The sequence below is a fragment of the Gasterosteus aculeatus genome, chromosome 12 (assembly GCF_964276395.1).
Source record: "Gasterosteus aculeatus chromosome 12, fGasAcu3.hap1.1, whole genome shotgun sequence".
NCBI lineage: Eukaryota > Metazoa > Chordata > Actinopteri > Perciformes > Gasterosteidae > Gasterosteus > Gasterosteus aculeatus.
In genome coordinates, this window is record NC_135700.1 from 1091061 (window position 1) to 1379418 (window position 288358).

General features: G+C 43.6%; 11 protein-coding genes and 2 long non-coding RNA genes across 31 annotated transcripts in view; 6 read left to right on the top strand and 7 right to left on the bottom strand.

The window, feature by feature from the left end:
• Positions 1 to 22173: 22173 nt before the first annotated feature.
• On the bottom strand, positions 22174 to 36155 carry vstm2b (V-set and transmembrane domain containing 2B). 3 transcript variants are annotated; one of them, XM_040167005.2, is made up of 5 exons: positions 35656 to 36155; positions 35072 to 35259; positions 34210 to 34239; positions 33152 to 33584; positions 22174 to 23013 (listed from the first exon to the last, which is right to left on the bottom strand). In XM_040167005.2, exons 1-5 carry the CDS (start codon positions 35726 to 35728, stop codon positions 22925 to 22927), a joined length of 813 nt encoding a protein of 270 aa, XP_040022939.2. In that variant the 5' UTR covers positions 35729 to 36155; the 3' UTR covers positions 22174 to 22924. The 3 variants fall into 3 exon arrangements, with proteins under 3 accessions (XP_040022939.2, XP_040022930.2, XP_077941528.1); XM_040166996.2 differs by having other exon boundaries at positions 33152 to 33608; positions 35656 to 36143; XM_078085402.1 differs by having other exon boundaries at positions 33148 to 33608; positions 35656 to 36143.
• A 43705-nt stretch (positions 36156 to 79860) lies between these two features.
• Positions 79861 to 180804, bottom strand: LOC144385327 (uncharacterized). The gene is made up of 2 exons (XR_013451561.1): positions 180697 to 180804; positions 79861 to 79956 (listed from the first exon to the last, which is right to left on the bottom strand). It is a non-coding gene; the product is annotated as an uncharacterized LOC144385327 (long non-coding RNA).
• Positions 107069 to 109765, top strand: uqcrfs1 (ubiquinol-cytochrome c reductase, Rieske iron-sulfur polypeptide 1). The gene is made up of 2 exons (XM_040164478.2): positions 107069 to 107485; positions 108867 to 109765. Exons 1-2 carry the CDS (start codon positions 107275 to 107277, stop codon positions 109475 to 109477), a joined length of 822 nt encoding a protein of 273 aa, XP_040020412.1. The 5' UTR covers positions 107069 to 107274; the 3' UTR covers positions 109478 to 109765.
• On the top strand, positions 116298 to 116784 carry LOC144385326 (uncharacterized). The gene is made up of 3 exons (XR_013451560.1): positions 116298 to 116399; positions 116490 to 116567; positions 116670 to 116784. It is a non-coding gene; the product is annotated as an uncharacterized LOC144385326 (long non-coding RNA).
• On the bottom strand, positions 166021 to 177998 carry LOC120811450 (uncharacterized). Of its 2 annotated transcripts, XM_078085401.1 has the most exons (7): positions 177888 to 177998; positions 177623 to 177712; positions 176632 to 176676; positions 175192 to 175575; positions 174164 to 174286; positions 167463 to 167553; positions 166021 to 167362 (listed from the first exon to the last, which is right to left on the bottom strand). In XM_078085401.1, exons 3-7 carry the CDS (start codon positions 176672 to 176674, stop codon positions 166894 to 166896), a joined length of 1110 nt encoding a protein of 369 aa, XP_077941527.1. In that variant the 5' UTR covers positions 176675 to 176676; positions 177623 to 177712; positions 177888 to 177998; the 3' UTR covers positions 166021 to 166893. The 2 variants fall into 2 exon arrangements, with proteins under 2 accessions (XP_077941527.1, XP_040022723.2); XM_040166789.2 differs by lacking the exon at positions 177888 to 177998 and having other exon boundaries at positions 177623 to 177729.
• A 2188-nt stretch (positions 180805 to 182992) lies between the features above and the next one.
• Positions 182993 to 193514, top strand: kbtbd13a (kelch repeat and BTB domain containing 13a). 2 transcript variants are annotated; one of them, XM_078085400.1, is made up of 2 exons: positions 182993 to 184113; positions 193387 to 193514. In XM_078085400.1, exons 1-2 carry the CDS (start codon positions 183132 to 183134, stop codon positions 193398 to 193400), a joined length of 996 nt encoding a protein of 331 aa, XP_077941526.1. In that variant the 5' UTR covers positions 182993 to 183131; the 3' UTR covers positions 193401 to 193514. The 2 variants fall into 2 exon arrangements, with proteins under 2 accessions (XP_077941526.1, XP_040016631.2); XM_040160697.2 differs by lacking the exon at positions 193387 to 193514 and having other exon boundaries at positions 182993 to 184736.
• Positions 184719 to 198651, bottom strand: ubap1lb (ubiquitin associated protein 1-like b). Its single transcript, XM_040196005.2, has 6 exons — positions 198547 to 198651; positions 195754 to 195868; positions 193092 to 193646; positions 189005 to 189154; positions 185629 to 185730; positions 184719 to 185510 (listed from the first exon to the last, which is right to left on the bottom strand). The coding sequence occupies exons 2-6, from the start codon at positions 195865 to 195867 to the stop codon at positions 185376 to 185378; spliced, it is 1056 nt and encodes a 351-aa protein (XP_040051939.2). The 5' UTR covers position 195868; positions 198547 to 198651; the 3' UTR covers positions 184719 to 185375.
• Positions 198652 to 198760: 109 nt separating this feature from the next.
• On the bottom strand, positions 198761 to 203470 carry pdcd7 (programmed cell death 7). Its single transcript, XM_040195983.2, has 5 exons — positions 202209 to 203470; positions 201885 to 202023; positions 201341 to 201571; positions 201167 to 201254; positions 198761 to 199386 (listed from the first exon to the last, which is right to left on the bottom strand). The coding sequence occupies exons 1-5, from the start codon at positions 203214 to 203216 to the stop codon at positions 199254 to 199256; spliced, it is 1599 nt and encodes a 532-aa protein (XP_040051917.2). The 5' UTR covers positions 203217 to 203470; the 3' UTR covers positions 198761 to 199253.
• On the top strand, positions 202674 to 213295 carry spg21 (SPG21 abhydrolase domain containing, maspardin). The gene is made up of 9 exons (XM_040196016.2): positions 202674 to 203799; positions 204005 to 204067; positions 208001 to 208162; positions 209887 to 209967; positions 210356 to 210501; positions 210589 to 210697; positions 211468 to 211575; positions 211655 to 211795; positions 212126 to 213295. The coding sequence occupies exons 2-9, from the start codon at positions 204005 to 204007 to the stop codon at positions 212249 to 212251; spliced, it is 936 nt and encodes a 311-aa protein (XP_040051950.1). The 5' UTR covers positions 202674 to 203799; the 3' UTR covers positions 212252 to 213295.
• A 1171-nt stretch (positions 213296 to 214466) lies between these two features.
• shcbp1 (SHC SH2-domain binding protein 1) lies at positions 214467 to 221436 on the bottom strand. Its single transcript, XM_040195970.2, has 14 exons — positions 221201 to 221436; positions 220960 to 221106; positions 219804 to 220007; positions 219606 to 219721; positions 218915 to 219123; positions 218726 to 218821; positions 218409 to 218639; positions 218144 to 218321; positions 217835 to 217955; positions 216770 to 216901; positions 216536 to 216654; positions 215693 to 215779; positions 215372 to 215510; positions 214467 to 215299 (listed from the first exon to the last, which is right to left on the bottom strand). The coding sequence occupies exons 2-14, from the start codon at positions 221087 to 221089 to the stop codon at positions 214998 to 215000; spliced, it is 2064 nt and encodes a 687-aa protein (XP_040051904.2). The 5' UTR covers positions 221090 to 221106; positions 221201 to 221436; the 3' UTR covers positions 214467 to 214997.
• Positions 221437 to 222382: 946 nt separating this feature from the next.
• Positions 222383 to 225726, top strand: tssc4 (tumor suppressing subtransferable candidate 4). 2 transcript variants are annotated; one of them, XM_078085403.1, is made up of 3 exons: positions 222383 to 222553; positions 223107 to 223195; positions 223792 to 225726. In XM_078085403.1, exon 3 carries the CDS (start codon positions 223830 to 223832, stop codon positions 224760 to 224762), a length of 933 nt encoding a protein of 310 aa, XP_077941529.1. In that variant the 5' UTR covers positions 222383 to 222553; positions 223107 to 223195; positions 223792 to 223829; the 3' UTR covers positions 224763 to 225726. The 2 variants fall into 2 exon arrangements, with proteins under 2 accessions (XP_077941529.1, XP_040016645.2); XM_040160711.2 differs by having other exon boundaries at positions 222452 to 222553; positions 223107 to 223154.
• A 5291-nt stretch (positions 225727 to 231017) lies between these two features.
• Positions 231018 to 253225, top strand: ano9b (anoctamin 9b). Of its 2 annotated transcripts, none has more exons than XM_078085419.1 (24): positions 231018 to 231502; positions 233527 to 233592; positions 239201 to 239323; positions 239398 to 239537; positions 241222 to 241271; positions 244151 to 244209; positions 244804 to 244883; positions 245029 to 245163; positions 245795 to 245888; positions 246800 to 246860; positions 246934 to 247016; positions 247518 to 247622; positions 248257 to 248421; positions 249950 to 249986; positions 250196 to 250307; positions 250610 to 250664; positions 250771 to 250868; positions 250969 to 251162; positions 251538 to 251690; positions 251831 to 251975; positions 252067 to 252189; positions 252274 to 252367; positions 252449 to 252561; positions 253105 to 253225. In XM_078085419.1, the coding sequence occupies exons 1-24, from the start codon at positions 231491 to 231493 to the stop codon at positions 253142 to 253144; spliced, it is 2337 nt and encodes a 778-aa protein (XP_077941545.1). In that variant the 5' UTR covers positions 231018 to 231490; the 3' UTR covers positions 253145 to 253225. The 2 variants fall into 2 exon arrangements, with proteins under 2 accessions (XP_077941545.1, XP_077941544.1); XM_078085418.1 differs by having other exon boundaries at positions 231269 to 231568.
• Positions 253226 to 258121: 4896 nt separating this feature from the next.
• LOC120807845 (uncharacterized) overlaps positions 258122 to 288358 on the bottom strand; it is a 39111-nt gene continuing 8874 nt past the window's right edge. The window contains exons 19-49 of one of the 13 annotated variants that reach the window (XM_078085412.1): positions 288328 to 288358; positions 287329 to 287480; positions 286686 to 286824; positions 285894 to 286004; positions 285267 to 285443; positions 284896 to 285135; positions 283176 to 283332; positions 282916 to 283044; positions 281862 to 282009; positions 281414 to 281457; positions 281090 to 281293; positions 278647 to 280921; positions 266339 to 278172; positions 265278 to 265543; positions 264832 to 265003; positions 264338 to 264585; positions 263993 to 264176; positions 263202 to 263406; positions 262475 to 262650; positions 262317 to 262386; positions 262070 to 262191; positions 261941 to 261972; positions 261687 to 261855; positions 260686 to 260781; positions 260325 to 260365; positions 259418 to 259666; positions 259236 to 259334; positions 258916 to 259044; positions 258804 to 258843; positions 258601 to 258721; positions 258122 to 258460 (exon numbers count right to left, since the gene is read on the bottom strand). The exon at positions 288328 to 288358 is cut by the window's right edge and continues 79 nt beyond it. In XM_078085412.1, coding sequence (XP_077941538.1) covers positions 258259 to 258460; positions 258601 to 258721; positions 258804 to 258843; positions 258916 to 259044; positions 259236 to 259334; positions 259418 to 259666; positions 260325 to 260365; positions 260686 to 260781; positions 261687 to 261855; positions 261941 to 261972; positions 262070 to 262191; positions 262317 to 262386; positions 262475 to 262650; positions 263202 to 263406; positions 263993 to 264176; positions 264338 to 264585; positions 264832 to 265003; positions 265278 to 265543; positions 266339 to 278172; positions 278647 to 280921; positions 281090 to 281293; positions 281414 to 281457; positions 281862 to 282009; positions 282916 to 283044; positions 283176 to 283332; positions 284896 to 285135; positions 285267 to 285443; positions 285894 to 286004; positions 286686 to 286824; positions 287329 to 287480; positions 288328 to 288358 — 18262 coding nt within the window. In that variant the 3' untranslated portion in view covers positions 258122 to 258258. Of the gene's footprint in view, positions 258461 to 258600; positions 258722 to 258803; positions 258844 to 258915; positions 259045 to 259235; positions 259335 to 259417; positions 259667 to 260324; positions 260366 to 260685; positions 260782 to 261686; positions 261856 to 261940; positions 261973 to 262069; positions 262192 to 262316; positions 262387 to 262474; positions 262651 to 263201; positions 263407 to 263992; positions 264177 to 264337; positions 264586 to 264831; positions 265004 to 265277; positions 265544 to 266338; positions 280922 to 281089; positions 281294 to 281413; positions 281458 to 281861; positions 282010 to 282915; positions 283045 to 283175; positions 283333 to 284895; positions 285136 to 285266; positions 285444 to 285893; positions 286005 to 286685; positions 286825 to 287328; positions 287481 to 288327 lie in introns of all 13 variants that reach the window. The other 12 variants (XM_078085407.1, XM_078085409.1, XM_078085405.1 and 9 more) reach the window with 12 other exon arrangements.

Sequence of the window (288358 nt, forward strand, 5' to 3'; positions counted from 1 at the left end):
GTGGAGGAACGTCCACTCTAACACCATCTTGAGAAGGAAACCATAACCAACAGGGGGAAAATGTGTTTTGGAAGAATGCTGTTATCCCCTCATAAATGTACATAGTTAAAGCATCTAAGCATCTAGGATGAACGATATGAAAATAACTAAGAGCTAATATGTGCTCCATTAGAAAGGAAGTTAAGTGTGATTTGCCCTACAAAGTCAAACAAGGGAATTCAACTTTACTTTCAATGTCTGAAATACAAAAAAAGAAAATCTTGGCTTTTTCATCTCTTTATAAAGTAAATTAACTTATAATTAAGTTATTTCCCAAACAAATGGATATTTCACTTTCAAGAGTAACTTCCAGATAATTGATGAATCCTACATCTTTACAAATAGTGACGACACTAGAAGCAACCAGATGCCGTTCTGTTAAAGGAATGGCTGAAAGTTGCGCCCAAAAATCCTGCCAGGTATTGTGGGTGGGAAAGGTATGGTGTGTCTACATATAAGTGTCTCATACAGTGGTCAGGGAGAAACAGAGTCAGCAATAATGTTCTGGGAAATAAGCAAGTAAATGTCATTTACCTCAAAACTATGAAAACACATGTGTACAGTTGTGTGTGTTTTTGTGCGTGTGTGTGAATACAGGGTTGTGCAGGGCAGATTTCATGGTTAGTTGATCACAGGCATCTCAGGCCCAACCCTCATGACAGCTGCAAGAGCCACGACCATTAGACTCCCCCACCTCCAACCCCACACACACCTTCTTCTTTCCTCAACTTGCTGTCCATCTCCTTAGAGCTCATCTTCCAGTTGATATTCTTCTATCAGTATATTATTAGGCTTACCCGTTAACTATCAATCTCACTATCTCTTCCTTTCATTGCTAAATGGTAAGATAAGTTCACCAACTGCTCTCTTCATGTGTCAGGGCTGAAACTCACCCTAAATCGCTGTAAACTTAGACCTTTTTTTTCACATACTCTGAAGTCATCTATTTATATAGATTGTCTACTTAGGGAGAGTAACGTGGAAATGTTTTGTTTTTCAGCTCTGGTTTGGTCTCGCTCTGCTCATTCTCAGAGCTGCTGTGATGCTCATCATTAAAAGTAAATATGTCTGACTGACTGTTCTCCATTTATACTATAAATAATATACTATACTATTTATACATGCTAAATGATCAAGATCTCAGAAGGGACGTTAGCCTTGCTATTGATTGTTCCCCTAAGCCCACGTTTCTCATGTCAGACACCTCGTATAGACTCCCCTCCTCAGGCCTCATACCCAACCGCCCCCTCTTGGGACTCAAGGACGCTGACCCATGACCTCCAAGGGTAACCCGGGGACTGAGCGCAGCATAGGCTGCCAACTACAAGAAAGCTGTGACATAATGAGCTTGCCATAGCTTAGGTTAGCTGTGCTGGGCTGGTGGAAAAGCATGATTAAGATGGTGTTTTTGCCTTAGGGTGCTGCAGTAATCCCATGTTCTACCAGGATGAAGACTAATGTGGTTATAACACATCAACACATTTAAATCTGCCTCAAGGGTTGTTGTGGCGCAGGATTAGAGAGGGTGCGCTGGGAACCACAAGGTTGGTGGTTTGCGTCCCGGCTGCCCCATGTCCCAAGTGGAAGTGTCCCTGAGCAAGACACCTCACCCCTAATTGCTCCCCGGGCAAAAATGTTAAAAGCCATGGGTTATAAATGTAATGTAGTCACTTTGGATAAAAAGCGTCAGCTAAATGACCTGTAATGTAATGTTAATGCTCCAGCTCCCTTATCTGCTATCCTTGATGCCTCAGCCATTGCATAAATGTTTTAATAATAACCAACATCACTGTTTTAACCATTTTAACTATTTCAATACATTGTGATTACATTATATGTCATTTAGCTGACACTTTTATTCAGAGCGACTTTCATTGCATTTAACCCATCCCACACAGTGAGAGCAGTTGGGGGTTACATGTCTTTTTTTTTTTTTAATATTTTGCATAGCCCAAAATCGCAAATTACAAATTTGCCTCAGGGGGCTTTACAGTCTGTACACATACAACATCCTCTGTCCCTGTGCATATCGGCACAGGAAAAACTCCCCCCAAAAATGAAAAAACCCTTCCAAGAGGGAAAAAAGGGAAGAAACCTTAGGGAGAACGTCAGAGGAGGGATCCCACTCCCGGGATGGACAGACTACAATGGATGCCATGTGTACAGAATGAACAATGTATAATACATGCAATTCCTATGACAGAAATGATTCAAGTAAGTGTGAGTAGTAAGCCAGGCGCACAGCAGGACCACTGCAGGGGCAACCACCATCAGATAGAACCACCGTCAGATAGAACCACCATCCACAGAAGCCTGTGGGGAGGGAGAGCACAGAGACTTTAGGAGAGGGTAATGTTCGTTTATCATTACAGTAATATGATTAATATTTAAAATAATAATGATGATGATGGCAGCAGCAGGTGTCAGCAGGGCCACGGCAGGTGTCAGGACCAGGGTCCAGAAGGAACCACGATCTACGGAGACCTGCTAGGGGAGAAAGCACAAAAAAACTCCCGGAAAGAAGCTGAATTAGTCATGTGCATTAATAAAACGTGAATTATGGTAGAACGAGAGCGTGAGAGAGGAGCTCGGTGTGTCCTAAGAAGTCTCCTGGCAGTCTAAGCCTATAGCAGCTTAACTAAGGGCTGGTCCGGGCTAACCTGAGCCAGCCCTAACTATAAGCAGAATCAAAGGGGAAAGTTTTAAGCTTTACTTTAAAAAAGCTGACAGAATCTGCCCCCGGACTGAAAGTGGAACCTTGTTCCACAAAAGAGGAGCTTGATTTTTTTTTTCCCATGTCCAAGTGTCTTGCTCAGGGACACTTGGACATGGGACATTGGAGCAGCAAGGGTTCAAACTGCCAAACCCGCTGTTCCCGGCGCTCCCTCTCTACTCCATGACACACGGTCGCCCGCTGTGATAACACCAACACAGCTACTTGCACTTGTACTATATGTTAACTTTTTTGCAGATATATCCAAACACATTTCTTTTTTTTAAGTAAATATGAGATGCAGTACACTCAGTACCCGGATGCTGTCGACATATTTGACGTCATGTTTGACGCACTACTTGAGTAAGCATGTCAGAACTAAACAAAATGGAAGTGTACAAATGCAAGTACCCACATTGTGAATAGGGTAAATAGACTGCGCCTTTCAAAGCTTGATGGAGGGCAGGTGTGGACCATCACAATTAACCTGACCAGGAGGGAAGGACGTGTCTTTACATTTTTGTATTGCTTCTGTCACACAGGTAGAATTTGGATAATTGCAGGAATATCTGTCACCACTGAGAATGAACATATGTAACATAACATATAAGACTTGTTTCTTGGGTTTTTGAGTATCTGTGTCTGTCAGTCCACGGTGGCTGTTTGCTACCAGCAAAAAAATGACTTTCTTATTCACTTTCTGTCGCATTCCTGTATTTTACATTGGTGACTGACAATAGTTTTACACATATACACGCTGCTTAAAAATATTAAAGCAACAATCTTTCATCAGGGAATAACACAAATTCAATTGCACTTCTCTGATAAGGATCTGGTGGGATTGTTAATCGCTTTCAGATGCATTTTTGTTGATGGAATTAACACAGTTGCACTAGAGGGGCGACAATGAGACAACTCCCCCAAACAGGACTGGTTTTGCACGTGGAGGCTAATTCAAGTTTTCCCTCTTGATCTCTTTGAGTGGTTTTCCACTCGTGTTTAGCTAGTCATCATCAGTACTGCAAGCATGAGGCCGTTTGTTAACCCCACAAATTTGTTTGTTTATTCAATTAATTTGTTAATTGTTGGGAGGACATCCCACAATACACAATCCGTCTCATTAGGAGCATGCAGTGACATTGCCACACAAGATATTGAGAAGCATTATGAGTTGGAGAAATTTAATTTTGGCTAGATGGACTAGCCTGCTACATCATTTTTTCACTTCGATTTCCGGATATTCAATCAAATTAAGCTCTCTGTGTGCTGAACCTTTTATTTCCATCAAATGATTCTTCGTTCCTAAGACATTAAACTGTCCATATCAATATAGATATCACATTGAGATCTGATGTGTTTTAAAATGTTTCCTTTATTGAGCAGTGTATATTTACATGAAAAGAGGGGCAGAGAGAGAGTATGCATGTATAGGGATGAAAAAAGTTGTTGAAGAGGTATGCATGGCTGCATGGATGGTGACAGGTAGCTTTAACAGCATTCCAACAGCCAAGACTGGCTTCATTGTCCTGTGTGTGTGGGAACACTTCCTTTAAGAGCGATTAACAGGAAACCTAAGACACTGGATTACTGACCCTTCTCATGTTCACCTCAACTTGCTGTAGATCAAGTCCTTCATCCCCCTTACTCATCCTCTCTCTCTCTCTCTCTCTCTCTCTCTCTCTCTCTCTCTCTCTCTCTCTCTCTCTCTCTCTCTCTCTCTCTCTCTCTCTCTCACACACACACTCAATTGATATTTTTGCAAAACCAACCGCTAACAATGTGTTCTAAGTGATTGTATTGGCATATTCTGCCTTGAATTCTGCCTGGTGAATAATTAGTGTGATATTATTTTTCCACTAAAAGCGTGTTTGACTCATTAAAATAATGCTGACTTGTTGCTAGTTGATGGTGATATGACTCTGTGGGAAAATTGGCTTGTAGACTTCCTTAGATCAGATGACTTATTAATAGGGGTGTAACGATTCATTTTAACAACGATTCGATTCTAATCGCGATTCATGGTTGCCAATTCAATTCATGGACGATCTGGGTTAATTTAGAACGATTCGATTTGATTCAGTGACTTGAATCGTTACACCCCTACTTATTAAGCATTGGCAAGTTTGGAACAGATGTGAGCGAGTCCAGTGGAGTTAGTATACCAAAGCTGGTTCTATAATCACATTGAAATGTCCCTCAGAATATGGCTATGCCGTTTAATCAAATGTAAAACGCAAAGGTCTAAAGAATCACATACTAGAAATAGCAAGTTAGTAGTTTAGTGCTTGGACTTCCTGTAACGATATTGGCCTCTGCTCCAAAAAATGGCACACCCATGATATCCATGATAAACAGTCCAATAACTAGAACTACTCGGTCTATTTGTACAATTTCTTGTTGTGGGGATAAAGAGGAGCCCCCGTGAGTGCTATGATAAGTAAACATCAGTTTAAATATTACTGGTCAGGAACAAACAAGTTTGAATTGTGAGAGTTGCATCCAAAAATGTTACAAACAATCCCATAAATCCCATAAAACATTTATAGAAATGGACAAAAACAAAATACCTGATATTCCTGTGTGTGGATAGTATACACGTAAAGTTTCAAGTCGATAGAGGATAAACTGCTCAAGAAAATGTTTTTGTGAAGTTGTCTTGTCAGACAACCATTGACCCCAAATCTCCATTTTTATACAAGTCGAGCAGATTGGTCGATACGAGTCATTCGACCACTTTACTCAAATCCTCTAATCTGCCTGAATACAACGAAAGTGAATGATGATGCAAATGATCGACAGCTTCCCTAGCCACTTAGAAGAAAAAATGGGTAGAGCGTCAGATGACAAGATTTTTGATTGGCTCACAAAAAAACAGAGGAACTTTAGTCCGACCCGGTGCAAAAAAAAAGTTCAGGGAGCAGCCAAGCATGGACCTCTTTGTAGAAAGGGTTTGTTGAATTTAGCATTACGTAAAGGACTTCATAGGTTACACTGTTGTAATTAGTTCTTAGGGAACTACTAGGAAATATTATATAGTACTTTTTTATTTCAATTGTACTTTCTAGTATTACTCAGTCATTTTTTGTCTAGCCTTAATTTCTTATAATATTCTCTCACGTTTTGTGGGCTGTCATTATGAACACCATTTTTACCACTTGTTTCAGCTCCTCCACATAATTGTTCTGCAGTGAATTTATGTAATAGTATCATATTGGGCTGTTTCATATTCCTCCTTTTCTGTGCCCTGATTTTGTATGTAAGTGCAACGTTTGATGTTGAAAAGGATGGACAGTACCTGTACAGTTCAATATCGAAAGAGTTGTGTGTTGTCTTGTAGTGGTAGTTCACATTCATGCCTTTAATAATCATCACAATCCCACATGTAACATTCTGGTTTTGAAGGACCATATTAGAGTCTGTCCAGCCTTAGTTGAAGGCTCTGTTCTCTGATTACATTTATTTTTATGGAATATCTCCTCTGACTCTATCTGTCCAGTCTCCCCGGTCTGTTTGTATCTCACTGTGGCGCTTATCAGGACACATTTATTTGATTGGCTTAGTAGTATCACGTGATGTGATTTACAACTCATGTGATTGGTCGGTGTGTTTCCTGCACAGAGGAATTAGTAGAAAAAGCTGGAAAAGATGCACTAGTTAAAATAGGAGAGCTTCTTCAAAACGTGGTTGAAGGTCCAGGATCTGGTTAGCATTGTGTCGGGCTCCGGATCCGGACCACCTATTAGTGACCCCTAGTATAGAGATCGTAAATACCTGTTATCATTAGGTTGCACCTTGACTTTGACTCAAAATGTCCCTCTAGATTTTGTCAGGCCGGTATTCTAATTAAACAATGTGACATTTGGATTAAGGCTAACCATGTGAAGTCGGGTTACATCGTTTATTTCTTCACGGCCAAAAATTTGAAGTTTCCAAGGCGCCATCAACGAATTCTTGTAATCTTCACAGTGACAGATTTGAGATGAATCTGATCAATCTGCAAGAAGGAGGATGCAACAGTAGACCACCTGTAACTGTTTCCACTAGGTGGCACTATACCTATAATTTTAAAGTTGTCATGTAGACATCTTCACAGTGGGAGTGTTATGATACATCAGCCATAATTGATGACAATTAGACATAGAATATAGTATGTCCAAGTTTAAACAGTTTCCTTTTTCATGCGGGGGTGCTGCTTTTTTTTCAGCCACAGTGCTGAGGCAATACAGTTGCAAATATCTTTGATGGTTTAATAACGTTGATTGCAGTGGTCTATTTACAGATATTTATACATTTATTTGCACAATTCAAGCACTACAAAATTAATTAAAAATTAATTAATTAATCTTACTACCGGAAGAGGAAAAGAGCCAACTGGGCATATTTGAAGCCTGTACATCCAGCCTCTGGGTCATTCAGGTTTAATCTCAAGGAGGACTTTGTTAAAATAGAGTTCCTTGAAATGTTCAAAATATCATAGAATTTTAAAATGAATTCCTTTGGTGTTAATGGTATACATTTAAAGCGTCTTTCCATGCAGTTAGGTGAGACCAAAAGTAGAGGCTTACCAATGTGAGGGTCCCAAAAAATGGAAGAATAGGTCCGACTAGACTGTGCTCGGGCATAAAAAACAAATTTAGACAGGAGGGGAACTTAAACATTCTGGTCTGTTGTGGTAATGTCATATTTTCTTTGAACAAATGTGCCCTTGGTGGAAAACTTAATATTTTTACTATTCATTTTCGTGCCCAAAAAAACACACTAAAAAAAGTGAGTTAAATGTAGTACATGTAGCTTTTCTATTGAATTTTCCTCTAGTGCTAAACCTAGGACATAAATGTGTAAGGCCTACTGTTATGGAAAATTAATAAGAAAAGAGGACTCTCTCAGGCTGAAATGAACATTTTAAGCCGGATTCACCAAACTTTAGACTTTGCTCAATTGGGGCTTTTCTAGACAACTCAATGCGGCTGCAATGCAACTCAATTGCAATGGCGAGGTGCCCACAGGAGCAATTTGGGGTTAAAAGTCTTGCCAAAAGACACATGGGCATGGATTAGCCGAGGACCGTATGATGGAAGGACAATTGTGCTCCACCACTTAGCATCAGTCTTGTCAATTCTCTGTTATTGTAGCGCAAAACACATTCTGTGGATGAACTAGGAATTGGTGGAATTATTAATAGGACAAAGTTATAACAGTTTGGTGCAATGCCATCAACATCATATGTTACTACTATGGGGTTCTCTCGCAGTTATTACATTATTACATGTCATTTAGCTGACGCTTTCATCCAAAGCGACTTACAATAAGTGCATTCAACCATAGGGATACAAACTCAGAAGATCAAGAAAGTGCAATTTTCTTCAAATAAAGTCAAGGTAGAGTCTGAAGAGGTGTGTCTTTAGTCTGAATCAGAGAGCTCGTTCCACCATTTCGGAGCAAGGACAGCAAAGAGTCGTCATCTAGTCGAGTGTTTTGCTCTCAGTGAGGGAGGAACAAGCAGTTTATCAGATGCAGAGCGAGCGTGTTATCAACTGAATTGGTTTGTGTGTGTTGGTTACCGTTTCCTTGGAGCTTATGTAATGAACCAGCAATGTAAAAGCAAAGAACAATCAGTAATTTTGAGTTAGTTAGCTTCTGGTATTTACATTTACAGCGTGGGTGTGGCGTGTGGTGGCCTGTGCTACCATCTAGTGGTCAAAATTGCTCCACGTCATTTAGAGAAAAGATAATCTATATATAGATATATATATATATATATGGGCAGCGTATATTGAAACATGAAATTGTTACTTCAAGCCTGAAATTAGATAACTCACAATCTAGATGTAAACAAAATAAATATGAAAAACAAAGGACTGGACCACACCAACAGCCCCAAAGGGATTTAACATGTGGAAATATAAATCACAGAAAAGGGTTAGGGTTAGTTGTTGTTGGCGTTAAATCATTGGTTGAGAAAAGTCATTTTAATGATCAGGTTGGATACAACCCTTGTTGGCTCGGTGCACCTATCCCAACTTGACACAAGCTGTAACTTAACTTAACAAGAAAATACTTGCTTGTGACTTGCTTGAGACATACATGAAATGATAACATACTAATTAACCTATCCTTCAAACGTATTGCAGTACACAACATCACACAATTGAAAAGAGAGCACACAGTTGAGTCAGCGTCTTTGGTTTGAACACAAGGTCCAAAAAGGTTTGATTTACTGCAATACGACTTCAATCAGCTGGTGTTATATTTACAAGAGTCCCTGTTGTGTGTGGCCACCACATGCATGAGCAAACACAAATTCACTTAATGCCTTTGCTGCAAGTAATGCTGCTATTTTGTCATCCCTCCTTCCCAATCTAATTTAACCTGGGTACTCTGACTCTCAGGCATTTACATTTAGAATGCTTTAGGTTCATCAAATAATACCAACTTTGTGGTAAATTCAATTTCCCTTAATCCCCTTTGGAGAGAAGATTAAAATGGTGGAGCAAGGCAGATCGGGTAGAAAAAAAAAGCAAATTCAAAAGTGCGTCTTTGTCAGTTCAGCCACTTCCATGGAAGTGTTATTGTGTCTAAATGTAATAGGCACACTTCAGACAGTGCTTTCAAACAGCTGGTGTAGTGTCTGTAATACCTTTGAATGACACTGTATTGTATTGATAATAATCCCTGACAGAGTGTATGCAATGTGTTCTTCCCAAGGTCCCACTGTTGGATTGCCAAACACTAAGCAGATTCATTGGTAAAACCTTTTATTTGGATTCATATTTGTTCATAGCATAATAGCTTTCCTGAGGTCTTCACCTTCTGTGAGGACAAAGACATTTTGATTAGCAGATGTAAATTCAAGAAAACATAACATACTCTAGTGGAAACGGTGACAAATTTAAAACCATCCACCTGCTGTCTTGATGCTCTACCTACCAACTTCTTTCTGAATGTTTTTGACTGCCTAGCAACAGACGTATTGCAAATAGTTAATAACTCTATTCAGACAGGCCATTTCCCAAAAGCTTTCAAAACTGCAGTTATTAAACCTCTCCTAAAAAGAGGAGCCTAGATGCCTCTATTATCAACAACTACAGACCAATTTCAAATCTACCTTTCATAAGTAAAATAATTGAGAAAGTTGTCCTACAACAACTTAATCACTTCCTGGCTTCAACTGGCTGCCACGACAATTTCCAGTCAGGATTTCGAACGCTTCATAGCACCGAGACGGCCCTTATTAAAGTTGTAAATGACATCCGTCTTAACACAGACTCTGGCAAAACATATTAATGATACCATATTAATGCTATTAGAACTCAGTGCTGCATTTGATACTGTCGAACACTCAATACTTTTGGAAAGATTGGAAAACTGGGTGGGGCTCTCAGGCACAGTCTTAAGCTGGTTCAGGTCATATCTACAAGACAGGAACTATTTTGTTTCCATTGGTGACTTCGTATCAGAAACAACCGACGTAACGTGTGGAGTCCCCCAAGGTTCGATCTTAGGGCCGACTTTATTCAACATCTACATGCTCCCACTAGGACAAATCATGCAAAGAAATAAAATTGACCACCATTGCTACGCTGATGACACCCAAATTTATGTAGTGCTATCACCAAACGAATATCGCCCCATAGATCTTCTGTGCCAGTGCATTGAGCAAATCAAAGACTGGATGTGTCAAAATTTCCTACAACTAAATGAAGACAAAACTGAGATCATTGTATTTGGTGCTAAAAAAGAAAGGTTTAAAGTAACCCAACACCTTCACTCTCTGTCCCTGAAAACATCAAATAAAGCCAGAAATCTGGGGGTTATTATGGATTCAGATTTACACTTGGAGAGTCACATCAAATCAGTAACAAAATCGGCCTACTACCACCTCAAAAATGTCGCACGACTTAGAGGGCTCATGTCAGCTCAAGACTTAGAAACACTTGTACATGCCTTTATAACTAGTAGGCTAGACTATTGTAAACGTCTCCTTGCAGGTCTTCCAAAAAAAACTGTCAGGCAGCTCCAGCTTGTTCAGAACGCTGCTGCTAGAGTTTTAACAAAGACCAAAAAATGTGAGCACATTACACCAATTCTTAAATCCTTACATTGGCTCCCAGTATGTCAGAGAATTAATATCAAAATCCTACTGCTCACATATAAATCACTACATGGTTTAGGGCCAAAGTATATCACTGATATGCTTCCACTACATAAGCCTTCAAGATCACTAAGATCTTCTGACACCATCTGTTAGTGATTCCCAGAGTAAATACAAATCATGGGAAAGCATCATTTAGTTACTACGCAACAAACAGCTGGAATAAACTTCCTGAAGATTTAAGACTTGCCCCAACTCTGACCACGTTTAAAACAAGACTGAAAACTTTTATGTTCAGCTTCGCCTTCGGCTAAATTTGACCTACATTGCACTTTTAACCTCTGCCTTTAATTAAACAATTTAAATAAGATTTTAATTTATAATTTTTATTTGCTGTTTTTAATTGTCTTTTAATTTGTGCATTTTATCTCACTTTATTGTATGAAATGTTATGATGTGAAGCACTTTGAGTCTGCCTTGTGTATGAAAAGCGCTATACAAATAAAATTGCCTTGCCTTGCCATAATGGGAGGCTACTATGATGATTTTGTCCGCATGTTAGCACACATCAATATCAGTGTCACTTATCTTTCCCTTTTATAGTAAAAAGCTGGTAAATGGATTACTAACCCATTGCATTAGCATTTCATTTTATTTTATTACTTGTGCACTGCTGTCTTGTTGTCTATTGTCTGTTTTGTGTCTACTGTCACGCACCAACCGCAAAGACAAATTCCTTGTATGTTTGACATATTTTGCCAATAAATGTTTCCTGATTCCTGATTCCTATCCTTTCCAAATTTCTCTTGGACCACTTTATCATTGGAGACTGCCTGCTCTTTATTTCATGAAATGTCTATTTACCTCTTACACCACTTTTAGTTATTATATCCAGATGATACACTAAAGAAGTCATTAACGTTAACGGCCAGAGCCTTCGGTTATCAAGCCCCTCTTTTGTGGAACCAGGTTCCACTTTCAGTCCGGGGGGCAGATTCAGTCAGCTCTTTTAAAATAAAACTTAAACCTTTCCTCTTTGATTCTGCTTACAGTTAGGACTGGCTCAGGTTAGCCCGGACCAGCCCTTAGTTAAGCTGCTATAGGCTTAGACTGCCGGGGGACTTCTTAGGACACACCAAGCTCCTCTCTCACGCTCTCGTTCTACAATAATTCACGTTTTATTAATGCACATGACTAATTCAGCTTCTTTCCGGGAGTTTTTTTTGGGCTTTCTCCCATAGCAGGTCTCCGTAGATCGTAGTTCCTTCTGGACCCTGGTCCTGACACCTGCCGTGGCCCTGCTGACGCCTGCTACTGCCATCATCATCATCATTATTATTTTAGATATTAATCGTATTACTGTACTCGTAAACCAACATTACCCTCTCCTAAAGTATCTGTGCTCTCCCTCCCCACAGGCTTCTGTGGATGGTGGTTCTATATGATGGTAGTTCTATCTAATGGAGGTTGCCCCTGCAGTGGTCCTGCTGTGCGTCTGGCTTACTACTCACAATTACTTGAATCATTTCTGTCATAGGAATTGCATGTATTATACATTGTTCATTCTGTACACATGGCATCCATTGTAGTCTGTCCATCCCGGAAGTGGGATCCCTCCTCTGACGTTCTCCCTAAGGTTTCTTCCCTTTTTTTCCCTCTGGGAAGGGTTTTTTCATTTTTTGGGGAGTTTTTCCTGTGCCGATGGTGGGTTTCGGGACAGAGGATGTTGTATGTGTAAAGCCCTCTGAGGCAAATTTGTAATTTGCGATTTTGGGCTATACAAAAGAAAATGAATTGAATTGAATGAAGGTCCATCAATTTGCCTGCCTGAAGTGACTGAGGTAGTTGAACAATTTCGCAGTGGCAAAGCCCTGGGGATTGATGACATCCATCCGGAGATGCTTGCTGTTGAGGGCCTGTCCTGGATGACACGCCTCTTCAACAATGCTGCTGCGAGAGTACTCTAAGGAGAAGCTGACTGGGGTGGTGGTTTCGCGACCACAGTGTTCTTCCTGAGACAGCTGAAGAAATTCCACCTGCCAAAGACGACGATGGTGCACTTCTACACGGCCATCATTGAGTCAATCCTCTGCTCCTCCATCACCGTCTGGTACACTGCAACCACAGCCAAGGACAAGGGCAGGCTGCAGCATGTCATCCGCTGTGCAAAGAGGGTGATTTGTTGCAATCTGCAGTCTGTCCAGGAGACAGCTGGTCAGCACAATGCCTCATTGGGGAGACGGAGTCCAGGCCGGCTGTTTTACAAGGGTGTTGTCTTTTAAAGAGCCGGTTAAAATCTCTCTCCAAAATAGAGGGTCATGGCTGGTGAGGGGGGTGGGGAGTGCAAGAGGATACAGAGGCGTGAGCCCCTGATGGCCTGGGGCAGGTTGGTGGAGCTGTGATGGATGGAGTCAGGACATTGTCTATTAAATCTGCAGTAGAACTCGTTCAGCTTGTCTGCCAGGCGGAGGTCATTCATGGAGTGTTTTTTTTTTGGCTTGTTGTTTGTGAGGTGTTTAAAGCCTCTCCAAACTGAAGCGGAGTCACTTGATGAGAACTGTTTTTTGGAGTTTCTTAGAGTACAGTCGTTTAGCGTCTCTCATCGCCTTGCTAAACCTGTATTTTGACTCCTGTATTTGGCTCCTAAACGCCTGACCCTTCTGCAGTCATAGTTCCGCTGTGAACCAGGGTTTGTCGTTGTTGTAACTCACCCTGGTGCATGATGGTACACAGCTGTCCTCACAGAAGCCTCTGTGAACTCATCCAGACTGTTAGTAGCAGTCCTGAAAACATCCCAGTCTGTGCAGTCCAAGCACGCCCGAAGATCTCCTAGCGCCTCAATGGTCCACTTTTTGAATTCCTTCACCGCATGTTTGCAGAGCTTGAGTTTCTGCCTGTATGTGTCACGGTTTGGGTTTGTTTCCTGTTTTATTTTGTAGTTGTCTGCCTCTTGTGTCCCTGGGTATTTTCACTTCCTACCCTGTCCTGGGATTGTTTGCCGTGTATGATTGTTTCCAACTGTGTCCAATCACCTGCACCTTCCCAGTGTATTTAAGCCCTGTGTTCTTTTGTCCTTTGTCGCGTCATACTGAATGTCTCGTGAGTTCCTGGTCCCTGCCCGTGTTTTTGCCCCTTGTATTTGATGATTAAAGTCTTTTGGGTCCTGCCTCCACCTACCCCCATCCTGACAGTGTGCAGGAATCAGGTGGACCACGATGTGATTAGAGTATCCCAGCGCAGCACGAGGGAAGGCTTGACAAGCCCTGCTTACTGTGGTGTAAAAGTGATCCAGCTTGTTCTCCTCTCTAGTTGGGCATTTAATAAACCGTTTGTACTTAGGAAGTTCATGTCTGAGATTTCCTTTTGTTAAAGTCCCCAAGGACAATAACTAAGGAGTCCGGGTTACACGGCATGTCTGATGGAACCCTTGTTCCATCCCATGCTCGACGGCCCTTTTCGAGTGGATTTACCTCGTTCTCCCCACGTCAGCGTACAATCTCACTCCCGGAAGAGGAAAAGAACCACAGTTTATAATACTTCCAGATCCTTAAAAATGGAAGATACTATCACCCTCAAATGAGTGATGGGTCTGTTGATACAAAGACTAACATTACATTACATTACATGTCATTTAGCGGACGCTTTTATCCAAAGCGACGTACAATAAGTGCATTCAACCATAGGGTACAAACTCAGAAGAACAAGAAACAAGAAAATGCAATTTCCTCAAATAAGCCAATTTACAATTTGCTATAGATGAGTGGCGTTATAAGTACAATTTAAGTGCTACTAACACTGAAATGCAAAATCACAGCAAAGTGAATTGTGTTTTGTTGGTCAAGATAATTCATTTTACAAAAGGAAGAGGCCTTCCTGGAAAAATAACTGCTTGATTTAGTTGCAACAGAACATAATATCTAACTGATTTTGGCGATTCGAATCAAACCAAACACTGTTGCCTCATTGGATGAGGCCCCAGGAATCCCTGCAACACTGCCATGAAGTCACCAAGGCTATTATTCTCCTAGTTACTCAGGTTGCTGAAAGAAAGAGCACAAACAAAGTTCCTTTTAACATAAGTTGAGGAGGATGTGGCAAAAAATATTTTGAAAAAATAAATAAATTCGTGCAACAAAGTACATTTGGCAATCTTTCTGTAGAGCACTATACAAATGACATGTGTGGATATAATGCTCTCAATGAGTCAGGGAGGGAGAATTTAACAACCTACTTTTCCTTTCCAGCTGGTGCAGTGGCTTGGCAGATGTCCATAGAGGCCTAGGCCCTAATCTCCTTCCAGCCCTTATCTTTTCACAACAACCTACAACCGTAATAAAGAGCACAGTCCTTAATCTCTATGGTGGATCTTTACAGGATGAATAACAAGCTACATTAGTCATCTCTATTTTGATTTAATATCTGATGCCCAGTGGTACACTCACTGGTACCCAAGAAAAATCTTTCTATTAAAGCATTTTAAACTATTGTCTGCATTATTGAGAAACTACAATTTTTCAATATCACATAAAAATTGAGTTTGAGCTTACATTGCAAGTTAATTATTTCAGTTCATTGTTTATCTGATTGAAAAAAGTACATTACCATATCAATTAGAACTACTGACAATGTGATATATTAGCAGAGCTGAATTGTGCAGGGACTCAATGATGTGTGCGTCAATTTCTCCCTTAAATCCCAACACAATGAAGCCTCATTGTTGGAATGCCTCCTCAGCATACTGCTCTTTCAAATATCCACTACAACCACTAATAATATTACTAGTACTTTTAGTAGTACTACTACAACTGACACTACTACCACAACTCGTATATCAACTGGTATTAATACTAAAATGATTCTTACTACTACTAGAACATTAAAAGGTCATTTAGCTGATGGTTTTATCCAAAGCGACTTACATTACATTTTTAGCCCATGGCTTTTCACAATCAATTAGGGCTTAGGTGTCTTGCTCAGGGACACTTCAACATGGGACATGGGGCAGCCGGGACTTGAACCACCAACCTTGCGGTTCCCAGCGCACCCTCTCTACCCCTAATAGTAGTACTACCAAAATACTATCACTGCCAATAGTAGTGGCACTGCAACCGATAGTACTACTCTTAGTACTATGAAAAGTACTACTAGTATTCCTACTGCTATTAATACTACGATTACTACTAGTAGAAAATACTACTATGGCTGAGAGTATTAGTAGTAGTACTAGTATTGTCAGCTGTAATACTAATACTACTACTTCTAGTTTCTACTGCTATTGATACTAAACCTACTATTACTTATTCTACTGCTTGTACTACTAGTACCACAATTACAACTATAACTAATGCTACTACTAATATTACTACAAACATTTCACACAGTAAAGCACTACGTGCTACTTGAATCAGGAGAGACGTTTAACAATGATTTATTAACACACAATTTGGGGTTAGGTGTCTTGCTCAGGGACACTTCAACATGGGTCATGGATCAGCTGGGGATATTTTTATTTATGGCAAACCTGAAACTGTTTTGTGCAGAGTGCCATCTTCATTTTGTCTTAACCTGCAAGATATGCTGATATTTACACATCTGAATTAAACGTCATAAGTGGTTCCTTTATTACAACACCCATATTATTCAAAAATACCTTATGGTTGCAGAGATATAATCATTTATATCATCTCTGAAAAATGGTTTGGTTTTATAGAGCTTAAATGCACAATTGTGATTATAATTCCTAGAAATCTTGGGAATTATTAAAGTCATCATACAATGTTGAAGTGCATGAAAGTCAATGTGAAGCAGACATGTTTTGCCAAATAGTAGTGGGCTAGAATCCTGTTAATAGGTTGTTATTATTATTTAACCACCCTAAATGCCAGATGTTGTCATCAGCTCTTAGAGGGCTCGGCCTTTAGAGACTAGCTGGTGAACATAAGGGAGCATTTAGCAGCTAAATAGACAGAACATATAACAACCAATAATGAATGCTATCTTATCATACCTATGTGAGGTTCCTGATGGCACCTTCAGGCCCTTGATTTCTTTGCAGTTTGTCTCTCTCCATTTCAGTGTTTTTCTTTTTTTCCTCTCAAGGCTCGACACAGTGAAGGTTTACTTGAGATTTTGTTGTTTCCTGTATGTCTTTTCTAAGCAGGCCAAGTATAATCTAGGATTGGTCAATGTCCTGAGTAAGAACAGGTGTCTGCGCCCTAGTAGGAAGATTGCACTAACACTGCCCTGAAATAAGAGCTAAGGAGCGGAACAAATGTTACACAAACACACACACACACAAAGAATCTTTCCAAAGAATTACACAACTACTATTGGACTTTGGATGAATGCAGGCTTTCTAATGATGTATGCAGATGAAGAAGTTGTGGTGGGAAACTAAGACTGAATTTCTACGCACGCATGCTGGGTGCACATCTGTTAGTTAGTATTAATGTGTTTTTGTGCGTTTGTGTTCCACAGCTGTACCCTGCCATCCCCCATCTGATCCCATCTGACCCTGTTTAACCTGGAATCCAATCAGATTTGTGCATAACCTGCAAGGCCTGTCAGACATGTCAGCTTCAGCTCACCAAAAACTTCCCTGCCAGATGTTCACTATGGCATTGGCCTTTGTGCTTAAACTATCTCACTGTCTCTTTCTCATTCTATCTCTGCATCACTGTCTACAATGTTCATCCGTCCTTATTCTTTGTGTATAGCACTGTTTATAAAAATACTAACAATATTCTTGTGATTCCTTTTGGAGCATTCGATGCCACTGGGTTCCTCTATTCGATTGTGAGATGTATCTTTACCATTGTCTCGGTCTAGGTTTTCCTTTCACTTTCGACAGCTGACATTGCATTTTTTTAATGATAGAAACAGCTGCTCAGCAGGAGGAGGATTTTGCTGTATAAAAGCAAACATTTGAAACAGAAATATTAACAGACTACAAGAGAGAATAAGGTCCATCCATCCATTTTCAACCGCTTATCCGGGGTCGGGTTGCGGGGGCAACAGCTCCAGCAGGGGACCCCAAACTTCCCTTTCCCGGGCCACATCTACCAGCTCTGACTGGGGATCCCAAGGCGTTCCCAGGCCAGTGCAGAGATATAATCTCTCCACCTAGTCCTGGGTCTTCCCCGGGGCCTCTTCCCAGCTGGCCGTGCCTGGAACACCTCCCTAGGGAGGCGCCCAGGGGGCATCCTCACCAGATGCCCAAACCACCTCAACTGGCTCCTTTCGACGCAAAGGAGCAGCGGCTCTACTCCGAGCTCCTCGCGAATGGCTGAGCTTCTTACCCTACCCCTAAGGGAGACGCCAGCCACTCTCCTGAGGAAACCCATTTCGGCCGAGAATAAGGTGTTCAGAGGAAATTGTTGGGGTCAGTTACGGCTGTCCCGTATATCAGTATAAGATTTCCTTCCGGTATGTTTTTATCCTGTACCGCCATACTGGTGTAACGCCAATCCTCTTAAGCAGGCAGCAGAATGTATTTTAACATGTCACAGGTGAGTGTGTAGCTGTCGGAGCTACTTGCCTCCCCATCTTGGAGTCCTGTCAGGCCCTCTGCCACCCCCACCTCCCTCTGAAGAACTCATGCAGCTGGGTCAAGCTCGCCTATCTCCCTCAGAAGGCCAGCGACGGATGGAACTAAGACTCTGCCTATACCGGGCCATTATGCTGCCACCTGCCGAGCCCCGCCAAAAGATCTAGCTCATCAGTGACAGAGAGCACTCTGGTGAGCAACACCGCCAGCTGTCCTTGTGGTTCGAGTCCCAGCTGCCCCATGTCGAAGTGTCCCCGAGCAAGACACTTAACCCCTAATTGTTCCCCGGGCAAAAATGTAAAAAGCCATGGGTTAAATGTAATTTAAGTCGCTTTGGATAAAAGCGTCAGCTCAATGACCTGTAATGTAATGAGTAGTGTTGGTCATACTGTAGAAGGTTAAAGACCAGTCGAGCTGCTGCATTCTGGATGAGCTGCAGAGGTCGAATGAGGTCAGTAGCAGGGAGACCTGAGATTTAAAGTAGTCCAGGCGGGAGATGACAAGAGCCTGAATCAGTACCAGCGCTGCCTTCTGAGTGAGAAGGACGTATTCAAGTCGTCAAGTCAAGTCCTGGGTCAGAGAATCTTTTCCCGAAAAGAGAAGTAGTTCAGTCTTGTCGGGGTTGATTTTCAGATGGTGAGCGGATATCCACTGAGAGATGTCAGTCAGACAGTCAGAGATCCGTGCCTCTACGATGATACCCATTAGTTGGGTGTCATCAGCATAGCTGTGGTAGGAGAAGCCATGCGAGCAAATGACAGCGCCGAGAGAGTTGGTCTAGAGCGAGAACAAGAGGGGACCCAGGACGGAACCCTGAGGAACTCCAGTAGTAAGAGGACAGGTTCCGACAGAGCTCCTCTCCAGGTTACCCCGTAGGTGCGGCCGTCGAGGTAGGACGAGAAGCCCTGGGAAGAGAAGAGCGTCTGTCATGTCAGCCACAAAGTGATGTAGGGGGGCCGCAATCTTAGCAAACCCCTCCACAAAACGTCGATAGTAGCTACAAAAGCCTAAAAATGACCTCAACTCCGTTGCATTTATTGGTCTGGCCCAATTCGCCACGGCTGATATTTTTCCCGGGTCTGTGGCCACGCCATCTTTTGTAATCACATGACCAAGACAGTTTACCTGCAAAAGAAGCAGCATTTTTCTAACTTTACTTTCAGTTTCTCCTGTTGCAGGCGAGACAGCACTGCATCGAGACGCTTCAGGTGCTCATCTACTGTGAAGGAGAAGACAATCACGTGCGTCATGTACGTGCAGGTACAGTAACAATGTCTGAAAATGCTGTGCACCAAAGATCCGTTCCATCAACCTCTGAAATGTTCCAGGCGCATTACAGAGGCCGAAGGGCATGCGATTATACTCGAACAGGCCGAAAGGTGTGCAAAAGGCTGTTTTTGCCCTATCTTTCTTGGCTAACGGTACCTGGTTATAGCCACTTGCCAGGTCCATAGTTGAGAACCAACGTGCACCTGCCAGGGCATCGAGAGACTCCTCTATCCGAGGTAGGGGAAAGACATCCCTGCGCGTCTTGCTGTTGAGTTGACGACAATCCACACACATCCGTAGGCTTCCATCCTTCTTTCTGACAAGGACTATGGGGGACGCGTATGGGCTGCAACTTTCTTGGATTACCTGGGTCTCTAAGAGCTGGTTAATATAGGCTTAAACCAACTCATAATCTGATGGGGGGATTCTTCTAAACCTCTGTCGCACAGGCACCTCATCTAGAAATGGAATTGTATGCTCTATAAGATTAGCTCATTCCAGATCTCCTTCAAATGTGGAAAAAAAACGCATGTTTCTCAAACATGGACCGTATCTTAGCCTGCTCTGCCTCTGGAACATTGGTAAGATCAAGGGAAGCTAGTATGTCAGAGGTGTTCCACACCTGCCCTGTCTGAGAACTCATGGTGGCCAGGGTACCCAATCCTGATGGTTTCATGGGGACCTCGCTGATGTCTGTGGGTAAACTCACTACCTGGGCCTGAATTAGTGTCCCTAGGGCACAGCGGGGGTAAAGGTTTGCATCAGTTTTACCAACATTCACAACTGGGATGTAAGCAGTACCATGATGCACTGTGAGCACAGCAAGAGATACTAACAAACCTCTAGGGAGGGCTTCAGGGTTGGGAAAAGGTTCAAATAAAGCCAGAGAAGATAGAAAACATTTCTGTGAACAGGTTGCAGTCACCAATTTAACTGTCCCCCCCTGGAATGTAGACTGGATGTTTCCCCCTCACCCTAGCAACTCCACCGGCGCATGTTGCTGGTCTGGCCCGGGCCTCGTGACACTTTTGGAGAGCTTTCTTCCATGCCTCCGGGGCCTCTTTCAAGTGGAACATCAAACATGGATGAGACATATTGCCCAAACAACTCTGCATAACATTCACGTATTACATTCTTGCCTAAAACACCAGGAATGTCAGTCTCGGGTGAGGGCCCAGGAGGATCCTTGACCACTAGAATCCCCCTTTTGGGAATAACGGTACCCATTAAAAACACATCAAGCTCTACATACCCCACTGTAGCAGGTTGGTCCTCTGGGGGGGTCTTGGAATGACGAGCATGAGGCAGTCGGGTCCATTATAAATGTTTTTAATTATCGTTTCACACCAAAAACGCCGCCGGCTCCAGGCTCCTCGCCTCGCTCTCTCGCTGTCGCCGGATCTCTCCTACTTAACAGGCAGAATACAAACACTGATTAATATCAGCTGAGGCCCATTGCCTCCCCCGACACCGTTCCCTGAACCACTCCCTTCTCAGTCCCGCCCTGCAGCCGAGCCAAACCACGCCCGCCACCACACCCACATATGGAATACTAAGTCCATTAGCTGCTGTAAGTTGTAGCCACTGGCATGCTTGGGGAGAGTTGCTAAAATGCTGGTGGAAAAAGGACTCCTTAATTGTGGAGACCATGGACCGAACGAAGTAGGTCATAGGTACAAGCGGGCGAAATTGGTTTCCTCGGGAGAGGGGCTGGCGTTGTAAGGTATTCAGTTCAAATATGGTCTTCCGGTTTAGTGGCAATAAAAGAGGATGGCGCGGACCAACATGCAAACTACTATCCCCAAACTAATGGCTGACATTGCGGTGACCAGGTCCACTTCTGAACAATAGTTTATGGTGTAGACATGTTGAAATTCAGCAGGTGTGAAGGATTGGATGAAGTTGTAATAGAAAAGGACTGCAGGCTACAGACATATGAATGGGTCACACTTTGTGGAGTTAGTATTACTTAATAAATAGACTTGAGCTTATCTGGTTTCTTGCTGACAACTCCAAGCATTTTAACTAGGCTACAAGTCAACATCCACCCATCCACATATTTTCTATTTTCTATGCTGAGCAGGTTTCCTCCGTACAGAGCGCGGCTGCCAACTCTAGGTTGGTGATCTTTAAGCACCCTACAGCGAGATGGCAGGAGCCTAAATTCACCATCACCCCTCGAGTCGGTGACCTGGAAAGTCCCTGCTCCGAGAAGACCCTTCCTTATCCGCTGGGAAGTGTTGAAAAATATGATTTGATTATGAGTCTGCTGGCGGCCTAGTCAATTGGAGACATTGGTGCTTGGATGTCAGTACTAATAGACAACTTGCACTTTTATGGTCGTTTCTGTCATCAGTGTGTGAATGGGTGAATGATGAGTGTGTGTGTGTGTGTGTGTGTGTGTGTGTGTGTGTGTGTGTGTGTGTGTGTGTGTGTGTGTGTGTGTGTGTGTGTTGAAGCACAGATGGGTTTTTCTTCTGCTTGGATTTAAACATAGATAAACAAGAGTCTCACTTTCATCACCACATATTTAATAAAAATAAACATTATTGGAGGTGATCAACAACAATGGTAAGATATGCCATATCTTAATCAAAATATATCAACTCGTTTACATTATAGAACACAGCTATGAGAACAGAAGTTGTTTGTGTTTAGGAGAGGGATGGCTATGGCATACGCCAGACTAACACACTGGATGAATGGTACTTCTGTATGATGGAAACGCTTCACACAGCTGCAGAAAAATATGTTGATCAAGTCGTGACCTTCCAAAGAAAATCAAGGACATGTGTTTTCCATAGAATGAATAAAATTCTGAAGGACTCCCCCCTTTTGAAATGTTGGCTGTCAAGTGAATGGAAATGCTGTAAAATAAATGTGAGTGTGGAATATTTGAGGAGGGCCATGCATGAAGCAGGTGCTGAGTAGCCTAAAGGCCGCGATTCAAGTGGCCACACTGGACTGTGGATCAGTAGTGATGGTCCTGTTATTCACTGTAAGTGCATCACCCTTCCCACCCTTTGCTCGGTTGACAGTCTCTAAACTTCCATCTCTGTTTCAAGTCAGAGAAGCATTAATCTCATTCGATTTTTGTCTCTTGTGTCGACCTCCGACCTTTTTGCATTGCTTGCACTCCCTTTTGTTTAAACAGCATACATTGTCTTAATGTGACCTTTGCTCTCCTGGTGGGCACTGACTTGTTTTGCTTTTTTTTGGTGTAGTAAGAGCGTTGCATGTCGGCATAATTTTGGTTGAAGTCTCTTCAGTGGTCCAATAGGAGAGGAAGGAGTTTATGCAGGAACAGTAGAGTGATGCAAAGGAAGGGGTGCATGGTGCTCATCATACTGCAACCTGGAAGATAGAAAGGTAGAAGATGAAGAGAAACGGGTCTTGCCAATCATGCTTGAACTTATCTAGTCAAAAATGATTAGACTACTCAAGTTACAAGAGCCATACTAACGGAGCTGTGAGTCTGTGCTCGGACAAAGTGCGGATTGGAGCAAACCTTACAACAAAACGGAGCGGCGTCACTACCAGACGCCATTGTTTGCTGACCTCTGACCCGTTGCATCGCAAGTTGCGTCGCTGTATTGCTGGCAGTGCAACAAATGAAGTGCGATCCGCAAACAAATACATCTCACAAATGCAAGAGTTATATTTATATCTGTAATTTTTCTGTGTGCATTTTCAATTATTGAGACTGACCCCATAGAACTTTGTAAGAGAAAATGAATAACCCAACATTTAACAGTGTGAAACATCATGGCACACATCCATTTGTAACCCTTATCGCACATTTACAAATTTAGACCTCCTAACGGCATGCTGGGTAACAGCTAGCAGCCTTAAAGTCTGTTCACAGCTAGGAGAGGTGGGATAAAGAAAGAGAAACCACAGATGCACTACAGCAGGGGTGTCAACATTTTTTTCCCGGGGGCCACATACAGAAAAATAGGACTGGGCCATTCACTAGACGTGAGGTATACTGCCTCACTTCAAATGCACTATTATTGGGAAAATCAATAAATTACGTTAAATTACATTAAGCTCTCTCCATTAGTAGATTTATTTTATTTTTTACAAAATGGTTGGCAGGTCATTCTCTCAGTGAGCCTCAGATGGGTTCTTATGGTGCTGATACCCCTTCATTGTCCTGTATGAGAGACAAGAAGAGAAATAGGGGATGTGGATATTTCAAGCTTATTATACAAATAAATTATTGGGATTAACACAAATTATTGGGCTTATCTGAGGAAATTGCACTTTCTTGTTTCTTGTTCTCCTGAGTTTGTACCCTATGGTTGAATGCACTTATTGTACGTCGCTTTGGATAAAAGCGTCAGCTAAATGACATGTAATGTAATGTAATGTAATGTAACACATCAACTAACGTGTTTAAAAATTGTCATCAACTTTAATTGACTGAATTTATTAAGTAATTGGGCTTATTGACAAATGAAAACTGTATATTTTTAACTTCCATGTAATGGGAAGAATGCTGCGCTCAGTGGGAGCAGTGATGCTGCGCTTTGGTCCGAAGGACAGCTGGCAGGTGTAAGTTTGGTGTTTGAGATGCAAAGGACGTCACGGAGATGCTGTTGGTTATTCTGCTTCTCCGCTTTTGTTCAGCCTTAACAGAGAGAATGTCACAGAAACTGTGCCTTTTCCAAGTTGGGTAGAAGTCTGGTAGGGAGAGAATCATCACACTGATTCTAAAGTTCTAAGTTCCAGATGCAGACTCTTCTCCACTTCTTCTGCTTGAAAATAGTGTGATTTCCTTCTCAATAACTGAAAAATCTTGTAAGCACTGACTGAATTCTTTTATGAGAGATGTGATCACAGACAAATATTCTCCCATTTTAGCAGAGAGCTTGGCATTTGAACGTGTGCATTTGATTGCGGTCAGCATGGGGAAATGCGCCACCTTGAAGTTTCATGATCTCATTCTCTGTGGTAAAGCCCTCATGCCTGAATTATGTTGTTTATGTTTTAACAGCGGTGTTCAACTAAAAAGTGCAATACAGTGGAAATAGTAGTAATTATATTGTAGCGCCTCTCGCTAATGAAGCTCTGGACATGCGTTCTTCTTAGGGTTTTATTATGAACCAGGAAAGCAGACCAACCATTTTAATCGCCAGAACTCCCAACAAGTTACAGTTACTCCAACCCACCCCCAAACATCACAACAACACATTCCCATAGGCTGCAGTAAGATGATTGACATCACATCGTGAGCCCTTGACTGACCTTATGAACTCAGTAAATGTGAATCCTCGCTCACGGAACATCTCAGTCCGTTACAATATTTTTAGACTTTGATAAGGGCCAATTAAAAATGGATGGCGGGCTGCACTACAGCTTTAACTTGGTTAAAAGCTGATCACATTGTGCACTGTTTGTTTTGGAGCGCGCCGTGTGAAACAACTCCTCTGACCAATGCGGTTTTCTTACACGCCTCTCGATCAGTCTCTCCTGGCTGTGTGTGTCTCACTCCAGCTGCGACGCGTATTGGAATTTAGATATTTCATTGGCTGTGAGTAGCATTGCATTGCAATCTCGAAACATGCAACACTGTGACAACTCAAAATCAGAAATCCTGTTATTCAGTTGCCAAAATCCACTCGCAATGATGATCCTGTCCGCCTCTCTGTTAACATAAGGTCCACGGCCAGAGAGGAGTGCTATTCAATTCACAATCAAGCTTCAAACCACAACTCACAAAAATTCTTCTGTCCTGTTTTAAAAATAATAATAATAAAATATTTTTCATAAAAATATATAAAACTAAAGTATTATTGTTGGAATGCATTAAGCATTCCAAGTATTGTTCTTTGAATCTTTATTTCTTCTTCTTCTATTTCTTCTGCGGCACCTTTCAACTCCTTCACACTTTCAGCTATTAAAACCGTTCAAATATTAAAATATTCAACTCCTTTCTGGCTTCCCTGCTATGACTTTTCAACTTTCTACCTCTTAAGCTTGAATTTATATGAATCAATAATCATTCATATTTTAACATGGTTTTCCAATGGAGATCGTTTTTCAAATCCTCTTAAACTTCTTCAAATTTCAGATTCTTCAGCTTCGCCAATCTTTTCAGCTACAGACACAAGTCTCAACCATTTTATAAAAAAAACTGCTTGTTGATATCTATTTTACTTTTTTCATAATCACTGATTATGTTTCACATGAGTGTGTATTGCGTCTCTTAGAGTGAGACCTCGAGGGCTAGAGTGTGGGGCAGCGTCAGAATCTGGTTAAAAAAAATATGGAACTTGTCCTCAGAGCCAAAGTATACACTATGATTTCTTTGGATTAATGATGCCATGGTTGTGCTGATTGGATTAATGTGTTCATGCAATCCCAGAGTTCTTTAGTTTTGGCTTAAGGAGTGTTAAAGTGACACAACCTCTGCCAAAAGCCCCATAGGCTCGAATACAAATCTGCCGACATATTTCTCAAAAAATCCAGAAGGTACACGTTTTGTAAACTGCGACAGGAGCCGTATTTATTACCGGCCAGACATAAAAATCCCATCCATACGTTCGGTAGAGTCTTGGGTCTCGCAGAAACTTCTTATTTTTTAGATAGCTGTTGTAGTTTTGCGCTAGTGGACACTTGTTTGAGGTGTGGATTCTGTGTAACTCGCTGTCCTGTCTCTGTCATTTCAGCAGCTCGTTAATGAACCCAGGTGCGCCGTTGCCGTGGATACTCACACACACGCTGCAGTATCTCTGTCTGTGACTCACAGCTGCTCCTATTACCTGATTAGTGGAGTCACATGACGCAGCTATGCTTTCTGTCAACAGACCAACATGATGAAGACACTCGCCCCCCTTCCACCATGACCTCTTCTCACTGTTAATCACTCAGTCAGTCTGTCTGTCTAATTCTCCTCCCCTCTCCCTCTTCCTCACCACCCCTCCCTTACTCACCCCCTCACCCTCCCTCCCTCTATCTACACTCCCAACCCCCCCTCACCCAATTCCATCATTTGAAAATAAAAGCCTCAATGATTATCTGTACCTCAACCATGAAGCTTAGAATGAAGCGTTTCGTTGAAATACGTATTGCTCTTTCAAATACTACTACAACCTCTACGACTATTACTAGTACTTCTAGTACTACAACTGATTGTATAACTGTAACTGTATTTCTACTGCTAATAATACTACAACTACTACTAATGTTATTACAAATCCTACTATGGCTATTAGTATTCCAGCTGTTTCTACTTCTATTGATACTAAACCGACTACTAACTGCTTGTACTACTAATACCACAATTACAACTATAACTAATACTACTACTAAAATTACTACAAACAATTTAAAACCTATTTTTATTCATCTCAATTTTTGTTATTTTTGTATTTTTTTTAATTCATTTAGGCTCCAGCAACTTCTGTATTTTTTAGAAATTCTATTGACATACAGCTTCCCCACTTCCTGTATTTTCAGCAGTTCTTTAAAATAATTTCAGCTTTTCACATATATTTCAGCTGTTTTCATTTCTGCTTTTTCAGCAAATCTATTGAAATTCCATGCAGCTTCTCCCATATCTGTATTTTCAGCAATTTCAAATTAATTTCAGCTTTTCTAATATCTGTAATTTCAGCAAATGTATTCAAATTCCCTTCAACTTAAACAGAATGACCCCAGCAGGCGTAGGTACTCAGGTGGGGCCCTTCTGGCTGTTCCAAAGTCAAGGCTGAAAACTAAAGGTGACCGTGCTTTTGCCATCAGGACCCCTCGACTTTGGAACAACCTGCCTGAGGAGAGTAGGCTTGTAAAATCAGTATTCTCCGAGCATAAATAAGAGCTATGGGGCGGCTGTCAAGGTGAATAACCTCCTGTTGAACCGAGGATTGGGTGCGAGGAAATGATTTGGAACGTACTCTCTCTCTTCTACATCCTCTACTGGCCCCTTTACCTAAAGTTTCACCCCTGGTCAAGGTAAGAAATAAATATACCTTTTCAGCAGTAGACAGTTAAAGAACAGCTGGTGGACATGCAAAGCAGATAGCAGCTAAAAGAAATCAGTGACAGTGACTATGCTAGCCCACCAAATCTCAAATGAAGTGAGAACACCTGACAGCTTATTTCTACCCTAACCTTGCCGGACGCCACTATCTTAATTGTTTCTGCCACTCGGCAGAAATAATTCTATGAAACAGATTTAAAATTTTAAACCACAGTAATGCAACAAATATTCAACTATTTAGAAAAAAACCCTAAAAAATCACTAATCTTTGCGCGTATTCCACACCACAATGTGTTTTCACCTCGGATTGAAGTCAGATTCTGGCTTCTTCCAAAGGTGTGAATTATTTTACCTGTAATGTAAATCCAATTTTGGCCGTGCGGAAAGAGGTTACAAAAACAAAACAGATCCAGGTTGCTCAGCAACACAGTTGACTAAGAACTTGAAATAACAGCATGGCCGTTGATATTAACTATGAATTGTTATGAAGTACAATTATAGTATGGATCAAATAAACACGCTTGTTTTTTTTTCTACAGATAATATATTTTCTGAATTCTGTAAGATACGTTCTCCTAAACTGAAACTCCGGTACCCCCCGTCGACCGTACCGTTTGAGAATTTGAGAGGTTCTGCAAAGAAGAATGGGAGAAACTGCCCAGAAATAGGTGTGCCACGCTTGTGGAATCATACCCAAGAAGACTTGAGGCTGTAATTGCTGCCAAAGGTGCTTCAATAAAGTATTGAGCAAAGGCTGTGAATACTTATGTTTTCGTTCTTTATTTGCAAAGAATGAATTTGCAAAAAACAGTTTTCACTTTGTCATTATGGGTTGTTGTCATTATGGGTTGTTGTGTGTATAATGTTGAGGAAAATAATGATTTTAATCCATTTTGGAATAAGGCTGTAACATAACAAAATGTGGAAAAAGTGAAGCGCTGTGAATACTTTCCGGATGAAAGTGATTGTAAGTCGCTTTGGATAAAAGCTAAATGACATGTAATGTAATATCAAGTCTCTGAGTTATAGTCAGTCATTGTTCCCATAACACCACCAACCACCGTGGACTAGAGAGTCACGACGTACACTCCAACTCCAAACTCAACACCTGCTATTTAATTTTCTCTTACTTACTACCTTGGAACATACACAGAGCTCAGGGATGCATATCTAACCATTGTCCACCAGCTCCCTGTGACTATGAGGAGCGTTAGGAAAGCAGGTCTCAGGATGCTAATGAGGATTCCTGTGAGTCTTATGGGGAAGACGTTGACCGTATGAGATATTTCTTCACAGACTACATTAACTTATGTGAGGACAACACCGTCCCTACCATTTTTTGCCAAACATTCCAGACATTGCTCCTCCTCTGCCCTGAGAAGATGGAGTAAGAGTTTAGGGACCAGTTCTGCATAGAGATCACATGGACTGCAGGAGAATAAGGACCGCTCTTGATCCCATCAAAATTCCGGGAGCACAGTGGAGGTGGTGGACAAGTACAGTTACCTTGGAGTCTCCATTAACAGCACACTGGACTCTAGTTCCGCTGGAAACACAAGGGAGCCTCTAATGCTGTCTGCTGCTTAAAGCACTTTCAGGAAGTAACTGATCCAGCTCTACTCTGCCAAGGGCCGCAACAGGATGTCCTTTCTACCAACCAAGTTAATCATGTTGATTTTAGCAGAAAAAATAGACATCCATGTTGCTGTATCTTTTTCACTGTTCCAGATTCCAAACTCTCAGTGTTGCGCCTCATCCCCTCACATTGTGGTTCATCAGTCTCTACCGGTCCACAGAATAGAGGCCTACACGATTTGGTTCAAGTCCTCCAAGCTAGGACCTATTCCATCGCTACATTGAGAGAAGCAGAGAAAACGAGAAAACTGAAAGTGGTGTTAGGCCTTGAGACCATTTGTTCTGGAGGACAAAGGCAAGCTAACAGGAATTCCCCCATATGTCATGTCCAAGAAGTGGGGCTAATCAGGTTGTCTTGTGTCGTGATTTCCTGTTTTATTTTGAAAATGAACCTTCCTCTTGTTTCTGGCAACTTGTTCCTTCCCCCTTTGTGCCGGTCCGATCGTCTGCCCTGCACAGGTAGATTGTTTCTACCTGTGCCCTTACCCTGTGTATATGTGTATATATTGTCTGCGTCTCCCTTTGTCCTGTGCCAGGTCGTCTTGTCCCATGTGAAAGAGGACCCGCGCATACCCATTAGAGGGTGGATACCCGAACCGAGCCCGTCGGTACCCATTGGGACCCAACGGGTCGGGTCGGGTTCGGATAAATATTTAGAAAATATAGTCGGGCTCGGGTCGGGCTCCGAGACATCAGTGCGATAAGGCATTGAACATTCCATATTTAAAATATCTTAATAAGTAGTGCTTCCCATGATGTAGAACCTCGGTTCCCAAACTGGGGTAGGATTTTTTTAGTCTTCTGTTCTGTTAATGCCTGGCAAACAACAACATTAAAAGGTTTGGGTCACTTGTGGCACATATTATTCACTCATTTTAAGCCATCAATCTACCTCTGGGTGAAAAATGAGCCAAAACCGATTAAAACGGAATTAAAGTAAAAAGTAACGCAGCTGGAGATTAAATGTCTGAAGGGGTATGGGACGGTAAAAAGTTTGGGAACCACTGATGTAGAAGTTCGTTTTTGACAGTAAAAAAAAAACCTTCATGAATGTGTCATTATTATGAACAGTTGAGGCATTGACTCCGTCGGGCTCGGGTTGGGTTCAGACAAAATAGTTTAAAGGCTGTCGGACTCGGGCCCAACTCTGTCGGACGCGGGCTGGGCTCAGACAGAAAAAGTCGGCCCGATCCATGCTCTAATACCCTTGCCCTTTGCCAAGTCTTGTATCTTTTTTTGTACTTTGTTCCGGCTCGATTTATCGCCCTTTTGCCATTGTCAGATCTTGTTAATTTTATGCTTTGTTCAGGCTCCATTTCTGTTCCTTTTTCAGCAGTGTTTATTTTCGAGATCCTTTTTGTTCTTAGGTTTAGTATAGTGTTTTTTCCTCTTCCGAGAGTGATTTAAATTTTTTGCCTTTTGTAATTAACTTTTGAACCTCGCCTCTGGAGTGGTGGATTTGGGTTCAGGGCCATTGTCCGGTCATGACACCAAATGGATCGCAAGACCAAAGACCAAGATCCAATTCCCGTAAAGATTTCCCATTCTTTTAGTTTGTTGAACAGGGCCCAAGGATTTGACATCATTTCATGGATCTATCCATGGTTGGCTTGTTTTTATCAGCATTGTTGAACTCAGCAGCTAAATAAAAAAAACTACCCTGCCAAATATAAAAGTTGTGGATAGGTTTTTGGACAATACCAGTTATATGTTTGGACACTCATTGAATCAAATGAGAAGGTGGTATTTGACTGGTTAAAAATGTGAATCCATCTACAGTACCAATTTGCCTGAAGCCTATAATCGGCAGTATGTCAAGGCCCAACTTAGACAATTGTGATTGGTTTAGGGAAATACAAACAAGCCTTTGTGACGTGTGAAGCGTTGTTGAGATCTGAGAGTGAGGTCCTGCACTGCGAGAAGTTAATAAGAACCCAATTTCATGTATCATCCAAACATCAAACCCAGACACACACAGACTTCAAAAAAAAGGCTGCACATACATGTAGTAGCAGCAGTAATGATGGAAGTCATCTCCGTTTTCTTGTGCGACCCTTTTGAATGACTCGTCAAAGCTGTGACAACATTGGGCTGATCTCTTCTAAAAGGACATGGCAGACTTCAGCACACTCTCACAGAAGAGCAGAAAGGACATCAGCAGAGGAACCTCTGCCAAGCCCCTCTCATTTAGCAACATTATTCCAGCAAATGGCAGAAAGAAAAGCACCGGTCATACAGTCCACAGGACTTACTAACCCCATCAGCAGCGCTGCTGACAACCCCTCTAGATTTTTAATTATTCACAAGTGTACTTCATTGGACAGAATTAGGGCAGGAAGAAGAGCTAAGAGGAGGTAGATTTGCTCACTCCCTTTCCCACATGTTTGTCCATCTGCCAAACGGCTGGCAGAGGTAATCATAACTAAGTTTTGCGTGTTTTTGCACACACACACCAACAAAAATGATTCAATGATTTAAAAAGATTAAAAGTGTAACACTGCAGGGCCATGTGTCGATGCTGAGCTGGGCGATCACACAAATGAGATGAAACATATGTATTATGCAAAAATATTCATGCTGTCACATTTAGGGGTTTCTACCAAATCTGAATATAATTTATTTGATATGATATAAGAAGGTCACATACACTGCGCACAAGCTTACAATTGAAAATTTGCAAGAATCGCAACATTTGTTGGAAAAAATACATATATCTGACTTATGTAATTTTCTTTTGGTGCTGCAGAGATGTCTATGCCCTTAACCTTTATTACCACGCAAAGGTTTTATTTCGATACAGATTCAATCCGAACAATCACACGAAAATAATTAGAAAATATTTAAGCAATAAGATACGAGGGGCTGTTTATCGTCCAATAATTTAACAGTTCGAGGGCGTTGTTAGAGCTGTTACATTATTGAATATAAAGTACTGCCTCAAGTACCTTATTGCTTTTATAATAGGCGAGTAGTAGTAGTAGTAGTAAGTAAATAGCTGCTTTTCAGAACAAAACAGTTGTAGCGACCAAACGTTGTGTATCTCATTTTAGTGGTCTCGAGAAAAAAATAGTCCCCGTAGGTGCACGTAAACCGCATCGGGTCCCCCACCATCTCATTCATTCACATCACTTGTGACGTCCATCCTTAATTTGCCAGTTGCGAAAGCTCACATTGCCTGAAACTGATCATTTGTGGGATTTTTGGCGATCGCCACCGAGCTGAAAAACTAAAATGTCGGTCACGCAAAATCTAACCTCTTGAGTGTGCAGTGATATGGAACGCTCGGGTCAATGTGAACAGCTACATTATTGAGTCACTATTGAGAGTTACTCACTCTCAACCAATTGGAACACTGTATTTCATCTACCTGTATTATAATTGACAATAATTATGAAATGTTCGGCCTTAATCACGCTGTTGCCAAAATGACAATACCATAGTCATTTTGATGATGATACCATAGCGCTCTAATTATAAAAGACAGCCCACTCAACCATGAGTAATTACAGTAACATTTCATGAATTATGTTTTTTTGTGCAGTGTCTAATATGGAAAATAATTAGGCAGACTCTTGAAACATTTAAGTGTGTCAAATTGGGGTGTAAATTCGCAATTCCTCACACTTAATAAATATAGTGGCAGGTGGAACTAACAAAAATTAGTCAAAGTGCATCTGAGACGGAAATATTCTACAACAACCCAAAGATGACGGGCCCTCATCAGACAGAAAGATACAGCACATTTGAGTAAAACACATCAAATATAGATGAGCAAGGCTCAGCTGTGTCTGGGTTCCCCTTCTAGTGCCACCAGGGGTCACTGTGGCTCTGTTTCACTTATACCCCCCCCCGCCTCCAATACTCACTCACCGGCTCCTAGCTGCTGCCGGATGATGGCTGCGTTCCCTAGGAGAGCTGAGGCCGATGACTTAGCCACTGAGATGGTGGTGGTGGTGGACGAGAAGCCGGGCTGCGCTTGCTGAGGAACTCTGTGCCTCCCCTGCCCTGACCTCTGACCCCCTGCCATCACCTGGCCGGGCACCGAGGTGCCCTTCTCTTCTCTGCCACCTCCCAGTCCCGTGTTGGTATTCCTCAGGGGCCAGCGGCTCTGGATGTGTGACACAGCCTCCTCGGCCACCATGGCGTCAGCCAGCGTTACATGCAGCATGGCATGAACCGCAAAGTCTTGAGTCTCATCGGCCCACAGGTCGGACACGCGGCACTCGTACAGCCCCTCTTCTTCCTTCTTCACCTTGGACAGGCTGAGGCGGTGGGAGATGGCATTTCCCTGGACACGCACAGTCTGGAACCCATAGAGAGGGAAGCACTGAAATGTGGAGAGGAATGCTTACAATAATAACTAGTTTGGGCATACATTAATCATCAGCTTAATACGGGTTGTTCATGTTTTATGAGGCGTCACCAGACCTGACCTTGTATTAGCTTCTCTGCAGGCCCACATGTGGCATCTAGAGCCTCAGTTATCCCTAATAAGGGTTCACATGTTACCAAAAAACTAACTGCCACACTGTATTTGACACAAAAGGTCTAAAAACATGACCTTTGACTTGTCAGAAGACAATAGCCCAGCAGAACACTGAAGTGAATAGTGGTCACAGTCTAATCCATCCCCTGAATAACATGTAATGCATTAAAATGATCTTGTTGACTCATGATTTTTCTCATAAAAAAAAAACTCATGCCTTTCATGTAGTCATGACATCATGGGCAGACAGAAAAGAGCAGCATCACTCCGTCTTTTAATCATAACGCACACCACCACGTCAAGCAGGGGTTTCCTTCCTCTAAATACCCTGATCTTCTGTCAACATCATCACCTCAGAAATGTCAGTCTCCTGTAATTTGAGCAATAACCGTCTGTTATTCAACGTGCGTCCATCTGTGCAGTCGGGAAAGACGACACTTACACTTATTTTTGTAGCTTCCCTTGGAACGACCTGAAAAAGAAAACATTGTGAATCTCATGTAGAAAACACAAATATATATATATATATATATATATATATATATATATATATATATATATATATATATATATATCAATGAGCGCCTGAGCAGAGCTTGGTGGGCACATCTCTCAAAGACCCCATTGATAACCTCTCCTGTCTATCACGCTCCCCCTTTTCCGCAGCACTTTTTACCCCCCGCTGCATGTTTTAATGTGCTTAAACCGCACAGGAAACGCTACAGATGTGATTGCCCCTGACTCCTCAAACAACTGAATAGCACTGATTTGTTATGCTGGAGGGAAAAGTCATTCCCACAACATCCTGCCACCATATCCTATCATGGCGGTTTTATGCAGCCGACCTGAGAGGAATGAAATGGTGTTAATAAGCAACAAGTGCGCTTTCAGAGTCTGAGTGACATCGCCATCCTCCTGAGTGATACCCAGTATTAAAAGCGGACAAAGCCCAGTTTTATACACTTCTTTTGAAAATGTAGAGAAATAGATTTAAAAAACGGTGTGCATCAAGCTCCTACATCGAGATTACATCAGATATCTGCAGCCTGTGCATTTACAAATAGAGGCCATTTATCCAAACTCATATGCAAAGTGTACACATATTCATCTCGGGCAGATTTACAGGGTTAAAGTGACATTGATGCATATAAGCGGGTTTTCAGCTGCTGGGTGTTTAAAAGATGTGGCACTTCAGGAGGGAAGATGGTACTGGTCCAGATGCTAAAAAACTATCACTAATAACAAACAGACACATTTGGACCTGAACTATGTATAATTAAGCAATGATTGTTGATGGCAGTTACCTTCGCTCGGTTGGCTGGTGCACTGATCTGCAGCTCGTGAGGCAATTCTTTAGGCACATCCTCCTTCAGATACCACCACTGGATCTCCAGAGACATGGGCGCCGAGCTGACAGCCTTGAAAGCACACGGCATCTCCACATCCTCTCCCTCCCCCACACTCACATCTTTAGGGACTTCCGTAAATGTCGCTTTGGTTTGATGGAAGCGATTGTGGAGAAAAGGAAGAAGGCACCAGATGCATCAAAGAGTGGGATGGCAATAGCACACTGCAGTGTGTTAAGACACCTGTCAGAAGCCTGCACGCTGCCCACAGCCTGTTGACACCCAGCACCTACAATGTACCTCAAGCTTAATGTGATCAAATAATCCCTATCGGGATGCTGTGATGTGGGAACGACTGGGTCATTCTAGGGTTTTTTCTCGTTTAACAGATTTACCACCGCAATTCTCCAACTATTCAAACATTTTACAGAAAATTGGCAGATGTTTAATCTGCAGACAGCTGTTATTTATTGTCAACGATAGCTTTTTAAAGGGCACAGTATTTCCAAACATACGTTTCATTCCGTTTGCTTAACACTTACCATTCGCACGAATCATAAAGGGCAAATTGAGGAGTAAGTAGTAAAGGAGGCCGTATAGTCCCGATTTCTCCATGTCACCGTGAGGCTGCTCTCCCTCAGCACGGACATGGACCTGGAAGAGCTGCGTCCGCGTATCGGCTCCTCAAACAACTCCAGACATCGGCACGGAAGAGGCACGCGCCATCGAGCACGATGCGAGGTTGAGCTCGCGCATTATTACACCCATGTGATGGCAAATCAGGTCAATGAATGAAGCGACGCTTCTTCTATTTCCCTCTCAGCGTCGCGTGGAAAAAGAAACCGAACTTCGCGAGAATCCTCGTTTCCCGGTGAAGGAATATTCCCGCGGGCTGCGCTCCAATACCGTCACATAACCGACGCACTGTGGCGGAGACACGCGTCGGTCCTTAGTCCGGGACGGCGGCAGCTGTCACTGACCTGCTGCCTTCTCACGGTTAGTGTGAGCTCGCTCTCTCTCTCTCTCTCTCTCTCTCTCTCTCTCTCTCTCTCTCTCTCTCTCTCTCTCTCTCTCTCTCTCTTTCTCTGAGCGGAAGGAGTGGTGAGTGAACGGAGCGTGAGGTTAATTGTTTGAACGCGTTTTCTATCTGTTATTTCGTTTATTTTCGGTGTGGTTCTGGTGTGTGTTGTGGGGTGAATGCGTGGTGGTGTGTATGTGTGTCTTTTGTCTCTTTCTGTGTTAGTGTTAGTTAGTTTGTGTTTTTTAGCCGGTCTGCATGTCGGACCTCACAGGGCTGACGAGGAAGCCCAGCGTGAAGTTCGCGCCGGGCTTCGCGTGCTCCGTGGAGGACTGCGGCCTGGCCGGGGGGTTGGTGGGTCACGAAAGCGTGAAGTCCGCCGTGTGGATGAACCGAGCGATGGTCATCTTCGTGAACAGCGTGGAGAAGGCGCGCAAGGCGGTGGCGGCGGCTGCGGCGAGCGGTGTGGTGGTCCACGGGGCGCACATGCACGTTCTGCCGCTCGCCATGCCACTGAGTGTGGCGATGGGTGAGGCCCAGCCGGTCGGTCAGGGGTCAGGTCCTCTTCGGTGCTGGGGCTCTGCCACCAGCATCTCCTCGGGTGGGACGGTCACCAGCAGATACGGGGTGGGGCAGATGAAGGAGTTCCTTTCTGGCCACCAAGAACGAGAGAGGAGTGAAGGTGGAGGACTACTTCTCCGACGTGGAGAAGTTCGCTCGCTACGCTCAGCACAAAGAAGGGAGCTGAAGGTTTCACCCAGCAGGAGGTCTTCCGACTGAGGAGGCTCCTCCTAAAGATTGAGAAGGAAGGAGGAAGCACCACTGGGACTGAGTGAGACGTCCGTCCGGCTGTGGAGGATCCTGAGCGGGGCGGCCTACTGACCGAGAAGGAGATGTCCTCTCTCTCTCTCTCTCTCTCTCTCTTTCCAGTTTCTGGTGAGTGGGAGCGTGAGAGGTGTTTGGTGCGAGTGGCGGAGTTTTTGAATCGGTTTCAAGCTTTTTTTGAGAATAATCTAGTGTGTTGACTAGGTCAGTTATACAAACTGGCTTTTGAGTGATCGGGGTTTTTTGTTGAGGTCCCCGCGGAGGAATGGCGTCCTCCGAGACGCCACCTCCGTCTCTCCGGCAGGGAGTAAGGATTGTCCCGCCGGACAACGCGGTCACTGTGGAGGAGGTGTTGCTGGCTGTCGGAGAGCAGGTAGGACACGAGAACCTGTCCTTCGCTTCCAGGATGAACAGAGCTGTGGTTGTGTTCCTCAAAGACGAACCTCGTGTGAACCAGCTAATTGACAGCGGCGTGTTCATCAGGGACGCGCTCGTGCAGGTGTCCCCGCTGACAGCGCCATCTACGCGGATCATTGTGTCCGGTGTTCCGCCGTTTATCCCAAATGAAGCGTTAACCAACGAGCTGCGAAGGTTTGGGAAGTTCGCCGGTGGAATGAAAACGGTGAATCTGGGATGCAAAGATCCCAAACTGAAACACGTCCAGTCTCTGAGGCGGCAGGTGTTCATGTTCCTAGACTCACCTGCTCAGAGCCTGGACATCGCTTTCAGGGTGAAGCACGGCGACAGTGCATATATGGTGTACGCCATCTCCGGGCAGCTCAGGTGTTTTGTTTTGCTTGTGGCACCCAGTGTAGACCCCCCGAAAAGAAATCCACCATTTTCTTTTGGCTAGGAAGCCATTGTCGGCATAAGCCGATAAAATCATTCTTCTTCTAAAACCAGGTAACACCAGGCCCCCCAGGCTAGAGTGTATTTTGCTATGGAGGGGATCTACTACACAAATTTATCGGCCAGTTTGAGTTTTCAAAATCCGTTTATTGCTCCCTTAGCAGGGAGACACAAACAGTTTTCTTGGTTAAGTCTTGTGAAACTAGAAATTGAAAAATAAATACTATACAAACAACAAGAAAAGTGGCAGCTCCTCAACTATCTTTCGGGGGAAGCCAAAATGGCAATATATTAAAGTAGAAAGGCCAGAATGAAGATCAGTGTGGCTGGTGAACATCAGAGCCAGACTCTGGCTGGAGTTCCGTTTTTATAAACAGATTGGAGCCGTACACACTTTTAAACAATGTTGGTGTTTTAATGATGTTGTGTGCTCAATTGTCAGCAATGAATTGGTGTTTGCTCCATCGTCAAACCGCTTATCGTGCACACAAGGTTGCGGGGGGGCTGGAGTCTATCCCAGCCAACTTCGGGCGAGAGACTGGGTTCACCCCGGACTGGTCTCCAGTCAGTCGCAGGGCTGCACAGAGACATACAACCATTCACATTCCGCCGTTTATCAGGGACGAGACGCTGATCAGGGAGCTGGAGACGCACGGAAAGATTATGTCTCAGATCAGGAGTGCCATCGGGGTGCAAATCCCCTCTCCTGAGGCATGTGGTATCGCACAGGAGAACACTTCTTATGATCTTAAATAACAGAGACAAGGATCTCAACTTGGTTTTCAGGCTTAGAGTAGGAGGCTTTGACTGTGTTTTTTGCGACCTCGGAAAACACCAAATGTTTTAGTTGTGGCGGAGAGGGACATCTCAGCAGGGCATGTCAAGCGAAGACCTCTTCTGACCACAACAGTAGGGGAGGGGACAATGGTAAGGAAGGACAGGAGGGGGGCTGGTGAAGGGCGTTTGAACGGGAACGAGAGGCAGTATACATGGGCCCACTACAGAGGGAGCGTTATTTCCTTAACCAGGTTAGACAGGTTTTATTTTTTTAAACACCATTTTAATATTTGCAAAATGTGCAGTACCTGTGGGTTTGACTGATCACGCCCTGGTTATTTGCAAAGTTTTTATAAATAACTTCAAATCAAAGTGTGCATACTGGCATTTCAGCACAGCTCTTTTAGATGCTAAGGACGTGTTTAAGTTCTTTTGGAGCGTTTTTAAGACCAGGAAACATGATTTTAACTCTTTAAAACAGTGGTGGGATTATGGGAAGATAGGGATAAATCAGCTCTGTCAACAGTATGATTCTCAATGTCACACGAGACATCACCGGGTCTATGAAGAATCTAGAGACTGAAATTGTGGAGTTGCAGAATATATCAGAATCCACGGGAGATCGAGATCACATTAAAGATCTGCAAAAAAATCTGCGCTGGCAGACCTGCTGGGCACTAAAGCTCAGGGGGCATTGGTGAGGTAACGCTTCATGAGTGCAGCGTTGATGGACGCACCATCCAAATTGTTCTTTGGACTGGAGAAGAAGAATGGCCAAAGCAGGGTCATGCATACGCTCAGCAACAGGTCAGGAACTAAAAGACCCCAAAGACATCCGGAAGCGAGCTGTGACATTCTACTCCGAGCTCTTCCGCAGTGAGTACAGAGAGGATGTTGGACTATTTGACTGTTTTTGTATGGAGCTTCCAAAAGTTCTACAGGACGTAAATGCTGGTTTGGAGGGTCCTCTGTTGGCAACCGAACTCTATGCAGCTCTACAGAGCATGGAGGGGGGTAAGGCCCCGGGAATCGACGGGATTCCAGTAGAGTTTTACAAGGAGTTCTGGAGTGAGATGGGGGAGGACCTTTTAACTGAGAGTTTTAAAGACAGGAATCTGCCGCTCAGTTGCGGCAGGGCAGTGCTGACCTTGCTGCCGAAAAAAGGAGACCTGCAAGAATTAAAGAACTGGTGTCCGGTGTCCCTTCTCTGTGCGGACTACAAGATCCTGTCCAAGGTCTTATAGCAATGATTAAGGTTTTGTACCGGGACATTGAGAGTGTCCTGAAAATAATTGGGAGTCTTAGTTGCCTTTTTAAAGTGTGCAGAGGAGTAAGACAGGTCTGCTCTATCACAGGGATGCTGTATGCCCCGGCTATTGAGCCAATGTTATGCAAAATAAGAGCAAACATGGAAGGTCTGGTTTTAAAGGGTTTTCACAAAAGTTTTATTTTGTCAGCCTATGCCAACAATATCGTCGTATTTATTAAAAACCAGGAGGAGGTTTGTAGACTGGGTATGATCGTGAAAGACTTTGGCAATCTTTCAGCTGCAAGAGTTACAGTGGTATGAAAAAGTTTGGGCACCCCTGATCATATTTCCTTTATGTATCATTGGATGTTCGGAACAGCAATTTCAATTAAATATATCAAACACATTGCTATTTAAGAAGTTAAATGAAGTTTATAGGCTTTACAGAAAGTGTAGATCTGCAAATCCCGCTTCAGTGCGCATGCACGTGATCGTCAGTGCTGCTTCAGGCGCGTCGTCACCTTCTGCTCACTGACGGACACAGCAACGCTTTTTTACTTGGTCCAGCAACCCCACTCATTTTGAATGAAATGAAATGTGTTCGTTAGTAAGCAAGGATTGCTAATTACCCACGGTTGACAGAGCATGCGTGGTGGAAAAAAAAAGAATTCCAACGGCAGCTGCTTGCAATCGCCTCACACAGACTTAACTTAGGCTTAAGTCACCCAAATCCCTATCTGATTCAAATAATGCTCTGCCAAAACTGTTGTGACCATTCGGCCAATGCCTATATCAGGTGGCATATACTTTAGTTCAAAGGTCACAAACCTTCTGCCTGTTGAAACACTGTCATGCGGCTCAGTGAGCTCGTCCAGTGAGGAGACTGAAAGGCTCTGATGCATTAAGACCAGGTTTAACATCCTTGCAGGAAAAACTAGATCTTAATTCTCCCACTTACCAAAAAGTGGGGGTGTATATATATATTCTATTAAACTGTTCAATTGTTAAAATATATTATTTATAATTTGCTGAGATGCTGAGAAATTCAAGCTTATCTTCATTTTATTATTATTATTTTTCAAATGCAGCCCTACTTTTATTTAGTTAATTAAGAGAACATATTTGTATTTGCAGTCACATATATAGGTTCAGTACAATAAATATTGTCAAAAGAGTTTTAGAATCATACTGAATTCATTTGATTTGTTGGTCGTGTATTGATTTCATGCAAATGTTGACACTCCTCTATTTAATCACATAGTAGTCACATTATGATCTTCAGGACAATTTTCTCTAACTGGACCTTTTCACATTTTAGTTGAATACCCCTGCTTTAGTGTGCATGTATGTTCAGTCACATTCAGTTAGACCATTCTCCCATCAAACTGTTTTGTATCCTTGAGACTCACAACTGTTTGGAGAACTCATCACTGTGACTTCAGTGGATAAAGCAGCCAGTATCTTTGTTGCAAGTTTTGATTGAAAACAAACTGCTGCAGAATTTCCAACTGGAACACTCAGCTGAGTGAAAACTTTTAATGAATTGCACAAATGACTGTACCTGCAGATTTTTGTCTTCTTTCCTTCTTCCATTTAATTAATGGCGTGCAGTGGCGGCTGATGGAAAATGGTCTAGGTAGGGCAATGAAATCAAATCACATTCAGCAAACATCCCATGTTGCCTTAATGTAAACAATTAAAACACATTTCTCCTTTGCAGCTAAATATCTAATATTTATTCCAACATGAAAAAAGCAGAAACTAACACTATCTTATTTAATCCTTTTTTGTCACCCTCACAGGCCATTCAGTACAGTACAATATATATAAAATAATAATCAGTATGAAATAATGTAAAGATATACTGTATATATGTCAGTCGTCTCGTCTGCTTGAAACGCGATAAAATCCATCCTCTTTATTTCCTCCAGAATTTCATTCTCCTGTCGATGCAATTTCTTGCAACAAAAATGGAGGAAGACAAGAATCTGCAGGTAGAGTCATTTGGGCAATTAATTAAAAGTTTTCACTCAGCTGAGTGTGTTCCCAAAATGTGTTTTGTCAGAAACAGTCCATTTAGGTTTCTAAATTCATGCCAACCATAAATTATTAGTAATAGTCACAGCTGGAGTAGCACCCTGGGCATTTTAAAGGCTAACATTGTTACATTGTTGAATTATTGTACTATGGTGCGTTCACACCAAATGCGATGCCAATGGCACAGGATTACAGACAAAGTCTGGCAGCGGGTTTCTCCCGTCGACTTGGCTGCGAACTCAGAGCCATTTTAGGCGAAGTCTCGTCAAACGGCCAAGGTAAAAGTTGAAATATTCCATCTTCAGCCACAAAATAGCTTGACGCTGCTGCGCGATAGCCAATCAGATGCTCCCTGTTGTCACTGACGTCTGCAGACAGTGGTACCCGAGCTGTACGATACGTCATCATACTTAACAAATAGCATACAATCATTTGTGCCTTTTTACAACATCCCATTACTGCACTGAATATTGTACATTATAGTGTAGGGTAATTGTATTGTTTGACGACACACCGCTACTAAATATTAAGTAATATTAAGGAAATTTACTCTTAAAAGAAACATTTGGATGTGCTTGAGCATACAAAGTTTTGCCACGGGACAGTTTGCTCGGCATGGACGTATCATGTGCAGGTGGAGAAGTCCGATCCGCGTTCTGAGCCAATGAGCTATCAAACGGGCTAACGGCTAGCATCATGTACCGCTGGAGGTGGCAGTCATCCAGACGCAGTTCCTTTGGAAGTCGGTGAAATTCACCGAGCTGTCTGTCTAAACGACGCTCCCTCTCAATTGCGAATACGCAATGCACTCGAATTGACCACAAAATGATCCCCCGAGAATCCTGCGGGACATTTAGAGCGTTTGAGACGCTGCGAAATATTTGCGGCACGTTTGGTGTGAACGCACCCTTAGCTAGTCCCTTTCCCTCAACGCTGTGTTTTTGGGGTTATTATGGTAGAAAACGCTTTGTGTGACTTTTGAACCCACCTACTTTCCCCTGGAGTAGCTGCAGGGCGATTCTCACTTCCCCCGGTAGGTGACAGTAGCGGGTCAATTGGTAAGCATGACTGACGCTGTAATACTTGTCTAGAAACAAGGAAGTCAGACCAGCGTAGGAAGGCCAGAGAGTCATTTGAAGCAGATTTGTATTTGTATTTACCGGTGAGAATAGTATACAAGCGCCATGTATATTTATGCAAAGTTTGCTCGCTTTGGCGGTGTTTAGTTAATACAGGTTTAGTATTGGGCGGAGGACAGCTAACTAGAGCTAGCATTCTTAGCCAAATTAAGCTTTTATCGCCATTTTAGCGTCAGTTACCGGGGTTACCAGGCCAGAGAGTTGCCTTCTGCGCTTTTCTGTGTCATGAATATGCATTGGGTTGAGGGTAAAAGAGATGTGTAAAATGCACCTAATTATGTATGTACAGAAACCGCCCGTGGAAAGGCACCTCCTTTTTATGGTCCAAATTCTCCGGTGTTAACCAGAATATGGGTCGCATTTGTCTCCCGGTAAATTGACAGCAGTAATCCGAGCTGGACGGTGACATAGGATAACTTGCTAACTTAAAAAACTGCAACCTGTATTATTGTCTTTGTGTCATGTATTTTCTGTGTGGCACGAATAATACAGCTAATATTGCATTCCGTTGAAGAACCCAGTATTGCAAAGTGACAAGGGATTATTCTTGAATCTTTGAATTTATTAATCCCTGAAGCAAGAGGACACGATAAATGTATCCTCTGAGTCTGTGATAATCCTCTAAAATATGCACACTGGCTGAAAGACTGTATGGTTAAGGTCGACCAAACCAAATGCTCAGATCCCGAGTTGATCCCAAGCAGCCGCAACTTTTAGTCTGTAAATAAAATAAAGCAAATCCAACTATTAAACTACTGCAAACCTCATCTTGAAGTCATCATACAGACAGACGAATAGACGGTGTTCTTACTCAACATTGGTGTCAAATCATTAAATAGGACAAGTATTACTTACAAGTAGGAGACAGAATTGACACATACACAGGCTATGCATCAAGGCTACTCAGAGGTTGTCAACTTTGGTGCTAAAATATATAGAAGGAAGATAAACATAGTAAAACGGGGGGGGGGGGCTCAGGGCAAAAACTGTGTGCCAGTCACCACGAGATTAGAAACATTGACGCACAAACATCTTGATTATCAGATGACCCAGAACACAAAAGACAGACAGATGGAGAGATGGACAGATAGGCAGACAGACATTTAAATACACAGAACACTGAAAGACGGATGGATAGACAGACAAATACAGACCGGGGCAACAGATATTCTCTTTTTATTACTTATTCACCATTTTTATCTAACCGCTATTTTCTTTGATACTTTGACGTAGTTGTTGCACAATAAGATTAACTATTAGAATTCCTACATGGATTCTTTTTTTTCTTTCAAATAATTGCCATTATGAAGAAGTGAGTCTAAACAGTATAACAATGATAAATTGCAGTGACGTGACCTTGGTCTATAAATTGAGACTGAAATCCAACTTCATCTTAATTGTTTCTATTGAAAGACTGAAAGGAAAAGCACCCATTCTTTAGCCATTTTATATCAAAAAGGAAGCAAGAGCTTGTATATTTATCCCAGTCGCTGTTTCTCTGCATCTCTGCTCACACGTTTCTCTGCACCCATCTCGGCTGCTCTCAATGTGTTCTTCTTTCATCTGGTATTCCGGCTGTATCTTCAGCAGAGCTCATTTATTTTCTTCGGACAACACAGAAAGTAGAACTTTTTTCTTGCACAAAATTATTTACTAAAAAAAGTGTAAAGAATGAAAGACATTGTTTCTACTTGCACATTATTTATTAGCTTTTACGGGTCAAGACCCACTCTATTTGATATTAAGCTTATAAAGTTGTATATATAATGATATAATATGCTATGACCATGGACCTTCAGCTCATCACTTGCGCAGCCTCTGCATCAATGGATGAAGGAGTGGAACTCTATAATACATCCCTGAGCAGTGTTTTTGATCTCCATGCCCCCGTCATGTCACGTGTCCTACTCAAACTCTCATAAAGATAAAGATGCTTGCTCACAGTTCTATTCTAGCCTAATCAATAAAAACCCTGGCAACTCCAGACCGCTTTTTTCCACCATTAACCATCTCTTGAGGCCACAACCATCCTTTTCAACTGAGGCTACAGAGGAGCAATGCAACAGGTTCATTGACTTTTTCAGATCCAAGGTCAACAACATTCGCTCTCTGCCAGTGTGCTGTCTCCTTTACATCTCGCAGAGGTTCAAGAAAGCCATGTGGGGAAATCCTCCGAAAAATGATATCCTGTACCTGTACCCTGGACCCCATTTCCACTGCTCTGATCTGATCTGAAGAGACAACTACTCTCAGTCCTTTCATCACCAGCTATTAAAACCGTTCAAATATTAAAATATTCAGCTCCTTCAGGACATCCCTGCTATAACTTTTCAGCTTTCTACTACTTATGCTTGAATTAATATGAATCAATAAGTTTTTAACATGCTGTTCCAATCTAGTTCATTTTCAAATCCTCTTAAACTTCTTCAACTTTTAAATCCTTCTTGCTTCGTCAATCTTTCAGCTACAGTCACCGAACACTAACTCTATTTTATTAAAAGAACAACTTGTTGATGTCTATTTGACTTTTTTCATAATCACTGATTATGTTTCATCAGTTTTTCAGTCAGTTTCTGTGATTTACAGTGAGAGCTGAAGATCTTGAGTGTACAGCGTCAGAATCTGGTTAAAAAACAACAACACTCTTCTGGCTTCATTGTTGGATCAAAATGATTGCATGCTTGTGCTGGTTGTGCTCATGTGGCTGTGGAATCCCACAGACATTCACTTTTGGCCTGAGAAGCACGAGAGTGAGACAACGGCTGTCTCAAGCTTCATAGGCTCCAATACAAATCTGAGGTAGAAGGTACAGAAGGTACACATTTTGTAAACTACCAGCAAGAACTGGTGTAATAAATGAAAATATTTAGTTAGCACTTAGCACTGTACATATTTCTATTTCCAACATACTGTGAGATGCATGTAGTGGTTAAAAAACATTCTGTAAACAATTGTCTTGTGCTAAAAGCCAGGTCTCAGTGGTTGACCCTGAGATGTAGAGATAGAAAGATTTAGGGTTTGCAGCTGTGTTTGGGGAAGGGGGTCGACTTGCTCTCAGACCTTCGATCAGAGGAGCATTGTGTGTTACCCTCAGCTTCACCTGAGTTCTTATCTCGACTTGATTTGTGGCTTCTCTAAACTGGCACTAAGGCACTGTCACTGGCACTGTCTTCAAGTGTATAAAAACTCAGCGTTTTTACTGCTCGGAGACGCCATTACACAGAACGCTGGAATACGTGCTGGTGGACCTCCTGCTTGCAAGCAATAGTTAGAGCCAGATATCTGCGGAGAATTGCTCATGTAATCTTTTTCTCTTTTAAATAAATGTTAACTTTTTGACTTGGATCCTTCTCATCAACCGACTCGGGGGGATCGGAGATCCTGACAATACTAGAGGTAATGTTCAATCCTTGCTGACTCATTTTAAAACCTTTTGTCTGCCAAAGCTGATGACTGGGAACGTCAATGGTCATAATATCACATTTCTTTTGCTGACCTGTCAAACTGCAGCAAACATAGAGGACTGAGGCTTAGCGATACAAATACGACTCAATGTCAAGGCAGATAATGCATAATTTGGAAGAGACCGTGGCTTTTTTGTGAAGTATGGAGTCATGCATGTGTCTGGATTTGTGTTTTCTCTCCACTTTGCACTAGCCGAGCCAAAGAGTTTACTCACCAAGCACCGACCAATTTTCAAATCCCATCCAGTGGGATTCTAAAAATAGTGTTTCCTCAGAGGCTCCATCTCATTAAACCGGATCTTAAGGCTTTACGTGCTCTTTCCAGTCTCACACCCCTCAGTGACTGAATGATTGCACATTGCGGTAATGAAGGCAGAGCTACAGCACTATGAACATGAAACTATCACTGTCCTCTGATTTGAACCTGAATGTATCATCCTGAATCTTAAATTATTTATGTACTAACGGAGTAAGACCAAGATCAGAGTCGTTATCCAAATGTTCAGAGCAGAACATCTGAACATTTGGAGACATGCCTACGGTCTGATGATACGAACTGATTAAAGAACCAGTTCAGACCAGTGCCCCAAATACCTATGGCCTTGGTTACACTTTTAACTCATGTTTGAAGAATTACTTATTAAAGTGTATATGGCATGCAACCAATAAAAAGTAACTATATCTTTTGACAAACATGGTGCCTGCATAAAAAATGATTGAGACCCGGAGCCTTAACAAACTGGTGTATATCATTTTTTATTGTTTCATCTAGTGCATTTTTTGCATTCATGTATACTTTAAATATAAGTATATAAGTCCATAATTTGCCTGATTCTCAACTTTTTTTAAGTGAAATACTTGCTCAGCCACGTACCCCCTAACCAGCGCAAGGCCTTTTTGGTTGAGAAAAGGAGGTAATACACGTCGCTGCGCCATCAGTTTCTGATTTATTAAACTGTCAACACTGAAGATCGCATTAATACCATGAATTAAGTGCGGTTTCATTTGCATTTTAGTGCAAACTCATGCTTGTGCTTCACTTTGAGTTTGTGTCAGTCTGTTTCTTTTCTTTGTTCTGATCATAGTCTTTGCAGAAAAGGAAGCCTCACATCAATATGTGAAGGCACAGGGTAGTAGCTGCTCCAAAGCTTCCTATCCCAGTTCAGTTGGCACAGCAGCGGCTGGAAGGAGCAAGTCTTTGTCTGAACGCTTTTCAAAGACTTGGGCTTGCAACTCGTGGATGTAAATCCCATCAAAACACACAAAAATTGACGGAATATTTTTTCTTTGACAGTTGTCCCTCTGTGAGCGCGACTTCATTGTTTGTGTTTTCAAGGTGGCAGTTGTTGAAAGTTGATGACAGGGGCCTACGGCAGCTTGGGTCAAACCATTTGGGTATAGGGGTGGACACCAGGGTTTTATGATGAAGAAATACCCTACTAAATATAACATTTAGTTCATGAAGTTGTCTCATTTTATTTAATATTTATTTCAAAAACGGATTTGAATGGATGATCATTTTAAAACTTTCAATCTCAAGTACCCCCTATCGTGCCCCCAAGTATGCCCAAGGGTACACGTTCCCCCATTTGACCGTATTTGGTAAACCTTGTTGTCTTCGTTCTCAGCTGCTATTTCTATTGGTGTGTCAACTTCGTTGTATGTACAGGCATTCTTTGCATTCATAAAAAAGCAACCCATAACCAAGCTAAATCAAATAAGTTTCACATTTAAACTCGTTGCCATGTACCTGTTATTTCTCCAGCCAAACCTACAGCAGATGTTGCAGGTACATATATAGTTTGGGATTGCTTTGCTATGTTAAATAATAAGTCAGTGGTTTTGAAATTCAGGGGCAATACCGTCACAAGTGGGACATGAATTCAATTCAATTCATTTTATTTTGTATAGCCCATAATCGCAAATTACAAATTTGCCTCAGAGGGCTTTACAGTCTGTACACATACAACATCCTCTGCCCCGAAACCCACCATCGGCACAGGAAAAACTCCCCAAAAAATGAAAAAACCCTTACAAGAGGGAAAAAAGGGAAGAAACCTTAGGGAGAACGTCAGAGGAGGGATCCCACTCCCGGGATGGACAGACTACAATGGATGCCATGTGTACAGAATGAACAATGTATAATACATGCAATTCCTATGACAGAAATGATTCAAGTAATCGTGAGTAGTAAGCCAGGCGCACAGCAGGACCACTGCAGGGGCAACCACCATCAGATAGAACCACCATCCACAGAAGCCTGTGGGGAGGGAAAGCACAAAGACTTTAGGAGAGGGTGATGTTGGTTTATGATTACAATAATATGAATAATATTTAAAATCATAATGATGATGATGGCAGCAGCAGGCGTCAGCAGGGCCTTGGCAGGTGTCAGGAGCAGGGTCCAGAAGGAACTACGATCTACGGAGACCTGCTAGGGGAGAAAGCACAAAAAACTCCTGGAAAGAAGCAGAATTAGTCATGTGCATTAATAAAACGTGAATTATTGTAGAAAGAGAGCGTGAGAGAGGAGCTCGGTGTGTCCCCCGGCAGTCTAAGTACCTTGTACTGTCACGGTGTGGTTTATTTCCTGTCTTATTTTGTAGTTTTCTGCCTCTTGCAAACCCCCGGAGCCCCCCCGGCCGTCTGGCCACCCACCGGGACCCCTCCAGAGTTCCCCGGGCGGTCCGACCAACATTTCTGGTTTCCTTCCCTCCCGCCCCTTGTCTGCTCTCTGCCAGTTTAGGGCCATCTGGAATTCGGCCCTTGTACTGTCACGGTGTGGGTTTATTTCCTGTCTTATTTGTTTTCTACGTCTTGTGTCGCTGGGTAACTTCACTTCCTGTCTTGTTCTATCATCCCCTGTGATTGTCTGATTGTTTCCACCTGTGTCCAATCACCTGCACCTCCCTAGTGTATTTAACCAGTGTGTGTCTCTGGTCGCGTCTTTCTGTTATGGGGAGAGGGGAAGGCAGGACTCAAACGCAGAGTTTTGAAACAAAAAATACTTTAATAGTCAAAATACCAAAAAGCAAAAAGGGCAAGGGGCAAAAACGCACATAGGAACCAGCAACAGTCAGACAATCAACAATGACGCGACTAGTGACAAGAGACACACACGGCTTAAATACACCGTCTTCCCACGATGTGGCGTGTAAACTATAGTTGAAATGTGTGTGTCTCACTGTCTCACGGGGCCGTACTTTGTCCATGTCTGTTAGGTGCATGTAAAATTAGTTGGAAAAAAAGTATTGTTATCTCGTTAACAAAAGAATAGATTTAGTCATAGTCATAGTTTTTATTGATTAAGATCCGTTTGTCACGTCTTAGTCATCGAAAAAAGGTCGTTAACGAACATTTTTCGTCATTGTTTTTGTCGACGAAATTAACATTTTTGCAAGAGGAGATTCCGGTACTAGAAGTTCAATGGTTATCAGACAATGGTCTGACAGGAGAGGGTTCTGTGGAAAAGATTTGTTAAATGTTAAATCCCAATCCCATAAACAAGAACTAAGTCGAGGGTGTGGTTAAAACAGTGCGTTAGTTTATGTACACTCTGACAGAAACCAATTGAATCTAACAATGAACGAAATGCAGTACCAAGGCTGTCGTTGTCGACATCCACATTAATGTTAAAATCCCCCACTATTACCTTGTCCGTTTTAAGGACCAAACTGAAAATTCACATAGAAATTCTGAACAAGGACGTGGGGCCCTGTACACTATTACAAAGAGAACCGGCTGGATCATTTTCCAGGTTGACTGCAAAAGACTGAAAACCAGGCTTTTGAATGAGTTATAATCAACCTTAGGTTTAAAGTTTATTAATAGGCAGGAGTCCTAAACAGCCACCCCCCCCTTCGGCCTGTGCCTCGAGGGATATGAGCATTAACATGACTCGCTTCATTTAAACTGAAATATTCCCCATTCAACAACCATGTTTCTGTGGAGATTTAGGATTTCTTGGCCTTCACTAATTTATATATTTTTGATCCAGGGTGCTGGCTGGCGCTCCTGTGTTTTCAGGCTGGACGGCCGAGAGGAGCGCTCTCTCACCACCCTCACCTGTGGCCAATCACCAATCTGGCATGGGTTAAAGCCTGCTGTCTCCCGGGCCTCCGTGTCGGATCATTGTCTCCCGCCGCCACGCCACGCCACGCCAGCCCGTTTGCGCAGCCTGCGCTCTGTACCCTGCACGGCCTTCTACCGTACCAGCCCTCAGCCCACCCCGAGCCCTAACAGTTCCAGTACAAAATATATCAACATGGTGATTTTGCTATTAGTTAATTTAGTAAAACAGCTTTAGATGACAGATCTAATATTCAAAAGTCCCCCTTTTAATTCTTTGTTGTTGCACTGTTGCATTATTAGTTTTAACTTTAAGTTATTACTATAACTCCTCGGTTGTTTACCTTTAACTTCGATAACTGTGTCCGTGGGGCAGACAAGGTCTCTTATGGTTTGGCTGAGTGACAGAGAAGTGTGTAAGACTGCGACTCTGCTCCCTGGTCTGAACTCTGGGTCAAGGATTAAGTCCACTAAGAAACTGGGTCAGGTTCTTGGAAAGAAGTTGGGATGGATGCCGTCCCTCCTAATCAGACCAGGCTCTCCCCAAAACGTCTTCCAGTGATCAACGAAGCCCACATTATTTAGTCGGCACCACCTCGACAACCAGCGGCGGAATGACGACATGCGGCTATACATGTTGTCACTGGTCAAGTTTGGGAGGGGGCCAGAGAAAACTACGGAATCGGTGTGTACACACCTTCCTCAGAATGGAGCTACCTAACAACACACCGCTGAGAAGCCAACTCTGGTGATGAGTGGGGAAACTACCAAATCTCTTGGTGCATGGCTCTGTCAATTTGACTGACAACTTGTCAATGCTAAATTTCTTCAACGAGCACTTTGTCTCTGTGGGTCATTTATTTGATAAGAAAAACCCTAATCAATTACATTCCAATATGGGAAAAGATGAGGCTGTAAATAGCCCCACTCAGAATTTATTTTATTTTGAATCTGTATCCACATCTGAGGTGTGCAAAGCCCTGTCCAGGTTGGATGTTAAAAAAGCAGCTGGTCCTGATCAATTGGACCCCATCTTCTTGAAGTTGGCTGCAAATCATATAGCTGACCCCATGAGTCACATTTTTAATCGTAGTCTCAGCACTAATATACTTCCAAAACATTGGAAATCCGCTTTTGTCCTTTTAAATGCTGCCTATCACTTTTATGCTGACGACACTGTTATTTATTTTTGTGCGTCCTCGGTTGTGCTTGCATTTGAGTTGTTACAATCTGCTTTTAATGCTGTACAGGACCGCAAAATCTCAAATTGGTTTTAAATGCCAACAAATCAAAAATCATGGTGTTCTCAAAAGCTCCTTACTTAAATGAAAATATATCTTCTGTAAAAACTGCCTAAGGTAACCCAATCAAGATTGTCACCAATTATAAATACTGTAGGATATTAGAAACAAATATACGACCCGGTTCATAAAATTAATAAAAATGCATATAGTGTACACCAGAATACAGCCATGATTCTGAAACTGTAATCAATAAAGTAATGACAATATTGTAAAACCACTGTAATTCTGAAACTGTACTAGAATAATACCAATGTACAGTTATGATTGTATTTGATGTAATGTAATCAACTGGAATGCTTGCATGTAATACTTGAACAACAACTGATATTGACTAAGGATCATTCGAAATCTGAGTTACATTGAACTCACCAGAAGACCACTCCCAGACGTGTCGACACTGACTTTCACATCTTTAAGCATTGTTATAAATACCTGTTGGAACCATTGTTCTGGAGTTCACTGGTGGAGGCGACAGACGGGCACTAGGGATGGTCAAAAGGACTGACCTGGGGCCTGTTGGTTGCTGAGACCAGCGGCTCCTCAGCTGAGATGTTCTTTTTACCACAACACCATCTCTTTTATTAAATACATTTAATTTAACCTTTTGATCTGCGATGACCTCTGTCCGTCCGGCGTTTCTTCATTTTAGTTGTATCATAGTTGACTATGGAGATGTGCTGTACATATGTGCTTCATCCAAAAGCCTAGCAGCTCTGGACCCTGTATATCACAGTGCACTGAGGTTTTTCACTCACACATCACTGTCAGCTTTATATGAGGTCTGGGTGGCCATCTTTGAGCACTCTGAGAGAAACTCACTGGTTGTCCTTGATCTATAAGGCTGTCCTCGGTATGGTTCCATCTTATCTATGTTCACTCCTCCGTGGAGTAGAAAACCGGTACGCTTTAAGGTCCAGTGATTTTTACCGCTTGTACATTCAACTAGTGCGGACTGAATTGAGGAAAAAAGCGTTCAGTTTTGCCGCCCCATGAACGTGGAACAATCTCCAGGCTGAACTTGTATCTTTTAGTGTTTTCCGATGTCTCCAAATGGACTGACAACAAATTTATTGAACGGTGCCTCTGCTTTTGACCCTTTTTTCTTTGAATTTTGTTTTTAACTATTGTTTTATTCATGTCATGTATATGTATTTTATGGCTGTTTAACGACGTGTGCTGCCTCCTTCTTGGCCAGGTCGCCCTTGAAAATGAGATCTCGATCTCAATAGGACTTTTACCTGGTTAAATAAAAATAAAAAAATTAAGTGGTTGGTGGTTATCCGTGTGCTTCGACTTAGACTTAAGGTTACTCCAGATAGTCACCCGGCTGCACTGTGGTTTTGTGGTGGGTGGCTAGCAGGAGCGAACGCTACGTCTATGTGATCCGCACCGGCTACGGGGGTGGGCTGGGTAACTATAGTGGCTAACGACTGAGCTTCCATGGTGCGGAACTGTGCTTCTAACTCACTGAGCCTCGCCTCCAATTTATCAAATATAATAAACTTCTTACATGTACCATTATCCGTAAGGTAGGAATAGCTAAACATGTGACCGAAAAAGAAAGAGCAGAAGAGGTAGGGAGGGAAGACATCACTAAGTTAGCTGCTAAGCTAATAAAAGTAACATTGACGCTAAACAACTACTCGATTGAACGAAAAATTGCAGATAACTCACTGCTTGTACTGAAAAATATCACGACACAACCAACTCAGTATAGCTAGAGCTATGAAAAGTTCGATGACATCGGACACGCTGGCAACAGGAAGTGACGCAACTGTTGTGGTGAGGTAAGCGCAGCACACAAAAGTCACAGGGAGTTTCTTCCGACTGGAAAATAAGATGTTTATTTAGATATATATACAAAATGCAGCACACAGGGACGGGTTGAGTCCGGAGGGAAGATTTGCCTCGGAGAGCCCGCCAGCCGGCAGCTAGGAATCCTCGAGCACTGGGGCAAACACAGAAAAAGGTGAGCAAAGACAGCGTCAATTCTCAGTGAGCAGCCAGATGGCCTGAATAGGTAGTTTACCCCTCTGACGTCAGAACGATCTGGCGCTGAATGGCAGGAGGGCCCAGATTGATATGGGAGTCCCCTGATGGCTGATTGCCGTCAGCCGTTCCAGGCCACACCCTTCGGGGATGAACAGGCGGAGACCACACCTCCTTGCAGACACAGGGGAAAACACAGGCAAAGGAAACAACAAAGGGGAGCTGCTGGGCTGACAGCATGACAGCAACACGCTTACCGTGATTGTGCACTAATAAAATTAAATACCTAATGTTTTGAAGAAATCATATTTTATCTTCCCACAGATGAAGCTTGCAGTACCTCCAATAAGGTTAAGAACCACTGCTCTAGAACCTCTTAAACCCAAACAGGATCCGTGCTGGCATGAATGAGGGGGAATACCAGTGTTATTATTTCAAATGTTCAACAGGCCGGTCTTCTTTGATTTCTCTCTACAAAACAACACAGCGTAGGGAAGTCTTATCCACTGTTCCATCAGGGCCCAAACAATACTTCTAGTGACAGCATGACATCCCCTTCAGACAAATTCAGGCTTGTGCTCGTCCTCAACATTTAGTTTCATGCTGTTACCATCCCCCTCTGGCAGATCTGAGCATGCTCCTCTGAATGGAGTTGTACAGCAGTCTGCCATGGCTTTGATGAAGTTGAAGGGCTAGTATGTGGCTGTTAGATGAGCGATGAGGCTTTAAAGGTCTAACACATTATCTGAAGTTAAAATACATGAAAATGCTTTTCTTAGTGAAGGGAAAAGACTGAATCATTTGAATGAAGGAAGTTCTTTTTCTGTGTCAGATGTGTGGGTTTCCACATGCCCATCAATGGACTTTTGACTTTTGGATTATGGCCAATACAAGCATGTATTGTTTGCCTTAATAGTGATAACACAGAATATACTGTAAAATATTTCTTATACCTTTTAATCCTCATAATATGAAAATAAGGTCCAATAAATTGCAATTGAACCATACAGTCAACACAGACAAACAACAATCTCAAACTGCAGGATCAACTTTCTCTAATTACCTACCCATCTAACAGCAGAGTAGAAAATGTGCTACAAGATGTCCATCAATACAAGGACTTCTGCTTATGCTTAAGAAGTGGATCTTTAGATTAGCATACAGCCTCAGATCACAGAGTGCCTTTCTTGTCGGTGTCTGAGGTGTCTAATTTTCATAGGGAGCTCTTCTGTCTTCATAATTTAACTGTCAACCTCGTGCTTTTCAGAGTAACTTAAACCTCTTACACAGCTGATTGGCTCTTGCGTAACCGCAACGAGACACCACTGACTGGGCGATGGGGACACAGATGTGATGATTATGATCTACAGGGACTGTCGCAGTCTCAATTTTCATACTGTTCAACAGTGGGGAGGCCTCAGTGGAATTTGTGTCAAGATGACATGACAAAATGCTAACAACTGCTGATTATCCTGTCAGCAATTATCTCAGATAAAGCAGCTCAAGTGTCAATGTAAAAAGCCAGCCGAGGAAGCTGGCTGCGGACTACAGCTCTCAGTCATTGAGTCTCATCATCAGCATCATCACCTTAAAAAGAAAAGAAGGATATGATATGATATGGTTTGTGGTATTCTATATTTCCCTCTTGAATCATCAAATCATCTTTTTGTTTTTTATCTAAAAGGTAAAGTCCGGAATCGATGGGGCGTGGCCCCAGCAAGAGCGATGAGGGGAAAAAAACATCTTATTTTTGTTGTTTAATTATACTAAAAACACATTTTACAAAGTCAATAGTACTTTGTGTTTTTGAAAAGTACATTATATACCCGGTAATATTTGTAAATTAAGATATCTGCGGAAAATATATGCTTTTCCTGCACGTCCTCTCCGCTTGTCTGCATGTCTCAGCTGGACTGGGGGACGGTCTCAAAGCGGCAGGCAGTCACTGATAAACTTAATGAGTGACATTATAATTTTAGCGACTTAAAACACATTCAGATTTGGGCACTTTGCGGCGCTCCCGTCAGGGCGAGTCTCCGACGTGCCGTTTAACAACATAACAAGAGCGACCACCGGTGTTCTATCATTTTCTGCTACTTGTCGAGAACTGCTACTTTGTGGTAGTGCGCATGCGCCGAGTCGATTTTCCATGTTTCCTTGACACGCCCATAATATTTTGCAAACCTGTCGGCGAACAACGTGTTAACGGCGAATAACATCCTCAAAATCCCGATTATTTCCTCTTTTGGCCAAGTTAAAGTACATGTAGATTGTACAATGATCGTTCTCTTGAAATTAAATATTAAATAATTGCAATTGTGTATCCTTGCCTCAGTCTACTGTGTCGTATTATCCGTAGTCCGTTTTCCATTTGCAGAAACACTATGATAAATATCCACCAAAATCCCCTTTCTTTGCGCTTATGGCTTATTTAAGATAAATAGCATATAGCTTAGATTGCACACTGGTTTAGCTCTTGAAGTTAAATTTGGAATAGAATAGCATGTAGCTTACTGGGTCGCACATGCTTCTAGAGGGGCAGGGGCTCACAGCGCGCAACCATACTGCCCAATCTTTCTTCAGGTAGTAATAACATGTAGATTAATGAGTAATTAGCATTTTTTGATAGGGTAGCATGAATCGATAGACAGAGCCATCGATTTATGCGGCGGTAGCAATTCTCGACAAAGCAGCAAAAATCGGCAGAACACCGGCATTGTCCTTCCAAGAAGACCCAAACCGAACTCAGTATGAGAGAAGAACTTTGCTGGAGAAACTAGAGGTAAAACCGCTGGACCCAGATCAGCCTGACCTCACAATCAGAAAACGGATTGTTGTGAAAGGGAAGCCACACACTCGACGCTGTAGAGATCTGTAGAGACTCTACACCGGGATGTTAAGCCAGCTAGTTAGATACACGCAAACGCCTTATATTCGCGCACCGCGCATGACGTCGCTGTGTTAAAGTTAACATTGCGACCCACTGTGCTGCGGTGAGGACCCACAACCAGGATGTGGATGAAAACAGGCTCATTTTATCCAAAATATTGTAGTATAATTGTCGTAATTAATTTGTGTTGGTTTTTCCTCAACAACTAGGTTCATAGGTGTATCTCAATATATACGTATACATATACATGTTCTAATAAGTTTTATATAGATATAATGAATATATTATAATATGAATATATTTATAAAAGTTATGCTATGGTAGTTATATCATCCTGAATATTATGTATATAATCTATATTTATTGATATACTGAATTGTTTGAATAAGATGTCTTTTTTATCTTAAAATGTTGGTGTTACAGTTTGGGTTTATTTTCTGTTGTTGTTGTTGTTTCCTGCCTCTTGTGTCCGTGGGCTTCACTTCCTGCCTCGTCCTGTCACCCACTTGATTGTCTGCCGTGTCCCATTTATTCACCCGTGTCCAATTACCTGCACCTTCCCAGTGTATTCAAGCAATGTGTGTCTCTCGTCGCATCATTGAATGTCTTTCCTGAAGAAACCATTTGTGAGCTCCTGGTCAATGTCTGCGTCTTGTCCCTAGGCATTTTGATTGAGAATTTGATTTATTACTTTTTTTTTGAGACTCTGCTGTGAGTCCTACTTCCGGCAACCCCACCCTGCAGTTGTGACAGTTGGAATTGATGTTAAATTAACTGCAAACGAACAATGTGTGTTTCATACCCTTTGCATTGAATCACACTGAGATGTTTACTGAAACTGATTGGCTGGCCCTACCAAAAGAATAATCCACCAACCACTGATCTATACCAATACACACATTATACCAAACAACTACTGAAGCGGATTTTCTTATTTGTCCCTCTAGAAGAGTCTAGATCCATTAACACATGTATTCCTCACGTTTCCTTATGTATAATAGCATCTTTGATGGATAATGTCGCTTGTTGCTCATGAAAATAACAGTAGGAAGAATGAGGAGGAATGTCTTCTTTTGATAAGAATTCATTAAAATTATTCATTACTTTTTTTACATTGTTATAATGGGTCCTAACCAGGCCCATTGGTTGATGTTAGCATGTACCCTCGATCAAATTAGGAAAACAGAAAAGACACGGAGCTAAAGACAAACAACTATAAATAACTAAAAGCGAGGCACAATAAAACAGGAAATTGCTCAGGACAGGATTTAAATCACAAGAGCCAGATCACAGAAAAACAGGATGTTGTTGTGGCTGTAGGATAATTATTTTATTTGACTCGCATACCCCACCCACACATTTATTTCTGAAAAACATTTTCATCACAATCCATCTGATGCTTGTATATAACCAACATGGCTCTTTGGCTTGACACAACCAATGTTTCAAAAGGGTTTTTAAGAAGGACAACCTGAAACCTTGTTTCATTGAGTCGAAGGGTGTGTGAACCCAAAAGCTTCATTGTGATAGCTGCGTGCATTAAATGGGGTTAAGCTACCTACCAATATAGAGTACTGGGGGGATTTTTTATATCCTGTATATGCATGTTGGGATTGATATTGTATGTATATATTATAAGCTTATGAGCAGTCTTAAACAAAAAATATGGTTTAATATAGATTCCCAGATTTGTTGAGAAATTACACACAAATGTTGAACTTCCGGGGAAAAAAAAACACTGTCGTGAATAAGAAGGTTTTCAGGCCAGGTTTAAAAGAGTCCAGTGACCATACTGCCCTCAGGGAGACTGTTCCATTTGCGTGGCGCGGCTGAACAAAAGGCCCCAGGGTGCGGGTGGAGGTTCGGGGAGTAAGTAGTTCTTGCAGATAGGGAGGTGCATGTCCATTTATGCATTTTTGAGTGAGTAGTAGAACTTTGTAGTCAATCCGGAATGAGACAGGGAGCCAGTGTAGTGAGTGTAGGATGGGTGTTGTGTTCATATTTCCGAATTCTCATCAGGATCTGGGCAGCATTGTTTGGGATGTATTGTAGTGTCAGGATATTCTTTCCAGTGATTTCAGTTAAAAGTGAATTACAGTGGTCCAGTCTTGAGCAGATAAAGTCATGGACAAGCTTCTCTACATCTGACAGGGTCAAAGTGAGGCGGAGTTTGGAGATGATAGGTTTGACGTTTAATGACCATATCAAATATCTGTGGAAAAACTCCTGGATTAGTAACTGTGGAGGAGAGAGAGGGGTATGACCTGACTGTCAAAAGTGAGGTGTGTGTGTCGTCAGCATAACAGTGAAAGGACATTCCATGTTTGCTGATGAAACGGCAGAGGGGGAGCATGTAGGTGATATAGGGGCCAAGGACCGACCCTTGCGGAACACCACAAGAGATAGGTCTATAGTTGGCTAGACCCTCCGGGTCCAGGGTAGGCTTCTTGAGGAGGGGACGGATGACAGCAACCTTAATGGAAAGCTTAAGAACTCTGGTGAAGGACTGAGAGTCGGTAGATGTGACTAGATTATAGCAGTAGGAATGGGGTAGAGGGCACAGCTACATGTCATTTTTCTGAGGATTTCCTCAACATGGCTCTCCTGAACCTCTGCGAGATGTAGAGGAGACTGCACACTAGCAGAGCTGGTGTTGGTGTCAGAGGGAAGCAGGAGGTGGAGAGCTGGACATCAAAGAGCGAATGATGTTGACCTTGGATCTGAAAAAGTCAATGAACCTGTTGCATAGCTTCTCTGTAGCGTCAGTTGAAAAGGATGGTTGTGGCCTCTGGAATAGATCTGTGAGCGAGCACCTTGGAGAGTTGGAGTAGGCCCTCTCATGCTCTCGGAAATCCAATTTATGGACAGTGAGCCCAGAGTGTCTGCAGCGTTGTTCCAGGATACGCCCAGCTGGTTTTATTTTCTGGAGTTCATGTGTGAAACAGGGAGTGGAGTGTGAGAAATTTACCTCACGTGACTTGACGGGGGCATGGAGATCAAAAACACTGCTCAGGGATGTATTATAGATAAAACCGATAAAACTATAGGTTACTGATGGGAGCCGAGTCAGTGATAACCAGATCCAGAGTGTGCCCTCAGTGTGCTGCAGGCCCTCAAGCAAAGTCAGGAAATCTACTGAAAACTGACCGGAGGGGTTGTCGAAATAACATTTAAACCGGCAACAATGACAATATTCGTTGACAGAGAGAGACTGCAGTGTGTCTGAGTAACCTTTGTAACGGTGCACCTGCGATCATTAACAAGCTGCTCAAAGGGCAGAGAGAGACAGCAATTTACACAGAATCCACATAAATTAGCCAGGAAACTATAACTTAAATCAAAAAAATGATTTGCAGAGACTCAAGACTCGTCTTGTGACCAACTGACGGAACGCGTTCAGGTTATTTACATGTCTCTGCGGTGATAACTACGGCTCTGATGGCAGTTGACAAAACGTGTACCTTCTGTTTTTTTTAGAGAAATATAGTAAGTCAGATTTGTATTGGAGACTATGCCTGCCTTGAGGCAGACATTGTCTCACTCTTGGGCTTCCCAGGCCTAAAGTGAATGTCTGTGGCAGCAGAAAGACTTCCCTTTCCTTGGAGGTCATTTTCATTGTGGACAGCTGGAGAAGATGGATTTGTGGGTTAATTCACATTTTGTACCATTATTCATAAACTCCCACACTGCTATGATGTAAACTTCACTTGCTTCTATTACTTCCCCCTCGACGGTTAAATCCCTTGGAGTTCCAGCAGGTGCTCAGGGGGGGGTCAGTGTAGAGAGAGGACGGATGAGGGACTCCGCCTGCTCTTATAGTTCTTCTGTTAAAGTTATCGGAGCACATAGTGTCCTCATTGACAACTAGAGTGTACGGTGGAGACTGCCCTCTCAGGGAATGACCCTTTTTTATGTAAATCCCACCCTCTTTAAATTTTGCCCCGAACTCTTCATATGAAGTCAGTTTTGTCACAGACAGTTTGAAACTGAGGCCAGAATATTTTTTTAGTTGAAACTGGTCTTGCACCACTGAAATCAAAGTCCCAGACCACCACCTTCCTCTGCTCCACCCCCCACAACACACAGGTGGATCGGTTGGGTTCGGAAATAAGTGGTGGGGGGCCTTGTCCAAAGAAGAGCAGGTTAGGCCATTCTGAAATAATATAATAAACACAAGTTAATTCTTTAGCGTAATGGTGTTATAAAGTAGATAATTTCCCATTAACCTTCAGTTGATCAAAAACAGGAGAGTAATGGCCACTATTTGGAAACAACATTGCTGAGCAGTATTTAAGAAATTTCATGGTTTGTAATTTAAAAAAAAATATGGGATTAATTTATTTGAGGTATTCATAATAGTAATCAAATTATTATCATATTTGAGAGGAAAAGCGCTTACTTTTCTCCTATCTCCTATCTAAGTTCAATGAAAGAAAGAAATAGCTATGTCAGAGATGGTGTGAGGCTCACTGAAAGCCTTTTGATCTCACTGCTTAGCAACCAGTGAGTGAAGGCTCGTCATTGGAGAGAAATGTGCAACGTGAGAGTGATTGGCCAACAAACAGTGTGAGATGAAAGCGCTCCGTGAGGCGCAGATCCTCTTGGCAATGGCTGATAACAGTAGTATTTGTTCAACCTGATACAATTAGCAAGAGGTGACTTTGTCTTCTAGATTATGCAAAACATTTGATAAACTATACTTTATTCAGCGATATTAACTGTCACGTTCATTCCTCCCATTTAATATAAGAGCAGTTAAAACAAAAATCATTACTCACCACCCTATTTGGTAGAAAATCTTTTTACTTTAGCTGTAAACAATGGACTAGTGTTTTTTACACTTCAGCTCACCCGTTTATATTTGTTCATTTACTGGATTTATATTAAAATATCTAGATGTTGACAGGAATGCTCTTTAAGGACATGTTTTTTTTAATAATCCATTAAAAAAAACGTCTTTGTACGTGTGCACTATCCAGAGGTGGAAAGAATACTGAAAATTTGTACAAGTACTGTTAGTGTCAGGAAGGTACGTTGGGGAAGGCAGGACTCAAACGCAGTTTTCAAAACAAAAAGGGACTTTTCTTGTCCTGCTGGACCTCAGTGCCGCATTTGATACCATAGACCATTGTATCCTGTTGCAGAGACTAGAACATTTAATTGGTATCAAAGGAACTGCACTCAGCTGGTTTAAATCCTACTTATCGGATCAATCCCAGTTTGTGCTTGTAAACGGTGAATCCTCAAAGACCACCAATGTTGGTCACGGAGTCCCACAAGGTTCTGTGCTTGGACCGATTTTATTTACCCTCTATATGCTTCCTTTGGGCGATCTTATCAGGAAACACGGCATAAACTTCCATTGTTATGCAGACGATTGTCGATCAAGCCAGAAGAGACGGACCAGCTAGTTAGACTTCAAGAATGTCTTGGAGACATCAAAACTTGGATGACCGGCAACTTCCTGATGCTAAACTCAGAAAAAACGGATGTTATCCTGATAGGCCCAGAGCGTCTTCGAAGCCAGCTGTCACGTAATACAGTTTTTATGGATGGAATTGCTCTGGTACCCAGCAGCATTGTCAGGAATCTGGGAGTTCTCTTCGACCAGGATATGACCTTCAACTCGCATATAAAGACTTCACGGACTGCCTATTTTCATATACGTAACATATCAAAAATCAGGAACTTCCTGTCTCAAAGTGATGCAGAAAAATGTGTTCATGCGTTTGTCACTTCCAGACTGGACTACTGTAATTCTTTGTTATCGGGCTGCTCTTGTAAATCTCTTAAGCCTCTCCAGTTGATTTAGAATGCTGCAGCACGTGTATTAACAAGAACAAAGAAAAGGGATCATATCACTCCTGTATTAACTTCTCTGCACTGGCTCCCTGTATAATCAAGAATAGATTTTAAGGTACTTCTCCTCACCTACAAGGCACTTGCTGGTGAGGCACCGTCGTATTTTAAAGAGCTTGTAACACCTTATTGCCCTACAAGGCAGCTGCGCTCCATAGATGCTGGGTTACTTGTTGTTTCTATGGTTTTAAAAAGTAGGCTGGGGGCCAGAGCCTTCAGTTATCAAGCTCCTCTTTTGTGGAACCAGGTTCCACTTTCAGTCCGGGGGCAGATTCGGTCAAAAACGACCGGAGCACACGTGACGCAAATTTAAACACATGCAAGAGAGAAACGCAAGAGCCTTGTTTTATTGCGAGGTTCACCTTTCGGCGAAATTTGCAGTTTTGAAACCAAAATAGGACACCTACGTGAATCGTGTAGATTCGATGAGTTTTTTGGGGGGTAGGGTATTCATATTCAGTGAACTACGAACAGGTGTGCGTGTCAGAAGGAGCCTGTTACGATCACTGGCGGTCTAGGGACAGCCGTAACACTAAAATTTGTCGATGTATCACGGGGGAGAGGTAAATGAAAGGAGACAAGGCAGGCACGTTGTAAAAGAAAAAAAACTGGGGTTTTATTGTTCTCCCCGGACCCAGTCGAAAAGAGGGGGATAAGCACCCCTACCTGAATACATTGGGGAAAGAACGTAGGCGGCGCCAACTGAGAGAACCAAGTATAACCAAAACACCCCTACCTCGACCTACCCCTATCCAAAGAAAAAGGTCGAAAGAAAAACGGAGTCTTCGCGCACTCGGCGCCTACACCTCCTATCTAATAACAAAAATACAGGGGGTGGCGCTCACCTCTACCCTAGGGTGTCTATACACAGGACAACTACGGGCAGGATGTATATCGCGATATACTAACCTACCGTTCTTCCCCCCGGCGCGGTTTTGCAGCTGATGCCGCTGATGACACGAAAACACTTATCCAAAACAGTCTGAAATGCACAACAATCTGGGTGCCGGAGAGCAGCCCACAATCGGCGGCCCTGAGCGTCAGCAATACTGAGAGGGGTTCCAGAATATGAGCCCGCCGTCCCTCTTAAGCAGCGGCTCCGTCTCCTGATTGGCCCTCGTCCTCCGTCCCACTGACGACCGATCCGCCAGTCACAGCGACCTAGAGGAGGGGCAATTCACAGGAAACCAACACTCCTGCAGTGCACGGGGAACGTAACACCTCCCCCCTTAAGAACCAACTATATGTAAAAAAAACTACTCAGCATATAGTTGTTCAAACGATCGTACTCACACGCCGCCAGAGGCAACTCTAGACAAGGCATCGGCGATCACGTTTTCTACGCCTCTTTTATGTTTGATTATCAAATTGTATCCCTGTACAATCAGCGCCCAGCGCATCAAACGCTGATTCTGATTATACATACGAGATAAGAAAACTAACGGATTGTGATCAGTAAACACGGTAACGGGACTAATACTCGATCCCACATACACGTCAAAATGCTGAAGGGCCATCAGCAAGGCTAATGCCTCCTTCTCGATCGTCGAGTAGTTTAACTGGTGCTTATTAAACTTGCGCGAGAAATAGCAGACGGGATGGTCAATACCATCTTTACCGCCCTGAATTAGCACAGCTCCCGCACCCACGTAACTCGCGTCCACATCGAGTTTAAAAGCAGAATCAAAATCTGGAGCGGCCAAAACAGGTGCGTTACACAGAAGATCTTTGATCGCGTTAAACGCATGCTCACATTCCGTGGACCACAAAAACGTCCGCGACGGACTGAGGAGCGACGTCAACGGCTGGGCAATCGTCGAAAAGTTTTTACAGAAGCTGCGGTAATAGCCAGCCATCCCTAGAAAACGACGAAGTTCTCGACGGGTGGCGGGAGCAGGAAATTCAGATATCGCAGTGACTTTTGCTTCGATCGGCCGCACTTGCCCGTGACCCACCTCCTTTCCAAGGTACGTGATTGTAGCCTGACCGAATTCACATTTGGCCAAGTTTAAGGTCAACGAACCTTCTTGTAATCGCTCGAAAACCGTTCTTAGTAAAGCAATGTGTTCGGGCCAGTCGGACGAGTACACTACTAGATCATCCAGATACGCGTTACACTTAGGCACCCCCGACAACACACGATTAACGAGTCGCTGGAAAGTAGCCGGTGCGTTACGCATGCCGAACGCCATCACAGAATATTGCAGGAAACTATCCGGTGTCACGAAAGCGGAGATGTCAGAAGCGCGAGACGTAAGCGGCACCTGCCAGTACCCTTTTAGTAGATCCAATTTACTGACATAACGGGCCGAGCCGATGTTGTCAATGCAGTCCTCCATCCGCGGCAATGGAAAACAATCCGGTACCGTGAGCGCATTAACCTTACGATAGTCCGTACAAAACCGATCAGTGCCGTCACTCTTCGGTATCAGGAGGCATGGAGAGCTCCAGGGGCTGCAGCTGGCTTGAGCCAATCCATGCTCCACCAAATACTCAACCTCTCCCCGCATACGCTCTCTCTTCACGGAGTTCATGCGGTACGCATGTTGCTTGACCGGAACAGCATCCCCCACGTTAATATCATGCTCTAATACTGTGGTGCGAGAAGGTACATCATTCAGTAAAGCAGGAAAGTCATTAATTAGTTGCACAACATCATTTCCTTGCTTTTCAGATAAGTGAGATATACACGATGACAGATCAGACAGTACCTCAGAGTTCTTGAGGCGAGCACATTGCTGGTAAGTGTGGCGAACAATTACTCCATCATCATCATCATCCGGGTTAGAGATTTCCACCGCAGCGCATGCCACGGAGGCAGGAGCGGGGGAGGACAGGTGAACAGCAGTTTCCTCTGTCGGCGAAACATCGGACTGGATACCCTCTCTGCAATAAAAAGTCTTCAACATATTCACATGACAGACACGAGTCTTTCGTTTTCTATCGGGTGTCCGGATTACGTAATCTGTATTGCTAAGTTTCCGTACCACCTCGTACGGACCAGAAAACCGGGCTGATAACGCCGACCCTACCATAGGCAGCAACACCAACACCTGATCGCCCTCGTTAAAGGAACGCTGTACAGATTTGCGGTCAAAAAGACGTTTCATTTTCCTTTGCGCAACTTCAAGTGACTCCTTCGCCACCGAGCAAGCTTTATGTAACCGTTCACGGAACTTGCTCACATAGTCCAACACATTCAGTGATGGACTAGCCCCAGAAGACATCAAGTCCTCTTTAAGCATTTTCAAAGGTCCTCTGACAGTGTGTCCAAACACCAACTCAGCAGGACTAAATCCAAGACTTTCTTGAACTGTCTCCCTGATCGCGAAGAGGAGCAAGGGTACACCCTCATCCCACTCCTTACTGGTTTCCATGCAGTACTTTCTGAGCATTGACTTCAAGGTTTGATGAAAACGTTCTAGCGCCCCTTGGCTTTCCGCGTGATAGGCGCTCGCGATCCTATGGGATATATTTAAGCTGGACAAATTTTAATGTTACGATCACTGGCGGTCTAGGGACAGCCGTAACACTAAAATTTGTCGATGTATCACGGGGGAGAGGTAAATGAAAGGAGACAAGGCAGGCACGTTGTAAAAGAAAAAAAACTGGGGTTTTATTGTTCTCCCCGGACCCAGTCGAAAAGAGGGGGATAAGCACCCCTACCTGAATACATTGGGGAAAGAACGTAGGCGGCGCCAACTGAGAGAACCAAGTATAACCAAAACACCCCTACCTCGACCTACCCCTATCCAAAGAAAAAGGTCGAAAGAAAAACGGAGTCTTCGCGCACTCGGCGCCTACACCTCCTATCTAATAACAAAAATACAGGGGGTGGCGCTCACCTCTACCCTAGGGTGTCTATACACAGGACAACTACGGGCAGGATGTATATCGCGATATACTAACCTACCGTTCTTCCCCCCGGCGCGGTTTTGCAGCTGATGCCGCTGATGACACGAAAACACTTATCCAAAACAGTCTGAAATGCACAACAATCTGGGTGCCGGAGAGCAGCCCACAATCGGCGGCCCTGAGCGTCAGCAATACTGAGAGGGGTTCCAGAGAATGAGCCCGCCGTCCCTCTTAAGCAGCGGCTCCGTCTCCTGATTGGCCCTCGTCCTCCGTCCCACTGACGACCGATCCGCCAGTCACAGCGACCTAGAGGAGGGGCAATTCACAGGAAACCAATCAAAGTGTAATCAAACAATAAACAACACTCCTGCAGTGCACGGGGAACGTAACAGAGCCTTACATCACCAAAGCGTCAGAAGCTGAAAGCAGAACCAAAGAACCCTTCCACCCTTCCACATCCTCTGAGAGATGTCAGTCAGACAGGCAGGCAGAGATCCGCGCCGCCATCTGGGTGTCCGAGGGAGGGAAGAAGAGAATTAGTTGGGTGTCATCGGCATCCTGCTCGTCTTCATGCTGCGAGGATAAGCAAACGCTGAAGCTAACGCTTCACTCGATTTCTAGTTAAGTACTCCCCCGTCGTTTAGGAGACAAAAGGTTGATTGGCCTCGACAGAAACTCCTCAAAATGCAAAACACCAATTGCTTGACACCCTAATCAGTGATCAATCACCATGTAGTTTTTTGACAAACTGAGAGTTTAAGGATTCAAGTCTTATTTTATTCAGAAGAGAAGGCAAAACAGACTTAGATCAGGTCAAACCTAACAGAGTTAGGAGGGCAAACTGGCAGTTAACTTAATAGTACAGTCTAGAACACCAACTGGCACTAAAAAAGTGAAGGTGCTTAAGCAAACTAGCAACCAAGATAACTTCAAACAGGGAGAACTGGCAGTAAAACGGCAAGAAATAAAGCAAAGTAGCAATCAAATGAACTTAAGACACTAGAATCAACAACAAATTTAGCAGACTAGCTTGGTTTAAAGAAAAGATACTCCGATTTCAGGTCGCCTGGATGTCTGATGGCCTTGTAGAAGAGATGCACGCACCTTCAGAAACATTTGCCTGCTGCAGAAGCGAGTTGGCCGTTGCTTATATTAGGTCTTAATAATTGGCGTGGGCGCGATCTGACGGCCAATAAGGATTTGCATTGAAAAAGAAAAAAATCTGATGGTTTGAATATTATTTTAAAAATAGCAAAGTAGATTACATGGTGTAAATTGTAGACTTGAAGAAAATACTCCATACTACAAGTACCCCAAAAATCAACGTGAGTAACGTGAGTATTTGTAAGTCCTTACTTCCACCACTGGCACTATGTAAAGGTAATTCAGGATTTTCTTCTGCGGTCGACTTCTGAAACGCCTCAGTGAACTCTAACACTAAAACTGAACTAACTTCACAACACTGCGATGCGCACCCTTCCATCCTGACGTCTTCTCTGGTGAGTAACTGTGAGCCGCTAACGGAGAATGTAATTTAATATAATATGATATAAATACAATATAACTTTTTAAAAAGGCGTTGAAGTTAGTTTGTAACTCGTACAGAGTTAATACATAAATGAAAGTGAAATATTTACCCTGTATTGCATATGCTGACACTTGCTTAACAATAGAATAGCAGCTATTGTGGCTTTAGCCATTTTAACTTACTGTCACAGTGTGGGTTCTTGGGAGGTGTACAGAGTCGGCAAAACACAGCAGGTTCCGTTTCAATAAGCTTTTTATTGATCCTTTTCGCTTTGCAAAATCCGCGAGGTCTCCCGGCGTCTCGCTCTCTCACACCGTCGCTCGCCTCTACTGCATTTTAAAACCACGATACAAACAGTCAGTGTGTAATCAGCTGAGCTGAGGCCAATTGCCTCCACCTGGCACCGTTCCCTGAGCCACTCCCCCTCTCTCCCCCCTGCAGACGAGCCAAAACCACGCCCGCCACCACATACCCCCACCGCCCGACTTAGGCCGGGAAGCCCTCCGGCCTAACATTCTCCCCCGTGAGGTCCGCGAAGCCGGGGATGAACCGCCTGTAATACCCCGCCAGCCCCAAAAACCGCCTCACCTCTTTTTTTGTCTTGGGCCGCGGGCAGGCCGAGATCGCCGCCATCTTGTCTACCTGAGGACGCACCTGCCCGCCCTCCAAGTGATACCCCAGATACCGAACCTCCCTCCGTCCAACTGCACACTTCCCCGGGTTGGCTGTGAGCCCCGCCCGTCTCAGGGACTCCAGCACTGCGCCCACCCGCCGCACATGCATCATCCAAGTAGGCGGCAGCATATGCAGCGTGCGGACGCAGCACCCGATCCATGAGCCACTGGAATGTGGCCGGGGCACCGAACAAGCCAAAGGGAAGTGTGGTAAATTAGTATAACCCATACGGCGTGGAGAACGCAGTTTTTCCCTTGGACTCTGGCGACAGAGGAATCTGCCAGTAGCCCTTAGTCAAATCCAGGGTCGTAAAGAAACGTGCAGTGCCCAGCCGGTCCAGGAGTTTGTCGACCCGGGGCATTGGGTAGGCATTCACCCTGTGATAGTCCACACAGAACCGTACCGACCCTTCTTAGCCACAAGAATGATAGGGCTACACCAGGCACTGTTGGACTCTTCTATTACCCCATCGCAGGGTCGTGTGATCTCAAAGGGTCCTTGCCACTTAGCCAGGAGTTTAGAGTTGGAAGAAGGAAGTAACACAAGTACCTTTTATCCTGGTGTGAATCGTCTCAGCCTGGCTGCTCTGTCATACAGCCATTTTGCCGTTCCTGGGCCTGGAGCAAATTCTCCCGTGACATCCTACCCAGTGTGTGGAGCTTTTCTCGCAGGTCCAGGACGTACTGGATCTCGTTCTTGGCAGGGCTCGGACCTTCCTCCCCGTTTTCTTTAATCAGTTCCAGCACCCCCCTCGGTGTCCTGCCAAACAAAAGTTCAAAGGGAGAAAATCCTGTGGCGGCCTGGGGAACCTCCCGCACTGCCAACAACAGAGGATCAAGCCAGTTATCCCAATTACGTTCATCTTGGCTAATAAATTTATGGATCATGGACTTCAGAGTCTTATGAATTGGCCCGATGAGGTCCATGCCGATTCACTCGAACGGGACCTCTACCAACGGTAAAGGACGCAACGGCGCCCTCGGAATGGCCGGGTGGTTCACTAATTGACGCTCCGGACATGACGCGCACCAGCGGCGCGCGTCCCCCCAGATGCCTGGCCAATAAAATCGGATCATTATCCGTCTAGTGTTTTCCCGTACCCCATATGCCCCGCCATCGGGTTGTAATGAGCCGCCTGGAAAATCATTTCCCGACGGCTTTTCGGCACCAGCAATTGAGTGTTTTCCTGTCCCGTCAGAGTGTCTCTATACAATCTGTCCCTAATCAATGAAAAGTGTGGATATGATTGCGCCGCGTCAGGGCGCACCAACTGACCATCAATCCTAATCACTTGGTCGTAAGATGAGCGTAGAGTATCGTCCCGAGACTGCTCGAGTGGAAAATCTTCCATGGAGTGAAACCCGGGAACCAGGGAACCAGCCAGCGGAGCCTCCCGTAGAGTCTCCGCTGGCTTCCCCTCCCCGTCTGCAGCGTCGGACGACCTCGCGTCATCGCTGAGCACCGCGCACATACCGCATAACCCTGTCGGTCGTGAACGCACCCCCGCGGACAGCCCCATTAGCTTATTAACCAATCTGTTCCCAAAATCACGGGGTGCGTCAGGCGGGAGCTAACCGCTACCTTCACACTATGCTTTTTCCCTCCATGCCTAAATTCCACGGACACTATGGGATACTCGTGAACGTCCCCATGCACAGAATACAGATACAGAAGTTATCTGTATCTGCCTGAAACAAACAGATATTCAGAAGTTCAGACAGATACTCCAAAACAGCCAGAGGTTTGCCCCTACCAGCCAGTTCACGCACATCAGAGGTACTGCTGTCATAGTGACATTTATTCAGAAGAGAAAAAGATTACATGAGCAGTTCTCCGCAGATATATCTGGTTCTAACTATTGCTTGCAAGCAGGAGATCGAATACACAAGCACATATTTCAGCGCTCGGTGTAAATGGCGCCTCCGAGTTTTTATACACATAAAAACCATCCACAGTGCCAGTTACGAGACGCTGCAAATCAGGTTGAGATAAGAACCCAGGTGAAGATGAGGGTAACACACTGACACAGCTGTATATGGAAACCTTAAAATCTTTCTGCCTTTGCACGTCAGGGTGAAATACAGACACTTGAGACACAGGTTTAGCACAAGACAGTGTTATAACATATGTTACCATTACATGCATCTAACAATTTCTACCACATGAACACAGTCAACCTCAACGATGGTCTCCCAAACACAGACTGCAGACCTACAGCTGTCCCTGTGGATGAATCACCTACTCTAAAGAGAAACACAGCCACTGATCAACCTGAGACCTGAACTGTCCCCTCTCACCACAGTGTTGTAAAACAACCGGAGGTCCTCATCACGCCATTGCAATCACACGAGGGTCTTTACAACAAATCAGAGTTTACTGCTCAAGTGATAAACCCTTTTCTCATTGATCCCACTGATACCATATTGACAAGCAACATCACGTACACATCATCTGTAAGACAACAAAATAAGCCAGAACCCTCAAGGGAATTCATTTTCCTTCCATCACATGATGCTCCTCTCAATGAATCACATATTCGTCAACAGACAAGGCGTAGTAATCACAAAAGGACAAAAATGAAGAGAAGACTAGATCACGCAAGAAGTAAATATCAATAACAATAACAATCCTGAATTTAGACAAAAGAAAATAAATAATACACGAGAGAATAACTTTCAGCAAAAACCGAGTACATCTTCACACAGTACAAAACAAATCAAGGTATCTGGTTACAGAAACAATGCTGAATTCAGGCACACCAAAAAACAGTACTGCACTGCTCTTTATAAAGACAGCCAAGTTTGGACAGAGGAAAAGATCTCATATCACTCAACGTTACGCTCATGACCAGGCATTCAGGCTATGAAACAAAGAATGAAAGACAGCTATTAAAACAACAAAGTATTTATAACACGAAATGTGCCATAAAAATAAAAAGGAAGTACAGACACATAAAGAAAGTGACAACAGTTTGATCAAAGAGGCCATATCTGTTGTCAGGTCACAAATAAAATCCGGTCCCACTTATGTTTGCACCATCTGTCAAAGCATAATTTCCACCCTGTAAAAAATCCATACGTGGTTGCAGCATGCCTGACAGGAAAGTACGTCCATGTGTGTGATGATGAGTGCAAAGATGAACAGCAGTGCAATGTGCCTGATGAGAGGAGGGAAGAGTGGATCTGTCACACCTGCCACAATCATCTTAAAGATGGAGTCATAGCAACACATGCTGTAGCAACTCGCTGACATTCCACCTGAACTGTGTGACCTCAACATATTGAAGAGACATCTCATAGCCAAGTGCATAGCGTTTACAAAGATCATTTCTCTTCCCAAAGGACGACAGAGAGCGATACATGGCAACATGGTTTGTGTCCCGTCTGAGGTGCAAGAAACAGTGGAAACGAGTCTCAAGTGATGAGAGTGAGGCTGAAGAGACGATTGTGTTACAGAGGTCATCAGCTGTTCCAGATTGTCACCTGGTCTAAACTAGTGCAGGCGCTGCTTAAACACAAATGCATTCATCCACAATATCAGGACATCACTATCAGAGATGAGGGTTAGCCATGTGACCCAACACTTCCTGATGAAGATGAGGATGATGATGAGATGCCACTATGGATGAGAACGACTATAATGATGATCATGATTATTTTCTGTGTTGATAATTGTTTTGCCAGAGACACAAACTGTTTGTTCTTTGCACAGTTTGTGACTGAAATACACTTGGCCACATCCAGCATGACCATACAGTTGAGGAAAGGCAATGCCAAGCCAATGACTCGAGATGGAAGAAAAACTACTTCTGGTATGCTGCAAAATAAACAAGAGGTAGAGAAACTGGTGAGAAACAAAGATGCAGTCAGATTCATGCAGCCTACTGGGAGAGAACCACACGAGACCTTTTTGCAATGATCAGACAGTTGGGAACTTTCTTTCTCGGTTTATTTCCTTGCAGGAGAAAAAAGGTCACAACAGCTACGTGCTGAGAAGACTGCTCCCATAACAGGGCCAGGTAGTTCTTATACCTAATAGGTGGCCTCCAAAACAACTTGTTGTGTCTCTGCAGCCAAGAGACTAGCATTATATTAGTGTGAGACACTCCAGCTCAATTCTTTATCATGGCCACACCATCCCAGCATTTGAAATTTATGACATTGTCCATTCAATGAAACATTTTGAAGGGTTACATACATTTTTCCATCACACATGTTTCAGAAGTCTGTTCTCGTTATCACAACCCAGCAGGTACGTGCACAGATAGACCCCTAGTCGTTCTCCCACACTACTCCACTCCTCCGCTCTCTTCACTTGTTACCGGTGGCTGCCCGCATCCAGTTCTAAACATTGGTGCTCACGTACCATGCTGTGAATGGATCGGTTCCACTCTACATCCAGGACATGGTCAAACCCGACATACTTATAATGGCTCTTACCTATAGCAAGTTGTAGATTGGCTTATTTGATGAAATTGCACTTTCTTGTTTCTTGTTCTTCTGTGTCTGTATTCTTATGGTTGAATTGCAATTATTGTAAGTCGCTTTGAATAAAAGCGTCAGCTAAATGACATGTAATGTGTTTCAGGGTATTTATGTAGTTATTTTGTTTGTATCAGGACAATGTTGTAGTTGCCCCTTTGTTTGGTCTGTGTTCACACTACCTGTTAATAAAATATTCTGTCACTGGTCCAATTTCAATGCAGCTATAAAGACTTTTTCTTTTTAAGTCTGGGGGTTCATGAACCCAGTTGGGATGTAGAAGGGGTGCGTGGCCTAAAAGGTTTGGGAATTTTTGACCTACAGTACATTAAGCTTTTTTTTAAGCTTGTAACTAATTGTGAATATATTGATTTAGGTATGATTCAAAATGTACAATTTCTGCGGATTGAAATCTGTTACTTGAAAAAAATAACTGCTTCTAACAGATTGGAGTGTTTTAATTAGTTCACTTGAAAGTAAAAACTAAACCTAATTACCTCATTTAGAATAAAGTAATCTAACTTATAACAAAGTGAAAAATGGTGTATGGTCTATATTTTTACTGTAAATTTAAGTTTTGTCTTTGGCCAAAGCAACATTTTTGATTCATATAAAGAAAGTAATTAGGTACAACAAATTAGAGTAATTTAGTTGGTCCAAAATATCACTTTTTTCAGTGCACAATGATAAGGTTGTCCTCAACAATAGAAATACCTCACTACTGGCTCTGTGTGGGTATTCCTTCCATTGAAGAACTTTTGGCTTACGAGCATTGGCCCTAATCCCCTATTTATGCAACAGGCTTCCTGAGAGATGTAAAAGGGAGACACAGACGGAAGCTTTCCAGGCCTCACATACACCCGGACGGCGGAAGCATTCATCTGTCTTAGGCACTGCTCGCTATGCTTATCTTAAATGATGGCAAGCTATTTTTGGCTGCTACGCAATAGCCTTTCACATTATTGTCTCCCCCACCCTGCTCTCTATTGCTCACCCCCACTCCCAATTTCCTCTCTTTCAGATATCTCACTCTCTTCTTTAGTCCTACAATGTTATCTTTCTCCACAACCTCCCCTTTTCTGTCTCTCACTCAATCTGTACCGCTTCAATTCTTCAAGGGTGATTTATTGTATCTGGTCTACCTGGTCTGAATGCCTAGCTGCATTATGGAAATCTTGTGATGCTAAATGCCACTAGTGCTGCATGCTAGCTCCCCTGGGGGATGTTTAATGCCAAACTGCATCAGCTGCTCCATCACACACACACACACACAAGCCACAAAGAATTGTCTTTCAAAAACTAGAGAATTTCAGGAGTCAGGTGATTCATTACAACCATTTCAAATTAAATCTCCTTTCCCATCCTCACTGATCTTGCATGTTTTGGTGTCATTACCTATGTTCTCTATTCCACTTGGCTTATGAACACATCCATCCGTCAAATCACACATGCAGGTTTTGCCATCCATGCACACACTTGATCGGGTAAGAGCTAAAAGTGGTAACTACTTTCAGTCTGGATATTCCATGAATCTTTGATAACTGTAAAAATGCTCATTTCTCATGTTCCCAACTGCAAGTCTTCTTCTGGCCTTTTTTGGGAGGAAAGTTGGCAGATTGTGGTTGTTAACACTCACTCTGAAAATAATGTCCTGCTAATTTTCCGTTTTCTTTAAATAATTGTGGTCCTTTTGCTGCATCAGGCTTTGTTTGTGCATCATCATCACCTTTTATGTAGCCAAATTTACAGCCATTTTGATAACGGGTTTCTTTAACAAAGGCTGACCAGATTGTACTTTGTTGTTCCAGGATTAAATGTTTGTTTTGTGGACAACCCGTAAATTTAACTGGAGTTACAGAAACTGCACACTGGAGTAACTGGAGTTACAGAAACTGCACACTGGAGGGGCAGGCAAGAGTGTGGCAGATTAGGCAGGGCAAAGATTGTTCTGTTCTGGAACATAGCTCTATCAATAGTGTAAATGTACTTGCTGTATCTTGAGCTAGGTGATTCTTTTAACTTCGCACGGTCGCATGCTGGGTTTGAGGTTTTGAAAAATATATTAATAGTTAATCACAACCATGGATCTATGGGTTTTTTTTGTTGTTTTTTTTATTCCTGTAAGCTCTCCCAGTACCACATTCCTGTGGAACCCAAAACATATTGTACACAGGAAAATGGACAGACTCAAATGAACACTATTGGAGTTTAATTTTTTAAGTGTTCCATGGGGTCCACACTCCACAGTGTCAATGTAACACTTTTTTAAAGTGTTGCAATTTTAACACTGTTATAGAGTTAGTTTTAACTCTTATATAGTTGAAATTTAACAATACTCAAGCGCTAGTTTCTCAACACCAGTGGGTAGCGTAATATGGCGCCGATGATGGCTGCCACGGTGCTTCGGTGCGCTTCGTTCTTTGTTGTTAATTATGTTTCCTGTTGCGATTCCCGGAGATCTTTCACCAGAGATGAGCTCTTGAACATCCGTGGAACAACTCCAGCGGTCACCTTTCGTCACGCGGTGAGACGCCGTAGGAGAGGAAAACGGGCCGGCTCGCTGGTGAGACTCCACAAGCGTGGTTCTCGCACTCCGCTGCAAGGCATCTTTCTCTCCAACGTGCGCGCACTGTGCAAAAAACTGGATGAAATTCAGCTGCTGGTGAGGAGAGACAGAGACTTTTCTACATCCTCCGTTTTGTGCTTCACGGAGACGTGGCTCTGCGGATCGATACCGCACTCCGCGCTCCAGCTGGCGGGCTTCCAGCTGCTCAGAGCGGACTGTGACGCGGAGCTCTCCGGCAAGACGAAGGGTGGAGCAATCTGCTTCTACTTCAACAACAGCTGGTGCAACGACGTAAAAGTGATCCTACATCACTGTTCTCCTGATCTGGAAACTTTTTTCATCAACTGCAAACCCTTTTACTCCCCCCGTGAGTTTGCTTCATTCATCCTGGTCGGTGTTTACATCCCGCCGGCGGGCAACGTGCACGAGGCACAGCCGACACTCGCCGACCAGATACGGCGTGTGGAGCGGACCAACCTGGACTCTTTAGTTATTGTCCTCGGGGACTTTAACAAAGGAAATCTCACCCATGAACTTCCTAAATACAGACAGTTTATTAAATGCCCCACCAGAGAGGAGAACACGCTGGATCACTGTTACACCACAGTAAGCAGGGCTTATCACGCCGTCCCTCGTGCTGCACTGGGACACTCTGACCACGTCATGGTCCATCTGATTCCTGCATACAGGCAGAAACTAAAGCTCTGCAAACCTGTGGTGAGGGAATTCAAGAAGTGGACCAGTGAGGCGCTGGAGGATCTTCGGGCGTACTTTGACTGCACAGACTGGGATGGTTTTAGGACTGCTACTGACAGTCTGGATGAGTTCACAGAAGCTGTAACTTCCTACATCGGCTTCTGTGATGACAGCTGTGTACCATCATGCACCAGGGAGGAAACACCTCACTAACTACAAGCCAACACCCCCCCCCCCCCCCCCCCACTCCATGAATGACCTCCGCCTGGCAGACGAGCTGAATGAGTTCTACTGCAGATTTGAAAGACAATGTCCTGATCCCATCCCCCACAGCTCAACCAACCTGCCCCAGTCCCCCTCCCCTCCCTCCCTCCCCAGCCCATCAGGTGCTCACGCCTCTTCATCATTATCACCTTCCCCTCCCCCACCAGCAACGACCCTCTCTATTCTGGAGAGAGACGTTAACCGGCTCTTTAAAAGACAAAATCCCCATAATGCAGCCAGCCCGGACTCCGTTTCCCCTCACACCCTGAAGCATTGTGCTGACCAGCTGTCTCCGGTGTTCACTGACATCTTCAACACTTCCCTGGAGACATGCCACGTACCAGCCTGCTTCAAGGCCTCCACCATCATCCCTGTTCCCAAGAAGCCCAGGATCACAGGACTCAATGACTACAGGCCCGTCGCCCTGACCTCTGTAGTCATGAAGTCTTTTGAACGGCTAGTCCTGACCCACCTGAAGTCCCTCACCGACCCCCTCCTGGACCGCCTGCAGTTCGCCTACAGAGCCAACAGGTCTGTGGACGATGCTGTCAGCATGGCCCTCCACTACATCCTCCAGCATCTGGACTCCCCGGGAACCTGCGCCAGGATCCTGTTTGTGGACTTCAGCTCTGCTTTCAACACCATCATCCCGTCTCTGCTGCAGGACAAACTCTCCCAGCTGCACGTGCCCGACTGCACCTGCAAGTGGATCACAGACTTCCTGTCTGACAGGAAGCAGCATGTGAAGCTGGGGAAACATGTCTCAGCCTCTCGGACCATCAGCACCGGTTCCCCCCAAGGCTGCGTTCTTTCCCCTTTCCCCTTTCTTTCCCTCACAAACAGCTGCATCTCCAGTCACCAGTCCGCCAAGCTCCTGAAGTTTGCGGATGATACCACCCTCATTGGACTGATCTCTGATGGGAGTCTGACCATCTTGTGTCCTGGTGCAGTCAGAACAAACTGGAGCTCAACGCTCTAAAGAAGTGGAGATGGTTGTGGATTTCCGGAGGAACAGAACCCCACCATCCCCCATCACCCTGTGTGACTCCCCCGTCACTATTGTGGATTCCTTCCGTTTCCTGGGCTCCATCATCACCCAAGACCTCAAGTGGGAGCTGAACATCAGCTCCATCACCAAGAAGGCTCAGCAGAGGTTGTTCTTCCTGAGGCAGCTGAAGAAATCCAACCTGCCAAAGACGATGATGGTCCACTTCTACACGGCCATCATCGAGTCCATCCTCTGCTCCTCCATCACAGTCTGGTACGCTGCAGCCACAGCCAAGGACAAGGGCAGGCTGCAGCGTGTCATCCACTCTGCAGAGAGGGTGATTGGCTGCAATCTGCCGTCCCTGCAGGACTTCCAGGTCTGTGAAGCGAGCTAAAAAGATCGTAGCCGACCCCTCTCACCCCGGACAAAACCTGTTTGTGCCCCTTCCATCTGGCAGGAGGCTGAGGTCCATCAAGACCTCCCGCCACACGAATAGTTTCTTCCCATCGGCAGTCGGGCTCATCAACAGAGCTGGTCCCCCACTGTCTGACTCTGACATTCCACCGGTCACTCCCCTTCATACTGCACATGTCACTTTAACTGTCATTTCTCACTCATCACTTTGTTGTCACTCGTCACTTTGTGGTCACTCATCACTTTGTAACTTGTTGGATAGTGCACTTTATTTTTTAATATTTTTTAACTTTTTAAATATTTAAAATTTTTAACTCTAAATGTATTCTTATTTTATACTAACCCATAGCCTTATTCTACTAACCCATTGCATTTCATTTTATTTTATTACTTGTGCACGGTCTACTGTCACGCACCAACCGCCAAGACAAATTCCTTGTATGTTTGACATATTTTGGCAATGAATGTTTCCTGATTCATGATAGAAATGAAAACTCATAGGAGTAATTAATTAATTTAAAAAAAAAGTGTTATTGCTACCCCCACCCTCTCCAAATCTTTAATTTAAATGTCAATAATTAGAAATCTTAACCAATAAATACAAATGACAAGTTGACTACTTTAATACTTTAATTTTTTCAAATGCTTCAACATTACCAAATAATTTTTCATTGCTGTCAATTTATCTAAATTTAACAATAAGGCACTATGTACGGTCTTTAACTATTCTCATTAGAGCACTGCTTGTCAAATAGTCTAAAATAAGTCAGTGCCTTCACAGATATGACAGAAAACACATTAATTTGGTCTTGTATACAGTATGCACTAAAGTGGTCATCACAGTACATTATTTGTACATTACAGGATATTATGAAAGCACGCTGTTCATGTATTATAATATCACAGATCTTTTTGAACACAGGGAGATCATCGGTACATCCAGTGCATATGTATAACCCAACCTGGTACTCAGTACCGTAATATCTAACCCACCTTGTACTTGTAACATTTGAATAGGCTTCTAAATGTAATGTCTCACTAATTTCTTCCCCACCTTGCAAGTTGCAGATGTTTTTGGATGATGTAGGACCTCAAACCTTCTAAAGCAATAATCTTTGTAATTAAATAACAGACGCTGATGTTGTTTTACTAATGATTTGGTGAGATTCTTAAAAACAGATTGCTTTCGGAAGCCACTATAAGTACAAAATGATAATGGGCAATGTAGTTCTCCAAATTTTAAAACGCAACTTTTTGCCAGGATATAAACCATGTTGGAATTTTGAATGTTGACAAAGAACCACACACGTTTTGTAGTGTGTTTTGCATACAAAACATGTGAACATCTTCAATGCGGTTTATCGGTAACAGCACCTCGCTAAATATCTAACAAGATGGCTGGTTGCTTGAGCTGAACTTGGCTTTTTTTTTTCTGGCCCCTTGAAGTTGGAGGGAGCAGATGCAGCAGCAAAAGGGTTGATGACATAACACACAAGCACGTATCTCAGCGTTCTGTGTAATGGCGTTGCCGAGCAGTTTTTATACACTTGAAGACAGTTCTTAGCGCCAGTTACGAGAAGCCACAAATTGAGATAAGAACTCAGGTGGAGCTGAGGGTAACACCCAATGCTCCTCTTATCGAAGGTCTGTGAGAGCAAGGTAACCCCCTTCCCCAAACACAGCTGCAAACCCTAGATCTTTCTATCTCTCCATCTCAGGGTCAACCACTTAGATCTGGCTTTTAGCACAAGACACTTGTTTACATAATGTTTTTACCACTATATGTGTGACGACTCGAAGAGACAGTGAAGATTAACTTCCTGTTTTTATATTTGTAACCACTGCACTTCCTGTATCTAGTTTCTCACCCTTCGTTTCTCCCCACAGCTGAGTTTAGTTTGCAATCACCTCCACCTGTATTTAAGACTTAGTTCCCCACTTGTCTGTGTCGGGTTATCTTTTGTCTTTCCAAGAGGTGCATGTTTCTAGTTAGAAATTCCCAGTGCTGTTTTGTGGTTATCTTGTTTTTACTTCGTTGCCAGGCCCTCTTCTTTTTTGTTTCTACAAGAGCATGTGGATTTCGCCTTTGCCTGTGCACCCTTTTGTCTTGCATTAGTTTATCTTCCTAGTAAAAGATTCCAAACCTGGAAAGACGTTTTTGTTGACTGCTCTGCACCTGAGTCGAAGTCCTGACCCCTCACAGCATAACCTGACCGGCCGAGCTCGGGAATGGGCCACGGCCGAATGGAAACAGTCACCGATCTGCCAGTCCTATGCAGATTTTTCATCAGCCCTTACAATGGTTTTTGACCATGGAACCCCCGGCCGCAAGAGCTCAAGGGCTCTTCTTAGTCTTCGTCAGGGCAAGACAAGAGTACTGGACAATGCTATTGAGTTTCGCACTTTAGCAGCAGAGAGCAGATGGAACAACCACGCGCTTGCGGACGTCTTCCACCATGGCCTAGCGGACAACATCAAGGATCAGCTAGCCCCTCTGGACCTCCCAGAGGACGTGGACTCCCTTGTGGACCTGGCGGTAAGGTTGGATAATAGACTCATGGAGAGAAGCAAGGAACGCTCATCTAACGTTGTCCGTCCCCCTCCCCAAGGAGAACACCACCCCGAAGTTACAGCATCCCGAGGCGGTGCGCCAGCGCATGCTCTCTCTGTTGAGCTGATGCAGCTGGGGCACACTCGTCTGTCTCCGGGCGAGCAACAGCGCCGGTTAAAAGAGGGGAGCTGCTTTTACTGCGGACAACCTGGCCACATCCTGGCCCATTGCCCAGCAAAAGACAGGGCTCATCAGTAGACCGGAGGTTACTGGTGGAGCTGAGGGTAACACCCAATGCTCCTCTTATCGAAGGTCTGTGAGAGCAAGGCAACCCCCTTCCCCAAACACAGCTGCAAACCCTAGATCTTTCTATCCATCAGTAGACCGGAGGTTACTGGTGAGCCTCGCCACGTCCGAACCTCCTGGATCCAGACCTCTTACCCGTGCCCGGGTGTTCACTGCGACCCAGTCAGTAAGTCTGTCGGCCTTCATAGACTCTGGGGCTGACGCTAGCTTTATGGAACGCAGTTTGGCCAAGGAACTAGGGCTGACTACGGAGCCCCTTCCTCAAACCCTTGTGGCAAACGCGCTGGATGGGAGACTACTCTTCCGGGTTACTCACCGCACACAGCCAGTGGGCCTTCTACTATCAGGTAATCACTCTGAACAAATATCATTCCACCTCATCCATTCACCGCAAGCTGTCCTGATTCTGGGTAATCCTTGGTTAAAGGAATACAGACTGGTCGTCTGCGTTAATTTTGGGTTGGGGAAATCAATGCCATGCCACCTGCCTAACCTCCGCTGCAGCCTCTCCGAAACCTATTGTTTCAGAGTTTCCTGACATTTCTTCTGTTCCCTCCGCCTACGAGGACTTAAAGGACGTCTTCAACAAGGCTCACGCTACTTCCCTGCCACCGCACCGTCCCTATGATTTGGGTATTGACCTCCTACCAGGCACTTCACCTCCGAGAGGCCGCCTCTACTCCCTGTCTGCACCGGAGCAAGAGGCCATGGAGACCTACATCCAGAGCTCTTTGGCTGCCGGCATCATCCGGCCGTCGTCCTCTCCAGCTGGAGCCGGATTCTTTTTCGTTAAGAAGGACAAATCCCTACGCCCCTATATAGATTACAGGGGTCTTTAATGAAATAACCACCAAAAACAGGTACCCCTCCCTTTAATTTCCTCTGCTTTTGAGCTGTTACATGGCGCAACCATATTCAGCAAACTCAACCTCAGGAATGCATACCAAAGACTGCTCGAAAATCAACTTTTCGTTAAGGCAGAGAAGTGTGTATTTTATGCCCCAGAAGTGTCATTCCTGGGTTTTATTGTGTCGTCAGGAAGTGTGCGGATGGACCCTGCAAAGGTTAGTGCTGTAGCAGAGTGGCCCCAGCCCGGAACCCGCAAGCAACTGCAAAGGTTCCTGGGGTTTGCCAACTTTTATAGACGTTTCATCCGGAATTATAGCTCCATTGCCGCTCCTCTCCATGCTCTCACGTCCACGGCAAATAGCTTTCAGTGGACCCCGGGCCACGGAACAGGCCTTTCAGGGCCTGAAGAAGCTATTCTGTTCCGCCCCAATCCGGACTCACGCTGACCCCAAGCTTCAATTCATTGTCGATGCCTCTGATCTTGGGGTGGGAGCAGTACTGTCCCAACACTCTGCGGTGGACAATAAGGTTCATCTATGTGCATTCTTTTCCAGGAAATTGTCGCCCGCAGAGAGAAACTATGATGTGGGCAATCGAGAACTACTAGCCATCAAGCTGGCCCTAGAGGAGTGGAGGCACGGGCTGGAGGGGACAGAACATCCGTTTTTGGTCTGGACTGACCACAGGAACCTGGAGTACATCAGATCAGCTAAACAACTCAACTCCCGACAAGCCAGGTGGGCCTTATTCTTCACCCGTTTTAACTTCAAAAAACCGGGTGCCCTTTCCAGACTATTCGACCCGGACGCTCCATTGACAGCACCGTCCACCATCTTGCCCCCTTTTTGCACAGTTGGGGCAGTAACATGGGGAGTCGAGGAAGAGGTTAAGGGAGCTCTCAAGAGGGTAAGAGTCCCCAAGGGTTGCCCACCTAACCGCCTATTTGTTCCCAAGCCGTTACGTCTCGGGTCATTCACTGGGGACATACCTCTCAACTTACCTGCCACCCGGGAAGCGGCCGAACCCTGAGCTTTCTTCAACAACGGTTCTGGTGGCCTGCCATGATGAAGGAGGTGAGGGAGTATGTTGCTGCATGCCGTCTGCTCCCAGAGCAAACCCTCACGTCGTCCACCAGCTGGCTTACTCCAGCCTCTTCCCACCCCCCCGGCGGCCATGGTCCCACATCTCCATTGATTTTGTCTCTGGTCTCCCAGCCTCTGAAGGTAATACAGTCATCCTCTCAGTCATTGACCGGTTTTCTAAGATGGCTCACTTCATCCCCCTGAGTAAATTACCCTCCGCCAAGGAGAGGGCAGAGGCTCTTCTGTCTAACGTTTTTCGGCTACATGGTCTCCCGCTACATGGTCTCCTACGGTCTCCGACCGGGTCCCGCAATTCACGTCGCACTTTTGGAAGAAGTTTTGCTCACTGGTTGGGGCCACGGCCAGCCTATCATCTGGGTATCACGCCCAGTCCAATGGCCAGACAGAGCGATACAACTGGGAGATGGAGACTGGATTACGCTGCATAGTCTCGCAGAACCCCAAGGCATAGAGTAAGCATCTCATCTGGATTGAATATGCCCATAACTCATTGCCCGTTTCTGCCACAGGTTTTTCGCCCTTCCAGTGCGTATATCAGGAATCAGGAATCAGGAATCAGGAAACATTTATTGGCCAAAATATGTCAAACATACAAGGAATTTGTCTTGGCGGTTAGTGCGCGACAGTAGACAGACAAGACAACAGTGCACAGGTAATAAAATAAAGTGGAATGAAATGCTAATGCAATGGGTTAGTAAGAATAAGGCTAAGGCTATGGGTTAGTAAAAAAACAAGGGAATAAAGTTAAACAAATTTTAAATATTAAAAAGTTAAAAAGAAAAGTATTAAGCATAAAGTGCACTAACAAACAAGTAACAGACAAGAGACAAAGTGACAAGTGACAAAGTGATGAATTGCAGTTAAAGTGGCATGTGCAGTGTGAGGGGGAGTGACCGGTGGAGTGTTATAGTCAGGAAGTGGGGGACCGGGCTCTGTTGATGAGCCCGACTGCCGACGGGAAGAAACTGTTCGTGTGGCGGGAGGTCGTAGTCCTGATGGACCTCAGCCTCCTGCCAGATGGAAGGGGCACAAACAGTTTATGTCCGGGGTGGGAGGGGTCGGCCGCGATCTTTTTAGCTCGCTTCAGAGACCTGGAAGCGAACAAGTCCTCCAGGGACGGCAGATTGCAGCCGATCACCCTCTCTGCAGAGCGGATGACACGCTGCAGCCTGCCCTTGTCCTTGGCTGTGGCTGCAGCGTACCAGACGGTGATGGAGGAGCAGAGGATGGACTCGATGATGGCCGTGTAGAAGTGGACCATCATCATCTTTGGCAGGTTGAGTTTCTTCAGCTGCCTCAGGAAGAACAACCTCTGCTGAGCCTTCTTGGTGATGGAGCTGATGTTCAGCTCCCACTTGAGGTCCTGGGTGATGATGGAGCCCAGGAAACGGAAGGAATCCACAATAGTGACGGGGGAGTCACACAGGGTGATGGGGGAGGTTGGGGCTCTGTTCCGCCGGAAATCCACAACCATCTCCACTGTCTTTAGAGCGTTGAGCTCCAGGTTGTTCTGGCTGCACCACGACACCAGATGGTCACAACACCAGATGGTATATGGCTATCAGAGTGGCCCCACTCTTCCCCAACCTGGAGGGGGAGGTTTCGGTTCCCTCGGCCCATGCCCTTGTCCGCAGATGCCACCTCACCTGGAAAAAAGTGCGGTGCGCCCTACTTCGCGCGTCGTCGCAGTACCAGAGGCGAGCAAACCAGCATCGAAGTCCTGCTCCCCGTTACCGGACAAAGGGTCTGGCTGTCTACAAAGGACTTACCTCTTCGGGTGTAGAGTCCCGCAAGTTGGCCCAGAAGTACATTGGCCCATATCCAATAATCAGGGTGATCAACCCGGCAGCCGTCCGTCTTCGCCTCCCCAGAACCATGAGAATTCACCCCACGTTCCACATGTCAAGCCAGTCAAGGAGAGCCCACTGGTCCCATCCTCCAGACCCCCTCCGCCCCCCCGACTCGTCGACGGGGGCGCCATGTATACTGTGAAGCGACTGTCGGCAGTCCGATGGCGGGGTAGGGGCTGCCAGTACTTAGTGGACTGGGAGGGGTAGGGCCCAGAGGAGAGGGCGTGGGAACTGGCGGGCAACATCATGGACCCATCCCTCATCGGGGATCCCTAGAGGGGGGGGGGGGGTACTGTGACGACTCGAAGAGACAGTGAAGATTAACTTCATCTGTCCAGCCGGTGAGGGCGTCCATGCATACTAGGAGATACCTTTTTCCTTCGTTTCGTCTTATCATGTCAGTATAGTCAATGACTATTTCCTGTCCTGGCACCAAGGTCAATGGAAACACCCCCATTTCTGGCTTAACCGTAGGTGTCGAATTAAACGTGATGCAGGTTTTACATGTTTTAACATAGAGTGACGTGTCATGTCCGCTAAAAACTGATGCCACCAATGACAGAGGTTCCTGTTCATTTGTTTGTGCCCCACATGAGCCATCCCATGTGCCTCCTGTAAACACTTGTTTCTGATGCCTGGCGGCATTACTGGGCGACCATCAGGGGACCTCCAGAGGCCTCCAAACTCTGTAGCCCCTCTTTGCTTCCACACCGTTTTCTCCTGCGGAGACACCCCCTTTTGGGCTTCCTTCATGTTGTCATTAAGTTGTGGCCCCAACTGTACCTCATCTTCTGCACCTACCATTTGGAGCCCAATTTGGTAACCTGCAGCCTGTTTTGCAGCTTGGTCTGCTGCCTGGTTTCCCTTGGCCACCATACTGTTGGAGTTCTCGTGTCCTTTGCACTTAATGATAGCCACGGTGCTAGGTAGAGCCAAAGCTGCCGCCAAATCTCGCTTACTCTCGCCAAACAGCTTACTCAGCCTTCTTTGTCTTAGTGACGTCATCGCAAAGGTTTGTGAATTTACGTAAGCTACTATGCTATGTGTTGTTAGCACATGTAGTTGATGGCCCATGACAATGTGTGCTGTTTTCATTACAAGCTTTGTGACTCCTGATGCGTGTTGTGTGCATTCATGATGACATGAGTCGTTTTTCCATGTTATCCAACATGACACTGCTATACAGAAACACCTTCCTTTTACCATCCCCCTTTTTCTGAAACAAAACCCCACTTGTTTCAGAAACATCCAGGTAAAACGGTTCGCTGTAATCCGGTACTGCAAGGTCCAGTTCTGATTTTAGTGTGCCAGTTCTGATTTTAGCTTGATAAACGCCTCCTCCGCCCCCTGGTCCCATTCGAGATTAGCAGTGAAATTTTGCATCCCTTTCTCGTTTACCTTCGCACGCAGAACTTGAGTGAGATCTGAATAGCGCGGAATGAATTGTCTACTGAACCCCGTGAGGCTCAAAAATGAAAACATTTCTTTTACATTTTGTGGACGTGGATGTTGGAGAATACTGGACCTGTGAGCGGCCGAGAGCCCTGAGCCGCTTCCCGACAGTACTCAAAATCTAATAAGATCTCTAAAAATGAAACCTGTCTTCTGGTGACCTGCAACTTAGACTTGCTGACCTTAAAACCTGTCTTGGCCAACCAGCGTAAGACGGTGTCTGTTGCTTCCAAACAGGATTCAGCTGAAGTGGATGCGAGGAGGATGTCGCCCACATATTGGATTAATGTCGTGCCCTCTGGCAGGGGGCACCCTGTTAACGCTTGTTTCAACACTTGGTTAAAGATACCTGGCGAAAGCGCGAACGCTTGTGGTAGGCGATAAGGTCGTGTGGCGGGGGATCGTGGTGTGCTCGGACTAGGATCACCTGGACCGTGTGATCTCCGTGTGATCTCGATGAACGATTCGCTTGGTTTCCCCCACTACTCAACCCCGAATGCCCCGGTTTAGATGAACCAGCTATGCCTAGTTGGGTCATCAGGTCCTCCGTCACTTTCCACTCATCACTTTCATTCCATACCGCTTTCCCTACCGCCCGCGCAGAGAATAGCTCATTCCACCCCATTTCAGCCAGGTAAGGCTTATAGCCCTGCCGTTGCTGTCGCGCTTCAAACGGTCTCTTTCCCCCTATTTCCTCGCTCACCCGACTTCCTCTTATCGGTATACTTTCTTCCACTTCAAACTCTCCCCTCGTATATTTAATACTGGATAGAGCCCAGCGGGTGCAGAGGGGACCGCACACTTTTTTCCCACCCTCGTATGGAGGTGGTTTTTCCAAATTACACCGTTCTTGTTTTGTTTTTTTGTTCACTGTTTTACTTTTTATCCAACATGAAAACCATACGGACCTCAAGTCCTCTATTTCGTCAATTTCTTTGGGAAGTTTCCTTTTTTCCCACACATTCACCTTCTCACATTTTGACCGGAGCCCCTTCTTTTCTTACATTCTACATTCTCTCTCCTTCTTCCACAATATCTGTGTCAGTGACGCTCTATCTGCCAAACTAACGCCTTTCTCCTCTAACAACTTTCTCACCGCGTGTCCCGTGTGCTCATGTTTCTTTTTCTCAGTGGTATCTCCGCCCACCGCCACCAACATCAGCCTCAGTTGGTGATTTGTTACTTTCCATCTATGCCCCGGCGCTGACTCCCAGCCGCAGACGTCCACTTCTCCTTCAAATTCACCTTCCATTTAACAGAAGTCAACCAGTTCGTATGTATTTTACCGGAGCAGACAGCTACCGTATGTTTATACTAACCTAAAAAATGTTTGTGTCCGCAAGCTTATGTTAGCCTCGCAGAATTAATTTATGCCGAAAGTTTATACTAACCTTCCGGAGTTAATGCGTCTGAGTTTATGTTAACCTCCCAGACTCAATTATTAAAGCCGCCAGTTTATGCTTTAACCTTGCGGTCTGTCTGCGTTCTCAATTCCTTAGAACGTACTTCCAAAACTTATTTCTTAAAGTGCATTTCTCAACACATTTTATTTATTTATTTAATCACTCCTCTCTCTCCCCTTCCACACTCCAAAGCGCGCAGTTTATTTTTACTGTATCCCAGCACCTCTCCAAGGGTTGCACTATGTCTAGGAATCGAACATACGGTTTTTAAGGAACTCTAACCCTGGGTGACCGACCCGCGGACTTGCGGGGGTCCCCAGATCCCCAGGAGCCCACACCTAGCGAAATCAGCCCTCGTCAGGGTCTGAGGGGGTTGCCAAACCAGACACCAGGATATTGACTCCAAATCAATTCCCTTAATTTATTTTTGATCCCTTGATACTCTCAGGTATCCACTAAACCATGGTTAATTTATTTATTCCCAAACTTCAGGGCCCTTCGATTCCTTTGATTTATGATGGATACTCGATCCCTTGGTACTCGCAGGTACCCACTAAACAACAGTAATTATTTATTTTTATTTCTAATTCTAATTATTTCTGCTCAGCGGTGACGCGGGGCTGGAAAGTCGCTCTCATCTTTTCTTTGACCACAGATTCATCGCTGGAATGTCTTATTGTAGATATTGTAGCGTGCCAAGAACCTGGCTCTTTATTGACATGAAACGTTACAATATATATACAAGTACTACAAGGGGCAACTGTGGGTGAGTGGGGAGCACGGTCGTCCTCCAATCAGAGGGTTTTCTGTTCGATCCCAGGCCCGGCTAACCCGCATGTCGTTATGTCCTTGGGCAAGACACTTAACCCAACATTGCTCCTGTAGCTGCGACTACAGTGTGTGAATGGTAGTTACTGATGGCAGGTGTCACTGTGTGTGGTTCTCCTGTCATCAGTGTATGAATGGATGAATGATGTCATGTGGTGTTAAAGCGCTTTGAGTGGTCAGAAGACTAGAAAAGCGCTATACAAGTACAGGCCATTTACCATTTACAAGTACAATCCATTTACTTTTGATAATCAAAATGTTATTTAGATATACATATGACTTGTCCTTGTATGAGAATATTTGCTTCCATGCAGCTAAGACGTGGGAACCGGTTCTGGCTCTTAGCTAGCCAGCTAACTAGCATTTTTTTATTCATAAAGAATGTTGGCATAACTGAAGTACTGTCACATAACTTAACGTTATATTTCCAAACTTTAGAAACTCAACATGAATTCTATTTAGCTCACAGTCAGTCAACTCAATAGACCAGTAATCAGAAAACATGTGAAAGTAGAATAAACAAATTCTTGCCAACGTTAGCTTGCCAGTTAAAACGCTGAGTTTTTATACACACATGTGAAGGCCATCCTCAGTGGCAGGTACGAGAAGCTGCAAACTAAGTTGAGATAAGAACCAAGGTTAAGATGGCAGTAACACACACAGTTCCTTTGTTCGAGCGTCTGTGTGAGAGCAAGTTAACTCCCTTCTTCAGACAGAGCTGCATATTGAGGCCTTAATTCTTTCTGCTTGTGCACATCACTTCAATACAGACAATAATCACTCTTTTAGCATAAGACTAAGTAATAACATTACAGTAGAGGTCATTTAGCTGACGCTTTTATCCAAAGCGACTTACATTACATTTTCAACCCATGGCTTTTACATTTTGCCCGGGGAGCAATTAGGAGTTAGGTGTCTTGCTCAGGGACACTTCAACATGGGACATGGGGCAGCCGGGACTCGAACCACCAACCTTGTGGTAACATATTTTTACCATTACATGCATCTCACATTTTCCACAAGGTCCCCTTCTCCCCTCGTCCCAGTCCTACTTTGGGTAATTTTTTGTTTGCCAGGTAATTTTGTGAATCTTTTCAAAGAGGGGTCAACGTGGCGCAGGGGTAGAAAGGGTGCGCCGGGAACCGCCAAAGTTCAAACCCCTAATTGCTCCCTGGGCAAAAATGTAAAAAGCGATAGGTTAAAAAGGCAATGTAAGTCGCTATGGATAAAAAGCGTCAGCTAAATGACCTGTAATGCAATTTAAAGATGATACCTACAAAAACGCACTATATATATTTAGTGCAGCAACAGTTATGCTTAAAAGAATTTCATAACCACATGTCGTCATGTCCTGGACCAGTTCTTTTCTCGCTTTGACACTTTCACTCGTCCTAAAAGTCTCTAAAATTGCACACATTTTCTTTTTATTCATACGTAAGTAACATTTTAATTCTTTTTGTGTATTTTTATCTTTAGTAATGGTTCACTTATTTGATTCCTTTTGTGTATCCTTATCTTATACATTGTTCATTGTTGTTCATTGCTACTGGCCTACTTAGGACTACCAAACAGGATTTTGTTGTATAAGAACAATGACATTAAAAACTTTTAACATCAACACAGCGACACGTGTCACCAAGGCAAAGACTCCAAGACAAAAAAAATCAATCAGTTAGAATCACATTAATTTACTAAAAAAATATTTAGATGACAGATCTAATATTTAAGTCCAATTTTAATTATTTTGTTGTACTTTTGCGTTACATTTTAGTTAATTAAAGGTAAACAGCAGGGTTGCCAGGTCTGTGTGACGAAACCAGCCCAATGGCCAATAAAACCAGCCCAAAAAACAGCCCAATATCAGAACTCAAAATATGCCCCTGCCAAACCATATACACTGCTTTTAAAGTCCAACAGCATTGCTATTGTTGCCAAATGTATTGTAATATATACAAAGTAACACCAAATGTTTAGTTAGCCAGCATTAAACGCAGTTTTTTCACCTAGGTCCTAAAATGGCCTTGTGTAATTAGATATAGTATATTATCATAAATAAAATATAGATCTGTGAACGTGTAGACCAATTCACTGACGGACAAAATAACCTGTTGCTTTGTCTTTAGGCTTTCTCTTCCCTTTTCTCTCTTCCTCCCTGCCTGGACAACATGAATGTACTGTTTTTACTTCATATGCATTTACTGTAGTTAATGCAATACCTTATTTCAACTGAAACACCTTATCATGTTGCTTCACTATATTTTAATCATATACTTATAGTTCCTACATGTGTAAATAGGCTATGCATTTACTGAATTAAAATAATTTCAGCTTACCTGTTTGACTTGTAGAAGGTGCCTTACAGTAAAAAAAGAAAAAAAGAGAAACTCCTTGAAATGGAACTATTTACAATTTCCAATGTCTTTTGTTTAGACGCTTTTGAGATCCCTCGCCCTCTTGGTCCTTGTCATACATGTCTGTACTGAACAAGTCCAGCATCTCTCTGGTTGGCTGCGTTGCTGAATGGCAATGCCAGAAGTGAGAGGGCAAACGATCCAAGCTCAGCAAAGTCCTTGTCATCGGCCGCATCTATGTGATTTTTCACTTCAATTCAGAACTGTTCGGTTTTGCAGTCTCCTGTATTCTCACACTCCACTGTTGATCAAGCTTGCCGTGGTTTCCTGTGTACAGGTAGAGAAATTATAGAGATGCTAGCTGGGTTTTTTTCTGAACACTGAGCACCGTAGATGGACTCAAGGCCCCGAGAGACTGGAGTTGCTGCATGTTGGTAGACAGACGTTGTTTCATTTGCTTCGCAAATTCAAGCAGGTATTCTTTGCAACGTTGTTTGACGTTCTCTGCTGCTGGTGCGTGTAGATTTGCGTTCTCCAGCTCCATCTGGAACCGAATTCCACAATCAACAGCGGAGAGAGGCAGCTGGTTAGTTTCAAAGGCTATGATCTCTGTCCACCTTGAGCTGTCCACGACCACGGTGCTGATTTTTGTGACTCTTCGTAGCAGGCTCAGATAGAACGTGATGAGTTCGTGGAAAAGCCTGCATGGATTTGTGTTTTCCATCTGAAACATCTGGTTCACTTGGTTTGCCTCTTGGACGATGGGCTGAAGGAACATTAAGTAAAGTTTGTTGACAGAATCTGAGTACATCTGAAAGACAATCTCCGCACTCTAGCTTCGGTCCTTGTCTTTTGCCAACTGGAAGTGCAATCTGAGCTCTTCGTACTGGTCGAGCACCCGATTCAGGCACGCGCTGACAGCTAGCCACCTTGTGTCTGAAAGTTGGAGGATTTTTAGTGGAGCTTCTCCAACGTTAATTGTTTCATAGAGTTGCTTGTAGTTTTTCTGGCGGAGAGAACTGTGTGGAAACCACGCATAAGTTTGCGAAATCTGGTATCTGGTATCATCCCCAGCCACACGTTCTATCCCTTCTTTAATTCCGTTTTCACTTTCCCATTCTTTCGTATATTTTTTCCCGTATTTAGCCCACTTACCGGGTGTCCTGTTTCTCCAGGGGTTGCTAGCTAACAATAATGAGTAGTAGCGGTAACCAAACGGAAAAACAACACTGCATACAGTAAGCGCAAAAAGAAATAGATATTTTAAAAAACAGCGAGCCTCTCATCTGTCAGAAGCGAGGGAACCGATTCAACCATTCCATACATTCTTGGTCACTACCTAACTCGGATGATTTGCACTAATCGGACTAAGCCAGGGTTGTTTTTGAATGAAATTAAATGTGTCATCCTTGCTAATTAGCACTACCAAGTTTTCTGTTGGCTACTGTTGGCTGATCTATTGGGCACCCCTGATCTACACAGTAGCCTGAGAGAACATACTGCATATATTTGAGTTTGAGACAGCAGAATATTTTCACACTGCAGCATGTATCAGGTCACAGGCTATATCATTGCTGCTTGAGCTCTCGCTCACCGCCATGACGTCTTTTGGGTTATCTTTTTGCAAACACTTCAACACCTCTCTATCATTCTTTCACTGCTTTTCTTTTCCTGTTTTATTCAGAGGAGCATCTTTGAATCCATCATCACAGTTCATAGGCGATTATTATTATTCTCACTGAGATATGCCACCAGGCACGGCTACGTGGATGGATATTTAATAGTTATTGTTTTTGTCCTTTCCCTCTGGTCTACCGTGTTATCTGTTTCTATTTTCTATTCCGTTTCCATTCCATCTCTGCTTCAGGGGTTTACAGAATACAATTCGCCATCATAATCTCCTCTGCCTCGCTGCCTTGGCCAGGCTACGCTTGGCTGACACTGTGTGTCTAGGTGTCTGTTTGCTTTAGGTGTTTGGCTTTAAGAGTAATTGAAAAAGAGTGTCACTTCTTAAGTGTCTCAACCATCTGAGTGTTCACATGCATATATGTTTGTGTGCTGATTATGTTGCATATTTTGTAGTTATTCAAATGTCAAGGACGGTGAACATTGATTAACATGAGTGTAAACTTGCCACTGTTACCCAGGCCAGACTCATTTTCATCTGCAGTTGGCAGTAATATATAATGCATATAGTTTGACTATTTAACATGAAAAGGGTTTATTACTAGTGACAAATAGGAATGTTTAATTCCAATGCGTATTTTAGCGTTTTTGTGGCTTGTTTTGCTTCTACTGCCACAACTTTTTCAAGCAGATAAAAAAAAGTTTTAAAAAATAATACTTTTAATTCAAAAGAAGAACAAGCCTTCTCCTCCCCTTGCATATGAAAAGGGAGGTCTTCTCAACCGGTCTTTGAAATTTCTTTCTGAATTCTGGGAACTAAACACTGAATGCATGGTTGTGTTTCAAAAATGAAGAAACTCTGGACAGACAAGACATCTTGTATTGAAAAGTTAAAATCAAAAGAAAAGGTGTTGTGCTAAAAAGAACATCTCAGCTAAGGAGCCACTAGTCTAGCAATCCACAGGGCAGCCCACTACCCATAGTGACTGTCTCTTGCCTCGAACAGCGAACTCTAGAACAATGGGTGCCTATAAGTATTTATACAGATCAGTAAAGGTAGTGTCCACACCCCTGGGAGTGGTCTCCTGGTGAGTTCAATGTAACTCTCTCAAAATCAGTTGAGGTGCTATCAAGTGTTACATGCATGCATTTCGGTTGATTACATTACATTGAATACAATCGCAGCTGTAGATTGGTATTATTCTATTGATTTACAGTTTCAAAATTACAGTGGTTTTACAATATTCTCATTACTTTATGATTACATAGTTTCAGAATCATGGCTGTATTCTGGTGTACACTAAATGCATGTTATTGTTAATTTATGAACCGGGTTGTCAGTTTATTTCTAATACGCTACAGCAAAGATGCTCAATACGTCGATCTCAAAAGCAGTACCAGTCGATCCCATGCCATCAATAAAAAAATGACGTCACGTCACACATGCGCGGTCTACCACGGGAGATGACCGAAAGTAATGCTAATGCTAATTAGCGATTCTTGCTTACTAACGGTCGTATTTATTTTAGTTCCAAAGCAACCCAGGCTGACTCCAGTAAGGTATTGACCAGGAATGTGCGTGATGCTTGACGGTTGCTTCTGACAGATGAGAGGCTCATTGTTCTCTTTATGCGCTTTTGGAGGGGTCCATTTCAAGAAGCGGGATTAGTGGAAACTCAGAGTTTGTTAACCCTGAGATGAGGGAAACTCTGGCTTTTCGGTTTCAGAAAGGGAGGTAACTTAAAGCTCAGGGTCAGTCACCATGGTAACTGAGCCTGTGAACATAACCTGGTCGAAATTGCGCTAAAATACGCCTGATACAGAGTACTTTAATGAATGAAACTCGAGGAGCTTGACGGACTGATGGCTGGAGGTGCAGCTCTTTGTGTACAGGGAGAAGAGCAGAGGGGAAAGAAAGCAGCCTTGGGGGGAACCGGTGCTGATGTACCGAGAGGCTGAGGCTGAGTATGATGGAGTAAAAGAACATCCGGTTGCTGGTCACATGTAGCATTGTGATAAGTTACGGTTCAACCCCTGTAAAATGTAGTAGGGTTTATTAAATCTTCAAATTGGACTCATTTTTTGGCATTTCATTTTTAGCTTGCACTTTGTAGCAACCGGGCCACGGCAGGAGAGCCCTTTGTGTTTCTATGACACTGTGCAGTTGACAATATGAATGCACCCTTAAGGTGTATGTGTGTTTGTCCAAAGCAAAAAAGGGAGGTGTGGGGGTGGAGCATTGAATAATGGAGGTGGACGGAGAGTAGTGAAGGCCGATCTCTCTGCATATAGCTCAGTGACGCTCTTTGGTCGGTGGGTGGACATGTTTTATTCACCCTCAGATATCAATGTTTTATAACCTCCCAGGATTAGAACATTGTTCAGTGAACCGTCATGCTCCCAAAGCTTCATTTTTTCTGCTGTGTGTTTGTTTCTTTCCATACTGGATTATTAGAGCCATGTCAAAAGCAGTGTGCCAAAGCCTATGGATCACGTGGATTATCCTTTGAGTATACAATATTTTTCCATTTAGCTTTTTAACCTGCTGCCCCGTTTTATTCCCCTCAAGTTGTTGCTTTTATATAAAAATGTATTGTTTACTTTATCAAGTGAAAACATATATCATTCATTACAGGACCTCTGTCTGAACACAATCCAACCACGTTAAATGATTTGGGAGTAAAGGCCCAGGGGATTATTCCAGCCTGTTTTATCGCCCCCAAATGCTTGGGCACTAATGTGGGCTGCCTGTTAGCTGACCGCAGGGAAAAGGTGCGTTCCATTGGTGTAGCCGCCTCGTGTCTGCAGCGGGTTTGCCGGTCTGACCCTACAGCAAATCAGGGTGGATCGGCCCTGGGGCGACTGCTATCTGGGATCCACTCTGGTGCATTGTTCCTAACTACGATAAATATACACTGCATGGGTTGTTCTAAATCAGATTGCATCTCTGAGGGTCAAGTCCACGTGTTTCTGTATATTACATTACAGGTCATTTAGCCAACGCTTTTATCCAATGCAACTTACATTACATTTTTAACCCATGGCTTTTTACATTTTTGCCGGGACATAGGGCAGCCGGGAGTCGAACCACCAACCTAGCGGTTCCCAGCGCAGGGGTAGAGAGGGTGCGCCACAACGACCCTTTATATGTTAAATAGACTGAAATCACAGTTGTTTTGAGCAGAGGCAGTCTGCCGTTTTTTACTGAGAATAAAGCTTTAAAAGACAATTTTTTCTGGGATTTGTCGTCTTTAAGACGTTTAATGAACCCTCAGTAGCGGTGTAATAACTTGTTCTCTCACCATAGTGGTTCCACAACTGATACACTATATCATATGTTTGCTAGAGCTACAACAATTAGTCAACTTAATCAACGACGTTGATTGTGAAAAATCATCAACACGGATATCTATTGTCAACTATTGTCAAGGAAAAGAAGTTTATGAAAGTGGACCGAGGCTTTCAAACGTCTGAGAATATTTTATCAGCAAACCAAACAATATAATGCAGTGTTGTCGTTTCACAGCATCACTACGGCAACGCCCAAACATTTAAAAACGCAAGCATGCTGGAGCCAGCACGTCTCATTCTCATGGATAAGTTTAGTTAACTAACGATAACCATAGCCTGGTTAACTCATCGTAAGGTTTACACTTACTTGTTGGAAAACAGAACGTCTCGTGGAGGATTATGTTAAATGCAATGTGGTAAATCAGTGAATTATCACAGTAGCCTGTTATTTTGTTCTTTCTCAATAGTTCATGTTAACTTTTTGTATTCCTATTTAATTTATTTATTATGATGATTTCATTTGTATTAACTTGTTCAAATTCCAACATTTTGAGTCACCATTTTAATTAGTAGGGGACTAAAAGAACCAAATTCACCAGGCCCCTTTAAGAGAAAAAGGGCGTAATCCTAGTGACATGGGGGATAAAAAGGGAACCCTTCATGTTCTTGGTCATTTTCAATGTACCTAGTGACTGCCCCACCAGAAGAGCTATACTTTATGTAAAGTGGCGTGTTTCTTCTGATATTAGAATAAACGAAACTATTCATGGGGTTGTCGTGGTGTAGGGGTAGAGAGGGTGCACCGGGAACCACAAGGTTGGTGGTTCGAGCCCTGGCCGGCCCATGTTGAAGTGTCCCTGAGCAAGACACCTAACCCCTACTTGCTCCCCCGGCAAAAATAGAAAGCCACGTGTTATAAATGCAATGTAAGTCGCTTTGGATAAATGACCTGTAAAGTATTCAACTTTCTCAGATCATCAATTTTGACATGATAGTTTAATAAAACATACCAGAAGAACTGAATTATGAAAATGACAGTAGTTTGTTCTGTAATGTTCTGGCCAGTAATCAAAGTTGATGTAGGGAAATGTATGTTGCATCCATATTGCGTCAAGGATTTAGAGCCTGAGGTTTTAATGCTCACTCATATCTTTTCGGCAAGAATATGTCAGTGACCCCTTTTTGCTAATTAGGATTACATAAATACAGAAGACCTTTTTCCCACTTCTGCGTCCAATCCTCCGTCTTTAAGAGGCTCAACTGTGTGAATTAATTGGTCTCAGTGCTGCTCTCTTCAAGCTCCTATCTGCTGTTGGGCCCTGATCAATGGGGCAGCTCCACGTTGTGAAGAGATCAAGGAGGATTACATTTTTATTAATAGAAATCAAGAAATTGATCAGGATAACTGTAATGCACTTCCAGTAGTAAATACATTTGCCTAAAGAGAGATGTACGCTGTGGGTGGTATTGACTTCACTTAGAGCTCCCTATAGAGTCTATAGTATAGACCCTGTAGGAAAAGAAGAAGGTGGAGAAGAGTGAAACGAATGCCTGTAACTGTAATAATGAAAGTGCTGGCTCTCAAACCGGCATTGCGGCAAAACATTAATAGAATTAGACTGGACACATGGCCATTTTAGATAAACAGCATTTGAAACACCTTTTTGGATGTTTTTAAGCACAGTCGACAACCGATGAGAGATAAATCTGAGTGAGGATGATAGAATTCCGTCACGGTTCGTGGTTATTTTATGGCGGAAAAAAGATGAATACAGGAATAAATAAATAAATACTTAAATAATCGTATAAATAAATAAATTGCCTGTCTTAACCTCTGGATGGCTTTCAGACTGCCGGTTTCTTTATAGATAAATCCTTCCCTTTGAAACCCCAGCTGATGCGTAAAAGAATGCCTGCAACGGTTGGACAACGCTTCCCTGAGTTAGGGTTTTCTGTTTTGAACTGCATGCTGGAAATTTAGTTCTACAAAAGATTCTAATACTTCTGTCGACTGTGAGGTGTTAAAGAATACATAGAAAGATAATTTATGTGGCTATATATCCAGTCGAAACACCTTGTCTGTCACATAACGTTCCTGCATGTCGGTGGTACTGACCGGACTCCGGTTAACACAGCGGCGACTCACTGAGTTGGATTTTTTTCCTGCATGGTGCTAAATATGTTGTTTTGTAAATATTCTATCACTTCCCGTATCCACTGTTTGGCAAAAATAAAGAAGTGGAGGTAGTTGTCTGGGTATTTTCCTAATGCTCCTACAACAGCCAATGTTCCTTCTGGACAAATCTAACTCGTGCAAGGCTAGTGTAAAAATTGACTGAGGAGTAGCTCAGACTGTGGGTGGTGAGGGACTCACTTTTGCCAGTAGATGCAAAGAAATTCCATATGACAAATCAGCCAGCACATAGTTTGTACCGCCACTTAGTATTATGTATTAATTATTGTCATTGTCTTGTTTTTGGCTTTGATTTATGGTGGATGAAATATGCAAGGATTTATTTCCAAACATATACTTATTGCTTTAGTTGTTTGGAAGATGATGACATTGACTTGGAAAACAATTGTAGCCAAAGCTCTGATGTTTCTAGAAATATGTTGCATAACTATTTTTTTTTTGATAGTATGATTTATGACTATCGGATCCACCTCTGTGTCCTTATGGGGCACTCTGTGGTGCAAAGGGATACCATGACAAAATGTAGGAAGGTCCAAGGTACTGTGCGTGTGTGAGCAGCTGTTCTGAGTGATGACGATGTATTTAACCCGACACAGGAGTCATCTCACTGATGCAAAAGTGCATAACCGATTACAAATATGGCCCACCTCAAAGAAGGGCCGTTTAGGACTTTGCTAATGAAACACTATCGCACTTACTAATGAAACAAAGCACTCTTGACCCCAACTCGGACGCTGCAGATTCCGGCCTCCCGATGCCTGACTACCCGTGACTTGTCGGTAATTCCCCAGAGTCTAGCAGCCAGTCTCCCGTCGGCGGTGCCCCAGAGCCTGGCTCCCTGTGTCCGAACGCCTGTGCCCCCGAGCCCGGCTCCCCCGCTGTTGGGTTCTGAACTAAGTAATAAGCAATACAGTTAAAGTGATATAGTATATAAAACGTATGAACAGTGTAACATTTCGCGAATTAGAGAAGTGTTACCTAGGGGAGCCGGAGCACAACATACCAAAGAGTCTCCCCACCTCCCAAATTAGGACCAATGCTGCAGTGTTATTGTTAAAAATGGTTATTTATTGTGAGCACAGGGTCATGAGCTCCCTCCAGGCTGAGCGTGGTCCAAAACAACAAACATCAACTTCCTTAGACCACACAAAGGTACACGTATCTTACCTATCTCCCTACCCCAAAACAGGAGAAAACATGGTCAAACAAAAAGGGCCTCTCACTCCTACCACTGCCGACCCCCTTGCTAACCCCACCACTCAAAGATCTGTGTGGCCCGGTTGGAAGCTGGAGAGACAGGAAACAAGGGGCCGGCTGGCTCCCACAGGATCCTTCTTATGCACCAACGGCCAATCACCTGCAAAAAAAGGAGGCACAGAGCAAGGCAAAATATAACAACACCCTCCCCTCTCCCCCCCTCAGGAAGGGAGGTGAACCACAACTGTAATATAACGCTCTGAGTTATAACTGAATTTCCCTCGTTCAAGTCTCATACGACCATCTATACTGGTTCACAGGAGGCCTCTGCCTGCTCCTTCTCCAGCTCAGCTCTTCCAATCTACCGGGGGGCACGTCCCTTGTGCTGCTGGCGTATGTGATTGGCTGCACATTTGAGCCCAGCTCCTCCCTTATGAATTCCTTTCTTCTCCAAGGCATCACAGGACACCTGGCTGCATCTGATGGCCAAATCTGAAATCCCTCACTGACCCGACCAATCCCTGTTGACTTGATGCTGCAGTACATTCAATGATCACACCTTTTGGCTTAAAGCTTCATCATGTAAACATAACATAGCATGCATAATAACGTCACATTTTATTGCATCTTAACCACCGCTAATCTCCGCTCTCTTCACTGGCTACTGGTGGCTGCCTGCATCCAGTTCAAAACATTGGTGCTCACGTACCATGCTGTGAATGGATCGGGTCCAGCTTACATCCAGGACATGGTCAAACCCGACATCCCAACCCGCACTCTCCGCTCTGCATCTGCAAAACTGCTTGTCCCTCCTCACTGAGAGCAAAATACTCGACTAGATCACGACTCTTTGCTGTCCTGCTCCTAAATGGTTAAAGGTGCTTTCTGAAGACATCAGGACCGCAGAGAGCCTTCACATCTTCCGCCGCAAACTAAAGACACACCTCTTCAGACTCTACCTCCACTAAAGACTTAACAAATTGTAGCACTTAAATTGTAAATTGTCTTATTTGAGGAAATTGCACTTTCTTGTTTCTTGCTCCTCTGAGTTTGTACCCTATGGTTGAATCCACTTATTGTAAGTCGCCTTGGATAAAAGCGTCAGCTAAATGACATGTAATAAAGTCAAGTCTTTTTCTGGACAAATCTGCATGGAATATGTTCTTACTCTTACCCCACCCACAAAGTTTGTAATTGGAGTGTTTAATTTTAAGTGGTTTAGTTCTTATTGTAGACAGATTGGAGTATTTTTAAGTAGTTTAGTGCTTATTGTAGCAAGGACAAGCTATCTTTAAAAAGAAACATAAGATACAATCATATACAGCTAACAGATGAAAGTTGGCCTTTAGCTAACTCTTGTACTGTTATGGAGCTGTGCATTTATAACGGTTACTGGTTACGGTGCACGATGGAACCTGTACATCTCATATCCACACTCAACAACTGCCTATCACTAAGTTTAAGAGAAAATAACAAATTATTTACAACAAGGTCTACAGATTTGGCAGACGGAAGCAAATTTTTGATCATAGGATAACATTAGTAATAGCAGTACAGAATGGAAAACTTTGTTACAGACCATCATCCTGTAATGATTTTATCAAACCCAAGAGCACGATTCAGACAATGATGGGCGAGACAGTTCAGGCAAGGTCAAAAACGGGAGATCCGTCAGCAGGCAAAACAATCCAGAGGGGCCGGAAGGGAATCCGTAGACGAGAACAGGCAAGAGTCCGAACCAGGATGGCTATCAGACAGGCAAACAAATCCAAAAAGGAGCTGTTTGGGGACTGATCAGACCAGTGTGAAGCCATCTCACCATCCTACAGATGAGCTGTATGGCACAGCGTTTCTTTTTGCAAGCGGCATGTTTTTATAAGCCGAAACTGTAAATAAAATGCATCAGAAGTGTGTGTTCGGCACTGAAGTTTACAATGTTTCTGACGAGGCCTACCCCCCGCCCTCACTCAATTCCATCATTTCAAAATAAATGCCTCAATGATTATCTGTAACCATGAAGCTCGGGATAAAGCTGTTTCGTTGAATACTTATTGCTCTTTCAAATACTTCTACAACCACTAGTATTTCAACGGTAATACTAAATGACTCTTACATCTACTAAAACTACTAGTAGCAGTACTAAACCGTCTAGTAGTACTACAACTGATATTTCTACTACCATTAATAACACAACTACTACTAGTATTTCAACTGGTATTAATACTAAAATGACTTTTACTACTACTAATACCACTACTAGTAGTAGTACTAAAAATACTATAACTACCAGTAGTAGTGACACTGCAATTGATTACTGAGTACTACTAGTATTTATACTGCTATTAATACTTCAACAACTACTAATATTACTACTACAAATGATACTACTACAAGTACTTCTACTGCTCTCAAAATGACTACAACTACTTTAAAAACAACTACTTCTAGTTGTGACTCTGCAACTGACATTACCAGTATTTCTACTGCTATTAACACTAGAACTACTACTAATGTTACTACAAATACTACTATGACTAATAGTATTTGTATTACAGCTGGTAATACTAGTACTACAACTAACACTACTATTTCTAGTTTTTCTATTGCTATTGATACTAAAGCTACTAATATTACTTTTTATTTAATTCTCAGCATTTGTTATTTCTGTATTTCCAAATTCATTTCAGTTTCTGCCTTTTCTGTATTTTCAGCGGCTTTTTAAAATTCATTTCTGCTCCTGCAACTTCTGTATTTTAAGCAAATTTATTGAAATTCATTTCTGCTTCTCCCATTTCTGTATTTTAAACAATTCTTTAAAAGGAATTAAGATTTTCTGTATGAACAGCAATGTTTTAATATTCATTTATGTATATTTTTGAAATTCATTTCAGCTTTTTTCATTTCTGCATTTTCAGCAAATCTATTGAAAATTCCCTTCTGCAATTTCTTTATTTTCTCATTCATTTGAGCCTTCAGCATTCCAACGCATTTTCTGCAGGAATTTATGGTGCATTAATTCGACATACATGTATATACAGGAAAAATTGATTGTACAACAAGTTTATGATGCTCTCGATGCTCTAATTGCATATTACCGCATCCGAATAAGATCAACAAAGTACTAGCAGAGGTTAATTTTTCATTTTATAAAAAATTTGTAACACTAATAATTGTACATTCATAAAAATTATCCTGCATGCTGGGTACAGCTCACAACAAGAAGTAACTCTGTTGCTACGTGAAACGAGCGATACAGGAGGGCCACCGAGAGAGCAGAGATGCATGTTGGCCAGCAAGCGGCGAACAGCTGTTCGGATTGTCCTTTTTCAGGGTCAAAGAATTAACGTGTTTACTTGAACAAGCAATACCGTCACATACCGGGATACCGTCAGAATCTTTCTAAATACTGTGATATGTTTTTTTTAATGGATTTTTGGCCATACCACCCAGCCACTGCAAAAAGAAAGACACAGACTGTCTTTCTTTTTGCAAACATGGGGATACTAGTCTTTGGTACTGTGCAGCAAAAGGATTTGGCACTCAATGAACCGAAAGTCAGCTTGTAAATTGTATAAAATGTAGACACACCTATATGTTCAGTTATTTATTTCGTTCTACATTTTGACAAGCTAGGAGTGTTAATGTTAATGTTAATCAAATGGTTATTCAATGTTATTCCTTTTTCAATTTAAGACTGTGTTCGTTTAACGTGCAATTATAAGTACAATGTTCACCCATGCCTCAAGTCCAACAACTGCTTTTGATAAATAAATTACATACTTGGGACTGGAAAATGTGCTCAATTACTATTATATTCAATTGTGCCTAATGTGGTTTATTAGCATCAAATCCAATTGTTAAAACTAAAACTTTAACATTCTTTTGCTGACTTTATCAAGGGGAGCGAAAACATTAAGCAATATGTGTCATTCCGTCACCAGACAACCAGACAACTCACTACGGTGAGTGATAGCTAGTTAAGTATGTTAGACGGCATCCATGAGAAATGTGTCCCCTCTCCTCATAAGTTACTTCCATTTTGTGGTTTAAAGCTAATCCTCTATTTGGGTAAAATACAATTACTTGAATTTAAATACTATTTCTAATAACATTGTCCTGCTTATTTATAGATCTTTGTATGCAAATCATCAGTTTTGTAACTCTAAACATATCTTCACTGAATAATAAATGCTGCATGAAGAGACCATGATCTCAGGCTGAATATAATTGTTTTTTTATTTAGATCACTGGGGATTTTCAGTGACCATATATACATCTGTTTGTGTATAGGATGCAAAATTCTGCCTGGACATCAGTCTCTTTAGGGATTTGAACCCTTCAGTTGTAGCAGAGCAGTGGTGATGTAATCTCAGTTCTCAGTGGAGTCCAGCTGTGCCAGAATAATACTTCAGCAGGCAGTTGCACAACTGAAGCTGGAGGGTCAGCGGTAAAGCTGTCAGCTTTTTTTTTTATGTGGCATGAAATGTGTGGAGCAGCCAGTCGGGCTACAAGGATTTAGCACGTCTTAAAACCCTGTGGTATTACCTCTTTACTGGATTAGATTTCACTGGCTACTCAATTCAAAAGGGAGAGGACAGGAAGTTCATAGAAGCTTCCTGTAGAGACCTATTGGGGAGGCATCCTCAGGAATCAGGAAACCGTTATTGCCATGTTATGTCAAACATACAAGGAATTTGATTTGGCACTTGGTGGGTAACAGCAGACAGTACGACAATGAACGACAAGACAACAGTGCACGAGGAATAAAATAAAATATAATGCTATGGGTTAGTAATATAAGGCTATGGGTTAGTTTAAAAATAAAGGAAAACTATTTCAAAATATTTAGAAATTAAAAATAAAAGTGCACCAGCGAACAGAAAGTGACAAGGGAAAGTGACGTGTGCAGTAAGAAATAAAGTGACCGGTGGGAGTCAGTCAGTGGGGGACCGGCTCTGTTGATGAGCCCGACTGCCGACGGGAAGAAACTGTTGGTGTGGCAGGAGGTCTTAGTCCTGATGGACCTCAGCCTCCTGCCAGATGGAAGGGGCACAAACAAGTTTTTGTCCGGTATGAGAGGGGTTGGCTACCATCTTTTTAGCTCGCTTCAGAGACCTGGAAGCGAACAAGTCCTGCAGGGACTGCAGCCGATCACACTCTCTGCAGAGCGGATGACACGCTGCAGCCTGCCCTTGTCCTTGGCTGTGGCTGCAGCGTACCAGAAGGTGATGGAGGAGCAGAGGATGGACTCCATGATGGCCGTGTAGAAGTGGACCATCATCGTCTTTGGCAGGTTGAATTTCTTCAGCTGCCTCAGGAAGAACAACCTCTGCTGAGCCTTCTTGGTGATGGAGCTGATGTTCAGCTCCCACTTGATGTCCTGGGTGATGATGGAGCCCAGGAAACGGAAGGAGTCCACAATAGTGATGGGGGAGTCACACAGGGTGATGGGGGAGGGTGGGCCTCTGTTCTTCCGGAAATCCACAACCATCTCCACTGTCTTTAGAGCGTTGAGCTCCAGGTTGTTCTGGCTGCACCACGATACCAGATGGTCAGACTCCACCTGTAGGCGGACTCGTCCTCACCAGAGATCAGTCCAATGAGGGTGGTGTCATCCGCAAACATCAGGAGCTTGACGGACTAGTGACTGGAGGTGCAGCTGTTTGTGAACAGGGAGAAGAGCAGAGGGGAAAGAACGCAGCTTTGGGGGGAACCGGTGCTGATGGTCCGGGACGCTGAGACATGTTTCCCAGCTTCACGTGCTGCACCATTCTGGATGAGCTGCAGAGGTTGAATGGCGGTAGCGGGGAGACCTGCCAAGAGAGAGTTACGATAATCCAGGCGGGAGATGACAAGAGCCTGAATCAGTACCTGCGCTGCCTTCTGAGTGAGAAGAGGACGTGTTCTCCTGATGTTGTAGAGAGTGTATCTACAGGATCGTGTTGTCAGTGATGTTGGGAGTCAGGGAGAGTTGGCTGGCTGTCACGCGGCGGGGTGGTAGGAAGCAGGACCCAAACGCAGAGTTCCAAACAAAAAAACTACTTTAATAAATGAAAATCAAAATGCCTAGACAGGACGGGGACCAGGAATCTACAAAACATGGGAACGAGATCCAGGGTAGAACATTCAGTAAGACATACAATGACGCGACCAGGGACAAGAGACACACATTGCTTAAAATACACTGGGAAGGTGCAGGTGAAAACAATCACAGGACAACGCAGGAAGTGAAGCTAACCCAAGAAGTATGAAACTAGAAAATAAAACAGGAAATAAACCCAAACCATGTCACATCGAGGTTCCTGGCAGTCAAAGTGGGCGTTAACACAGAGTTGCCAAAGTTAACAGTGAGGTCCTGTATAGGACAATGTTTTCCGGAAAGAGAAGACGTTCAGTCTTATCAGGGTTGATTTTCAGATGGTGAGAGGACATCCTCTGAGAGATGTCAGTCAGACAGGCAGAGATCCGTGCTGCCACCTGAGTTGGTTAGAGATAGCATGTTCAAGAGTTTTGAACAAAAAGGGAAGAAAATGAAGAAGAAAATATCCAAGAGTGAGGAACTAATGAGGGCGAGTAGCAGGTAAGGGATGTGAGTGCTGATTAGGGTGAGAGGCTGGATCAGAAATAACGAGAGTGTTGGTGGACGGGGCCCCGTCGAACAATTACTCATTTAACTTGTCTGCAATATTTTGCCATGCTTCTTGTCTAACCCTCGCAGCGCTACTCAATTCATTTAATTTTATTTTGTGTCGTATACAAAAATGAAGAAACTCCAGACGAGCAAAGGTCATTTTGGATCAAAAGGTTAAAATCAATAGTATTTAACAAAAAGTGAACATCCGCCTTGTTTCTGCAATCTACAGTCCACAGTGTAGTTCAATGGCTACCACATAACGACAACAACAAATCCAAAACAAAGGGTGCATATATATACATATACAGATATACAGGTATTTATACAGATCAGAGAAGGCTGGGGAAGGCAGTTTCCACGCCCCTAGGCACGTGACGTCATCTGGTGCGTTCAAGGTGAGCTTTTGACAGAATGTGGTGTGCAATGAGGTATTACACTGGATGGTTCAATTTAATTTAGGTTTCTAATGTGTCTCGGTCAATGTAAGTGGTGGTATCAAGTATTACATGCACGCATTGTTGTTGATTACATAGTTTCAGAATCATGGCTGTACACTAGTATTCCAATGCATTTTATTAATTGGTCTAATTTATGAATCGACTTAGTTGAAGTCGATCAAATGTACACTGCACGTTGGGCCTAACAACACCCCCGAACCCGAAGTTAGTTTATAATCACACAACAAAACATCACGCCAGGCAATCTCAGTTTCTTTGTATATTTATTCTTTAACGTTACTGACTTAGAAAGTGATATTTCAGGTTCATAACTTGTCTACCTGAGCTCACTTTGATCCATTTCGGTTCATAATATGTATATAAGTATAAACTATGTATATATAACCGTCTCAGCCTTTGTCAGCCACAAAGTGTGAAAGATAAGTCATTAAAGTGACTTTTCACTAATAACTATGGGCGGATGTGGGCAGACGAGCTGCCGTTTACTGCGCAGCGGCTCCCGGTAACGTGAGCTGGTCTTTGTGTATTTGTTATAAATGTGTGTTGATGTCCATAAGAACGGTACATGAACCCAGGAGGGGTTCAGGTGAGAGTCTGATTCAGGGGCTGTTTGAGGGGTTAGGGGGGGGGGTGTAACTGGGGCGACGGTGGCCATGGAGTAGAGAGGGTGCACTGGGCCCTGTAAGGTCCGTGGTTCAAACCCAGGCTGCTCCATGTCCCATGTTGAAGTGTCCCAGAGCAAGACACCTGACTCCTAATTCCTCCCCAAGCAAAATGTAAAAAACATAATTTAAGAAAACAAGCAATGTAAGTCACTTTGGATAAAAGCATCAGCTAAATGACATGTGATTTAATATAATTATTATAGCGTATCTGTATTTAAATCAGTTACCAACGTAACTTAAGCGATTTCAACTAACAGAACTTAATGAAGAGTATGCAATCATACCGTTTGTTTGTAAAAGAGTTGTATAGTGACACAAATGTAAATGTAAATCAGCGTTTAGACTTTCTGTCACTGTTACGTGTCATCACGTGGTGACGCAATGACGCACTTGGTTACGTTAACGTATTACCTCACCAGTTACGAGTAAAGACAGCGCAAGGTCGTCGGAGCAGCAGTCGCCGCAAACATGATGTCCCTTGCTGCCCGGTCAGGGGCATTTTCCCCTTACATGCAGGCCACAGCTGTCGCGGTCGCCGGTCCCCTGAAGGCGCTGGTGCCCGGGGTCGTTGTGAAGGGAGAGAAGATTTTGTTGGACCCAAAGAAACCGTTCCTCTGCCGCGAAACGCTCAGCGGCCAAAGCCCGAAGACGGGGCCTGCTGTTACTGTTCGCCTTAATGGTAAGTCTGCTGTTAGCTGTGTGTGTTCGCTCAGTTAACTGGATGTTACCGTAGTTTTTACTTGTGTATTGGAAGTTGACGTCTCGTGGAATATGCTCTGGGATACAGTTGTCACTGTGAAATACAACCGAGGGAGTTGTCAACTTCGTTAGCTTAGCTAACGTTAGCTGCAAGTTGTTGGCTAGCATCTCGTTAGCCCCGGTCCGGACAAACCGTTCGCCCCACCACTAGCCGTCTCTGGAAAAATGGGTTCTCGATTTATTTCGATACATATGTCGCACTACTGTTTAGCGTTGCCGTGCCTCCTGAATATCGCCATGTTTCTATAATATCAGAAGAAGGTGCCTTCAGATTTAGCGACCCGCCGGTCATATCAAAGGAAGGTGGCGACAGATCTTACGACCTGACGGGAACATGGCGATATATTCAGAGGCACGACACGCTGGTGCAACGTGAATCATTCCGAGCCCTCTGCAGGCTCAATGTCCTTCCATATGTCCCGCTCACCCGTTAACTAGTCACATTCTTATTGTGGTAAGTCTGTGGGTCGCACACTTATTTTGATCGGTTGTGATGTGGTTCAAGTGTTTGATCTGATGAATGATCCACACTTAATGGATCTTCAGTCCAAATCTAGATGCTGCTGATTAAATCAAGATTGAATACCATGTTAACATCACCTACACGTGTGGCGACTGTCCAACGTTTGAGCTTTTTGCCAACCCGGCTAGAAGTATCTGCACTGCATTAACATGACAACTACCTCAACTTTGAGTTCATGAGTCACTCTCTTATCAACAATAAGGCAACCTCTCTAGCAGCAAACCTTTCCAATCCGCTCTGCCCAGTGTCGCTTGAACACCATCACACAATTAAAAGCTTTCCACTCCATTGCCAGGCAGAGATCTCCACAAACGTCGGTTTGCTGGTCGAGGGGAACAAAGTTGTGGAGGAAAATACGGGACAAATGTGTCCTTGATGAAAAGCAGCAGTGTGGATGCACGGGGCAATAAAGTCTATGATACATAAATAAACAAACCAGCGACTTCCACACACAAAGACGTGACTCTCTAGGTCGTCTTCAACAAAACACGTTACTCCGCCTGTTGTTCTGGAGATGAATCGCTCTGCAACACAAAGCAAGACTTTAGAACTATGAAGTGAAACGAGTGCGTCGACACGACTGTGCGTAAAGACGCAGACTCATGTGCCAGCCTTTAAATTGCGATTGTTTCAGAAAGACAAAGTCAATTGCCAAATACAATATTTGAAGTATATTTAAAGTTAATTGCAAATAAATCCAGCTATTTTAATGAGTGAACTTTTCCAAAATCTCAGCTGTCTGTATTCTAACTGGTGGCTCGTCTGTTCTTGTCTGCAGGCTGTGCAGGAGTTCGATTTGCCCACACAGATGTCAGAGTACCAGACTTCTCTGACTACAGGCGCCCAGAAGTGCTTGACCCCAACAAGTCTTCCCAGGAGAGCAGTGAATCCAGGAGGACCTTCTCGTACCTGGTCACCGGTGCCACAACCGTGGTGGGAGTCTACGCTGCCAAGACGGTGGTCACTCAGTTTGTTTCTTCCATGAGTGCCTCGGCTGACGTCCTGGCCCTGTCCAAGATCGAAGTCAAGCTTAGCGATATCCCTGAAGGCAAGAACATGACCTTCAAGTGGAGGGGCAAACCTCTGTTCGTCCGTCATCGCACAGAGAAAGAGATTGCCACAGAAGCCGGCGTGAACCTGGCAGAGCTGCGAGATCCTCAACACGACAAGGACAGGGTCCTCAAGCCCAGCTGGGTCATCGTCCTCGGGGTGTGCACACATCTGGGCTGTGTGCCCATCGCAAATGCAGGCGACTATGGCGGTTACTACTGCCCCTGTCACGGCTCTCACTATGACGCGTCGGGCCGCATTAGGAAAGGCCCCGCCCCTCTCAACCTAGAGGTTCCCTTTTACGAGTTTGTAGATGATGACACTGTGGTTGTTGGATAAAGCCCACACCTCAGAATGAGCTCTCATTGTACAACAGTGTTCATTGTTTCTAAATCTGACAGATGTTGGTAGTCCTCGCATCACTTTACATAATGCTGTTTTAAAATGAGAATCATTCAGAATACGGCCTCTGCATTAAATAGGTAAACCCTGGGAAGGTCCCATCCTTCTTTTCCAACATGGAAAAAAACACCTGCTAATTTTAAATCCTAGTTTATCTAATTTGCAAAGAACAAATGTCCTGTTCAGCTGTGGTCAATAAAGATTTATATTTTATTTGAAAACCTACATCCAGTGTTTAGCCTTTTTCTTTAATGGAAGTCACTTTTGCCATTTTTCATTTTTACATGTCATTTAGCTGACTTACAATAAGTGCATTTCAACCATAAGGATACAAACCCAGAAGAACAAGAAACAAAGTGCAATTTCCTAAAATAAGCCGATTTACATCCCACATTATATATTAATATTCACGTTGTGATGACATTCGTTAAGTTAAGTAAAACAGGTCAGTCGTTACTTTTCTGGATTTAGATTACTACAACATGGAAACCAATTATCAAAGTTAAACTATCCAAAAATATAAACAGTCAATGAAATGAGTTCCATATTGACTATCTGCAGTATTCAAGTAATGGACACGTGACTGCATCCCAAAAAGGAGTATATCCCAAATTTTTGAGAAAATAATTCTGCATAAGGAGTAGTTTACTTTAGGTTTGTGAATGCATAACTTTCACTTGTAACAGCAACGTGTGGTTGTGGTTTTGCTGCTTTACTGTAGCTATGTCTCATTTCATCAGCATTCATGCGCCACTTCTCAACTGGCCGGCCAGCGTTTCTGAGATTGGAGTGAGACCAGCAGAAAAGCTGATGTGATCTTCGCAATAAAGCATCTTTGTTGTGATATACAGTCTTTATTTCCCCACCAACTTTTCATCCTTTCGCGCCACTAATTGAGGAATGTTTTCAACTCATTTATTTCATGAAAAGATGGTGCAGTATGAACCTGAGATTGGGCAGGTCATCTCAATATGCAGTATTTCTCTGTTTAGTCGTCAGCTGAACCAGAGCTGAGAAGCCTCACTCACAGAGGGGTGGTGCTGAATCAAAGGAGGCTTTTTACTGCTCTCGCTCATCACGATGCTGCACCAGAACTGGAAGAGGCTTACTTTACTTTAACATTAGCATCCGTTAGAAAATTTGTATTCAACACTTTTGTGAAAATCATTGAACAGAACATTTATTTAATACAGCATGGAGCAGAGTTGAAACATGATGAAGTCATGCGTCAAGGCTACTCAAAGCTTTCCTTCTACAGCTTCGAGTTATATAGTCCAAGGTGACAAACATTTGTTCCGCTCCATTTGTTTACCTCCACTTCAACGAGACGGTGAGATGGCATTGTCATTCATGATTAAGGAGGTAGAGAATACTTATTTTAAACCTAGGCAATACAACTTTACATGATGAGTTCCATAGAAGAAATATCCAGATCCTGCTTCACAAATCCTCCTGAACTAATGGATTACCCCCTGCAGGGTACGAAAACAGGCCGTTGTTTGAATCGTTCCAATAGCATCCATTCAAAAATAGTTATTTCATAAATAGTGAATATAGTAAGTGTAAATTCCTAATCTGAATAGTCTATTGAATATAATAATTCAATTTCAGGAGCATGCACTCGTGTCAAGGGAACTTGGGTGCCTGATGTCCACCCTGGTCCAAACCCGCTGCCAGGTCCAGCTGGCACAGTCGACCCTGTCTGAGACGTGTGGGAGGACCATCTATACAGTCCCTGTGGAACCAGAGACTGTACCCCGAAGGCCCTGAACATATTCTATATTCCGTTCAATTGTTAAAATGTGTTATAATTACAATTATAAATAATACATTTTAACCACAAAATGCTGGAGTGATAATATGAGGACGACACGACTCTCCCTTTGATAAATCTATAGCCGTAAATCTAATTGTGAGCCCGAATGGGGCTGAATCGGTATGTCTGTCTGCACAGTTGTGGCTGTAATAAGTAACAGATTTATGAAGCACAGCTGTGATAATCTAAACCGCAACAAAAAAAATGTGAATCTGTTTCTGCCAGTGCATTAGGCCACTGTCTAAAGAAACTCTCTTCAAAAAGAAGTAATGCAGTCGTGACAGGCATGGTTACACTTCCTGTTGACCTTATTATTTAAAAAGACAAATGAACTTTCCATTTCTGTAATTATGTATCTTGTTCATATTGATATTGTATTTTCATCATGATAACTTGATGTTTGAATACAATCAAAAATAAATAATTCAAATTCCCAGAATTGCTTATACGATAACTAACTAACATCATACTGCAAAGGTCAGGGCTACTTAAATTAATTTAAAATATGAGAACATTGCTCAATGAGGCAAGTTCTCACACCAGCCACTTAAAACACAATAAGAGTGCTTACATTGAGACTGTTTTCGGTTGTACAGTGACGTAGTAGCTTATGTTGGCACCAAACATTTTCATGAGGAACAATGGTGTTTCTGCAGGACGACAGTACAGGGGTACTCTGTGGCCTCAGGTGAAACTCACACCTGCCCTAAAAAGCTTTCTGAAAATAGATTTTTCCTATAGGGGTGAAACTGTCACCTCATCTGGCCGGCTTGTACACAGGAACAAGGCTAAGGTGGAGGTGAGGGTGAGTCAGCCTGTTAGTTTTGTCTCTCTGCTCCTGCATGCTCTGTTAGATTCTCTTCAAATCTTTATTCAACTTCAACTTTCAACTTTCAGCTCCTTCAACTGTTCAGCTATTAAAATATTCAGGAGAGGGGTGCTATGACTTTTCAGCTTTCTACCGCTTATGCTGGAATTAATATAAATAAACAATTCATACTATTTTTAACCTTTTTTTTTGCCAAATCATCTTACACTTCAAATCTTTCAATATTTCAGCTACAGACATTATTTAAACTTTGAAACGTTGACAAAACCTTCAATTATTTTTATAAAAGCTTTGATTTCTGTTCAACTTCTTCCAATATCCCTGATTATGTTTCATGAGTTTCAGACGGTTTCTTAGATTTACATTGGTACGTATGTGGCAGGCTAGAGTGCGGACTGAAACGCTTGAGTCTAGTAGTTCAGAGGAGCTTCAGAATCTGGTTAAAAAAATATTTCCATTTTGTCATTTCCACAATCTTCACTCTTCATTCATTTTTGGATTGAATGATAGGAATGTGCTGCTGTAGAAATGTGAATATAGAATCCAACAGACTTACACATTTGGCCACGGACTTTGAGCAAGACAAAGTCCATCTCTCGCCCCATTGAGACCAACCTGGGGACAAGTTTTTGAAACTGCCGTTAGTCAAATTCCTGACGTTCAGCAGAGTCTTGGGTCTCCACGATATCCCAATTCTTTAGATTGTAGAATATAGAAATACATTTTTGCACTGTTTCAAGTTTATTTGATATTTAAAAAAAATGTACTTAATATGTTTAGACTGTTAGGGATTTAAACAGAAAAGCACACCTAGCGATGGAAATTATAATGCATGCAGTAATGTTTAGTATTGGAAATATAGTTATTCTTTACATTACAATGTTTGATTCATATTGCAATTATTTTATCTAACACAATTCATAGTCATTTAATTACTCTACACATGATCTCCTGCCACAATGTAACGTTAAAAACCTGGGGGAAGAATCCTTGATGATTTCTCCAAATTTTCTCCCCCAAAAGGTTTTTTTGGGAGTTTCTCCTGTCAGCTGAGCAAAGGATGTAGGACCGTCCTGCGAGGCAAATATTTTATAAACTGAGATAAATATAATGGTTAAATTTGATGATTTAAGATGTTATTATTAAAGTGTACCAGCTATTAGATGATAATACTATGCATGCTGTTTTATGTTGCTTACATTACATGTAATTTAGCTGACGCTAAAGCCACTTACAATAACTGCTTTCAACCATAAGGATAATAACTCAATTTCCTCAAATAAGCCAATTTACAATACATAAGTACAATTTGTTAGTCTTTCAGTCCAGGTAGAGTCTGAAGAGGTGTGTCTTTAGTTTACGGCGGAAGATGTGAAGGCTCTCTGCGGTCCTGATGTCATCAGAGAGCTCGTTCCACCATTTCGGGGCAAGGACAGCGAAGAGTCGAGATCTAGTCGAGTGTTTTGCTCTCAGTGAGGGAGGGACGAGTAGTTTTGCAGATGCAGAGCGGAGAGTGCGGGTTGGGATGTCGGGTTTGACCATGTCCTGGATGTAAGCTGGACCCCATCCATTCACAGCATGGTACGTGAGCACCAATGTCTTTAACTGGATGCGGGCAGACACCGGTAGCCAGTGAAGAGAGCGGAGGAGTGTAGTGTCACTGCATGAAAAGTGGGATTTTCGGCAGTATGCGGCACTGTAAATTGTCGTGGAATTTCAGGTTTGCGGCAATTTGCGGGCAACGCCGAAAACTGCCGTAAATTGTCAGAAATTGACGTGGGCCTCCCTTGGCAGTTGTCCCCCCATTACCCCCCTCCTCCTAATTCTAGGGAGGCTTTGACATGTAAATGAAAATGCTGTGAGCTATACAAATGCAAATCAGGGTCGCAGAGGGAGTTTTAGCCCAGGTGACATTTTTTTAAAAGGTAAGAAAATCTCTGGTACAAATAGATCAGGCTCAGTAGCCTAATTATAGACTCTTACATTTTAGCTTGAATTGATTTATTTAATTCAAATATGCTAGATTACTGTGTACGCCATTAGCAATGGCAAATGTTATGTAAAAAAGATACACAAAATAACTTCATTAAAAAATTAGTTTCAATCAAGGTAAAATGAGCATTCCATGCAAACAACATTTGAATCAGAATGAGGGGTCTGCAGAGATCACAGTCTCCTAGAGCTCAACTACAGTGCATAGTGGCAGGACTACAGTGACCTTTTCTTTGGTCTTACTTAAATGCACAGAGGATGTATTAACCACACATCTTCTAGCAATGCGCTCAACTGGCAGAAATGATGCTGGGTATGACGTATCTGTTCCCTGCAAGCCCCAAACTTCTATTGGCTTTCCATAAAAATGTCTGTCCGGGTGGAGATGAAGCCAGGAAACTTGGGCAACAACATGTTTAAATGACGTACCCTTTGACACAACATTAACAACTATAAACTGCTTTATAATGGCTGGTCGTAGTTCTGCTAGAGCAGGGGTGCTCACACTTTTTCAGCATGGGAGCTACTTTTGAAATGACCAAGTCAAAATAATCTACCCATTATATTTATTGAGAAATATATTGAGGATTCTTACAACTTATGTTGATGTATAACCACATATGTTGCACAACACAACATAATTCAGAACTGAACAGACTGAACATCATAATTATGTACATTTTTTGCCATCACCTGAGCTATTTTCCATGAAGAGTCCGAAAATGCCGCTCCACATTTCCCTTCTTTGGTATTGCGACGGTAGACTGGCAGACGAGACAAACGCACTTTGAAAATGTCATCGTGAAAAAAAAGTCGTCCTCCCATTCCATATGAAAGTGATAGGTTTTTTTTCTTTTTACTTGGTCCAGCTCCCCCACTCATTTTTATACCCTATCTTACGTTTAAGAGGAAAAAACCGAACGAAAAATTAGGATGTAACTAACGACTAGCTTGTTAGCTTTGCAGCGCCCAGGGGCGTTGTTTGAACACGCACAGTGACCTAATTGTACGGGGGGAAAAATCAGATGTCATCTGACTGGTTGTCCTGTGTATCAATCAAGTGACGGGATGGCTGATAGGCTGACGTCTAGTTTTTTTATTCAAAACAACTCAACTTTATTTGTATAGCGTCAGTTCATGACAATGTCACCTCCCCTTGTCATGCGATCTACCAATAGTACCTTGGAGATCGACTGGTAGATCGCGATCGACGTATTGAGCACCCCTGTGCTAGAGGGTCAAGGACGGGTTCCTCAAAACTGTTGTGTTTCCACACCACTTAGCATGAACACATGCTGACCTTTCTGCTCTGCATCTATCGATTGAGTAAGTTACATTCATATATGTTACCTGTTTACATGTCATGGCAAAACATTCAACCTCAGTGACACAAGGGTACATGTGATGATACATTGTCAACATTGCACGTATGTCAGACTCAAGAGTGTCTGGTGGAATGGAGAAAGAGGCACCACTGTACAGTTTTCTAGGAAAAATCGTTCTGCTGACACCAAAACACTGCTTTACATAAAGTATATCAGCTGTTTCAAAGTCCCAACCATTTGTCTTCCTAAAATACTGGTCCTTCCGTTTAACAATAACCTCGTATGTGATTGGAGGACCCTTAGACTCCTCGTCCAATCACGTGTGAGGTCATAGGCACGACTCAGACAGCAGTACTTGCAAGACGAGCATACAAACAGTGTGTTACTATATTCAGAAGAACTGTATCTCCAGTTCCTTTGTTTGGTTTTTGCTGCTTCGTGAAAAATGGCTGGACGACGTCTCGCGTTCAACTCGCCTTCAACTCCTCTCCGCGGTCACCAACTTTCGGCCAGTCCGCAGACAGAGAGAAGAAGCTGCTGATGCTCTCAGTGGATCGTCTCGTCAACTCCAACAACAAACTGCCGATATCAACGAGCGGTTCGCTCCACTGGAGCGTTCTGTCCATGGAGGAGAGGATGGCGGCTCTGGAGGAACTGACTCAAAGAAGAGGAGACGGGCGCACAATCCCAAGATAGCGGTAAGAATACGTTCGATGACTGCAAGCTAAGCTAAGAGTAGCGTAGCCTCAAGCTAAGCTAAAAGTAGCCTAGTAGCCTTACAAGTGAGCAGAAACTGCTTTATTAAAGTGTATTTTCTTTGCCGTGTTGTTTACAGGAAGCGGTGCGCCGTCTTCACAACTCCGAGACGAATTACAGGCGCTACGAACCGGAGCAAGGGTCAGATTTAAAGAATATGCCTTCATTCTGCGGTGTAAGGGAATATATACGTATAGATACCGATCATAACTGTACATTTTGTTTTCACAGACTAATCTCGCCTCATAATGAGGCGGTGACCTCGTATTTGCTCCGGGAAAAGTCCAGATTTAGACGACGTCATTGTGTGTAAGTGACACTGTTTACTGTTTCTCCTTCCTTGTTAAATGTTACTGTGACTTGCGTTGATTTTTTTTGTATTCATACCACACTCATTTAATTGTTTTCCAGCCGCTTGTGAGACGTATTGTGAGACGGGACGCAGGAGCTTCAGGTTCAGCCGGAACACTCATTGCGGGCGGAAGCTGCGAAGGATTCAGCGCGGAGTCGAGCGAGAAGAAAGAGGGTCAGAGTTTATTTGCTGACTTTTTTCAGGTGCATTGATAGATGTGTTGTGTCCGTACGCATCGCATCGCACAGTACTGATTCATTGTTGTTTTTACAGCTGCTGGAATTGAGACAAAGTGCACTGGCTGATGACGAGGTGGAACTCTGGAAATCCGCCACCGTAGAGCTTACGTCGGACGGAGAGGACTGCGTTGTTGGCGGGGTCTCGGGGTGGATTGTACGGTCGCCACAAGCACACGAGCCGCCTGCACAACAGACCTGCCTCGGAAAACACGGCGCCAGTGACGGTCTACAACCCCGAGGAGGCAAACGGACAGTTAACTGAGCTGTAGTTTTTAAACCGCCGTTACCCAAGTGTGGGCAGATCCTCACTTTGTATGTAGTTGTTGTTTGTGTGTTGTTAATAAAGCTCTTTCTTTGCATAAACATGTGGCAAATGTTCATTTTCTCTATAAATTCATTGATGTCCTGGTTGGTATCCTAATAATAGTGTAGTAGCCTACATAGGATAACCATGAAATGAATATACAGTAATCCCTCGTTTATCGCGGGGGTTACGTTCCGAAAATGACCCGCGATAAGTGAAATCCGCGAAATAGAAAACTTTTTTTTTTTTTACAATTAGCAACTATTACATGTATACAAATACAGTGACTCGCGTGTAGGCCGTTTCACTGCTCTTCAGACTGGGCCGCTGCATCCTGACTGCGCTCTGCAGTGTTCTCTTCTTCTGAAGCCCGCGGTGCAGGTGTGTTTGTTCGGGAGAAGAACATAGTGATAGGCAGCTGTTGTCGCTCTTTTTTCTTCTTTGCAAAAAGATCCTTGTACACCGACATGCCACCATCGATTACGTTGGAGAACTGTAATGAACGGCTCGGGAGTGAGTTTTTAGCGAATCAGAATGCAGAGCACAATGCACCAAAAAAAAAAAAATGCAATATGAAAATCCGCGAAATAGCGAATCCGCGATAAGTGAACCGCGAAGTGGCGAGGGATCACTGTACAGCATAATATGAATATATAAATATATATAAATTAAATAAGGCGGGTGACCAATAGCGACAGATCTGCCAACCAATCACGAGTGATTGAAAGTTGTGGTTTCATCCAATCATGAACAAGGAAACTCAAGCCTGGTCTGCCCACGTGTGGTTTTGCTGCCAATCACGAGTGATTTTATTTGTTAGTAAGTTGTGGTTTCATCCAATAAGGAGTAAGGATATTCAAGCCCGCTCCGCTCGGCCACCCGCGGTTTCGCTGCATTCATATGCTAATTCGGGCCATTCGCACCTCCGCCAGCTCTCCACCTACGTCATGGTTCGTTTCCGACAATTTGTGGCACAGACAAACGCGACGTGCGCGGGTTGCAAATTGTCGGAAATTGTCGGAAATTAGGGAGATTTCCGGGCGTTTACGGGGACGAAAATCTCACTTTTCATGCAGGCTGTGGGAGAATTTTGGATGGTTAAAGACCGGTCGAGCTGCTGCATTCTGGATGAGCTGCAGAGGTGGAATGGTGGTAGCAGGGAGACCTGCCAGGAGAAAGTTGCAGTAGTCCAGGCGGGAGATGACAAGAGCCTGAATCAGTACCTGCGCTGCCTTCTGAGTGAGAAGGGGACGTATTCTCCTGATGTTGTAGAGCGTGTATCTACAGGATCGTGTTGTCAGTGATGTTGGGAGTCAGGGAAAGTTGGCTATCAAGTATCACGCAGAGGTTCCTAGCAGTCAAATTTGACCGTCAAGTCCTGGGTCGGAGAATGTTTTCCCGGAAAGCGAAGTAGTTCAGTCTTGTCGGGGTTGATTTTCAGATGGTGAGCGGACATCCACTGAGAGATGTCAGTCAGACAGGCAGAGATCCGAGTGAGGGAAGGAGAGGATTAGTTGGGTGTCATCAGCATAGCTGTGGTAGGAGAAGCCATGCAAGCAAATGACAGCGCCGAGAGAGTTGGTGTAGAGCGAGAAGGGGAGGGGACCCAGGACGGAACCCTGAGGAACTCTAGTAAGAGGATATGGTTCCGACGAAGATCCTCGCCAGGTTACCCAGTAGATGCGGCCATCAAGGTAGGATGAGAGAAGGGAGAGAGCAGAGCCTGAGACAAAGTTCCTGAAGGGAGGAATTAAATAAATAAATAATTAACTGTCAAATGCAGCGGAGAGGTCCAGAAGGATGAGGACAGAGGAGAGAGAGGCGGCTCTAGCAGTATGGAGTTCCTCTGAGACAGCAAGGAGAGCAGTCTCTGTGGAACGGCCTTGAAGCCTGACTGGTGGGGGTCAAGGAGGTTGTTACGGTGGAGATAGGAGGAGGGTTGGTTAAAGATCGCACGCTCAAGAGTTGTGGACAAAAAGGGAAGAGAGACCGTCTGTAGTAGTTTTTTTGGGGTTCAAGGAGATCGTTAAGAGTTTTTGGGAGTTAGAAAATGAAGATTCAATTCTGGATTGGTAGAAGGAGCTTTTGGCAGCAGAAATAGAAGCAGAAAAAGGAGAGAAGAGATTGAAAGCAGGTCATCAGGTTGTTTATATTTACGCCATCTCCTTTCCGATGCTCGCATGGTTGCTCTCATGGCACCGGTTCAGACAGCCACAGAGCCGGAGGGGATTTGCCAGTCCGTCGTGTCGTAAGAGGGCAGAGAGTCTAGAGAGGAGGAAAGAGTTGAGAGTAGAGTCTCTGCAGCAGCGTTCGGATGCAAGAGCGAGTGAAAAGGAGTGTTTACATGAAGAAAGGAATCCAAAGGTGTGATCATTGAAAGCGCTGCGAATAGGGGTAGGTCAGTGGCAGAGGTTTTAAAAAAAAAGTGTGTTGCCAACAACCCCACTTAGGTAAGAGCCCCAAGAACTCGAAATAATTAAAAACAAGGTTCTTTTTTTGGGGGGAGAGCAGTGGAACAATGACCCAAGAGGAGACAGGGGCGGGAATACGAATAAAACATTATTTTAATACAATGATTAAAATATATAAGGACGCTAAATTAATCCGTCCAAATTTATCACCACAGCAGAGCGAAGTCCTGGGCGTAATTAGTCCGCCGGTTCCGACGTCTTTGACTGCCAGCTGCCCTCTGCTGCTGCTGCTAATGGTGGTGCTTCTGCTGCGTCGGCTTCTGCTGTGCCTGCTGCTGCTGCGTTTTCTTCTGGTGGTGGTGCATCTGCTGCATCTGGTGGTGGTGGTGGTGCGCCTGCTTCTGCTGCGCCTGCTTCTGCTGCTTGCATTCGCTCAAAACTGCGGTTTGTTACTCTTCCCCTGCTCCTTCTCATGTTTAAAAAGCAAAAGTCCCGCCCCTGGCGGGATTTATGCTAAGTTTTATGCTATGTTTATGCTAAGTAGTGTGGAAACACTAACAGTTTTGAGGAACCCGTCCTTGACCCTCTAGCAGAACTACGACCAGCCATTATAAAGCAGTTTATAGTTGTTAATGTTGTGTCAAAGGGTACGGCATTTAAAGATGTTCTTGCACAAGTTTCCTGGCTTCATCCCCACCCGGACAGACATTTTTATGGAAAGCCAATAGAAGTTTGGGGCTTGCAGGGAACAGATACGTCATACCCAGCATCATTTCTGCCAGTTGAGCGCATTGCTAGAAGATGTGTGGGTAATACATCCTCTGTGCATTTAAGTAAGACCAAAGAGAAGGTGACTGTAGTCCTGCCACTATGCACTGTAGTTGAGCTCTAGGAGACTGTGATCTCTGCAGACCCCTCATGCTGATTCAAATGTTGTTTGCATGGAATGCTCATTTTACCTTGATTAAAACTAATTTTTTAATGAAGTTATTTTGTGTATCTTTTTTACATAACATTTGCCATTGCTAATGGCGTACACAGTAATCTAGCATATTTGCATTAAATAAATCAATTCAAGCTAAAATGTAAGAGTCTATAATTAGGCTACTGAGCCTGATCTATTTGTACCAGAGATTTTCTTACCTTTTAAAAAAATGTCACCTGGGCTAAAACTCCCTCTGCGACCCTGATTTGCATTTGTATAGCTCACAGCATTTTCATTTACATGTCAAAGACTCCCCTAGAATTAGGAAGAGGGGGGTCATGGGGGGACAACTGCCAAGGGAGGCCCACGTCAATTTCTGACAATTTACGGCAGTTTTCGGCGTTGCCCGCAAATTGCCGCAAACCTGAAATTCCACGACAATTTACAGTGCCGCATACTGCCGAAAATCCCACTTTTCATGCAGCGTGGCCTTTCCCCATTGGTCCATTGGCCATATACCACTAATTGGTAACTTGTCACTGGGGACGATTGTTAATTGAGTGTGATCTTTTGTACTTGTCTGGAGCCTTTAAAATGAAAGGGGAAGGCTCTTGTGCTGTTCATTGTGCTCATCATGAATCGCAGCATTGCCAAGACTACCTAAGTATCACATCAGCAGTTTGCTTGTGTCAAGCATAAAAAGGGTCTTGCAGGAGAGAAAAAAATTAATTTCCATTAGGTCCTATTGTTCTGTCATGGAGTATCTGTTCACAACTCAAAGCCATGCATGTTGGCTCTTGTAACTGAGCTCTTATTTTCATCTCAATGTGTAACACACAGCAGGCGGCACGGGGACTGGCTTCATCTAAACTCCAGCTGTTGCCTTCAAAAGGACGCTTTGCATTTTCTATTTCAATTTGATGTTTCTAATCTAAGTCCTTTCACATTGCACAACTCAAGAGCTGTATACTTCAGCACACGCACACCAAAATGGGGATATTGGTCGGATGTCAAAACAAAAACTTCACCAAAATAACCAACTAACTATTCAGAAATTGCTTGTGTATTCTTTCAGCGCTGTTCTCATGTGACATTAAATGGCCACTTTATTGATTTGGTATATTGTATAGCCTTAAGGTGTTGCACTTCCTTGTAATTAAATGAGTGGAATTAAAGAGGATGGTTGAGAGGCAGCAGGAGGCAACCTATCTTGTGACTAAAGCTTGAACTTTGACATCTAAAAAGGAGTGGAATACACTATTTTAGAAGGGGCATCCCTGGTACTTTTAATGAAGTTATTATAGCTCACTTCTGGAACAAGGCCTCCTTAAGTCAATTGCCTGGGCAGACCTCTGCTGCAGGACAAGCTTTCTCAACTGCACGTGCCCAACTCGACCTGCAAATGGATCACACCCTCCTGTCTGACAGGAAGCACGTGAGGATGGGGAAACATGTCTCAGCCCCTCGGCCCATTAGCACCGAAGGCTGCGTTCTTTCCTGTCTGCTCTACTCTCTGTACACTAACAGCTGCACCTCCAGCAACCAGTCCGTAAAGCTTCTCTAGTTTGAGGACGACACGACTCTCATTTGACTCATCTCTGGTGGGGAGGAGTCCGCCTACAGGTGGGAGTCAGTTCATCTGGTGTTGTGGTGCAACCAAAAAAATGATGTACAAAAGTTCAAGCTCCATCATCACCCAGGACCTCAAGTGGGAGTTGAAAATCAGCTCCATCACCAAAGAGGCTCAGCAGAGGCTGTTCTTCTTGAGATAGCTGAAGAAATTCAACCTGCCAAAGACAATAATGGTGCACTGCTACACCAGGCCATTATTGTCCATCCGCTGCTGTTCCAGGCTCACCAGAGACTGCACTGACCTCCACATTCAAAACACAAATGAAAACCCACCTCTTCAGAATGGTTTTTAATGTAATGTATTCTATGCATGTTTGCTATTTGCTTGGTTTTATTTGTTTAAAGCTTTTAGGATATTTTAAAAGGTTTTGTGACCTCGAGCATTTGGAAAAGCGCTATATAAAGTAAATGTATTATCATCCAATGTCGTGCACCAACTATATTTTGGCAATAAATGTTCCTGATTCCTGAAATGTGGGCCTGACCCCTCATGTTCAGCCTCTTTAACGTTCAAGGGCGGCTAATGGTGAACCCCAAAAGTCCTCACAGCATCATCAAAAAAGCAGAGTGGGCACCATGCTGCAGGAGATGAAGTGTCTGGTTTAGGGAATGTAATTCTCAGAGAAAAGTTGCTGTTGTGTGCTGAATTCACGCTAGCTGGGCAACAGCTTGTAGGTACACTTTCCCTGGGATAAAACTGACCTTTAATTGTTTTTGGTTGGTGTGCACTCACACTCGCAGCAGACACACCATCTGCGTGGCCTTCCCCCGCTCGCAATGGAGAGCAGCTGTCTGGAGGGGAGTAGGGTGAGCAAGGTTTGAGCACAGGGCCGCTCCTGACCTGAATCCACAGTGACAGCCTCCCTCCAGGGCAGACGAGGCATGCGCTGGCTGAATAGCTTTTCTTCTCCGGGATTTTTCTGCCCATCTGACATCTCTCCTACCGTATCGACCGCTTCATGTGTTATATTTTCCTATGTATTTCATTCTTACGAACGCTGTCGTTCTGCTGCTGGTCCCATCAAAACGTTGAGGCAGTTTATTGTACTTGGTGCGTTCATTTTCATTTTATATAATGTGACATTCCTGCTTGACACGTCAATTTTACGTACATTTGTTACTGACCGTATCCAGTGATGGCTGGTGGAAAATTTCCAAGGTTGGGGTATCCAATAAATTTCAAAGAACATTCCAGAATAATTTAATGCAAAACCATAAATGTATCAAAAACATACAATACAAATTCAATATTCAACATTTTTTGCAATACAAAAAATACTTTAAAAGTTTAACAATCTTGTCACCTTCACAGACAATTCAGTATTATACATATATAGAGGGACAAACCTCCTCCTCCCATGTCCTGGGTGTTTCTGTGGTTTTTGGTTGTCTAAGTGTGCTGAGGCTTTGAACCAAATTCCCAAATTCTAGGGAAGTATCTGCGGTCTGTACATGGCTATATAGCCATGTAAAGTCATAGTGTCTTATCGTCAAGAAACTTGACAAGAAGAAAAAAAGGCCGTCTCAATAGGACGGGAGAATTTTTATTACATTTTATTAGGGGCTGCTATTCCTTGTTATTAGCATTGTCAATCGCGGGAAGTAAAATGGAGCATGCTGAAAAATTGTTTCTGGTCCCCATGCATCAGACTGAATCGATAAAGCAGCAACAGAATCAAAGCGGCTTTATAAGACAGGCCGTGCAAAATTAACTGGAGCCACGACTGATGGATTGAATCAGCCTGACGGACATGTATGTAAAATACCGGCATATGTTTTGGCCTTTTCAAAGATTTGTCTGTTGGACTCACTCGGACACTCTCTCTCAGTGGATGTCCGCTCACCATCTGAACCAGGAAGAGGTCATGGCTATCAAAATCAGACGTCACCAGCGCTTTTAAACTCCCTATCCACTCTGACTTTTGGTGGAATCCAATGGGGGGAGGAATATTACTTTGCTGTAAGGCTCACCCTCGGCTGCATCGTCCATCTCCTAAATGATTTCTCAACCATCTCCCCCTCCCTCACTGCCACCTCGACATCAGAATTCTCTGAACTCAGAGTTCCACTGTTACGTCCCCCAGCTCTGGTGTTTGTTGCTACATGTGTTTGGGTGCATGCAGTGTCTTGATTACAGATGAGCCACACCTGAGTTGGCGCTACAAAGGCTTCCTGGACCATTCTCGGGGGCGCACACAGATCCTTGAGAGTCTGCACAACGATGCTTGCTGCTGCCAAGATCGCCGGTCAGCCGTCCTCCCGGCAGTTAAAACGTTCCGCATTTGTATTTTGTTTTAGTTTGGTGTTAAAATACCTTTAATATCTATTCTGTTAAATAAAATACCCCTATATTATTTTGACACGAGCCGGTTTGTGTGCGTCTCGCCTTTATGTTAAGTGTGGTGTCCGACCACCTGTAACATCCACTGTCAACAGAACCATCTACATCCATCTTAAACTTCCTCCTTGCCACACGCTGTACCAAACACAAACTTCTTTTCCTTTTGGGCAACATTAACACATGCACACGACTTTGTGGTGCTGCAAAAGAGCCAGGGGCTGATTGGCTGGAGAGGGGTCATGTCTTTACGGAGTCACTCTGTTTGTTGATTGGACCGACATGTCACCATGTGTCTTGAAGAATTGTGTTGAACAGGAAATCAAAGAGTGTTGTAAAAATGAACAGAGCTAACGGTCCTTGTGGTTCCTGTTAGTTGACAATGTTTAACCAGGTGATCGCTCTGTTTCAGACAAAAAAACAGCACCTGCTGCAGATGAAGGGGTTGAATGTTATGTGGATTAATAGTTTGTCTAGCTCGCTGTCACGATCCAGCGCTCCCCTTCCTCTGAGTACTGAGGCCTTCAAATATGAACCCCAAATTCCTCCCCTGTTTACTGTCTAGTTGGTTTGTTCCATTGTGTGTATCTGTTGTGCACGCCCACTTATCCCTACACACCCGTGTCTGGTTACCCATCAAGCTGGTCTGTATATATACCGCTGATTCCTTTGTGTTCCTTGCAAAGTCAAAGGTAGTTGACCATCACATTCTGAGTTATTCCGATCTCCTGTTTGGCCTCTTGTTGAAGACTCTGGATTTTGACCTCCTGCCTGTTTCCTGGATATGACTAGCCTACTCCCTTTTGTACCTTTGTTGATTAAATCTGCGCTTGGGTCTAATCCTGCCTCCTGTGCGTTATAGAAGGCTTCGCCACAGGCCTCCCTCAGCCTTTGAGGATGTCCGAGCGGGAGCTTGGGAGCTCCGCATACAATAGGAGCCCCCAGTATGCAACAGGTCATTGGACACCTTGCCGCCGTGCAATCGGAGCAAGGTCATAGACTTGCCCAAGTCGGGGACTCCCTCAACAATTTAGCATCAGTCTTTCAGGATTTCAAACATCTCGTGATGAACCTTTCTGCTCAGGCATCTGCCCCGACTGTTCCAGCCTGATGTCGTAGCCCTCCCCCACACAAGCCACTCAGCACTCTGCACTCCATTTAGCTCCACCTTAGCGATATGATGGCAGCCCTGAATTCTGCAGGGGTTTTCTAACCCAGTGCTCTTTGGTTTTTGAACTGCAAACTACACAGTTTGCCTCAGGTTGCGTTAAAGTGGCGTTTCTTATCTCCAGGCTCACAGGAAGAGCCTTGGAGTAGTCCAATCAGGAATCAGGAATCAGGATCAACAGAGGCACAAGGCAGTGTGGGATCAACAGAACCCTGTTTGTTCAGACAGTGAGATGTTCATGCAGCAGTTAAAACGTGTGTTTGATCATCCCACTAACATGCAGGAAGCTGCTAAACGCCTCCTGAATCTCCACCAGGGACAACAGTCAGTCAGACAACTTTACTATGGATTTCAGGACCCTGGCTGCAGAGAGTGGGTGGAAAGATTCCGCTCTGATGACAACCTTCTATCGCAGCCTCACAACGTCATTAAGGATGAGCTGATAAATAGGGATGGGGGTACTACCCTTGAGGGCTTAATCGACCTGGCTGCTCAACTGGACCGCCGCATGAGAGAACAACAGCTGGAAAAGAGTTCCAGGCGCAGCAATGTCTATCGTCCCAGGGTCTGTTCACATCCCCTCTTTTTCGGCCTCCGTTCTGGAAGAAAAACTTCTGCAATCCGGGGGCACCCGATTTATCTCTTGAGAAGCGTGAACGACGTAGGGTGGAGCGTGTGTATTTTTACTGTGGTAAAGCTGGACACTTTTGGATCACCTGCCCACGTCAGATGACTGGATCAGAACAGCTGCTACGACGCTTCTCTGTCCAAACATTTCTCAGCAACAATGCCTTTTTCCTGTTACTGTCCCTGGGAGTATGGGTCAGGCAACCGTTACAGCCTTGATAGACTCTGGGCCTGCAGGAAACTTCATAAGTCAACGCCTGGTTCAACTTCAACTGCCTACATCACCCTGTTCTCCTCCACTACCGATTACATCCATTGACAACCAGCCCCTTGGTTCTGGCTTCATTACTCAGGCTACAGTCCCGGTTACTCTGGTTGTGGGTGCTCTTCACTCTGAGGATTTATCTCTGTTATAGACCACACAACGAACAATGTTATTTTTGGTTTGCCATGGCTCGCTTATCATGAACCACAGATTTCCTGGTCTACTAATGAACTGCTCCTTTGGGGTAGTAAGTGTGTTTCCCACTGTCTTGCTAAATCCATCAGGGCAACCACCATTGAGAACCCTTTAGTCGCAGTCACACCAGATGTCCCCTCAGCTTATCTAGACCTGGCAGCGGTCTTCAGCGAGAAGAGCCTGCTATCATACAGACCGTGGGACTGTGCCATAGACTTGGTGTCTGGAGCTACTCCACCCAGAGGTAGGATTTATCCATTATCGTTGCCAGAATCCCGGGCTATGGAAACCTATGTGGAGGAGGCTCTCACCAATGATTTTATTTGCCCGTCCACATCTCCCACAGCCTTGAGTTTGGTGGTCTGAGGCAGCGTATAGACTAGGGGTCTTATTTCTGTTAAGTACCGCTATCCCTTGCCTTTGGTGTCTTCAGCAGTAGAACAACTCTGGGAGGCTTGGATATACACCAAACTCGATCTTCGCAGCACTTATAACCTCATTCGGCATCAGGGACGATGACTAATGAAAGATAGGCCATTATGAGTATCTGGTGATGCCCTTTTTTAATTATCCAACGCCCCTTCAGTGTTCCAAGCTTTTGTAAACAAAGTTGTCCAGGAATACATTTGATGATATTCTGGTCTACTCCTCAGATCTGGGTGAGCATGTCAAGCATGTAGGCCAAGTCCTCAACAAACTCCTTAAACCGTCGGTATCTCAAACTGGAGAAATGTGAATTCCACAAAACCGAGTCAAGACAGTGGTAAACTGGCCTGAACCCCAGACAGTTAAGCGTTTTCTGGGCTTTGGAAATTTCAACAGACGTAATTGTAGCTCAGTTGTAGCACCCCTAACGTCTGTTAAAAGGGTCCCCAAGAGGCTCTGTTGGAATGATGGTGCCGACCTGGCCTTCAGGAAGTTAAAGAGCATGTTTGCCTCAGCGCCTGTCCTCAAGCATCCAGATTCGGATCTCCCCTTCATTGTTGAGGTAGATGTATCATCTAGTCCGGAGTGGGAGCCATTCTCTCCCAGCGCCATGGTAAGCCCGCCAAGTTACACCGATGTGCTTTCTTCTCAGTCAAGGACTTACGATGTGGGAAATCAAGAACTCCTGGCGGTCAAACTATGCTTTGAAGAATAGCGGCATTTGCTGGAAGGCGGCAGGCACCCTTTCCTGGTGCTAACGGACCACCGTAATCTAGAATACATACAGTCTGCAAAACGGTTAAATCCATGCCGTACTCGTTGGTCTTTGTTTTTCACTTGGTTTCAATTTACTCTAACCTGATTCTTCCTCCTCCCACAACACCCCGGAGCCGATCCTCTCACCTCAACACATCATCGCCTCCATCGGATGGGATGTCCTGGAACACATTCAACAAGCCTTGCCAGCTGATCCTGCTCCCCAGGGGAGTCCCAGTGACATGACCTATATCCCACAGCTGTTCATGCTCAGCTTCTTCAATGGATTCACTGGTCAGAAACTGATTCTGGTGGACATCTGTGAGATGTGATGTTATGCAGTACGTTAAGTCTTGTGCGCAAATAATCTCCCCGTCAACTACTCTCGGGTCTCCTGGAAACCCTCCCCATACCTAACAGACCCTGGTCCCACATCACTGTGGATTTTATCACTGACCGTTAGTCAGATCAGGACTGTTAGTCTTATCTCCTACAGTGCATCCGGAAAGTATTCACAGCGCTTCACTTTTTCCACATTTTGTTATGGTACAGCCTTATTCCAAAATTGATTAAATTAATTATTTTCCTCAACATTATACACAACAACGCATAATGACAAAGTGAAAACTGTTTTTTGCAAATTTTTACAAATCTGTTAAAAAAAAAGAACGAAAACATAACGTGTACATAAGTATTCACAGCCTTTGCCATGACACTCAAAATTTAGCTCAGGTGCATCCTGTTTCCACTGATCATCCTTGAGATGTTTCTACAACTTGTTTGGAGTCCACCTGTGCTAAATTCAGTTGATTGGACATGATTGAGAAAGGCACACACCTGTCTGTATAAGGTATCACAGTTGACAGTGCCAGCAATGAAGTCCAAGGAATTATCTGTAGACCTCCGAGACAGAATTGTATCGAGGCACAGATCTGGGGAAGGGTACAGAAAGATTTCTGCAGCATTGAAAGTCCCAATGAGCACAGTGGCTTCCATCATCCGGAAATGGAAGAAGTTTGGAACCACCAGGACTCTTCCTAGAGTTGGCCACCCAGCCAGACTGAGCGATCGGGGGAGAAGGGCCTTAGTCAGGGAGGTGACCAGGAACCCGATGGTCACTCTGACAGAGCTCCAGCGTTCTATGAAGAGAGGAGAACCTTCCAGAAGGACAACCATCTCTGCAGCACTCCACAAATCAGGCCTGTTTGGTAGAGTGGCCAGACAGAAGTTTTCGTTCCTTATTTTTAACAGATAAGCAAAAACAGTTTTTACTTTGTCATTATGGGTTGTTGTGTGTAGAATGTTGAGGAAAATGATGAATTTAATCCATTTTGGAATAAGGTTTTTCACATAACAAAATGTGTAAAAGTGAAGCGCTGTGAATACTTTCCGGATGCACTGTATTTGGCCTCTTGTTGAAGACTGGATTTTGACCTCCTGCCTGTTTCCTGGATACGACTAGCCTACTCCCTTTGTACCTTTTTGTTGATTAAATATGCGCTTGGGTCTACTCCAGCCTCCTGTGATGTGTTACACCTGCCTTAACTTGGAAGCACAGGAAAAGGAAATAGTGAGTAGAGCCAAAACAATCTTGATTAAGGGTACGCAGGCTGGAGCTGAAAAATAAATCAAGTTGAGATACATGTTTGCATTCTGGTCTGTTGCTTGCGGTCCAGAGTTTGAATGACAGTTGGTCTCGCTGAGCTTCTTCTCCATTACTGTCATCATAAACCAATATTACCCTTTCCTAAAGTCTTTGCACTTACCCTCCCCACAGGCTCTGTGGATGGTGGTTGTCCCTGCCGTACACCTGGCTTACTACTCACAATATTACTTCATAGGAATTTAACGTTTTGTACATGTTTTACATTGGATGTCATGTGTACAGAATGAACATTGTAGTCTGTCCATCCCGGGAGAGGGATCCCTCCTATTATTATATTATATATTCTTTGGGTTGCACATTTGGGGATACAAAAATGGCTCTCTAGCGCCCCCTGGAAGTGCTCCCGCTGGGGAATTTTTTTCCCAGTTTCACCGATTGACTTGAAATTTTGCACACAGGTGCTCTTGGATATGCTCTACAAAAAAGTCAATCATGGTATGTAACTGCGCCTTGTAAAGTTTTCCGCCATTTTGAAGTTTTTGAAACGTTTTTGCGAACTCCTAGACGCTGGCTCAGATTTTCACAAAATTATTGGCTCACTGCCTTGTTGATATCTCATTGGGTTTCAAAGTTATGGAACAATGAAGGTTGTAGGGGGTGTGGCCTAAAAGTGAAAGACCTATAACTTCAAAAGTATTTGGCTTGTCCTCACCAAATTTCTAGAACATGATCACATGTCAGAATATTTGAACTTTAGGGGGCGCTGCAGTCGTTCTCTGAAATCTTGCTTGTTTGCAATTTCCATCGTTTTTTGGATTTACAAACAAACAAACTCCTCCGAGAGTTTAAACCCGATCCACTTCATCTTCGGGAAAATAGATCCTGACAACTGGATGGTCAAAAGTTATTAAAATCAAGAGTTTTCGTGAAACTATCAGGGTGTGGCCTGACGTCCATTTTGGTCGATTTCGGTCAATTTTCTTTAAAACGTGAAATGTTATAACTCCAAGGAACATTTTTATTTCTGGCCGAAATATCTAATTTATGATGCTATTGTACGCCTTAAAGTATTCCCATGCAGTTATTTTCAAAAAATTATAGCGCCACCCATGGCTTAGCTAAATGCAAAAGTTGTATACTTTAATGTGTATTTCCTAGCCATTTAATGTGATCAACCTGAAATCCTTGAATATAAGCCTTAAGGCTTTGATGATAGTTCAGTGAATATTGGGAGTTTTTGAAAAACCTTGTTGCCGTGACGACACTGTCTTCGCATGAAAGTTCAAGCAGATATTTCGGTGGCTTGGCAAACTCCAAAACTCTTGATGACAATTAAGAGGTGATGTGGAGTTTTGACTCAAAAATGCTCAATCGCCTCCATAGCACCTCCTGAAAGTTTTCAATGAAGTAGCCCCAGTGCCCTGTTTGACCTACATGAAAATTTTTTGGACATATGTATAATAGGGAGACGCTGTTGCTGTGGGAACCTGATCTGTTGGAAGTTCTGTTGAGGGACTAAATATGCTCCAATCTGTACTAAACTTGGAAAACACATTTAAGGTTAAAGATGTAGTTGCTTCATATGATTTCAATGCTTCTCTTACGCACCAGCTCCCTAGAAGGGAGGGGACCGTTGACACGCCGCTGCTCAAGACCCAAGTGTATCACTACAAGGGGCATGTGGGGGTCGTGGTGCAAGGAGGACGCAAGAGTTTTACCGTGTATAGATTACTTTATTTATTCATCACACGGATTGCAGGGAGAAGGGCTGGGCAGAACCAAAGCAATGAAACAAACAAAAATACACAGGCTAGTTCCTATATATAGTGCCGTAGCTTTGGCACGCTAACCAAAAATACAGGTGGTGGTCTGCCCAGGTCTAGCTAGTGTTCCTAGACAGAGACTCACTGCGGGTGATGTATGCCCATGGGCCTCTAGTCTAGCCACAACGGCTCCCTTCCCCCCTGGGACAAAAAGGGAAAAGAAGAACACTGTTGTTAGAAAACAAAACTGATGTACTAATAATGAAAACAGCTAACAACTAAAACACCGACAGAACAGTTAATTCACCCCAAAATGCAAAACAAAGGTCTGACCATCCAGTATCACCCATGTGGCGCCCACCATGGGGCCTGAAGACTGTGGCCTTTTGAGCTCCAACCAGGTGCAGCCACTAACGATCCTGAGGTCCTCAGCCAATCAGGGGGGGGGGGCGGGGGCTGGTAACTCCTGTCAATTTGAGAGAAGGGAGATGCACACACACACACAAGCAACCTTAACAAACAAAAATGCACATACACACATACAAGGCCCTGCTGTGGAATACAGGGCCGTAACACGCCCCCCCCCCCCACAACAGCTACAAACACCAGTTTGTACATGTACAGTACACTTTTAATTTCTGCTTTACCCTTACTGGTAAGCCCGGGATAGTGTCAGCAACCACGTTGGAACACAGGGCCGTAACAGCTTCCAAACAGCATTTTAACTTGATAGTGCCCCCTGCACGTATTTATAAAGTCTCTCCTGGCAGGCCTCCGTCCTACAGCTCTACGACCTCAGCAGCTCATCCAGAATGCAGCAGCTCGACTGATCTTTAACCTGCCTAAATTCTCCCACACTACTCCGCTCTCTTCACTGGCTACCAGTGGTTGCCCGCATCCACGTCAAAACATTGGTGCTCACGTACCATGCTGTGAGTGGATCGGTTCCAGCCTACATCCAGGACATCCGGGTCAAACTCTACAACCTAACCCGCACACTCCGCTTTGCATCTGCCAAATGGCTTGTTCCTCCCCCACTGAGAGCAAAACACTCAACAAGATCACGACCCTTTGCTGTCCGGGCTCCTAAATAATGGAATGAGCGCTTTGATGACATCAGGATGTCAGAGTCTTCACATCTTCTGCCGCAAACTAAAGACACACCTCTTCAGTCTATACCTTGACTAAAAACACTTAATAGTAACACTTAATCATATTTATATTGGCTCTTAGCCATAGCAAGTTGTAAATCGGCTTGAAATGCACTTATTGTAAGTCGGTTTAGATAAAAGCTAAATGACATGTAATCTAATTATAAAGCAGCCCCAAGAACTGCTTTGACCCAGGTGCACTCTTTGGGAGGCTACAGCTATGATCCAGCTGTGCAGATTTCTCTTCTATATCAGCAGAGTAGGCTTGAGAATAATTAATCAAGTTGTCTGTGACCGACATGAGTGGACATGTTAAAATACAAGTGTTCTGCAGAGACACATTCAATGTGTTCAATTCGCAAAATATATCTGCCAATATATCAGACTCACTGCGGGTGATGTATGCCCATGGGCCTCTAGTCTAGCCACAACGGCTCCCTTCCCCCCTGGGACAAAAAGGGAAAAGAAGAACACTGTTGTTAGAAAACAAAACGGATGTACTAATAATGAAAACAGCTATCAACAACTAAAACACCGACAGAACAGTTAATTCACCCCAAAATGCAAAACAAAGGTCTGACCATCCAGTATCACCCATGTGGCGCCCACCATGGGGCCTGAAGACTGTGGCCTTTTGAGCTCCAACCAGGTGCAGCCACTAACGATCCTGAGGTCCTCAGCCAATCAGGGGGGGGGGGGCGGGGGCTGGTAACTCCTGTCAATTTGAGAGAAGGGAGATGCACACACACACACAAGCAACCTTAACAAACAAAAATGCACATACACACATACAAGGCCCTGCTGTGGAATACAGGGCCGTAACACGCCCCCCCCCCCCCCCCCCCACAACAGCTACAAACACCAGTTTGTACATGTACAGTACACTTTTAATTTCTGCTTTACCCTTACTGGTAAGCCCGGGATAGTGTCAGCAACCACGTTGGAACACAGGGCCGTAACAGCTTCCAAACAGCATTTTAACTTGATAGTGCCCCCTGCACGTATTTATAAAGTCTCTCCTGGCAGGCCTCCGTCCTACAGCTCTACGACCTCAGCAGCTCATCCAGAATGCAGCAGCTCGACTGATCTTTAACCTGCCTAAATTCTCCCACACTACTCCGCTCTCTTCACTGGCTACCAGTGGTTGCCCGCATCCACGTCAAAACATTGGTGCTCACGTACCATGCTGTGAGTGGATCGGTTCCAGCCTACATCCAGGACATCCGGGTCAAACTCTACAACCTAACCCGCACACTCCGCTTTGCATCTGCCAAATGGCTTGTTCCTCCCCCACTGAGAGCAAAACACTCAACAAGATCACGACCCTTTGCTGTCCGGGCTCCTAAATAATGGAATGAGCGCTTTGATGACATCAGGATGTCAGAGTCTTCACATCTTCTGCCGCAAACTAAAGACACACCTCTTCAGTCTATACCTTGACTAAAAACACTTAATAGTAACACTTAATCATATTTATATTGGCTCTTAGCCATAGCAAGTTGTAAATCGGCTTGAAATGCACTTATTGTAAGTCGGTTTAGATAAAAGCTAAATGACATGTAATCTAATTATAAAGCAGCCCCAAGAACTGCTTTGACCCAGGTGCACTCTTTGGGAGGCTACAGCTATGATCCAGCTGTGCAGATTTCTCTTCTATATCAGCAGAGTAGGCTTGAGAATAATTAATCAAGTTGTCTGTGACCGACATGAGTGGACATGTTAAAATACAAGTGTTCTGCAGAGACACATTCAATGTGTTCAATTCGCAAAATATATCTGCCAGACTTCACGAGTTAATACTTGAGATTAGCTCACGTTCTTTGCCTCAACTGAATGGAGGTGATCCTACATATTTGTTTACCTTTTGCAGGTCTTTGTACAGCAAGGCAAGTATCCAAGTGGTGAAGTATTCTGTTTACGGAGCCAGACTTCGAATCCCACACCTGGCACTCATTTTCTTGTCTTTTTGATGGCGTGTCCGGCTAACCACTGCCCCCCCGACATGCAAGGGGAGGCAAAGGCCCGTTCATCGCTGTTTGCAGCTTTAATTGAAATTGAAATTTTCAAAACTGTATAGCTAAGAACTTTTTCATATTTGTCAGTGCCTCTTTGAAAAGTCAAACAAGTTATATTAAAACAGACTATAGATTGAAATCAGAGAATATTGAACGTGAACGCTGACAGCCTGTGACTGAAGTGAAGTTGTGAGAATAAGCTGACAGTCTCTGGCTGACAACACAGAAAGACAACAGGCTGCTGCAAAGCCTCAAGGAGAACGCTCAACCATAAGCAACATGCAAATATTCATATGCGTGTGTAAAATCATGGCTGCTGTATGGTGTTACCACACTGTCAGACAATACAGCCTGTGTATATATGTATTTAGGAATTTCTTAATCAGTTTGGGGCTCCTTAATTGTTTTGTCTAAATATTTAAGCTATATATTTCCTAAATACATTAAAGTGTGCGCACATCAGCTGTCACGTATGTATCAGTCAGCCTATTGGGAATGAAGTTGTGTGTTTCTTTTAGTTTGCAGTGATTAGTGTGTTGTGTTATTTTATCGTACCTTATTTTACCTGCATGCTTTTTGTGTGAGTTGTAAGGACTGCTGTGCCTTATGTAAACTTCCTTTAGCTGACAAAATAACTATTGCTTCCACCTGGAAATACTTAATAATCAACTGACAAACCAGGTGCAATGCGGAGTGTGGCTGATTGGTGGAGTTTAAAAGAACTAACGACTGCCACTACGGGGCGCACGGACGGAACGGAGGGAGGAACGCGGACGGAACGCGGACGGAACGCGGACAGAACGCGGACAGAACGGAGGATAATCTCGATAGGTGAAACTTTGGCCACCCAGAAGATTGGATTGTTCCAGATGGATGTGTGACTGGTTAGAGGATTGTGATTTTAAGAGATGTATCTTAAAATCGTAGAGACTGTTTAACTTATTCCTACCTTTTTATAAAAACTATTTTTATAGATATATCCCTTGTGGTCTTTGTGTCCTGGGCGTACCGATAACAGAGAGGGGCCATACGGCTGACATATCCAGGGCAGTCTTCTGCTGAGTCACAGCCCTTTCAGAGACGATGCAGCAGGGTTTGGTGAAAAGCTTCTATCACACAGTGCACGCCTTTGCTATTAATGGCTCTTAGAGAGCAGTGGGGCTCTTGTCGCTTTGTGTCTAAATGGTCCATTAGGGCTGCCTTTGGACTTGGACACTGAGTAATTATAGATGTGCGGTGATTCGGGTACCTGATCCCTAGTTGACACCTCAATGTCTTTTGGCTAAACGCTAAACACAATCTTATTCTCTAAAAACATAAAAGGCACTGTATGTGCACTTGTGTTCCAAAAGGGTAAACACATGCTGAAAAACAATAACCACAATTGCTACAGTTGTCATTGATAAAACACAACACCTAAAAATTGTTCACACTTGTTTCCAATGATGTGATTAAACCCATTGAATATAAGCCTGGTCAGATTGCACTGGTGACACAGGTGTGTTGGATGGATGGAAAGAGACTATAAAGAGACAGAGGAAGACCAAGAACAGTCATTTCAGAACTATAACTAACTATAATTGACCATGTTGTTATGCATGGAATGACAATGCGGGAAGCAGGACTCCCTAATTTGGGCGGGAGGACCGCTCAACTGCCGCCTCCGCGGTTCCCCCCCTCCCACGGCGCTTTGCGTCACGCGGGGACGAAGTTACCGCGGGCTAACGCGCCTAACCTGGCGACCGCGTTCTGAATAATCACGTCTCTTCAGGCGCGTTACGTTGATTTAACATTACAACACAGCACAAACCGAAAGCAAAATGCATTTTATTCATTGTACAGCCAAGAAACGTTAACGGCATCCCAGGTTTTCACTTCACCCCCGTTACCTACCTAAAGTCCGAGGCTCAGACTGAAAAGAAGAGTGGCGTTTGCCGAAGAAGCTACACGGGCTAAGTGAGTACTTCAGTATCACAGTTGATTAGAGAAGTAAAGTACAAAAAAGTTAAAATAACGAAACCTGTAATTATTACTTGTGAAGGAATATCATTCACGTCTTACTAAACCTAGCCACGCGAAAGTGAACGGGGTAAACAAATCCTTTCCTTTTCCTCTTCTGAGCGCAGGTCACGTGAAAAATGATCTAAAGATCTTTATCCGGCAGATAAACGAATCGTTCACCTCCCGACCGTGTCTTCGGGTCAATGTTTCGTTCATCTGCCAACCGAGTCTTCGGGTCAATGATTCGTTCATCCTTCATTTTTCACGTGATCTGCACAGGCTCAGCACTGGTGTCGATTGGTTGGCAGAAGGATCATTTTCCACGTGACCTGCATTCAACAAATCATTTCTGTTTTCTTGGCTGAGCCTATGCAAGTCCTGATGCGTGGCCATGAGAAAATGAACAAATCTTTTTTTGAGAGGACTCGTTACTCTCAAGTCCTTGTAAGGATTTGTTCAAAATGAACGAATCGTTCACGAACGACACATCACTACTGAAGACAATAACAGTAGTAACTACAGTCTACTGTAAGTCAGCACATCCTTTTGTCAACAGAAAAAACAAGGGAACTAGACTAGGGAAACATGCATAGAAAAACTGTATTGTGATGTCCATATCTATTTACGGTATACTTGATTTAGATTGCTGTGCATTTTCCCTTCTTGCAGAACTACAAGAATACAACATAAGGGTGGAAGGGCTGCTATGTCCTCACAGCAGCAAGAGGCTCTGATTGTAGATATGGTTCTTGAGAACAATGCCATCAGACTGCATGAAATCCAGGAAAGAGTTGACGACAATATCAACTTTGAAGGAATCAACAGTGTCAGCATTTCAACTATAGTGTCTGTCTGGCATACCAATAGCATAGTCAGTGTCACTAATCTGGGACTCTACCTCATAAGGCCCCGAAAATTTAGCCTGGAGGGCGGACCCAAGAACAGCTAACAACACCAAGACTAAGTAACCTGCCTGAAATGAGCGGTGAACAGATTTGCGGTCATAGCGGGTCTTCATCGTCGACTGAGTGGATGATAGAGCTTCCTGAGCACAAGCACAAGTCTTGTGCAAGCGTTCACGAAATGCAAAGACGTAGTCTAGCACGTTGCCTTGCGGTTCTGGGACCAACTCGTAAGCATTCAGAATCGCAGTTTTCACTGTTAAACATTCTGAACTCTGTTGCACAGTAAGAGCAGAATAAATAGCTTGTGCTTTGCCAGTCAACACAATTTGCAAAAGCAACGTCCAGACCTCGACAGGCCATCCCAACGTGACCGCAACTCTCTCAAAGTGAGTGAAATATTTCTCAACTTCACTCTCATTAAAAGGTGGAACCATACGAATGTGACGGGTAACATCAAAAGGTTGGGCTCGTAGTGGCAATGGCACAGGTTCAGGAGCAAGAGGAACATCGATTACATTAACTACTGGAGCATTCCCAATTAACGCGGCTGTCAAAACATCATGCGGAGGCAGGATTTTGCCACCCAAAGCACCCGTAAAGGCCGTCAAAAGGTGCAGAAGCAGCATGAACAGGCGAGCGAACAGGAGAAGAAGGCTGCGAGCCTTGCAATGAATCAGCTGGAGGAACTGGTGCAGTGATGAAAAGACTTTTTGTGGCCAATTCCAACTCCAGCTTGGCTAACTCGAACTGGTGTTCCTCGCACTCCCTCTAATACCCTCTTTGTCTGTCCTTTTCAATCGCTTCATATTCCAGTTTTCTCAAGTCAAAATCAACCTCCAATTTCTTAATTTCAATTTATTTTGCAATCTCCTTCTCTTTGACACGATTTTCTCTCTCAACCCTTAATTTAGCTGTTTCATATTGCAGTTTACACTCCTGGAATTTATATTCCCGAAGTTTGAGTTCCTGTTCCGATGAACTGCTAGCAGCTGACAACTCGAAGCAGGATGAAAAACAGGACTTTCCTCTTCCTTAGGAAGGAACTCCCTATCTAATAGAGAGGCTTTTGGAATGATGCATCAGAATGTCCTGGTTATCCGCAAATGAAACCTTGAGGATGTGATATTGGAGGAATGAATGACCAAAGTGTTGCATGTTGTCTGAAAGCAATGAAGAATTATTTACAGTTCTATATACACTTGTGAGTTGCTGAATGTTTGAAGAAAAAAACTGTGGTTTGAGTATTGAACAATCCTTGGAAAAAAAACTGTAAAATAAGTGAACTCACCTGCTGCATCTCATGGTGCTTAAAATTTATTGATGTGTCTACAATTAGTTTTTTTGGATTGCTTAAGCACATTTTTTGTAACTATTGGCTATTTTTACAAAACTCTACACACAAATGAGAAAACCTTTCACCCAATTATCAAAACATTGTAGTTCTCTTGCAAAAGCGAACACAGCAACATTAACTCTTCACACTTTCGTAAAAATTGTGTTTTCATATCAAACAGTAAACACAAGCCATCCTCTACTAAGCACACAATGTGCCAACTACACACTGATGGTATGAATACAAAACACTTTTTGTATTAATTTTGCTTTCTCTGTGTACAGATGTCAATTTGAGGTCATACTTTTGTCACAGTGTAATGTAAACATACAAGTATTGGGGTTTATTTACAATCATCAAAACCAAGACAAAGTCAGAACACAAAATAGTTATTTCACAAAAAAAACAATCAGCCTACATCATGTCGTCTTTCTGGGTCCGGCCACAAAATTTCGTCCACATCCCACCGGGGAAAATATCTCCTTCAATGCCGTATCCACGCCCAGGGTTCATACACATTTTGACCAATGGATTTTCATGACTTTAAACTAAATTTCCATGACCAAACATTTTGTGAAATCTCGGTGTATACATGAAAAAGTGATAAAATGTAGTATTTAAACTAACAATGAGAATTTGAAGGCATACAGTATACCTTAAATGACACAAATGAATGAGACACAACGGTCTGATTACAGTTTTTGCCCGTTGCTTGAACACATTTTGCAAAATTTCGCTCATTGTGCCAAAACTCTAAACACAAGTAAACATGACACAACACTGGGAAATATACCATTCACATCTGTGTCAAATTGAAACTCTACTATCAAAACCTAACATTACTTTGTCAAAATGTAACTGATGACAAAATGACACATACATGCATCATATGAATACACTTTCAGATCAGCATATAAAAAAATACTCAATTCAAAATCATTACATTAGTATATTTTACAGTACAGTAAATTCAGTGCTCAAACATAAAAACAATACACTACTGTAAACACAAAAAAACAATTGTGCGCAAGCGGGCTTATGGATCCTGCCGTCTGTTGGGGTCTGGCCACAGGATCTCATCAACATCACAAGCGATGTCTTCTCTCGCTAAGCATCGGGGAAAATATCCTCTTGTGTGCCGAATCCATCCCTGGATTGACCTCAATGTCTCCGCAGGCGTGTTCCATTGCCTGCAGAAGAGGCATACGGCCATGTGGTTGGCGGTCATATACGCGCCATCTCCAAGCGGAAAAAAAATTCCTCTATAGGATTTAGAAATGGCAAGTAAGGGAGCAGGTACACAACTTCAAATTGATCATGGTTGGTGAACCAGTTCTGGACCAGAGCAGCCCGATGGAAACTATCATTATCCCAGACAACAACAAACCTGGGCTGATCTGGTCAGTCTTGTACAATTGCATTATGAAGTGCATCTAGAAATGTGATTATGTGTTGCGCATTATAGGGACCCAGTTTGGCATGATGGTGCAGTAGCCCTCGAAGACTTATGGCAGCACACAATGTTATATTTCCCCCGCGCTGCCCCGGGACGTGCAAAATTGCCCTTCGGCCAATTATATTACGTCCTCGTCGTCTGCTTTTGCGAAGGTTGAATCCAGCCTCGTCAATGTAAATACATTCATGTGGCTGGACAGCTCCATCCATGTCCAGGATTCTCTGTAACAAAAACATACATATTGTGGATGGCTTTACTCAAAGCACACACCTAAACTACTGCACGTACCAAACAGAACCACCCCACCACACAGGTACCTATGTAGCTTTCTGAATGTATCTATGTGGTACTAATCCAGTATTCATCTGTTCCTGGACTGCACCCATTCTTTATTGTAAATGTAAAGGACTGAAACACTTACCTGTACATATTCATGTCGAAGTTCTTTGACCCTGACACTGTTCCTCTCAAATGGGACCCTGTACAACTGCTTCATGGTCATGTTGTGCTTTACCAAGATGCATCTGATAGTTGTAATGCTTACTCGATTTATGTTGTTGAAATCTTGCCTATCTGCAAGTATGTGTTGCTATAGCTGGTGGAGACTGATTGCATTGTTTGCTCTGAGTAGGTTCACTATAGCAGGTTCCTGCTGTTGGGTGAACAGGCGTTGGCGTCCACCCCTAGTAGGTCTTCTAGCGATTCTGTAGAAAAAGGCAACCACATATTGTTCTTGTTTGCTTCTTTTTTACAGTACTGTGTATACTGAACTTTACTGTATTTACCATACACAGTACTGACACATCTCAACACGTTATCACAATATGTTTCACAAAATACCACTTTTGTTGAAAAAGGAGCATTAGCCACCATGGAATACAATACATGTGATCAGAGGTGTCAAGTAACGAAGTACAAATACTTCGTTACTGTACTTAAGTAGAAATTTTGGGTATCTATACTTTACTGGAGTATTTATTTTTCAGACGACTTTTTACTTCTACTCCTTAAATTTTCACGCAAATATCTGTACTTTCTACTCCTTACATTTTAAAAACAGCCTTGTTACTGCTTGTCGCAGTTCAAAAACACAAACACAAAAAACTAGATAAGTGTCGCTATGCGGACAGTGAATTTGATTGTGGTTGGATGAGAAGTATAAACATTTAGCATCCAGACACCCGATTGGTTTCTCCGCGATGCGCCGGCAGATCGGAGAAACACCGGGTGGGAAAAGTGGTGGAAAGTTGGTATTTAGCGACATGGAGCCTCCTCCTCTTCCTCACGCAGATTCCATGTAACGTTAAATGAGTATCTTCATGACCGTGAGTTTGTCCTAAATGTTTTATTGAGAGTCTGGCACAACACAGCGACTTGCAAGTAGTGCAGCGTATTAAATAAAGTGATGTGTGTCTTAATGCGGCTTTGGAAATGAACGCACGGGGATTCTGTATTTGCTCATGAAGCCTGAACATTCTGGTTATTTGGCCGATGTTTTGATAACCGACCGCTGCCAGTTCAGTGTTTCCCATCATTATAAACAGGGGTGCGCCCCCCACCCCGTAAAAAGTCAGACCCCCCCATGACGTAGTAAACCTGGGGGAGACACTGCAGTCTACCTCATCAATGGGAACAACGTGTGTGTGACTCGTGTCACTGGAAAATGGGTTGTTGTTTTATCTGTTTAAGTCAGATACACGTGTTGTTTTGTTGTGTCTCTGAATGTCGCCATGTTTCCACCATCCCAACGGCAGGTCACGTGATCTGCAGGCACCTTCTGATCACATTGTAGGAGTCTTTTTAAACCCTAGTATCTGTACTTCTACTTGAGTAATGAATGTGAATACTTTTGACACCTCTGCATGTGATACAGTACAGTACTGTAAATACTCTAGAGACAGTCTGAGTGGAGTATAGAGTTGAGTATTGAGTATTTTGAATAGATGTGTTTTCGCAATAGTACCCTGAGATTTAATTTTTGAACTAAGTGTCTTATATATGAAATAGTTTGTAGTGTCTAGGAGCAAGTGTGTTACAGAATTGCAACTAAAGTGCAAAGCAGCGCTTTTGTTGTATGGTTACACTTTGTTTAAGGTATAGTTCCAACAACTTCAAGTTATGTTACTTTTGTTTAAGCCTGTGTCTATAGTGTTCAAGCAACGGGAAAAAACTGTAAAAGATTAAACATTTATAAATATACTCTGGTTGACAGGCATTCACAACACTGACACATCAATAAGAGCTTTAGTATGCAGTGGCATCCAGCTAGTGCACACATTGATTTCCCTTTTTTAGTGCAAAATGCACTAAAAATGTTTGTGCTTTTAGCTTTGCAAACTCAGTGAGTGGTTTTGCTATACGTATTAATAGATTTAGAAATTGTGCTACAAGAATCACGATTAGCGCTTCAGTATTCAGAAAAAACTGTAAGCAATCTTGTGTTTGTTTGCGCACCTGGTAGCTGTGTTTAACTAATTGGCACATGGGTTTGGTAATTTGACTATCAGTGCTTTGGAATTGCAAGGAAGTGACATCTTGATATACTTCTGTGTGTAATCTATAGAAGCGTGTTTATTCTTTTGCAAATCACTGTGTGTATTTTGCAACCCGTGGGCTCACATTGTGCTTGTATTGGTGCATATGTGGGCCGAGTTTTGGACCTTGAGTGTAGGGTTTGGATAATCGGCTGATTGATTTTAGTGTATATTCAATCGTAAAAAAAATCTGAGCTGAAAGGATATGATTTTATGTGATGAATTAATTGAAAATGTTATGTGCTCACCCGTAACAGTCAATAAGGGGCAAAATCGTGGCCTGCTAGCTCCACGCAAGAGGATTCGGCACACCTCAGCTCAATTTATGCTCCCCCCTTTTCCCAATGGCTTTGACTTTTTTATCTTTCAGAATGTCTGTTGTCGATACTAGTCTCTGACCTTGTAAGATAGTAAGCCGTTATGTTTAAATCATTTGCTCACAGCAGTCACAGGGAGAATTTACTAATATGGTCATCCGCAGGCCTCAGTTTAAGAGCGTGTGTAGAATATTTGTGTGCATTGTGTATGCCATATTCAGAATAAGCACATTCTGCTTTGCTGCTTTAGGAACATTTAGATCCCAGGAGAGTCTAAGACAGCTGGAGAGCAGAGAAAAAGTTCTGCATGATAGGCCTCCACGCACCAAAACACAATTAGTCCTACTTGGTAGGACATTTTGCTTAGAATGAAGCTTATGATTAGTACCAAGAAGCCTATTTATGTATTCTAGCAGAGCATGTGTGTATGAGAAAAAATGCACTGAAAAGGAATATTAGTTCCACAGGCCTCGTGTTCATGCAATATCTTGTTTTTAATCAAAGGAGATGAAGATGCAGCATTTGATACAAATAGTTACCATACAGTTAATGCATAGAAATTGTAAGGTCACAGGCAAGGGCGGCCTGGGAGTTACTGTCAGACCAGTCGGTGGCTTACTTTGCCGTGGGCGGGCTAGTTGAGACATATGATATTTACTTTTCGTGCCGGATACAGCTGTACCTCGAGCCGAACACCTTAAAACAATTAGATGTGAGTGTGAATACAGACTGCGAGGAGTAGTATACATTTCAGTCCGGGACATCTAGATTTAACCGTGATCTGTGAAGCAGAGAATATGGTTGGCCTAGCGATGCCAGAGGGACGACTGGGTGGAGGTGGGCTGGTATTGAACCCGTCGGCCCACCAGAGATTTTCCCCATTGTTACCCAGACTGAAATGGGGTGACCAGTGCTGGGCTTCTGCAGGGCTTGGCAACATTAACCCAGGATTCATTTTTTTCATCAGTTTGATGTTTTCGGGGCTCCCGACTGAGCATTTTGAGGGCCACAGCAAAAATAGATATTTATTTATTATTACTTTGGCGAAAAATTTGCCCGACACTGTCTTGCGAAAGCCAATCAGCGATGTTGCGCTCGTCATCACCGCCTTCCTACTGCCCAAGCATGAATAGACTTCATGAAACTGCCACTCAGAGAAAGACAGGCCCTCCACAGCCGAGATTGAACGCCTGTAAGATAGTTGGTGCCTAACAGACGACGGCATCGATCCGAGCCAACAGGTCATCAAACTGGCAACTGATTGGCCTGAAGTAGGTGAAATTCAACCAGCTGTGTGCGGTGACGGATAATGTTATGAACCCAAGCCGCATTTGATTGGTCATTATGTGTGGTGTCGTCTCTGTGCCTGCGCTGAGCAGAGGAGCGGGAGTTACATGCACACAGCAAGCACACAAACAGGAGGGAGGAGAGAGAACGGACTGGAAAGGTAAAAAAAGAAAAGAAAAAACGAGAAAATGAGTGTCAACAGCAAGACCGAAGACAATTGATGAAGAACTGGCCAAAATGATTGCATGGTATTTCCAACCTTTTTCAGTTGTGGATGACAAAGGATTCAGACGGTTTATTCATTACTCAATCCAATTTATGCAATCCCAAGTAGGAAGACACTCTCCCAAGGAATCATCTCCGGCCTGTATGACGTGCTTCAGGAATCAGAAAACATTTATGGCCAAAATATGTCATACATACAAGGAATTTGACTTGGCGGTTGGTGCGTGACAGTATGACATATAGACAACAAGTCAGCAGTACACAAGTAATAAAATAAAATAAAGTTAGTTAAAAATATTTTAAAAAGTAAATAAAGTGCACTAGCGAACAGGAAGTGACAAAAGTGTGCAGAATGAAACAAAGAGACCGGTGGAATGTCAGTCAGTCAGTGGGGGACCGGCTCTGTTGATGAGCCCGACTGTCAACGGGAAGAAACTGTTGGTGTGGCGGGAGGTCTTAGTCCTGATGGACCTCAGCCTCCTGTCAGATGGGGGAGGCGCAAACAGGTTTTGTCCGGGGTGAGAGAGGTAGGCTAGGATCTTTTTGCCTTGCTTCAGGATCCTGGAAGCGAACAAGTCCTGGAGAGACGGCAGATTGCAGCCGATCACCCTCTCTGCAGAGCGGATGACACGCTGCAGCCTGCCCTTGTCCTTGGCTGTGGCTGCAGCGTACCAGACGATGATGGAGGAGCAGAGGATGGACTCCATGATGGCCGTGTAGAAGTGCACCATCATCGTCTTTGGCAGGTTGAATTTCTTCAGCTGCCTCAGGAAGAACAACGTCCGCTGAGCCTTCTTGGTGATGGGGTGACAGTGGATCACAGTGGTGACGGGGGATCACCTAGGATGATGGAGAGGGTGGGAATCTGTTCTTCCTGAAAGAGCCATTTGGGAGCCGAAAGAGACGGCTCTTTTTAGTGAGCTGAGCAAAAAGAGACGGTTCTCTAAAAAGAGCCGAAATTCCCATCACTAGAACAAAGCGGGACGCAAATGAAGGCTAAGTAAAGCGTTGCAAAAATTCACTTTACTTTTGATATGAACTAGGTTTGCAAAGGGGCGGAAAGTTTCTACGGGAATTTTGAAAAAAAAAAAAGTTTTTTTGCAAAAGCACATAACAGGGAACTTAAATGTAGTTGAGAACAAGACTGCACGCCTAGCTCAGCTGGACCCTGGATGCAGCTGGTTGGGAACATCATGTTTGCCAGAAACATAAATGTAAAGATAAAACGTTTTGTTGTTTTTGAATGTCTTTGTCATTATCTAGCATATTGATTACTTGGTAAACTGAAACCATGTTCATTTTAATACCACGTTTATCTTTTTACAGCAGTGAGAGTAGGATGTAGTTATGTCCACACGAAAGTACACCATCACCAATTATTCAAGCCTGTCGGGATCTATCAAAAAGCATGAGTTGGGCACCTTATCACACTACAGCAGGCTATTGTTTCCACCTGTGTCCAATCACCTGCACCTCCCCAGTGTATTTAAGCCATGTGTGTCTCGTCACTTGTCCACGTCAGAGTGTTTCTGGTTCATGTCTGCGTTTTTCTCCCTTGGCCTTTCATTTTTGTTTGGAATTTTGACTATTAAATGCAGTTTCCAAAACAAAAATACTTTGAGTCCTGCCTTCCCCAGAGCCTCCTGACAGCTGTTTTACTACCTTGATGTCTCGTCAAGTCAGGTGTCTGACTCGATATTTTTTTACGGGTGAAGGTATCTAAAAAAAAAAAAAGGCCTATGCTAGCTACTTCAGCCAAGGAAAGGGGCGCTTCCCTCAGGTGTAGCTCCTGGGATTTTTTTTTTTTCACAAAAAGTTGTATTAGAAATGTTTGCATGCATGTGTGCAAAGTGTAGCGACAGGCTCGAAGGGCAGCAGCCTCTGCCGTGATGGAGGCAAAGCAGAGAGTATGGGAGGAGTTCGGGGTAACTATGGAGAAGGACTTTCGGTCGGCACCAAAGTGCTTCTGGAAGACCATCCGGCACCTCAGGAGGGGGAAACGGGGAACCATCCAAGCTGTGTACAGTAAGGAGGAGACCCTGTTGACCGCGACTGAGGAGGTTATCGGGCGGTGGAAGGAACACTTTGAGGAACTCCTGAACCCAACTACTACGCCCTCTTTGGTAGAGGCGGAGCTGGAGGCGGAGGAGGGATCATCGTCAATTGGCCTGGTGGAGGTCACTGAGATAGTCAAACAACTCCGCAGTGGCAAAGCCCCGGGGATTGATGAGATCCGTCCAGAGATGCTAAAAGCAATGGGTGTTGTCTTGGATGACACGCATCTTCAACATTGCGTGGTCTGGGAGTCTGGGACAGTGCCAAAAGAGTGGCAGACCGGGGTGGTGGTACCCCTCTTAAAAAAGGGGGACCAGAGAGTGTGTGCCAATTACAGGGGTATCACACTACTCAACCTCCCGGGTAAAGTCTACTCTAAGATGCTGGAAAGGAGAGTTTGGCCGATAGTCGAAGGATTGAAGAGGAACAATGCGGTTTCCGTCCTGGTCGTGGAACAACGGACCAGCTCTTCACTCTTTCCAGGATTATAGAGGGGGCTTGGGAGTATGCTCATCCAGTCTACATGTGTTTTGTGGACTTGGGGAAGGCGTATGACCGGGTCCCCTGAGAGATACTGTGGGAGGTGCTGCGGGAGTACGGGGTGAGGGTCCTTGCTTGGGGCCATCCAATCCTTGTACGCCCAAAGCGAGAGCTGTGTTCGGGTGCTCGGCAGTAAGTCGAAGGCGTTTCCGGTGGGGGTTGGCCTTCGCCAGGGCTGCGCCTTGTCACCAATCTTGTTTGTGGTTTTCATGGACAGGATATCGAGGCGTAGTCGGGGGGAGGAGGGTCTACAGTTCGGGGGGCTGCAGATCACATCGCTGCTTTTGCAGATGATGTGGTCATGATGGCATCTTCCGTCTGTGACCTCCAACTCTCACTGGAGCGTTTCGCAGTCGAGTGTGAAGCGGTCGGGATGAGGATTAGCACCTCTAAATCTGAGGCCATGGTTCTCAGCAGGAAACCGATGGATTGCCTACTCCAGGTAGGGAATGTGTCCTTACCCCAAGTGAAGGAGTTCAAGTACCTCGGGGTCTTGTTCACGAGTGAGGGGAAGATAGAGTGTGAGTTTGGCTGGAGAATCGGAGCAGCGATCGGGAGGTATTGCACTCGCTTTACCGCACCGTAAAATGAGAACCGAAAAGAAAACTGAGCCGGAAGGCAAAGCTCTCGATCTACCGGTCAATCTTCGTTCCTACCCTCACCTATGGTCATGAAGGATGGGTCATGACCGAAAGAACTAGGTCACGGGTACAAGCGGCCGAAATGGGTTTCGTCAGGAGAGTGGCTGGTGTCTCCCTTAGGGATAGGGTGAGAAGCTCAGCCATTCGCGAGGAGTAGAGCCGCTGCTCCTTTGCGTCGAAAGGAGCCAGTTGAGGTGGTTTGGGCATCTGGTGAGGATGCCCCCTTGGCGCCCCCCGAGGGAGGTGTTCCAGGCACGGCCAGCTGGGAAGAGGCCCCGGGGAAGACCCAGGACTAGGTGGAGAGATTATATCTCTGCACTGGCCTGGGAACGCCTTGGGATCCCCCAGTCAGAGCTGGTAGATGTGGCCCGGGAAAGGGAAGTTTGGGATCCCCTGCTGGAGCTGTTGCCCCCGCGACCCAACCCCGGATAAGCGGTTGAAAATGGATGGATGGATGGATTGTCTGAAAAACTTTGTCGGCCTTGTAGCCTCGCAGTGGGGCGCGGCCAGTTTTTGCCATGATTATAGGATTCATTTAATTTTGTCTCAGAGGTCCTTAACGGTCTGTACACATGTCACATGACATTCCTCTGTCCAGAAACCCTCACATCGGCACAGGAAAACCTCCCCAAACAATGAAAAGGCCTTCAAAGGGGAGAATAAAGGGAAGAAACCTTTAGAGAGACACAGACCGATCCTCCATGGGACGGACAGACTGCGATGGACGTACAGAATGAACAACGTAAAATATGTAGAATACGTTCAATTCATCTGACAAATGATTCAGATGTGTTCATGATAATTTCCTGCTCGTTAGCGGAAAAAAAAAACGTCTTTCCTAACACTCCCAAGTGCTTTCTGTTCTCCCTGGGAAGGACATAAGAAATACAAATGATTAACACTTTCAATAATCCAAAACAACCCACCATGTACAACCAATTCACAATAGCACCCCCAACACAACCTCACACCCTGCCTGAGAGCCCCGGACTGAACAACCAGGAACACATAAATACAGCTGATGGGATGATGCGATTGGAGGATGGGAAAACAGGAACCAGCTGTAGGAGATAACGGGAGGGCGGATGAGTAATGAAGACAATTAGCTCCACCTGAGGAGGGTTAACACACAGAGCAGATATACACACACACAGACACACACACACACAGGTCGTGTTAGGGTTCGGAAATCTCTCGAGGGAGGCCTCACTCCTTTTTTCTCGTCCCGGCCGGAAACAAAGATACAAAAGAGTCAGCTTGCGTAAATTTAAAAATCAAAAAGTATTTAATAACTAAACAACGTTATAAGGAATAAAATTACATAGTGAATTCCAAACGAACAGTAAATATTTCGCGAAATAGAGAATCCTCCGAGCAAGTCTAAATTGACCAATCAAAGCAGCTTCAGGAAAAATTCTAACAGTCCTTTCCCCGCTTTGGTCCTTTGAAAACTCTTGAGGTGTGTCTTCTTGGGTGCATTTGAATGTCATTGGCTTCTCCTTCAAAGTGTCTCCTCCTGGATTGTCCCCTTCACATCGAGGTGTGAAGCTGCAGCTGTAACATGAGACCTCTCTGTTCCATCTGTCCCTCACATTCCAATGCATTCAATGTAGAGACAGTTGGCTTTATGCCTCAATGAGTGAATATAACAAAGCATGCATAGTTTGTCTTTATCTTTTAACTAGTACACATTCATTACTAACATCTAATAACACACAAACTATAATTCTAACACTAAACATTATTACACATACTATAACTTCTATGACTAGGGGTGCACTTCTGACTTAAATCCCTAACAATCGTAACACAAAGCAAATCTGATCCTAAAGATTAAGATTTGGTAATCCAATCCTGCCTTTGATCCGGATAAAACACTGCTGAGGAGTATTTCAAAACTTTAGTGGGAAATCTGGATCAGTTTGATCCTAAAAATCAGGATTACCCTGATCCCACCTCAGAGGTGGATTTGAGGGAGATTACATGTTATGGTTTGAACAGTAAGTGTAACTGCTCCCAAAGTTCTTTGTTTGATACAGTAGCTTCGCTTCACTGCTGTTTTACCATTTTCTTTGCACGTTCCTTTCTTTTTCAGCAAACACCGTGAAAAACTGAAGTAAAAAAAAAAATACTATATTCGTCGCCAAAACAATTAATGCACATCAACATAAATCCGGCAGTACATGAGCCATTTTTACCAATTAAGCACGTGATCAACATGCACGCTGTTTACTGCAATGCTTTAACCAATCGGCGTCAGAAGTGCAACACAGAATTTACATTAGGCTATTACTTAGTGACACTCAAAATAACACGAAATTATGAAGGAAAAACTTTGCGATTTATTTAACATTCAGTGTTACATAAAGTACATTTCATTAATCTTTTAACGGTTTCCAGCAACTGAATTCTTAACTTAACTTCTTGTTTAAGCAGTGTCAGTTTAATTTGTTCATTTGTGAGAATGATTTGTTGCTGAGCCCGTTCCGTTTCCACCTTTAATTATTGTAAGCATCACCTTTCTCTGCTTGCCTTTTGCGCTTACATGGTGGTGGTGCTGGTGGATTCCCAATCTCTTCCAAGACAGGGCTCCGACTTGTGCAGGGCTCTTCAAATGCAAACTCCACAGGGGCGAGGGTGATCACTTCAGCCGACAGGTTCAATGGTTCAGTGGGGTCAATAGATTCCCCTGTACCAGCTGGCAGTACTCCAAACAAGGCTTGAGAACTCTCACCTCCAATTATGTCCAAAACAGTTTCTGCATCAGCATTGGTGCTTAATGATAAGGCCTGGTGCTTTTGTTTGACAAAACTGCCATTTGCAGGTTTAAGTTTGAATATGAATGCCTTATTTAAGTAACAGTTTTTTGTTAAGTTATACCCACTGATAAAGGCCTCCACTCAAACCAGTCAAATGTATTTATTAACATGCATGCAGCACACACACTTAATTTTCATAGCCAAAGCTCAAAAGGTTATGCCATTTGGAGCAGGTCTGTGTTAACTGGCTGTCTTCTCTTTCCACAGACATCTGTAGAGAAAAACAAATATTAAGGTTTTAGGGCTGTCCCTTTAGTTGACAACGGTTTCCTAAAAAGATATGTTCAACCCATTTTAAAATCTACACACAATGCCTTGCGAGTAAATGCATTCAAATGTGGACTGTGGACCGCGACATACAGACTAGCCTATTTACCAACTTGTTAGCTCCTTAACACCGAAGTCAATGGAGCAGCGTTAGCTCGCATTAGCGAGCTCTCGGCTTTATTTGAGATCGCCGAGCTCTTCTTTCAACTTTGTGCTGATTTACGTAGCTGGTTAACTCAATGTGATTGCCTTTCATCTAGTCTTAGGACGCATCAACACTGACCAAGACTATACTTACATTTAGAGACGATAGTTGTGCCAGCGTCTCCTTTGTTCTGTAACATATTCGCTCCGTTTCCTGTTTCCTGCCTGTGATCCAGGAGGCAGGACGGATTTGGACATCCCAATCTGCCGGTATCGGGATCACTCTGATCCAATCCGGCAAAGTTTTGAAATACCGGGATAGATCAAGTTGATCCATGGCTGAGGACAGGGGGATTTGGTTATCCGGATCATTCTGATCTGGATTACAAGTTTTGAAATACCGGCCCCTGATGATTAACATCTGGTTCAAACTAACGAGACGGTTTGAGCGCCGATCCGCCTCCGAGGAACCGAGATGATGTCAATCATCTCAGCAATTTGAGCTGGACAATCGGACATTTAATTGACTTAGTTGAACCACGTACGAGAAACAGGGCCCAGCTCTCCCGTCTGGTGACTCTCCTCTCGCCGATCGCTCTTACTGTGTTTTTAAAGTACATGGAGACAACCATAATCATTAATTTCCTGCAGCTGAGGTCAATTGCCTCCACCTGGCAGCGTTCCCTGAGACATTTGGGGCTTTGGGGCATTCACAATTGCCTCCACTTTTTGCTGTGTGAGGTGCAGGCCTTCATGGTCTATTCAATGCCCCAAATGCTCTAAATTTATGCATTTCGCAGCTTTGTTCTCAAGCCATAGTGTGCCTGACAGCTTTAGTGTTGGCTGTGAGTTAAGAGGTCATCAAAAAAACAAGTCACTCCTTCGTATCCCTGTAGAATCTAATCGATCACTGATTGAAAAATTGATGGTGCGGTGGAAACGCCATAGCTGAGGCGATGGTAGCCGTACAGTCCTCTGTGGGTATTTATGTTTAAATAGTGTTAAGTCGTTGTCTAATCTCAGTTGCTGGTAAGCATGCAAGGTCCCAAGCAAATCCTCAGGGTTGGGCAGGGGCTAATTCTTCTTTCTCTTTATTGGGACCTTCTAGCCGCACAGGCTTTGCAAAACAACTGCTGTGCCACATTCTTATGGTTGCTCTGAAATCTTCTATGACCTCCTCAGAAAGTAATTCTGGGTCACCGTGCTTGGCTTCTGTTCCTAGCGTGAAGATATTTTTCCAATCCAGCTTCCGCTTCTCCAGCCAATTTCAGCTAAGGAGAGCCGGCCTATTGCCTTTCACTATGGTGAGAGTCAACGTCGCTTTCTGATCACTAGGGGTGGGAATCTCTTGGCACCTCACGATTCGATTCTGATTCAGAGGTCAACGATTCGATTATAAACCGATTATCGATTCTAAACTGATAAAACGATTATCGTTGCATCTCGATTTTCTAAATTTTCTCAAATCTGAGTTTGCTACTCAGAGGTTGCTATAATCACTTCCTACTTTATTTGATAATTAAAGAAAATCAACAGATGAATTACCTTCTCTAATTTTTTAGAAGAGAAAAAAAATCTTTGTCACAAATATGATTTTCTATCAACAATGCAAGAACCAATGCAGCTTGGATTTCAACTCAATATGGAAGTAGCCTATGTAAAAAAAATATTAAAGCGCGTAGAAAACACCTTCAAGCTCGAGCAGAGACTAACCTCGCGAGCGAGGAAGTTCACGCTCCGCGAGCGAGCAAATATTTCGCGCGAGATTAAATTTTGCTCGCACGAGACGGACTTTTGCTCACGCGAGACAGCCTTTTTTTTATATTTACTTCAATGGCTCCATCCCCACTGGATGCAGACTGTAAAGACTCCGAATTGATCATCTTCTCCATCTACACTCAGTGTCCACATACTTATACATTATTCCGACATGCTCTGGAAATATGCCCTGTCTTGGAACTCCTGCGGTGAGTGTATCCCTCCCCCACAAAGGTAGTATCTCTGCTCATGCCACGGTTTGCGTTTGTTTGGATGCCATTTCCATTGCCTATCTCACATGATCGTTCAAATGTTAGCTCTCTCTCTGCTAGCAATTTTCTTTGTATCGTTTCAGAGGCCAATCCACTAGACAAGACGGTCTCTTCATCCAAGAGCGTTCCATACTCTCTTTGACTTACTGCCTTATAATCAGTGACTGATTCTTCTTCCCTTTGATCACGTCTTTGAAAACTGAACCTCTGCATGACCAAGTGCTTTGGCTGATATTATGATTTTAATGGGTCAGTCAGCACTACATACGTCAACCCTGAGGGCTGGTTTGGCATTACGTTTTTCAGCAGTCCATAAGTTTCAGGCCCCACAATTAGCGCCGTTTCCTCTGTCTTGCAGTTTGGGAAAAATCTCCGCTTTTTCTTCACAGTTCCTCGTATCGAATCCTCTCACTGCAGACCAGTCATCCTCGTTGCCAATGCGATATCTTGGTGGGTGTATATTAATCACTTTAGACGGTGGTTGCTATCACGGAACATGATACCACTGCATCAGAGGACTGCATCAGCCTACACACATCTCCCGCTTAGGGAACTGACTAGCTTATGCTTTACACTACACACGTCAAACTCACGGGCCGCGCACCGGAGTGTGGACGGCCAGCCGGATGACTTTGCTATTGTGAGGGATGAGGGACGAAAGGCTGGACGTGTCTTTTAACAAAAAAAGTTATACCCCGTACCACATAGGCCATTGTAACCTCCTCTCCAACAGCATTTGGACCATTGGTTTCATTTGGAATTGGTGCCCTGGTATGTTAAAAAACTCAACTTGTCAAAAGCTTTACCCTCGATCATCCCCACTTAGGCCCCAGCGCCCACATTCCCCACCATCAGTAAGGTCATGGGCAGTACTTATGGTCAGCTGGGTTGGAACAGTACAAGAGAGATAGACACCATCCGAAAGGTTTAAATGAAGTAAAGAAATGTTATTTTCCCATACCTCAGGTAACTCTGTTCTTGAGGCAGCTGAAGAAATTCAACCTGCCAAAGACGATGATGGTGCACTTCTACACGGCCATCATCGAGTCCATCCTCTGCTCCTCCATCACTGTCTGGTACGCTGCAGCCACAGCCAAGGACAAGGGCAGGCTGCACAGAGGGTGATCGGCTGCAATCTGCCGTCCCTCCAGGACCTGTTCACTTCCAGGACCCTGCCGTGGCCCTGCTGACACCTGCTGCTGCCATCATCATCATTATTATTTTAAATATTAATCATATTACTGTCATCATAAACCAACATTACCGTGTCGTAAAGTCTTGTGATCTCCCTCCCCACAGGCTTCTGTGGATGGTGGTTCTATGTGATGGTGGTTCTATTTGATGGTGGTTCTATCTTATGGTGGTTGTCCCTGCAGTGGTCCTGCCATGCGCCTGGCTTGCTACTCCTAGTTATTAATAATTATTATCACAATTATGTATTTTACATTGTTCATCCTGTACACAAGGTACAGAATTGTAGTCTGTCGATCCCGAGAGTGGGATCCCTCCTCTGACGATCTCCCTAAGCTTTCTTCCCTTTTTTCCCTCTTAGAAGGGTTTTTCATTTGTTGGGGAGTATTTCCAGTGCCGATGTGTGGGTTGAACAGAGGATGTTGTATGTGTACAGACTGTAAAGCCCTCTGAGGCAAATTTGTAATTGCGATTTTGGGCTCTACAAAATAAAATGAATTGAATTGAAGTCAAATTCCTTGTATGTCTAACATATTATGGCAATAAATGTTTCCTGATTCCTGAGACTACTTCAAATATCAATTTAGCACTGAAACACTGTCTGCTAATAGAACTGTGCCAATATGAGGGTTTCGGGACACGTATGTCCCTCTGGGACAAATGCATCATTTTGTCATTTTGGCTATGCAAAATAAAATCAATTGAAAGTTAAATCGAAAAGGAGATAGGGGCTACCTTATTTACCAGCTCCTCCCATCACTGAATATCACAGAGCAACAGCACAGCATACAGAATATTAAAAACTTAAAGCTTATCGTAAACTGGTCAAGAATCAGCAATGTCGCTAAATATAAACACAATGTCTGCTTTACATTGTGCTGTAGTATAACAATAATGAGACCAAACGCTTTTGCACCCTTTTTTGTTTAGCATAGTATCAATGCCTTGGTCAGCTGACGCTCTGTCACAATAACAAGGTAAGGGTTGTTCTACAAGGAGACAGAACACCTGTTATCATTACCAATTGAACAAGATGATTTTGTCCAATTTTGTCATAGTTAACGTTTGATCTATGAACATGAGCAGGTTTTTGTACATCTTAGTTTTTTACAATTGCTTAAGCACAATTTTGAAAACGGGGCTCAAGTTGTCAAAACACAACACACAATTCATACAAGTGGCACCTCAAATCTTTTGCAAAATGAAACACTTCATTCAAAATTATACAATCATTTATAGATTTCCGTCACTGTATGCCACACACATGGTTGATAAAATTGGACCCTGTTTGAACTAGTTACACACTGCTGTGAACATTTTTTAACACTTTTACACTAACTATTCTTTTCTAATGATATAACCTGCTAGATTTTGTCAGATATTTTTACAGTAGACAAGAATATGAATAAGAATATGTTGACCAAACACAACACCAGTACTGCACACTAATGAAAATATATATTTTATTTCTCCACATTGTATGCATGTCTACGTACGCTACGTAAAGGTTGCATTTTGAGAACAGATTTCAAGCTGAATACTGTAAACACAGCAAATACATTTGTAGACACAAAAGAAAGCATACAGCAAATGAAATACAGCAAAAATAATTCTTAGGCATCATCTCTTCGCCTAGCTGGATCGGGCCAGAGCACTTCATCCACATTGCAGGCTACATTCTCTCTCGCCAGACAGCGAGGGAAGAATCTTCTTGAATGGCGAATCCATCCTTGCACAGATCCTGCATCAATTTGGTTGTACGCCTCCTCCATGGCTTGAATGAGGGGTATCCTGACATAGGGCTGGAGATCGTAAACCTTCCACCGCCATGCAGAGAAAAACTCCTCTATGGGATTAAGGAAGAGAGAGTATGGTGGAAGGTAATGAACTGAAATGATGTGTGCTGTTGAAACCAGTTTTGGACCAGAGTAGATTGGTGAAAAGATACATTGTCCCAGATGACAACATATCTCATCTGCTCTGCCTCCATCTGGTCTTCTGGTGTGACAATGTCATGTAGTTGGTCTAAAAATGTGAGGTGTGGTTTGTGCTGTATGGATCTAACTTGGCATGGCGGTGGAGGACCCCATTCTGCGTGATTACGGTGCACATTGTGATGTTACCACGTTGGGCCAGAACATGCAGAAAAGCTCTGTGGCCGATGATGTTTCTCCCTCTTCTTCTAACCTTAGTCAGGTGAAACCCAGCCTCTCTATGAATATGAATTCATGCCGGATTGCATCAGCATCCATTTGCAAAATTCTGAAAAAAACAGAACATAGCGCATTGTAGTTTACAGTAGGCCTACTGTAATACATATAGGCCTTTTGATGCATCATTGTACATGTAGGTTTTGTGTGAAGTGCCTTTGCACTTTACATATACAGTCCATACTGTAGTAGATGTTGTTTTGTTCAAACAAACTGTACTGTATCCACATTGAACACACCCGGTGAAAATCCCACCAAAAGTGTACATTTCTGTACTTACCTCAACATATTGCAGGTTCTTCACTCTCTCTGAATTTCTTTCAAATGGCACTTTGTACAATTGTTTCACCTGTACATGATGTTTTTTAAGGATTCGTCCCAGTGTTGATATGGAGACCTGATTGACGTTACTGAAAAGGGTTTGGTGGATGGATTTCATATAGCATTATTGGCTAAAACCATGTTTATGATAGCTGTCTCTTGTTAGTCTGAGAATATTCGGCCCCTTCATCCATGATGTTGTCGGGCCTCAGTCCTATGTTGAACAATCAAAATGTAAAATGTCACAGGCCAGACTTTTAGGCATTGTTTCAATCATGGACTGCAGTGAATGGGTACAAAAAATACTCATGTAGTGCATATAGGCTGCATTTTACTGTACTGTAGAGAGTAGAGAAAAGCAAATCTCCCCGGTGCTCTTGGCGAAATGTCCGTATTAATGACGCAACAGCATATTGGCTGAGGTTGGGCTGAACTCGCTGTCCAGCCTCTCTCAATGTTGCCCCATGGTTCACAACCAATGCTGCTCGAATTTCATTGGATAAATTTGACCCTCTTCTTCTACGGCCTCCAGGTCTACCTCTCCCCCTCCCTACCACTCTTCCTCCACGGGCTCCCCCTCTCATCCTCACTCTCCCTCTTCGTGCAACATTATGTTCCATTTTTGATGAGGACAAGTACACTGATCTACTGCCTTTTTAGAGTGTTTACACCTGATTGGTATGTTTACAATTAGGCACAATGAAGTGCTTGCACACCTGACGCCCGGGTTTGATCAATGTGTTGCATTTTTCAAGGCAGTGTCCAAAAAGGCAATTAGGTGACATAATCTAAAATTTCTGTGTCTAATGTAGAAAAGTGTGTTTAGTGATTTGCAAAACACTGTGTGTAGTATTTTGCAAATTGTGTGAGGCTTAGAATGTGCTTATAGTTGTGCAGGTCAGGGCTTCTGTTTGCTTCTTGAGTGTCATGTTTCACTAACTGTGTGTTATTTGACATTTTTGTGTCTAAGCAATCGGAAAAAACTGTAATACATGGACGTATAAGCAGATCTCATGACCATTTGTGAGTGATGCCTGACACCTGCTGTTGGAACTTAGGAAGTGTTCACCATAGAAACAAACAAATTATACATGTGCAAATAGGCCAATTCACAGAAATAAACTAAACTGTGAGAACACAAAAACTTAACAGAAGCCTTGCAGAATACAGCTTCATGTTATTTTAACAATATGACTGCATTCTGATTTCCTTTCTTACACTGATGCACAGGTCTCACATACCTCTGGGTTCTATGATGTAATGTTCCAAGGCTGGTTTTGGTTATTTACTGGTCACCAAAAGTAAAACAAAAAGAACTCAAAGAGACTTCAACTGGGATCGAGCTAAAATCAAGAGCAATGCCATGAGTCATTACAGCGGCATGGGGGATTGGCACAGGAGACACAATGCACACAAGGGGAAGAAGAATGACGAAGCTGAGTGGACGGGGCAGGTGAGTTGGCGAAGTGCAACCAGGGGAAACACACACATAGTCTCATGTCTGTTTCTAACAAGATGCTACACTATGACACTTATAAAAAAAATTAAACAGCATTAGAAAGTGTGTAATCAAACTATTTTATAGTATTGTGCTTAGTCACAATACATTATTACACAAGTCATTATTATCAATGGAGTCAAATGGAAATAACATTATAGCAGACTTTTTCTGAGTGACGGTTGGAAGAAGAACATGAATATCCGTCTATGTCCGATCATTTTAGGTTGTGGTTGTGTAAACACAGCAGTGGAGGATGAGGTTCAGATTCAGTTTTTATTTTGTCAAACATGTAAATGCAGCCCTGGATTGACTGGCGACCAAACAAGGGGTGTACCACATCGTTCCCCCGATGTTGGCTGGGATTGACTCCAGCCCCCCCGACCCTGTAAAAAGAATAAGCTGCATAGCAGATGACTGTGTGATGTATATGCTTGGATAGGAACTAGTACAAAATATTGGATTCATACCCGGCAATTTTTCTTCTTGCACTTACAGTAAGTATATTGTTGTTACGAGTTATCTTCACACCACCTTGTTCACTTTACTTGCCTACAGACCTCTGCTCTGCACAACAAAAGATTTAACCCCAAAACTCTCATCATTCTAATGAGGAACAAGCTAGACATGGACAGATACAGGCTGGTATTTGTCCGTGTCTGTGTTCTTCCTTTAAAGATAATAGGACAAACATAAGAACCAAAAAGTAAAAATCCCCAAAATGTGACCCTGTTCTACACATTAAAAATGTATTTTACATTACTGATGTAAGCAGGCTGGGGAAATGTTCGGCATCAACGTCCTTATGTGCAGACTGTTTAGTTCAGTCCTGAGAAAATGAGCTGAGCTTCTAATCTCAGTCAAATAGTACATGTTGTAGGGTAGGGGAGTTTTGTACCTTGTTCTCAAAATCAATATAGTATCACTAGACTCAAGCCTACAGCCTACAACCTAATCCTGTCAGGATCACAGAGATACAGGGTTTTAGTTTAGCAGCTGACCACATCATGAACTAGTAGTGACTTTCAGCTGAACCAATGTCAGCAAGAAGCAGCGCGAGAAACTGCTGGAACTTATCCAGCGCTTGGCCAGAGTTGACAATGATGGGGTAATGGCCCACAAGGTCCTCAACCTCCTTTAGGAACCTGGCGCATGGCGACGACGAGCCTGTCGACATCATGGGCCAGGCGCTTGGTGCTCACATCCAAATATTAGTCTGCATCCAGGTTAACAATTGTAGCACCATTTTAAAACTTTTTCAACCTGAGGCTGTTTTTAGGTTGCACAAAATATTGCATACCCATGATAAAGTGATAAGTGTTTTTAAACTACTTTTTTTGAAAAGTTGAGCTCTGCTAAAATTAAAACACAAACTTAACTGTGTAAGAAATACAAATAATACAAACATATAACAAAAAATATGTACAAATGAATCAACTGAACATACTGTAACGTACCTGTTAATAACAACGGACACAAAAAGACTGTGGTTCACGTGCCTAGGAGGGCGACATAGAATTGGTGTTAGCTTGCTAAAAACGGATATTAATACAGACAATTAAATGTATACAAAACATATCTCTAACATAATAAAAACAAACAACACCGAGCACGGCACCACTTCTTGTTCTTCTTCCCTTTTAGTTTTGAATGTCGGATCGCTAGGTGCACACCGCCACCTACTGTACCAGAGTGTGCAGATCCAACCAGAGCCTACGGCCTAGTCCCGTCTCTTTTACATATTGGAACAGTCAGAGGTGTTAAGTAATGAAGTAACACTACTTCTACTAATACTTCTACTACTTTGGCTTGTTTTCATTCCGCCGTATCATCTTACACACACACACACACACACACACACAAAAAAAATCTATCCAGATAAACCGCGTCACCTGGATAGAGTGAATTTGATTGTGAATTCATGAGAAGTATAAACATATACCATTCCGACACCTGTCCTCCAAAATCATATCAGGTGACGCCGGGTGCAAAAAGAGGGCGGGAGAAGGATCTTTTTCAAAACGGCAGGTTGGGGTGGTTGGTTCCTCCGGTGGTCGGTGGTAGAATCGTTTTTCTGAACGGCATAAGCCGATCTCAGTTCGCTATCTAGCGACCTGGACCCGCCACCTCCTCATGCAAATTCCATGTAACGTTAAACGAGTATCTTCATGACCATGGGTTTGCCGTAAATGTAACCCCCACCGGAAACGCCTCAAACTTACTGCCGAGCACCCGAACACAGCTCTCGCTTTGGGCGTACAGGGATTGGATGGCCCCAAGTTGGGACTCCTGCAGCACCTCCCACATTATCTCTCGGGCGACCTGGGGCCTCATTTCTAAACGTTGCGTACGCACAAAAGAAGGCGTACGCCGCTCTCTACGCAATAATTGGTATTTATAAAAAGCAAACTTCACGGAAAAATGTGCGGCCCTTCACGCAAGCTCGGACCCATGCGTACGCACAAAAACGGGTGAAATGAGAACCGTCGGCAAATGCAAGAAACACGCAAACGTCTGTGAAAGTGTGTAAAACTAGACTGTCAATGCCAATACTCCCTCTCATAAATAACACGAACACCCGTTTGATCGATCTGCAGCATAAAAACAAACAGAAATACAAATTAACACATTTTCAAAAAGAAAAGTGAAATATGTTCTGCAATAATATTGGCATGTTATGCAATTCATCCTCAAAACACAGCTGTTGCTTGTCAGATGCAATTAAATGGAATAAAACGCCATGATGCATCACAATGCGTAATGACGCTGATGGCTGATCTTGCGCTCTTAGAAGATGTGGCACATGGAAGGATTGGCGCTGTAGTGCAGCGCACCATCGGCCTGTTTAAAGGCAGATGGCGCTGCCTCGACTGCACTGGAGGGAGGTTATTTACTCCTGAAAGGTGTGCAACATCGTGCTGCATGTGCTGTGCTACATAATGTGGCACAGCTTCCAAACGTGCCTCGACCCCCTGACGCCGATGGCCGTGTTGGCCCAGACCCTGTCCCCGATCCCCAATCATTGCCGCCAGTCTCTCATCAAGAGGGGACAGCTCCGGTGTCCCCTTTCCACCACCCAGGTTAGACACACCTTGGCAATGGCGCTAAACGCTTTTTTGCATCCAACTTGATGTCAGACCATTTTTTCTTTATTTCGGCCACGGTCCGAGGTTGTGAGGCTGCAGCGTTGCTCTGCAACCTTTTGCCACTCAAGTGCCTTTTTGGCATCAGTGATGTCCATACTGTGCCCTCCAAAAAGCATTTGACTTCTCCTTGATCATTTCCACTTCACACTGAGTGAAGTTACGTTTCTTCGTTTTCCTCTCAGTGTTTGTCATGATTTCGCAATCGATGAATATTATTTTGTGGGCGTTGCACAGACTATATATGGGCAACTATGGGCGTGACACGAAGCCACAAAAACTGCGCCGCATTTAGTGATTGTCATTTATTAAGGGAAAACTGCATAGGACGTGTGTGCGCACGGTTTTATAAGTCTGAATATTTCTGTGTGTACACACGTCCTACGTTTCATCGGTACGCCACTTCTGGCGCAAATCCTACGCAAGGTTTTATAAATGAGGCCCCGGGTCATTCGCCTTCTCCAGGTCCACAAAACACCTCTGGGAAACCATCAACTTATGGTGGTGGAGAGGTGTGTGTGTCCCTATGAACCCTAGGGCTGTGTTGTCTGGAGCCTTGTGCTCCTGGGAGGGTTACCCTTGTCAAAGTGGTCTCAGGCGAGGGGCTCTGGGGATGTGGAACGTAACCTCTCTGGGAGAGAAGGAGCCGGCGCTCGTGCGAGAGTTGGAGCGTTGGATCTGGTGGGGCTTACCTCTACGCACAGCCTCTGTTCTGGAACCACACTCCCGGGTAGGGGATTGACTCTATTCTACTCCGGTGTGGCCAATGGTGTGAGGCGCCAAGCGAGTGTGGGGATATTCACAAGTACCCGGCCTTTTTGGAGAGCCTGAATGGAGTCCTGTATGGGGCTCCAGTAGGGGATTCCATAGTCCTAGGGAAACCATCCAAGCTGTCTACAGTAAGGATGGGACCCTGTTGAATGGCAGACTGGGGTGGTGGTACCTCTCGTCAAAAAGGGGGACCGAAGAGTGTGTAGGAGCCGCATTTAAGTTTATGTCCATGTATTTAAATAACTTATTTTTGTTCTTTTTATTTGTGTTAAAAGCAAAGTGTGCCCCCTACAGGAGAGGCGGGCGCTCCTATAAGTTGGTGCGAATGGCGCATAGTTGGAGAACAATTGTGGTGAGAAACGGGTTACGGCAGAAACCGTCTTTGACCTCGGTCTCAGTCATGTGACTACACTTGATGGTGATTGGCATCATCAGGCATCCACATCGTTATAACTCATCTTGCTTTCATGTTTTTTTATTTTCAAAAAATAACAAGCAAGTAAACAAGAATTTCCCCCTGGTTTTCTGTTCAGAGGCAAAGCCGCGAGTCAACTGGACCCGATCTCCCGGCGTGGTTAAAACGATAGGACGCATAAATAGGGGCCAAAGGAAACACCAAAGAGAGCGAGTTTTAGCCGCCACAAAGTGTGTGCCAATTACAGGGGTATCACACTGCTCTTCCCCGGTAAAGTTTACTACAAGGTGCTGGAAAGGACGTTTCGGCCAATAGTCGAACCAAGGATTGAAGAGGAACAATTTTTCCTCCTGGTCGTGGATCGACGGACAGATATATTTTTGCCCCCGATATTACTAGGAGAGGGGCAGAAAATGCCCCCATAATGTCCTCCAAAGGTTTTAGTTAACTTGTCAAAAATATCTTAGCCGTAATATCCCGCCCCAGTTGCCATAGAATGTTTTTTCTTCTCGCCTTGACGGATGTTTCGTGTGCGGGAAGAATCAAACATTCTTTAAAAATAAAAAGGAGCGCTTCTTGATCAGATCTGTGATTGTGCGGAGAGCAAATCCAGCCTCCGTCACCATCTCTGGCTCAAAAGAAAAAATCCATGCACCAATCGACCATCGAAAAATGGAAGATAGCTTAGGCTGAGGTGGAGGAAGACGACGAGAACTACCCGCATTTTTTTGCAAGGCTCTCGAGGGACTCGAACTTGACAATGACGAACTGCCAAGGTGCCAACGTCGTTGTCCACCAGCACCGGCAAATTTTTCTGCTGACTTTATCAAGTGGAGTGAAAACAATAAAGACTATGTGTCCTTCCGTTACCAGACGACCGAGCAACGGACCGCCTATGGTGAGTGATAGCTAAGTATTCATTATAAGTGAGAGATGGTTCTCCTCTTCTCATAAGTTACTGCCATCTTGTGGTTTACAGCCAATCTCCTACTTAAAAATACAATTAATTGCAGTTGACTCAAGGTTAAAATGTTTTGTTCTTTGTTTTTACAGAAGCATGGGTTAATCAGCTCAATAACAGAGAGCCAACTGTGACTTTGAATCAGATGCAGAAGACAGTGTTCTGCAAAATAGTCAAGCTGTTTGACATTGCTTTACATATTGCTCAACACGGAATGACAAATGCATATACAGGAAGCCCAAATAAGTATATTTATTGTCTTTAACAGGTTAAATGTTATTTCATAAAATGTCCCTGGTTGTCAGTCAGCAGGGGCAAAAATTCCACCCTAAATAACATGTCAATTTCCTACCCTGCACAAAGTACACGTACTGAGACAACAAAACGCTTCACTGCATTTATCCCATCTCTTAGTGGGAGCATTAGGGGTTAGGTGTCTTGCTCGGGGACACTTCGGCACAGGACATGGGGAAGCTGGGGTTTAAACCAACAACCCCCCCCCTCTGTGACTAGACCAGCGGTTCCCAAACTTTTTAGCCCACACATCTACATCCCAACCTTGTTTATGCACCTCCAAACCCCCACCCCAATAAAAAAAGGAAAGAAAAGAAACAGTGTCACGATCCAGCGCTCCCCTTCCCGGGAGTACTGAGGCCTTCAATATCTGGTCCCCAAACTCCCCCCTGTTTACTGTCCAATTGGTCTGTCCCATTTTGTGTTGGTTTGTTCCACTGTGTCTGTCTGTTGTGCACGCCCACTCATCCCTACACACCGTGTCTGGTTCCCCATCAAGCTGGTCTGTATGTATACCCCTTATCCCTCTGTGTTCTTTGCGAAGTCTCGTGTAATTGTTATCACATCCTGAGCGTTATTTGGATATCCTGTTTTGTACTCTCGTTGAAGACCCCTTTTTGTTCCAGACCTCGTTGCCTCCTGCCTGATCGCTGACTGTACCTTTGTCCTTCTCCGTGCTCCTGGGCCCGGTTTTTCAAAAGTAATCCACTCGGATTTTGGATAACGGATTGGATCAAATGTTGAAAATGGATTTTTCAAAAGGAAAAACTGATTACATAATCGGATTAGATCACGTAATCCAATCTTGGTTTTGATCCGGATCGAACCTTTAGTTTGGGTTTTTCAGAACTTTTTTGTAGGATTTGGATCACTTATTTATTCATAAGGTTTTAATTTTATCTGTTCATCCGTCAGGCTACAGTGATTAGGTAGGCTTTAACGTATTCAGCCTTTCAGTATAGGCCTACAGCAAAGTAGAAAGAGTTTGGCCTCATAAAATAATCCCCTAAACAGCTAAACAGCAAAAACAATACATTTTATTCTGTCACTAATTGATATATATATTCATCGCAATTGAAAATATTTTTGTTTTTAGAATATTTATTAGTGATTGACAATAATTACAGAATAACCAAAAAAATGCAAAGAATGGCAATCACTGATTTTTGAAATCCAAAACAAATCCAAATCAGAAATAGTGTCTAACTATTGCGTCCCTTGTTGCACGTCCTGTTTGCTTGTTCTAGAGGAACAACTGACTGACCAAACTGCAGCAAACCAAGGCCAGACTTGAGATCCGCCTCCTAAAGGCTACGCTCAGACAAGCTGGTCTCTCCACATCAGATGAGGAAGTCTGAAATTATTGTGGAGTATTTGACATTAAGTCTTTTTTTTAATTCAATACATCTATATTTGAATCTTGTTATAAATATCCTCAATGTACAGTGTTTGTGTTGTAGGTCTCAGATGAGCGGACTGGAAGAGGATGGAGTAGGGTTTTTCTTGTTTTTAGTTTTTTTTAAATGTGTGTGTTTTCATTTCAAATAAAAATAAACTTATATTGACCCCACACTGGCTATTCTACGTGTTGCTCTTTACATATCTGTAGTTTGTGATTTCCTATCCTGTTTGAGCACTGGTTATCCAGATTTGGTGATCCTGAAAAGTTCCTGTCCGGATCAGATTGATCCAATCCGATGTTGCTTTGAAAAACTGGCTCAAAAGTAAGCTGGATTACGTAATCACGGATCGCAAAAAAAGGATTACTAAATCCGGATATATTTTATCCGGATTTAACCTTTTGAAAAACCGGGCCCTGGATATCGACCTCCCGCCTGTCTTTTGGATACGACTAAGCTTAACCCCTCTATACCTGTTCTTCATTAATTCTGCGCTCTGCGCTTGGGTCGACTCCTGTCTCCTGTGATGCATTACACAGAGCCTATTTATAGCTGCAATAAAGTTGGACCAATGAAAGAACGGTTTGCTCATTCCTGGTATTGTTATCTAATATTTAGATGACTGTTGGATCTTGCAGTGTCCACAAAAACCAAACGGGGGCACGAAGGGGCAAATGCATCATTGTATCATATTAATCCCGAATCGGAACAACAAACAAACTATAGGTGGGAAAATACCCTGAAACACTGCAACAATGTTTCAATAAATTACAGTTACGTCACTTTTAAACCGAAATAAGGATGGCTATGGCACATGCACAGGCTCAGAGGCAGATTGCATCACATTTAATTTACAATTACCATACATAGCAGTTACATTAATTAAAATTAAAAATGTAAAGTTACAAATCACAACCCGATTCTTCCCTCTCTCTGTCCATCTCCTCTCATGACTGATGGTTGCAGATGTCCCCCTGACAGTTTCCCGACTTCATCCAATTTAGCATATTTATATGAATGTTGCTGAATGAATGAAGTTAGCTGTGGGCTGACGTTAGCTGCACAAACCAGGCTAATGCTGGCTTGTGTGTACGTGAAAAGAGGAGCTCAAATGCATTTATTTATTAAACATGTGGGTTTGTTACAAAAAAAAATTTCACACGTTTTTTTTCATTTTTTTTTCATTTCATTCAATTCATGTTGCTATTTTGTGTAAAAATCGACTTATAAATATATATAGGTAGACCTATAGGTAGACCAAACCTACAATTCCAGCCCCATAGTCAGCTACCATTGGGGGTAGAATCTACCCCTTGAGGAAGGCTGGCATGTCATGAATAGGAAATCATTTTAATCATTTAATATTGCTGAATCTTTATTTTCTTCAAATATCATGTAATATTTTAGTTAATTCATGAGTGAAAACGCATGGTACATCTCTTTTAACATTATGCCAACATTCAAATTTTTGGATTGTTTTGAATCCATCGACAGTACATGTGGTCATAACGTCAGGGGTTCAGGGATTGATTTAATATGTTGAGTGTCGGGAGTCTAAACCTAATGCTTTGTAACTTCAAAGCAGTCAATCAAAGTTGTACATGCTGTTAGCAACATGAGGCGGAGCAGTGGGTGATGAAGGGTTAAAACATATGAGAGGCAAGTGCTTCTGCTTCTGTCCTGCTCGTTACAGGAGGACATTATTCACTCCATGGTCTTCTCTGCCTCATCAGCGGACAGCTCCTCCTGTTTCTCTTCCTGATCCTCCTCCTGTTTCTCCTCCTTTTTCTCTTCCTGATCCTCCTCCTGTTTCTCCTCCTTTTTCTCGCCCTGATCCTCCTCCTGTTTCTCCTCCTTTTTCTCGCCCTGATCCTCCTCCTTTTTCTCGCCCTGATCCTCCTCCTGTTTCTCCTCCTTTTTCTCGCCCTGATCCTCCTCCTGTTTATCCTCATCTGCTGCGGGATCTGAGTACAGGCAGGATGTGTTGCCGTCTTTCCATGTGACCATGATGTTTCCTGCTTTGAGCTCGCTCACTTCCCCGTTGTTTCCCGTCATCAGCCTTTCAAGTGATGGTTTGCTGCTGTCATCTCTGAGCACTGAAATGATCCGCAGCGCCTCACCTTTAACAGAAACAGCAGCAGCTGCCTTGTACTTTGCGATCTTCTTTCTATTCCTGTGGACAAGTTTAAAACTATGTCACTGAAGGGTCTTCAAAATATCCACATTCATATTTATACATATTATTTTGCCAACATGAAGATGTCATTGTTTACTTGCTGGCCATGGTTCCCATTCCCAGGAGCAGAAAACCAATAAGAAGGCAGACAAAGGCCAGTCCCAGCAGCACAAAAGTCCATGTGGTTGCTGTAACGGGAAGAAAACTGCTGAACAAACAGTTTCACCCGACTGGAACACTGTGAGGAGTAAACATATGAACCAGGACTGCTGGGAGCACACAGAAAATAAGAGGCGAGGTCAGCTCACAAGTAACACAAAACACTAAACTGAACTCGCTAACCCATTGCCAAACCTGGGGCCGTTAGGGAGAAGCCATCCTGCTTCCAGAACTTTCCTTCTTCCTTGGAGTTTTACGGTGAATCACATCCAATGGAAGCTTCTGTTTTGCTGAATAAACCCTTTCAACCACATGAATGACACCCAAGTACCCAAATGCTTAAGAACCATGTTTTGTATATTTCAGTGATAAATTCCTGCTATGAGATGTACTGTAAATTATTGTAATGACACTAATGCTGAACTGGAATCTGAAAAGAAGAGGTTCTACCTGTATTAGGATCTTTAAATTAATCTGTGAATACTAGGGTAACGTTGTCTGCAGCTTGAGTTTTGTCAAAATTATCTGACGCTAACACTGGTGAATTCTTATCTATGTGAGGCGCTGTTAAACACCTCACCGTCTAGCAAATTTTCGCTCCATCGAATAGTTGCTTGGACGTTGTTTAGCGGCAACGTTACTTCTATTAGCGTTAGCATTAGCTTAGCAGCTAACCTGGTGATGTCTTCCCTCCCTGCCTCTCCTGCTCTTTCTTGCTCGGTGTGTCACATGTTTAGCTATTCCTCTGCCTCCCTTACCGATAACGGTACATGTAAGAAGTGTAGTATATTTGATAAATTGGAGGCGAGGCTTAGTGAGCTAGAAGCACGGCTCCGCACCATGGAAGCTCAGTCGTTAGCCGCTGTAGTTACCCCGCCCACCCCCGTAGCCGGTGCGGGCCACATAGACGTAGCGTTCGCTCCTGCTAGCCGTCCCCCGGCAACCCCCGAGCAGCCGGGAGGCTGGGTGACTGTCCGGAGTAAGCATAAGTCTAAGTCGAAGCACACGGTTAACCACCAACCACTTCACGTTTCAAACCGCTTCTCCCCACTCGGCGACACACCCGCTGAGAAGCCAACTCTGGTGATAGGTAGCTCCATTCTGAGGAACGTGAAGTTAGCGAAACCAGGGACCATAGTTACGTGTATACCGGGAGCCAGAGCGGGCGACATTGAGTCTTATCTTAAACTGCTGGCTAAGGATAAACGTAAATACAGTAAGATTGTAATACATGTCGGCGGTAATGACTCCCGATTACGTTGCTCGGAGGTCACTAAAGTTAATGTGGAATCGGTGTGTACATACGCTAAAACAATGTCGGACACCGTAGTTTTCTCTGGCCCCCTCCCAAACTTGACAAGTGACGACATGTATAGCCGCATGTCGTCATTCCGCCGCTGGTTGTCGAGGTGGTGCCCAGTAAATAATGTGGGCTTCGTTGATCACTGGAAGACGTTTTGGGGAGAGCCTGGTCTGATTAGGAGGGACGGCATCCATCCCACTTTGGACGGAGCTGAACTTCTTTCTAAGAACCTGACCCAGTTTCTTAGTGGACTTAATCCATGACCCAGAGTTCAGACCAGGGAGCAGAGTCGCAGTCTTACACACTTCTCTGCGCTTCAATCTGAGCAGTCACTCAGCATAATGAACCCTATAGAGACCTTGTCTGCCCCACGGACACACTTATCTAAGTTAAAGGTAAACAACCGAGGAGTTGTAGTAAATAACTTAATTAAAGTTAAAACTAATAATGCAATAGTGCAACAAAATAGGAGAATTAAAGGGGGTCTTTTGAATATCAGATCTCTGTCATCTAAAGCTGTTTTGGTAAATGAACTAATATCAGATCACCATGTTGATGTATTTTGTCTTACTGAAACGTGGTTGTTGAATGGGGAATATTTCTGTTTAAATGAAGCGACTCCTCCGAGTCATGTTAATACTCATATTCCCCGAGGCACAGGCCGAGGGGGGGGAGTGGCAGCTATTTATGACTCCTGCCTTTTAATAAACTTTAAACCTAAGGTGGATTGTAACTCATTTGAAAGCCTGGTTTTCAGTCTTTCGCAACCGACCTGGAAAATAATCCAGCCGGTTCTCTTTGTAATAGTGTACAGGGCCCCAGGTCCTTATTCAGAATTTCTTTCTGAATTTTCACAGTTCTTAACGAGTTTGGTCCTTAAAACGGACAAGGTAATTATTGTGGGTGACTTTAACATTCATGTGGATGTCGACAACGACAGCCTTAGTACTGCATTTCTTTCATTGTTAGATTCAATTGGTTTCTGTCAGTGTGTAAATAAACCAACTCACTGTTTTAACCACACTCTCGACTTGGTTCTTGTGTATGGGATTGAGATTGAACATTTAACAATTTTTCCACAGAACCCTCTCCTGTCGGACCATTGTCTGATAACCTTTGAATTTCTACTATCAGAACCACCTCCTCCTGCCAAAGGTTTCTACAGTCGACGCTTATCGGATACCGCTGTAGCCTTATTTAAAGAAGCCATTCCTTCTGCTCTAAGTTCAGTGCCCTGCCTCAAGATACAAGAAGACTCCTGTGAAAACCTCAGTCCGTCTCAGAACGATAATTTTGTCGATACTGCTACAGGCTCTTTGAGAGTGGCACTGGACGCCATTGCTCCTCTGGAAAGAAGAATAGCAACAAGAAGGAAGTCTGCACCGTGGTATAACCCTCAAACACGGAACCTAAAGCAAACTGTGCGGAAGCTTGAACGATTATGGCGTTCCACCAAATCAGAAGGATCTAGGCTAGTTTGGCAAGACAGCCTTAAAACGTATAAGAAGGCTCTCCGTAACGCAAGAGCATCTTATTACTCATCATTAATAGAGAAAAATAAAAACAACTCCAGGTTTCTCTTCAGCACTGTAGCCCGACTGACAGAGAGTCACAGCTCTGTCGAGCCGTGTATTCCTTTGGACCTCACTAGTAACGACTTCATGAATTTCTTCAATGATAAGATTCTGACTATCAAAGAGAAAATTGATGGTCTCCTGCCTTCAACCAGTGCCGACCTGTCCTCCTTGGATGCAGCAGTGGGCCCTGATGCCTGTTTGGATGCCTTCTCTTCCATCAACCTTGATCAACTGACTTCTTTATTTTCAAAGTCTAAATCTTCTACTTGTCTCTTGGATCCGATTCCGACCAAACTGCTTAAGGAAGTTTTTCCTTTAGTTAGCACATCCTTATTAGATATTATGAATCTGTCTTTGTTGACAGGACATGTACCACAGTCCTTCAAGGTAGCTGTAATTAAACCTCTTCTTAAGAAACCTACTCTTGCTCCAGAGGTGTTGGCTAACTACAGACCTATCTCCAATCTTCCCTTCCTCTCTAAGATCCTTGAGAAATCCGTCGCAAATCAATTATGTGACTTTCTACAAAACAATGCTTTGTTCGAGGATTTCCAGTCAGGATTCCGAGTGCATCACAGTACAGAAACAGCACTGGTAAAAATTACGAATGATCTTCTACTTGCATCGGACCAAGGACTCATCTCTTTTCTTGTCTTGCTGGACCTCAGTGCCGCATTTGATACCATAGACCATTGTATCCTGTTGCAGAGACTAGAACATTTAATTGGTATCAAAGGAACTGCACTCAGCTGGTTTAAATCCTACCTATCGGACCGATCCCAGTTTGTGCTTGTAAACGGTGAATCCTCAAAGACCACCAATGTTGGTCACGGAGTCCCACAAGGTTCTGTACTTGGACCGATTTTATTTACCCTCTATATGCTTCCTTTGGGCGATCTTATCAGGAAACACCGCATAAACTTCCATTGTTATGCAGACGATACTCAACTGTATCTGTCGATCAAGCCAGAAGAGACGGACCAGTTAGTTAGACTCCAAGAATGTCTTGGAGACATCAAAACTTGGATGACCGGCAACTTCCTGATGCTAAACTCAGAAAAAACGGAAGTTATCCTGATAGGCCCAGAGCGCCTTCGAAGCCAGCTGTCGCGTGATACAGTTTTTATGGATGGAATTGCTCTGGTACCCAGCAGCACCGTCAGGAATCTGGGAGTTCTCTTCGACCAGGATATGACCTTCAACTCGCATATAAAGAAGACTTCAAGGACTGCCTATTTCCATCTACGTAACATATCAAAAATCAGGAACTTCCTGTCTCAAAGTGATGCAGAAAAATTAGTTCATGCGTTTGTCACTTCCAGACTGGACTACTGTAATTCTTTGTTATCAGGCTGCTCTTGTAAATCTCTTAAGCCTCTCCAGCTGATTCAGAATGCTGCAGCACGTGTATTAACAAGAACTAAGAAAAGGGATCATATCACTCCTGTATTAACTTCTCTGCACTGGCTCCCTGTTAAATCAAGAATAGATTTTAAGGTACTTCTCCTCACCTACAAGGCACTTGCTGGTGAGGCACCGTTGTATCTTCAAGAGCTTGTAACACCGTATTGCCCTACAAGGCAACTGCGCTCCATAGATGCTGGGTTACTTGTTGTTCCTATGGTTTTAAAAAGTAGGCTGGGGGCCAGAGCCTTCAGTTATCAAGCTCCTCTTTTGTGGAACCAGGTTCCACTTTCAGTCCGGGGGGCAGATTCGGTTAGCTCTTTTAAAGTAAAACTTAAAACGTTCCTCTTTGATTCTGCCTATAGTTAGGGCTGGCTCAGGTTAGTCCGGACCAGCCCTTAGTTAAGCTGCTATAGGCTTAGAATGCCGGGGGAATTCTTAGGACACACCGAGCTCCTCTCTCACGCTCTCTTTCTACCATAATTCAAGTTTTATTAATGCACATGACTAATTCAGCTTCTTTCCGGGAGTTTTTTTTGTGCTTTCGCCCCTATCAGGTCTCCATAGATCGTGGTTCCTTCGGGACCCTGGTCCTGACACCTACCGTGGCCATGCTGACGCCTGCTGCTGCCATCATCATCATCATCATCATTATTTTAGATATTAATCATATTACTTTACTCATAAACCAACATTACCCTCTCCTAAAATCTCTGTGCTCTCCCTCCCCACAGGATTCTGTGGATGGTGGTTCTATCTGATGGTGGTTGCCTCTGCAGTGGTCCTGCTGTGCGCCTGGCTTACTACTCACAATTACTTGAATCATTTCTGTCATAGGAATCGCATGTATTATACATTGTTCATTCTGTACACATGGCATCCATTGTAGTCTGTCCATCCCGGGAGTGGGATCCCTCCTCCGACGTTCTCCCTAAGGTTTCTTCCCTTTTTTCCCTCTTGTAAGGGTTTTTTCATTTTTTGGGGAGTTTTTCCTGTGCCGATGGTGGGTTTCGGGGCAGAGGATGTCGTATGTGTACAGACTGTAAAGCCCTCTGAGGCAAATTTGTAATTTGCGATTCTGGGCTATACAAAATAAAATGACTTGACTTGACTTGACTGGTGTTGTTGATATCGATACTGTAGCAGTGAATGTTATTCAATTTAATGTCATATATCTGGAAAGTGTAGCCCTGCCCCATGCAAAACCGTTCTGTTTGGCCCTTTCATTTTTTCAACATGGCAGATGCACCTTTGGTGTTGGATGATTGTTTCCAGAATGTCCTTACAGTCCTTAATAGTTCAGTGTTAACGGTTTGCATCTCATAAGCAGCAGTAGCCGCCTCCTACCAACTACTAACAACTTGCATCCCCATGAACATCTCTCTTGCACTTTTACATGGTTTAGGCTCTTCCCCCTGGTCTCCCCACGTCCTGCTTCCCGCTCTGACCCTATTCATCATTCATCAAGAGGAGATCTTTAAAGATGAATAGGAGAGCATTGGGACCAAGTGTGTCCCGTCACACACTTGGTCCCAATGCTCCTGAGCAGGTGGCTGGAATGCAGGATACTTACAGTGCATGGAATCAGAGCGTTGCTGAAAGAGGCCACCTTACAGATGGTGACTGTGGGTCTAGTGTTCCATCTACAGTGCTGGATAGTTAGCTGGCTGTTCTTTGCAACAGCAAACTTCCTTTTTTTCCTGTAAAAAGTTGTAAAGGCTACGGGCTATTTAAGAGTTACATGAATTTTATTAATGAAACTAGCAAAACATAAAAATAACCCTTATTTGAATCATAACATACCAAAATAAATTTTGATTAGTTTTTTGAATATTTGTTTTACACGTAAATGTTTCTCTTTATAATGAAATTGAAATGTTGCTGTTTGTTTCTGTTTCATATAATGTGTGGAGACGGACCCGGATGTTCCCTTAGAAAAGCATGCTAAATCAATCAGTTGATCTTTATCCTTCGTCTTTTCTCTTGTATAGTAGACATTTAGAAAATATTTCTGAGGAAGCTTAACCCTCTTGTTTGATTGCAGTGTGGAGTGGGCACATTGTTGATCCTTGTAGCCGTTGGTTGAAAATAAAATCTGCCACAACTGCAGTTCTTCCCAACCAAATACCTGAAGGGGCAGTAATGAGGCCGTCACAGCTCGATACGCCACTCCATAAAGCTTTATGCTTTCTGAGGTGTTTTTAAACTGTAATCAGCTGCCCTCTTAAGGACTTGTTAGCTCCACCAAGAAGGTTGTGTTTTGTTTTTGGTGTACTGGACTTTTGGTCATCAGCACTACAGAAAAAAAGGAGTGGGCCAAATTTGATCAAACTTTGTGGACCATGCAGCACTTACGGTCCTCAGTGCGATAATACCAGCGGAAGTATTCTCTCTGTTCGTCCGTCATGGCCCCCGCTTTGCCTGTCTGCTGCTCTGTAGCCTCAAACTCTTCTAGATCATCAGATGCCCTCTTGGATCCTGGAAGCATAGCGTCACCGATTGTTAAAGACCACATTACACTAAAGCTAACTTTTGTCATTCGTAGCCTATTATGCTTAATGATGTGTCCAAAAGCTTTTGGTTCAACCAAGTCAATTCAAAACAGCTTCAGTTTGATGTTTTAAACAATTTGTTTCAATATCATACAACAGTTAGTCAATTCTGTTGCATCTCAGGCCTCCGAAGTCAAAGCTTAAGACAATAAGTCTAGCTTTGAATATCTATTTTATACAACACCATATTTTAAGAATCTACACAATGTTCTCAAATCATCTATGTTAGGCAGGTGAGCCGATGACAAGTCCCTTGTAAGCGAGGCAGTTAGGCTGGATTTGTTCCTACTTTTGGGCAGATAGGGGAAGAGAATGTGCAAACATAACACTATTTCTCTCTCTTACTATTTAGTGTTGCTTCCAGCTGTTGTCAGAAGCTGTAAAAGGGCACACAACACGCTCAGCAACAAAACAGCAGACAAACACAGTTAGATTAGCTGGTGAACGTAGTGGAGCATTTAGCAGCTAAATATGATTCCCTCAGGAGTTGATGAAGACCAAAAAAGCTAAAAGAGGAATATTTCACCTTTGTGTTCTTGTCAGATGGACAATAACAAAAGCTTGTCTCTGTAATGTGAATATGTAAATAATCACCTGTTTGTTTAACATAAATAGTTAAAAGGTGATCATATATTGTTCATTACTTATTTGTGCAGTAAACAAGTGTACACAATACATCCGTTATTACAGGGTTTAAGAGAAATGTCTGAGATGCCACACAGCAAACAGTGATAACTCTACCTCATTTCAGTCTTTAAACCAAATATGGAATCTAGAAATCAAATGTGCCTTTTACCAATCTCTCTTCTTCTCTACACCACACTGACTTACTGAGCTTCTCCTGGCAGATGTCTCCTACATCCAGAGATTTCCACTTGGAGAGTTTGCTGTCGTGGGTGAGAACCAGACGCCAGCCATCTGCTGACAGCAGCGTTGATGTGTTCCTGCTGACCAGTCTGCCTCTGTCACAGTCCCACAATAATCCTGTTGCATCTACCTCTGATCCCAAGCAGGGCCGAGTACCGAGAAGTTGACTCTGCAGGGCCGACAAACATCTGGACGATCCAACACACATCAGCTTGCTCCGATCAATCCAGATCCACTGCTGAGACTCTGAGTCCACATTGCACTTTTTCAGCAGGACTTCCCCCGTAGCTGAAGATTCCGCCAGACACAGGCTGCTCTGGGTGTTGTGGATCATGAACGCTCTCGCCCCTGCAGGTGTTGTAGAGTAAAAGATTTAGATTAATCTATTTCATTTATTTCATTTAAAAGGGACCATGTACAGTTCAAACATAAATATTTACATGTTATATTTGATGCACTGTACCAGATTATAGCTTTAGCTTATTTGCATCTTGTCCCATGACAGGTCATGACAAGGATGAGACTAACAAACAGCACAGCGGGAAGTCTTTTGTGGTTTTTAAGGAAATAGATGATTGACCAAATGCAGTGCGGCCAAATGGAATGGTGCAGTCCCGTATGCATGATATTCTTGAGGATGGATAAAAGTTACTGAGTAGCTTTACATCAAGCGACGTGGTGGAGGAGGGGCCAAATCATTTAAAATTTTAAAGGCCATACATACATTTTAAAAATAAGTCTATAGTTCTCGAGGCTTGGTTAATTGTATTTCTTCAGTACGCTACAGTGATGAAAGTCCACCGGCTCTGTGTACAAAGTTATACCCAGCTGCCTCCAACATGTAATGCAATATGACATATGGGAAAGGATCATGGCATGTATAAATATCTTTTAGTTTTTGTTACGTCTGAAATTAGCCAAATTGTATTTTATGGTTTTAAACGTTCTTTTCTTACAGTTCAAATTTTGATCTAGTATCAGGACAAGATATTTAACATCAGTTCCCAATGCATTTATTAGTAATCCAGCAGTGTATGCATATGTAAACAGTGGCATCTGTATACACTTGCAGTTCTACATCATGACACTGTTGAGTGAGATCACTGATATGTAAACTAAAGCAATAAGGTACGAGAGGCTGTACTTTCATGTCAATAATGTTACAATTCAGGGGTTTTGTTGGGCCTGACACGTAGCCGGAGGCATCATGAATAGTAAGTAAATAGCTGCCTTTCAGCACAAAATAGTTTTGTATGGCATTGCAGTAGCGTACAGAAAGTGTACATGTGGCTGTTGCTATGCAACTGATCTGACACCATATGACCTGTTCTGAACCACAAAAATTACCTGTAGCATCTTTTGTTAATGTATTTCCAAATTTGTCTAAATGAATCACAGACTTACCCAACAGGAGAGGGAACAATATGATCCAGGCACCAAACAACATATCTGAAGAGGATAAAACATGTTCAATCAACGAAATGTCCATCTTATCATTAAATTAGCAACCTGAGCAAAGTGAGGTCATTTCTACAAGGTGACATAGTGGCAGGAGATTTGCTCCTCTGGGTGTACCCAGCTGGACCGCATGAACATTCTCTTTGGACAGAGTTTAGTAACTAAAGTTAAACTGAAACAATATAAGTGAGGTGCACATAGATTACCCTATTAGGCACTTGCTTCTATGTGGGGTTTTTATGCTGATGCAGGTATCTGCAGATGGTCCACATGGACCCTTGCTCACATGGTGAATCACTACATTTAGATCCCGCAAATCAAAGCACACGGAACGTTTTTATTGGCCGCTGCATGTCTCTCTTACATGAAATGTTCCTCCGTCCAGGACCAAAGCATTTAGTCACATTGTCCCTAATTTTATTTTTATACACAGTTATGTTATTTTATCGAGTTTTTAAATGAGTTGTTTTCTATTCAGGTTTTGTTTAGAATTTTTCATCTGGCACGTTATTTGTGTGAAATTCAATGCTGGACATTATTTTTTAGATTCTTCATGCTTGGTGACGGTGGAGTCCTCTATTCCATGCATTGTCAATACAATGTATATTTTCGTAGTAGTAGTAGTAGTCTATGGCTACAGTTAATTCTGGGTCTTGTGCATTGAGTAGCACAAGAGCTCACCACACCATGCCATAGCATATCGTAGATATACACTGCACACCATGATGAGAGTATGAAGCAATGCTGTGAAATCACACTAGCACACAAAGGTAGAGCGCAGGTTAATATGCTGTGACTTAAACCACAATGTCTCCTCTAACAAAATGTTTTATTTACCAGCTAGTAAAAGTCATCAACCCAACTGCTGTATTCAAATGTTTTATTATGGATTCAAATCTAGGTACATTATTAGTTAGTCATTTGAATGTGTACTCACTTGTATGATGTCTTGTCTATGGCTGAGGTGAGAAGGACTGTGGAAAATGGATAGATAAAAAAAGTCTTTCCAAAGTTCATGGGGAGGAGCCTGAAACAACAAATGCGACAAACATCAGTGACGGATTGTACTAGACATACAGTTCTGTCTTAATGAGGAAAATGTTGTCTGACAGGATGCAGAGCTGTTGTGGTCTCATGTATAAAAAATCTGTTATTAGATTTTTGTGAATCTGTCAGTTTCATGTGATTTTAAAGAAACTCACTTTCACTTTTAGCCCCAACCCTAACACTAAACTTTTAAAGGAACCGTGGAGCTTTGAAAACCAAGTTCAGACTGTTCAATGTTAGGTCTTTGACCCTGTTACTTGGTTACTGTTTGGACAGCTTAGCAGTAACCTTGTCCTCTCTGTTTGTGAGGTTTTGTGACTCATCGGTCACACACACACACACACATGCACACACACACACACACAGCACTGTAACGTTTGGCTGTTAAAGAGCTTTACTTTTATAGCATAGGTGTGTTTGTGGGGTGGGTGCGGGGGGTAAATAACCTCTGTATCACTGAAGGAAAGGGGAGGAAGTATTTGCATCAGAAGTTTGAGTCTGTTGGATCTGATACATTTACTCAAGTACAAAAGCACAAATTTGATCGATCGTACATGACTTTTCTGTTCATGCCACTGTTTACTTCTGCTTCACTACATTAATATGACACATTTGACTAATACTTTAGATAGAATGTAATGATTTATTTAGATAGCACCTTCAGTAAAAGGTTACTGCTTCAGCTCCTCAGGTAAAGCTCCGAGACTGGTTTCCACCAACTCTTAAAAAATAATCTTTCAAAACAGGATCCAATCTGTAGATATCACTAGTTTTCCTTACACCAGATGCTCCACTTTCCATTGAAGATATTTCTTCCTCGAATTTCTTCCTCCTGCAGACTGAACAGGATAATGGCAGATTTTGGTCTGGGGATGTCACTTGGGGAGTGGCTGACTAATGACTGCATCTCTGACCTCTCATTTCTTTTTCTACCTTTTCTGGTTGAGTGAGCCGGCAACAGTTAAAGAAGCAACGACTTCATTCCACTTTCTCCTTGGACCTAGAAAAACAGTTGTTTGCCTGAGGAACCAAACAACTGTGGTCTTTAGATTAGTTCAGCCGGAACAGTAGTTTATAATTTTGGTGGTTGCACCCTCAGAATCTGTAATGATGACGTTCGCTATTAGGTCCCTTTTGACCTCTGGGTTTTCTGAGGACATCACATGTGGATCTAAGGTTATTAGCCAATCCAACTCAAGTTTGGACCTGATATCCACCTCCGACATGTTATCCACAGTCAGACCTCTAGAGCAGGGCTATTCAATTGGCGGCCCCAGGGCCGGGTCCGGCCCCTGAGGGGTTTTGTACTGGCCCTTGGAGTGAAGTGTAATTATTACATACGGGTAGCCTCATACAGCGCATGACTATGGTTAATTGTACATTTTTTCGTGCAGTAGGAGGCGGTGTGCACCCCTTTCAGGCAGGTAGAATATCTACCTGTTTCGGCCGGACACATATTTTGGGGGACCACCCATGACCAATCAAAGTCGCCCATTCGCGCTCTTGTGCCGCGTTCTGACCGCTCTGACATACTTTCAAGCCAAGCACGAAGTTTGGCTAACAAGAAGAAATGTCTCTCTCTACCTTAAAGAACAGGCAGTTCAACAATGAATTGACAGAGAAATACGCGTTTATTGCCGTTGATGCGAATCCTGTGTGCTTAATCTGCAACGAGTGCCTCGCCGTGTGCAAAGAATATAATTTCTTTATAAGGCATTTCAAGACAACGCATGCTAACTTTGATGCTACTTTCCCACCGGGCTCTGATGCTCGGAGCCAGAAGATAACAGGGCTTACATTTTGCTATGAGCAAAGACGTCGCATTTTGTTTCGGGCGTGTACAGATCAAGAGAGAGCAACTGCGGCATCGTTACGAGTGGCATGGATATTGGGCAAAAAAAAAAGCTGGCATCCATTGACGAGGTGGTAACAGATGAGAAAACACGAAAAAACATTATCGATTCGATCAAGCAAATTCCAATTTCTGACACGTCAAATATGCGGCGAGTCGAGTCCCTTGCACCCAACGTTTTCGAGACGCTTTTGGAGTAGCTGAGGAAGGCCGAGGTGATGTCTTTGGCCGTGGACGAGTCCACTGATAACAGTGATGTTGCACAGCTGTGCCTCTATGTGCGATTTTTTTGATGGTGAATGTTTTCGTGAGGATCTGCTTGGACTAATTCCCATGGAGGGGCACACTATCGGTGAGATTCTCTTCACCAAAATTGCTTCATACTTTGAGGAAAACTACTTGGATTTGGCGCGCGTCAACATGTTGGTGACGGATGGTGCGCACTCTATATCGGCCGGGATCAGGGGTTCGCTGGGAGGATGGCAGCTGCGGCTCCGCAGGTGAGATCTCTGCATTGCCTCATCCACCAAAGCCTCCTGTGTGCCTAGCTCAGTGGTGAGTTAAAGGAGACCATGGACTCTGTAATGGCAATTATAAACTTCATTCGTTGTACCTCCAGTTTCCGGCTTTGAAACGTTTTTGTGAACTAAGAGAGGAGATTCTGGTGTTTCTCCGATCTTCAAAATTGAAAAAAGCAGGCATCAGATGTCTCTGATGGAAAATAATGAGTTTAATGCCGCTGTTTGCTTTTTGAGTGACGTTTTCAATCATTTGAACCAACTCAACATGGAGTTGCAGGGCAGAGATAAAACAGTATCAGAACTTGTGGAGAAACGTCATGCTTTTCAAAGAAAGCTCTCACTCTTCTCTGCTGATCTTTGTCCTGGCAAGATGCTCCACTTCCCCACATTGAGGAAATCTGGCCTGCAAATTACCGAGGTGATGTCAGGGTTTATTGACTCATTGAAAAACATCTTTGTAAATAGCACACTATGCCATGGCCATGGTCATTGGCATGTGACGACTCGAAGAGACAGAGAAGATTATTTTCCTGTTTTTATTTTTGTAACCACTGCAGTTTCTCCCCACAGCTGAGTTTAGTTTGCAATCACCTCCACCTGTATTTAAGCCTCAGTTCCCCCACTTGTCTGTGTCAGGTTATCTTTTGTCTTTCCCAGAGGTGCATGTTTGTAGTTAGAAATTCCCAGTGCTGTTTTGTGGTTATCTTGTTTTTACTTCGTTGCCAGGCCCTTTTCCTTTTTGTTTCTACAAGAGCGTGTGTATTCCGCCTTTGCCTGTGCACCCTTTTGTCTTGCATTAGTTTATCTTTCTAGTACCAAACCAAACCTGGAAAGACGTTTTTGTTGCCTTATTGCTCTGCACCTGAGTCGAAGTCCTGACCCCTCACATGGCATCTGCAAAGTAATCCAGCTGTGCATGTATGGGTCCTCTGAAGTGCTTTTCATCACGGACACATTTGTCCCGTATTTTCCTCCACAACTTTGTGCACCTCTCGACCGGCAAACCGGCGTTTGCGGCGATCTCCCTCCGTGAATCCAACCCCTTCTACAACCCGCCAATGACGGCTTGTATAAGTGGTCATATTTACGCATTTCTTCCGACGCATAGCGACGCAAGCCTAGAAAATTGGCTCGACACACGCAAGGACGCAAGGAGGTGTGAAAAGGCATCCAAGGGACACGCAAGGGGGGCTTGCGTCTGCGTCGCTCTGAAAACGCAGAAGCATAAACTAGGCTTAAACCTTGTTAAGACACCAACGAGAGAGTTGGTAAGGTTAGGACCTTTTAAGAGTTGACAATTCTAGGAGCTTCTTTTAAACTCCACAGTCAAAACTCAGGGTTTTCTTCTTTAGGTGATACACCCCATGATGCCAAGATACCACACACTACCATCTCGTCTTTAGACCACTTCTGCATATTTACTGTCAATTATCTCAGTAAGAAATGCTTTACACGCCTCATGAATGGTTCTTTTCAGACTTTCTTTTGAGGCCTTAAATGCGCTGCTCAACTATGCCCCTGTCGTTTGGCACAGTGGTGTCATCCTCTTTCAAGGGTAAGTCCATGCAGTAATGACCTTATTGCCTACAAGTAGACATCTACAAAATCTCCATGAACCTTACATTCTCTATTGACATCTCCTGCTTCTCTTCCAGTAACCTTTTATTGAAACTGAGAGACCAACAGATCCAGTCTGACAATGGATATCCTATTGGCATCGTGCATCATCACTGTGCAAACATTGCATCCCCTTTTGTAGTGCAAATTTTAACCAAACTTTTAGTCAGCAACTAACTCAACAAAAGCTATTCAACATTTAAACAGGTTTATAAAACAAAACCCCTTGAGAGGCTTCATGTGATTTTAAAGAGCCTCACTTTCACAAAGGAATTGTGGAGCATTTAAAACCAAGTTGAGACTGTTTAATGTTAGGTCTTTGACCCTGTTACTTGGTTACTGTTTAGACAGCTTAGCAGTAACCTTGTCCTCTTTGTTTGTGAGGTTTTGTGACTCATCGGTCACAAACACACACACACACACACACACACACTCACACACACACACACACACACACACAGAGCACTGTAACGTTGTAACATGGCTGTTAAAGAGTTTTACTTTTATAGCATAGGTGTGTTTGTGGGGTGGGTGCGGGGGGTAAATAACCTCTGTGTCACTGAAGGAAAGGGGAAGTATTTGCATTCATCTGGAGCAGTGTTTGTGTCCACACATTCAAAGCAGTCTAGTATTTATTCTCCCTGATGGGATCATCTGGGCTTTATTGCTCCACTTTCTTCATCCCCCAAGTCCCTTAATATCAGAAGACAATAGTTGGGGTTGCTCGATATACCATGTAATTTGTTAATTCTATTTTTAAAGACAATATACACATTGGTTATTATGATTACAAGTGTTTTGATAATGATTATGATGATAATAACTTCCTGTTATCAAGATATTAGTAGCAGTAGTGGTGGTTTATTATTAAGTGAATAATACTATTGTATTTCACTCGTGACTTTAAAACCATATATCATTTATATGTTTTCTTTAATATGATTTCTTTTGAGGGAACAGGAGGACATGTAGCCGTCTCCTTGTAGCCCTGCATTTCCTACTCTGAAACCAAAGGGGAAGGACCTATTGTTACATTTGGACCGATCCTGCTGCTCAAGGACACATTCTCAGCTGTTCCACAACTGTCAGCCACGGACAAAGAGCAATATGAATCTTCAGCACATTGACAGTCACCCTATCACTATCCGGCTCCTCTTTCTCCTCTGGCTGCATTTCACCATAATGCACTTGAACTTTATCGCACGTCCTCCTGCTATCTATAGAGTCTGTTCTCAGAGCTGTGAGAAAACTCTGTCAGCTAGCATCAGCTCTGGATAGGAGGTGCTCATTCACACTGGCAGTAAGTGGTGAAACACCACTGATGCTGTACTTTGACCTGGATCAGAGCTGTATTATTGTCAGTTTGCGTTTTAACTGAAATGTAATGACGATCCAAAATCAGGAAAGCGATGGAGTCCAACAGCTGCTCAAGCTTCAGCCAGCAGCCAAGACAGCGTCAGCCCCCGGAAAATCTGAGGGTCAGCATTGACGGCCGCTCTTTCGCTGTGGATAAAACCATTCTGTCTGAGAAATGTGAGTACTTTAGAGCATTGTTCCAGTCAGGAATGAGAGAGTGCCAACAGGAAGAGATCCAGCTGCAGTGTGTGGGGGTACTGGGCTTTCAGGTCATGCTGCAGGTCCTGGGCGGGAAACACCCCATGCTGAGCAGCGACCAGATCGTGGAAGCCATTGAGTGTGCGGCTTTCCTGCAGGTGCCGGCTCTCACCGAGCACTTGATCAATATCGTAAATTCTGAAAACTGTCTGCTCATTTACCACACGGCTGCCACCTATGGAGTGGGAGAGCTCTCCTACAGTTCAGCCTTATTCATCAGAGATATGTACCCTGAACTGAAGGAAGAAGTTCACACCTTACCCAAGAAGATGGTAGACTACATAGAGTCCCTTCTCCCGAGTAGCTACATGGCAGTGTGCAGCCACTCTCCATCCACTGAGCAGCTGAAGGATCTCCAGAGGACTGTCTGCTACCTGGACGAAGACAACAGCGAGTGGAAGGTCCTGACTCATCTACCTGTGAGCACAAGTACCACAATGGCCGGTGTGGCCGTCCTGGACAACAAACTCTACATCATCGGAGGAGTTCATGATATAACAAAGAAGGTAGTGGAGAACGGTTTCTGTTACAATCCTGCAGCAAACACATGGTCCACCATCTGTGGCTCCCAGCAGCTACGCTACAACTTGACTCTGATAGGTCATGAGGGCTGCCTCTACGCCATAGGTGGTGAGTTCAACATGAAGGCCCTGTCGTCTGTGGAGAGGTACACGGTGTCAAATGGAAGCTGGGGGTTTGTCCCCCCCCTCCCCTGCCCTGCAGCCTTGGTGGCGTCAGCTATAGCAGTGAACAGAATATTTATCTGCCTCTGGAAAGGTAAGGGGGCCACAGATATACTTGAGTACGCATCTGAACGGAATCAGTGGCTGCTGGTTACCACGCTCATCCGTGAGCACAGTTATGGTCTCTATATGGTGCCACACAAAGATAATCTGTATGTGATGCGCAATGGACCCTGTGATGACTTCTTAATGTGTGTGATGGACTGCTACAACCTGAGCTCCGGCCAGTGGACGGCCATGTCTGGCCAGTACGGGAATAGCAAGGGCTCTCTGTTGACTGCTGTGGCCAGAGGAGATTCTGTGTTCACACTCAGCCGGGAGGTGACCACAGAGTATACTGTAGAGGATTACAAATGGAGAGTGAAGCGAGAGATGAAAGGTTTTGGCAGGATTGGATCTATATATACATTTTTGATGAGACTGAATAAAGTCTGCGTCTCCAACATGGAGAACTCTGTAGATCAGGACCAGAAGGTCAGAGGCTTCCCCAGATTCTCACCACAATGCTCTGATAGCCTGTAGGAGTACTTTAGACTTCAGAGGTTCAATACAAAGATGGGAAACACATCCAACAGGTTTGAAACAAACCGCCCGGTGTATTTGGAAGAGGAGGAAAAAAAGTTACTTAAAGAACCAAACTCTGCTGTAAGTTTACAGTTTTATCTTCCTTCTTCAATTACAATTAGTGCACTGTATTCTTACAATATTATAGAATCAGGGGTAAATCTTTTTATAACATGCTAAACTAAACAACTGCTTGACATCTTAGTGGGAATATTATAGTATCTACAAATCACACAGCAATGATTTGATAACATTGAGTTTCTGTTTGTACAAACCAGTCCCTGATGGACACTGCTGGTGTTTTCATAGAAAACAAGTTCAAGGGCAGTTTCCCAGACAGAATAATTTTAGGAAAGACGGAAGAAAGCTGAACAGTTGAATAAAATCTTCCCCAACTTCATCAAGACCACAATCCTCATCATGATCTTTAACATCACCACCTTCATCATCATGATCACCAATATCATTGGAATCATCAATATCACCACCATAATCATCATACATATTATAAATAATGTATACTACATATATAGTACTATTAGTAATTTACTATTCACATACATAATCAACAATTGAATTTTCCTGGGTGAAGGCCACATCCATCTTCAGCTACAATAACTGAATAGAAAACAGTAGTAGTTCTTCTCCCTGTAACTAAGAAAATAATAGCAACCAGAAATAATACATTGCAAGGTAAGGGTGTGTGTGTGCATGCGTGTGTTTGATCTTCCATTAGGCCACACGCATCATCAGCTCCTCTAGGGCTCGCTCACGGTGGTTTTCATGGACCAGCAGCACTTCTTTGATGGCGTTCTGCTGGAAGCCCATCTCATTGAACTGACCCAGCAGATGGAGGAACTCCTCTGCCTATAAGACAAAGAATGTTTTTTTTTAAAAAATAAAATGAGTTTCAAAGGCAAAGTTGAAAGTTGTGTTGTCTCTAATGAAAGGCTCATGTAGCGGTGTAGGATTCTGCACGTCTTACCTTTGTTTCACAGTTCTGAAACATCTCCAGAGCTTCTTCAACCAAAGCCACATCATAACCCAGCTGGCATAGACGGTCACAAGCCACCAGGTAACTCAAGATCTAAAAACACACATAAATATTCCAACATCTTGTGGGTAATAAAACCCAAAATGAACTTTTAAAACTTATTAGAAATAATAATACAGTAATAACCACAACTAATGTTTGACCACGATCTACCATTAGTGAATGAATATTCAGATGTTTCACTTAATTCAAGTAAACACATGAAGGTACAATCAGTAAAATGTCTCCTTTGATGGATGCATGTTATGTGGGTAACATACCATAGGAATATTATTGTATTGTCTTTTACTGTTGAAGCTGCTGAAGGTGGAACTAACGCACTATTTGCATTATAATGTAATCTGCTGATTATTTTCTTTCATCATTGATTATTTCATTTGTAAAACAGAATGCTGCCATCACAATTACTCAAAACTCAAAGGGACAGATTTTTTCCCACAAATAGCCCATAGCTACAATTTAAAAAAATATTTCTTAAGAGAAAGCAGGAAGGTGGAACCATGAAAATTAATAAAAACGCCATATACTGTATATATATGTATATATATATATATATATATATATGTGTGTATATGTATGTATATATATATATGTGTGTATATATGTATATGTGTATATATATATACATATATATATATACATAATAAGCTGTAATTCCAGCTGTCAGATACATGCAGCGTAGTTGAAGAACCTGAAGAAAGGTTCTTCGTAGACCCAATTGGTTCTAAAAATGGTTCTCTGAGTAACTGATTTTATGAAATGTGAAAAAGGTGTACATTTACAGAGGGTCACAATGGAATCAGGGTTCCAACCTTTTTTATTTGAGGATCTTTTAAATCATCTACATACACAGCAATGATAGCAAAATGATCATGATAAAACAAAAACCTGCAAATGTACAACACTTAACTCTATCATTAATTAATGTAATGTAATTACTGTAATCTGTGTGCTACATGCAACAAGAAATGTTTAGAGAATTTGCCACTCTGCACAGCTACAGGTACCTATGTGTTGATCTGCAGGATTAAAGCTTCCAAAAATGATTTTTTTTTTTCACCTGACAAGGGTACACATGATTAAAAACACAATAGAGCGCCAACACGACAGCCATTGGCTAATTACATGTCTGCATCTTCGGTGTCGCTGCTGCTGCTCAGGACATTTGTGGGTGTGATGCATTTTCTTTGAAGGCCGATGGTAGGAGTATCACTGCATTCACCAACTGGCCTGCAAATTACAAATCTTTTTTTTTTTAAAGAAGAAAAAAGTCATAACTTGGTTTCTAAATCTCTGATTCAAAGGCTCCCACAGAAAGGCCTACAGGTATTCTTTAAGACCATTCTGTTCCAGTCAAAGAGAGACCTTGCCAACTGTCCATAGATTTGCCATTTCCTGTTGAATAAACACTAAAAGCATGTAGAAAATATAATTCAATGAAGCTGTGAAAATCTTAGCTTATGCTCAATTCTGGGTTAGCAGCATCCACCATGTATCACTCATAACAGTATTTCTGTCTGTTTTGGAGGTGACTACACACAACAGCATAAGCATTTTAGAACCATTAGGCTTGCGTAAAAAACAAGCTCAATTAATAAATGTAATTTAACTTACTATCATCAACTCAGACACCGGAAGCCAGCACCAAAATCTGCGTTGCGTTTCGGTCTGGTAGATACCGGTCATATAGGAACCAGTACCCAACCCTCGTATTCAAACAGTGTCCCGTTTCATCCTCCACAGTTGGTCAAAAAGCATAAATGAAAGTTTGTCTACTACTATACTGTGTAAATACACAACAATCAGGAACTTGGCATTAACATTACATCATATAGTCAGAAAATGTGGCTCATAGTATAAGCTGCCTTCAGTTCATAGCGCTCACTAAGCTCTAATCCTACAGACTGCTCTTCAACAGTTACTAACTAGTAAGTAGCTTTCTCACCTTAACTTACAAGCTACAGTTACAAAAACAAGTTTGTTAACGGTCTTACCCCCCCAGCCAGCTCAGCTGCTGGTCGCTGTCAGTCAAATATTGAGCCCAATCTCTTAGATAACTGAAGGGCCATTTTTTTAACATTAGCTTTCAGCAATTGGAAATAACGTTAGTCCGTTGACTAGCACTATGTTGTTTTCAACCGTGTGCAGTTAGCCAGCATGTAGCAAGGGCATCGTTTTGTTTAAATTGGTAAAAAAGTTAATGGCTTAATAAAGAATAGTTGATAGCTTAAGTAATTATATAGTTTATATCTAGACATGCATGGTGTTTCCAGCAAAGCTAATGGCACCAATATTGTATGTATAGTAACACTCAGATAAAATGACTGTGACATGACAAAGAGAAAAAAGAGCAATACTTTCCTGTAATAACCAATATCTTCCATCACTTACCTTAAAACGACCGCTGTTAGTTAGGGGGTTACTGGTTTGAAAAGACATTGGTCAGTCGAGATGGAGTGTCACGTGGAAGTACTCTTTAATATCTCAAAAAACCATTTAATTACCCAAAGAACTATATAAAAACATATAGAACAATCTAACAGATCAAATTGTTTGTTAGAAGGTGATGGTTATTTATAGAACCACACTGCCTTCTAAAGAACCATTGAAGAACCTTGTGTGTGCTATTAAGAAAAGATGGAGGGAAAATATGAATAGCCTATATGTAGCTCATATAGTTACAGTAAAGCTTCTTAATGTGATGTATACAAGAGAGATTTAAATGAAATCCTTTGCACTTTGTCCGATTGCTGAAAAGTGGGCAGTTTTAGCGTTTATTGCAAAAAGTTGGTACAGAAAGCTACAACAAGAAAAAATGAGTTTGTTTAACCGGCTCCCATTTGGGATTAGCTAAAATGCAGACACATGTCCAATTGCGAATTAATGAAGGTCTACAAAATCAGCCAGTATATATTAGAATATTACATTTGTGTTTGATGATGCCAACTATTGTCCTCTAAGATCCAGTGTGTATGATTCTGGTTGCTTTATTAAGAATCCTACTATGACTTGGTATGGGCAGCCCTAAACTGCGCGTCTGATGGCTTATACTAAAAGCCTTCATTGATTGGGTTGTTAGGTTGAGTTGAGGCCTGTTGGAGGAAAACCGCCCTGGGAAGTTTTGGGCGGCAGCAGCAGAGGCGCTGATAAACTGAGAAGGGCTGGAATACTGTGATTCAAGATTAGGGTCACCCAATTTCTGCTCGTCAAATCATGTTTATGTACGTGGTAGTACTGTTTGTGGGTCTGTCTGTAGGGCAGACAGTAAATAAATTCAGAGCTCCTAAAGTGTGTGATGCTGACTGACCTGATCTGGGGTCTGCTGCCCAGTCTTCTGCAGGGCAATGATGGCGGTGCGAAGGGGGTAACCCTGGTCAGTGATGGCCCCCAGTAGCTCTCTCTCTTCTGGGCTCAGAGCTGACAGGAGCTCTGCTGACGAGTCCAAAGCGGATGACTTCTCGGAAACGAAAGTCCAGAGAGTGAGTATGGACAGAGGAGAGCCAGGCAGTGAGAATAGAAAGCAGCAGCCACTCAGACATATCCAATCTGATCAAATGAACAGATGTAGAACCAAAGCAGGCTAACGTCCATAAGGCCCTTACATTATTTCATCATCTAGGTCAGGGGTGCTTAATACGTTGATCGCGATTGACCAGTCAATCTCAAAGGCAGTACCAGTCGATTGGGTACCATCAATAATAAAAAAATGACGTCACGCACGCACGGTCTACCGACCAAAACTAATGCTGGTGCTAATTAGCGATCCTTGCTTACTAACGGACGCATTTAATTTTATTCCAAAGCAACCCAGACTGACTTTAGTAAGGTAATGACCAAGAATGTATGGGATGCTTGTGACAGTTTCTTCTGACAGATGAGAGGCTTGTTGTTTTCTTCATATCGACTTGTTTTACGCTTACGGCGTCACCGCTACTATTTACTGGTCGGACCCTTGCCCCCCCCCCCGTCAGCTGGCACGGAGGTTGGGGTGGGGTAGATCGCCATGACCTGGTTAGTTGAAAAGTAGCTTGCGAGCCAGGAAAAGTGTGGGCACTCCAGATCTAGGTCCAGATGTCTCAATGTGGCAGCAGCTCTTTGCATGCCTTTAAAACTATAAACTCCATCCAGCCACTCAAATATAAAAGGTTGAAGCTCTTATCTTCCAGTTCTGAAAAGGTTTCTGGAATCCGCTGTTACGAATTTCCCTTACAAATAAACAAGAGGGCGTTCTCTGCAGGGAATTCCCTCAGACGTGTTCTTTTACCTCGGCCATGCCAGCATTTGTCTGACACTGTAAAATTATTTTGATTACATTTTAAAGTGGTGAAACCCCTTTAAAAGCATATCTTCCAGCTGCTCCCGATGAACCTCTTTTAACCTGGCTGGATTTAGGGAGCAGATTTTACACATTACGCAGCAGTCTATTTTTAGAGTGTAGTCTTTAGAGAGCAGATCCCTGAATGTATTTTGTGTGTGTAAGTGTGAACTGATAAAATGGTTGGGATTGATTTCCCCTTTGTTTTGACATTCATGAGCCAAACACAAGGACATCCAAAGACTGAGTTACGGCCAACTTGAATATAAATACAAATGCTGCTGTGTTGACCAGACAGGGTGTGTGGGAAGCTACATTCGGCGTTGTTGCTGGATTATGTGTGAAGATTTATAGTACGGATCAGTATTCATAGTCTGCTCTTGCAGAGTGAAGCGTTGACTACTACAGATTCCAGAGCATTATCTTTTCCTAACTCTCACTATAAGCTCTCTGTTATTACAAACTTAAAAGAAAAGCAGGAAATTAGAAGGCGGACCCATAATAAGCTATAAAAACGCCATGTTTACATTAAATAACCAGTAACTCCAGCTGTCAGATATATGCAATGTAGTTGACGTTGAAAATGCTGTGAAATGAAAATACAAACACTTCAAACGTACAGTACTTTCATAACTTTGATTACTTTCCACTTCGTCATCTGGTTAAATGTTCATAATGTAATAACTTTTCATTTCATGTCATGTAGTGTAGTGCTGATCAACTCTTATTAAAGTCATCTGAAACCAGATGGCCCGGGCTCGTCCGGGATGTTGGCACCCCGCTGCTCAGACCACCCTGTGGTTGGTGATTGGGGTGTGGTGTTGGGGTGAGAGTAAGGCTTAGTTTTGTTGTCTTTCCTGGTAGTTGTTGTTCTGTCCTTTAGTTTGTAGTATTGGTAGTTTGTAGTGTTCGTTGTGCACTGAGTAGTGCAGGGTTGTGGTGTGAGCATGGCAACTTCTTCAGATGTGGCAGGCTTCATTGCGGAGCCCTCGTTGGGTTCATTGGTTAACCTGCGTAAGGTGGATTTGTTAGCGCTAGCAGACCACTACAATCTTACAGTTGAAAGGCAGGCTCATAAAGAGAAGTTGCTAATGATGATCAAAGGCCATTTATTGAGTCTGTCTAGGGCAGGAGTTATGGCTGTGGTGGATGTGAAAACAGAGGATGAGGAGGATGAGGGCCCCGTAGAGAATCTCTCGCCAGCAAGGCCGAAGGGCAGTGTTGGAGATGGGGAAGCTCCAGCGCCTCAAACTCTGCCAAAGTACGCACCGTGGTCTCCTGAGTTCTCCGAGTCTGTAGAGGTTGCTCGGCTAAGGCTGAAAACGGCCCGGCTGGAAGCAGACCAAAAAGACAGGGAAAAACCTTTCAACGGTGGTAGCGTCCCTAACTACCTTTTCTCAGTCCCAAAGTACCTTTTAAATGGTCCGCAGAGTGCAGCTCTTTTTTTGGGGGGAGGGGGGCGTGTTACGTCCCCAGAGTTCTGGGTTTGTATAATGATTCTGATTCGGGGATTGCTTGAGATTTAATGTTCGAAATCCTACAATCCCTATTCAGAACCCATCAAATGCAGATGGCAGTTAGGTTTGTGTGGGTCCCTGCCCATGTTGGAGTCGATGGGAATGAGGAGGCGGATAAAGCAGCAAAAAGGGCGCTGAAGTGTGGGAGAAATATAGTCGATATAAAGATGAGTAAGGCAGAAGCTAAAGGGGTGATTAAGGGACAAATCAAAACGATATGGCAGAATGAATGGAATAAAGGGAGCAAAGGAAGATAACTGTTTAAAAATAAACCATTGGTTGGGAGTGTAGGAGCTGGGGGACGAAATAGAAAAGAGGAGAGGGTAATGACAAGGCTAAGAAATGGTCATACTGGTCTTAACAGTTCCCTCTATACGATTGGGAAACATCGAAATGGAAGGTGCGAGCACTGTCAAGAAGAGGAAACATGTTTTGATGGCATGTCAGAGGTACGAGGCAGAGAGAGAAGTCCTGAGAAAGGGGCTAAGAGAGCTGGGTGAGGCAAATATAGGCAATATACTGAAGAAGGGCTTTAGGGACAAGTGTTGGGAACTGCTGTTGGCATATTTAGGGGAAACAAGACTAATGAATAGAATTTGAGAATTTTTTTTTTTTTTCTTTTTTTTTTTTTTTTTTTGATTTGTTCTAGTAGAGGTTTCATTTTTTTAAGTCCACACTCCAGATTAGTGGGTGGCGGTAATGCACCCTAAAGTTGTTTGCCAACCGCCATAAAAAGCAAAAGAAGAAGAAGAAGTTCTCTCTCGCTGCTAATGCTGTTACCTGGTCTTTGGTTTGTACCCTGTGTGGGGATATTTCGATTTCGGTAGTTGGTGTTAAATAACCTAACTTGTGTTCCTTTTGGAACTTGTATCAGCAGGAGGGAGCAATTGTTTGTTTGTATCCGTTTGACTAATTATTTGTTTCCTCTTTTGTTCACAGGGAGTGGGGAGTAGATTGAGCTACCCCGGGGTATACATCACCCGTAGGTTTACTTTACTTTTAAGAGTTTAGACCTGGGCGGACCTGGGTGGACCACCACCTGTACGTTTGGTTAGGGCGCCTTGACCGTGTGCCAGGAAGACTGTATTTTCTATTGGGGGTTAGTACAGGTTAGTGGTGGGGACCTTTTTGTTTATTTTTGTTTTGGTCCGTCCAGCCCTCCCCTTTTCCCAGAAAGTTAATAGTTTATTTTTGTATATTTATTACCGTGCTTAGATAAAAGCGTTTATACGGTATTTGGTGTTTGTGTCCGTTTCTCACACCGCGAGTCCATACCCCTTTTGCTGGCATCGGTGGGCCCGAGCAGTGGTTGTCATGTTCCCCTCCCTTTTGGGAGCTGGAACGTAACACCAGACTATACACTTTGTGAAACCACTAGAGATGCCAAAAAGTCATACCAAATGAATGATCTGCATCATCACATCAGTGCTGAAGGACCATTCAACTCAACACTGCAACACATCCTGGAACTCTGTAAACGCTCCTACTTAAAAGGATTAGCCTACTATGAATGTAACTGGAGTTCCTTTGGTTCCCTCAACATTACAATGTGTAATTCTTACCATGTGTGTTGTGCTGTGGTTGTTGGTGCTGGGAAGCCTATCAACTGTATTGGCTCTGATGTTGAGGGCTCGGCTGATGGGGGTCCAGTTTGAAATCGGGCTGTCTGTGTTGGGGCCGTGGTCTTGGGACGTTTCCAGCACTGACAGGGAGCACTGTCGCAGGTTCTTCCTGCGCTGGTGGGGCAGGCTGCTGAGGCAGGCAGGAGGGTTCAGGAGGTCTGGGACAAAGGCTCTCTGTGCTTTCCTTTGACCAGAGCAGGCTTTCACTGAAAAATATATCTTGTCTTTCTCTGAGGCCTCATCCTCTGAGTCAGAGACGGGCCCTTCAGTGCGCAGGACCGCGGGATTGAGGCTGTGGGAGCGCTGTCGAGGAGGGGGCTCCCAGAAGTCGGAGCAGTGGCGGCTGGCTAAGCGACTCTGCTGTGGGCTGCTGAACATCATCCAGTACGGAGGACAAGATGGCTGCAGTCCTGATGAGGAGGAGGTGGGCGGATGCTGGCTGGTGAAGCCACTCTGCAGTCCGGTCAGCACCCAGTTTTCCAGGCTGAACTCATACTGTCAAATGGATAAACTAAACATCAGTGACAGAAACAATTGTAGCAAACATACTGTGGGAGCCAAATTCAATTTTGCAATATAATATTTTGTTACATTTACATGTAAAACTTTAATCAGATTGTAATAAATACACACATGTTACGTCACAAGGATACGCGTTACAACAGGTATTTTATTAGGGACTGAAGCTGAGTGGAGCCGCACATTTACCGACCGTGTTATGTGTATTATTTTGTGGCCCTATGAGTGTGTCATAACTAAAGTTGACTAAAGTTTTCACGATACCAATATTATGACTTTGATACTACCTACCAAAATATTACAATACCCGATACTTACGATACAATACCACAAATACGATACGATGGAATATTTATCTATGATAGTAATAAATAAAACATCTGGAAGGTTCCCTTTTTTACCAGCTAGTTCCTGCCCAGCTTTTTGAACACTTAACAAATAGCATTCATATTAGTATTAACCACAGCAAGATATAGAAAACTACATCATAGCAATCTCATAGCATTGACTATACACAGCTATGTAGGCCTATTGTCCGTATCTGACTATATATTTCCATAAGTATGAATTACATAATTTTACAGATTTGAGATGGAGAGTTTGATATTCTCACATTCATATTTTAACTCAATTCATCGAATAATTATTTTTCCTTAACTAAAAACAAAAAGAATTAGGTGAAGATCCAGCCTCAGGCTCCACCAGCCTATTGCATCAAGTGTATTATTGTTATTACTATGTAACTGTATTATTGCATCAAGTGTGTATTGTTGTGTGTGTGCATTTTAACCTTATCATATAGGCCCGAGTGAAATTGTAGGTTATTTTGCATGTATATATTTCTGCTGGACTATTCAGCAGTGCTCTGAAGTGTCAGGCTTTGAGCGTGACAGTCACTCATTTCGGTCTTTAGTCACGCACTCCCACCACACATCCAATTTCTCACGCAAAAAAAAAAACGCGCCAGCCCCCCCCCCGTTGGCCCCCAACAAGTCGAGAGCTCTGCACTTGCTTCATGTTTGATTGTGTTAGGAAAGTTGTTGTCAAGCTAGCCAACAAAGTTACAGGGCTGCCAACTCTCACGCTTGGGTTTTTTTTGTTGTCTCATTAGCTGTACTCTGTGCAATGACAAAAAGTTAAATCTTCTTCTTCAAGTTTACGTGGATAAGGTGCAGCAACAGTGATACCGTGCAGCGCTGATTGAAACGCTATTATCGAAGAACAGGAGGCAGAGTCAGCCAGAAGGAAAAGCTAATTGAAGATGAAAGAAGCATGGAGTTGAGGGCTGCACTGATAACAACAAGGATTGCATCCACTATATGGAGCAGTTTACTAGTCATCAGCACATCCATCCATCTTCAACCGCTTTTACGGGGTCGGGTCGTGACAGCTCCATGAGGGGACCCCAAACTTCCCTTTCCCTGGCCACATCTACCGGCTCTGACTGGGGGATCACAAGGCGTTCCCAGGCCAGTCCTGGGTCTCTTCCCAGCTGGCCGTGCCTGGAACCCCTCACTCGGGAGGTGTCCTGGGGACATCCTTAACAGATGCCCAAACCACCTCAACTGGCTCCTTTCAACGCAAATGAGCAGCGGCTCTACTCCGAGGTCCTCACGGATGGCTGAGCTTCTCACCCTATCTCTAAGGGAGATGAGCAAACCCATTCGGCCGCTTGTAACCGTGACCTAGTTCGTTCAGTCATGACAAATCCTTCATGACCACAGGTGAGGGGAGGAATAAAGATTGACCGGTAGATCGAGAGCTTCGCCTTCCGGCTGAGCTCTCTTTTCGTCACCGTTGTGACTCCGATTCTCCGGCCAAACTCACACTCCATCTTCCCCTCACTCGTGAACAAGGTACTTAAGCCAGTGGGACTTGAACTGCTTCATTTGGGGTAAGGACACATTCCCTACCCGGAGTAGGCAATCCTTCTAACTAGCCCCGAGAGCTAATTAGAAGCCCCCAGAGGGATCCCGCAAAAGGATATAACAAGGCCAAGCAGCTTCAAGAACAGTTCGGAAGTGAACATAAACTTTCAGTGGCCTACATAGACAAAGTCACAAAATAAGCCGTGCACACTCACCTCTGTGTCCTGCAGTCTGGTGAGATAATCAGGCACAATTACTTCTTTTTTTACCACTTCTTTTATGACTTCATGTGAGGCACCCTCTGGCATCTTCAGAGGGACACCGTCCATCCTACACAGACAGACACACATTGACTGAAGTCTCTTGGACATTTAATATTCATACTATCACAATCACACTCTTTCTGCATCATAAATCTGCTTCAGTGCTCAGAATGTACATGCATAGGGAGTAAGCAACAGGCTATTTGGTAACTCTGAGAAACAAAATGTCAGCATCCTCCTGGTATAGATTTTTAGGTAGCAAACCTTTTAGACAAAAAAAAATAAACTCCCTGCAGTTATCTGTACAATCAAACTTTTCTGATAATGGTCAAAGTACCGTTTTATATATTTTTTTCTATACATATAGTGTGTATGAGGAGACGTAAGGACCAATCACAGGCAACTAGTTAAGGGCAGCCTGTACGGAGACCACAGTGGTCAATGGTGTGGAAAGCTGCTTTCAACTGAGCAGTGATGCGTTGTAGCACTGGGTCTACAACTACAAAACTGGAATTCATCAAGATGTCATAGCTGTCCAGAATGTCGACAACTTATTTACTTACTGCCTTTTCCAAAACCGTAAAATAAAAATAAAATGCAGCTTGGATATTAATGGTAAGAAGTGGTTCAATCAGACGCACATAAAGAGCTAAGAGCTTTTCATTAAGGAGGAGTGTGCATGATCCTAAGGAACCCAAAGAACTAGAGGGGCCCATCGGGGAGACAGGAGACAGGCTGAGACCTCCAAACATGAATTGGGCTAAAGTGACTCAATATAGACATGTTATCGCTAGATGCACCTGTCTTATTGTTTATTTTATAGCTATTTAAATGCTTTCATCTGCATGTTCTAACATCTGCTGACTTTATTTATTTTTACTATTTATTGGTGCGAGTCGGCCCTACTGCATAGCTCTCTCTGGGGTTGGAACACAGTGTATGTTACTGCCCCTAGGGGGCAGAACTCCGAGTTTGGCAACCACTGAATGAACCGATCCTTTCTTTTTTTGACTGAGTGAGGAAGGAGTATCAATCCCAGCCAACCAGTTCAGAGAGAACGTGCACTCCACCCAGAAAGGTGCCAGGCGGGGTTGAACCCAGACCTTTGTCCTGTGATGCAACAGTGCTAACCACCCCACCATGTGCTATACAATTGAGGGTACATGTTTATCATTTCTAATGTTTGAGACGTTAACGAGACGTGCAGAAAGCAGTATCAGAAGTCAAATTGTGTGATTGTTTTCTGTGCAGGAACCAATAAATGCAAACAGACTCTTTTTGGAGTTGTCTTCCTTCGTGCCTTATCCAGATGTGTTACAGCAAGAAGATGATGATATAAATAAATGATCTTGCTTTTTAAATTCATATTGTTTGATTTTGGGCAACATTCAACCTACCTCGCTGCAGGACCTAAAATGGTATTCACTATTATAAAGTGTCACTCATGCTAAACCAAGCTCTTGGGTTTTAAATAGCACGTCTCACCTCGTTCTGATGAAGAAATGTTTCCAGCTACACTCAAACTTTCTGCATTCTTTTTAAAGCCAGCGTATGTCATGGTTCTTCCAAGAGGATGAGACGGATTTTTTATCTTTATAAGACTGATCATCTACGGTTATTAAAGTAGCTATGAAGGCTGGGCTGCACCAACAAGGATGGTTATAAAAAGGAACCACCACTAGTAGTTCAACGTTATCATTTTGAATCTGGATGTACTCATATTAATCTACACTGTATTAAGAAGTCATTTTAGATTGAATTAATCCTTGTAGTGGTATGATGTATACATTTCTTGGGGACTTTACCTTTACATTTCGTTAAGTATTAGATTTGTATCTCTTACTGTTAAATAAACAATCCCGCCTATACATGCTTCATACGTAATTAAAGACGGCATTGTATTACACACCATGTATAAACGAATACCGTGTAGTCAGACAGTACAGCAGGTACATCTGACTTTCTGCTCACTCAGCGTCCACACGGTCACATCTGAGAAAAATCGGACGCGTTTACAGGACACCCGTCTGTTCACACGTACACGCCTTTCTAAACTGGCTGATTATGTTACACAACTAAGAGTGGATCATGTCCAGGAAAAGGATCAGACCGCATCCATCATGCCTGTGAGTTAACCTTCACCAACATCCCTCTCTCCCCGCTGTCCTGTGAAGCCTGAGCAGATATTTGCTTTATAGTTGAGAGGCAGGCGATGGGCTTGTTGCGTTGTCCCTGTCATGCTAAATGCTGAACGTGTCCGACCACTTCTTTACAGACCAGTTTGATCCTACAGCACAGAACTGCTTATTCTTATACTTATGTTGATACTTCAAACATGCGGTAAACTGAGGTCAAAGAAAACATGTCCTACAAACCAGAAAGTAATGAGACAAAATTATTTGAACTAAAATCTTCAGTTTAAATGCTGCAGGATCAGTTAGATGTTAAATCACATCTTAAAAAAGCCCAACAATGTTTGATGCTTTAATCTTTTACCTCATATTCATTTTTCTCAGATTATAAAAGAAGTTGATGTTTTTTCTTTTGTGAAACATTTTATATACAAATCTATATCATGGATGTATCAACTGTTGTCTGCCAAATAGCCAAAAACATTCCCCAGGAACGAATAGCATTGATGGTACAAATGGGTATTTCGTTATTAACAGTAACAGCCTTATTTTAAAATAACAATTCTATTTAAAACCAGGTTCGAATGTTCTAGTAAAACAAATGTTTTTTTACCTTAGTTGTCTTGGTGCGGATGTCAGTCAGTCAGTCTCCTCTCAGAGGTGTGTGTGTGTGTGTGTGAAGCTCAGACTGAAGTTATAATCTAGTGACTCACAGTAACCTCCACCAGCTGATGTCCCGTCCCCACAAGACGTCAACAAAGAGTAGAAGCCTGACGTCAGCACACAAAGCCGATTACAGAAGGATCCAGTAAACACTTCGGCAGATGTCAGAACCAACTTAAGATTTTATTACCACCACCGTGGTGAGAAATATACATTTTCCTGTCCATTCGTGACCAGGAGTGATTCTGGGCACCTCCTGGTGTAACGCCATGCCAGGTTCTTCCCACGGGACTGAGAGAGTTAACACAATGTTTCTTTGCTCACACTGATCATATTGAAATACATGTAATACTTTACTAATTAATTGGTCTTGTATCAGTACGACACTAAAACTACATATAAAAAAGAACCAACGCCTTTTATTTGTCTGTTTTTATAACAATATATGAGGCAGAACAGAAAGGCAATAAGCTGATGGAGATCATGTACCACTGTGTAGAAGCCCGTCTTCTAGACGTGCTTAACAGCGTCTTTGTGTAATCACGAAGCCGTGTGCTTCTACTTCTTAATCCTTTGATGCTCCTAATCATTGTGTCCTTGCACAGAGCCCTGCAGTGGACGCCTGCGGCTCCAGCGCTGGTTGGCGGGACACTCGTCTCACTCGGTGTCTGCAGAGTGCACAGCAGAGGCCCAGGCCTGGTCTGACGGGTCGTCTGGTAGGATCCAGCTCGGAGGAACTGCAGAGCCGTCGGGATGATCCGCTGGAACCACAAACACATCCCACTCTCTCCTGAAAGAAACCACACCACAGTCCCCCACAAGTCACCAAGACGTCCCACAGCGCGCCACAATGACACCGCCAAGGACTGATGTCTGTTCCAGCTGCTCCCTGCTGGCCAGGTCTCCGGCCCAAAGCAGCTCAAATGTTAAAACTAAATGTCTTGTTTGCATCCATTACTGCCTTGTGGGTGTTGGTGAGAGAAGAAGACAACAGCACAGGCTCATAACTAATCTAAGCTGAGAACTCAGGTTACATTTAACAGCGGACTAAATATTGTAAACAAACATCACGCGTGAGCAAACTGTTCTGTCATTGGTCCAATTTTAATGCAGCTATAAGCAGACTTTCACCTTTTCTCTTTGGGGGTGCACAAACCCAGTTGGGACGTAGAAGGGGGCGTGGTTATCGCCATCAGAAAAGAGCTGTCAACACAGGGCTGAAAGAACATAATCTAAAGCAGTGATTCTTAACCATAGGGCCGCGGCCCAAACTTGGGCCACCAGCGCCCCCTAGAGGGCCGCAAAAAACTTTCAGTTTTGCACCTGTGGGCCGCAAGGGCCGCGGGACTGCGTGCAGCTTTCGACCATGTGGTGGCGGTAATGCATCACTCGGTTGTTTAAAAAGCGCCAATACACAGAGAAGAAGACTGTCTACTTCGCAGCAAAAATGGATACGTTTTTAAAAAGAAAAAATGAAGACGAACGTCCTGCCGATACCCCCACCCAGAAGACAAAGTTTTTGCGGAAATACAATCTCGACTTCATTAAATACGGTTTCGTAAATGGAGGAACAGAGGCAGTGCCAAAAGCCCAGTGTGTGGAGTGTGGGCTAATGCTGTCCAACGAAGCTCTCAAGCCCTCAAAACTACAGCGGCATCTAGAGACCAAGCACCCGATGCTTGTGGGAAAGCCGGTGGAATATTTTAAGAGGAAGGAAATTGGGCTGCAGATGCAGAAAAGGTCTGTCGTGTCACTGACAAACAACTCTAAATGTGCATTGTCTTTGTGATGATCCCATTTTATCATGTCATTTTATTTGACAATTTTTTTTGCTTGTTAAACAATAAGTGGATTTGGTTTATTATTGAATACAAATCAAACCGAGAGTGAAGTCAATTAAACCTATACAGTGTTAATATTTAATGGGCCCCGGGCCACTTTGTACTATAAAAATTGGGCCTCAAGGTCGAAAAGGTTAAGAACCCCTGATCTAAACCCTTCAGAGTCTCACTTTAGCTTTAAAGTGCTGTCCTGTTCATTCACAGGAGCCGGTGGATATCGTCATCATCAGAGCTGTAGACTGATTCAGTAACCGTCGTCTCCAGAGCTGCATGATTGGTTCCATTTGATCTGTGCTGGCTAATAAGTTTTAACATCACCCTTATATTTAATGGCAGCCAAATATAGTTTTAGCAGTACGTTGTAATAGGAGCGCTCAGTCTGGCAGACTTGTTCTGTATAAATGGACCTGTCTACAGTCATTTTATTTCAGCATTTGCCCGTTAGCCGATACTTTTAGTCACAGGGTGTTTTGTCATGTTGCAGTTCACGGTCTGTCCAACATGCGTGTGAAATTGTCACAGTGAGCGTATGAAGTCTTGAAGCCAAAAACATAATCTCACTCCAGGGTTCTTTGGCACGTGCAAAAGAGGGCTTCATTTTATAGACACCCTGAAGCTCTAAATGCTTCTTAATGTTATGTGTGCCCCCCGCGTGAGTGTATGAATGCTTGACAGCGTGGCAGCAGGTTTCATGGTTCCCATTATGTGAATGCGGAGTGATCAACAAACCTGATTTGGAGTAAAGCGTGCAGCGAGCGCTCAGCCTGGGTGTAATATTCTGTGAAGGGCTGCAGAAGGGAATCAGCAGGCAGGTCCTCTGAGAAACAAACGTTGGCATTACTACTCCTGTGTGATGCGATGCATTGCAGAGCTGCAGCGTTGCAGAGCGCACGGACGGATTACCTCCAAACAACATGGCGCGCACTCTGCGCTTCCTCTGCAGGTGTCTCTCCCTCTCCTTTTTCAGTCGTTTCTCTTGCTCTCTCCTCCTCTCCTCCTCCTGCTCCCCTTCCAGCATCACCATCAGAGCTTTCTCCTCCGCCGAGTAGACCGCGGTCCTCTTCTTCATCACACACCTCAGGTGCTCCAGTCCGCTGCTGAACGCCTCGTCACATTGCTGCTCGGTGGTGATACCTGCAGCACACAAAGATACAAACTGAAGGCTTCGCGGTCCCGTTACCGACCGCGGGACCAGTGCTCGCAAAAGGAAAGGCACTTCCCCCCCATGTGGGAGAGTAAGAAGAAGAAGAAGTGTTCCGTGCAGGATCTCGTGCAACTACTTTCCAAGTAAGTCTGCAGAATGAGGGCGTCTGTGTGATGAGGGCAGCAGTGTGAGAGTTAGCGGCACGCTAAAGCTCTCTGTGTGTGCCCATCACACCTCACATGCTTTGTAAAAGAACTGGCGATAAGGAGTCTGGCATCAGCCAGATGGGCTTCTAGCGGTCACCTTTCCTCAATGCGGCCTCTTTCCTTAGTCTGCGCAGTTTCTCCAGAGACCTCAGGATGTCCTGCATCCTCTTCACGTCTGCCTGCTTCTTCCGCACCTCGCAGAGGACAGCGTCTGCAGCCAGCTTCAGCTCCCGCTCCTGCCACACAAGCAGATCAATTATTAAGAAAGCTGTTAGTCATTCTGAATGAGTGAAATGCTTTCACTGTCATATATCTGAATAAAGATCCTATCGCCCGGTCATGATGGGGTTTGGTGTACAGCTCTTCTGCTCCCAAGTGGACAACATGTGTTATATTAGAGTCTTCTGGTGCACGGAGTTACCTTCTTCCTCTCCTCCACTTGTTGGACGCGCTGCATCCTCCACTTGTCTATGGCCGCCTCTTTGTCGTCGATCTGCTCCTCTCGGAGCTTCTCGTCCAGCTGGTGCAGCTTCCGGGCCCTCAGCAGCCGAGCCCTCCTCTTAGCGACGCGGGACAACTTCGCCTTCCAGCTATGGAGACGCTCCCCGAGGCGGAGGCGATCGAGCTCGTCCTGCAGCTCCGTCTTCACTCCCAGTGCCGTTGAATAAGAGTCCGCCCACGCGCACTCGTCCCCCGCGGTGTCCCTCAGCGCTTCGCAGGCCTCCGCCAGCCGGGAGACGAGCCGGGCGGCCCGGTGCAGAGCCGCCCTCGGCCCCGGGGCTCCGCTGTGCTGGGCCCGAGGGGCCCGGGCGGCCCGGTCTCGGCCTTGCAAGAAGCGTCCGATCCACTGCAGGTCCCGCCTCCTCTGTACAGCGGTTTCATCCTCGGGCTGCGTTCTTGTTTCCGGACTCCTGTCGCGGTTCTTCGCCTGCGGAGCGAACCGCGCATTGGCGAGCAGCGCGCCGCGCTCAGAGAAGTCCGTGTATTCGTGGTGTTGGTTGGGACCGGGCTCCGGGTCATAGCGCGCGGTCCCGGGACAGGCTCGGTACTGCTGGTGGAACGGGTCAAAGGTGGAGGCTCCCGCGCCGTCGAATGGGTGAATCGGCGCCCCGGTCGCCGCGTTGGGAAAGTGTGCAGGCGGCGGGCAGCCGAAGGGGGGCGGCGGGACGGAGGGGTCGAATCCATACGGAATCGGTCCTCCGAAACCCCCGCCTCCGTGAGACGGAGTGGGGAAGTCGCATCTAAACCCGTACGGGTGACCGGCATATCCCCGCGGAGAGGTCCAGTGTTGCGCAGCGTAGTCCGGCTGTGCCGCGTCGTGCGCCGCGCCGCTCGGTCGGCTGGCCGCGTACGACGTCTCCAGGTAGCCGCCATCACAGCCGAGAGGCTGCTGCGCCTCCGCCGGTGAGCGCCGGTAAACGTTGTCCATGCTGAGTGCGGCAGCACCGCGGGGACGGTTACAACGCGGACATTAGACGATCACCTCCTTCCTCTTCTTCTCCTGCGGCGCATCACTTCCGGCAGACTGGACCCGCTTTGACTCGTTGGGGCCTCCTACTGGTCCAGAATCGTCATTGCTGTTTTTTTTGCCTTCGGATACCTCCTTCGACTCCCAACGCGTGGTCTTTTGGGGGACACTCCAGCTGTATCATTCGGAGGACACAACTGCAGTGACGCAATCGTTCTGCGAGGGATGCAGCTGCTGGATTGAGACGCGGCCTCTCTCACGTATGTAGGCTTTCGCCTCAGGATCCGCCATAAGACCTCCAGTAGAAACACCTCCAAGAAAACGTGTGTTTGAAGACCCTGAACACGGGCATTTGCCATGTCAAACACGCGCATACATTTTGCATGATGACGTCACAGTGCATCGCGCGCTCGTAGTTACCGGTGGGCGGAGACACGCGCTGTGCGGAAGTGTGCGGAGCTGAAGTCATATGACCAGGCTCGACATGGGATCTAGATATGGATAAAATTCCTCGGAGACGGTGACAACATCCACGGCGAACACGGTAAAGGTGCCCAGACGTCCCGGGGACACAGTAAATCACGTCATATTCGGTCATTGACCGGGAAGCGCTCATGTTGATTCCATCGCGATCAGATGGTCTCGCTGAGCGTTAGCTGCTAGGCTAATGTTACACTTTGCCTCCACTGTGCATTGGATTCACGTTGGACGAGCATGTCCTGAAGGTGTGTCTTTGAATGTGTCCTTAGATGGAGGAGATTAAAGTGTCTCCGGACTACAACTGGTTCAGAAGCACAGTGCCCCTGAAAAGAGTAAGTACCCCCGGATTTGTAATCCAGCCGCCCGGTGCTTCGGGTTGTCTGGCGGCCGTGTTAGCTGGCGACTCTCAGCCGAAAGCGTCTGTTGTTGTCGTAGTTACGACAGCGGTGGGAACCCGATGGAGGGTATTATATCTATCTATATCTATATGTCTTTTTCGAAATGGTACCACTCTGTTTCCAAACGTCGCTTGGTGTTGAAAGAGGAAGTGAGCAAGTTGCTCTTTCTTTGAAATAAAGTTTGGACAAAACCAAAACATATTTGTCTTTGGAGCCTGTTTTGAGTAAACGCGTGTCGCACAGAATAGCTACAATAATATAAGGAAATATGTGGCTAATTGGGATTTAATCAGGTGGTAAAGCAGGGCAGTAGCTCTAGACACAGCGAGCACAGCGTCTCTCCTGGAGGTGTGAGGATGGAACCGTCCACGGTCACGGGTCACTCCAAAGAGCAGCCAGGTCAGCCTGTGACCACCACGACGAAGCCGGGAAATGATCAATTCAACCGACCGGAATGCAGAGATGGACATTGCCTCCAAGCCACAGTGAAATGTTGTTATAGCTAATTTATGAAACAAATTAATACCACAATCAAAGAGCGGAGAGCAGCCAGATGGGCTTGTGAGCACAGAGCGTGTTCTACGGAGCAGTTCAGAGGTCAGCTGCTTTCTCAAATAATACACAACGTGGACCCGATATAATAAGAATGTTCTCACCGTTACCAACACGGATGCAGCTTTTGCTTGACCTTGTGTATCCAGGGGGAACAATAATGCCAAGAAAAGTAAAAATTCAAAACATCTTTATAAAAGATGATCACAAATTGTACAAATCCGCAAAGGCTTTTTTCGTAATTGATCAATTGATATTAAATGAGTTATTAGTTAACAGGGTAGCCTGTTAGACCCTGCCGGTTCACTGTGACAGCTGACATGGGGCGTTACTATGGTTACCAACAGAAACAGGCAAGAGGATGCATTTAACATGAGGACCAGGTAGGACTCACGTTCTCTTCAGTGTTTCCTTTTTGATGATAAGGCTGTGCGTGACGACATTATCCTATCAGGCTGATAATAATGTTGCGTTTCGAGTTGATATTAAAAGTCCAATGAGAGCTTCAAACCTGCCCAATCTGAATTGTTTTTAAAATTGTTGTTCATAAAATCTGTTTGTGTCGAGCATTCATATTAAGAGTAGTACTGATACTTGATGTGATTTAGAGTCGTAGTGGGAGGAATGATGGTGATTCTGGTTGATCACCACAATAAAGCGCAGGCTCTGACAGCTAGGGGGGTTTGGAGAAGGCCTCTTTGTTTCAGAACGAAGGATATGTTTGGGATGCTAGCGCGCGCACACTAGATCTCAAGATCCTGCTGTCATCTGCTTGGGAAAGGAGCAGGTTGAGGTGTGTTTTTCTGTTTTAATCTGTAGAATTCCACTTAGCCATCTGAGAAAAGTGGCAATCTTCCACGCTGAGCTGCTCTGCTTGAGTGTAAATGTTAAACCAGGTTTAAACACAATGGGTCAGCTGATGGCTGCCCTGCTCCTCTGCAATAGCAAGAGTGTTTGTGGAGTAAGTTCATGAAGCTTTATTTATGTAGAGCTCTTTGAACACACATTGCTTCACTCAAGCCCTTAAAATAGTCAGATAAAATGTGATTGCGATATAAAACACAGACCAAAAGTAATATACAATATAAAGCAGAGAATAATAAGAGACAGACAAAAGTGTGAACAAAGCCGAACAGAAAGGCTCCTCATTAAGGCAGGATTTTAGAGATTTACTAAATCTGATTGATATGGTCTGGTATTTACTGGTCCAGAGGGGAGAACAATGAGATCAGAGGGGTACCTCACTGCTCGGTCTGCATTAGCACGAATACTTCTCTCTTCCATAGAAAGCACAGAATGAAGGATTATTTATAATCCGGAGAATTTTAATACACTGCTCAAAAACATTAAAGGAACATTCTTTTATCAGGGAATGGCATGAATTCAATTGCACTTCTCTGATAATGATCTGGTCAGGTGGGATTGTTAATCGCTTTCAGATGTATTTTTGTTGATGGAATTAACACCGGTGCGCTAGAGTGGCGACAATGAGACAACCCCCCCAAACAGGACTGGTTTTGCATTTGGAGGCCAATTCAAGTGTCTTTGAATGGTTTTCTACTAGTGTTGGCTTTAGCTAGAGTCATCACCACTACCGGGAGCATGTGGTGATTTCTTAACCCTTAAAAACAGATTGCACAGATTATCCAACTGCGACAGGATGTAACGTCCACACGTGCTGTTGGGACGGATATCTGCTGCTTTGTGCAAGGAAGAACAGGTTGAGCCCTGCCCGAGCCCTACATAATGACCTCCAGCAGGCCGCTGGTGTGAAGGTCTCAGCCCAAACATTTAGAAACAGACCTCATGACGGTGGTCTCAGGGCGTCCTGTACTGTGCCCCGTGCTCGCTGCCCACCACCGTGGAGCTGCATTGGCATCTGCTGTAGGACACCAGAATCGGCACAGTGTGCTTTTAACAGATGAGAGCATGTTCATCCTGTGATAGACGTGAAAGGGTCTGGAGAAGCCAAGGAGACGGCTGTGCAGCCTGCAACATGGTGACCGGTTTGGTGTAGGGTCGGTGATGCTCCGTGGAGGCACCTCCATGGAGGGTTGCACAGACCTCTACAGGCTAGAGAACGGCAGTCTGACTGCCATTAGATCTTGGGACTAAATCCTTGAACCCCTGGTGCTTGTAGGTGCTGTGTTCCTCCTGATGCACAACAATGCCCGGCCTCATGTGGCAAGAGTATGCAGCCAGTACCTGGGGGATGGCGGGATTGATACGATTGAATGGCCCCCACAATCACATGACCTAAACCCAATAGAACACCATCAAATGCTGCAACGTTTGCAAGGATGCATAGGACCATGTGGAAGCCACACCAGATATTAACAAACAGAAATTGAATTTCAGCAAAACGTAAATCATTTTTTCATCCATTTTTATTTTTCACAAAATAAAGCCCTCTGTGTGCTGACATTTCTTTTCCATCAAAAGATGTGGCATCCTTTCGTTCCTAAAACATTATGCTGTTCATATAAGTGTAGATATCCAAACCTAATTTGTTTGTTTGAGATCTCACGTGTTTACGAGCGTTCCTTTCATTTTTTGGAGCAGTGTGTATCTCGTTCGTATTTGTCACTTGGTTGGCTCTTTTGTGGTCTAAACCGAGTTCATATATTCCTGACATTTTCACAGAACCACATAAAGTAAAGTTGTTTCCATGGAAATAGAATGGAAGTCAAACAGACTTCAAGAATTTTCCATTCAAATCGACACAGCAAGTGGGTCAGAGCAGAGGCCGTTCATTGTGTGTGTGTGTGTGTGTGCGTGTGTGCGTGTGTGCGTGCGTGCGCGAACCATTCCAACGTATATGTAAGCCAAAGAAACACGTAAGTACTCAAGTGCAGAGCCATAACACTCTAGTACCCCCATTTAGCTCCCTTCAATAAGCATGTTAATTGTTTATAGATAATTTATTACAATGTAAATAAAATACTTAGTTAACGATTATAAAATGTGTTTTTATGTTCGGCTTATTTAATGAAATCACACTTGTTTCTTGTTCTTTCGAGTTTGTATTCGTATGGTTGAAATGCTCTTCTTGTAAGTCGGTTTGGACAAAAGCGTCAGCTAAATGACATGTAATGTAATGTTTTTAATTATTTAGAACTATTAAAACCATAATATTGCATCGCAATAATTGTAAAACTGTCATACTGTGACATCCCGGTCATAGAATAAAGAACTCCTTCAGTCCATTGTGTCCATCTTTTAGTTTCCAAGGCAACGCGTTCCATTACTAATGCGTCTAGTCTTGAGCCTGTCTGAAGGAGGACCTAAGGCCCACGGATGTATTTGTTCCACCAGATCATAGTGGATGATGATGACAGCAAGGTGTGGTCCCTGTATGATGCCGGCCCAAAGAGCATCCGGTGTCCCATCATCCTGTTCCCACCAGTCAGTGGGACGGCGGAGGTGTTCTTCCAGCAGGTGCTGGCTCTGACGGGATGGGGCTACAGGGTGATCTCGGTGAGCTCGGCAACCAATAGTTCTATCTACAATTGATGAACTGCTTTTTTCATCTTACTATGTATTATTACGACACCGTTTTGACATTTGTTTTGTTTGTTTGAAACAATGAAACATTTCTGTAGTGTTTCTTCAAAAGCACTGTCCATTTACTGTGTAAGTAAACGCATACAGCTGGGCGTGTCCTGGGACGACGCTGCAGACACTCAGGGCTCACCGTTTTACCACCCTAAACCATCTCCGCTCCTCCTACTGGACCTGACTGCTGCGTTTGACACTGTGGATCACACTATCCTGCTAGAAGGCCTCCACACCACTGTTGGACTGTCAGACTCTGCACTCAAGTGGTTTCAGTTGTCCCTCACGAGCCGAACTCAATGGGTCTCACTGGGAAGTTGCAGGTCCAGACTCCTCCCTGTCTTCTGTGGTGTTCCACAAGGGTCTGTCCTCGGCCCCATCCTCTTCATCATATACATGCGGGAGCATCTCTGCTGTGTCATCAGCAAACGTGACGTCCTTTCGCTGTTATGCTGATGACACGCAGCTCTACATCAAGACTGCCCCAAGCCCCTCTGCAGCCATGTCCTGTCTCACCGCCTGCCTTAGAGAGATAAAAGCATGGATGAGCAACAACCTTTGCCAGTTAAACAACCAAAGCCTTGTTGGCACTCCACACCAGGTTCAGTCATCCTCCATATAACCTCACACCGACAGTCAAGTCCTACCCCTCTGCTTCACAGTCACTAATCTGGAAGTTAGGTTGTGCAAAACCTCCTTTCATCATCTCAAACGGCTTTCCAAAGATGCAGAGAAGCTCGTCCACGCCTCTATCTCCCAAAGACTGGACTACTGGAATTCACTCTTTGCTGAGCAGAAACTGCAAAACATTCAATACCTCGCTGCCAAGATCCTGATGATGAGTTCTAAAACATGTGCACATGAAACCCATTCTACACACACTACTGTGGCTATTTTAAGCCTTTTTTTGTTATAAAAAAAAACGGTCAGCAGTTTATTTTTTTAATATAGTTTGTTTTAACTTTAAGAAATCCTATAATAATAAATACTAAATAATCGCCTTGCAGCATTCTAAGATGTTTTGAATGACAAATTAAATAAAATGTATTATTATTGCCAGAGAAAATTTGGCTTAATTCCAACAGATATGGTTTCTGTCATTAGACAAATGGATAAATTGACTGATTAATGACCATACCAGCCTCAGACGGATCCCAGATGAGTGCATGTTACGTTCCCTGCTAGGGTCAGTCAACGCAAACAAAACAAACGCCACGGAAATAAGGAAAGTAGCAGACCACAGCAGATGGAGCAAACAATAATCAATCATTTATTATTCTTAAACCAAATCCGTGGCAAAGAAACAAAGTCAAAAACAAACAAGCCTCCAGTAATGGGCCACATTGCATCCTGGTGGTTCCCTCTCAGACTCTCACTCCGAGGCTGGTTGAATGCGTCCCTGCTGGTGGCAGCCAAAACAGCCAACTGCCTCTTTCCCTACACGAGCCCCTGGATGACGTCTTCCAATGCTTTTTAAAGGGCTCCTCGGCTCTGATTGCGTACCCAATCGGGATGGACCCTCAATTAGGCCTTCTGCTGGGCTGTCTGCAAAACACGGAGAAACAAACACACACAGGCCCCCAACAATGGTCAGAGACGTAACAATGCAATTGTGCAATGTAATTGTGTTTGTGTGTGGGTTCCAGCTGCAGTACCCGGTGTACTGGGATCTCATGGAGTTCTGTGACGGCTTCAGAAAGCTTCTGGATCACCTGCAGTTGGATAAAGTACGGTTTTTTGTGTGCATTTCTGTATTTGTATATAGAGCATAGAATACATAAACTGTCGATTTATCTGCCAGTGACTAAAGCTGTTCTCTTTCTAAATCATTAAATGGCCTGCTGCAACTTTCAAATCACTGGAGGAGAAATATTAGTTTAATGCAAAAATGTGTTCAGATACCATTTTATTATGTATTATGGTTCATGTTGTGAGTTATGATTTTCAACCATTATATTAAGGAATGAGCTGTCTTTGGTTGCAACATCTGTTGTTCCAGCACAACTATTAGAAGATGAACGGTCTCTGCGATGAGCAGCCTCTCCATGGACTGTATCCATGGCGATGGACGTATAGATCACACCCCGTTCACTCATTCTCCGTCAAACCTCTCAGGTCCATCTGTTTGGAGCATCGTTGGGTGGATTCTTGGCTCAAAAGTTTGCCGAATGCACGCACAAGTCTCCCCGGGTGCACTCCCTGATACTGTGTAATTCATTCAGCGATACCTCCATCTTTAACCAGACATGGACGGCCAACAGGTGCTTTTAAATGCTTCCATCACACACACACTTTCCTACCCATGTTCATATTTATCATCAATGTTTCCTCTCCTTGTCCCTCCTCAGTTTCTGGTTGATGCCAGCTTTCATGTTGAAGAAGATTGTTCTGGGGAACTTTGCTAAAGGACCCGTGGATCCTAAAATGGCAGATGCAATCGACTTCATGGTGGACAGGGTAGGTGGACATGTGTGTTCTGACGGGGTAGGTGGTAGGGCTGGCCAAGTATGAATAGACAAATAGCTGTATTTTCAAGGACCTAATAATAACCTTTATTTATGTTGAAGGAACAATTATTTTTCCAGACTACTTGAGTTCAAATAAAACCCCAAAGCATCAACAATAAAGGTGGAGTGCAGCCACTCTGCTGCAGTTCAGCAAAGGGAGCTCGTGGTTGTTATTGTGTGTCGATATAAACCGTATTGCATGGTCCCATTTCCTGTTATGAGAGGTATCAATACAGCCACTAATGTTAATATACCGCCCGGCCCCATGAGTGGACATGTCAGTGTGTCGCAGCTCTATTGATTTGATTTGGACGTGAAGCTAAATATTAGCATCCGTTATGCTAAATGCTATGCTATCAGAAGTGCATTCAGTGTCATGAAGCATCTTCTTCAGAATCTACTGCATATCCTCACTGTCCAATGATGAACTAAACGGTGTATCCTAGAGCATGAAATGGCAGAATGGATCTGGGTGACTGTGGCTCAGCGTGCAGCTTGAGGCTGAGCAGGCTGCTGTGGGTCGGTCCTCAGCCTCCCTTTGTCTTCTCGGGACAATTGGGACGCAGTCGTAAACTGCAGACATGAGAAGAATATCCATCTTCTAATCTCCCCCTGAAATGAATAAAATGAGTGTTTGACTTTGTTCCCCGAGGTGCAGATATGTGATGTCTTTGTGTTTGAATGTTGACCTCTGCTCTTCATGTGTTGTGTGTGCTGTAGTTGGAGAGTCTGAACCAAAGAGAGTTAGCATCGCGGCTAACACTCAACTGTCAGAACTCCTACGTGGAGCCACACAAAATAAAAGATGTTGCCGTGACCATTATAGATGTAAGTATAGAAGCGCCTCCATGCAGCAGGAGTCCTAATGCAGTATTCTGACACACGTGTTTCCTCTGTGACCACGAAGGTGTTTGATCAGAGCGCTCTGTCGCTGGAGGCCAAGGAGGAGATGTATAAATTGTATCCCAACGCCAGGAGAGCTCACCTGAAGACGGGAGGAAACTTCCCCTACCTGTGCAGGAGTGCTGAGGTCAACCTGTACATCCAGGTACGCTGACAGCAACCCGATGGCACTTCACTGTCACAAGCAGCGCATCCTGCTGTTGGCCATTATGGAGAAAATCCAACATCACAATATTATGTACCAATTTTATTGATATTCCTAATTGATATTGAGACAATATTTAAGGGTTGATCGGTGCTTTCACAGAGTTGGCAAAGTTCATAAATGACATCACTTCTTCTCAGCATTTAAAACTTGACTCCATATCACGATATCAATATAATGTTGATATATTGCCCAGCACGATGTTGCTATGTTTACCTCCAGTTCTCCAGCACGTGTCCGGTTTAGCACCTGTTTTGTTTTCACGCACAGATCCACTTGCGTCAGTTCCACGGGACCCGATACGCTGCCATCAGTCCCTCGATGGTGAGCGCTGAGGAGCTGGAGGTGAAGGAGAGCCAGCTGAGCGCGGACCAGGACTCGGACAACGACCAATGAGACCTCTACCGGCCCACTGTTTCTCTTACCCGTCGTTTCACAGGACCTCCAGATTTTCTATGGAGCTCCACAGTCAATCAGCGAGAATATTTTTATTCGACAGAGGAAGCAATATTTTGATAACAAGCTGGAGATGAATGGCAATCGACTGCCTTGCTTTAGGAACTTACGACACCTTGCCTTATGTGAAATGTATTTGGTAATTGTGGCACTCATAGACTGAGCTGTCTGTGTAATATATATTGTGACACAGCCAGCAGTGAACTGGTTTCCTTCTGACAGAAAAGTGAACACTGGCTTTGAAAAGGGTTTCATTCAACCTGATGAATTTGTTTTTCCACTAGTGTCTCAGTGCGAGTCTACATGATGACTGTGCCGTGGATCCGGCCAGCCGGCGAACTGCCAAAGCCGGAAATCATATCTCTGTCTACACACATGAACTATTCACATCTCCGAATACTCCTGTAGATAGGCTTCAATAAAAGACAATGATGTGCTGTGCCTTTTTATAAAAGATAATTTACACATTCTCTATAAAATAGTTTGTTTCTTGCGGATGAATGTTAAAGTCTGCAGATGTCGTGTGCAACCAGATGTTTCATTTCTTTAATCACAGCGACATATTTAACAACGTGTAACACGAGAGCGAGTCCACAATGTGTAAGCCTCTCTGGATCCGTCTCTCCGCTGACTCAGGGACGAGCTGGGGAACCGGGGGGCCGTGCGGCAGCTCAAGGGACAGAAAGACCAGTCTGTAAATTATGTTCTTTCGCTTTGAATTTCGTTTGTATTCTTCTGGTTTTGCGCTTGAACCGCCTCCAACATAGACCCTCACATTCCACACACAAGAAAGACAAAAAGGAAACGTACTTTAACGATACAAAGTCTTAAGTTGCCCACGAAAATACAAGTTACAACTGAATGGAGACTCAAACAGGTCAAATACACAGACTAACACACACAGTAACAAGGAATCACCAGGACTGAATGAACTTTATTTATGGATTAACAGCTGAAAATAAAGAAAAATACAATCAACATGAATACAGCTTTCATTCCTGTGTTATTGAAACCCAGTATAGACTCAAGCTCCCCATCGAGCCCTCTCGCTCTCATCAGCAGAGCGTATCCACTCACAGCAACCAGAGGACCCTCCTATTAATTCATCTCACGTATTACACATCTCACACGCAACAGCCGTAGGCACATTAGTAAAATGGGAATATGCATCATCTATTTTAAATTTCCCAATTCTTTACTTTGCACAGGAGCAAAACAAAGACTCCCACTCTGAGAAAGTTGTTTTCTCTGTACGACATGAAACCATCGACTCCATCAACTGGCGTAAATCCACCTTTGTCCCCCTCGGCCTCACAAGCATGTTTACTGCCGCGCTCTCCTGCACATCTTCTCCCTGTTGGATTGCATTTGCCACCTAGATAATATACTTGTTTAACTTACTGTTATTTGCTTGTTTTTCTCTGCATACTAATTTGCAATCGAAGGAATCAACGTTTCCCAATGCTGTCAGAACGAGTCCCTCTCAACTTAGAAAGCCAGCAGATGCAGTCTCCACTTCAATCTCAATCTGATACTTAACACTCAACTTCATAGACACACAGCTTAGCTGTGAAGTTCACATCATCGTCCAGAACGCAAACGATAACAATTGGGAGGTTCTCCATAATCGTATAAAGCATTGCTCAGAGAGGTTTGTCAGCACAACCAATGAGATGACTGCTGGTTTGTCAGAGGAGCTGAGGGTTTTCCTTTCCTGGGAATCAGCATCATATAGAACATCCTGGTAAAAAACATTTAACGAAACTTTGTCAATTTAGATGGGGACGGAGGAGGAGAGGAGGGCTCTGCAGCTGGTGGAGGAACCCATCAAGTATCAGTGGTGTTGGTGACAAGAGGCGCCTTAAAAGATGAAACCCATCAGAAACAGTCTGTTCCGCCTGCAACACAGCAGAGGAATCGTTCCATGATGGTAAGAGTCAAGACTGGAATGAGGGAAACACGGATGCTCTTAGGGGACTAAGTCGCCCTTCACAGTGAGACCGCCGGGATGAATCGTTAAATCAGGAAAATAAAGTGGGATTGAATATTTGGGCTTGTGGAGATTTAGTCAAAACTAATAGTAAAGTCTAATACCATGAAGACATAAGTGCAGACCGCATCAGCTTGAACCAGATCATCACACTGCACCACCACAGAGGTTTCAACAGAGACCTTTAATCAGATACACAATCTCCTCAAGTAAAGACTCATTTGCATCATCAATCTACAAGAGACTTCCTATTCTCACTGAGCTTCAACCCAACGACTCCCCTGGACCGTAAAATACATCAAACTTTAAAAACAGCCGTGGCACCCTGTGAAAATCTCATCAACAAAGAAAACAATCGTGAGCTGCTATCAAACAAACCACCGAATAAATGGATACATTTATTACATCTGAAGTGGAAACATCAAAACGGCATGAAAAGTGACAAGTGAAAACAATAATTAAAATGAATGACATTTAGCATCAGGAGCCCAAAGGAATAAATAGAATAAAAGCATTTCTACCAGCTGACACCGGTAAAAGTCGGAGTCACACTTCCTTCATGGTTATAGTCGCTGCTGTCAATTGGAAATATTTATTTCATGACAAATGAAATCTAAAAACACAAAGCAACCATCCAATAAAGCGTGGAAGAGCGTTAAAAAAAAAAAGAAGCGCCGCTACGCTACAGTAAACTCTTCAGTAGAAAAAGGTGCCGAGGTCACCCATGCCGTTGCGTCTGAACTGGTTTCCCTGAATGGAGACAAAGATCTGGTGGTCCATCAGGTCCTGGACGGCTCGGCTGCAGGACGTCTCCTTGTTTCTGCTCAGCTGACGAATAAATCGCCACTTACTGCCGGAGGCGGCGGCTGTGTCACAGTCCGCACCGCCGCTGCTCTCCGCTGACTCCGGCTGGACGTCTGCTGAACTGGAGCTGGTCGGGTCGGTCGGGTCCGTAACACCTTCCTTCTGTTGGTCTTCTGCCGTCGGTCCAGAAGGGCCTTAAGGGAGCAAAAGACCCGATCAATAAGGATCCTCTACGGTTCTATTCTGGCTGAGAGCGCTACACTTACCGTCACCCCGGTCTTGATGGGCTCCATGTGGTTCCCCGTTGTTGGATTTCACCAGAATCACCCCGTAGCCTTCGTTGTTGTGGATCACATTGTTCTCCATGGTGATTGAAGGCATAACGTCGAGCTCATTGGCAAAGTCCTGCACGCACACAGGCAACATTTTCACATTCAATGCAGCAATGCAGACAGCGCCACTTAGAAGGGACTAAACGCAAACCCAAATGGACCACCACTAGTTTCACTAAAACAACAGTATGGATAAACTGACATTTGTGAACGAGATTTCGGTAAGAACCCTGAAGACTGGCGGATTGTTGTCACCTTGATGAGGATCCCGTCCTTGCAGTGATGGATACCGTTACCAACCAGACTGCAAACACTGCCAGGGTAAATCTCCAAACCCGCCCCCTGCACACGGCACACAGCAACAGGACAGAGCACATGTGGTCACACTAAAGAGTTATACACCAGGTATCACCGCATACAAGACTAATAACTTCATGGGTCTTAGAGGCCGTCCAGAAAGCAGTCACAGTTCATAAAACGTTATCACCTAATTTGCATGAACGTAATCGACTCTTTAGGATCAGCGGCTTTATGAATGCGCGATTCATTTTTAGGCTGGAAGCAGAGACATGCGTGTCTCCTCTGACTGCAGCGGCAGGCTGCTGAGAGACTCGCTGAGGACGGTGACTGGACCGCCAGTGGGACTACACATCGCCGGGCGTTTCTCTGGATACAGAGACTCTGCATCATTTAACATTCGGCTTATAGAACCGTTTGTATCTTGCTGTGACATCATAACTACACGTGTTCAATTGTTTACATGAGCAGTGGGTGTTGCATAAAAAACAGCTGCACATGATCCAGGGTCACTAAGATGATTTGTAGAGTAGAGAAGGCGGAGCCATGTGGGCACCGTAGAAGGGTTTAGACTCAACGTGGGAGAGTCCAGCTGATCCCAGTGCAGCAATTAAAAGCCCCTTAAAACTAAACATATATAGAAAAATGTGACAGCTGACAGCTACAAACCATGCACCATCTTTAGGGTGATGAGCCTAGAGGGCCGAGGGCTTTGTGTCCCTGCAGGAATCAGCTGAAGGTCACGCTGTCCACACAGATTTGAACCCGCTAAAACGGCGGTCAGCAGCCACAATGTCTCACCTTGGAGCCGTACAGGTCACATCTGTTCATGGTGAGACACGCCGATGTCCGGACGATCACTCCCGTGGTCTGACACTGCAGCACACAGTTCTCCATGGTCAGAGTCCCTTGACGCACACCTGACAGCCAATAGGAGACACACGGGGTCACACGGCGCCGTGTGGATACATCTGGCTACATGGGAAGAAGAGTGTGAGGACGAGCAGCCCCCGCAGAGCAGTCATGGATACTCACACATAATGCCCTCGATAGCATTGTGCTGTATGAACTTGATGTTGGACAGTCGGACATCGGCTCCCGTGGACTCCACAAATGAGTCGCCCTGGTCTTTCTTCTCAATAACCACCTCATCAGGGAGCCCGAAGCCTGACACACAGGAGCGCGTGAACAGAATTAAGGTTTGTGTTTGTTAGAGCGTCAGGTTTAAAGCCTCCAGACACAGCAGTACACACATATTCAATTCTCAATCAAAAATATGACCTGCAACTGAGCAACAAAGTCGTCACACAGTGACGTGACATGAGATATCATGTCAATAGTCTCCAAGTGTCTGGATTCCAGTCTAGGTCAGGTTCACTGGTCTGATGAAACTTCTATTGGGCCTGTGCCCATCAGGTTGGGTATGGACTATTGAAGGGCTGATCGGGGATGGTTTCTTCATAGGTTTATATTAATGCCATTTAACAAACTTACTTCCAGAACCAAGAGTTTCCAAAAGCCACCTCTGGAATGTGAGCCCTGCTGAGCATCTGACCAATCACAAGGATTGACCAGGGAATATAAATCTTTAGTTACAAACCATTTGGCTTCATTTATTTATGGGCACCTCACACCTCGGATACATGCACTCGTTCACCTAGACCTTCTACAACTAAAGGCTGGCGCGTGCTTCTGCGTCGTTGGGACGACGCACTCGTTTCAATTCATGGTTTTAAAAGGCTTGTGTGTGTTGCAGAGCGATTCACCTCCAGAACAACAGGTGGAGTAACGTGTTTTGTTGAAGACGACCTAGAGAGTCACGTCTTCGTGTGTGGAAGTCGTTGGTTGCTTTATTTATTTATCATAGACTTTATTGCCCCGTGCATCCACACTGCTGCTTTTCATCACGGACAAATTTGTCCCATATTTTCCTCGCAAATCACCACATCACTCCTGTATTAACTTCTCTGCATGGCTCCCTGTTAAATCAAGAATAGATTTAAGGGTACTTCTCCTCACCTACAAGGCACTTGCTGGTGAGGCACCGTCGTGCAACATTACGCTGCAGTGTGCCTGCAGAGATACCGAGCCCCTGCTTACCTTCTACACTGATGGAATCTGGTAGGAAGATGGAGCTGCTGACGCTGTAGATTCCTGGAAGCACAATGACCACGTCACCCTGATAGCACGCTTCCACCGCCGACACTGGATCTCTATAGAACTAAACACAACCACACACACACACTTTTCAGTTTACACATGCAGTAGAGTTTAGAGCTTCCTTCAAGCTCCTTCCTCGCCGGCTCCAACTTCTTCAGAGGGTTGCAGCAATAATGTTCCATAAATAAAAGGACAGAAAGAAATAGAAGTAGACTATAAAGTGTATGTAATGTATTCAGGGACACTGACCTGAATGTCAGTGTCCTCAGAGGGACATAGAGGCAGCAGGCGGTCACTGAGGAGGGACTGGAGCTGGGTGGTGCTGCAGGACGCTGTGACCACATGGACCACCTTCATGCCCGACGCTCGAGGCCCGCGGCTCTGCACACACTGCTGACTGGCATTGCCTTTGTAGCCCAGCACGTACCTGGAGTGGATGGGTGGGGGTAAGGACTGCGGCATTGTTGAGGTGTGATGGAGCAGAGCCTGTGGCGGAGCTTTAACAAACTCTCACCTCAGCAGGGGGTTCTCTATGATGTGCAGCTTGCGCTTGAACGCCTCCAGCTGGTCGTAGAGCTTCAGGCCCTCCACCATGGACACGTTGTCCAGCTCCGTGTCAGAGTCGCTGCTGAGGCCTCTGCGCAGAGTAGAGAACTTCTGGAAGCAGTGGGAGCAGTTTTCCAGTAAGGACCGGTACTCTGCCACCAGGCCTAATGGGACTCGGTCTTCCAAGATGTCGTAGTAGCTGAAAGAAGAAATGATGTCAAACGAGATCCATGGGAATGAACCAACACCTTAATAATTCATCACTCCAACACAAGGTCTACTCACAGCCTGAGACGAGGCTCGACACAGCGAACAAAGTAGTCAAAGTCGTCATCTTCATCTTCCTCGTCCCAGTGCCTCCAGATATGCGTGTAGAAAAACCTGCAGAGAGGAAGGAACTGGACTTCACCAGACTGTTACAAATGTGTACACGCACACAGAAGTCCAGAAACAGGACCAGCTCGGGAGTCCCACCTGAGGTGCTCCAGAGCGAGGGCGGTCAGATCAAAGTCCCCAGACTGCTCGTAGACCACGAGGAGCTCCTGCAGGGGGAGTCGGTGCTGAGTGGCCTCCAGCAGAGACTTCATGGCCTCCTCAGTGAGCTCACAGCCTCTGGTTTCACACTGCAGAGGCAGCACCAGCTTCACACACGCCTTCAGATCCTTCAGGTCCAGGTCACACACCTGAAATCACGAGATGCTCTTCAGCCCTAACATTTGAAATCATGAACAGCTGTAGTAAACAAGTTCCCCAAAACCTTTCCTTTCATTACCGTTAGTCAGAAAACAAATCATGAGATCACAACTTTTAGTTGCAGTGAACGGTTTCCCAGCAGTAATGTAATAATCATAGAACACCCACAGTGGGTTGGAACACCGCGAGAACCAGGCCGATACATTTCCTCTGATTGTTGTCAGCGTCTATGGGTGAGTGGAGAGCACCGTCGTCCTCCAATCAGAAGATCCTGCTGACCCGCGTGTCCATGTGTCCTTGAGCAAGACACTTAACCCCAACATTGCTCCAGTAGCTGTGACTACAGTGTGTAAATGATGCGAATGTTACACGGGAGCATTAAAGCGCTCACGGGTCACATCCGTCAAGCGTGGTGAAAAGAAAAAGAAAAAACAGGTACATTTACAATACTATGTCTGAAAGTTGGTCTCACCTCCACCAACACGTCGAAGAAATTTGTAGACCACAGCGCCAACCAATCGCACGGTTCCACCACCTTCTCCAGGTAGTCTGCTGTGAAGGCCTTCACCTCGGACGGCTTACAGTCGCCTACACACACACACACACACGTGCACATGATCAGGAATATGGCGGCTCAGAATGACAATTAGCATTTTGGAGTCTAGATTACCAAGCATGTAGTCCTGGTACGCTTTAAATCGCTCATAGAACAGCAGGTGGCTGGTCTGGAAGGTGTCGGGGAGACCTGGATTCACTCCTCCATGGCGCTCACATCTCTGCAGCTGAGTCCCGGACTTTTCAGTGTTGAAGTGGTCCGTGCCGCTGTCGTCGTCTTCCTCGCCATCACCACTGTCGTCTTCATCCTGAAGCAGAGCTGTTGGGATAAATGAGAACATTATGGTCCAAAGGGTTCTCTGCTCTGCCTTTGGGGATCCAAACAGCAGCTCGTCATACAGACCCCAAAAGTCCTCGCATATCAATAAAGTAGGATTGGTTTCACTCAAACCAATTCTTTCACCCAGATCGGTTACGAGGCTTCAGGTTATGGTATTATTAAAGTAATATGCTGCTGGTGTCCTGAGGGGCAGAGGGTGGGGGTTCAGCACCAATGTGGAATCACAAGTACTTCCACTATAATTTAACCTGAAGTCAACTACATAAGCGTGCTATGGGGTTTAGCCATTGGGAAGAAATTAGTTCAGAGAGCAGTGCTGTTGGGTTAAAGGTCCAATAAGGTCTCCTTAACTTTATTTGATGATGGCCTGTGCTTTGGTACCCTGTAGTGTAGCGGGTCAGCCATAGGCAGACACCATTGGATCTGCACCCTGACTTATAGCCTACAAGCATCACAAAACACTCAACAAAAATCATATGTACATTTTACATAATCAATAATAGAAATACTAAAGTAGTCTATGATGTTCAGACGATACTTACTTACACCCTTTAACAGCAGAAAAGGAAAGAAAGTGTGACATCACAGTATCCAACATGTAAAACACCTCGTGTGACATCTTGATGGAATATCAATATCTACTTTATAGCAAACATTCTATAGCCGGGCCTTTGTTTTATCTGCTGCACGGTTGATCCAGGAGCAGGTAGAAGACCACCTGGAGGCAGGGAGCACCTCGGGGAGGATGCCAGTGAATGGGTGTAGAGTTAAAGCGCGTTGAGAGGTAAAGAAACCAATTAATACAAACACATGGTGTAGCAATATGCAGTAGAACAATGATGGGACCGTTCGCACTTCTAAGATGATTAATCGAACGACGGCTCAAGCGCTCGCTTGGGTTAAGAAACGACTCGCAGAACACAACACTGACCTGGGTGGGACGCATCGGGCCCCGATTCAGCCTTCGGGTTGTTCTGTTCCGTGTCGAGTTCGACGTTGACGTACGACTCAAAACCAACCAACACGACGTCCGACACTCCGACTTCAGCTTCTCGCTCCATGGTTAGAAAAAAACGACCTGTTTTCGCCAAGCAGACAGGCAGGTTTAACAGAGCAAACAACAGAGAAACACACTGAAACAGCAGTGAATCACGGGACGCACACGCCCATACTTTCAAAATATTCCCGGTCTGATGGAGCGCAGCCAATCGCGAGCAGCGCAGTGCTGGAAGAGCCGCCCACTGCCGGGAGGCCTGCGAGCCCACGACGCCTTTTATAGTCCGCATGCGCACTGTTGTTTAGGGCCCGGAGGCCCCGCCCACTGCCGGGAGGCCTGCGAGCCCACGACGCCTTTTATAGTCCGCATGCGCACTGTTGTTTAGGGCCCGGAGGCCCCGCCCACTGCCGGGAGGCCTGCGAGCACACGACGCGCTTTATAGTCCGCATCCCATTATTAACCTCATGGCATTTTATGTAATAAAGTGATCACAGAAGTTAGATAGGTGACATCACTAGTGATTAACCTCATAGTGTTTCATGCCTATGATTAATAAAGGTGACCTACAGTATTACACTGTCAAACAATGTAATAAATATAAACCGTTTCAAGCATTTAAGCAAGAATCTGACTCCACATGTAAGATAGTACACAAAAAACATTAAATAAAGGATATATTTGGGAAATATTTATTAATTATTATTACATTATTATTCAAAGTCCCTTTGCCGAGTTCCGGTAATGCTGCCAGTTTGGAGTCTCAATGAATGGCCTTTAATGTCCTTTAATTAAAATATTGCTAGCTTTAATGCACATTGATAGACGGTACAACAACCCTGCACAACATGGCTATAATGTTGGACAAGCAAACAATTTGGTAAAAAGGAAAAGGTTACGTTAAATTAGAAATCGTAACTCTGTCCTCAACCAACTCAACGATACTGGAGAACAAACAAAAGACTGTGAAAACAGATTTTACATCATGAACACCGAATTATAGTTATTGCTGCAGGGAATATGGTGCAAAGTATGCCTACATATTGGGTCAAACATGTGTGGAATCATTTTAATAGAAAGCCAATGACTTAACATACAAATTTTAGGAAAATGTTACCATTTTATTTCCTCTTGTCTTTATTTTTGCAATTAACGAAAGTAATACATTTATGTTACTCTGTGATGGTTTAATGAGGTTACACTAAATTCCATTTTACACATAACTGAATGCGTCATCTCATCAAACTAACTGACTATCTAAAGTTCGTTTGTTTCTTTTCCCAACTTTAGGAATACAATTAAGGGAGTACAACAATCCAATTACTTACGATGAAAGATGAATATGTCACACTAACGGAAATGTCACTGTAGGTTGTGGAATCCCTGCTGCAGCCACAGCGCGTCGCCGCTGGGGGCGCTAAGCGGCGCGCCTGAAACCTGAAACCTGCAGCAGCAGCGTGAGAAGAAGAACTGGTTCCGCCCGCGAAGCCTCTGGGCGAAACACTGGCTTGTTCGTGACAACAATAATGAGGTAAAGATGGTCAGCTAACTGCGCCGTGTGTTAGTGTGAAGGTTCGGTCAGTGGAACGTAGAGCCAGATGTGGATCAACTCGAGACGACGTGCAGCTACTTCAAAAGAAGCGCGCCACTTAGCATTAGCATGCTAACGAGTCGACGTTCAGCTAATGCTAGTACCACACAGCGCTGAGCGCTTCACTCATTCATTTTGACATATACCAACTACTCTGATGTTGCATGGGATATTGCACGTATACATTTGCACGTCCCATACCACAGTGGGCGGGTGTGTGCAGGGTGACAGGACGCGTAGCCCGTCAGTCTTTAATGGTCCCAGTGAATGCTGAGGATCAATCAAGGTGAATTCCATCGTTAAATTACAAGTCTGAGGATCCGTAACGCTGTTCATGATCATGAAATCCCACTTGACGTCTGCAGCAGTTCACTGCATAGAACTCCATATCAGACCATGTCAATGTGGAAAAAGTGACACTCGATTTGGCACCTGTCTTCAGATCTCTTCACCATTTGTTGAATACATTTTAAATTATTGCTTTAAATCACAGATTGATCTCGGACAAAGGAGCAGTGTGTGGGGACGTGGCCTCCTCAGTGTGAGTCTGCAGACCAACAGAACCACAACAGAAAACACGTGGTATGCACACATTCTCCTCACAGAGCTCGGTATTAACCCGCCTGAGAGATGGCCACCCTTAAAAGGCCATCATCACAACACACAGGTTCATAAAATATATTATAAATGTTATAATGTTTTAAATGGGGACTTCTGATATCGGTCAATTTGTATTATGTATTATGTAATTTTATTTTTATTTTGTATAGCCCAAAATCACAAATTACAAACTTGCCTCAGAGGGCTTTACAGTCTGTACACTTGTCCCGAAACCGTCACATCAGCAAGTTGCACGTTTGGTGTGCCGGCTATTTGAGAGAAGACTTCTTTACATTTTTGAAATTTCCAGCTTCTGCTTTAATAAACCAGAAGCTTAGCGTTAAATGTGTGCAGATATAATCGGAGTAGCTTACTGCTTCAGTATCAACTGCATAACAATAATGCAGCCTATAACAAGCTCACATGTTTACAGGTGTGAGTTGCTCCAGCTTTGATTCCAAATTGGGTGTTGTAATAACTACTTCTTAGACAGTGCACGCTCACTCAGTCTAACCCCTTTGCTGTGTGATGACTCTGATGAAGCCGAAACTAGTTTTGATCTCCTTCTCTCTCACCAGGTGATTTTATCAAGCTGTTCGTGAGTCGTTTTGTTAAAATGTGTGATCAGAAAAATGGTGGAGAGACACTAAACAGGGAGGATGAGGATGAGCTTTCGGCCAGTGATGAATCTGAGCCTGAAGAACTACCCAGCAGTGCTCCCTTTGACCCAGAGCTGGACGACGACGACGACGATGATCACGATGGCGGGGAGGTTAATATTTTCACTCCTGCTCCTGGTCACAGAGCTCAGACTCCATTCAATCTGAGAGGAGGGAGCTCAGCTTTCTCCAACCGCAGCCACAGCATCTTTGAATGCCTGGACAGTGTTGCCCGGCTGGCCTCCTCCTCTATGAGCCAGGATAAGAGCGCAGATGGAGTGTTTGCTCGGCCTCTGCCTCCAAGGTCCCTTAGGAAAACAAGCCAGCCTCAGTCCATCTGCCCCACACCAGCAAAGAAGAGAGGGGTCCCGGACTACCTGGTGCACCCCGAGCGATGGACCCACTACAATCTGGAAGATGTGGAAGAGACTAGCGACCAGGACAACAGAAAGGCGGCTCACCAATTTCTGTCCAGTCTGCAGCAGAGGAAGCAGCAGCAGGAGAGCCAGAGTGAGCCTCCCTGTAACGCCCAGCAGAAGATGCTCTTCTCCAGGCCCGGCCGGCTGCCAAAGGAGAAACCTTCTGATCAGCCGTCGGCTGTCAGTGGCAAAGAGAAGGAGACACGGCTCAGTCATCTAGTCGAGGAGGTCGAGGACGAGGAGGGCAGAGAAAAAGAGATGGCTGGAAGAAGACAAACAGACCAGAGTGTCGAGAAAGCTGAGGAGGAAAGCGACCGCAGGGGAGCCGTCGGTCCACCAGTGGAGAAGAAACGGCTGCAGACAGAAACATACGAGGAGGAGAAGATGGAAGAGGCCAACCCAGCATTTATTCCCTTCAGGAAGACTAAGCGTGTGAACTACAGGCAGAGCTCTGGGCGAGACGACAACTGAGTACAACACCGCTCTGTGACGCCTCACAATAATAACGGCAGATTCAATATAATGGAAAGAAAAAAAGAAACAAGTACTGTTGTCTATTCAAATGTGCTGATTTAACTGTTTTAATCCAGTTCACACTCACCAAACCTGAACCTCCTGAAAACTAACAACACTTCCTGACCTCTGTGGTTGAACATTTAAAGCGTCCTTTACCTCTAAACCCCCCCAACTCTTCCCAAGAGTGTAGTTGGGAGTGCGTTCTGCTGCACCCGCTACCACATCCAACCGGGACAAAGATTAAACTGTTCATCCGATGTCAGGCTATGTAGCTTCCCAGCCAGTGAGATTAGCAAGTTTGACATCCATGGCGGGGGAGTGTTTCGTTAGCTGGCCACTTGTGGGGTTTCAATGTTAAAATACCCTTTTGTGATTCTCCTTATTAATAGAAAAATACAGGAAACATTCAAAGCGGAGACTGTTTCCACTTTGTCATGTGGCTAACATTAGCTTCATTAACTAGCTGCTTCTGTGGCTAACATTAGCACCCTGATCTCCTGATGCTGAATCATTTGTGATAACGAAATCTGTTTTCCACTAAATGTTTTGGGAAATGCGGTTTGGTTGTTTGTCAGTTTGAGGAGAAAGAATGCGAATGTGTAAATCTGCTGCTGTAATGGCTGCAAACGAAAGGTGTAAAGGGGAGGGGCTTAGATATCTAAATGAGGCTTAAAGACCGATATGAAAATTCAATGACATGTGGAACATTGGGAAGCTTCATTTTAGAATAAAAGAATTGGCATGAGGTGTAAACATCCTGTTGACATGTAGTTGGTCAAACTGAGGAGGAAAAAAAGATCTGTGTAGGGAATTAAAACTTGCTGTCGATAGTAATTTGATTTATATTCCCTTGTTGCATGTTGTGTATTTTCAAATTGTCTCGATTAAACTTTGATTCATTTTATTTGGCGTACAGAAACAATTTAGGCTGTTTTTTGTGTAAAAAAAATCCCAACTGTTTCCACATTGGGAAGTATCGCATAGAAAAGGTGTGTGGAAATGACAACCTGACTACAACAATTGAATGAAACCCGACTGGTATCATCACCCTGTCATCCCAAAGGGATAGCTGGTATCAAAGAGAGTCAGGGTTTTAGCTACAGCACAGGAGCAAAGCTATGAAGTGCTGCAGCAAGACTATTTTAGACACATGAAGCGGGGGGGGGGGGGGACAAAACGCAGGCCAGTGACCGTTCAAATGATCAAGGTATGTGAGAACAGAATGCAGTAAGATGTCAGACATTCTGTAGGGCTTGCAATATTTAAAATGTTCATATTACAAGTTGTAATTTAATTATACACAATCCAAAGTTCTGCATTATGCAGCTTTTCACACAAAAAAACGCTCTGCGAAGTTGACACAAACAAGGGCTCAATTCCGTCAGACATAGAAAACATTCTAAACGCAGAGACCTGTAGGTGTCTGACAGGCTGCTGCCTCTGTGCAGCAACACGGACCTAGCTCTGCTCCTGTGAAGGTTTCTCCCATCTCCATCTACTGCAGACCACGCAGAATCCCTCATACAACCACACAAAACGATCCCGACTACCCCTTTATCTCCACCTCTCAAGTCTTATTGTAAATAAACGTGGCAGTGTAACTCCTTGTGTGTTGTTCAGGTCTAACAAAGGTATTGAATGGATTTCCTTCCTCATAAGTGTACAGCAGTCCTCTGTCTTTGTTGATGTGCTGTAAACGCAGCAATGCGTTAGTAGGACTGAACATTCATAGTGAAACCTCTACAAAGCACTGCTATGACAGACGAGGTGCCTACAGATGACACCTGCTTTTCGGAGGATGGGAACATGGCGATATTCAGAGAGGCAACGCTAAAACAGTAGAGGGACGTATGTATCGGCCGGGCATGATGTACAACTTAAACAAATAAAACCAGAAGCCATTTTCCAGCGGCGGCTGGTGCCCGGAACAGTTTGTTTGGACTTTATGAGCAAATACAGAATCCCTGTGTTTATTTCTAACGCCTCGCATTAAGACACACATTTTATTTAAGACGTGTGCTACTTGCAAGTCGCTGTGTTGTGCCAGATTCTCAATAAAGTTAGAAAAAAACATTTATGGCAAACCCATGGTCATGAAGATCACCAACCACCGCAACCCTTCCACCGACCACCAGAACCTGCCGTTCTGAAAAAAGATCCTACCACCGACCACTTTTCGCACTTTGCGATACTGAAAATGAAAATCCCTGTGAGCCGTGGCCAAAGAGTAGTAAAAATAGGGATCGGGTCTCTATTCCGTCAAAGAGTAATAGGAATCGGTGGTGTTTGTAATGAGTGACCATCGAGTCGTATAAATACATCGGTTGTTTCCGTGTACCGGCTTAGTAAGTCTTATAAAGGGAAATCGGTTGTTTTTGTAGAACCGGGTCACTAAGTCTCAAAAACAGAAATTGGTTGTTCTTGTTGGCCGTGACAGAAAGTCGTAAAAACAAATATCGGTTTCTATTAACCGTGAGGACAGTCCTGTAAATAGTCTACGTACAAGCGCTAATAAATAATAAATATTTATATTATACAAAATGGGGTCGCTCCTCAGCAAAAGATGGGAAGGGATGTGGTAAATGAAGTTCTCAAAGTGGATGACGGATGGTTTTAAAAAGTGAAGCTCCTGAAGATCGGGAAACTGTGGTTTTCTTTTGATAGACGTCTCCAGAAGAGACAGGTTATTTACTTGTTTGTCCAGCGAGGGCCTCTGAAGGCCAGGAATGGAGTGTTAGTGAGCGGCCCTTGGCAAAGAGGGGATGAGCACTGATCATTAACGCATGAACATAAAAGGGCCTCAGAGAGGTCTTATGAGATAAGAAATGTAGGAAGATGGTAAACAAGAGGAGTGTTAAACACACTTATGGCTGGCACACTGATGGAAAGATCAATATGGGTTTGACCTCATCAGTCTCCATCACACACCTCAGCCCTGGTCCCACAGAGCCTGAGCCCAGACCTTGTGTCAGCATTGAACAAAGCTTTGAGCCAGAACTTCAGCATCCAGCTACAGGCCAGTTCCCACTATAGTTTAGTTAACCTGTTTTGGCGAAATGAATGAAAGCTGTGGAATGAGTGACTGAGGTGAAAGTTTCTAACTCAACAAGCTATTGCCCAAAGTGTGGTGCGGGCACCCCTTGGGGCGCGAGAGGAAACTTGTCAAATGGAGTAATAATCCATATGAGATATAATTTGTAAAAAAAATCAATATGGTTTATAATATTTATACTAAATAGAGACACGACTACCCCTAAAACTACCGTTTGTAAGATTACAATTTAAAATTAAAAATGTACAATTTAATAAATAAATACACTTCAGCACCTATAGTTCACACTAGCGAACGTTAGCCTACTTTGTGCCGCTAACCTCAGCTAACAGCTAACTTTGCTTGGCTGACTCGGCTGAAATCGGGAAACTGTCAGATCTCAGTCGCGAGAGAGGAGAGGGAGAGAGAGAGAGGGAGGAATCCGAGGAGAAATAATTTAACCACTGGTTAATTGTAAATGGAATATGATGCAATCTGGCTCTGAGCCTGTGTGTGAGTCCTTCTTATTGCTCCTTTAAAGTGATGTAAATTGAATTTATTGAAACTTTGTTGCAGTGTTTCAGGGTATTCATGTAGTTTTTTTGGTTTGTCCTCATTCAGAATGAATATGATACAGTGTTGTAGTTGCCCCTTGGTTCATTCTGTGTTCACACTGCAACATTTAACAACGGACTAAATATTGTAAACAAACATCACCCGTTAGCAAACTATTGTGTCATTGGTCCAATTTGAATGCTGCTATAAACAGACTTTTTCTGTGTGGAAAGTGTGGGGGTGCATGAACCCAGTCGGGATGTAGAAGGGATGCGTGGCCTAAAAAGTTTGGGAACCGCTGGTCTGGGTGGGAGAAAACGATGGGGCCAACAAGGCAGCCCAAAAGGTTATTTCTCCTCTCTCCTCTCTCAAGAAAATTTAAGAACACACACACAGTGTGGAATGAAAGGAAGTCTGAGTACAAATATTTATCTGGGATAAAATTAGATTATGCACTTTGCTTAAATACAAGGGCATAAAGATTGTCCATTTGATTTGGTTGTGAATTTAGAAGAATAAGCTCATAATTGCGGGCATGTAAAAAATTACAACAAAACCGTTACACAAACTAACTTACAGCACATACAGCTGTACAATAAAGGACACACCCAAGTATACAGTATAAGCTTTAATACACACCAGACAGGTTAGTGTTGTCCAATCAGAAGACCCCCCTGCATAATGGAATTTGAGCAGAAAAACAGAGGTTGTAGGAAAACACCCTTAATCCCCCCCTCCCCCCCCCCCCCTTAATGTGACCAAGGTGTTGACAGACAGAAGGAGAGACAAGAAATGGATCAATGAAAAAACATGTGGGTTCTAGCTGTAAAAACACAATGCCACCGTGGACCAGTTTAGCTCTCAGGGTTCCCAAGAAAGGTCACACACACAGAGTTCCTGAGAGACTGAAAGATAAAGGATCATCTTATCCTAATTTAATTTTAATTTAATTTCTTTTGTTTTGTTGCTTTTTGTATGTGAAGCCCTTTAAAGTTTCTTGTTGTTGAAATATGCTATTCCTTGGCCAAGAAACGGAAATTCTGCCTGGTCGGTCTCCTGCTAGTTTGGCCATGCGCTGCCACAAGGTAGCAGAAGTAGAGTCACTTCCATCAAAAGGTATGCCTTCAAATATTTCTAGGATTTGTTGCACTTGGCATTTGGTTACAGTGCTTCTCATCCCCCTTTGGCAGACCAAGATGACAAGATTTATAGTACTTGTGTCGTGTGCAGACTCCCGAATGCTCAATGGCCACACATGCTGCAGTGACATTCTTGAGGATGAGGATCACCTTCCGAGAGTAATTAGGGGTATTCTTTAGCATCATGCCAACTTGATACATTTACATGACAGAAGCAATATTCAATGTCACAAGCTGCCATGAGGATGATGTTCGGGTTTTAATGGCCATGGTATTGTTGCAATTAGTTTCAACAGCAATATGACATCCTTTGACAGCAACGACTATATATTTAAAGTCAATTAATAAGTGATAGAGATGTGTTTGAATTGTAGATTGGCCACTGCATATGACTCCCGCTTTGACAGACACTGGTGGACACAGGAAGTTTAGTTTGCCGTCTGTTCATGTGGTCATAAAGTCCAGGATAGCAAATGAGAGTCAAACCGATATGCAAATATTGCAGATTATACTTTGGGCATGGAAACGCTACAGATAATACCTTTACCTGTCTTCCTGGTCTGAAAGGACTTATGAAGTCTGCGACACCGAGGGACAAATTTGCAACCTCAACAAAATGCAATAGTTTTGTAACCAAGCAATGAGAAGAATATTATTGAATTGAATTATTATCCTTGCTGACCATTCAAAACCATGAGCATGATACCATCATTTTATGAAATTATAAAAATGACGGTTTTAAAGTTTATAATTACATTCCTAGATTGTTCTGCAGTTTCTACTGCTTTTAATGACCTAAATATTGAAGAAACCCATTTCATAAACTGTCGGGATCTCCGAACCCCCCGAGGTGGTTGATGAGAAGGATCGCAACACGTTGATCAATTAAAGCCAAAAAGTTAACATTTGTTTAGAAGAGAAAAAGATTACATGAGCAATTCTCCGCAGATATCTGGCTCTAACTATTGCTTGCAAGCAGGAGGTCCAACACACCAGCACGTATCTCAGTGTTCGGTGTAATGGCGTCTCCGAGCAGTAAAAACGCTGAGTTTGTACACACATGAAGACCATCCTCAGTGCCAGTTACGAGAAGCTGCAAATCAGGTTGAGATAAGAACCCAGGTGAAGATGAGGGTAACACACACTGTTCCTTTGTTCGAGCATCTGTGAGACCAACTTAACTCCCTTCTTCAGACACAGCTGCATATGGAAACCTTACATCTTTCTGCTTTTGCACATCAGGGTCAAATACAGCCACTTGAGACGTGAGAGGAAGAAAGGTTTTTTGAGTTCAAGTTCAAATCGTGATGATGCGCTTATCAAAGTAAAAGCCAAACGATGAAAAAAACGTTTAAAATACTTGGAGATGAAATCCACATGTCCACCTCTCTCGTGCTGCACCAACTCCTGAAGACCTCCAGTCGATTAAAGGGAGATGCGGCGCACCTGTAGGTCATTATAAGAGACACCTGCCGACGATGAGACAGACCACAGGCCCCCATTAAAACAGGACAGGCAACAAGTAAAACCCCATATTCAAAAAGAAACCCCTCGATACAATCCACAAACCGATCATTGAAACGTGCAAAGAATTAAAATAATTAAAACACGCACATACAAATCTTTAATTAAAACAACTCTAACAGAAGTACCATTTTCCGTGTTTCCCGTGGAAGTGAACGCAGCATCAGACGCTGAGGAGCGGCTGCAGGTGAAACGGCACGCCTTTACCTTACCTGTCCACGCGCGCACTCGTGAAGCAGGCACCTGAAGACATGCGGAAGTGAAGCGTGGAGCGGAACTGGCGACGACATACACGTTCTTGGACATGAACGGCGTGTGATGGAGACACTGGGTGCTAGTGGGCAGCGGGAGGAGCACGTAGACGGCGTGCTGGTTGGATGTAGCGTCACTTTTCTTTGAGAGACCTTCACGTGAACACCGGACCGACCTGCGACATGTTCTTCAAGGTGAGCACGGAGCTCCACGGGGCTTCCACTCTCTGTAGGACCTGCTCTAGTGGTTACTGGTTCCAGGTGAGCCTGGAGACGTGATGCCCATTGGCTGCTCAGTTACGCCGTTTACATTAGGAGCTTTACCCGGGCGGCCGGACAGCGCTTATGATCGACTTCATATGTGTTTATTAGGATGACTGGAAGAGCTGTGTCAGGATCACTGTCGTTACATGTAGTTCTGTATACGGGAAGACCATAATAATAATCCCCTTTAATCAAATGACTGACCCCAAAGAGAGAAGATGGTTAACCATGTCATTTTCATATATTTCTGATTAAGATACACTAATATTAATTCAGCTTAAAATGAATAATTAAGTAAAAGTTACGTGAAGATAAAAAAAGAAAACGAATTAACGTTTGCTATTTATTTTTACTGTTTGATATGCGTTTATATACATTCTGTATGTCGTAGATTCTCAAAAGTGGTCTTAACCCTGTTATCTGAAGTCCGGTTTGAACAACAACTCTAACGGCACACGAGGAGAGTATACAGAGAGTAGTTTGTTATTGCACTTATTACCATAGTTTCATCTGAGGTGTAATCTCTTGAAAGGAGCTAACAAGTTTAAAATGAATCTGTAGCAGTCCTGTTTCTACTTTACATTTGTGACTGACCTGAGAACACGCAGAAGTATGTAATATTGTTTGCATTTGGTTAAAATAAGTAGTACTAAAATGTACTATCTAATTATTCAGTTTCATTTTAAAGTGTGTGTGTCTGTGTCTGTCTGCCCCCCCCCCCTCCCTCACTGGGCAAGAAGTGAAACCTGTTTATCACTGGGAGCAGTAAAAGTCGCACCCATGCTAAAGGTTCACTACATGTATCTGCATTCAGTATCATTCCCTGAATAGAATCAGTCAAGGATCTGAACTGTAAATGGTTGGGGGGCGCTGGGCGATGTTTAACAAAGCAAAGCTGAGGCTGAAATGTGGGAGACAACAAGAGAGAAACAACATGACCCACTGAGCCTGTTGGGCAGGTCAGGACCTGTCTCTTGGTCCTGAAGACACTCACAGCTGCTCTCGATCTGAGCCAAGGATAAAAGTATGTGGATGAACCCCTTTAGACTGTTGACACCAAATGAACAAGCTGATTTAGTATCTTCCAGTTGGACTGATTGGACATTAATTGAAGATGTTATTCCATGTATCACCTGTATACTGATATCTTCCCATTCACTGCTCGCATGTGCAGTTTTATTTGGTCCACCTGCTCAGAATAATGCAGTGTGATCGACGTACAACTGTCCTTCAAGAACTTAATAATGTTCAGTTTTTTCTAGGTCAGTGTTCATGATCATTTCTGTGGATGTAGTTTGTGCTGGTGTTGAATTGTCCTCTGCTGTGTGCGCGTTATTTAACCTCATTGATGTAAACAGAAACTGAACGGGGCCTAAAAAATTGTACAAACCAACAGTGCAACGAAAGCCCATATGTAATCCTACCATTTAATTTAGTATGTTTTCATTATTTCTATTTCCGTCTCTAACTAACACAACTAGTGCTGCTGTTCCCAGTGGCAGATCCCAAGTAATCATGCAGTGATGGACCAGAACCTCATTAAAATAGCTCCAACTGTTACAGAAGAAAACCACCCTAATGTAAAGTATGCATATCAATGCTAGAATGTTAAGCTACTGTAAGAAAAGCACAAGTGGAGTAGAGAAATATCTTCTCCCTGCAGCACACGTAGCAATGCAGGCTAAGGTTTGCTGCCATTAACGGCCATCATTTCTGTCTGTGTTCACTATTTGCTTGGTTTCATTTATTTACAGCTAAGCGTTTAGAATATTTAAAAATGACTCTCTAGGTCGTCTTCAACAAAACACGTCACTCTGCCTGTTGTTCTGGAGGTGAATTGCTCTGCAACACACGCAGAACCATGAATTGAAACAGGTGCGTCGACGCAACGACGCAGATGCAAACGCAGAAGCATGCGCCGGCCATAATGCTAGTTCTCTCCTTGTGTGTCACAGGAACAAATGGAGCTGGGTGACATATGTCATGACTGTCCGAGCACTGAGGCTTTACTTACTTCAATGGTAAGAATCCAGTCTCTTTTCTCACTTCTGAACTTTCCCTACATGAACAAGATAACTGTGGACATGCAAACAGAGACTGATCATGTCAAAGAATTCTTTGACTGTGCGCTGGACGGATCAAATAGTCAGACGCAAACAGACAGCGGTTTATCTAAAAAGTCCTTCTACCATCAGTCAAGATAAAACAGTGAGCCTGTTCACGTTAGCGGTCTCATTTGCATCTCATATTTTGGTTTAAGGGGCAATTAGGTGAGTTGTGCTCATCAGTTTAAAGATGGATGTGGTTGCACAATGCCACTGGAAGTATGGTGGGAGGAAGTGGGATGTAGTTGCAATGACACACGGCTTTTACCCTTGTGTCATTGCAGCCACGAGGGTAAACGCATAATCCATCATCACCAACATCTATGCAATAGACATCTATTCCATTTTAAAAAGACCTCCCATCTTATGAGTAAAGAGCCTTGAAGATGTAAAAATGAGCAGGTAAAAAGTGTGAAATATTCACTCTCCATTTGTAAATTCTATTTTTGGACGTTGTCATGGTGACGTGATATGTGGCAAAGTGCTTCCCATTCATATTTACAGCATTTCAAGCCTTCACAAATCTCATACTCAACCACTTAGCGGGTTGAGCAGTGTGCATCTCTTCTACAAGGCCACCAGACATCCAGGCGACCTGAAACCGGACTAAGTATCTCTTTCTTTAAACCAAGCTAGTCTGCTAAATTTGCTGTTGATTCTAGTGTCTTAAGTTAATTTGATTGCTGATTTGCTTTAGTTTTTTGTCGTCTCACGACCAGTTCTCTTTGTTTGAAGTTATCTTGGTTGCTAGTTTGCTCAAGCTCTTTCAGTCTTTTAGTGCCAGTTTGTGTTCTAGATTCTACTATTAAGTTAACTGCCAGTGTGCCCTCCTAACTCTGCTAGGTTTTGACCTGATCTAAGTCTGTTTTGCCTTGTTTTCTGAAGCAAATAAGACTTGTATCCTTAAACTCTCATTTTGTCAAAAGACCACATGGTGTTTGTTCACTGATTAGGGTGTCAAGCTATTGGTGCTTTGCATTTTGAGGAGTTTCTGTCAAGGCCAATCGACCTTTTGTCTCCTAAACGACGGGGGAGCGGCCAGCGCAGCCGCAGCCGACTTCCACTAACGAGGGAGTATTTAACTAGAAATCGTAGGAAGCGTTAGCTTCAGCGTTATCTTATCCTCGCAGGACGAAGACGAGCAGAACAAAGACAAGGGAGTCTTTCGTGGCAGTCAAGACGAGCAGAACAAAGACAAGGGAGTCTTTCGTGGCAGTCAAGACGAGCAGAACAAAGACAAGGGAGTCTTTCGTGGCAGTCAAGACGAGCAGAACAAAGACAAGGGAGTCTTTCGTGGCAGTCAAGACGAGCAGAACAAAGACAAGGGAGTCTTTCGTGGCAGTCAAGACGAGCAGAACAAAGACAAGGGAGTCTTTCGTGGCAGTCAAGACGAGCAGAACAAAGACAAGGGAGTCTTTCGTGGCAGTCAAGACGAGCAGAACAAAGACAAGGGAGTCTTTCGTGGCAGTCAAGACGAGCAGAACAAAGACAAGGGAGTCTTTCGTGGCAGTCTTCGGGGCGGCTGAATGCGGCGCCTTCTTCTGCTATTTTTAATAATGTGTTTGACCCCTTCACCCGTGCCTGTTCGAATCTCTTCCCGCAGATACTACAGGCCTCGGGCTAGATCTGCTCTCTATCGTAACCTCTCCTCTCTCTCCTATCCCACCCGCTCCTCACACGTCCAGCACCTCGTCACAGGAGGTCTCTGGAACTGCCAGTCAGCGACTCGCAAGGCTGACTTCATCTCCGGCTTTGCTATCCAGCAGTCACTTGACTTCCTCGCTCTGACCGAGACCTGGATCACACCCGAGAACACATCCACCCCAGCCGCTCTCTCCTCCGCCTTCTCCTTCAGCCACACTCCCAGGCCCACTGGTAGGGGTGGTGGCACAGGTCTACTCATTTCACCCAAATGGAGCTTTTCTCTCTACCCTCTACCACCAGCCACCCCATTGTCCTTTGAATTCCATGCTGTAACAATCACTCACCCGGTACAATTAACCATCATTGTCCTCTACCGTCCGCCAGGCTCCTTAGGTCATTTTTTGGAAGAATTGGACATTCTCCTGTCTAATTTCCCCGAAAATGGTCCTCCGGTCATCCTCCTGGGTGACTTCAACATCCAGACAGAGAAGTCATCTGACCTCGTACACCTACTTTCTTCCTTCGCTCTGTCACGCACTCCCTCTCCTCCTACTCACAAAGCCGGCAATCACCTTGACTACATCTTTACTAGAAACTGCTCTACCACTAACCTCTCTGTAACTCCACTTCATGTGTCTGATCACTTCTTCATCTCTTACTCCCTTCCACTCTCTATAACTAACAAACCTCCTTCATTGACTAACTCTATACCGGCTCGTCGCAATATTCGCTCCCTCTCTCCCTCCTCGCTGGCATCCTCTGTTCTATCAGCTCTCCCTTCAACTGACTCCTTCTCACTCTTGCATCCGAACGCTGCTGCAGAGACTCTCCTCTCATCTCTTTCCTCCTCTCTAGACTCTCTCTGCCCTCTTACGACACGACGGACTGGCAAATCCCCTCCGGCTCCGTGGCTGTCTCAACCGGTCCGTGCCATGAGAGCCACCATGCGAGCGTCGGAAAGGAGATGGCGTAAATATAAACGACCTGACGACCTGCTTGAATTTCAATCTCTCCTCTCCTCGTTCTCTGCCTCTATCTCTGCTGCCAAAAGCTCTTTCTACCAGTCCAAAATCGAATCCTCATTCTCTAACCCCAAAAAACTCTTCTCGATCTTCTCCAATCTCCTCGAACCCCCTACCCCTCCTCCCCCCTCCACCCTTCTTCCGGGAGACTTTGTCAACTACTTCACCAAGAAAATAGCTGACATACGCTCCTCCTTCTCAACCCCACCACCTACTTCTCGCGTCCCACCGACCTCACCTCTTTCGCCCTCACTTCCCTCTTTCACCGCCCTCTCTCCTAACCAAATTCTTACCCTAGTAACCTCTGCCCGTCCGACCACCTGCCCTCTTGACCCCATTCCATCACATCTTCTACAATCTATCGCACCTGACCTTCTTCCGTTCCTTACCTTTCTCATCAACAACGCTCTGTTATCTGGCTGTTTTCCCAATTCTCTGAAGGAGGCAAGAGTCAACCCTCTCCTGAAGAAACCCACCCTCAACCCTTCTGAAGAAAACAACTACAGACCGGTCTCTCTTCTTCCCTTCTTGTCCAAAACCCTTGAACGTGCTATCTTTAATCAACTCTCCTCTTATCTCCACTGTAACAACCTCCTTGACCCCCACCAGTCAGGTTTCAAGGCAGGCCACTCTACAGAGACTGCTCTCCTTGCTGTCTCTGAGCAACTCCACACTGCTAGAGCCGCCTCTCTCTCCTCTGTCCTCATCCTTCTGGACCTCTCTGCTGCATTTGACACGGTCAACCACCAGATCCTTATTTCCTCCCTTCAAGAACTTGGTGTCACAGGCTCTGCTCTCTCCCTTCTCTCGTCCTACCTCGATGGCCGCACCTACCGGGTAACCTGGCGAGGATCTGTGTCGGAACCGTGTCCTCTTACTACTGGAGTTCCTCAGGGTTCCGTGCTGGGTCCCCTCCTGTTTTCGCTTTACACCAACTCTCTTGGCGCTGTCATTCGCTCGCATGGCTTCTCTTACCACAGCTATGCCGATGACACCCAACTAATTCTCTCCTTCCCTCGCTCGGACACCCAGGTGGCGGCTCGGATCTCTGCCTGTCTAACTGACATCTCTCAGTGGATGTCCGCCCACCATCTGAAAATCAACCCCGACAAGACTGAACTACTTCTCTTTCCCGGAAAAGATTCGCTTACCCAGGACCTGACAGTCAACTTTGGAAACTCTGTGCTAACGCCCACTTCGACTGCTAAGAACCTCGGCGTCACACTCGACAACCAACTCTCCCTGACTCCCAACATCACTGCGACAACGCGATCCTGTAGATACACGCTCTACAACATCAGGAGAATACGTCCCCTTCTCACTCAGAAGGCAGCGCAGGTACTGATTCAGGCTCTTGTCATCTCCCGCCTGGACTACTGCAACTCCCTCCTGGCAGGTCTCCCTGCCACCGCCATTCGACCTCTGCAGCTCATTCAGAATGCAGCAGCTCGACTGGTCTTCAACCTTCCAAAATTCTCCCACACTACTCCACTCCTCCGCTCTCTTCACTGGCTACCGGTGGCCGCCCGCATCCAGTTCAAAACACTGGTGCTCACGTACCATGCTGTGAATGGATCGGGTCCAGCTTACATCCAGGACATGGTCAAACCCTACATCCCAACCCGCACTCTCCGCTCTGCATCTGCAAAACTACTCGTCCCTCCCTCACTGAGAGCAAAACACTCGACTAGGTCTCGACTCTTCGCTGTCCTTGCGCCGAAATGGTGGAACGCGCTCTCTGAAGACATCAGGACCGCAGAGAGCCTTCACATCTTCCGCCGCAAACTAAAGACACACCTCTTCAGACTCTACCTCGACTAAAGACTAACAAATTGCAGCACTTAAATTGTACTTGTGACGTCACTCATCTATAGCAAATTGTAAATTCGCTTATTTGAGGAAATTGCACTTTCTTGTTTCTTGTTCTCCTGAGTTTGTACCCTATGGTTGAATGCACTTATTGTACGTCGCTTTGGATAAAAGCGTCAGCTAAATGACATGTAATGTAATGTAATGTAATGTAATGTGATGTCTGTTAAGTCCTGGAGGCATCAAGATTTAGGCTTTAGGGGGCTGGATTGGAATAGTCCTTTTTGCTTAGGAAGGTTCTTAGCTGAGTGAAATGACCCGGAAGTAGTGTATGTGGCCCCCAGGACGAGAGCTGTTCAAATTCGGTAACGATATGGAAAGGAGCTTCAATGCTTCCCTACTCCGCTCCTTTAGCATAGGAACCACTTGACCATCCTACAATTCCTTGAGACGGCAATATTTAAATAGTGACGTTTCATTCAGCCGTTTACGAGCAGTAACCATCATGACCGAGAAACGCAGATCATGTAAGTAACCGTTAGCATAACTAATTTCTTTTGTCATCTTGCTAATAAAGTGATACTTTGAACCTGGTTGTAGGGGCTACATTTTTGGACAATTCAAATCCAGCCTGGGATTGGGCCTGTGTGTCCCTCACATAGGCAAATATCATTCAGTCAACTCAGACTGACATCTTGCAAACCTTTCCATTGTCCCTTCCTCCTTCCATCCTCCACATGCGCATTCTACCTCTCATACCAACGTCTTGGCTCGTCAAAGCATTCGATTGTGTCTCCTCACCCCCTTTCTCCCCCACCCAATCCTATAATTTAAAAGCCCAGTGGAGATAATTTTAACTGGAATGCTTGTGATCCAGTCCTAACTATGCGTTATCAAAGAGGAAAGTCTCAATCTTTATCTTAAATGAGGTGACTGACTGACACCCCGGACTGAAAATGGAAGCTGATTCTACAAAGGAGGAGCTTGATGACTGATGGCAATATCATCAAAGTGAATCTATCTCTGGTTTTCTTGTTGTTGTTTAACAGCCAACCCGCAAGACTTTTGATTACGTTTTGGTGGCCCACATTGTGGGCGATGACACGGACCAGAAGACTGTCAAACAAAAAGCCTTCATTCAACAGCTTGAAAAGAAAAACATCACCGTCACAGTGAGTGCTTCCTTCACTGCCTGTCATTTCACACCCTCACCTGATTCATGACCTTTTTCATTTTTGTTCCTTAGCGGATCGTCTATGATGACAAAATGTTTTATGGCCTCCGGGCTTCCAATGACATGTTAGAAAACTACCAGTACCTTCTGAAAGTCTCGGACTCCTGCAACTGGTGTGGCGATTTAAGAGGCCACCACCCCCAAACGACCAGGTAACACTCGAACACTCAATGAAGTACATGTGGTGCCCCATGTTCCATGTCGAAGTGTCCCTGAGAAAGACACCTCACCCCTAATTGCTCCCCGGGCAAAAATGTGAAAAAGCCGTGGGTTTAAAGTGTAATGTAAGTCGCTTTGGATAAAAGCGTCTGCTAAATGACCTGTAATGTCATGTGCGTTTCCTGGTGAAACCTGTACAGCGAGTTCCATGAAAATTTTCAGAAACAACAATAGCCTTAAAGGGATCGTTAGAGGTGGAGTTGTATGACTTATCCAGAGTTAGTTCATTATGAGTGAAGCTCTTCCTCACTCATTTGTTCGGGTCTACCCATTTGTTCCTCTCCTCCACCTGTTTGTTCCTCTCCTGGACTCATTTACTCCTCCCTTTTACTTGATTGTTCCTCTCGTCCACATGCCCTCTCAGGGATGGACCACACGGAGGGGCAATGAGAAAGGGGAATTTCAAACAGTGCTGAAGGGGCGAACCCAGTTTGTGGTGCTGATGATGATGATTCACATTCCTGTCTTTTTCTATGAAACACAATACCTAAGCAATATTCATATTTTGTCAAAGCTTACGGTACAGTGCAGAGAGAAGGTAGGAAGGGCATTTTTAGTGGATCTTATGGAGACATTATTTAAATGTTGTATACTCATTGCCTTTCAAATGTGTTCATTGTCAGGGTTTACGGAAATGTATAAAAGAAAGTTCATATTCCATGATATTTTGAAGGTAGGGGAAGGAAATACAACATTAAAGTCGTCTTTTTCAGTTATATTTTAGAAGTAATTGTTTTTGGCCAAGAATGAACAAATGAAACTCATTTTTGATCAGATTTGATCACTGATGAGACCAAAATCAAGCTCTTTGGCATTCATTTGCTGTGTTTGGAGGAAGAGAAATGCTGATAACCCCAAGCACACCATCGCCACCATCGAGCACGGAGTTGGAAACGTGTTTTGGGGCTGTTTCTCTGCTACGGGGACAGGGCGAATAAAACCGCATCGAGAGCAGGATGGACGGGGCCATGTACCATTGGCGAACAACCCTCCCTCAGCCAGGACACTGTAAATGTGTTGGGGAGGGGTCTTCCAGCAAGACAATGACCCAAAACATATGGCCACAAAGGAGTGGCTCAAGAAGAAGCACATTAAGGTCATGGAGTGCTCTAGCTAGTCTCCAGACCGTAATCCCATAGAAAATCTGTGGAGGGAGCTGAAGCTTTGAGTTGCCAAGCAAAAGCCTCAAAACCTTAATGATTTGGAGAAGATTGGCAAAAAGGAGTGGAGCAAAATCCTTCCTGAGATGTGTACAAGCCTGCTGACCAACATTAAGAAAGGTCTGACCTCTGTGCTCTCCAATAACGCTTTCTCTACCAAGAACTGAGTCATGTTTTGTTAGGGGATCAAATACTTTCACACAATCAAATGCAAATCAATGTATACATTTTATATGATGTGATTTTCTGCATTTTTATTTCATATTCTATATCTCGGTTAGAATAAACCTACCATTACAATTGTAGAGTGTTCATCTTTTTAACAAAATCAGCAGGGAGGGATGGTGTATACCAGCATCCTTGCCATCAAAATACATCAGGTTATATAAATCTACACATTCCTACTCCTGTTAATACCTTTTCTTCACTTTACTTTAAATCTATTTTATTTCTCCAGGATCCGAATCATCCATTTCATCCTTGAGCATACCTACATCAACAATGGAGGTGAGTGAATAGTTCAATCTTATTCAGTTACAACTTCCGCAGAAAACATGACAAGACAACCTCCATGCAGCCATGAGTGTTGTTGATCTATCTTTTAGTAAATCGCACGTCATTGGTGTCACAACTTTGGTACAAATAAACTGCAGTTCAAAGTGCTTTACAAATGTCTGAAAGTTTAACAAGTTACACTCTGCAATTAAATCCTTATTTTGCTATTCCCTCTGCAATATTAAAAGAGTCCCCGTGCTCACGGATGTTTTGGGCTCTCCTGGTGACCATGGGGGAGTAAATGTCCTGCAGCGAGGGGAGGGCTGATCCTGAGATGAACTGTATTTTAAAAAAAAAGTATAACCTGCTGTTACGTGCCTTCCTCTCCTGGGCAGTGGAGTGACTGTACACCGCCCTGGGGGGTCCCTGTGCTCACAGTTCTTGTGTTGGAGGTGCGATCGCCAAATCTGACGTGCTAGGGTTTGGGGGTCACCCTATTGCAGAGGTTTTAGACCCAGAGTGAAGAGTTTTACTGAGAATTTGTGTGGGATGAATGTATTAAAAGCTGAAGTCTATGAAGAGGAGTCTTGCATAGGTGTACTTGCCGTTTAAGTGCGTGAGGGTTGTCTGGATGACATTGTTCACTGCATTGGCCGTAGACGATATATGCAAACTGCAGCGGGTCTATGGTGTCGTGGATCATCTTCTTTATGTGGTTCATGACTATCCTCCTGAAACACTTCATCACTATTGGGGTGAGTGTAACGGGAAGATAGTCATTTTGGCAGGTCACTGTGTTTTTCTTTGGGCACGGCACAGTGGTGTTTGACTTGAAGCAGGTGGGCACATGAGTGAGTTCTAGTGAGAGGTTGTAAATGTCAGCCAGCTCGGATGAACAGGCCCTTAGGGATGTTGTCTGGGCCAGATGCCCTCCGTGGGTTTGTTCTCCTCAGAACCATACGCACCTCTGATGTTGTTACAGCGAGTGGTAAGTCTTGTCTGCGCTCCGTGGTCGAAAGCCCTTTCTGTAGGTTGGTGGCGGCCTTGAAACGCGCGTAGAGGGCATTACGCTCATCTGGCAGTGTGGGAGCTGTTAAAAAGGTTTTTACTGGAAAAAACAATATCTATAAATATAAATAATGTTTGGGTCTGCTTTGTGGAACAGCTAAAGGAGAAGAGCTGGACATTCTGAAGGTTCTCCCTGGTTCATAACTCTAAGCATTTCTAAGAGGTAACCTAATGAAGGGCCATGTACTGCGTTAAAGGCTTTTCAAATCATTTAAAAGTCATACAAAAACTGTAGCCGGTGTAAAGACTTTAAAACGGGTATAACGTATGCTATCCTTTTAGGTAGGTCATCAATTGTCCAGCACAAATTAATTGCAGTACATTCATTGTAGTCCTTTTGTAGCTCAGAAAAGAGTGTTGGATTAGTCCAGAGACCATGTAAGATGAAAGCCTGTACCTGTATTGCTGAAAGGAAGGGCCTTACCTTTAGAGAGGGCCTGGGTGGTCTTTCAACCAATAATCAGTATTTCTGTGTTATTCGTTTTAAGCGCTGCAAACAAGATGACATTCATTTTATCTGAGATACAGGTGAAATTTCATGGCTACATCACTTTGGGTGTTGTTGGTATAACTGCGGTAAGAGAGGCCACGCCCAGGGCTGTCACAATATCACATTTTTGTTATGCGATTATCGCACCATCATTTATTGCAATTTTGACACCATTTTATGCCACTGATAACATAATGACTAAATAATAGCACAGTAATAAAAGTACGCTATTTCAAAGAACAAAGAACGTTTTATTTGTCAGAGTAGTTAGACATTAGAATCAGAATGTGAAAAAATATATCCTAATGTAAATAAACAAAAATAATAAGTGCAAGGGACAGGGAGCGGGCTAAGCATCGGACGTGCGGTGCGGTGGGGTGGGGGGTTTAACGCGGGGCTGCGACCGCCGGCTGGGCGAAGCGCTCCGCGGCTGGAAGAGAAAGGACGGAGGCAGCGCCATCAACTTAAATGTTGTTGACACTCATTTATATGTAAAATGAATATCGCAGCACCAAACATTATTGCACGCGATTTCAGAGTGTGATATGTCATTTTATCGCATATTGCGACAGCCACGCCTCCCGATGAAGCTTCCCACATTATTCCTAACCAGTGCCTTGAGAACTGGGTTGGCCTCTTCTGTAAATAGTTTTCCGCTCTTGTATATTATGGAGAATGTTTTCTGTCACTTTGAGGGATTGTGTATGTAGAGGGCTCCATCCCCATAGCTATGGATTTGGTTTGTGAACGTGTTATTTAGTTGTGATGGGCGGGCTGGTGGTACCTTTCATGGTAGCTCCTCCTGCCAGTGAATGATGAGGTGAAGTGTTAATCAGGAAACATTTATTGCCAAAATATGTCAAACATACAAGGAATTTGTCTTGGCGGTTGGTGCTTTGAGTGGTCAAAAGACTAGAAACAGTACAATCATGTAAACTTTAAGTTGCTCATTAGTTAACGTATAATCCTTAAACACCTCATATCTTCTGATATTAGTTTGCATTTCAAACCAATATATCACACAAACATTTAAAAATTGTCAGCTCACCCCCCCCCCACCCAAGCCTTGTGAACATTTTCAAACCGTAATGGACAACATTATTGGGATTCACAACTAAAGCAGCATTCACCACTGACATTTTACTTAGTTTAATGTGTACATCAGTCAGGTTCTCCTGCAGTTCTTTTATTTGATCACGATAGATGCAGATAATTCTTAAAGCTGACGTTTAAAAACAGGATGCTGACTGCTGAGTTCACATTTGGCGGCCCTCTTCTCAGCGGTGAAATGGGACGACCAAAGGCCAATGCAGATATGTTGTGCTTTTTTCAGAGAACCTAGAGGAACTGTTTAAGAAGGGTGTGTTTGAAACCATGTTCTGCCTCCATGAGGTGAGTCAGCCCTTGACAAATCTCATCAAACTCCACAATCAAGTTGTAATTTTTATTATTATTTTTAGCTTAGATTGAAGTGTTTTTGTATTGATTATCTTCTGATTCTTATATTGAGCTAAATGACCTGCATGCTCAGCTACAACAGGTCATCATATGTTAAACGAAAACCTTCTTGAAATAAATGGTTGTGCTAAACATTCAGCAGCAGAAGATATGAAATCTCGATTTAATCCATCACAATGAACAAAATCAGACTTTTTTTTCCCCACACTGTAATTGAAAGACTGTCTTGATGTATTTATTGAAAGCCATTATGGTGATCCGTTTCAATAATTGATCTTTGATAAATAAAAGTGTAACGAGAGAATATGTCTTGATTAGTTGACATAACACTGCTGGGGACATTTGTCAACGTTTAATGAAAATGAGCATTAATTACAGAGACAGCCTTTTAAAAAAAAACATATTCCCACACATAGAAATGAAAAATATTTAGACATACTGATATATATAACATTAATGTGAAACATTGTATTAGCATATAAGATAACCCCCTGAAGCCTGTGTGTTGATATTTCCCATGATGATCAGCGAGAAGCCCGGAAAAATCTGAAGAAAAAGTGGGCGCGCTGGTCGGCTCTCTGTAAAGGACAACCAATCACCGACATCCAGTCAGTCACGCTGTCTGTCTGTGTCCCTGTCTCCACCTCCGTCTGTCTGTGTCCCTGTCGCCACCTCTGTCCGTCTGTGTCCCTGTCTTTACCTGCCTGTGTCTGTGTCCCTGTCTTTACCTGCCTGTGTCTGTGTCCCCTGTAGGGGCTACTTTGGGGAGAAGGTGGCCTTGTACTACCTGTGGCTGGGCTGGTACACCAAGCTGCTGGTTCCAGCTGCTGCTGTGGGTGTTTTTGTGTTTTTGTACGGACTCGCCTTCTTTAACACCAACCCTCTCATGTGAGTCGGAAGCATGGAATTATTTTTATGAGCATAATTTATTGAAGTTATTTTGATTTCTGTTTTAGAATTTTAAAAAATGTCTGACTTTTTGGTATCTTTGCGGTTTCAAGAAAGACCATTTCTGTATTCTTCTCCTAAACAGCTCTGATCGGTTTGTATTTTAGGATTCACCAAACTGTCCAAATTAGACCTAGTTGTTGTCGTGTATTTCACCCGATAAATATAACTTGACTTCCCATTAGAGTAATCTATTAACATACATTACATAGCTTTACAGGATGTACCGCTGACCAGTTTAAGTTAAACTGTTTTTGTTTATGAAATTATAAAGGCATAGAACAGTAAATTAGAAGTTGTGAAGTAATGATCCCGGTCACAGAATTTTATATGTTAAACGTTTAGAGGATGTCTTTTTGGGTTAGTTAATTTACATGAAGATCAGTGTATGCAACATATTTTGCTCAACTCAACTTGTGGGCAACCAGAGAGTCTTTCTGCTATGAGTTGGGAATTTTGACAATTGCACTTCTGGGAAGCCTTGAGAAGTCAGAATCTTCTTGTTAACTAGGTTTGTTTGGAAAAAGAATCGGTGCAATTGGCCTATATTTTTCTCTGTCTGTGTCCTCAGTAAGGAAGTGTGTCAGTCCAACATCATTATGTGTCCTCGCTGTGATAAGAGATGTACGGTGTGGCAGCTGTCAGACACCTGCACCTACGCTAAGGTGAACTAATGCAATGTCACTTCATTTTGTTGATTTGATTTCTTTCCTGTGGGGCCAAGTAGGGCTTACCAGCTAAATGTATGTCATGTGACTGTTGATGAAGGACCTTGTAAAGACGTGTGCACAACCCTCTCTGATTTCCTGGTGCTGCATGAGCCTGATTCTTACTTCATCCCGTGTATTGTCCTGCGACAGTTCTTTTGCATGACTTCTGTGACTGTCAGTAATGCAGTAATTCAATGCAAAAAAGTGAAACTCGTATTAACTTGTAGTTATTATACACACACACACGGTGATTTTAAGTGTTTTTTACTTAAAATGTTGATGATTGCAGCTTATGGCTAATGAAAATCCCAAATTCAATGACAATATTGTGAAGAAGATGAATATTGTAGACTCATGGTGTCACTATAATCAGCTAATGAAGGTTTCCTGAGCCTTCAAATGATCTCAATCTGGTTCAGTACGGTACACAATCACTGCTGTGGAAGACTGCTGATAGGAAGACAAAAGACAGTCTGGACAACTGGACCCCCTCCACTAGGAGGGTAAGCCACATAAGGACATTGCTAAAGAAGCTAGCTGTTAACTGTTCACACAGTGCTATATCCATGGGAAGTTGAGTGGAAGGAAACAGTGGGGTAGAAAAAAGGGCTTGTTTTTTTTAATTAGGCTGTGTAAAATTCTAATTTTCTGAGCTACTGAATCTGGGGTTTTCCTTAGCTATAAGCCGTTTTATGTAACTAGAACCACACACTAAGGGCTTAGGGTAGTGCTTTGTCATCCCGAGTGTCCTTACTGTGAATGAACTATGGTGGTTTATGGTGTTCGCAGCCCCTCTAAGGCCCGAAAAGATGGTCCAGTTGTTAATCTGTTTGTCATATGTATACTATTTGTTTGTATCCATACAGGTCAGCCACCTGTTTGACAATGAGGGCACTGTGGCTTTTGCTATGTTTATGGCAATCTGGGGTGAGTGTCTGATGAATGGCGATGACTAACATGTGTATCATAATGTTTAACTGGTTGTATCTGTGTCTTACAGCCACTTTATTCCTGGAGCTGTGGAAGAGAACCAGATCCAGACATGTTTCTCAGTGGAAGGTCTTTGACTGGTGTGAGGAAGAGGTACTTCTGACCCGTCACGTCTAGATCCTCTAACGTGTTGAACCTAACCAGTAGCAACCCTACAATGCAGATTCCAAACAGTTAGACTATTAGAGGCTTTTTCCAATTATTATTCTAATTGTATATTATCATAGCACACACCGTATTTAATGAGTATGCAGTAAAGGATTGTATATAATATCCACTAAATACAGTAAAAGAATCTACACAGGTGGAATTCTCAAGAAGAATCTAAAATACAACAACGTTTCTGATATTTGCCTGATGCTTCCTGACTGCATGCAGTAAAGAGTTGAGGGACATGTCAGCTGGATGATACTTGATGATTTATTTTTCTTCCATTCATGATGGTTAGAATTTCTTATCTATATTTTATTTACATTTTCATTGCACTGAGCTTTAACACATTTTCCCCAAAAAGTCCTTTTCCTTTTACAGCTCCTTCTGACGTACCCTTCCAGGACACACCGTCCTTGTAACATCCCTTCAATGTGTTTACAGGAGGAACTGATTATGGAAATAGTCAATGATCCAAACTGCCAGCCGAAAAAGTTCAGACACTCCTACCTGCGCAGCACCGTGGTCCTCATTCTGGTAACCCTCATGGTAGGGGACACACAGGCTGCCACATGTTATGTCACCATGACAATGTCAAAAAATCTGATTTACAATTACGGGTATTTAGTCACTTTGAACATCTTCCAGGATCTGTCCTCATAGGATGAGAAGTCATTTTGAATCATGTTTTACTGTTTTTTAAAATTTATTTTATTGAAATGGCTCGTATGACGAATTTAAATATTTAAACAAATTAGTAAATATCGACTGATTTTGTGTGGGGTGTTCTCCATCTGTAATCCTTAATGTTTTCAATGTATACATTTTAATATGACCGTCTGAACACGTATGTAAAGGTGGGGATTGGGACACACTCGGCACTCTATATCTGTAGCGGAATACCTAAAGAGTTCAGTGGGTGTTGAATACAGCAGGGCCGGAGCACTGACCTAAACCTAACTAGTGAAATGTTAACCTGCACATGAAAGCGTTTCACAACCAAAGGTCTGTTTTAATCATCCTTCAACAACCACTCTAACGTCTAACAATCCTAATGGGTTCTTGCTGCTTTGCTACATGATTGCAGTTCATTGTAAAGGGAAGGTAATTTGGTCACTGAAGATCAACAGCGGTGTCGGCAGAAAGAACCAGACGCATGTCAATGTGTGTGTTTGTGTTCCAGCTGATGGTGATTATTCTCCTCGCTCAAGCCCTGGTGGTGTTTCGAGTTGTGGCCGCCCCCCTAATGTCTGAAGGCGGCTGGGAGTTTATGAGGGACCATGCAAACACTGTGGCTGTCATGTTTGGAGCTGTGCTGCATTATCTCACCATTCAGATCATGACCCGGGTATGTATACCTGTATCCTCATGCTGTATTCAACCAAGACCGCGTCTGTGGTAACTGAAATCTGTGTTTTACGTTCAGGCCACATACAAGAGAGCAGTTTTCTGTTTCCAAACTGCTGAGGATGTGAGCTCAGAGCACCTCACTAGTGCGCGCGTGTAAGAGCACCTCACTAGTGCGCGCGTGTAAGAGCACCTCACTAGTGCGCGCGCGTAAGAGCACCTCTCTAGTGCGCGCGCGTAAGAGCACCTCTCTAGTGCGCGCGCGTAAGAGCACCTCTCTAGTGCGCGCGCGTAAGAGCACCTCTCTAGTGCGCGCGCGTAAGAGCACCTCAATAGTGTAATAGTTTGGTGAAGGCAGGCCAAATATTTTGGAAGTTATTAGTCTTGTCAAATTAAAAACCCCTTGCGAAGTTCATTAGCCCATATCTTCTCAAAACAATGAGATATCAACACGATCTTGATGAGGCGGGGGGGAAATTTACCCAATAATGATCCCCAGAAAATTACGTGACAATTTCACATAGCGTTTAGGAGAAATGGCCAAAAAGGTGAGGCGCATTTGCATACCATGATTGACTTTTTTTTGTAGTGCATGTCCAAGAGCACATGTGTGCTAAATTTCAAGTCAATCGGGCATCTTGGGAAAAAAGTTGCCTAGTGTGGTACCTTTTTACCTTTCTAGGGGGCGCTTTGGAGACATTTCTTTGTACCCAAATGCGAGACCCAAAAATTATCAAATTTTTCACCAGTTCTGATATGCATGCCAAATTTAACAACTTTTTGAATCTGATAAAAGGGAAAAATCCTTTAGAGAAAAAACTAAGAAGAATAATTCTATGAAATACGTGGCGTAGGGGGTAGAGCGGGTATGCTGGGAACTGCAAGGTTGGTGGTTTGAGTCCCGACTGCCCCATGTCTCAAGTCGAAGTGTCCCTGAGCAAGACACCTAACCCCTAATTGCTCCCTGGGCAAAATGTGAAAAGCCATGGGTTTAAAGTGTAATGTAAGTCGCTTTGGATAAAAGCGTCTGCTAAATGACCTGTGATGTAATGTAAATGTAATGTAAAATACAATAGGTTCCTCTACGACTAGTCATAGCGAGGACCCTAATAATAAAAATAAAAAAACTACATTTCCCCCATCCCCTCGCACCCCACCTGTAATACCTCCGCGCCCCACCATAGTTTGAGAACTAGTGGTGTAAGCTAGACTTTTTGTGCATTTGACAACGTCAGTCTTTCCCCTACCGTTGTAACTTGTATAATGTCCGGCCAAACCATTTGCCCAACCCACTCCCCCAAAGTTCTCAACCCAGTGGAACTGAATAATGGTCAACATAAGTTCCCTTTTAAGTTGTCTCCTATGGCCTTTAAAGATTTTGGTATTTTTGTGGAACGTACCCTAAAAAATGAACATGTGGGATGTTTAAAAAAATGAAATTTGCTTATTGGACAGAATTAGTGAACATCCTGCCAAGAAAGGGAAACCTGCTGATATTGTATTAACCATCACATCTCTGCTCCCTGTAGGTCAACAGATGGGTGTCCCTCAAACTGTGTGACGTAGGTGAGAACAAAGAACACTTCAGTGTGCACAGTACAAATGCAATAAGATGTAGGAATGCATACATTACACCATAAATGTGAAGCAACTGAGTAGAGTTAAATGATCTAAATGCATTCATAATATTGAATTTCAGATGTAATGTACAAACCGATTTAGTCACGTATCTCACAGTGCATGAATGCCTGACCAAGTGCTTTCTGTGTTTTCAGAGAAGACCAACTCATCTGCAGCCACAGAGAGGAGCTTCACGGTCAAGATGTTTACCTTCCAGTTCTTCACTCTTTTCTCCTCACTCTTCTACGTGGCCTTCTTCCTGGGCAGGTACTCTGTCTGTCCTCACTGTATCCGTCTGTTGTAGTCCATCTCGTGTAGTCCATCTACTGTGTCTATCTACAACTGTCCTTTCAACTCAAATATACTTTGTGTAAAAATGTCAACATGGCCAAAGCGTCAACACATGGTACAATTAGGAAATAGCTGAAAATAAAATAGCTCCACTTTTTTTAGTCATGTGATGGTGTAGTATATCTTTCCTCTACCGTTGTAAAGCTCCTTCACTTAGAAGGAATGTGCTGTCACCGGGTAGACATGCAGATTGCTGATGAAGCTCATTTGTTGTTCAGGATAAACGGCCGTCCAGGGGACTATGCACGTATTGCTGGATGGAGACTGGAAGAGGTGAGGAGGTGGACTTTTAAGTATGTCATTCATATATTGTGTCTCCACCACAGTACTGAGCCTTAGATATGTTCTGTGTGTGTGTGTGTGTGTGTGTGTGTTATAGTGCCATCCTAGTGGTTGTTTGACAGACCTCTTCATCCAGATGGCCATCATCATGCTCCTCAAACAGACTCTCAACAACATCTTTGAGTTCTCTGTGCCGTGAGTGTCTATGTTTTGTTCCAACACATCCTGTTGTGTGTGCTGATGAGGCCGAGTAATGTCCGACTTTGCCTTCACGTGAGAACGTTTTGTTTTCCAGCTGGGTTAAGAACCGTCTGAGCAGAAACAATGCAAAGAAGCTGCAGAGGAAGTGTGGTCAGCGTCAAAAGAAGGGCTGCCGTGATAGTCAGCGTGCCGAACCGTGTCACACCTGCAACCTTCCGGACTGGGTGTCAAATTACCATCTGGACAACACAGACAACTTCAGTCTGTTCAATGAGTTCTTGGAGATGGGTACGTCCGTAGTCTCCACCCAAAAAGCCCATTGCATTAATACAATGGTGGATAGTATGTCCATACAAGGTCCCAATGGTGTGTGTGGGTCGTCGTGCCGCAGGGGTACAGAGGGCGCGCTGGGAACTGCAAGGTTGGTGGTTCGAGTCCCAGCTGCCCCATGTACCAAGTTGAAGTGTCCCTGAGCAAGACATCTAACCCCTATTTGCTCCCCGGGCAAAATGTAAATAGCCATGGGTTACAAATGTCACTTTGGATAAAAGCGTCAGCTAAATGACCTGTAATGTAATGTGCGTTGTCTATCCTCTCCACTTTTGACTGTTTATTGATAATTATAACACACTTTCTAGTAAGTCCATGTGCTTCTCCACCCAGTGGTCCAGTTCAGTTTCACCACCATATTTGTGGCAGCATTCCCCCTCGCCCCCCTGCTGGCTCTCATCAACAATATCTTTGAAATACGTCTGGATGCTATCAAGATGGTCCGCCTGGAGCGGCGGATTGTTCCAAGGAAGACCAACGACATCGGTGAGCTGTGTGTCTGTCGAAAGGTTCTTGTGTAGAGTGGGCTGCTACCTGAATCGTTTCCATAATACACTGTGGTGTGTGTGTGTGTCTGTGCGAGACACTACGGTGTCCTGTGTAACCGTACTCTCTCCTGCGTACAGGTGTGTGGACGAAGGTGCTGGAGGTGATTGGCGTGTTAGCAGTGATTGCTAACGGCCTGGTCATCGGGGTCTCATCGGACTTCATTCCCCGCCTTGTCTACCGTTACCGTTATGGCCCCTGTGCTAACGGAAGCAGTCTCACACAGTTAGTCCTCTTACAGCTGGAAGAATCACCTGATAAGATATCCGCTCACAGTGTTGTGTCTGATCATGAGTGCTGTGTGTTCTTCTTGCAGCTGCATGCAGGGCTACATCAACGACACTTTGTCTACGGCTGTTGTGTCACATGTGGCTGTTAGAAATGACTTTCTCCCCAATCAGATGATCACAGACAAGGGCTTCAACGTCACACAGTGCAGGTGAGAAAACCATAGTCTTACTCGGCTGTGAAACAAGAAAAGGTCACAGATCTGACTACCGATACAATCTGTCTGTGCGTACAGCTACAGAGACTACAGGAGTGATGAGGACTACACACTGACTGCTCAGTTCTGGTTGGTTCTGGCTGTGCGCTTTGCCTTCGTCATCTTGTTTGAGGTTGGTCCTCCACATTTTGCTTAGGCAAAGATGTCGACTTGAACTGAAGATGGCATTGAACTATCGTCTGTTTTTCTGCAGCACGTTGTGGTGATGTGCAAGTTTATAGCGGCCTGGTTTGTCCCTGACAATCCTCTGCAGGTGAAAAATGACCGGCTAATGGACAAACTGGCCCGGCTGAAGCATGAGCTACAGTAAGTAGGCAGCCCAAAGGCAATGCATTCTGTGTTTTTTCAGTCAGGTAAGCAGCTCTTTGGAGGCTAATGTCTTTCTGTCCAAGTATCTTGATCTCTCGATCCTTCAATTTTGGCCACACAGACATATCTCAACAATTACTGATTTAATTGTGATAAAATCTGGTTCAGGCGGTGGTGTTCCTCCCCAGGATTGACTGTGAACGCTTTGGTGATGTGCTAACTTTTTAGCTAGTGCCATTGTCAGGTCAACATTTGTAGTAATGCATCTTTGTCTTTTAGTGCTAATAGTAAAATGTTTGCAACCAATCATTGTTAAGTCACCTGTTAATCATTAGCATGATAAAAGTGTGACATTACTTTATTTTACCGTAAAAGAGGCAACGCTTGTTGATGACGTGTTTGGAGAACAGACTTTCTTAATTATGTGTAGATTGTCTTAATAACCCAGTTTGTCCTTTTCATACCAACATCACAGAGACACCAGTATGGCTCCACACTTGTTCTCATGACTGAAATGTCTTGTTTCTGTTCTTGTTTCAGGAAAAAACGTACCAATGAAAGCAAGTCAACGGACGTCTGACCACATACGCATACAATCTCCACTGATGAGACCTGTTGTTGAAACACGGAATGGACTTCACTAAACTTTAATGTTGTGTGAGGTTTATGTGTCAGGGTATCATTTGATTTTTCTTTTATTACTTGGTCAATGTTATACAAACATCACGTAATGTTTTTATATATTAAATTTTAGTAAAAAAAGTATTGTCAGTTGACAATCTGTATACGGTATTGTTGTTCCTGAGATCCGGGTCACATCTAATCTTGGTGAAGAACATCAATCAACTCCACGTTCAATGTGTCCAGTCTGACTAGGGGTCTTTCCCAATACACACACCCAACATTCTTGAACCCTTACAGGTGTGTTCATGCATGTATTAGACACTGTCACATGCTAACTCTGCTCAGTGTATCCCACAATGCACCACGGTCTACTACTCCAACTCCTGTTGGCGGTAGGGGGACTACAGGCTGCCAGTTAGTTCATGACTCGTTGCCTTCAGGTGGTAATATCAATGCAACATGATATTTTGTGTTCAATAGACCCACTCCCTGAAGTGAAGTGAAATGCCTGGACATTTATAAGAACCAATAGAACACTGTTAAGATTAATATAAAACACTTCATGGAACACCTTTGTTAATATTCACTGTTTTCATATAGGCGCTTAGAACATTTTATTTTGTATAGCCCAAAATCGCAAATTACAAATTTGTCCCACACATTGGCACAGGAAAAACTCCTTGAAAAAAAACCCTTCCAAGAGGGAAAAAAGGGAAGAAACCTTAGGGAGAACATCAGAGGAGGGATCCCACTCCCGGAATGGACAGACTACAATGATGTCTATGTTTACAGAATGAACAATGTATAATACATGCAATTATATGACAGAAATGATTCAAGTAATTGTGAGTAGTAAGCCAGGCGCACAGCAGGACCACTGCAGGGGCAACCACCATCAGATAGAACCACCATCTACAGAAGCCTGTGGGGAGGGAGAGCACAGAGACATTAGGACACGGTAATGTTGGTTTATGATTTCAGTAATATGATTAATATTTAAGATAATGATGGCAGCAGCAGGTGTCAGCAGTGCCACGGCAGTTGTCAGGACCAGGTTCCAGAAGGAACTAGGATCGACGGAGACCTGCTAGGGGAGAAAGCACAAAAAAACTCCCGGAAAGAAACTAAATTAGTCATGTGCATTAATAAAATGTGGATTATTGTAGAAAGCGAGAGGGAAAGAGGAGCTCTGTGTGTCTTAAGAAGTCCCCCGGCAGTCTAAGCCTATAGCAGCTTAACTAAGGGCTGGTTCGGGCTAACCTGAGCCAGCCCTAACTATAGGCAAAATCAAAGGGGAAAGTTTTAAGTTTTACTTTAAAAGAGCTGACTTTATCTGCCCCCCGGACTGAAAGTGGAATCTGGTTCCACAAAAGAGGAGCTTGATAACTGAAGGCTCTGGCCCCCAGCCTACTTTTTAAAACAATAGGAACAACAAGTAACCAGCATCTATGGAGCGCAGCTGCCTTGTAGGGAAATAAGGTGTTTCAAGCTCTTTAAGATCCAACGGTGCCTCAACAGCAAGTGCCTTGTAGGTGAGAAGTACCTTAAAATCTATTCTTGACCTTGAAGGACTGTGGTACATGTCTTGTCAGCAAAGACAGACTCATAATATCCAGTAAAGACCTGGGGCCTCATTTATAAACGTTGCGTACGCACAAGAGAAGTCGTACGCCGCTCTCTACGCAATAATTGGTATTTATAAAAAGCAAACTTGACGGAAAAATGTGCGGTCCTTCACGCAAGCTCGGACCCACGCGTACGCACAAAAACGGGTGAAATGAGAACCATCGGCAAATGCAAGAAAAACGCAAACGCGTGTGAAAGTGTGTAAAACTAGACTGTTGTAAAAGAAATGCCAATACTGCCTCTCATAAATAACACGAACACCCGTTTGATCGATCTGCAGCGTAAAACAAATACAAATTAACACATTTTCAAAAAGAAAAGTGAAATGTGTTCTGCAATAATATTGGCATGTTATGCAATTCATCCTCAAAACATCTGTTGCTTGTCAGATGCAATTAAATGGAATAAAATGCCATGATGCCATCACAATGCGTAATGACGCTGATGGCTGATCTTGCTCTCTTAGAAGACGTGGCACATGGAAGAATTGGCGCTGTAGTGCAGCGCACCATCGGCCTGTTTAAGGGCAGATGGCGCTGCCTCGACTGCACTGGAGGGAGGTTATTTACTCCTGAAAAGGTGTGAAACATCGTGCTGGCATGTGCTGTGCTACATAATGTGGCACAGCTTCCAAACGTGCCTCGACCCCCCTGACACCAATGTTGGCCCCGACCCTGTCCCCGATCCCCAATCATTGCCGCCAGTCTCTCATCAAGAGGGGACAACTCCGGTGTCCCCTTTCCCACCCGGGGCAGACACACTTTGGCAATGGCGCTAAACGCTTTTTTGCATCCACTTTGATGTCAGACCATTTTTTCTTCATTTCGGCCACGGTCCGAGGTTGTGAGGCTGCAGCGTTGCTCTGCAACCTTTTGCCACTCAAGTGCCTTGTTGGCATTAGTGATGCCCATACTGTGCCCTCCAAAAAGCATTTGACTTCTCCTTTCCACCTCCCAATGATCATTTCCACTTCACACTGAGTGAAGTTACGTTTCTTCGTTTTCCTCTCAGTGTTTGTCATGATTTCGTAATCCATGAATATTCATTTGTGGGCGTTCCACAGACTATATATGGGCAACTATGGGCGTGACATGAAGCCCCGAAACCTGTTCTGCATTTAGAATTGATTGTGATTTATTAAGGGAAAACTGCGTGGGACGTGCGTGCGCACAGTTTTATAAGTCTGAATATTTCTGTGCGTATGCACGTCCTCTGTTTCATCCGTACGCCACTTCTGGCGCAAATCCTACGCAAGGTTTTATAAATGAGGCCCCTCCTAACTAAAGGGAAAAACTTCTCTAAGCAGCCTAGTTGGGATTGGATCCGAGAGACTAGAAAACTGACCTCTTCGGCTCTACCGTCTGTTTATATCTCAATAAACCCATGACCTGCATTTGTTTGTCTGAGTAGCATCATGTGATGTGACTCAAAACTGATGTGATTGGTTGTTTGTTTCCTGGACCGCTGGAAAGGCTTTGTCAGTTAAAGTAGAAGCAGGTTTTTGGTCCAGGCTCCAGATAGAACTCGGTCCAGGCGCTGTTGTATCAGTCGAAGTAGACTAGGGGTGTCAAACTCATTTCAGGTTGGACGAGATGCTGGCCCACTTTGATCAAAAGCGGGCCAGACCATTAAAATCAGGGAGGGGTGGCGCTGACAATCCGACCGGCGGACGATACAGGGGCGGGGGCGTGGAAGAGAATTGATTATAATTTTTTTTTTTTGAAAGACCAACGAGACTCGCGTCTGTCAGAAGCGGCCGCGCATGCGGGGACCTTTCTGTAATTCCCACGACTCGCTAATAGTTTGACACCTGTGCTCTAGAGTCCAGACCAGTGGTTCTCAAAGTTTTTCTGTCGGGCCCCAAAAATGTGCATTTCGATCAGTGTTCTCTCCATAGTTTGCATGTCTCAGTGTCCTTGAGAAAGACACTGAAGCCTCAGTGCTTCACAGCAGCACACTGCGCGTTAATTACTAAGGATGAGTAAAATGCAGAATAATGAGAATAATTTCCCCATGTGGGGTTAATAAAGGATTATAAATTTTAAAAAAAAGTAAATGTTTTTTCTAAAATCTACATTTCTCCCAGCCCCTCTGTAATACTGCCGTGCCCCACCAGATGGTCGCGCCCCACAGTTTGAGAACCACTGGTCTAGACCATCAACACCTGCATTAAACATGTGTACCAGATTTTACAACCACAATGGACAAAGGTTTATTCATTTATGACCAAACCTGTGCACGGACATGCTCTTCTTCAGCATCGGTCTAAACTTTTTTTATTTTCAAAAGCATTTATTAAAACCATCCACCAAGTTTGGTGATATTAAGACAACTCATTAATTTATGGCTAAATGCCCCTGCACACGTAACCTACCTAAATCTTTGATGGTTGGACATTTCTGAATTAAAGTTTGTATTATGCCACGCCCCTTTTTGTATTTGTTGTGCCATATATCAATTTGCCATATATTGCATTATTTTGAGACCAACAATTTTGGAGGAACGTCTGTTATGCTGACTAAATCAATAGGGGCCTACTCCTTTGATGGTTGAGCCTTGATAAAAATGTGTTTTTTATACATTTTCCAGGCTTGAACCACCAAAACTGTTATTGTTTAGAGCTTTTTAGAGGTAATTGTTCAGTCAAGCAGTAAACGTGCTTTCATTTTTTAGCAGAATTAGTTCAATAATTTGGTAGTTACATTTCGCAGTCATTCTGTCTCATGTACCAATATTGATGTGTAAATAATTAAGTAAAATTAATCATTTATTTTTTTCATAACGAGCGACTGTGGGTGAGTGGGGAGCAGGTCGTCCTCCAATCAGAGGGTTGTCGGTTTGATCCCAGGCTCTGCTAACCTGCATGTTGATGTGGTCATGGGCAAGACACTTAACCCAACATTGCTCCTGTAGCTGTGACTACAGTGTGTGAATGTTAGTTATTGATGGGCAGGTCACTGTGTGTGGTTCTTCTGTCATCAGTGTCAATCAATGGGTGTGAATGGGTGAATGATGTCATGTAGTGTTAAAGCACTTTGAGTGGTCGGAAGACTAGAAAAGCGCTATACAAGTACAGGCCATTTACCATTTAACTGCCACTGTCACTGCAAATATCTGTAATAATGTTCCATTCTTAGCATTTTCAGGCACAAACCATGAAAAAAATATCACTTTATATATTGCATATGGGAAACAGAGTCCAGGGGGGCATCATCCTTTTTATGTTTGTCTTTTGTCTTACAATTAAAAAAAAAAATGCTTTAACATCAATCATTACCAGGGATCAATAAACATGACAACAGCAGTGTTTGTATTGCAGAAATATTTATTTTTTAATGATCACCCATCCAATTTCTAAAATGAAGAATGTGGATCTTTAAATACCAAGTACAGGAAGGTCCTATGTAAAGTGTTTGTAAGGCTTCATAGGGGGACGCGCTGTGGTCAGCGTCTCCTGCGGCGCTGGGGTTTGGACGTTGTCCCCGCCACGCACTCTGCTTTGTTGCAGTGGCACGTCTCCACTACGATGTAGCTGTGCTGCACCTTGGAGCCGTTGGTGCAGGTGAGCTCCACCTGTCTCTGTGTTTTGGTGGCTTCTTGGCAACACTCACATTGGTGCATCATCATGTTAGCTGCTGCAGAATATCTGTACACAGACACAGAAAACCGCTGTTAATTTTAGTACACACTGCTATTCCACCTGACCTGCGGGAACCGAGTTCGTGTTATATGCAAAATGAAGGGTTTTGCCGATAAAGTTGAAACTGTGATGCTAAATAGACTCACATGGATGAGCTTCCACAGTTTCCCGCGCAGGAGGTCATGTTGACCGGCTGCGTGCTCCTGCAGTCGTTGACCTCGATAACGGCCTCCTTACTCTGGAGCTCACAGCGGCTCACCAGCTTGCCTGCAACACACAGCAACCATTAGGCTCTCGCACTGCACCATGACGCTCCTCCAAACAGGTATTAAACACGCGAATAACTTACAGGTTGTGCAGCATCCAAGCGCGTCTGTTGTCTCGGTACCCTGGAAAATAAAAACACATGTTATGCATGTTGGCAGACAAGTTGGGGAGTGTTAGGTTTAGAATAAACTTACAGGTTCACAGTCCAAAGGGTTAAAGGGCGGACATGTGGTCTTGGTTTCCTTTGTAACAAGCTGTCCATTCATGTTCTCACATGTATATTGCACACACTTGTGATTAGGTGGTATAAATGTGTTGTTGACCTGTACCAACAGCAAGAGCAGAAAGAAAGATGAGTCAACAAAGAAATGTATTTATTTTTTATCAAATAAAAATGTTTAAAAATGTTCTTTTACGTTCAATTCAACAAATATCGGCATTGTCATTAGCTAAATACAGTATGGAACAGCAAACACTAGAAATGTGAGGACACTCACACAGCGGGAGTACTGACCTCAATGGTATATGTTGTGTTTTCAGGTGTGGTGAGAATACAGCTCTTCTGAACACATGTCCCACAGCACTTGTCAGTTGCAGTCTGATATTCATAACCCTGGAGACAAAGGAGCGAGTACGGTAAAGTTTTAGCACAGAATGTATCCCAGTGAGTGTGTGTGTGGTCTGTAATCAGCTTACTCTGGAGCAGTTGGTGTTGCAGACAATAGGTTTGCAAGAAATGATGTTTAGCTTGGTGATGGGATCCCTTTGGGGGCCACAGTAACACTCCTGGCAGGGTGCGGGTTGAAAGGACTTCTCTGTCAAAGGACCCGGTGTTGTTTCTCCTCCTGGTTGGGCTTTTGTGATCCCTGATGGTTGTTCTTGTGTTGCTGCTAATTGAAGTGGCAATCCGGGTGGAGTTTCTGATGTTGGTACCTTGGAACCAGGCTATAAAATGTACATGGATCAAAGCGTAAGTCTCTAAATCAATTCTCCTTTCTAAGGAAGTTTTTACACTAGTACCTCTTTTGTTTTGGATCAAGGGGGGAAGATTGCTTTCATAGTTAAGTGTGATTAGTGCATTATGCACATTTAATACCAGTTTGTAATTCATGCTGATGTCACAGTGCAGTTCATAAACCACCTTCTCAGCAGGTCTTTGTGCCGCTGTTTAGTCCACACCACAGTTGGATGAATAAAACGCACACAAACAAAACCAGAGTGCAAGATTTAAGTGTGGCCTAACAGCTGGTGCTAAAGCCCCTTAACGTGCATTTTCATCCAAGCTGCTTCATGTGGTTCAGATTAGCTATTGTGTGACTACCTGAAAGAGATATGCCAATCTGCCAATCATGGCGACCTCTGCCATTTTGCAACATCATGTTGTAACCTGATAACAGGAGTACTGGGACGACGACCCTCGAGAAGTCAACTTTGTTGAATGCTGATATTTCAAACGTGCATCAGGACACGCACTGATGTTCTGGTGACGTAAGGTACCCGTAATTCAACCAGCTCTGCCTATGTATGTTTTTGAACCCTCCTTCCTGTTGTCCCTGAACTTTGACAGATACATTGCTATGGGGCGTCTGGACTGTGTGCTTACCTGGTACTCAGTCATGTTGTAGACACAAACACCTTTAGGAACTGCAAAAGAAACAAGGTTCAGTTGACTCTGACACCAGATTAGCAATGCAGATGTGTGCTAAACTGTGTGCTGAACTATCTATCTCAGTACTCGATGCATGGAAACAAATCTTTGGAACAGATCTTCAATTAGTGTAATTCATGAAAAAGTGTTTTTCACAAACTGGTTCATTGTTCTGGAAAGCCCTTCATATGTGCATCAATTATAATGGTTATAATGGTAAATCTCTAGGGATACATTCTAAAAAAAAATCCTCCTTTCAAGACAAATTAGCGGGACCCTTTTCCAGTAGATAATGGCCACAGGGATGACCACATACCACACTGGTAGGATTGGCAGCAGGTGCTGTTGAGGACGTTGAGTTGGAACCCCAGGGGACAGCTTATAGCTGTTGGACACAGGTTTAGGTTGCATTCTGTTGGGGACAGAAGGGTGGGACGATTATGTGGATGTGGAAAGTTGACATAGTAACTGAAGGACAATAACAGCAGTTCTTCACATTTAGATGATTCACTACAAGCTAACGGGAGATAATGCTGGGACCCAGGCCCTATTTTTCCAGCCTGCACTGCTTCGGCAGTTTGACACGTCCACACCTGGAAGCTGACTAACCGACTCAGTTTAAAGGCCTTTCACTTAACTTTTAAGTATTTTCCTTAAACTGAGCTAACATTGGCAGTGTCTCACACTTGTAGGGGTGCTTCATTGCAAACAACTGATGATGATTAGTACGTTTAGTTTTAAAGATGAAGTCGTAGATGCACTAAACACCTAAAATAATCTGACATCATTTGAACAACTCAATAAATATGAAATGTCCTGTTAGTGAGATAAATGCCCCAAATACTCCATCCCGAAAACACAACAGTGGTTTCTCTCACCATGGAAACATGTGGACATACATACGTGTTTTAACATACTTTGTTCTCTGTTTACATTAATTCTTGCTTCTATATTTTTATCTTATTTGACTTGGTCAAATTCCTCTGTGGCAATAAATTGTTTCCGATTCTGATTCTGATTCTCAAGTCAAAAGCACAGAAACACTTTCTATCTTGTGAGTTTAATCTACTTTACTTTAAGAATGTGTCAGAGATGAGACCACCAGCTGCTAAACCACTAGCATCGGGACGGCAGTGTCAGTGTCGCAGTAATTTCAGGTGGCGATAGAACATACAATAACTTGTTCAAAACAAATCCCATAAAAAGAAGGTCTGTGGGTTCATCCCTTCAGTGGGAGATCTCACTTTGTAGCGTAAAGGTAGCATAAATGCAACAAGCGCACAGAATCCCATCGAGTTCTGTGCCACTTTAACCCACCACAGGACTGCGTTGTGCAGCAGCCGTCTGTGTGGTTGACCAGCTGCTGGCCCGGCAGGCTGCAGTTGGGGCTCGGTGTCGTCGGGCAGAGGACGGGCTGACACTGGATGCTCATGGAATCGTTGTCACAAATACAGGTGTTGCAACCACTTGTCCACGTGTCACCAGTCTGTTTCAGAAACAGGATCCAGGTGAGACACAGAACTCATGCTTTGGTAGACAATACGAAAACATGGGACAGGGATGGTTTTCACCTCTTTGGGTTTTCCATCAGGTCCAACACAACCTGAAAGTTAAACAGAAGCAATTGTTTGTGGATTTGATGTGCGCTTCAAGCTACTGCCTCTGAAAAAAGTTTAGTTTTCTTTTGGAGCTTCTCTTACCACAGGAGGCCACACATGTGTCATAGACTGTGTTGAACAAGGTGGTACCATGAGGACAGAAGCAGCCCTCCATATTGCTGTTCGAGGATGCCCCACTGTGTGTCTGGAACTTTTGGTTGTATCTGGTGTCAGATAAAGTTAGTTATTCCACACACAACACAACCTATCACCACATTCTATGGAACATTCTATTCTCTCAGTATTGTATAAATACCAACAAACAAAACAAATTTGAGTTATTTTGTACCTGTCATTGCATGTCGGCTCTACTGTGGGGCCACAGGCCATGTACACCTTGTTATTTGGACACTTGAGTGCTGCAATATGGAGATATATTTGCATAAATATTGATCAGAACTTCATGCAAGATGTATAGTTCTATGAACTATTAGCGACAGATCTTACCACACTGCCCATTGGTTGCATTCCTCCAGTCGATACAAACTCCGGCGATGGAGCACTGAGTGGCATAAGCCTCCAGGCTGGTGCAGCCTGTGGCATTGCCACTGTTGCAAACGTCAGACCTACAGGATGTCAAGAATGGTCCTGCGGGCACGACCGTATTGCATGGTGCAAAAACACTAGAAGGATCATACAAGCAAGAACAGAATATCAGGAAAAGTGACCAGAAAAAATTTGCATGTCAGTTGTAATGTCAAGCAATCCAGTGATTGAAAAATGTCGTGGAATAATTATTGTCATAGCTTTCATTGAAAAAATAAAGACAATAGAGCAATAAATTATTGTGTAACATGACTGTATGGATCCATTGTACCATATGCCATTTCTCTCTTTTAATCATTATCAAATGTAACCAATATGGATCTCAACAAATAGCCAATAAATTGACTTGTTTCAATTTCGATTTATCAGCAGAAAAAAATGTCCTAATGCCAAACATCTAAGGCTTCTGAAAAAAAGTACATACATCTACAGCTGAAAATGGCACAAAGCAGTGTTTTCCAACCTAAATCTATAAAGGACAATATAGCAGATTCCTTATCTATCCAAGTTAGAGCTTTTTCCTGAACAGAATCGTGCAGAAACCTTTCTATCGTTGCGAGTAATTAGTTTTGTACAATATAATTGAGCCAAAAATTAAGACTTTTTATTACTTTGGGGTTCCCCTCACCTGCTGGTTAGGATATCGCAAATGTCAGGTTTGCAAGGATTCTGTGTTGTTGAGTAAGGTGCTTTTGAAGTAGTTATAGTTGTTGGGGTTGTCGGGGTGACGCAGGATGTACCCGGAACATTCCACTGGCCTGCAGTGACGGCACAGCTCTCCACCTGGCCGTTTGGAGAGCGACAGTCGTTGTTCTGGGAGTTGTCACAGGTCCCTAGGAAACAAGAGGCAGGTGGTTGAAGCCGAAGCTTTGGGGCTCATACAAGAACCAGATCAACAGATATGTTCCTAAATAGAACGTGCCAGCCATTTAGGAGAATTTATGGTATTTAACAAATTTTCTTTCACACCAGCTTCTCATTGCTGCCTCTGAACCCCACGGTGTATTGTTATCTATTGTTAGCTATGAGATGAGGTCTGGATGGCAACTTGATTGAAAATTAATTATGCTAATTATGTATCCAAGCTGAAACAAGGGATTTATAAAAACCCAAAGCAGTTATAGCACTTGTATAATCTAACCTCAAAGGTGAATTGTATAAGATAACATTTGAATGCAAAGAGCTTTCAGGCCATTGTCTCTTTTAGTAGTGCTAAACTGTCCACGTGGTTGTAACAGACCTGTGAGTTGTTGAATTAACTATTTCAACTCTGCGTTGGGCCTATCCTACAATAACTGCAGGATGCCCTCTGGTTATAAGTGGCATTGAATTGTTTCTAGGTTCTCTCAACCAATGATTTGACCAACTCAGTTTCACTTGATAGGTGCACGTTTTGAATCGAGCATTCTGCTAACTCACCACACTGTCCCTCGGTGTTTCCACCAAAGGAGGAATAAGGGAGGTCAATGGTGAATGAGGAGTGTGTATAGACAACTTTTGTGTTGATCTCAGGTATCTCCAACGTGATCACCATATCTGTGCTGGTGATGCTTAGAACAGAATTTTTGTAGGCGGGATAAATCTGTTTCTCATTCACATAGACCTGTGGGACAATGTGACCAAAACATTAAATAAAACTGTGAAGCACAGCAGCATTTCTAAATATACATCACACCACTTAAGCAATTACTATAAAATAATAAAGGAAATTAATTACTAACACTGAAGCTATACATGTCATTGACAATTTATCTGGTTGCTTACCACATTAGCTGCTGTTCCTGAAGTCTTCAACTGAGTCAAAACTACTGTGTATGTTCCATATGTTACAATGAGAGCCTGGGGACAGAATGTGCTGTCTGAAGGGTCACAGTCTTCGTTTTTTACTATAATAGTAAGGTTATATTTAGTAATAATCTCTTTGACAAGGAAGTAAGAGCAGTTCTCCTTGAAACTGTATGACTTTCCATCGAATGTGATGTAGTGGGATCCAGCCCAGCCACTGCATACACCTGCAGGATAACAAGAACCATGAATGAAAACAATAGGTATTAACTGGAAGAGGCAGGTTGGTTTATTGGCAAACGGTATTGACATTGATTGTATTGTTTTGGTAGATAGGTAAATAGCTAAGTGGATTAAGTATGTTTTATTTAACCTGCATCCAGGATTTGTATGCACATTGACAAAACATGCTCTATTGCATTTTAATGAAAAGAAGTGATAATCTGTAATGACAGGTTCCATATTCAACTTACATTCACATTCATAATGGAAGCAGCATCCGTCATGTTCATTGACCTTGACAACTTTGCGCCCATTTGCACAGATGGGTTGTTGTGGTGTGGGACAGGGAGTGGGTGTCTCTGTGATCTTGCCATTGATGCAGATAGCTGTGGTGCAGTTGCTGACCTTCCAGGACTCGCCATTCTGGATAGTTATTGAGGAGCAGTAAGTCATACAGGAAACGGTGTGTATAGAAAAATAAAGTATGTGTGAATGGTTAGTTAGAATGCTAATTGGCAGGTATCGCCTGCGTGAATGATGACATGTAGTGTTACACAGCTTTGACTTGTAGGAAGACTATATATACGAGTACAGAACATTTACCATCTACTGGGAACAAAGCAGCGACTCTTTTAAGTATTTTAGGAACAATTAAATTCACAATCAGGAATACAAAAGTATTGGATCTATATCTCACCTTTCTTGTTGAATTCACATCATTGCAGTCAGCAGTAGTTGTGGATGGGGTTGTTGATGAAGTGGAGGTAGAGCTGGCAATAGCTGTTATGGTGGAAGACATTGGGACGTTTGCAGTGGTGCCAAACATCGGAGTGCGAGACGGTGCTGTACTGGGACTCGGTGTTGTTGGACATGGTCTGGATTGAGTCTCAACTTTACATGATGCATTGCAATATGCAACATAACACCAGCCTAAGCCATCAGTGACATTGTACACCAAGTCCCCTGTGAAAATAATCAAAATAAAAGTTTAGTGCAGAAAATAAAAGGATTTCAAATGAATTGAAAATGTAAACAATTAGAGGATTGTGTGGGTGTTCAGAACAAAAGCAAGCATGCTTTTTTGAAAAAGGCAATAAACTGGTCTCAAGTTGATCTCAATGTGAAAACTTGGGATTATCTGAATATTGTGAGCAGACAGAGCCTTGACTACTGTTTATTGATTAATTATTATATAGCATATTCTTGTCCGTTCTCTAGTCATTGTTATCAACAAAATATTGTTGGATTTAAGGTTATTTTCTGAGACATTATTTATGGCATTTGTGTTTCATGAGACGTATTAATGTAAATAAGATATTGCTGAAAAAAACTGCTGTGAATTGGCCGCAGATCTCTGGACAGTGTTAGTATGAACAGCGAAACAATCAGTAAACATTCATGCTCAAACAATGATATAATAATGTACAACTGCTTTGTTGATATATTGGATGTTGCATTGATGCATAGATACTATGGATTCTATTCTAGTATATAACATTATATACTGTAGACTGTCTAAAAAATTGGTACCAACGCTTTATCAGAGGTGAAAAACCTCCAACTTTATTGGTCGTGCTGAAGGAAACTGAATAGATATAATTCTGTTTAATAAAAATCATGGGAAACATACAAGACAGAACGTATTGTTAATTACTGAACTTACAATAGAATATTACGTAAAGATCTTTAAAGCAAATACAATAGTTGGAGTGACACAGGATGAGTGAAAATGATGTAGAAAAGTAAAAAAACACTTACCAGAATGATGTGCAGTTCCATTAACAATGCAGACACATAACGTTGTAGTTGTGGATGCTAGAGGTGGTGTGGAAACAACTGTAGATCTGACAGGTTTGGTAGTGTAAACTGTTGTGCTGCCCGGAAGTGTCTGTGTTACTGGAGCAATGAAAGTTGTACCTGTAGCTGTCGCTGCTGAAGTGAAAGCTGTCACCACAATAGGTGTTGTATTCAAAACAATAGGTTTTGTAATGACAGGTGACGTAACTGGATTTTCTGTAACTGGAAGATGTGCTGTTGTACCATTTACTCGTGTAGTTTTTTCTGCAGCTATGGTTGTTCTTCCCTCAGTTGTTACAGAGAGTACTTCAGTTGTTGTGGTAACAACAGACGGTTTGGATGTTACAGTTGTTGTTTCAGGAACTGTAGTTGATGCACTTGCCAGTGATGTTGTAATTTCAACAACAGCAGTCGTAGAGGTTGTAACTGGGCCAGTAGTTACTCCTTTGGGTGGTTTTGTTGATGAGGCACTTCCTGTCGTTTGTTCCAATGTAGTTGTTTCTGAAATGATGGCTGTGGTTCCCTGAGTTGTAACGGAAGGTACTTCAGTGGTTGTGGTACCAACAGATGGTTTGGATGTTACAGTTGTTGTTTCAGGGACTGGTGTTGAGACACTTGCCAATGATGTTGTAGTTTCAACAACAGCAGTCGTAGAGGTTGTAACTGGGCCAGTAGTGACTCCTTTGGGTGGTTTTGTTGATGAGGCACTTCCTGTCGTTTGTTCCAATGTAGTTGTTTCTGAAATGATGGCTGTGGTTCCCTGAGTTGTAACGGAAGGTACTTCAGTGGTTGTGGTACCAACAGACGGTTGGGATGTTACAGTTGTTGTTTCAGGGACTGGTGTTGAGACACTTGCCAATGATGTTGTAGTTTCAACAACAGCAGTCGTAGAGGTTGTAACTGGGCCAGTAGTTACTCCTTTGGGTGGTTTTGTTGATGAGGCACTGCTGGTTGTTTGTTCCAATGTAGTTGTTTCTGAAATGATGGCTGTGGTTCCCTGAGTTGTAACTGAAGGTACTTCAGTGGTTGTGGTACCAACAGACGGTTTGGATGTCACAGTTGTTATTTCAGGGCCTGTTGTTGAGGCACTTGCCAATGATGTTGTAATTTCAACAACAGCAGTCGTAGAGGTTGTAACTGGGCCAGTAGTGACTCCTTTGGGTGGTTTTGTTGATGAGGCACTTCCTGTCGTTTGTTCCAATGTAGTTGTTTCTGAAATGATGGCTGTGGTTCCCTGAGTTGTAACGGAAGGTACTTCAGTGGTTGTGGTACCAACAGATGGTTTGGATGTTACAGTTGTTGTTTCAGGGACTGGTGTTGAGACACTTGCCAATAATGTTGTAGTTTCAACAACAGCAGTCGTAGAGGTTGTAACTGGGCCAGTAGTAACTCCTTTGGGTGGTTTTGTTGATGAGGCACTTCCGGTTGTTTGTTCCAATGTAGTTGTTTCTGAAATGATGGCTGTGGTTCCCTGAGTTGTAACTGAAGGTACTTCAGTGGTTGTGGTACCAACAGACGGTTTGGATGTCACAAATGTTATTTCGGGGCCTGTTGTTGAGGTACTTGCCAATGATGTTGTAATTTCAACAACAGCAGTCGTAGAGGTTGTAACTGGGCCAGTAGTGACTCCTTTGGGTGGTTTTGTTGATGAGGCACTTCCTGTCGTTTGTTCCAATGTAGTTGTTTCTGAAATGATGGCTGTGGTTCCCTGAGTTGTAACGGAAGGTACTTCAGTGGTTGTGGTACCAACAGATGGTTTGGATGTTACAGTTGTTGTTTCAGGGACTGGTGTTGAGACACTTGCCAATGATGTTGTAGTTTCAACAACAGCAGTCGTAGAGGTTGTAACTGGGCCAGTAGTGACTCCTTTGGGTGGTTTTGTTGATGAGGCACTTCCTGTCGTTTGTTCCAATGTAGTTGTTTCTGAAATGATGGCTGTGGTTCCCTGAGTTGTAACTGAAGGTACTTCAGTGGTTGTGGTACCAACAGACGGTTTGGATGTTACAGCTGTTGTTTCAGGGCCTGATGTTGATGCACTTGCCAATGATGTTGTAGTTTCAACAACAGCAGTCGTAGAGGTTGTAACTGGGCCAGTAGTTACTCCTTTGGGTGGTTTTGTTGATGAGGCACTTCCTGTCGTTTGTTCCAATGTAGTTGTTTCTGAAATGATGGCTGTGGTTCCCTGAGTTGTAACGGAAGGTACTTCAGTGGTTGTGGTACCAACAGATGGTTTGGATGTTACAATTGTTGTTTCAGGGACTGGTGTTGAGACACTTGCCAATGGTGTTGTAGTTTCAACAACAGCAGTCGTAGAGGTTGTAACTGGGCCAGTAGTTACTCCTTTGGGTGGTTTTGTTGATGAGGCACTTCCGGTTGTTTGTTCCAATGTAGTTGTTTCTGAAATGATGGCTGTGGTTCCCTGAGTTGTAACTGAAGGTACTTCAGTGGTTGTGGTACCAACAGACGGTTTGGATGTCACAGTTGTTATTTCGGGGCCTGTTGTTGAGGCACTTGCCAATGATGTTGTAATTTCAACAACAGCAGTCGTAGAGGTTGTAACTGGGCCAGTAGTGACTCCTTTGGGTGGTTTTGTTGATGAGGCACTTCCTGTCGTTTGTTCCAATGTAGTTGTTTCTGAAATGATGGCTGTGGTTCCCTGAGTTGTAACTGAAGGTACTTCAGTGGTTGTGGTACCAACAGACGGTTTGGATGTTACAGATGTTGTTTCAGGGACTTGTGTTGAGACACTTGCCAATGATGTTGTAGTTTCAACAACAGCAGTCGTAGAGGTTGTAACTGGGCCAGTAGTGACTCCTTTGGGTGGTTTTGTTGATGAGGCACTTCCTGTCGTTTGTTGCAATGTAGTTGTTTCTGAAATAATGGCTGTGGTTCCCTGAGTTGTAACGGAAGGTACTTCAGTGGTTGTGGTACCAACAGACGGTTTGGATGTCACAGTTGTTATTTCGGGGCCTGTTGTTGAGGCACTTGCCAATGATGTTGTAATTTCAACAACAGCAGTCGTAGAGGTTGTAACTGGGCCAGTAGTGACTCCTTTGGGTGGTTTTGTTGATGAGGCACTTCCTGTCGTTTGTTCCAATGTAGTTGTTTCTGAAATGATGGCTGTGGTTCCCTGAGTTGTAACTGAAGGTACTTCAGTGGTTGTGGTACCAACAGACGGTTGGGATGTTACAGTTGTTGTTTCAGGGACTGGTGTTGAGACACTTGCCAATGATGTTGTAGTTTCAACAACAGCAGTCGTAGAGGTTGTAACTGGGCCAGTAGTTACTCCTTTGGGTGGTTTTGTTGATGAGGCACTGCTGGTTGTTTGTTCCAATGTAGTTGTTTCTGAAATGATGGCTGTGGTTCCCTGAGTTGTAACTGAAGGTACTTCAGTGGTTGTGGTACCAACAGACGGTTTGGATGTCACAGTTGTTATTTCAGGGCCTGTTGTTGAGGCACTGTTCAATGATGTTGTAATTTCAACAACAGCAGTCATAGAGGTTGTAACTGGGCCAGTAGTGACTCCTTTGGGTGGTTTTGTTGATGAGGCACTTCCTGTCGTTTGTTCCAATGTAGTTGTTTCTGAAATGATGGCTGTGGTTCCCTGAGTTGTAACTGAAGGTACTTCAGTGGTTGTGGTACCAACAGACGGTTTGGATGTTACAGCTGTTGTTTCAGGGCCTGATGTTGATGCACTTGCCAATGATGTTGTAGTTTCAACAACAGCAGTCGTAGAGGTTGTAACTGGGCCAGTAGTTACTCCTTTGGGTGGTTTTGTTGATGAGGCACTTCCTGTCGTTTGTTCCAATGTAGTTGTTTCTGAAATGATGGCTGTGGTTCCCTGAGTTGTAACGGAAGGTACTTCAGTGGTTGTGGTACCAACAGATGGTTTGGATGTTACAATTGTTGTTTCAGGGACTGGTGTTGAGACACTTGCCAATGGTGTTGTAGTTTCAACAACAGCAGTCGTAGAGGTTGTAACTGGGCCAGTAGTTACTCCTTTGGGTGGTTTTGTTGATGAGGCACTTCCGGTTGTTTGTTCCAATGTAGTTGTTTCTGAAATGATGGCTGTGGTTCCCTGAGTCGTAACTGAAGGTACTTCAGTGGTTGTGGTACCAACAGACGGTTTGGATGTTACAGATGTTGTTTCAGGGACTTGTGTTGAGACACTTGCCAATGATGTTGTAGTTTCAACAACAGCAGTCGTAGAGGTTGTAACTGGGCCAGTAGTGACTCCTTTGGGTGGTTTTGTTGATGAGGCACTTCCTGTCGTTTGTTGCAATGTAGTTGTTTCTGAAATAATGGCTGTGGTTCCCTGAGTTGTAACGGAAGGTACTTCAGTGGTTGTGGTACCAACAGACGGTTTGGATGTCACAGTTGTTATTTCGGGGCCTGTTGTTGAGGCACTTGCCAATGATGTTGTAATTTCAACAACAGCAGTCGTAGAGGTTGTAACTGGGCCAGTAGTGACTCCTTTGGGTGGTTTTGTTGATGAGGCACTTCCTGTCGTTTGTTCCAATGTAGTTGTTTCTGAAATGATGGCTGTGGTTCCCTGAGTTGTAACTGAAGGTACTTCAGTGGTTGTGGTACCAACAGACGGTTGGGATGTTACAGTTGTTGTTTCAGGGACTGGTGTTGAGACACTTGCCAATGATGTTGTAGTTTCAACAACAGCAGTCGTAGAGGTTGTAACTGGGCCAGTAGTTACTCCTTTGGGTGGTTTTGTTGATGAGGCACTGCTGGTTGTTTGTTCCAATGTAGTTGTTTCTGAAATGATGGCTGTGGTTCCCTGAGTTGTAACTGAAGGTACTTCAGTGGTTGTGGTACCAACAGACGGTTTGGATGTCACAGTTGTTATTTCAGGGCCTGTTGTTGAGGCACTGTTCAATGATGTTGTAATTTCAACAACAGCAGTCATAGAGGTTGTAACTGGGCCAGTAGTGACTCCTTTGGGTGGTTTTGTTGATGAGGCACTTCCTGTCGTTTGTTCCAATGTAGTTGTTTCTGAAATGATGGCTGTGGTTCCCTGAGTTGTAACTGAAGGTACTTCAGTGGTTGTGGTACCAACAGACGGTTTGGATGTTACAGCTGTTGTTTCAGGGCCTGATGTTGATGCACTTGCCAATGATGTTGTAGTTTCAACAACAGCAGTCGTAGAGGTTGTAACTGGGCCAGTAGTTACTCCTTTGGGTGGTTTTGTTGATGAGGCACTTCCTGTCGTTTGTTCCAATGTAGTTGTTTCTGAAATGATGGCTGTGGTTCCCTGAGTTGTAACGGAAGGTACTTCAGTGGTTGTGGTACCAACAGATGGTTTGGATGTTACAATTGTTGTTTCAGGGACTGGTGTTGAGACACTTGCCAATGGTGTTGTAGTTTCAACAACAGCAGTCGTAGAGGTTGTAACTGGGCCAGTAGTTACTCCTTTGGGTGGTTTTGTTGATGAGGCACTTCCGGTTGTTTGTTCCAATGTAGTTGTTTCTGAAATGATGGCTGTGGTTCCCTGAGTTGTAACTGAAGGTACTTCAGTGGTTGTGGTACCAACAGACGGTTTGGATGTCACAGTTGTTATTTCGGGGCCTGTTGTTGAGGCACTTGCCAATGATGTTGTAATTTCAACAACAGCAGTCGTAGAGGTTGTAACTGGGCCAGTAGTGACTCCTTTGGGTGGTTTTGTTGATGAGGCACTTCCTGTCGTTTGTTCCAATGTAGTTGTTTCTGAAATGATGGCTGTGGTTCCCTGAGTTGTAACTGAAGGTACTTCAGTGGTTGTGGTACCAACAGACGGTTTGGATGTCACAGTTGTTATTTCAGGGCCTGTTGTTGAGGCACTGTTCAATGATGTTGTAATTTCAACAACAGCAGTCGTAGAGGTTGTAACTGGGCCAGTAGTGACTCCTTTGGGTGGTTTTGTTGATGAGGCACTTCCTGTCGTTTGTTCCAATGTAGTTGTTTCTGAAATGATGGCTGTGGTTCCCTGAGTTGTAACTGAAGGTACTTCAGTGGTTGTGGTACCAACAGACGGTTTGGATGTTACAGCTGTTGTTTCAGGGCCTGATGTTGATGCACTTGCCAATGATGTTGTAGTTTCAACAACAGCAGTCGTAGAGGTTGTAACTGGGCCAGTAGTTACTCCTTTGGGTGGTTTTGTTGATGAGGCACTTCCTGTCGTTTGTTCCAATGTAGTTGTTTCTGAAATGATGGCTGTTGTTCCCTGAGTTGTAACTGAAGGTACTTCAGTGGTTGTGGTACCAACAGACGGTTTGGATGTTACAGATGTTGTTTCAGGGACTTGTGTTGAGACACTTGCCAATGATGTTGTAGTTTCAACAACAGCAGTCGTAGAGGTTGTAACTGGGCCAGTAGTGACTCCTTTGGGTGGTTTTGTTGATGAGGCACTTCCTGTCGTTTGTTCCAATGTAGTTGTTTCTGAAATAATGGCTGTGGTTCCCTGAGTTGTAACGGAAGGTACTTCAGTGGTTGTGGTACCAACAGACGGTTTGGATGTTACAGTTGTTGTTTCAGGGCCTGATGTTGATGCAGTTGCCAATGATGTTGTAGTTTCAACAACAGCAGTCGTAGAGGTTGTAACTGGGCCAGTAGTTACTCCTTTGGGTGGTTTTGTTGATGAGGCACTTCCGGTTGTTTGTTGCAATGTAGTTGTTTCTGAAATGATGGCTGTGGTTCCCTGAGTTGTAACTGAAGGTACTTCAGTGGTTGTGGTACCAACAGACGGTTTGGATGTTACAGATGTTGTTTCAGGGACTTGTGTTGAGACACTTGCCAATGATGTTGTAGTTTCAACAACAGCAGTCGTAGAGGTTGTAACTGGGCCAGTAGTGACTCCTTTGGGTGGTTTTGTTGATGAGGCACTTTCTGTCGTTTGTTCCAATGTAGTTGTTTCTGAAATGATGGTTGTGGTTCCCTGAGTTGTAACGGAAGGTACTTCAGTGGTTGTGGTACCAACAGATGGTTTGGATGTTACAGTTGTTGTTTCAGGGACTGGTGTTGAGACACTTGCCAATGATGTTGTAGTTTCAACAACAGCAGTCGTAGAGGTTGTAACAGGGCCAGTAGTTACTCCTTTGGGTGGTTTTGTTGATGAGGCACTTCCGGTTGTTTGTTCCAATGTAGTTGTTTCTGAAATGATGGCTGTGGTTCCCTGAGTTGTAACTGAAGGTACTTCAGTGGTTGTGGTACCAACAGACGGTTTGGATGTCACAGTTGTTATTTCGGGGCCTGTTGTTGAGGCACTTGCCAATGATGTTGTAATTTCAACAACAGCAGTCGTAGAGGTTGTAACTGGGCCAGTAGTGACTCCTTTGGGTGGTTTTGTTGATGAGCTACTTCCTGTCGTTTGTTCCAATGTAGTTGTTTCTGAAATGATGGCTGTGGTTCCCTGAGTTGTAACGGAAGGTACTTCAGTGGTTGTGGTACCAACAGACGGTTGGGATGTTACAGTTGTTATTTCGGGGCCTGTTGTTGAGGCACTTGCCAATGATGTTGTAATTTCAACAACAGCAGTCGTAGAGGTTGTAACTGGGCCAGTAGTGACTCCTTTGGGTGGTTTTGTTGATGAGGCGCTTCCTGTCGTTTGTTCCAATGTAGTTGTTTCTGAAATGATGGCTGTGGTTCCCTGAGTTGTAACGGAAGGTACTTCAGTGGTTGTGGTACCAATAGATGGTTTGGATGTTACAGTTGTTGTTTCAGGGCCTGATGTTGATGCACTTGCCAATGATGTTGTAGTTTCAACAACAGCAGTCGTAGAGGTTGTAACTGGGCCAGTAGTTACTCCTTTGGGTGGTTTTGTTGATGAGGCACTTCCTGTCGTTTGTTCCAATGTAGTTGTTTCTGAAATGATGGCTGTGGTTCCCTGAGTTGTAACGGAAGGTACTTCAGTGGTTGTGGTACCAACAGACGGTTTGGATGTTACAGTTGTTGTTTCAGGGACTGGTGTTGAGACACTTGCCAATGATGTTGTAGTTTCAACAACAGCAGTCGTAGAGGTTGTAACAGGGCCAGTAGTTACTCCTTTGGGTGGTTTTGTTGATGAGGCACTTCCGGTTGTTTGTTCCAATGTAGTTGTTTCTGAAATGATGGCTGTGGTTCCCTGAGTTGTAACTGAAGGTACTTCAGTGGTTGTGGTACCAACAGACGGTTTGGATGTCACAGTTGTTATTTCGGGGCCTGTTGTTGAGGCACTTGCCAATGATGTTGTAATTTCAACAACAGCAGTCGTAGAGGTTGTAACTGGGCCAGTAGTGACTCCTTTGGGTGGTTTTGTTGATGAGCTACTTCCTGTCGTTTGTTCCAATGTAGTTGTTTCTGAAATAATGGCTGTGGTTCCCTGAGTTGTAACGGAAGGTACTTCAGTGGTTGTGGTACCAACAGACGGTTGGGATGTTACAGTTGTTATTTCAGGGACTGGTGTTGAGACACTTGCCAATGATGTTGTAGTTTCAACAACAGCAGTCGTAGAGGTTGTAACAGGGCCAGTAGTTACTCCTTTGGGTGGTTTTGTTGATGAGGCACTTCCGGTTGTTTGTTCCAATGTAGTTGTTTCTGAAATGATGGCTGTGGTTCCCTGAGTTGTAACGGAAGGTACTTCAGTGGTTGTGGTACCAACAGACGGTTGGGATGTTACAGTTGTTATTTCGGGGCCTGTTGTTGAGGCACTTGCCAATGATGTTGTAATTTCAACAACAGCAGTCGTAGAGGTTGTAACTGGGCCAGTAGTGACTCCTTTGGGTGGTTTTTTTGATGAGGCACTTCCTGTCGTTTGTTCCAATGTAGTTGTTTCTGAAATGATGGCTGTGGTTCCCTGAGTTGTAACGGAAGGTACTTCAGTGGTTGTGGTACCAATAGATGGTTTGGATGTTACAGTTGTTGTTTCAGGGCCTGATGTTGATGCACTTGCCAATGATGTTGTAGTTTCAACAACAGCAGTCGTAGAGGTTGTAACTGGGCCAGTAGTTACTCCTTTGGGTGGTTTTGTTGATGAGGCACTTCCTGTCGTTTGTTCCAATGTAGTTGTTTCTGAAATGATGGCTGTTGTTCCCTGAGTTGTAACTGAAGGTACTTCAGTGGTTGTGGTACCAACAGACGGTTTGGATGTTACAGATGTTGTTTCAGGGACTTGTGTTGAGACACTTGCCAATGATGTTGTAGTTTCAACAACAGCAGTCGTAGAGGTTGTAACTGGGCCAGTAGTGACTCCTTTGGGTGGTTTTGTTGATGAGGCACTTCCTGTCGTTTGTTCCAATGTAGTTGTTTCTGAAATAATGGCTGTGGTTCCCTGAGTTGTAACGGAAGGTACTTCAGTGGTTGTGGTACCAACAGACGGTTTGGATGTTACAGTTGTTGTTTCAGGGCCTGATGTTGATGCACTTGCCAATGATGTTGTAGTTTCAACAACAGCAGTCGTAGAGGTTGTAACTGGGCCAGTAGTGACTCCTTTCGGTGGTTTTGTTGATGAGGCACTTCCGGTTGTTTGTTCCAATGTAGTTGTTTCTGAAATGATGGCTGTTGTTCCCTGAGTTGTAACTGAAGGTACTTCAGTGGTTGTGGTACCAACAGACGGTTTGGATGTTACAGATGTTGTTTCAGGGACTTGTGTTGAGACACTTGCCAATGATGTTGTAGTTTCAACAACAGCAGTCGTAGAGGTTGTAACTGGGCCAGTAGTGACTCCTTTGGGTGGTTTTGTTGATGAGGCACTTCCTGTCGTTTGTTCCAATGTAGTTGTTTCTGAAATAATGGCTGTGGTTCCCTGAGTTGTAACGGAAGGTACTTCAGTGGTTGTGGTACCAACAGACGGTTTGGATGTTACAGTTGTTGTTTCAGGGCCTGATGTTGATGCACTTGCCAATGATGTTGTAGTTTCAACAACAGCAGTCGTAGAGGTTGTAACTGGGCCAGTAGTGACTCCTTTGGGTGGTTTTGTTGATGAGCTACTTCCTGTCGTTTGTTCCAATGTAGTTGTTTCTGAAATGATGGCTGTGGTTCCCTGAGTTGTAACGGAAGGTACTTCAGTGGTTGTGGTACCAACAGACGGTTGGGATGTTACAGTTGTTATTTCGGGGCCTGTTGTTGAGGCACTTGCCAATGATGTTGTAATTTCAACAACAGCAGTCGTAGAGGTTGTAACTGGGCCAGTAGTGACTCCTTTGGGTGGTTTTGTTGATGAGGCACTTCCTGTCGTTTGTTCCAATGTAGTTGTTTCTGAAATGATGGCTGTGGTTCCCTGAGTTGTAACGGAAGGTACTTCAGTGGTTGTGGTACCAATAGATGGTTTGGATGTTACAGTTGTTGTTTCAGGGCCTGATGTTGATGCACTTGCCAATGATGTTGTAGTTTCAACAACAGCAGTCGTAGAGGTTGTAACTGGGCCAGTAGTTACTCCTTTGGGTGGTTTTGTTGATGAGGCACTTCCTGTCGTTTGTTCCAATGTAGTTGTTTCTGAAATGATGGCTGTGGTTCCCTGAGTTGTAACGGAAGGTACTTCAGTGGTTGTGGTACCAACAGACGGTTTGGATGTTACAGATGTTGTTTCAGGGACTTGTGTTGAGACACTTGCCAATGATGTTGTAGTTTCAACAACAGCAGTCGTAGAGGTTGTAACTGGGCCAGTAGTGACTCCTTTGGGTGGTTTTGTTGATGAGGCACTTCCTGTCGTTTGTTGCAATGTAGTTGTTTCTAAAATAATGGCTGTGGTTCCCTGAGTTGTAACGGAAGGTACTTCAGTGGTTTTGGTACCAACAGACAGTTTGGATGTTACAGTTGTTGTTTCAGGGCCTGATGTTGATGCACTTGCCAATGATTTTGTAGTTTCAACAACAGCAGTCGTAGAGGTTGTAACTGGGCCAGTAGTGACTCCTTTGGGTGGTTTTGTTGATGAGGCACTTCCTGTCGTTTGTTCCAATGTAGTTGTTTCTGAAATGATGGCTGTGGTTCCCTGAGTTGTAACGGAAGGTACTTCAGTGGTTGTGGTACCAACAGACGGTTGGGATGTTACAGTTGTTATTTCGGGGCCTGATGTTGATGCACTTGCCAATGATGTTGTAGTTTCAACAACAGCAGTCGTAGAGGTTGTAACTGGGCCAGTAGTGACTCCTTTGGGTGGTTTTGTTGATGAGGCACTTCCTGTCGTTTGTTCCAATGTAGTTGTTTCTGAAATGATGGCTGTGGTTCCCTGAGTTGTAACGGAAGGTACTTCAGTGGTTGTGGTACCAACAGATGGTTTGGATGTTACAGTTGTTGTTTCAGGGCCTGATGTTGATGCACTTGCCAATGATGTTGTAGTTTCAACAACAGCAGTCGTAGAGGTTGTAACTGGGCCAGTAGTTACTCCTTTGGGTGGTTTTGTTGATGAGGCACTTCCGGTTGTTTGTTCCAATGTAGTTGTTTCTGAAATGATGGCTGTTGTTCCCTGAGTTGTAACTGAAGGTACTTCAGTGGTTGTGGTACCAACAGACGGTTTGGATGTTACAGATGTTGTTTCAGGGACTTGTGTTGAGACACTTGCCAATGATGTTGTAGTTTCAACAACAGCAGTTGTAGAGGTTGTAACTGGGCCAGTAGTGACTCCTTTGGGTGGTTTTGTTGATGAGGCACTTCCTGTCGTTTGTTCCAATGTAGTTGTTTCTGAAATAATGGCTGTGGTTCCCTGAGTTGTAACGGAAGGTACTTCAGTGGTTGTGGTACCAACAGACGGTTTGGATGTTACAGTTGTTGTTTCAGGGCCTGATGTTGATGCACTTGCCAATGATGTTGTAGTTTCAACAACAGCAGTCGTAGAGGTTGTAACTGGGCCAGTAGTGACTCCTTTCGGTGGTTTTGTTGATGAGGCACTTCCTGTCGTTTGTTCCAATGTAGTTGTTTCTGAAATGATGGCTGTGGTTCCCTGAGTTGTAACGGAAGGTACTTCAGTGGTTGTGGTACCAACAGATGGTTTGGATGTTACAGTTGTTGTTTCAGGGACTGGTGTTGAGACACTTGCCAATGATGTTGTAGTTTCAACAACAGCAGTCGTAGAGGTTGTAACTGGGCCAGTAGTTACTCCTTTGGGTGGTTTTGTTGATGAGGCACTTCCGGTTGTTTGTTCCAATGTAGTTGTTTCTGAAATGATGGCTGTTGTTCCCTGAGTTGTAACTGAAGGTACCTCAGTGGTTGTGGTACCAACAGACGGTTTGGATGTTACAGATGTTGTTTCAGGGACTTGTGTTGAGACACTTGCCAATGATGTTGTAGTTTCAACAACAGCAGTCGTAGAGGTTGTAACTGGGCCAGTAGTGACTCCTTTGGGTGGTTTTGTTGATGAGGCACTTCCTGTCGTTTGTTCCAATGTAGTTGTTTCTGAAATAATGGCTGTGGTTCCCTGAGTTGTAACGGAAGGTACTTCAGTGGTTGTGGTACCAACAGACGGTTTGGATGTTACAGTTGTTGTTTCAGGGCCTGATGTTGATGCACTTGCCAATGATGTTGTAGTTTCAACAACAGCAGTCGTAGAGGTTGTAACTGGGCCAGTAGTGACTCCTTTGGGTGGTTTTGTTGATGAGGCACTTCCTGTCGTTTGTTCCAATGTAGTTGTTTCTGAAATGATGGCTGTGGTTCCCTGAGTTGTAACGGAAGGTACTTCAGTGGTTGTGGTACCAACAGATGGTTTGGATGTTACAGTTGTTGTTTCAGGGACTGGTGTTGAGACACTTGCCAATGATGTTGTAGTTTCAACAACAGCACTCGTAGAGGTTGTAACTGGGCCAGTAGTTACTCCTTTGGGTGGTTTTGTTGATGAGGCACTTCCGGTTGTTTGTTCCAATGTAGTTGTTTCTGAAATGATGGCTGTTGTTCCCTGAGTTGTAACTGAAGGTACTTCAGTGGTTGTGGTACCAACAGACGGTTTGGATGTTACAGATGTTGTTTCAGGGACTTGTGTTGAGACACTTGCCAATGATGTTGTAGTTTCAACAACAGCAGTCGTAGAGGTTGTAACTGGGCCAGTAGTGACTCCTTTGGGTGGTTTTGTTGATGAGGCACTTCCTGTCGTTTGTTCCAATGTAGTTGTTTCTGAAATAATGGCTGTGGTTCCCTGAGTTGTAACGGAAGGTACTTCAGTGGTTGTGGTACCAACAGACGGTTTGGATGTTACAGTTGTTGTTTCAGGGCCTGATGTTGATGCACTTGCCAATGATGTTGTAGTTTCAACAACAGCAGTCGTAGAGGTTGTAACTGGGCCAGTAGTGACTCCTTTGGGTGGTTTTGTTGATGAGGCACTTCCTGTCGTTTGTTCCAATGTAGTTGTTTCTGAAATGATGGCTGTGGTTCCCTGAGTTGTAACGGAAGGTACTTCAGTGGTTGTGGTACCAACAGATGGTTTGGATGTTACAGTTGTTGTTTCAGGGACTGGTGTTGAGACACTTGCCAATGATGTTGTAGTTTCAACAACAGCACTCGTAGAGGTTGTAACTGGGCCAGTAGTGACTCCTTTGGGTGGTTTTGTTGATGAGGCACTTCCGGTTGTTTGTTCCAATGTAGTTGTTTCTGAAATAATGGCTGTGGTTCCCTGAGTTGTAACGGAAGGTACTTCAGTGGTTGTGGTACCAACAGACGGTTTGGATGTGACAGTTGTTGTTTCAGGGCCTGATGTTGATGAACTTGCCAATGATGTTGTAGTTTCAACAACAGCAGTCGTAGAGGTTGTAACTGGGCCAGTAGTTACTCCTTTGGGTGGTTTTGTTGATGAGCTACTTCCTGTCGTTTGTTCCAATGTAGTTGTTTCTGAAATGATGGCTGTGGTTCCCTGGGTTGTAACGGAAGGTACTTCAGTGGTTGTGGTACCAACAGACGGTTTGGATGTTACAGTTGTTATTTCAGGGCCTGACGTTGATGCACTTGCCAATGATGTTGTAGTTTCAACAACAGCAGTCGTAGAGGTTGTAACTGGCCCAGTAGTGACTCCTTTGGGTGGTTTTGTTGATGAGCCACTTCCGGTCGTTTGTTCCAGTGTAGTTGTTTCAGAAATGATGGCTGTGGTTCCCTGAGTTGAAACTGAAGGTACTTCAGTGGTTGTGGTACCAACAGACGGTATGGATGTTACAGTTGTTATTTCAGGGCCTGTTGTTGAGGCACTTGCCAATGGTGTTGTAGTTTCAACAACAGCAGTCGTAGAGGCTGTAACTGGGCCAGTAGTTACTCCTTTGTGTGGTTTTGTTGTTTCAATTATAGTGGTTGTGGTTGGTCTTGTAGTGTAAAAAGTGATGGTGCCTGGAAGTGTCTGTGTTATTGGGCCAATGATAGTTGTACCTTCAACAGTTACTCCTGAAGTTAAAGCTGTCACTCCAATAGGTGTGGTTGTCAATATATTAGGTTTTGTAATAACAGTTGATGTTACTGTACTTTCTGTGAGTGCAAAAACTGTTGTTTGTTTGATCTCAGTTGTCTCAACTACTTGTGTTGTTTTTTCTGATGTAGTTTTTTCTTCAGGTTTAGTTGTAACAGTGGATACAGTGAATGTTGATCCTAATGTTGTTCTTGATTGCAATGTAGTACCTGTCGCAAAAACACACAATTTATTAACCACGTGAATGAGTTTATCCTTGTTCATCTTATTTGTTTTTGACATTTTTATTTTGGTTTCATAAATTATTAATGTTGTATTTACCACTTATCAGAAATATAAAAGTGAGAACACTGGTTATGTTGATTACATTTTCTTACCTGAAGTTGTCTTTTCAATGGTGGTAAATGCAAACGCAGTAGTCGTAGGGCCAGGTGTGGTTGTTGAAATGCACAGGTATATGTCTCTGCTTATTGTCTCATTGGCCCCACACTTAGCTATAATGCAGTTTCCCAAGCCATCTGTGGTGTTGTAGATGGTTGCCCCATATTCGTAGTTTTTTCCATTAATAAAGCACATGCAAGCTGCAGATCAAGACGTTTATGTTTTCAGTTTCAGCTTCAGTTCAGTCTCCTTGTTTGAGCGTGTTCAATAACATAGAAAATTTAGTTACAATTATAGCGTCAGACTGAATGTGTACTTACTGTTCACATCGTAGTTGCAAGATATTCCAGAAACGGTACAGGAACTTTGAAATAAAAGAAAAAGGTAGTCATATCATTCACCCACTTGGATTAGCTAGGTCATTTCAATGGCAGACTCAGTGGCTCCAAGCTGTACCAACCCTTCAAATAAAAGCTCTCTCAGGCTAAACACACGTAATCTGAGAAAACTCATGGATATTCAAGATTAAAAAGCAGTGGGAAAATAACATGTTTGGACGAAAGCCAGACAACTCATTAGAAAACCTGAACTGACAGGAGAATATGCAAAATCCAAATAAAAAATTGGTCAATGTTGAAAGTAAGGATGTATTAACTATTTTCTACTAAGTAACTTTAAATTGTTGCATGACCAAATGTTGCATGTTGTTGTATATCACTGCCTACAAAAACCTTTTGGGTGGTAATGAACCCTCTGTTTGAGACATACCAAGTGTAACAGTTGCCAGATGGAACCTTGTTTCCAATGCTGTAATGGTTGCCTTTGTCATCATAGCAGCCACATTGGTTCCAGGCAACGCATTTCATGTTGTCTTCGTCAAAGTAGGGCTCGGTTGGGGGACACTGTGGATAGCAGCCTGCAACACCATCATAACAAATGGATTAACATTAGTAGAAATAAAGATATTGCTAAATGCTTCTACCCAAAGCACACATACAAACTAAAGTTGCAGTTCTCATAACGAGTTCTCCAAACGGTTTAAAGGTCTCTGTTTTGTCTTGAGATCTATGGAGCCAAATCCAGGCTAAAATGTTTGATCATTTGAAAAACAAATGACACTGCAAAACGTTGATTCAACTGTTACAGAGTCAATTGTACGAAAGAGCTGGAGTTATTCAAGGACTTGGTTTTTAACTCTACAGCAGATTTATTTGTGACACTTAGAGTTAAATCAACTCTACGATATGCAGGTTTGAAATGTAACTGTACACCAGTATCACACTTCTTGGTGTTGGGTTTAACTCCATGTACAGTGTATTTAACACTTATTCCGAGTTAACTTCGTTGAGTGTTGATTTAACATCAAGATTGGGATAATATAAACACCAGCTTAGAGTTCAAATTAAATCTGAGAGAGTCAATTTAACTCTGTCGCTGTGTAGTTTTGACTGTTATTTTTTTAGAATAAAATATCTTTTTAGGGTATGTGATCATGAGTCACAGCTTAACAAATATAGCTGAGGACAGTTAAATCAACTTTTGGCAGTGTGATTTCACCTCTGCACTTTTGCCTAACGCTGAAAAATTAACTTTTGCTGTGTATATTTTGTTTTGGTTTTGGACAAAGAGGCCTGGATTGTATGTATTACCAGGACCATTCCATACTAAAACAACAACTGCAGGAATATCATTTTAACTGCCCGTATATTGTCGGATTTATTTGTTAACATCATTCATGTGATGCTCCCACACGTGCTCCCTCTCCAATGCTTTGGAAGCCGTTTATCAATACATTCCTGAGGGTAAGTTCTGTTCAACGTACCTTCCAGGGCAGTGATGAGGCTGGAACAGTTTCCGGATGGATTTCTACACGTCTTCATGCAGTCAACTCCACAAGGTTTGTAGTGCCATTCACATTCACCAGGGTCGTTGTAATAGTCACAGAAGATAGCTGAAATAAATGTATATCTTGATAAAAGTCTGGGTGTGCAACCAATTTAAATCATCTGGCTAAAATAAATTTAGTACAAATTATGAATTCTGTTGCTTAGAATTTCCTTTTGAGATTGTGACCAAACTTACGGCACAGCTTTGGAGTTCTCCAGTGTACACAAGCCCCAGCTTCATTACAAGCTTTGGCATAGGAAGCCACAGCAGTACAGAGACATTCACAGTCCCCACCGGTGTCACAAGCACAAGAGTCTCTCACACAAGAGTCATAATATGGACCAGGGTCAACCTGAAACACACAATGGGGTACTCTTCATAAGGAATATAAGTTGAAGGAAACACAAAAGTTTGCAGTCTTAGTAGCAACGGTGGTATTGGTAAAAAACTATGTTATCACACTGTATTTTTGGTACTAATACAAATATTACAGGCTGATATGCAGTTTTTAAGATATCTTGCTTTTAGCGCTGGGGACGTTAACACGCTATCAATGTGACAAAGTAGCAATCCATTATCACCAACAATAATTTTTTAAGAGCATTTCCACCTTTCCCAATTTTCATATTACCCAAGATAATTGAGAAAGGTACTACACTTTTAAATTTTCAAACCAGACAGCGTAGTTGATAAAAGCAAAATAATTTTTTTACATAAGTATCTTATCACCGGAGTAGTACGAGCCTGAAGTACTGAACTACAACCCTGACTTCACCATATAAAATGTACTTTTCTCTTGCTGGTCATATTGTTCAGAAGAAAGAGAAAGAAGAGTTTTTTTGTGTCTTAGCATGTAGCTTGGTGCAGAGGAGTAAGAAAATATAAAGTCTGAGGAATGGATTAAAAAAGTGGACGTTAAAAGTTAACTTTGTCATTGTGTAACTGCTAAACCTGCATCACTAGAAAGTGTTTGTTTTTCTTTGACTCAGATTCCAAAGAAATCCACAGTCTTTACAGGACAAGTCCTTTTTTGTGCTAAACCACTGTACCTCACTCCAACTTAATAGTGAACATATGCTGCACTATGCCCTGATAAAAGAGTAATGTTTCTTCTGGTACCTAATTATAAACAAAAGAAAACCGATTTATATACTGTATGTTAACTTGCTATTGTATTGTTCTGATAACATTATATGAAAATAAAACTGTGCAATACACTGTTTTCTCATTTATTATTGAATTTTGTGTATAATGTAAGAAATTGCTGTCAGTCACAGAAAAATCATGGAATTAATCAAGTTAAAAATGTTCATCTTTGCACTAGCACTACTTGCTTTAGACCGTTGTTTTGATATAATAAAAACATATTTTTTTTGCTTTATTAAAAATACATTTTATAGTAGTCAATATTTGTGTTTTTGAAACATGGAATATACCCAGTAATATCTGTTAAATAAGATATCTTCGCAAAATATATGCTTTCCTGAATGTCCTCTCCACCTGTCTGCATGTCTCAGCTGGGCTGGGGCCAGGCCCAAAAGAGGTGGGTCTAAGAAGCAGTTCAGCCAATCAATCATTTCAGCGTCCTAAAATAGATTCAGCCTTGGGCCGTTGTAGGGCTAGCCCCAAGCTGCGCTCGTGCCAAGGACACTCTTGCAAGGCACCGTTTTAACAACATAACAATGGCAACTACGAGCAGTATCCTTCCAAGAAGACCCAACCCGAACCCGGTACATTCTCTTCTTCAACACCTATTTGAGAGAAGAACTTTGCTGGAGAAACTAGAGGTACAATTTTTTGCATGAATCAGACTGGGTGTTGTTTGCTGAAACTTGTTTGGCTGGCCCTACCAAAAGAAATTTCCATCAGCCTGGGTACACATGTGTGCTGAGTATGATACCATCACCGTAGTTACCTGTGAATGACAGCTCTTGAAGGTGTCACTGATGATGATGCTACACTGCCTCTGGGACCAGGCTGCCCGGTAGCGGTTAGAGGCACAGGCATCAGTGAGCACTTTGGCATTTGGGCAGCTGGATGAAACTTTCCAACTGTTACCAAATACTAGAACGTCGGCCACGGTCTCCTCAGAGCGTGTGGTGAACTCATTCTTACTGTTGCCGTCGTAGTTTCCACACAGACCACAGACTTGACCCTGAAAGGGGGATTCCAATTACAGGTTGTTTCTTTATGTCATGACAGTAATCCAGAATGTATGAATTTAGCTAACCAATTTGCTTTGTGCAAAAGCATATTATCTTTCAAGACATGGAGAAAATTGTTTACCTGGAACCGTGGGTCAAGTTTAATGAAAAGACTGGTCTTCTTGTCCCACATGATCACAAGACCCGGCTTGATCATCACCACAAGGTAAATACCCATCTTATGTATCTGACCAGGGAGCACCTGGCCGCTGCCCTTTACCATTTGGAAGGTCTCGTCTTTAAGTTGGTATTCATTATCCTGTGGGCATCAACATCGAATAAACACGCATCACTGCAACAGCTAAGGGAGGTGGGACAAGTAATCTGTTACTTATTAAGTTATGTATGTCTAGGTTTCTTTCTGTAGTATTACATTAAGAGTTGCATGCTGTAAATGAAAATGAAAAAAATGAAAAGCAACTGCTTTATTGTTTTCAAAGGAACAGATTCAAATTGACTAAATGTCAAAAGCAAGGCCACATTTGACATGTGATAGTGTCATTGGATGGGAATGTATTGTTGAGGCTGCAGAGTGGTCATCAGCACCATACCATTAACTACAGGATGACATTCTATCATCTTTAATGTGAGCCTCAAACTATGCAGAAAAACATGCTTAAGTAACCTTGCCGAACCGTAACAGTTTAGTCTGACACTAATCTGGTGTTTGGGACAGAACATGTGCACAGTGTACTTGGGTTATATTTACCCTCAGGAAGATCTGGATGGTCTTGGAGCAGGTGGCTCCTGTGGTCCCACATGGAACATTCTCAGTGATAATCCGGAAGCTTCCATTGCTCTGACTGGTGCCACAATAGTCCTGAGTAAAATATAGATAAAATATAGGTAAAATATAAATATATATGTCCAAATATTGGACAGTAAATTGTGAATTCTTCATGAAATCGAACCACATTACCAGTTACTTATCTGTAATATCCTTCAATCGTCATTCAATTATTCCCATTCTCTAATAACCCCTCTACAGCAGTTTGTACTGTTGCTGGCGGGCTCCGTTCCCATGCTGGATTCAGATTGCTATTTCCTTGATATCCGCCTCGCTGTTTACTGCTCATTTTTCTATGACTGTACGAGAGCTGGATTAACCGACTTCTAATTTTCTGTTAGTGCTTTGTATTTTGCGTACAACTGAAGACACTCTGGATAGTTTGCATTGTGCAACACACAACACTGACTTTGGATAATTGTTTTGTCAATGAATGATTCAAAGTAAGAGAACAAGACAGATAAGCTACAGTACAGGGAGCTATATGGAGAGCTGCAGACAACATGCTGCACACCTCCAACTCCTAAGCAAGGTTCGCAATTTAAGGTGTCCTACTGTTTAAAAAGCACTTTACGTGTACCTTCCATTTACCATAAGGAACTTATTGCTTTTTGTTTACTACACAATAGGCAGAGCTAATGAAAAAAAAACACATTTGCTGTCCCCATGGAAAATGGCAAAAGGAATATAATTTTATTTCAATAATTCCCTTACCTGAAGGAGTGTGTATTCACAGTCTCCGCTGAAGTCAAACCTCTTATCATCAAATGTGATGTAATGTCCATCGCCATAGATCCCACAAACTCCGTTACACTTATTAGTGGTACATGTGAACTTCCTTCCACTGCAGTAGCTGGGGAAACACACACCAGACACAAACTATCAACCTTGTAATCCTGTCTAGAAAAACACATTGCATTTTAGGAGGTTTGAGGTTTTATCCAGCAAAATTATTAATATTATTAAATACTTAGCTGAGGCTATTTGTGCAAAAATAATAATACAAATAATTCAGAAATCCTTTTTTTATTGTAGGATTTCTGGTTTGGTTTTTCCTGTGTGTGCTCGAGTTAGGGCATGACCAAATGTTTTGTTAGTTTGATCACAGTATTTTGTACAGTCCGTCTGCACTGGTGTCTTTCTTCTCTATTGATATTTACTTTTACTTTTTCATAGATTCATTTTTTTAACTTGCTAAATAATGTTTTTTCAAACCTTATGAGGATTGTGTAATGCATCCTCCATAGAGGAATGCATATTTTGTGCGTTTTCATGCAGGTGCATACTGTATTAGTGTGTGTGTGTGTGTGTGTGTGTGTGTGTGTGTGTGTGTGTGTGTGTGAAGCACTGTACAAACCAGGTGTTGCAGTCCACAGTCAGTGTCTCCCCAGGCTGATATGCGTTTCCATTGTGCAGACATGGACAGCTGGTCTCGTTGATACAGCGTCCTGCTCCATCTGACACCAGGCCATCAGGGCACATGCAGCCAGATATACAGCCTCTACTGACCTGTTGCACAGAAGTGGACCAGCAAAGTTAGCAGCCTTTAAAATGACCAATAAAACATACTCAACATGAATAAAGACAACAGCTGTTTTGCAGAGTTGCCTCTCAAAATTCACAATATTTATTGTCATGTGTACTGTTCAACAGGTTACTCTGTACAATAAAATTCTTATTTTGCTATGCCCTCCTTCCACATAGCTACAGATCTAAAAGAAAAAAAGTACTATCACTACATTCTTTGTGATGCCCTTGAATTCATCAGTGGCACAGAGGTAAGCTGGATGTTAGTTTAGTGTAATTTTAGGAATTAAATTCTGCCAATAATGTTGTCTCTAAGTGGTCAATCATGTCCCACCCACCAAATCATCAAGAATGCGATGGATGTGTAGGAACTTGCTTTTGTAATCAAATACAGGGCTGCATGGCATATTAAATCTACATTACTCTTACGAGGCTCCACGCATTCACAATATGTTACTGCTATGAATCACAGCCAATAGAGTAGCTTCCCCAAGAAAGAAACGACTGATGTTTTCTTCACTATGCTTTCTTTGAGATTAGTGATGTGCACACGCGCATTAAAAGCCTCTCAATCTCTAAAACAAAGTGTTGTGCAAACGCAACCTTTGAATGGATTTACTATCCAATGTGACAATGGTCAAATCATCAAGCAAAGGTGAGAGAGCTTTTGAGAAGACAAATTAAAACCAAATTCCAGCTAATATGCAGCTCCGCCTCCTGTAATCTGGCAGGAGCACGCACATAAACATATAAACATGGATGTGTGTGTTTTTCTTGATTGTCCCAAATGATTTGTGTGTTTGTGTTGCTGTGTCTGTGCTGTACTAACACAAGCCATGTCCAGAGTGCTGCAGCTCTTC

Excerpts from the sequence above, each read along its gene's own strand:
- vstm2b (XM_040166996.2), bottom strand. The coding sequence starts at position 35,728 with ATGGAGAAATCGGGACTATACGGCCTCCTTTACTACTTACTCCTCAAT. Across the intron at positions 35,260-35,655 it reads CTTTATGATTCGTGCGAATG|CGACATTTACGGAAGTCCCT; the intron begins GTAAGTGTTAAG and ends ATCAAACCAAAG. Across the intron at positions 34,240-35,071 it reads CACCAGCCAACCGAGCGAAG|GTCGTTCCAAGGGAAGCTAC; the intron begins GTAACTGCCATC and ends TTTCTTTTTCAG.
- uqcrfs1 (XM_040164478.2), top strand. The coding sequence starts at position 107,275 with ATGATGTCCCTTGCTGCCCGGTCAGGGGCATTTTCCCCTTACATGCAG. Across the intron at positions 107,486-108,866 it reads TGTTACTGTTCGCCTTAATG|GCTGTGCAGGAGTTCGATTT; the intron begins GTAAGTCTGCTG and ends TCTTGTCTGCAG.
- LOC120811450 (XM_078085401.1), bottom strand. The coding sequence starts at position 176,674 with ATGTTGTTTGGTGCCTGGATCATATTGTTCCCTCTCCTGTTGG. Across the intron at positions 167,554-174,163 it reads GTATTATCGCACTGAGGACC|CAACCACATGGACTTTTGTG; the intron begins GTAAGTGCTGCA and ends TTCCCGTTACAG. Across the intron at positions 167,363-167,462 it reads ATGGGAACCATGGCCAGCAA|GAATAGAAAGAAGATCGCAA; the intron begins GTAAACAATGAC and ends ACTTGTCCACAG.
- kbtbd13a (XM_040160697.2), top strand. The coding sequence starts at position 183,132 with ATGGAGTCCAACAGCTGCTCAAGCTTCAGCCAGCAGCCAAGACAGCGT.
- ubap1lb (XM_040196005.2), bottom strand. The coding sequence starts at position 195,867 with ATGGACGGTGTCCCTCTGAAGATGCCAGAGGGTGCCTCACATGAAGTC. Across the intron at positions 193,647-195,753 it reads CCAGACTGCAGGACACAGAG|TATGAGTTCAGCCTGGAAAA; the intron begins GTGAGTGTGCAC and ends TCCATTTGACAG. Across the intron at positions 185,511-185,628 it reads TTCAGAACTGTGAAACAAAG|GCAGAGGAGTTCCTCCATCT; the intron begins GTAAGACGTGCA and ends TTTGTCTTATAG.
- pdcd7 (XM_040195983.2), bottom strand. The coding sequence starts at position 203,216 with ATGGACAACGTTTACCGGCGCTCACCGGCGGAGGCGCAGCAGCCTCTC. Across the intron at positions 201,255-201,340 it reads GCGCGCCATGTTGTTTGGAG|AGGACCTGCCTGCTGATTCC; the intron begins GTAATCCGTCCG and ends TTTGTTTCTCAG. Across the intron at positions 199,387-201,166 it reads CACGCTTTACTCCAAATCAG|GAGAGAGTGGGATGTGTTTG; the intron begins GTTTGTTGATCA and ends GGTTTCTTTCAG.
- spg21 (XM_040196016.2), top strand. The coding sequence starts at position 204,005 with ATGGAGGAGATTAAAGTGTCTCCGGACTACAACTGGTTCAGAAGCACA. Across the intron at positions 211,576-211,654 it reads TTGCCGTGACCATTATAGAT|GTGTTTGATCAGAGCGCTCT; the intron begins GTAAGTATAGAA and ends GTGACCACGAAG. Across the intron at positions 211,796-212,125 it reads AGGTCAACCTGTACATCCAG|ATCCACTTGCGTCAGTTCCA; the intron begins GTACGCTGACAG and ends TTTCACGCACAG.
- shcbp1 (XM_040195970.2), bottom strand. The coding sequence starts at position 221,089 with ATGGAGCGAGAAGCTGAAGTCGGAGTGTCGGACGTCGTGTTGGTTGGT. Across the intron at positions 215,780-216,535 it reads GTGACCTGTACGGCTCCAAG|GGGGCGGGTTTGGAGATTTA; the intron begins GTGAGACATTGT and ends TGCCGTGTGCAG. Across the intron at positions 215,511-215,692 it reads AGGACGGGATCCTCATCAAG|GACTTTGCCAATGAGCTCGA; the intron begins GTGACAACAATC and ends GTGTGCGTGCAG.
- tssc4 (XM_078085403.1), top strand. The coding sequence starts at position 223,830 with ATGTGTGATCAGAAAAATGGTGGAGAGACACTAAACAGGGAGGATGAG.
- ano9b (XM_078085418.1), top strand. The coding sequence starts at position 231,491 with ATGTTCTTCAAGGTGAGCACGGAGCTCCACGGGGCTTCCACTCTCTGT. Across the intron at positions 250,308-250,609 it reads GTGGCCTTCTTCCTGGGCAG|GATAAACGGCCGTCCAGGGG; the intron begins GTACTCTGTCTG and ends TTTGTTGTTCAG. Across the intron at positions 252,562-253,104 it reads CGGCTGAAGCATGAGCTACA|GAAAAAACGTACCAATGAAA; the intron begins GTAAGTAGGCAG and ends TTCTTGTTTCAG.